Source organism: Elephas maximus, chromosome 19, assembly GCF_024166365.1.
Source record: "Elephas maximus indicus isolate mEleMax1 chromosome 19, mEleMax1 primary haplotype, whole genome shotgun sequence".
NCBI lineage: Eukaryota > Metazoa > Chordata > Mammalia > Proboscidea > Elephantidae > Elephas > Elephas maximus.
The window spans coordinates 30,070,821-30,344,597 of record NC_064837.1 but is presented as its reverse complement, the minus strand read 5'-3'; the positions used below and the strand labels follow the sequence as shown (position 1 = coordinate 30,344,597).

The 273,777-nt window shown below is 41.9% G+C and overlaps 6 protein-coding genes, 1 long non-coding RNA gene, 1 other non-coding gene and 1 pseudogene across 13 annotated transcripts; 4 read left to right on the top strand and 5 right to left on the bottom strand.

Annotated features, from left to right (window-relative positions):
- Nucleotides 1–12,629: 12,629 nt before the first annotated feature.
- LOC126062500 (ribonuclease SLFN12-like) lies at nucleotides 12,630–15,284 on the bottom strand (annotated as a pseudogene).
- An 18,707-nt stretch (nucleotides 15,285–33,991) lies between these two features.
- GAS2L2 (growth arrest specific 2 like 2) lies at nucleotides 33,992–42,837 on the top strand. The gene is made up of 6 exons (XM_049859967.1): nucleotides 33,992–34,746; nucleotides 36,623–36,864; nucleotides 37,753–37,860; nucleotides 38,949–39,045; nucleotides 40,137–40,389; nucleotides 40,933–42,837. Exons 1-6 carry the CDS (start codon nucleotides 34,362–34,364, stop codon nucleotides 42,494–42,496), a joined length of 2,649 nt encoding a protein of 882 aa, XP_049715924.1. The 5' UTR covers nucleotides 33,992–34,361; the 3' UTR covers nucleotides 42,497–42,837.
- A 695-nt stretch (nucleotides 42,838–43,532) lies between these two features.
- RASL10B (RAS like family 10 member B) lies at nucleotides 43,533–54,857 on the bottom strand. Its single transcript, XM_049861105.1, has 4 exons — nucleotides 54,646–54,857; nucleotides 51,251–51,613; nucleotides 46,444–46,568; nucleotides 43,533–46,005 (listed from the first exon to the last, which is right to left on the bottom strand). The coding sequence occupies exons 2-4, from the start codon at nucleotides 51,464–51,466 to the stop codon at nucleotides 45,735–45,737; spliced, it is 612 nt and encodes a 203-aa protein (XP_049717062.1). The 5' UTR covers nucleotides 51,467–51,613; nucleotides 54,646–54,857; the 3' UTR covers nucleotides 43,533–45,734.
- Nucleotides 54,858–61,503: 6,646 nt separating this feature from the next.
- Nucleotides 61,504–200,653, bottom strand: AP2B1 (adaptor related protein complex 2 subunit beta 1). Of its 4 annotated transcripts, none has more exons than XM_049858689.1 (22): nucleotides 200,512–200,653; nucleotides 192,928–192,987; nucleotides 184,941–185,046; nucleotides 176,743–176,878; nucleotides 174,763–175,008; nucleotides 155,541–155,731; nucleotides 153,247–153,468; nucleotides 152,195–152,315; nucleotides 151,972–152,067; nucleotides 147,807–147,922; nucleotides 145,792–145,957; nucleotides 144,960–145,058; nucleotides 138,452–138,711; nucleotides 132,253–132,445; nucleotides 120,245–120,286; nucleotides 119,232–119,378; nucleotides 116,470–116,615; nucleotides 113,295–113,424; nucleotides 79,735–79,819; nucleotides 78,705–78,791; nucleotides 69,447–69,601; nucleotides 61,504–64,197 (listed from the first exon to the last, which is right to left on the bottom strand). In XM_049858689.1, the coding sequence occupies exons 2-22, from the start codon at nucleotides 192,962–192,964 to the stop codon at nucleotides 64,123–64,125; spliced, it is 2,856 nt and encodes a 951-aa protein (XP_049714646.1). In that variant the 5' UTR covers nucleotides 192,965–192,987; nucleotides 200,512–200,653; the 3' UTR covers nucleotides 61,504–64,122. The 4 variants fall into 4 exon arrangements, with proteins under 4 accessions (XP_049714646.1, XP_049714648.1, XP_049714647.1 ...); XM_049858691.1 differs by lacking the exon at nucleotides 200,512–200,653 and adding an exon at nucleotides 200,315–200,495; XM_049858690.1 differs by lacking the exon at nucleotides 200,512–200,653 and adding an exon at nucleotides 200,074–200,296.
- A 3,791-nt stretch (nucleotides 200,654–204,444) lies between these two features.
- Nucleotides 204,445–208,136, top strand: PEX12 (peroxisomal biogenesis factor 12). The gene is made up of 3 exons (XM_049861197.1): nucleotides 204,445–205,200; nucleotides 205,517–206,067; nucleotides 206,895–208,136. Exons 1-3 carry the CDS (start codon nucleotides 205,075–205,077, stop codon nucleotides 207,292–207,294), a joined length of 1,077 nt encoding a protein of 358 aa, XP_049717154.1. The 5' UTR covers nucleotides 204,445–205,074; the 3' UTR covers nucleotides 207,295–208,136.
- A 973-nt stretch (nucleotides 208,137–209,109) lies between these two features.
- LOC126063350 (Z30 small nucleolar RNA) lies at nucleotides 209,110–209,206 on the bottom strand. The gene has a single exon (XR_007514290.1). It is a non-coding gene; the product is annotated as a Z30 small nucleolar RNA (small nucleolar RNA).
- Nucleotides 209,207–217,182: 7,976 nt separating this feature from the next.
- Nucleotides 217,183–224,825, top strand: SLFN14 (schlafen family member 14). Its single transcript, XM_049861332.1, has 4 exons — nucleotides 217,183–218,242; nucleotides 220,077–220,205; nucleotides 221,086–221,800; nucleotides 223,991–224,825. The coding sequence occupies exons 1-4, from the start codon at nucleotides 217,183–217,185 to the stop codon at nucleotides 224,823–224,825; spliced, it is 2,739 nt and encodes a 912-aa protein (XP_049717289.1).
- Nucleotides 224,826–231,328: 6,503 nt separating this feature from the next.
- Nucleotides 231,329–261,232, top strand: SLFN11 (schlafen family member 11). 3 transcript variants are annotated; one of them, XM_049860544.1, is made up of 8 exons: nucleotides 231,329–231,381; nucleotides 235,455–235,558; nucleotides 236,091–236,226; nucleotides 238,836–238,975; nucleotides 250,432–251,509; nucleotides 255,286–255,414; nucleotides 257,132–257,855; nucleotides 258,069–261,232. In XM_049860544.1, exons 5-8 carry the CDS (start codon nucleotides 250,444–250,446, stop codon nucleotides 258,856–258,858), a joined length of 2,709 nt encoding a protein of 902 aa, XP_049716501.1. In that variant the 5' UTR covers nucleotides 231,329–231,381; nucleotides 235,455–235,558; nucleotides 236,091–236,226; nucleotides 238,836–238,975; nucleotides 250,432–250,443; the 3' UTR covers nucleotides 258,859–261,232. The 3 variants fall into 3 exon arrangements, with proteins under 3 accessions (XP_049716501.1, XP_049716500.1, XP_049716499.1); XM_049860543.1 differs by lacking the exons at nucleotides 231,329–231,381; nucleotides 235,455–235,558 and adding an exon at nucleotides 241,927–241,978 and having other exon boundaries at nucleotides 236,073–236,226; XM_049860542.1 differs by lacking the exons at nucleotides 231,329–231,381; nucleotides 235,455–235,558; nucleotides 236,091–236,226 and adding an exon at nucleotides 241,927–241,978 and having other exon boundaries at nucleotides 238,605–238,975.
- Nucleotides 250,822–261,983, bottom strand: LOC126062735 (uncharacterized). The gene is made up of 3 exons (XR_007514134.1): nucleotides 261,819–261,983; nucleotides 251,285–251,470; nucleotides 250,822–250,908 (listed from the first exon to the last, which is right to left on the bottom strand). It is a non-coding gene; the product is annotated as an uncharacterized LOC126062735 (long non-coding RNA).
- Between the last annotated feature and the right edge of the window lie 11,794 nt (nucleotides 261,984–273,777).

Sequence of the window (273,777 nt, the reverse complement as noted above, 5' to 3'; positions counted from 1 at the left end):
TGTTTGCCAGCTCTTTTCCCTCTGACCTGAAACCCAGGGGAAGGTGAAGAGGGTTAATCTTCATCACCCCCTCCCCCAGTCACCTCATCCTCACCTCAAGGCACGGACACTTTGATCAGAAGCTTTACTGAAGGGTTTGAGGTCAAGGGGCAAGTTTCTCAAAGGGGTGAGGGAACCAGGAGGTTATTTTCTCTAGGCGATTTCTCTGCCTGGGGGGCCCAGAAGGACCTGAAATACCCAAGAGATGAATGTGTCCGGGACCGAGTCAAGTGGGTGGTAGGCACTGGGTGCTGCCTGGGACGGGTAGCCCTCAGGAGGCGCTATTAGAGGAATGGAACTCCAGGCCTGTTGGGCTCCTCATTGGGTGGGAATGCCACATCAACAATGGGCCTTCTTGACTGAGGAATGGCGGCTCTGAGAAGGGGCAGTCCTGTGGAATGTGCTGGAGAGGGCTCCGAATCAGGGGTGAAAAGATTGCGGGGTGTCTGGGTTCAGGCAAGGACGGAGGACACAAAGGCTTGGGGGGGCAGGCGCTCAGGAGCCCCCGGGCGCCCCCATCCTTCCTGAAACCCTCGCCTCACCCAGGTCCAGGTGTTCCAGAATGCAGTGAGCCACGTAGGCAGGGTGGCTGTGCAGGCTTCTGCATTTCTTGCAGAAAAGGATCTCGCAGCGAGCACAGCCCCCGCCGCGCGGCCGCTGCCACCGCTTCTCCAATACGCAGGGCTCCTCCGGGAGGCTTCGCTTTCTGCGGGCGGGGACCCGGGTGCTCAGTGCAAAGTCCCGACCCGTTCATCCTGGAGCCCTGGCAGCCTCCATCCTACCCGGCCCCTAGTCCTCTGGCGGGACAGGGCGCCCTGGGGGCTGAGCGGCCAGGGGCGCGCCCTCACCTGTCGGCGGGAGCCCCCAAACCGCCGAGCAGCGCGAACGGGCTGAACCAGGCCCAGAAGCTGCTGTCTGAGCGCCGCAGCAGCGCCACCTGTTGGGTGCTGGACTCCTGGCGCAGCGGGCAGTAGGACACTGAGCCCCGGTCGCGGCCCTCGTCCTCCACCGCCACCGGGCACTCCTCCTCGCCCTCGGCCGCGCTCTCGGCCGGCTGCCTCTCCTCGTCTTCCTCCTCCGACCCCTCCTCCTCTTCTTTCTCCTCCACCTCCCTGTCCTGGGGCTCCTCCAGTTCCTTCTTCCACAAGGGGGTCTTCACGCCTGCGGGTGGAGAGGAGGTCAATGCAGTCCCCCGCCCCTAGTGAAGGGTCCGGGTACCCTGGTGTTGCCTACAACCGGCTCCTCCAAAAAGGCAGGTGCATGAAGGACCATGACTATGAGATGCACCAGGTCAGCAGGACTCCGAGAAAGGGGGTTACAGAGTGCAGGGATTTCCGGTCGAGGGGAGGGCCTGCCTGCCTGCTCCCATTTCCAGGCTCCTACATTTCCTACCTAAGGATTCCAGACTAGTCGCTTCTGTCAAGCTGTTTCCTCATCTGTAAAATAGAGAAAAGTGGTGCCAATCTCAAGGGCTATTGTGAGGCTGAAGGAGATGTCCTGTCTGTGTAAAGCAGGGCTTTGGAAAAGAATCACCTGGGTATCTTGTTAAAATGTCGATTCTGATTCAGTACATTCGGTGTGGAAATGCAAATTCTTAGCAGTGGGTCAAACCGGAATGGACCGGTTGGAAGCCCTAGTGTAAAGCACCCAGGCCAGGGCCTGGTGCACAAGAAGCAATCAACAAAAGATAGCAAATGTGATGCTGAAGACCGCAAATGGAGAGGAAACCGACGGGTCATCACCAAATTTCTTCTGATTGATTTTAGGGTTGGCATCTTATATCCTATAGGCTGTCAACAAACATTAGTTGCACTAATTGTAATTTTAATAGGTGATTGTTTATATATTGTTTTATGACCGGAATTTCCTTCCTCAAAGTGGACCTTGCGTTAAGGAAAACTGAAGGTGAGTGGGTAGGCTGCTGAGATCCAGCACCTCTGTATAATTAGAAAAAGGCGCCCCCTAGCGGTAGGCCAATTGGGAAAAGTGCCCCTTATGCGCAGACCAATTAGGAAACGGCTTGGGGAGAGGGGAGCCGCGAACCAATCAGAAAAATCTGCCTCTTCCTCAGTTCAGACTTACCAACCTGGATAGCAAGCTGGATTTCGGTACCACTGTTAGGGAGCCCTAGTGGCGCAGTGGTTAAGAGCCATGGCTGCAAACTGAAAGGTTGGCAGTTTGAGTCCATCAGCTGCTCTTTGGAAATCCTATGGGGCAGTTCTACTCTATCCTAAAGGGTCGCTGTGAGTTGGAATTGACTCGATGGCACTGGGTTTGGTTTTTTTGGTTTTGGTTCCTCATGGGGTTCCCTTGTGACGTAGTGATTAAGCAATCGGCTGCTAACTGAAGCGTCGGTGGTTTGAACCCATCAGCCGCTCAGTGGCAGAAAGATGTGGCAGTCTACTTCCATAAAAAATTATAGCTTTAGCAACCCTAAGGGACAGTTCTACTCTGTCCTATAGGGTCTCTCTGAGTCCGAATCATCTCGATGGCTTGGTTTTGGTTCCCCCTTACTCGGTGCCTTTGTTTATGGCACAGACACCACAGCCTGGGCAGGCAGGAAGTTCATGTCTGACATGGGAAGCAACCTGGCATCTGTCCCAAGGCATTTACTCAGTCATTCAGCAAACATTTACCCAATAACACCACATGCTCTGCTGTTCCCTGAACTGGGGAAAAAAAGAGGGTGGGGAGGGCAGGGAAAACACAACTTCTGGGCTTTGCCTTGGAAAGGTCTAGAAAATTTTCTATTGATCTCTGGTCCTCCTGCTTACGGGGGTGGGGACAAAGGAGGGAATAAAAAAATTATTGTTCTAACTCATATGTATCAAACACCAACTGCATACAGTCACTGTGCTAAGCTCCTCTCATACACCGTGCCCCTTAATCTTCACAACCTTCTGAGGTAAGTAAGGAAGAAGGTAACAGAGGGCCCATGAATTTGTCCCAAGAGTTTGAAACATATAAAGTTGTTTCAAAGATTCTGCCAGTTCTTGGTGTTGCTAAAAGTGGAGAAACAGGTCCCATTTAACTTTCATTTGGGAAAACACATTAAGGAGACTTCTGGTTGTGAAATGCTAGGCCTGGTGCACAGCATGAAAAAGGAGCTGGGAACATTTTGGGGAGGAGGAGTGGGAAATGTGTAGACAGTAAGGTTGGGACCTCACTGTAAAGGACTTAGGGAGCTGGACTGTGGAGTCTGGACTTTGTCCCTCAGCAGTGAGAAGCCACTTAACATTCTAATGGAGGGACATACTCTGAGGTATATTTTAGGATGTTTCCTCTGACACTGCAGAGGGAGACTCGTTTAGGAGTCATTACAATGGTCCAGTCTAGAGAAGTCTAAGGTCTGAACAGGAGCAGGTGGAGATGAGGGAGCAGGTGTTAAGAATATTCAGGGAGAGGGCTTATAGCTACATGGATGGGTAACTGAGAAAAGGCTGGACTGCTACTCTAAGGTTGCCATGGTGATGGGCTGCTTAGCCCAAGCTGGAGTCAAGAGGCCCTGTCCTTGGACCCTCCCTGCCTCCAGCCCCACTCACTGTACTTATCCATTCTTCACAAAGTTTTGCTGCCTTCATCCTCTGATCAGGAACTGGGATGTGAGGGGGTCTCCAGGACCCAAAGAACTTTGTCTGGTCTCTAGGACCTCTGTTGGATCACAAGGGGCGGGGCCAGAACCTCACCTGCCATAGGGCTCCGTTCAAGAATAGCTGTCTTTTCCAGAAGCACTCAAAACCTAGTTGTCTTTGGGTCCCCTACCTTCCCTCTTGGAAAGGCACTAAAGGCGAGTAGAGGGTGGCTTTGGACTCAGATATACTGGGTTCAAATTCTAGGTCTCCCACTTTACTAGCTACCTGACCATCACATTATCTCTCTGACCTTCAGTCTTTTCATCTGTAAGTCAGAGATAGTATTATAGTACTGGACCTTAGCTGGCACACAGAAAGCACTCAAAACATTGTGTTTATTTGTATCATTTTCTCTCCTTCCCTTTCCATCCTATCCCTATCCACCCTCAGCCCTGCTCTACACTCCTCCTACTTTCAGCTCATTGCCTTATCGCCAAGGAATAGAAGGGAATAGGACCAAGTCAAGTAAAAAGCGGGGCTTGGACAAAAACCAGGTGCAGCTCCTAGATGTTGCATATGTGTGTGTGTGTGCAGGGTGTGGGGAAAAGAATAAAATCATGATGCCTTAGGAAAATCCTTTCCTTTCCTGGTCTTAGAGTGGAGTATGTTGGCAGGGTATGCAGAGGGGCAGAGGACTGAGGTCCAGCTACGGAGCGTCCTCAGTCTGGTGGCTAATTATAGGTAAACACCTTCATAGCAACATCTAGACTGGTGTTTGACCAAACAAATTGGCACTATAGCCTAGCCAAGTTGACACAAAATTAACCATCACACTCTGCTCCTTGTCAACTTTGCTCTCACATACACCTCATTAAATCATACGTAATCTCCAAATAAAGACAATAACAAAGTCATACTTCTGCCTAACATGATACAACTGTCCTGTGCACAACTGAAAGGAGGAAGATACAAAATCCTTGGTTAATGTCCATTCTTCTTGATATCCTGTAACTTAAATACGCTGATGTAAAGTTAATACATCTTAATGATAATTGAGGATAAGAGAAGAAAACAAAGATATTTGAGATATATGAAATATCTGAGACACACACACTCACAAACACATTCATAACAAAATAAGAAAGAAATACTCATAACAATTATAGTCCTCATTTCTGCAGCTGATTACATGGTCATAGGGGGTATTTATAACTACCTCTTCCCCTACCAATTGCTCATTCCCTTTGTCTTCAGCAAGCACCTCAGTTGGTCATGGTTCTTTGCCTAGTGGGGTGATCCAAACCTTCACTCCTGTAGGGTCTGGGCCTTTAGTCATCCTGCCTGAACTGGGTTGTAGTTTCCATTGACTTTCATCACAGGCAGTACTAAGAGATGCCCTAAAGGATCTCCAGTAGTCTAAACGTACTCTTCATTGTGTCAATTTCTCCTTGGTAATCAGGATCAATCACTCCAATCCGTACAGTAACTCTGTTCTTTGCCTGCTGATTCAAAGGCATGAAAAGCCCAAAGGAGCCTGGTGGCAGTCTTAACTTCCAGTTCAACAAAATCATTGTTCTATCTCCTGGTGGAAGCGTTCCTTGCTTTAGAACCAAGACCTCTAGACGAGCATAGCATACAGTTGCAGGGACAGGAGGCAAAAATTTTACTAATGGATCGCTAGAGGAAATAGTGAGTGGTGACACCCCCATTTCCACCCCTTTGATTCCTAGACCCATGAATCCTGACTATGGGAGAAACAGCACAGTTTCAGGCTGGGTTCTCTAGCGGAGTAAAACCATTGATGCACATGTATAGAGAGAGACTTATCTCAAGGAAATGGCTCATGCAGTTGTGGAAGCTGGCAAGTCCCAAACCCTTGGGTCAGGCATCAGCCTGGATGCTTCTCCTGACTCACGTGGTTGCAGGGACTGATGAACCCAAAATCAGCAGGTCAGGTGGAAGGCTGCTGGCTCACATCCCAAGAACCAGAGGTAAGAGGACGACAAGTCAGATGCAGGATCCAGAGCAAAAGCCAGCAAGCTTTGCTAGAACATCCATATATACCGGATGCAGACCACACGCCTAAGGAAACTCCCCTTACAACTGAATGGCTAACCGCATCAGATCACATCATGGAAGTGATTACGTTTTGCTACTTATGGAAGAGCAACCAGTCCAATGTTTGCCAAACCAGTGAGAGTCATAGTCTAATCAAGTTGACACATAACATTAACTATCACAACTACCATACATTGGATGCTGATTTAGAGCATATACAGCCTCCTGGAGAAAGCTTCCCCCACCCTGTAAGGTATTGCCACCTAGCTGATGCCATAATGGAGTCTTCAAAAGGTCAATCCCCTGTTCTATCAAGCCAGCTGCTTCAGGATGATAGGGAACATGGTAAGACCAGTGAATTACATGAGCATGGCCCAATGCCGCACTTCATTTGCTGCAAAGAGAGTTCCTTTGTCAGAAGCAATGCTGTGTGGATACGATGATGGTAGATAAGGCATTCTGTATGTTCACAGGTGGTAAGTTCAAAGATAAGACGTGCTGTCAGTTCACTTTTGGTAGAAGCATTACAAGCAGGGAAGACAAGCCCATATTTAGAGTAAGTATCTATTCCAGTAAGAACAAAATACTGCCCGTTTGACCATGTAAGTGATCGAATATAATAAACCTGTCACCAGGATGCTGGCTGATCACCCTGGGAAATGGAACCATACTGGGGACTCAGTGTTGGTACCAGATTAGGCACTCAGCAGTGGCTGTAGCCAGGCTAGTCTTGGTGAGTGGAAGTCTATGTTGATAAACCCATGTATAACCTTCATTCCTGCCACGGTGGCCACTTTGTCCATGAGCCCACTGGGCAAGGACAGGAGTGGCTAGAGAAAGGCTGACTAGTATCCACAGAATGGATCATCTTATCCACTTGATTTTTAAAATCCTCCTCTGCTGAGGTCACCCTTTGGTAAGCATTCACATGGGACACACATATCTCACTTTTTTGTCCATTCAGAGAGGTCTGACCACATACCTCTTCCCCATACCTCCTTGTCACCAATTTTCCAATTATGTTCCTTCCAAGTCCCTGACCATCCAGTCAAACCACTGGCCACAGCCCATGAAATGGTATACAACTGCACATCTGGCCATTTCTGCTTCCAAGCAAAATGAATAACCAGGTGCACTGCTCGAAGTTCTGCTCACTGGGATGATTTCTCTTCACCGCTGTCCTTCAGGGATGTCCCAGAAAGAGGCTGTATTGCTGCAGCTGTCCACTTTTGGGTGGTGCCTGCATATTGCACAGAACCATCTTAAACCAGGCCCAAGTTTTATCTTCCTTAGTCCAGTGATTGTAGGGAACTCCCCATGAGGCCACAGGTGCAGGCTGGAAGGAGGTAATGTAGGAAGAGTGGTGGCCATAGCACTTGTACCTTCAGTACTTGCTCAAGCCACATCTTGTATACACCACCGTTTCCATTTGATGATAGTGCGCCTTTGCATGCCCAACTTTATGGCTTTGTGGGTCAGACGACACCCAGTTCATGAGGGCCAGCCCACATCGTCTGGTAACTTGATGGCCTGTGGTTAAGTGTTCAATCTCTACTAAGGCCTAACTAGCAAAGCAGTTTGCAGGTCAGCATGGACCTGTTGCAGGCTTCCCCTTTTCTGGGCCCCATTGAAAGCTAGCAGCTTGTTGGGTCAGTTGGTAAATGGGCACACCCAAATGAAGACTATGTTGCCTCCAAAACCCAAAAAATTTTATCCATTTTTATCCCTTGTCAACTTGTTCCATAAGAATGAGAAAGAATTGTCTTGGGTAACGTACTGAAATCAACCCAAAAGTGAACAAACCTCATGGGAAGGCACAAATAAAGAATAAAAAATAAAAACAAAACATATACCAACAGAATGGATGTTTCCCAGAAAATAAAAAATGATGGCTATTTATGGAATTATTAAATGGATCCTTGTTACAGAAAATTAACTTCACCATGAAAAGCAGGTTTACAAAATTTAAAGACATTATTTTTTATTGTAAAAATATACTAAAAAAAAAAAAAAACCCAATATGTTCTCTCTAAAAAAGTACAAATAGAACAATATAGACAGTGAAAATCCTCTGTAATCCTACAACTCTTATTTAACTATTAGTATACTAGGGAAACTCTGGTGGCGTAGTGGTTAAGAGCTTAGCTGCTAACCAAAAGGTCGGCAGTTGGTATCCACCAGGTGCTCCTTGGAACTGTATGGGGCAGTTCTACTCTGTCCTACAGGGCCGCTGTGAGTCAGAATCGACTTGATAACAATGGGTTTGTTTGTTTGTTTGGTTGTTTTTTGGTAGTATACTAGAGTAAATCCTGCCACATATTTTACCCACATATACATAATTTTATTAACAAATAATGATTTCAACCTCTTATTACAACAATTATGTTTTAACCACATTTTCAATTTTTAGACAGGAATAATGGAGTTCCTGCCTTGGACTGTGCTTGCACCAACTCCCTGATTTGTTAGTTTTATCACGGTTTTACTTTGTCAAAAAGCATAAAAGGTACATTCCGTCCTGTAGATAATTCTTCCTTAACTCACTATTTCAATGGATTCCATGCTTACCAGCAGCGCTTTCGTCACGGCTTTTCCCACTCTTGATTTCACTATTTTGATTCATCTATTTGTTGGCTGGATTTCACTGTAAAGTAGTTTTTCAAGGAGGTATTAGAGAACTATGTTCCTTAAGCTCTTTAATTTTAGAATGTCTGCCTGTTGCCTTTATATTCAAAAGACATCTTAGCGTGGTAAAATATCTCTGGGTAAAACTTAATTTTCCTTAGAATTCTGTATGCATTGCTCCACTGTCCTCTGCTATTGAACACAGTAGTGGAGAAGGCCGAGGCTTTGCCAGGGAAGCTGAGTTCTAGTTTCTGTTCCGATGCCCCACTGAATGTACCAGACACAGACTTGGAACACCCAGCCAAGGGTGTGTCCCACTCCTTTGAGCTTCATCTTACTCCCTCAGCTCATCTTAAAGAACTAATATCAAACCCTCTTCTTAATGAGAATAGTTATTTTCTGAAAAGGTTCTGCTTACACCTTGGCTGCTTCCCTCTAAAACTACGCTACAGAGAATGTACAGGACTTCTTTATTCAGAAGTGTTTCCAGGGAAATAAAGTAACCATTCTGTTGAGTTCTTTGAGGACACTAGCTGAGCAATTAGGAAGTCCACAGCCTCCCCAAGAGACCAATGTAAAAGTAGTGCAAGAAGATCCAGAGAATTCCTGGAGTTTTTATTTCAGGTTAATGAATTTTGTCTTCTTTAAAGACACTGTGGAAATTCTGAGTTCATTTAATGATATTTTTCCTAAGTTTTAAAGGTTTTCTGAGTACATCCTGGAAGATTTTTGTTGTGGTGGTTATTGTTAAGAATAAAAGTATTGCAATTTTTTCCAATTTAAAAATGGAAGAAAATTTATCCATAACCTATGCACAGATTGAATAGCAGATTAATTTTACTAATGACCCTTAAGCAACATCTATGAAGATTATTTGGGAAGGAGAAGTGAACACGGACTAAACCTAATTTTCCAACATCATGTCAAGCTTCTTACCTTGCAAAGTTCTTCCAGTGTGTATTTTCCTAGGATTAGAGAACATCATTGACCACATAATGAAAAACATCTTCGAGGCCTGGTCCACCTTCCCTGATTCAGGTATGCCTTGGACAACATTTCACCAACCTTATGACATTCCTCTGAAAGTGGTTCATACTGTTTATCTGAGAACAAGCTGAAAATCTCATGGGCAAACTGTTCACGCCAAGATTTAAGTCTCATCAAGGCTATTAAAAGGGGTTTCTGCAAGTCTTTCATTGTTTGAATGGTTGTAAGATTGTAGGAGTCAGAGTAAAATATTTGCAAACCTGAGTCATCAGTGGGGTTTCCATTGTTTTCAGCACTCAAATAGAAGATTTTTCTCATGACACACACTTTTCCTGTGTAACCACCAATTTTGACCAGCTCCTGCTTTAAAGTTAGGGCAGTGTCTTAGTTATCTAACCAAAAAAACAAACCCATTGCCTTCAGTTCCAACTCATAGACCTTAATGGACTACAATCTTTGATAGACAGGAAGCATAAGAGGTAACGCTTTATTCACCCGTTTTTTTCCTAAGGATATTTTCCGTATCATGACTTGGGTGAATAGAGCCCAAGAAGAAATCAGCAGTTTTACTCAGCTGAGGAAAAAGAGATCAGAGTTCACGGCTGCCAAGGCAACTGGGATTTGAGGAGCAAAATTCCAGAGAGGATGATACTGCCAAGGGGAAGCCAAAATCTGTGTACAAATTCCCTTCAACTCATTGACTAATGCAGGGTGAGATGCCAAGAAACCAAGAAAAAAAAAGCAACTGGGAGGCTAAAATACTGAACGTAAGTTTTATCAGCCTCATGGTGCGAGGGTTAAAAAGACTGGAATTCAAGCCCCAGCAAAGTAAAGTCACCTTGTAAATACCTCAGATTTTAAGTTGAGACTTCAAAACAGCCAAGACCTAGGAGTAAGGGGAAAATTGAAAGAAATTATCCCTAGAAAAGTATAAAAAAAGAATCCAGGTGGTACAGTGGGACTCTATCTGCCTGGCAGATATAACCCTCTTTGGAAGAATACAACAACTTCCAAAGCATCTACAGTCTGTCACTCATAATACAGTAAACAAATAAAGAGACATGATAAAAATTAGGACAAATTACTAACAAACAAAAGAAAAAACAGGTAAGACAAACAGACTGACAAGCGATCCAGATACTGAAGTTATCAAAAGGGACTTAAACTATAACTAATATGTTGCAAAAAGGGGAAAAATCAGTAAAAATGGTAAATTTAAGTACATTAAAATTTAAAACTACAGGTTATCTGAATATGCCTTAAGAAAAAATACAAGCCACAAATTTGGAGAAGATCTGTAATACCTATACCAAAAGAGGATTGGATTCCAGAATTTGTAAGTTTCTCTTACAAATCAATAAGGGGGGGGGGGAGGTTTAATACAAAAAAATGAGCAAAAGACATAACAGGCACTTTATAGAAGATGAAATGCATATGGTCAATAATGAAGAGATGCTCAACCAAATTAGTAATCAGGGAAATGCATACCATAAATAGATACCACTTTGTAGCCATTTCATTCAGAAGAAGGAGGAGGAGGAGAAGTTTGACAATTGGAGAGGGTGTGGCATTTCTAACATATTCTTGATGAGAGTAAAACAACCCATCTACCTTGGAAGATGATTTGGCCTTATCTGATTCCCTGAATATCCACACACCTCCTGACCCTCCTTGGTGTGCACCCAAAGACAGGAATTCTACACTTAGGTGTGTACCCAAGAGACACTCTTGCACGTATGCAACAGAAGACTGAACAAGAATATTCAAGATAGCACTGTTCATATAGCAGAAAACAGGAAGTAACTCAGTTGCCCATCAACAACAATTTTTTTTAAAGGTAAATAAATCGGAGACACTAAGTACTGGTGACATTTCTTCAGCGACTAAATCTAGACATCCTCAAGCTAGGTCTCAACCTAGATTTTTCAGTGACATGATATAGTTTCTTTTTCTATTTAAACTAAAATGCATTGGATTTCTCTCGCTTTCAAGCAAAGGAGTTCCTCTAGTTCCTTTTACACCAAAGAAAGTCTGAGGGAAATCTTAAGCCTTAGAATTTGACAGATTCAATGGCTAAAAACACCAAAATAGTCACATAAACACAAGACAATATGCTTTGATGATAAATTTCAAGACAGAGCTGATTCGAAGAGAAGGAGGCTTGACCATACACCAACAAGCCCAAAGAAGCTAGAATCAAACTACTTGGAAAATAACATCTCTGCTGCTGACTTTTCAAATTCTTATAAACAGGCCAACTGTGGGGAATGGATGAGGACATACATTGCCAAAGGGGCATCTCTTGTGGGAGAGTCTTAGGAAACAACAATTACCCTCTTAATTTGCCACAAGAGAGAACTCAGCTAATACTGAACGTATCAGAATTCTGCTTAGAACTGACCCCGTTTTCCAAATAGAAACATTATTAGATATTGTGACAAAAATTTAGCCCCTGACACTGCTGAAGCACTATATACCTGGAGTGAAAATTAATAGGAAAAATGTATTAATAATAAACACATTACCATATAATTAGTTTATCTGGAAAGCAATTAAAGTTAGAAGATGAGCGGGCTAGTGAAGGACAGCTGTTTTGTGCAGCAGATTCTGAGGAAGAAGTTTGCATTTGCAAAGACTTCAGAAGCTGCTAGTGCTGGTCTAATTTCATTTCAGGTTTTCCTTTTCCAAAATCAGATAAAATAACAGCACTATTCTTTTCTTGAGTTCATTTTAGGGTTATGTTTGGCTCACCAATGGAAGAGAAAGGAGAGGGAGAGGGAAAAGGCTTTCTTCAGGGAAATAAATGGGGAAGGATAAAGAAAGGTGAAGGGGAAAGTGAATAAATAAATGTAGCAAGTATTCCTGAGAGAAGGAAATTCCTCTAAATGGACAGTTACTGAAATTGAGCTCACGAGGAAAAAAAAAAAAAAAAGGGAAAAGGATTGAGAACAGGGCTTGCTTGAAAATTAGTAAAGAGGTGGCAGGGAAGACAGGCAGGGTGGGTTTGACTTGACCATCACCTTAGGTTAGCAGTCAAGCCCAAACTGTCTGTACCTCGTAGGGACCTCTGTACCAGGTAACACTGCTGAAAGAAGACAATGTACTTGTACAGAATACCTACTTTCTAAGCAGGTAGGAGAAAAGAGAGAGGGAACTACTGATCGTGTTCACCAAACCAAAAGAGCCAAACCCAGTGCCGTCGAGTCGATTCTGACTCATAGCAACCCTATAGGACTGAGGAGAACTGCCCCACAGAGTTTCCAAGGAGCACCTGGCAGATTTGAACTGCTGACCCTTTGGTTCACAGCCGTAGCACTTAACCACTACATCACCAGGGTTTCCCCGTATTCACCAGAGATCAGTAAATTAGGCGATGAAATTTGAGGACTATGTATCTTTCCCCCAATCCCGAAGAAACAATCTTCTTCACCAAATGCATACTTATTGCTAATTCCCATTCCTGATTTGGGTCAGTATCCACTGTGAACTGAATCCATTCCTTTGTGGTCAACTGCTCCATATGGTTGTCTTCCACGGGCCAGGAATTGGGCTCCCCAGCAAACACTACACAGCAAAATCCCACTACTTTGAGTGCACAAACATATCCACAAAGACTTCTATTATTATATACTTCAGGGAATTTGCATGAATAATTTACCTTCCTCTCCTCCACACAGAAGTGATGGACAGGCAACTTCCCAATGGACTGCTCTATTTCTTTTTCTAACTTAAGGAGATCAATCATCTCTGTTTTAAAGCCAATTATTTCTTCTTTATCGTCATTTAAACCAATAAATAAATATCCCCCATCAGTATTTGCAAAAGCAGAAACATATCGAGGGAGAATCTCTTGGATGTGTTCTAACAACTTTTCTTTGAGAAGTATTTAATTTTAACATGTGTGGATTCAGTAAAGGTGAGTTTTTCTTTGTATGTAAGTTGCTTACTGTTAAAAAAAATCGGGAGCCAAGGTTCTCCACATTTCTTTCTTCTTGTACATCAATATGAGCCCTTGTTGAAAGCAATTTCGGTCTTAAATACAATCTCTTTCTAGATTCTTTCCTGTCTTTGAGGAACTCCAGCGCAACAATGGCACTCCTAACATTTGCAGATGTTATGTCTCTCTGGTACAAATGTGATCGTTAAGGTTGTGTGTCAGCCTGGCTGGGCCATGCTGTGGTTTGGCAGTTATGATGTAGTTTTGCAGTTGTATAATGACGTGATCATCTCCATGATGAGATCTGATATAACGTGATCACCTCCATGAGGGACTCTGTTGTGACTAGCCAATCAGCTGAAAGAGATTTTCCTTGCGGGTGTGGCTGGCATCCAATATAGGCGGACTTTCTGGCAAGGCTCCTGGGCTTTTGCTCACTCTGGATCCTACAGCTGGCTCCTGTTCATCTGATCTCTGATTCTTGGGACTTGAGCTAGCATCTTACCTGCCATCTTGCCTGCCAATCTTGAGATTCATCAGCCTCTGCAGTCTGGATCTTGGGTTCTCCACCCCTGCAGCTACATGAGTTGGGAGAAGCCTCCATCCTGACCCACGGACTTGGGACTTTCCAGCCTCTACAACCGCATGAGCCATTTTCTTGATATAAATCTCTCTCTCTCTATATGTGTGTGTTTAAAGTCAGGAAAGATGTGCGTCAGGGTTGTATCCTTTCACCATACCTATTTAATCTGTACGCTGAGCAAATAATACGAGAAGCTGGACTATATGAAGAAGACGGGGCATCAGGATTGGAGGAAGGCTCACTAACAACCTGCGTTATGCAGATGACACAACCTCACTTGCTGAAAGTGAAGAGGACTTGAAGCACTTACTAATGAAGATCAAAGACCACAGCCTTCAGTATGGATTACACCTCAACATAAAGAAAACAAAAATCCTCACAACTGGACCAATGAGCAACATCATGATAAACAAAGAAAAGATTGAAGTTGTCAAGGATTTCATTTTACTTGGATCCACAATCAACAGCCATGGAAGCAGGAGTCAAGAAATCAAAAGATGCATTGCATTGGCCAAATCTGCTGCAAAGGACCTCTTCAAAGTGTTGAAGAGCAAAGATATCACCCTGAAAACTAAGGTGTGCCTGACCCAAGCCATGGTATTTTCAATCACATCATATGCATGTGAAAGCTGGACAATGAATAAGGAAGACCGAAGAATAATTGATGCCTTTGAATTGTGGTGTTGGCGAAGAATATTGAATATACCATGGACTGCCAAAAGAACGAACAAATCTGTCTTGGAAGAAGTGCGGCCAGAATGCTCCTTAGAAGCAAGGATGGCGAGACTGTGTCTTACATACTTTGGGCATGTTTTCAGGAGGAATCAGTCCCTGGAGAAGGACATCATGCTTGGCAGAGTACAGGGTCAGCCAAAAAGAGGAAGATCCTCAACGAGGTGGATTGACACAATGGCTGCAACAATGAGCTCAGGCATAACAACGATTGTAAGGATGGCGCAGGACCGGGCAGTGTTTCATTCTGTTGTGTGTAGGGTAGCTATGAGTCGGAACCAACTCGACGGCACCTAACAGCAACAACAAATATATATATAGATGCTTCGCTGGTTTTGCTTCTGTGGAGAACCCAGCCTGAGACAGTGGAAAGCCACAGACCAGAGATCTCTGAGCTCCATGACTTCACAAAATTAAAAAGTAGTGTCCTTGCTGCATGAAGTCTAGGTACTTAAGAACAACAGATGGCAGAATATTCCTAAAAGAATTTTCCAAATTTAATCCTGTTCCATCTTTTTGGTAACCATACTTCTCATTTTCGATTTTCGCCTTGATCATTCCCCCTCCAGAATGCAGCAAAGCACACACAGCTTGCAACACATTTCCGTTCTGCTTTTTTCTCAGTTGACAATTTCGAGTTTTTTTTCTATTCTTCTCCCAACAGCAATTCTTCCCACATCTAGAACCAACTCAGCATAGTTTCCAAATCAATACAGATGTTCATTTTCTCAGGAGCCATTCAATTTCCAAACAGAAATCTTTCTCTGTAAAAACAGACAGAGCCATTAGAATAGGACCCAAGCAGGAGAGGGCAGATTCCATGAAGTGAGGTAATCGAAGCCAAGTCCTTCGCTGTATATTATTCCACTGGACTCCAGGGTAAAGTGTGAAGTAACTTTTTTTTTTTTTTTTAACAGATCTTGAGTTAAAATTACAATAATTTCTACTCCTAATTTTTCCAATTTGTTGCCATAGCTTTATGTGACTCTCTTCTATTTCTTTTAATCCATCTTTATCTGAGCTTCTATTTCCTTTTTAATCACTAATGTTGTATAACTTGCTTCCTCTGTCTTTTTTCCTTAAATAAGCCCACAAGGGGAGTCTGTCTCTCATCTTCTCAGTGAACCAGATTTTGCTTTTATTTATTATGTCTACTTTTACTTCAGTTTTTATAATTTCAGTTTGTACCTTCATTATAACCTTTTATGGAGAATCCTTTGAGGAAATGCTCAGTTGAGTTCTAAGAACATCCAGCACTATGCCATGTTAATAACTTGTCCCTCTTGTAAGGATGAGTTAGACTCACAAATTTTGGCCATTGATCTTTAACGGCCAAGTCACTGTGCCTTTTTCCTATAAGTTGTTCACTTATTTCCCATAAGGTAAACTTCTTATATATAAAGTTCTGCTTTAGTGTATATATCCCAAATCTATTAGCCCTATCCCTTTAAGGTCTATTGGGATCACTGCTTTACTATAGATGGAAACCTAAAAAGATTTTAGGTTTCTCAACTGACCCAAGGCAGCTGAGTAGAGTTCATCACAAGCAGCGGTCACTACAACATGAAAGGTTACAAAAGGGCCATATTCCTGTCCACTGCTAGACCACTGTCACAGATTGAATTGTGTCCCCCCAAAATATCTGTAACTTGGCTAGGCCATGATTCCCAGTATTGTGTGACTGTCCACCATTTTGTTATCTGGTGTGATTTTCCTGTGTGTTGTAAATCCTATATAATGTTGATGAGGTAGGATTAGCAGCGGTTATGTTAATAAGGCAGGACTCAATCTACAAGATCAGGTTTTGTCTTAAACCAATCCCTTTTGAGATATAAAAGAGGGAAGTCGGCAGACAGACATGGGAGCCTCATACCACCAAGAACCAAGAGAATAGCACATCCTTTGGACCCAGGGTCCCTGTGCCAAGAAGCTCCTCTGCTGGGGAAGATTGATGACAAGGACCTTCCCCCAGAGCCAACAGACAGAAAGGCTTCTCCCGAAGCTGGCACCCTGAATTTAGACTTCTAACCTCCTGAACTGTGAGAAAATAAATTTCTGTTTGTTAAAGCCATCCACCTGTGGTATTTCTGTTATAGCAGCACTAGATGACTAAGACAACCACTATCCTGGAAGCTCTGTGCAGAGGCTCAGCTGTAGGCTGTGGATATCACCCCTGCCTCTATATAAATTTCTGATCACAGGTAAGCAATAATAATTTGGACCCAAGACCATTTGTACAATTGGAGTTAGATCAAGAGAATTCACATGCCTGCAGAAGAAACATATATTCCATACAACACTTAGCCAATCTCCAGGACCAGGCAAGGTCTTCAATAAATGCCACCACTCCAGGTGTACCAGAATAGCTACCACGCCCCATGTGACTTGGGGCCTCTGAGCCTTTGTCACCTGATAAACTCCTTTCATTCTTCATATTATCCTTTGCTCCTTGGAGCTCCCACAGAACTTTGTACCCATAAAACTAACCCATACTGGGCACTAATTTTACTGTGGATCTAGGGATATCTTTGGAAACAGAGCCCTAAGTTGTCCAGAGCAGTTGTTTTCAAACCACAGGAAATCAGGTGAGGTCTCCTAGAGGTTAAGGACCACCAGGGGGAAGGGCTTTGCTGCCTGGTTCCTGCCCCAGACCCTGAGCCTCAGAGAATACACCCACCCTGCCTCCACCCCCTGCCCAATGCTTTTGGAGTGCCTTCTTTGAAACTTCATAAATCCCCCCAGTGCCTGGGACCAGTCAAGGCCAACAGTGTTATCCCAGCCGATGCCCAAGCCTGGACAAAACTACATGACTCCAGGTCCCCATTTCTCCTCTTCAGGGTGGTCAACGTTCCATCCAAGAAGTTCTGGGACTCATGCCCATGGAGTTGTCCTGGAACCCCATGGCCAGGTCTTGGTTCCTGGAGGGCAGTCTGGCAAGTAGATCACTCCCACTACCCACAGCAGTATTTCTTTTGCAGCATCAAGGGACACTGGGTTGTCAGAATGGTGCTGACATGCTGCTTTTGATTCAAATTGTTTATGACAGGGAATCCACAAAAAAAATCTGCCTGGGGCCTCACATACCCTAGGAGTGGCCCTGGCTGAGTCATGAGGTATGCATATCTTCACTTTTACCAGAAACCAACAAATCGTTTTCCATAGTGGTTGTACCAATTTACAGTCCCACCAGCACCGTAACGGCCCAGCTGATCAACATCTTTGCCAATAACTGATAATATCAGATTTCTTTTTGTGAAGCTGGTGGAAGTGAAATGGTTTTCTCATTCGTGTTTTAAATTATACTTCCTTGATTGATGAGATTGTCCATCTTTTCATATGTTCTTGGTCATTCAGCTTTCCCATTCTGTGACATGCCTGTCCAAGTCTTACACTTATTTTTCTATTGGATTGCACTGCCTTTTACTTTCTTACTGATTTGTGGCAGTTCATTATATATTCTAGATACTAATCCTTTGTCAGTCATGTGTGATGCAAATACCTTCTTTCAGTTTGTAGCTTCTGTTCTACTCTTCTCACGCTGTCTTTGGATTTTAATGTACTAATGTATCAATCTCTTCCTTATAGATTTGTGTTTTTGTGGATTTAAAAAATCTTTCTCAAACCTAATATTCACCTATATTTATTCTAACATTTTAAATCCATCTGGAATTATTTTGTGCATGCTGAAAGACAGGAGTTCAGTTTCTTTTTTCCATTTGAAAAGCCAATTTCTAAGCTCCATTTATTTAAACTTTATTCCCACTGATCTACAATGTCAGCTCCATAACTCAAATTTTTTAATGTGTGGGTCCATTCCTGGGCCTTCTAATTTGTTCCATTTGATCCTTCCTCTTTTTGCAACTACTGATACATTTTCTATTTTAAGGTGTTTATATTATGAATTATACTAAGTGTTTTCTCTTTATTAAATTAACCTTGCACTCCTGGAATAAATCCAACTTGGTTATGAGCTGTCATAATTTCTTATTACTGAATTTTATTTACTAAAATAAAAGACACATTGCATTGGCTAAATCTGCTGCAAAGGACCTCTTTAAAGTGTTGAAGAGCAAAGATGTCATCTTGAAGACTAAGGTGTGCCTGACCCAAGCCATCGTATTTTCAATCACATCATATGCATGTGAAAGCTGGACAATGCATAAGGAAGACCGAAGAAGAACTGATACCTTTGAATTGTGGTGTTGGCGGAGAGTATCGAATATATCACGGACTGCCAAAAGAACGAACAAATCTGTCTTAGAAGTACAACCAGAGTGCTCCTTAGAAGCAAGGATGGCGAGACTGCATCCTTACATACTTTGGACACGTTGTCAGGAGGCATCAGTCCCTGGAGAAGGACATTCATGCTTGGCAGAGTACAGGGTCAGCGGAAAAGAGGAAGATCCTCAACGAGGTGGGTTGACACAGTGGCTGCAACAATGAGCTCAAGCATGACAATGATTGTAAGGATGGTGCAGGACCAGGCAGTGTTTCGTTCTGTTGTGCATAGAGTCACTATGAATCAGAACCGACTCGACGGCACCTAACAACAACAACATTTCATTTAAGACTTTACATCTATGATTATGAGTGAAATAGCTTTGAAATTTTCCTTTCTCATATTATCCTTGACAGATATTGGTATCGAGGTTATAGTAGCCTCATATAATGAGGTGGGAATGTAGCCTGTTTTCTATTCTTTCAACATTTTACCCAATATGACCAGTTGTCTTCAGTGAGAGATGGATCATGATCTGCCACACTGCCAGAAACTAAAAAGACATAAAGTTTTGAATCTTGCTTTTCCATGTAATACATATATATAATCATGTTTGTAAAAGAATGATTAACTATTTTTTAAAAACTTCATTAACTGCTATATAATTTCATATATAGTATTGATGTACCATTATTTAACTATTCCTCTACATTCCCACCTCATTATATGAGGCTACTATAACCTCGATACCAATATCTGTCAAGGATAATATGAGAAAGTAAAATTTCAAAGGCCTTGAAGTTGCTTTCAATTGTTTGATATAACTAGACCAGGATCTTGAGACAGTACATTGAGGCTTAGATATGCTAATCATATTTCCTAATTTGTACTGAGTGAAAGAGTCCCAGGGGAAAGTACTTCCCCTCTCTCTGTATACAAATAAGCTTCAGACATATATAAAGACCTGTTAGAGATGGGAGATGGGAGGCCAGACAGGCAGGTGGGAAGGAAGCCAACTTGCAAAAAAGGAATGGAACCCTACAAGGGAAAAAAATCCCTATATGTGAAGAAAGAGTCTGGATCAAAAGTGAAAAATGGTTAAGAAAACATGAGGTTATATTTGACCTCAGGTACATAAATAAGCTAAAACTATGTAAGTATAAAAAGTACATACATGCATACACACTAATTTAGGAAATAATATTGGAGTTATTATTCCCTGTCCCATGACCATAAAGAATGTGATCCAGCTGTGTTCACAAGGGCTCACAAGGACACATTACCTGGGCCCTGAGATATAAAGACAATGTTGTTGTTGTTGTTAGGTGCTGTCCGGTTGTTTCTGACTCATAGTGACTCTGTGTACTACAGAATGAAGCACTCCCCAGTCCCGTGCCATGCTCACAATTGTCGTTATGCTTGAGCCCATTGCTGCAGCCACTGTGTCAATCCAACTCGTTCAGGGTCTTCCTTTTTTTTTTTTTTTACTGTGCATTAAGTGAAAGTTTACAAATCAAGACAATCTCTCATACAAAAATTCGTATACACCTTGCTATGTACTCCTAGTTACTCTTGCCCTAATGAGACAGCACACTCCTCTCCAACCTGTATTCCCTGTGTCCATTCAGCCAGCTTCTGTTCCCCCTCTGCCTTCTCATCTCCCCTCCAGACAGGAGCTCCCCACATAATCTCATGTCTCTACTTGAGCCAAGAAGCTCACACCTCACCAGTATCATTTTCTATCTCATAATCCAGTCCCAATCCCTGTCTGAAGAGTTAGCTTTGGGAATGGTTCCAGTCTTGGGCTAACAGAAGGTCTGGGGACCATGACCTCCGGAGTCCTTCCAGTCTCAGTCAGACCGTTAAGTCTGGTCTTTTTATGAGAATCTGAGGTCTGCATCCCACTGCTCTCCTGCTCCATCAGGGATTATCTGCTGTGTTCCTTGTCAGGGCAGTAATCAGTTGTAGCCAGGTACCATCTAGTTCTTCTGGACTCAGGCTGATGTAGACTCTGACTTATGTGGCCCTTTCTGTCTCTTGGGCTTATAATTATTTTGTGTCTTTGGTGTTCTTCATTCTCTTTTGCTCCAGGTAGGTTGAGACCAACTGATGCATCTTAGATGGCTGCTTGCTAGCGTTTAGACAGTCTTCCTCTTTTTCACTGACCCTGTACTTTACTAAGCATGATGTCCTTCTCCAGGGATCAATCCCTCCTGATAACATGTCTAAAGTATGTAAGATGTAGTCTCACCATCCTTGCTTCTAAGGAGCATCCTGGTTGTACTTCTTCCAAGACAGATTTGTTTGTTCTTTTGGCGGTCATGGTATATTCAATATTCTTCGCCAACACCCCACTTCAAAGGTGTCAATTCTTCTTCAGTCTTCCTTATTCATTGTCCAGCTTTCGCATGCATATGATGCAACTGAAAATACCATGGCTTGGGTCAGGCATATCTTAGTCTTCAAGGTGACATCTTTGCTTTTCAACACTTTAAAGAAGTCTTTCATAGCAGATTTGCCCAACACAATGTGTCTTTTGATTTCTTGACTGTTACTTCCACAGGCGTTGGCTGTGGATCCAAGTAAAATGAAATCCTTGACAACTTCAATCTTTTCTCCATTTATCATGATACTGCTTATTGGTCCAGTTGTGAGGATTTTTGTTTTCTTTATGTTGAGGTGCAATCCATACTGAAGGCTGTGGTCTTTGACCTTGGTCAGTAAGTGCTTCAAGTCCTCTTCACTTTCAGCAAGCAAAATTGTGTCATCTGCTTAACACAGATGGTTAATGAGTCTTCCTGATACCAGTTCTTCTTTATACAGTCCAGCTTCTCAGATTATCTGCTCAGCATACAGATTGAATAGGTATGGTGAAAGGATACAACCCTGATACACACCTTTCCTGACTTTAAACTATGCAGTATCCCCTAGTTCTGTTTGAACAACTGCCTCTTGATCTATGTACAGGTTTCTCATAAGCACAATTAAGTGATCTGGAATTCTCCTTCTTCGCAATGTTATCCATAATTTGTTATGATCCACACAGTCAAATGCCTGTGCATAGTCATCAAGCACAGATAAACATCTTTCTGGTATTCTCTGCTTTCAGCCAAGATCCATCTGACATCAGCAATGATATCCCTGGTTCCACGTCCTCTTCTCAATCTGGCCTGAATTTCTGGCAGTTCCCTGTCGATATACTGCTGCAGCCTCTTTTGAATGATCTTCAGCAAAATTTTACTTTTTGTGATATTAATGATACTGTTCGATAATTTGCACATTCAGTTGGATCACCTTTCTTGGGAATAGGTATAGATATGGATCTCTTCCAGTCGGTTGGCCAAGCAGCTGTCTTCCAAACTTCTTCGCATAGACGAGTGAGCACTTTCAGCGCTGCATCCATTTGTTGAAACATCTCACTTGATATACCATCCATTCCTGGAGCCTTGTTTTTCACCAATGCCTTCAGTGCAGCTTGGCTTTCTTCCCTCAGTGCCATCAGTTCCTGATCATATACTACCTCTCGAAATGGCTGAATGTCCACCGATTCTTTCTGATACGATGACTCTGAGCATTGCTTCCATTTTCTTTTGATGCTTCCTGTGTCGTTTAATATTTTCGCCATGGAATTCTTCACTATTGTAACTCGAAGCTTGAATTTTTTCTTCAGTTCTTTCAGCTTGAGAAATGCAGAGTGTGTTCTTTCCTTTCGGTTTTCCATCTTCAGGTCTTTGCACGTGTCAACATAAAACTGTCTTCTCAAGCCACCCTTTGAAATCTTCTGTTCAACTCTTTTATTTCATCATTTCTTCCTTTTGCTGCTCAACGATCAAGAGCAAGTTTCAGAGTCTCTTCTGAAGTCCATTTTGGTCTTTTCTTTCTTTCTTGTCTTTTTAATGACCTCTTGTCTTCTTCATGTATGATGTCCTTGATGTCATTCTACAACTTGTCTGGTCTTCAGTCATCAGTGTTCAATGCATCAAATCTACTCTTGAGATGGTCTCTAAATTCAGGTGGGATATACTCAAGGTCATACTTTGGCTCTTGTCAACTTGTTCTAATTTTCTTCAGTTTCAACTTGAACTTGCATATAAGCAACTGATGGTCTGTTCCGCAGTAGGCCCCTGGCGTTGTTCTGACTGATGATATTGAGCTTTTCCATTATCTTTTTTCCACAGATGTAGTCGATTTGATTTCTGTGTCAAGGTCCATGTGTATAGTTGCCTTTTCTGTTGGTGAAAAAAAGGTATCTGCAATGAAGAAGTCAATGGTCTTGCAAAATTCTATCACACCATCTCTGGCATCATTTCTATCACCAAGCCCATATTTTTCAACTACCGATCCTCCTTCTTTGTTTCCAACTGTCGCATTCCAATCACCAGTAATTATTGATGCATCCTGATTGCATGTTCAATCAATTTCAGACTGCAAAAGCTGGTAAAAATCTTCAATTTCTTCATCTTTGGCCTTAGTGATTGGTGAATAAATCTGAATAATAGTCGTATTAACTGGTCTTCCTCGTAGGCATATGGATATTATCCTATCATGGCCAGCGATGAACATTTCAAGATCTATCTATCATAAAGACAACAGCTAGGACAACCTTGGAAAACATCTTTTAGGGAACCTTTCACAAAAGACTCTGAACTCTTACCTTTTTGTATTAGCATTTAGTGAATAGAAAATTTGCTGGACCAATGAAGACCCTCCTGACTGTCATAACTGAAACTTATACCAATGATTGTTAAGAAAGACAATTTAAAATGTAGAATCACAGTTTCTAGCCAATCTGTGAAAATGTGAAGCTTTCAATGTTTTTGCCCATTTGTAATGTTAACATGGACAAGCAGACATGGCTGTAGCAGCATGCTTGTCTGTTTTCCCATTCTTGCCTATTCTGTAATATTTCCTTGGACTTGGGCAGACATGGCTGTGACAGCATGTTTGTCCCTTTTCCCACTTTTGTGTATTCTGTAATTTCCTTGGATTCAGGCAGACATGGCTCTGGCAGCATACTTATCTGATTTCCCATGTTTGAATATATGTTGAATAAAACTTTCCTTTTGCTTCACTAAACTTTGTGATTTTTTTTTCCGTACAACAACACACATAGAAAGGTTTCTAAAAATGGAATTACTGGGTCCAGTGATGAAATATTTAAGGTTCTCAATATATATTGTCAATTTTTTTTCCCAGAAGAATTGTATCTGAATATCTTTAGCAGTTTTATATCAGGGAGGATTACAGGGCTTCCCTGAGGGAGAGGTTTATGGTTGTATCATAAGGCAGCACCATTCCCTTAGGTTGCCCAAAAGCTCAGAGCTAAGCCAGAAAGAAGTTACTTCCTAAGAGACCTGTCATTCATTCAAATGGGCCCCCTCCCACCAGGCCTAGGTCCCTAAAAGAAAGTATTTAAAATGACCCTGAGAAAATAAAACAAACTCATTGCCATCGAGTAGATTCCAACCCATAGCAATCCTATAGGACAGAGCAGAACTGCCTCATAGGGTTTTCAAGAAGTGGCTGGTGGAATCGAACTGCCAACCTTTTGGTTAGCAGCTGAACGCTTAAGCACTGTACCACCAGGGTTCCATATTGTGCCACCAGGGCTCCCCAAAAAAGATGAATTAGGGGAAGAAGTCTCGCAAGTCTCCTGGTAAGTAAACAACACACTGTCAGGTAGGCAGAGTCATTTAAGTATAAACTTAAGACTTAATAACAGCCTTAATGTGGCAAAGGGAGATGTGGATTCCTGCCAGATTCAACTTTCTCCATAGTACTTTCACAATTAGTGCTCTTCATATTTCTTACATTACACGAGGGCTGCGCCAAATGTGAGTTCACCTTCTCTGCTGACCTGGCAGAAGAGACTCGCCATCTGTACCCCAAAAGGCTGTAGGAGAATTGGTTTCACTTATGCCCAGCCACACAGCCCCAGCCCTGCCATCTTCTGGCATGCAAGCCCTGCCAAGCAGCCTCTCCTCCCTCATTTCCTTCCTCTCCCATTTCTTCTTGCAGCCTTTGAACTACAGTCCTTCCACCTTTCCTCCCCGTCTACCTTCCAGCCCCCTCTACATCAGTCCCTGCCACAAATGATCCCTGCCTGGTTCATCCACTACCCACGGAAGGGGACGAGAATCATTTCTCACCCCAAGACACTTGAGAATGCTGCCACCCCTGGGAAGCCTAGAACTCACAGAAACTGTAGCTGAGCCACTTTAGAGGACCAAGGGCTTGTGGGCTAGCCTGGCATCCTGGCCATCCCAGTCCAGTGCTGCAGCTATCTAAAACCTTCTACAACTCAAGCCAAGTAGCCTTCAAGCAAACATCTGGAACACACCTTTTAAAAGATAAGCTGGAGACTAGAGCATACCAACCCCTAGGATCTAAAACTCATTAACCTCACTCACCTTAGAGTCTAGGTTTACAGGTTAGTTGTTCCCTCCGGAATCATTTATACTTCTGACTGTGACGGAAATTCTATCAGACTTGGAATGTTGGGATTTAGGCTGTGTTGTTAGCTGTCTTTAGTGGGAAAGGGATAATTATCCCATGGCATTCGGAGTTCCTTAGAGTAATGCCAGAACGGCACAGAACTGAGCTGAAAATTGGGATGGGAATGACAGGACTTGCCTCCTGGGGAACAAAATTCATGGAATATTCTTTGCCCTCCTCCCATGGCATTTTGTACTTTAGTTGGGGAGGGCATATAGATATTTTCTCCCTTATTCTGGATTATAAACTTCCAGCAGGGCAATACCGTGCTTGGTTTCTCTCTCTGGATCTACACCGTGGTTCGTCAGTGACCTAACAGCCCAGTCGTGCAACTACAGAATCTGTTCCCCAACTCCCCTCATGTTCCGCACCCTAGGGCCTTGGAGCACCCCCCATAAGCTCTGGAGACCCGCACTTGCCTGACCTGTCCACACTGCACTATGCCCTTCCCGCCTCACTAGCCCCTGCTTGGACACCGCTAACCCCGTGCCTTCTCGAGACTCAAGGCTCTTTAGACTCTTTCCAGCCCTCGCAGTAGGCAGAAGCCCTCGAGCCCCAAGCTCCCCATTCCTCAGCTCCCTCGCCCTCCACAAGTTGGTGGACTTTGCTACCGGGACAAGAGCCAAGGAGCCGTGACTCCCAGACGGAAGAGAAAGGAGCCTGGGAAGCGCAGTCTAGACTCCTGAGAGTTTAGAAGCTGGGGTTCGAAGGCTTGGACAATGGAATTGGAAGAACTAACCGGCCGGCGCTCCTGCCCATCGCAGAATTCCTCGCCGCGCGAGCGCCCCAACCCCGAGCGCCAGCCCCGCTCCGCGAGGCGAGCAGGCGCGCATTTGACGGACAGCGCTCGGGGCCAATAGTGACACCGGCTGCTGCCCGGACTCATTCGCGACGCGCCTGGAATTAAAAAGCAGTTGTGAATATCTCTGAGCGGGGTCGGTAGAGTTCTGGTTTCTTTTTTGCTTACTTGTGTTTTCTAAATTTTATGTGATAAGACAAAAAGAATAAAGATCCTTTAAGGGAAACGAAGAATGGACTTGGGTAGGCCCGGGCTACCGTCCCTGTCTGTGCGCTCTCCACCCGGGAAGGGGACGCGGGCCTTCCCCACGTTCCGGCCGTCCGCGGCCTGCGCTCAGCCCTTCCCGCGTAGGACCATGCAGGCTGTGGGCTCTCGGCGCGGCCGTCCGACCGGAATTTCTAGAACCCGGATTCTGGTCGATCTGCTGCCATCCCTCCACTCCGGGAAGTGTCCGCGGGCGCACGTTAAGCAACCCCAAGCCTTCGGCGGAGTTGGCATTCATTTGGCCCATCGAAACGAAAACGTGCCAGGCTACTGACGAAGTGACCCTGCCACGCCCTTCCAGCTTTACGCACATTCCTGGACACGCGGCTGTCCTGCTTAAAGGCGCAGTTGCCGCAGGGGACCAGGACCTGAAAGGCAAGAAAAACCAAACCCCCTGCCGTTGAGTTGATTCCGACTCATAGCGACCCTAAGAACTGCCCCATAGAGCTTCCAAGAAGCGCCTGGCGGGTTTGAACTGCTGTCCTGTTGGTTAGCAGGCGTAGCACTTAACCTCTACACTACCAGGGTTTCCCACCACACAGTACCAGCGTTTCCCACCACCCTGTCAGGGTTTCCCCAAAACCCCCAGCTATTAAATCTCCGGAGAGGAGTGGGCGCCTCGGCTGGAGGCAGATTCGAACACGCAACCCTAGTGGTATAAGGAGCACCTTGGAGCCATCTGGGACGATTAGTCCAGACCGGGCTCCAGTGCTTTCTTTGGAGGATACAGCTCTTACCACTTTGCTTTTTCAGCACTAGTGGAATTAAGGTAAATACCTGTTTCTCCAGCCCATCACATCTAAGACCTGTCCCCAATGCAGAGAGGCTAAAATGACTTCCATTCGCTTGGGATTTTGCAAGTCTGAACTCTTTCTCGCTAGCCCCCTCGATCGGCACTCCAGACTCAAACAACTGCCTGCTATTACAAGTCCACTCTAGCATCTTCCTGTGCCTCTACCCTAGAAATGAAGAGTACTTACTAACACCGAGTTAACACACACCAGGGAGCAGGGCTTCCATCATCTCGTTTGATCCTCAAGCCAGCTCGAAGAAAACTAAGGTTCAGTGAGGTTAAGGAACTCTTTTTCAGTTGTTGGCTTACAAAATGGTAGTACGGGGCTTTTCCCAGAGCTGACCTCCTTTCCAAGAAGTCAGCAAAAACATTTATAAGTTGTTCTATGGAAAAGTGTGTATGAGGCATGCGATTTTCAGATCAATTCAGAGTTGAAATTGCACCTTACAAAAAAAAAAAAAAGCCTCCAAAAAAGTGAGCATAGAAAAAATTCACACAACTTTCAAATTACATTTTTATTAAATATTGAGTATCTGTGAGATAATATTTATGGAATATGTATAAGGTATAAAGAACAAAAGCATGACGTCTGCGTGCCCTTCACCCAGTTACAGAATGTTAAGACAATATAGAGTTCCCTGAGTGCCAATCCCTGATCCCATCCCTTCCTTCCTTCTTCCCTCAGAGGTAAAACACCATATCAAAATTTTGTGTTTATCCTTCCCTTGCTATTCTTTATAGTTTTATCATTTTTTCAGCATATAACAGATTTGGTTTTGTACATTCCAAACTATAGTACAGTGTATATGCTAATGGAATCATACTTAGAGTGTTTTGAAAAACATGTTGGCAAATTCTTTGACACTTCTCCCATAAAAGAGAAGTCTAATTCCCCTTCCCTTGAACTGCTGCCAACTTTGGTGACTTCTAACCAATTGAATGCAGCATAAGTTACAAGTTACACTGTGTGACTTCCAAGGCTATATTTGAAACGGCAATAAGTGCAGCCTCCACTTGGCCCTCTCTTTTGGAATGTGCGTCTGGGGGCCCTGAGCCAGTGTGCAAGAAGTCTAGCTACCCTGAAACTGCCATGCAGGAGAGACCACGTGGAGAGGAGAGAGAGCCAGGGAGAAAGCTAGAGAGGGAGACAGGTAGAGAGCGAGCCACCCAGAGAGAGAGGAGAGATCTGAGGAACCCCTAGCTGTTTGTCTTCCCACCATCAACCACAAGACTGTGTGAGTGCCATCAGATGATTCCTGCCCCAGCCTTCAAGTCACCCTGCCGAAACTGAAGCAGGGGCTAGGGAGGATAACTACCACCCAGGGGCAATCTCTAAATAGTGCCCCGCCCCCTCCCAATTTCAAGATAGATGTTGAGAGTGGCCAAGCCTCAGCAGAAACGTCTTATCCCCTCTTGTCCAGCTGCCTCAGTCAGGTGCCTTTCATATTTGTGGCACCTCATGAGGCTTCCCGGCTGTGCCCTGTCCCTATCCCAGACCCTCAGGACCCCTGAGTATAATAAATGGTTGTTTTACACCACCGAGCTATGGGATAATTTGTTGTGTATTTATATAACTCAAAATTCATCAAATTGTACACTTTAAACATGTGTTCTTTAATATATGTCAATTATACCTCAATACAGCTGTTTTAGGCATCCGAAGATGGCGTAAACGGTTAAGTGCTTGCTGAAAGGATGACAGAGCCCACCCAGAAGCACTCGGAAGACAAGCCTGGCGATCCGCTTGCGAAAGCAGCCTTGAAAACCCTATGGAGCAGCTCTACTCTGCACACATGGGGTCACCATGAGTTGGAATCCACGACTACTGTTTTTAAAAAGCAACTACACTTTTAAAAAAACAGACCGCAGGTTCGGTCAAATGGTCACCTCTCACAGCACGTGCGGCCTCTGAGCGAAATTTGGTGCATCCCAGGAATTTGGAGGCCAAGAATATCCCTCAACGCATCACCCTTGGTGCGGGACCGGGGACTACTGCGGCACTGGGTTCCTTTCCTCGCCCCCTCCTACGTTCGTCCTCGGGGAGGCGCAAGAACTGCGGTCCTTGGGAGCCCTGACCCCCACCCCCTCGGCGCTCCCTCTGCTCCCGCTCGCCCGGCCGCGCTGCGGGGGTTGGTGTCCACTTGCCCATTTTCCCGGCGCGCGGGGACTGGGCGGGAATCTGACGCCAGGGGGCGCTCGCCTTACGCTCCCTTAAACTGCTCACCGGTAGGCTCCCCCGGACCCGCCATCGGTGAGGAAACTGAATCTTGGAGCATCAGGGAAAGAGGCTGGGAAAAGCTCGTTTGCAAAAAGAAAACACGTGCAGTGTGTACAGCGCAGTCGAGAGTGCATTTAAATTCCCCGCGCGTCTTTGCAGGGCGCGGGGTGAGCTCACCCCAGGAGAGGCTGTCACAGGGCGCGGCGGGAGGGGACCGGGAACGGCACCGCGTCGGGGCCTCCTCCACGCTTCCTCCTTCTCCCCGGCACGGCGCCGTCGTCGTCTTCTCCGGGCGACGGCCGCCCAGGACTTCGACAGCGACCGAGCGGGCGCAGCTCGTGGCCTTCCGGTGGCAGGAGCCCGGCCTCGCCCCGCAGAGCCAGCCGCCGCGCCGGGGCTTGCGCGGTGAGTCCGCGCGGCGGCGCCTCGGGCAGTGCTCGCTGGGGCGGCGCACGCTGCCTCGGGGCCCGCGACCCGGCGCCGGCCGCCCCAACGCTGAGCCCCCGGCGCCCTCCCGCCGCCCCCACCTTCCCGAGGCGCCGGCGGGAGAGCGGGGCCGCCCCAGAGGCCCGAAGGCCCGGAGCACCGAGGGCTGTGGGCGAGGTCGGCGCCTCGTGGCCGCCTGGGACCGGAGGCCGGGAGCGGGTAGCGGCCTACCAGTGGGTCCGGGGCCCGGGAAGGCCATAGACGATATGCCACGTCACAAAACAAGTCTCAATAAATTTTAAAAGATTAAAACTGTACAATGTATCTTCTCTGACCACCATGGCACGAATCTAGAAATTAATAACAGAAGGAAAACTGAAAAATACACAAATATGTGGAAAATCAACCAACACACTATTAAATAACCGGTGGGTCAAGGAAGAAATCAAGAGCGAAATCAGAAAAGACTTGGAAAATATCACAGTCAAATGAAAACGAAGGCACGCCACACCAAAACTTATGGGATGCGGTGAAGGCAGTGCTCAGAGGGAAATTTATAGTGTTAAATGACATTAAGAGAGATGAAAGATCCCCGAAGGGGGAACCCAGCTTCGTGGTGGAGAACTCCTCAAACAAGCATGAATCATAAAATGTATACCTGTCCTTTATAGGTTACAGGTAAAATCTGTAGGAGCAGGAGAGAGACGAGATCTCCATTTTTTCACTCTATTGTTTTTCCTTACAAATGCATTTTAGATGCAACTGAAATTAGAACAACTGAAATTTGAACCAACTCAAATTGGCTTAATAATAAAAAGATGCTGTCACTGCTCCATCTGTCTTCCTATTGATTAAGATGTTCTCTGACCTAGTAAAAGTGTGAACCATTCTCCATTTCATCATTAAAGCCCAGCTCAAATTCTTTTGATTTCATTATATCTTCCAAATGAAATACATTTCCACCCAACCCCTCTTCAGAATTAATTGGATGTCTATCTCAATTCTCTTCCATGTACCGTTTATATCTCAATTCATCTCTTATCTAGAGTAGTAAAAAAACAGATAAATGTTGCGTTCAACTGAAAAAGACAAAAAGGAATTTAATTCACGTAAGCCAGAGGTTGACAAACTAGTCCAAATTTGCAAATCTGAAACACAGCCTGTTTTTGTATGACTCTTGAGCTAAGAATGGTTCTTACACTTCTATATATATAATATATATCATTAAAAGCTTTAATTAAAAAAAACCCACAAAGAAGAATAAGTGACACAGACAGCACATGGCCCTCCAAGCCTAAAATATACTATCTGGCCCAGTACAGAAAATGTTTGCTGACCAGCCCTTGTTAAGCAAAGTCAGCTAAAGGCAGTATGGTTGGAACTATTAACTGTCCCCGTCTCCATCCTTGCCTTCTTTTAGTGAATGCTCCCAGGGTGTTTGGCGGCCAGCTAGAGTCCATGTTTTTCAGCCTCCTTTGCAGCTAGTCGTGGCCCATTGTCTAAATGCTGGCCAGCGATGTGAACAGAAGTGCCATGAGCATCTTTCACATCGTATCCTTTAACAGGAGGTTGGTTGCTCTCACGCTGTTCCCCCTTCCTGCAACCTGGGACAGGACAAAGTACTGGAGAGCATTAATTATGTAGTAATGGCAACAGCCTTAAGGAGCAACAAGATAGAAAGAACCTGGGTCGCTAGACAACCTCATGGGGCAGAGCTCCCTGCCTACTTGGGATCATCTGTCTACTTCTGAGAGAGAGAAATAAACTTCTCTCTTGTGTGGGTTACTGTTTTAGGGGTCTGTTATAGCAGTTTAGTGTGAGCCTAACTGATAGAAGTAGATAAATGGGTGGCCTAATACAGCTGAATCAAAGGTTCCAGCATCCTCAGGGTCCTCTTTCCTTTGTTCTCTTTGCTCTTTGTGTGCCAGCTACATTCTTGTTTATTGCAGAAGGGCTTTCTCCATGTAGTGAGAACATGGATCCAGACTCACATCCCTAAAAGCTTAACCATCTGGGAGGGCAAAGAACCTGCCCTGGTAAGCTCCAATTCAAAGATCCCAGGAAAGGACTCTGATTGGACTAGCTTGACTCACATGCTCCTATAGCAGTGGTCCTCAACCAGGGGCAATCCCATCCCCCCAGGGACATTTGGCAAAATCTAGAGACATTTTTGGCTGCCGCGCTTGGGGTTGGTGCTATTGGCATCTAGTAGGTAGAGGCAGGGATTCTGCAAAACATCCTACAATGACAAAGATAGCCTCCAATAGCCCCCTACAACAAGGAATTATCGGGCCCAAAATGTCAATGATGCTCAGGTTGAGAAATTATGCTTCGGACCAATTCTATTAAGTCATCAAGAGTCATACAGAACGTGACCACTTGTTATCAGCCTGGTCTAAGTCACCATCAACTCTTGCCTGGATGACTGCAATAACCTAACTGTTCCCCTTGATTCCACCTGCCCTTGAAGTCCTTTATACACAGCGGTCAGAGTGGTCCTGTTCAAACCTAACTAGAGCATGACACTCCTCTGTTCAAACTGCTCCAGTGCATTTTTTATTTCACTCAGAGAAAAAGCTAAAGTCTTTAGTCACCCACAAGGCCCTGCATGATCTGGACCCCGTTTCCTCTCTGCCTCACATCCTATCTCTCTTTGCTATTTCCGGAATATCAAGCATCCTCCTGCCTCAGGGGCTTTGCACTGGCTCTTTCCTCTGTCCAAGCACTTCTCCCACAGATATTCATAGGGCTTGCTTCCTCACATCTTTCAGGTTTCTGCTCAAATATCCCCTTATTATGAAGTCTTCCCTAACACCTTGTATAAAATTGCACACACACACCCCCATCTCCTTTATATCCCTTCATTTTTCCCCCTTTGGTTATCACCATCTGATTCACTATACCAAACCAAAATCAAACCCAGTGCCGTCGAGTTGATTCTGACTCATAGTCGGAACTATGACAGGGTAGAACTGCCCCATAGAGTTTCCAAGGAGCGCCTGGTGGATGTGAACTGCCGACCTCTTGGTCAGCAGCTGTAGCACTTAACCACTATGCCACCAGGGTTTCCTGATTTACTACAGATTTGTTTATTATCTGTCACTCATCACCCAGCAAAACATAAGTAACCCCAGGGACTTGGTCTTTTTTGTTCATTGTTGTATCTTCAGGCCTACAATAGTGCCTGGCTCATAGTATGTGCTCAAGAAATGTTTGTCAAATGAATGAATTGCTCTGGCAACGAGGAACTGCTTGACAGCTGGATCTAGAAGAATCACATGGTTAGAATGGGGGGTGGAGCAGATGCACCAAAGGAATTGGGGATTGCAATCATAGACAGGGCTGCTGGGAGAATCATTGAGGGCTGGGGCCCACCCAGTCCTGTGTGTGCTTGTGTGTGTGCATGTGTGTGTGTGCATGTGTATGTGTATCCCAATGGCCTTATATTTTTACATACAAAAAGGAAAACAAAACCCGTTGCCATCGAGTCGATTCCGACTCATAGCGACCCTATGGGACAGAGTAGAACTGCCCCATAGGGTTTCCAAGAAGCAGCTGTTGGATTCGAACTGCCAGCCTTTCGGTTAGCAGCCAAACGCATCCAAACCAAACCAAACCCAGTGCCATTGAGTCGATTCCGACTCATAGAGACCCTATAGGACAGAGTAGAACTGCCCATTAGAGTTTCCAAGGAGCACCTGGCGGATCTGAACTGCCGACCCTTTGGTTAGCAGCTGTAGCACTTGACCACTATGCCACCAGGGTTTCCGCCAAACACGTATTATTCCTTTATTTCTCACAACACCCCCGGTGAAGTAGATATTATTATTCTCATTTTACAGTTGGGGAAACTAAGGCACAGAGAGGCTAGGTAGGACATGAAGTTCACAAAGGGATTTAGGAAATAGGTCCGGGACTCATGTCTTTGGACTGCTTTCCTTTCATCCCCATCCTACCATGTTCACAGCAACTCCTGCCCCTGCTTTTCTCCCCCCTTCCCCAGGAGCTCCCACCTCATCAAGCTGGTGAGAGAAGCCAACCTCAGTTTCTCCTCCCTGCTCCATCTGCTCCAGGGTGAGCTGTCCAGGGAAGTCCTTGCCTGCCCGCCTGCCCGCCTGCCTGCCTGCCTGCCTGCCTGCCTGCAGGGAGGGTTAACAAGGAGTGTTTGTAGCAGCTGCTGTCTCCAAGGAGAGGAGAAGAAAGCAGAGTGAAGAGACAGGCCGCCACACCAGGCTCCGCGGCCGGTGGGGGGTGGGCGGCAGCCCGCTTGACCTGTCCAGCCCTCAGAGGAGAAAGGAGTGTCCTCACCTCTGTCATCCTGGGAGGTGGTGAACTCTACATGGACTGGGCAGCTAGACAGTGAGGTCGCTGCAGGGCCAGCAGGCAGAGAAAGTTCTGGCAGGCACTGAGGAATGTGGGGGGTTGGGGGCTGGGCCTGGCCAGGCCGCTGAAGCTAGAGGCAAATAGCAGAGCCGAAAGTCCTGGGCTCAAAGGCTGTGGAAGGGGACCCCCTGAGTCAGGGAGGACGGGGCCAAGACCCAGCAGGTGGCAAGAGTGAAGACCAGCAGTGGGAGAAAGGAGGTGTCTGCCTCTTCACCTGCTGACGGTGGAGCCATGTTCCAGCCCAGGGGGCTCGGGAGGAGGCCCAGGGTCCAGGGGCCTCCTGTGCGCAGCATCCGGCCCTTTAAGTCCAGCGAGCAGTACCTAGAGGCCATGAAGGAGGACCTGGCTGAGTGGCTGCAAGATCTCTATGGACTGGACATAGATGGGGCCAACTTCCTGCAGGTGCTGGAGACGGGCCTGGTACTGTGCCAGCATGCCAACACTGTCACTGAGGCTGCCTTGGCCTTCCTGGCTGAGGCACCTGCCCAAGCCCAAAGGATTCCTATGCCCCGAGCTGGAGTTTCCTGCAATGAGGCCGCCCAGCCGGGCACCTTCCAGGCACGGGACAATGTCTCCAACTTCATCCAGTGGTGTCGCAAGGAGATGGGCATTCAAGGTAACCACCCTAGACTCCTCCCTTCTTTCCCCTGGGCCCTTATCTTGTGAGGATTTCCTGGATCCTCCTTCAGATTCTCCTTGGGCCAGCTCATCCCTTTTCATGCCTCAGTTTCCCCATCTCATAGTAAATCCTCAATAAATAAATGTGCTGATTAATTAATTCATTTAAAAAAAAACCTGTTGAGCACGTCCTTTGTGCTGGAACCCTGGTGGCACAGTGGTTCAGAGCTACGGGTGCTAATCATAAAGTCAGCAGTTCGAATCCACCGGCCGCTCCTTGGAAACCCTATGGGGCAGTTCTACTCTGTCCTATAGGGTCACTAATGAGTCGGAATCAACTTGACGACAGGCAGTGGGTTTGGTTTTTGTTTTTTCCTTTGTGCTGAGCATCATGCTGGGCCTTAAGGACCCAATGCGCAAGGAGTTCGGGGTCTAGGAAGAAAGAGAGGTGTGTAGATTTGTAAATCACAGCTGATGTGATAAATGCCCGTGTATGTACTGGGGAGCCAGAGGAGGTAACAGCTACTGAGGAGGTGCCAGTGGTGGCTGAGAAACCCTGAACAGAAGCGGGAGATTTGAAGACGAAGAAGAAGTCTGGGGGAAAGGACATTCTAGGTGGGGGGACAGCAAGGGTGAAGGCACAGAAAAGGTTTAGTGTTTGGATGCCCAGGATAAAGCCAGGCAGGGCATTGTGAAGGCACAGGCCTGGGGTGGGGTGGGAAAAGGACAGGGGAAGAGGCAGGGGGTATGTTGGGAGGGGCCCGGTCGTGCTGGGGCTTGTAGGGCTCGGGGGGGGGGACATGTAAGGATCCTTCAACTCCTTGGCCTTATACCCAACCGTGGGATGAGGTGGGATGTTTCAGAGGAGAGAGAAGGGGTAGAGCCTGGGCTGCTAGTTAGTGGTGGGTAGTGAGGGCTAGGTTTGTTGTTTTTAGCCTCTGTTGAGTGGGCCCCTAACACATGGGGACCCAACACACAATAGGACAAAACACTGCCTGGTCCGGTACCATGCCCATGATTGGTTGTGGATTGGACCATTGTGATGCACAGGGTCTTCAATGGCTGCTTTTTGCAAGTAGATGACCAGGCCTTTAGCAACACATAAGCCTCCCACATGGAAGGCAAGAATTCCACCACTGAATCACCAATGTCTCAAGGAGCAGGTTTAGAGAGTTAATAAAAGCTAACATTTTATTGAGGGCCCACCACAGCCCAGGCACTGTTCTGCAGATGTATAACAGCTATCAGCTCATCTAATCATCATCATAACAACCCTATGAAGACTACACCCCCATTTATAGGAGAGGAAACTAGCTCACAGACTGACCCACACAGCTGGCAGGTGGGAAACGCAGGACTCTGACAGTGGCAGTCCGGCTCCAGGGCCCACCTAGGGGTTGAGTTTGAGATGCCTGGTGGATATTGGAGGTGTGTGGTGGGTGGGGAGTATAATAAAGTGCTTCCTGCTCCTAGACCCATCCTGGCAAGCTGGCTGAGGAAGGCAAGATGGAGTTAACCCTTTGCCACGGGCCCACAGCCAGGCTCCAGGTTCCTTTGCTTTGCCTGTGTCGCTCCTCCAACTTCTACCTCTTCTGTGACATGGGCCACCCTGACTACACCCAGTAACTGGGCAATGCTGCTGGGACCCCTCCTGGAGGCTGGCTTGGCCCTAAGATCCTGAGACCAAACCACCCTCATGCCCGCCATCCCCATCCCAGGAGGCTCCCAGGGCGTTCCCGCCCTCTGGCCTCAGTCCCCAGGACTGCAGAGTCACCGAGTGTCCTGTCCGAGCCCACTCTTGGCAGCTAGCATCCCCCACCCATTCCCCCGGAGGCCAGCAGGGGGCTCACGCTGCCTCCTCCCCCGCCCCCCAGAGGTGCTGATGTTCGAGACCGAGGACCTGGTGCTGCGCAAGAACGTGAAGAACGTGGTACTGTGCTTGCTGGAGGTGGGCCGCCGGGCCTGGCGCTTCGGCGTCGCGGCGCCTACCTTGGTGCAGCTGGAGGAGGAGATCGACGCCGAGCTGCGGCGGGAGCTGGCGCTGCCCCCGCCCGACCCGCCGCCGCCCGCGCCGCCCGCGCGCAGGGCCTGCCACTTCCGCAACTTGGACCAGATGGTGAGCGGCTCGGGACACGCCCTCCAAGCCCTGCCCCGCTCCCCATTCCTTCCCACCACCCCCCTCTACCTCCTACAACCGGCTCTGAGTCACCCCCTTCTTGGGCACAGTCCCGGCCCTGTCACGAATTCGCCGTGTGGCTTTGAGTAAGTCACGTTCCACTCTGAGCCTCGGCCCCAATCACAGGCAGTCCTGGCTATGCCTCCTGCTAGGTTTTTATTATAAACCCAGCACTCTGCACGTCGTTCATCTGACCCACACCACAGCCCTGTGCACGGTTTGTAAAAACAGACGCTGGGGTTTTGGTGCAAGTCTTAGTTCCATTGCTTTGTAGCTGTGTGACTTTGGGCAAATCATTTAACCTTTCTGTGCCTCAGTTTCCTCATCTGTAAAGGGAAGAGAGAAACCTTCTCTGGCTGTTGTATTAAATGAGCCAATGCATGTCAGTGCCTGAACAGTGTCTGGCCTATAAACAGGGCTTCATCTTACTGTAATGACTACACTATGACTTCACTCTTACTGTGATTAACCCCGTTTTCACCGCTGAGAAAACTGGAGCTCAGGGAGGTTCCTTAACCTGGCCAACGCATATGACACGGTAGAGACAGAACACCGACCCAAGCATGTCAGATTGCGCATCCACCTTCCTTCTTAACCACTCCACAGCCTCCTTCAGCTGCCCCATGAGGATGCTGGGCAGTAGGTGGTCGCTAAAGGTCTTGTTCTGCCTGGGACAGTAAGAGTCTTCTCTCCCTCTTCTCAGTCCCCATCCAGAAGCCTGGGTGGCGGGGTGGGGAGTAGGTGGCCCCCCATGGTGCTTGACCAGTGTGGGAAGGAACTTGGAGTCTGGGCAGAGGGAAGGCTGAGCCCATACCCTTCTCCCCGCAGGTGCAGAGTCTTGTGAGCCACTGCACATGCCCCGTTCAGTTCTCCATGGTCAAGGTGTCCGAGGGGAAGTACCGTGTGGGGGACTCTAACACCCTCATCTTCATCAGAGTAAGTCCAGGGCTGGGGGTGGAAGGGCACCCGTGGTCAACAGAATAGGGTTTCCTTCCACGGGGCCTTGCCCAAGCCTGGGGACAAGGGCAGGAAGTCACCATTCACCCCTAAGTTATCAGGCCCTGGGGCTCTCTTCTTCCAGGGAGAAATTCCAGGCGGCAAGTCTATCCCCTCCTCCCATCAGGGCAGCCAGAATCACCACCTCTTCACCTTCTATCTGCCTCCACCTTAGCCTAACCGAGGTGATGTCTCCAGGCAGAAGAGGGGTATGGAGAAGGTACTTTCACTTTTCCATTCCCTCTACCCCACCCTGGCTTGATGAGAGCCCCAAGTTTGTGTTCAGTACATGGCCCCAACCACAGGGATCCCATAGCCTGCCCCTCATGTGGGTGCCTGGCTTGGTTCGTCCTACAGTGAGTAGGAGTACAGGTCTGCAATGTGCTTCCCAGTACCCCACCCCAAAACCGTCAGAGGGACATCTGTACCGAGGGGTGCGGCCAGTAGCTTAGGGGCATGGCCAAGCCCTTCCCTTGGGCACAGGCCACACCTGGGGCAGAGGCAGCTCCCTGGGTCCTCACCTAGCCCCCGGAGCAATACTCCTGTGAAGCAGGTGAGGGCAAGGAATTGTGCCCCCACCGAGCCTGGGGAGGTTATGTGACCTGCCCCAGAGGGGAGTGGCCGGGACACTCTTGGGTTCTTTTACACACATCAGAGGCAAAGCCAGAGGTAATCAGGGCTCCTTTCTGATAAAGCATGTGCTGGTGCAAACCCCTTTCTAAGGAAGGGAGAGAAGGCAGTGCTCTGGGATCCAGTTACACAATGCTTGTGAGATCCTTGCCCAGTTGTAGGGCAACTTTCTGTTAGTCAGCCCCTCCTTTACCCTGACAACATGTGTTACCCAATGCCATATATAGAGGAGATGAAGGCTTCAAGACGTGTGCGTTCAAGCTACACCTGTGTACAAGGGTGCAATGGGCAGGTCAAAGGATGGAAATACCTCTTAGTGGGTGTGGAAGCCTGCAAGGTGGCCCAAGAAGTGGGGGAGCCCTCTACCCTATCCTCAACCTCACCCTTGCCTCTTGCAGATCCTCCGGAACCACGTGATGGTGCGTGTGGGTGGTGGCTGGGACACACTTGGCCACTACCTGGACAAACATGACCCCTGCCGGTGCACGTCCCTCTGTGAGTCTCCTGAGATTCCCCTCCCTGTGGTGGGAGAGGGGTAACTCTGGGTTGGGAGGCTGGAAGGAGAGATGGGATGTAGGTCTGATCTCCAAGTTCCAAGGAGAAAGCTAGGAGAGGTTGTTCCCAGACAGAAGAAAAGGCGGAATATGAAGGCAAGACGTGTGTAGGGGATGAAGGCTGGAAGATTCTACAGAAGGCACAGGTGTAGCGCCCTCTCCCCAGTCCTAGGTGGAGGAAAGCTGGGCAGTTATAGTGCAGTACCAATAGTAGGCGCGCGCGCGCACGTTATGGTGCAGTACCAATTGTAGGCACAAGGTGGCACCAAACACACGCATTTGGTCAGGGTGCCTCTCTGAAGCGCTGTAGTCTGGCTCTAGGGTCCACCATGGTGGCACCAAGCGTGGCTTGGAGGGGTCTTTAGCTCTTTTGTAATCTCTATCAGCAATTCTTGCCACCCTAAAGAAGCCTACAATCTAGGCAAAAGTAGTAGATTTGCAATACAAATACAGCTTTAAAACAAGTTCCCCAGTCCAGGCCTCTACCAAATGACATCCCCTGAAACCCTGGTGGTGTAGTGGTTAAGTGATATGGCTGCTGACCAAAAGGCTGGCAGTTGGCAGTTTGAATCCACCAGATGCTCCTTGTAAACTCTATGGGGCAGTTCTATTCTGTCTATGCAGTCGCTGTGTGTGGGAATTCACTCCACGGCAATGGGTTTTTATTTGTTTGTTATAAACCCCTCCTATAGAGCTTTTTTATAGAGCACTGGTGACATAGTGGTTAGGAGCTTCGATGCTAACCAAAAGGTCAGCAGTTCAAATCCACCAGCCGCTCCTTGGAAACCCTATGGGGCAGTTCTTCTCTGTCCTATAGGGTCGCTATGAGTTGGAACCGACTTGACAGCACCTGAAAGCAACAGCAGGCCTCTTCTACAGAACATTCTTGCGCTGCCACTGTAGGTCCCACTGTCTATAACGTGGGATGAAAGTGGGATGAACAGAATGGGGCATTGTGGGAGAGGACAATGGGTCATATCAGCAGGATATTTAACCCTCTCTCCTCTCCTCTCTCTGGGGCTGTGTTGGTAGCACACAAGCCGGGCAGCTTGCTGAAGCCCCCAGCCCCACCGGTGCAGCATGAAGTGAGGGTGCAGGATGGGCCCTTGCAGCCCCAGCCCACGATGACCATCAGCCGCTCCCAGAGCCCACTGCCCCCTGTGGACTGGAAGACATACACCTCTTCAGGCCGAAAGCTGAGGCCCCCTCCCTCCTCCTCCCCCAGCCCCTGCAGTGAACGAGGAGCAGGGATGGGCATCCTCAGAGAGATGGCGGCACCCCTGAGGTACACGGAGGGACAGGGCAGGGCCTCTTTCTCCTTTGGGGTCCACATTCTCACAGGCCACCCCAACCTGCCCCACATAAAAGGGAGCAGAGCTCACAGCACTGCCCCTCACCCCCTACTGCAACAAGACCTCAGGTGTTCAAAACAAAAAAGGCATCTTAGTTACTTCATACCCCATCCCACTTCACAGATGAGGAGGCTGGGGCCCAGAAAAGGAACAGGACCTACCCAAGGTCATTCTGCCATTTTGTGGTAGACACTAAGGGACCCCACCCCTTAGTTGTGAGATCTGCAGCTACCCTGAGCCCAGACCAGGCTTCCTTCTGTTCCTTCTATCAGCTACACAGGGAGCTGACATAATGAAGACTTGGGCAGTCATGGATGAAGAGGGTGCATCTCCTTCATTAGAGGTGAAGTCTAGGAAGGCCCCTTTGCTATTCTGGCCACAGAAAGACCATCCCTTTCCAGAGGCAGGGGACTGGACTAGGTGACCCTGTTGGCCTTATGAGTTTCCCTTTCTGGCCTTATGATTCTCCCTTTCAGGTGCCAGGAGAGGTCACTCACCCCATCTCGGAGGCAGCTGCCAGCTGGGGACAGCCTATCCAGCCCTCGATCCTCATCCACCCATAGGGGCCAAGACTCACAGTGTGTGTCCTCAGGGAAGAGGGAAGACAGACACCCCTCTGAACTCCTCAGGGGAAGGACTCTCACCTCTTGGGTCCATGAGGAGACAGACAGTCGGGGAACTCATGGCAGGGCCCCTACCCCCCAGAGACTACAAGCCCCCGAGGTGACCACTAAAAGGACACCAGCAAGAGGACCATCTCCCCTGCCTCGTTCCTCCAGCCCAGTCAAGAACCTGAGCCTCAGGCAGCCACCTCGGGGTAAGGTTGAGGGTGCTTCCCTCCAGCTCAGGGAGTCAGCAATTGACCATTCTCCATCTCCTGTTAAAGGACCCACCAAGATCCCCACCCGGCTGCCCCTTGCCCGTCCCCCCACTCCAGGAAGAAGTTTTCCAGGTACTGAAAGTGGTGCTCCCATGACAGAGCTGGAGAGAGGCCCCATCCCACTAAGGGCTGTGGCTGGGGACAGACACCCAGCTGTGTCCAGCGATGGGAACTGCGTTGTGGGGACAGGGGAGGGGGACCAGAAGCTGGACCTCCAGGCTGCAGCAGAGGCCAGAGAACCCTGGGGAAAGGCCCCCCAGGAGCAGGAGGGGAGGTACACACCTCTGCCCCTGGGCAGGACCAAGCAGCAAGCCACCTATCATAGCCTTGAAGAGGAGATTCTGGCCAACATGAAGCTGTTGGAGGCAGGGGGTGCCCGTCCCCTGGGCACAAGATCTGGGACCATTCCTCGCAGTGGAGTCTATGTCCCCAGCCTGGGTGGGCGCTGGCCAGAGCCTACGGATCCTTATGACAAAGTCATTCAAGAATTGACTCAGGGCCCCCCACCCCTCATTAAAGTAGACATGGGAGCCTGGGGGGCAGCCCCTACAGGGTCCCGTAAGTCAGCTGTTACCCCAGACCCAGGAAGCCCAAAAGGGAAGCTGGGAGTCAGAGACAATGGGCCAAGGACTAAAGCAACCCTGAGTGCCAACGGCACTGGGATGAGGAAGGTACCATCCCAAGGAGGGCAGGACTGCTCAGCCCTGACTGTATCTGCCAGCCCAGAGGTCCCCATACTTTTGCCCTTGGACCCCAATTCTGACCAAGCCAAGGCATGTCCAAACAAGGGCAAGAGAACACTCCGGAAGCCCCAGAGGGTCCCATCCATCTACAAGCTGAAGCTAAGGCCCAGAATCCGGCCCCGGAGGGACCATAGGCCTGAGAAGCAGCCTTCACGCATCCCCAAGCCGCTAGCTTACCTCCACCTGGGTCCAGCCAGGGCACCCTCCAGGTGCAGGCTGTCAAAGGCAGCACTAGGCATCAAGGGAGAAGAGGCACCCCCAGTGGATGGGGCCTTTGAGGGGGGAAAGGAGGAAGAAGGAATGGAGAAGAAAGAGTCAGCCACCATACTGGAGAGCAGCCTTCCACCTCCTGAGGACCTGAGGCCTCAGCAGCTTGACCAAACCCTGCGCCCACCTGAGGAGGAGTCCTGGGTCTAAGGAGGGGCTTTCTCATCCCTGAGCTGGGGGTATGCAGGCAGAGGGAAACACAAAGGATGCCCACGTAGCCATCGATTTCCCAGCTACAGGAACAGACGGGAAGGTCCCTCACCTCCATACAGCACCTTGGCCAGGAGGGGGTCAGAAGACACATATAGACTCAGTCTGTTCATTTGAACAAAGGAGAAAACCATCACTCTGTGCCAGCTCCAGTTAGGTGAGGGGTGGTGGGGCCGCCCTGTATCTTTTTTCACCTCCTCCCCCAAGACATCTCCCCAAACTCCTGTTTTTTGGTTTCTGGCCATGCTTACCTGTTTCCACAACTCATATAAGTTATTAAAAACATGTGGGTCTCCTTGAGGCACCAACTTCTTGGGTCCCTCACTCTAGGATGCAGTGGTGCAGGAAGGTGTAGCTTCAGATGACACCACACTTGAGGAAAAGGGGATGAGGGGGATGGAGCTGGGGGTGGGGAGAAGCTTCTCTCATCAGTCAGCCAACCTGAGAGACAACTCATCTTTCCTGGAAGTGGCTGGTGCATCAGCTCAGGGACAGGGACAAGGACAGCCCCACTATAGTCCTGCAGACCATTCCTGCCAAGAACTTCAAAGCTTTGCTCTAGGTTTGGGAACCACTCAGCATCAAGAGGGGTGGGTGAGAGCATTCCTTACACATCTACATACGTGAAGTTAGGATCCAGAGACTCAAAGGCTCAGCCATGAGTGGAGAGGACCAGACACAGAAGCAGAAGCTGGGACTGATCCAGTTGTGAAAGCTTTCCAGGAAAAGTAATGGGGAGGAGAAGTTATGCCCCCCCCCCATGGTTTTAATTAATGGGAGGAAGTAAATCCTGAGCCCCAGACGCTTCATCATTGCTCTCCTGGTTGACCTGGGCTTTGGCGCTCAGGGCCACCTCATCCCCCTCCTCTCCTTTCAGAGAGGAGCTGGGCAGGCAGGTCCTGGAGGGACCCCTTCCCCTCCCACCAGCAGCAACAGAGCTGACACTTTGGTACAGAAACAAGGGAAAACACTCCCTGATTTTTATTCTGACTTCTGATAACAGTGCGATGGGTGTCACACACACTTCCAGACCCTGTGGTGGGAAACCCTGGGGAGGGGGGAGAGGGAAGAGGAAGGACAGAGACTCAGAATGGGGGTGGAGGGATCCAAAATCAAAGACGTGGGATGAAGCAGAGGGGGTGTCAGGGGTCGATCAGGCAATACATTCCAGTGGCTCCCACAGGGGCAGCCAGAGGCCTGGGTCCCCCACCCCCCTCAGGTGCCTCAGAGCTGGGGGTGACAGGGCAAGGGAAATGCTGGCTGCCAGCCCTCCCCCGGTGGCCCTGGTGAACCACAGGCGGGGATGGAGAGGACAAAACGGGGCAGGCCCTCTTCCTTACCCTCCCAGCCACTCAGAAGTGTGGGGAAGGGGAGCCATCTCCTCTTCTTCAGAGGGAGGCTCAGAGAGGGCAGGTCACTTGCCCAAAGTCACGCAACACTGCAGGGACTAGGACCCGGGAGCTCTAGAACTGTGCTACTCCTGTGGGTGGGGGTAGTGGGGTTCAGCTGGGGAAGCAGAAGGATCACTTCCCTCCCACGCTGGATCTCAGTGGGGAATTCTCCCCACGCATGACCTCCTCCCCAGACTCCTTTCCATCACCACTCCGGGCTACCCGAATTCCTGGTCCATGTGCCGCAGCCTCAGCCAAGTGGAGGCTGAGTTGTTCATCTGCCCCTCTGACAAGGGACTGCTGTCCTCCCACCAGACCAGGGCTGAGGGCTCAGCCCTGAGGGGAATTTCCCTTGGCCAGGACGAAGGGGACATGGCACCACTTCTCCCTCCCTCCAAGTCCCTCAGCATTCCCTCAGGCCGTTCCTAGTATCTTCATCATTATTATTGTTATTTCTAAATCAGTACAAAACTGACAGTGATCAGCTCCAGTGACGAGAGGTAGAAACCCGGCAACACAGCCGGTGGCGAAAACGGGGCGGAGTGAGTCAGGTTGAGTGGTGTTGGGATAAGGGGATGTCAGATCCCAGACAGGAAGGTGAGACCTGAGGGCCTCCATCCTGGGGTCGGGTTGCGGGTGTATCTCCCCAAAGTACAGGGGTCCCCCTAATTCTTTTCCTGGTTCTGCTTCTCTGTAGATTACCAAAGTCATCTGAGATTTGAGGGAGACAGAGTCTGGGGCAGTCAGACTGGGGTGGGATGGGGAGATAGAATCTTCGCTGGCACAACCTGACCCTCCTGGGCACCCTGCCCACCACCAGCCCCCAGCATCTCCTGATCTGGCAGACCACCCAAAGCAGGAGGGAATAGAGGGCTGGAAGCTGGCATCATGGGAAGAAATCTATCCTTTGGGAGATTCCCTCTCCACACTGTCAAGAAAATAAATTTTAACCCAGGGGTGATCTGGCTTTGGGGGCAGGGAGGGGGTGAGGGGCACCCGGCAGGGACGGACCATCTAGTTAAGGCTGGAAGGTAGGTTGTTGTGTCTCTGGGGGCTGCTGGGCGGGGAAGTCTCCCTGGATGGGCGAGAGCTCAGCCTTCTCCCCCTGACTGACCTGGGACCTCAACCCTCCGACCCCTTGATTGTGGTCCCTGGGCCGCCCGTATCTCTCTGCCCTGTACCGGTGGTGCTGACGGTCACATGGCCTGGCCTCCCAAAGCTGCCAGGATCTGTGACCAGGGAATGGACGAAATGAGAGCCCTGTGAGCGGAGCTGGGGGCGGGGAGAGGGACTGGAGGGTGGACAAGACAGCTAAGGACCGAGACATTTGGGCACAGAGACACGGGAAAAGACGACATGAGGAAAAACAGACACACTCTCTGGAGAAGACGAGTGGGGGCCCGGGCCAGGCAGCACCTCCCCACCCCCACCCCCCATTTCACAGGCTCTACCCTCCTCCCCATCCCAGAGGGCTGTGGCGCCCCTTGGAGCAGGGCCGGGTACAGCACTGACTGAAGCACTGAGGCGGCCATTCCAGGAAGACGAAGGAGGGAGAAGGGACGACTGGGCAGTTAGGGGAGGCTCCCTCTCACCCTATGCCTCTCGCCCGCCCGGAGGTGCGTGGCCGCGGGGCGACTGGGGCCGGGGCCTTCAGAGTTCTCATCGGGCCCCGCCCGGCTGAAGCCCGCAGTCCCGTGGGAGGCCGCCCCCAGCACCGCCTGCCCTCGGCCGGGCCAGCGCGGGGGCAGCCACAGGCGCCCTCGGGGGCGAGCGGGGCGGGCGCGGCGTCACATGATGGCGCAGCGGTTGCGGCGCAGCGCGCCCTGGAAGCGCAGGGCGGCGTGCACGTGCTTGCAGCGGGCGCAGCCGACGCTCTTGAGGAGCTCGCTGAAGAGCAGCAGGATGTGCCAGTTGTACTTGGCCGAGCACTCCACGTAGCCGCACTTCCAGGTCTTGCGCACCAGGTGCGACACGTTCCAGCGCGGGATCACGCGTCCCCGCTGCAGGTCCCGCTTGTTGCCCACGATGATGATGGGCGTCTCCGAGGTGCCGATCACCCTGCGGGGTGGGGCGGGAATCTCAAAACTCTGCCAGTCTCACAACCACCGGACCCAGGAAGGGCGGGCTGCCGGGCCCATACTAAGCGCTGAACCCTTGAGGTACATTATATTCTCTAATTGGCCCAACTGATTCCAAAATGTGAGCACTGTTGCTATCCCCATTTTACGGGTGAGAAAACTGAGGTTTATTGAACTGGCCTGAAGTCATAGCTGAGTGGCCCTTGCTCTTAACAGCTGCACTAGCCTCACCAAGGTCAGAGTACCAAAATGAGTTAACAAAAATGGGGACGGTAAAATGTTGTGAATGTGTGTATGTGTGTAGGAACGAAATGGCACATATATTTCACCCGTGTCCTCCCACTGCCCCTTTTCCTGGGGGCTGGCTAGCACTGAGGCATCCACAGAGGTGCTGATGGACTGTGCCCTGGCCTCTCACCTCGTCTCCAGGATCTGCTGGCGGATGGTCTTGACGTACTCAAAGCTGTCAAAGCAGCAGATGTCGTAGACCAGGATGTAGGCATGGACGCTCCGGAGTCCCCTGCAGCAGGCGTCTGCCCACTCCTGCAACACCCCCACCCCCGCCAGTGCCAGGGTCAGATCAGCCATGAGGGCTTCCCTCGCACCCAGCCACCTCCAGCCACAGACTGGTAGCACTCTCACCTGCTACTGCAACCCAAGCCTTGCACACACCCATCCATCCCCAGGAGGCCAGACCCAGGGCAGAATGGAGGAGCTCAGCACTGCAGCTTCCTCACCCCCAAGCCAGGTCAGGGCACATCACAGTGTCTGGCCTGCAGGGCCACTGCATTGTTGTGTGCACATCTGGAGCTGAGGCCTGATGTCCCATTTTGTCTCCTCATCCATCTACCCTGTCTGTTGTACATTTATTAGATGCTCCTAAGAGCCAGTCCTGAACTAGGTATTGAACCTGTTGAAATCCTCTCTATCTTCCAAGGCTTAGCTCAAGTGCCACCTCCCCTAAGAAGCCTTCTTAAGTTCTCACCCTTCCCTTTATCTTCTGTTTCCTAAGAGCCCTTTGACTATAATTTGATTAGAACTGCATCCACGTTCTGCTGTGAGCTCCTGGGAGGGCCAGGACCTTCCTCATTTTGACATGCTCCGTCCTATCCCATCACTGCCCTAGCCAAAACCCATAATCCAAACCGACTCATAGCGGCCCTCTGGGACAGAGTAGAACTGCCCCATAGAGTTTCCAAGGAGCACCTGGCAGATTTGAACTGCCAACCCTTTGGTTAGCAGCTGTAGCACTTAACCCCTACACCACCAGGGTTTCCCACTGCCCTAGCAGATGCTCCTGAATCAAATCTGGGGGTAGGCCACTGGCTGATGAGCTCTCCATGGTCCTGAACCCCACCTTGCTCAGGCTGGGATCAATGCAACTCCTACTTCTAACCCTTAGAGGGCTACCTGGGGTTCTATTTGACCTGGGGTGCTTCACCCTGCCCTCAGGGTTGGGAAGGAGAGACCTGAGGAGGAAAAGATTGAGACTGGATGCATAATGAGGGCAGAAGTACAGCAGAACCCTAGGGTGTCCAGGGGATGAAATTTCCTGAATGCTTGTGGCAACTTCTCAGGGATGGGCTGCAGCTCGGGATGAATTAAAACAAACAAACACACACACAAACTTGGTGGATTTGGACTCACAGTGATCCTATTGGACAGAGTAGAACTGCCCCTTAGGGTTTCCAAGACTGTAAATCTTTAAGGGCGCAAACTGCCACATCTTTCTCCCGTGCAGTGGCTCGTGGGTTCAAACTGCCGACCTTCCAGTTAGCAGCCAAGCGCTTAACCACTGTACCACCAGGGCTCCTTTCAAGATGAAGAGGCCACTGGAAAGGCTAACTGTGCTGAAGAGAAGTTTCCTCAAGAGATTAATTAGCTAATTAACCTGCCAGCAGATGCAACTGCAAGGGTCCTTTCGGGCAGCCAGTGTGGAAAAGAAAGGGGCCCCTGACATTGGGGCGGGAGAAGCCTTCAAGGGCAAAGGGTTTTCTCCCTTGAGGGCCCAGGCAAAAAGCTACAAGGAGGTGGAGGCATGTCTTCTGTCCAGCTTAGGGGCTTGGGGCTGGGATCAGACACGAAGGAGGTCTACAGCTGTTTCTCCACCTCAAAGAATAAATAAAAGGGAAAAAAAGTTTGGTGGAGAGTTAAGTCTGACTCCAGAAAAGCATTTCCCAACTCAGAGCTTAGAAGTTCTGCAGTGGATTTCCCCAGGGAGATGATATGGCATCTTTTCTTTGTGCTGAGGTTTTCATTTTTGGCACAGGGGGATGATGCTGAGGACCAATCTAGAACCATAGGAAACCATTAACTGGCTTCTCAGGCAAGGAAGACTGCATAGTGGTGGACACAGTGACCTCCCGAAGCCTGGGACCGCCTGTGTATGCGGGTCCTCCCCCACCCCGCACAAGGAGCAGGAAAAGGGAGGGAAGGAGAAAAGCGCAGAGAGGCTCCCACCCTCTGCAAGCTCGCGGCTGGAGAGCAGCTGCCAGCCTATGAGGGTGACAGCCCCACTTCAACCCCCAACGTGCTGCCTACTGGAGGGGGCCTCTAGGCTGCCTCCCACCCACTCCTCTCTGAAGGCTCCTACAAGGGAGAGGAGGAAGGCTTCTGATTGGTTGGGCTGTCCCTTCACCCCTTAATTCAAGGGAGGGGACCAAGGTAGCTCAGTTTTCATTCTGGCTTGCTCTATGCAGAGTTCCAAATTGTAAAAGATCACCTTAGGGCTGTGTGGAGACAGAGAAGGAACAAGGAATGCAGTTCCAGGGATGCAGGGGAAGAGGGGCTGAGGGAGGCTCAGCCACCTAGGTCTCAACCATGCATTTGCCGGTGATACCTTTAGTGGGCTGCATATGCCCCCTAATTCAGCTTTCTTCTCTGATAGGAGAGAGGGGGCTGGAGAAGAAACAAGTCAGGCCCAGACCCAGGAAATGCCACTCTCCTGGGCTGAATCCCATCTGGCACTGGGGAAGAGTGTATTTTTCTTTTATTTTCAGATGATGGCCTTCAGGATTCTTGGTGTTTATATTTGGTCTCTGGGGCTTCCAGAGTATTTCTCTGCTCAGAGTGCCTTACCTGTGTACAGGAGGGAAGGCTTGGACATCTTGGAGAGTCTAAAACTCAGGATTAACCAAGAAAGGCTAACAATCCAATAGAAAAATGGGCAAAGGACATTAACAGTTCTCAGAAGCAGAAACACAAAGGCCCTTAAGCATACAAAAAGATGCTCCAATTCACTCATAATAAGAAATGAAATACAAACTACTCTGAGAATATCCTATCTCATCTACCAGGATGTCAAAAATCCAAAAGCTTGACAACACACTCCCTTGGCTCTCACATACATCTTTTGCAAAAGCAGAAAAAGTGCATCTTCTGTAGAGAAGAATCTGGGGACAACTTCCAAACTCCAGTTCCATCTATCCTTTGATCTGCCATTGCCATTTCCAGGGATCAATCCCCCCAATATACCCATCTATGTATAACATGACTTACGTACAAAATATTCATTGTGGTGTTGTCTGAAATAGCAAAACACTGGAGACAACCCACTTGTCCCACAAGAGGGGTCTCTATGGGACATCTGTCTTCACCATTAAATACAGTGTAGTTGTGAAAAACAAATGGGGACGATCTCCAGACACGGACATGGAAAGAGCTCCAAGTTATAATGTTAAGTCACAAAAGCAAGATGCAGAACAGCAGTACGTATATTTACATATTTTAATGTAAGAAGGGGGGCAATAAGGATACATTTTCTCATTTGCACGGAGAAACACTGGAAGTATAAGTAAGAGACCAGTGACAATGGCTACAGAGAGTAGGGCTGGAATCGGGGTGAAAGAGGCAGAGGTGGGACTGTGATTTCTCTGGGTGTACCTCTGTACACAGTCTGGACTTTTCTATTGTGTCTTACCTGTTCTGAAATTAAAATTAAATTATATTTAAAAATATACAACTAAATGTAAAAAATAGAGCTCAGTGGGGAGGCTTGGAGCAAGGACTGAGTGTCCACTCAGGCTACCACTGAAATCTCCTTTAGAGGAGACCAGAAGACCCTGGTCCCAACCTGCTGTCCTGCCCGGCTCATTGTGGCTGCTCTGGGACTGGATGCACCCGTCAGGCTTTCATCTTCGGTGCCGACCCCCAGCACCTAGGATGGGAGAGACGAGGGTCTCTGGCAGGTTGGGCCAAGGACCTCCTGCTCAGTGTTACTAAGGTGGTACCCAGTGCTGAGCCCCTCCCCTGCCCCCGGTCCCAGCCCATGAGATTGTTGCATTGGCTCAGTTACACCTGGCCAAGCCTTGCTGTCTTCTGGGTTTCTACTCCTCTGACATTCTGCACAGTCTGGTCAGAGGCCTCCTTCAGTGAGTAAACATGTCTTAGGACTCGGCTGCTCCCTGCACCCCAGCCCCACTCTGGAGGTCACGCATATGGCCGTTCATGATGACAGCAGCCAGAGGTAGAGACAGAAAAGGGGACCTGGCCTCGACAGGCACACCTGAGTCCAATCCCTGCAGGAAGGGTGCCCAGCAGGCCAGCCCTGAGGTCGGGTGGCAGAGCATCGCCCATGAGGAAAGGGCCTTGGGCAGAAGACCTGGTTGGGGTCTCCAGGGTCTCTCAGAGCACACGTTTCCCAGATCCTGGCCTTTGCTCCTGCCATCCCAGCACAGACAATGTGGCGTGAGCCTCCGAGACCCCGCTAGGCAGAGCCCAGGATAACAGCAGGCACCTGGGGTTCCCTGCCCTGCTCTCTGCTGCCTTTTACCTGCCTAAATCCTACTCAGGTATCACCTCCTTCAAGAAGTCTTCTGTGACACCCTCACTCCAACATGGCGGGAGGGTTACACGCCCCTTAGGGGCTGGCTGCCTTAGCTCACTGCATCTCCTCCAGCAGTGGCACCTACACACTATATAACTGCCTGTTTGTCTTGTCTCACCAGTCTGTGAGTTCCTTGAGAGCAAATTCCACATCGCTCTTGCTCACCATCCTATACCCTCCCCCCAGTGCCCACCACAGGGCCTGGCACACGTTAAATTGTTTATCAAATACTTGCTGAATAAACCAGCAGATGAATGAATGGACTCCTGGTAGGGCTCTAAGCCGGGGGCCCAGGGTAGAGTGTGGAGCTGCCAAAGCCACCGTGGGCCCTGGCAACAGGACCAGAGCCCAGAGAGGGTTAGTGTCCACCCTCTCCCCATCCCCCTCGGGGCCCTCCTACCTGCAGCGTGTTGACAGGGAAGGCGCTGATGGGTGGGAAGTCGAGGATCTGGAGGTCGTGCACGTGGCCGTTCATGACGACAGCAGGCAGGTAGAGGCGGCGGGCGGTGGTGGGCACACAGACCTCGCTGAACTCGTTGTATAGGAACTGGCGCACAATGGCACTCTTGCCCACACCTCGCGCCCCCAGCACGGCCACCCGGTAGGTGGAGACCATGCCTCCCGCCCCACTCCGCCGCCGCGTCCTTGCCGCTGCCTGGGGCCCCCCCGGGCTGCATATTCCAGGGGCTGGGGGCTCAGCCACCGTCAGGACCAACCATTGCTGCTCCTGCTTGCCCTGGGTCCTCTGTGGCCTCCACCTGGACTGTGGGGACAAGAGGTGGGCTTACTGGGCTGGCTTATCCCTGGACGAGTCCTGCACTTTTCCACCCCTGGGACTTGCTGAGGCTGTTGCTGCACTTGGAATGCCCTCCCTTTCCCAGAATCCCTCTCTCCACCTATCCAAAACCTCTTCATCCTCCCTTCCCCATTTTTTCCTACCATCCTGCCAGTGGGGATGAATATTTCTTGACTTGCATTATGGCCTCACTTTTGACCACGTCTGACTCCTCAACCAAGGCAGGCTGCAGGGCAGAGTGGAAGGACCACTGGACTTGGGTTTGAAGCCCAGTTTCCCCAGACAATTCTATAGTCTGGAACAAGACATCAAACTCTTCCAAGTCTCACTTACCCTCATCCTGAAGGGGTGAGACTAGACAACAGTGTCTCAGTGGAGACCCTTCTCGCATTTTGTAGGGAGACAATCCTTTATTGTGTGGAACTACCCACACATTACAGGACATTTTACATTCTAGGAAATAACTGCCAATTACCGTGATGACCAAAAATAACCCCCCATACTTCCAAATGCCGCAAGTTGAAAACCACTGGACTAGATGACCGCTTTGGCTCCGGAGCGCATTTGTTGAGCACCTACTCTATGTTATCCTTAGTCAACACAATATCCTTAAGGGATAAAAAAAGAGGTACTGTTATTCACCTTCAGAGGAGAGGCTCAGCGGGATTAAGAAATGTACCTAGAGTCACACAGTTGGGGATGGCAGCTACTCCTTTCAACAATGTCACAGTACTTCCAACTTTTAATTTAGTGATTTTAGCTGGTGAATGCCTTACAGGCCAAGGGCTGCATCTGCTTCTCTGGCTTCCCCTGGAGCCTGCACAGGACCTGGCACACAGCAGGTGCCCAGGAAAGGACTGCTGGGGGAGGGAGGTGGACCTTGATATGGGCTCATTAGCTCCTTGCTTGCTCAGTTTCAGTGACTTTAGAGCTTGGGTGTAAATCTCAGCTGTTTCCTAGCTGTGGGTCAGTGGGTGAATCACCAAACCAATCTGAGCCTTACTCGGCACATGTGTCAAATGGGGTCGATAGCCAGGTACCTTCTCCTTCTGTTAGGGAATATGCGTGGTATATGCCTGGGAACGCCTGTCTAGGACTATTTCTATGGGTCCAGGCAGGTGGGTGGCTGGGTTACCACAGGGTCATGCTTTCTAGCATGTGGACACGTTTCCTCTGTGGATGCATGTTCTTTCATATGTACAGTCCACAGCTGAACGTCCCCCAGTCTGTCCTGGCCCAGAGGAACCGATCCACTGGGTATGTGTATGTATAGTATAATAATAAAAAGGGCAGAGTTTGGAGTGAGGCTCACCAGGCTCTGCCACTCACCCAAAGTGTGACCTCGGGTAAGGGACTTCACAGGGTGTTGTGAGGTTGGGCAGGTAAAGCCTGTTGTCTGGCGCAGGGCAGGTGTTCACAATAAACAGTGGCTATAGGGCCTCTATGAGTCAGAACTGACTCGACGGCAACGGGTTTGGTGTTTTTGGTATTGTCATGTCCAGGGAGCCCCGATGGCACAGTGGGAAAACACTCAGCTGCTAACCAAAACATCAGTGGTTCTAACCCACCAGCCGCTCTGTGGGAGCAAGGTGCGGCAATCTGCTTCTGTGAAGATCACAGCCTTGGAAACCCTGTGGGCAGTTCTACTCTGTCCTGTGGTGTCCCCTGAGTCGGAATCGACTCATAGGCAAAAAGGGTATTGTTACGTGCAGGGTTCTTCATTCATCTGAGGTTCCACTATCTCGATGGGTCTCCTAGCAGTCCTGGGAAAAGTCACCACCTCTTGCTGCATGAGCTCATATACAGGTGGTGTGTGGGTGTGATTCTTGTCCCCACTTCACTGAAGGTAAAAACCAGAGAAGTAGGGAAGTGAAGAATATACAGCTAGTTGAGTTGTCAACCAAGACTAGGACCCTGATCTATTCCTGCCCCATGCTGTGTCCTTTCCCCAACAGCTGCTTACACTCATATGGGTTTGCAACTGGGAGAAGTACCAGTCCCTCCTCCCCATGTATCTCTCCAGGTCCCTGGGCCCCTCAGGCATCCCTGGCCACTGTTCACTTGGCAGAGAGCCTCTGCTGGGTTAATTACATAACTAGCACAAGCAGGTGGGGAGGAGGAGTCCTAGGGGAGAAGAGAGGGCAAGGAACCATGGAAGCCTCCTGGCCTCTCTGGGTGTGGCAACTAAAGGCTTCTCAGATATGCCCCACCTGCAGATTCTCCCGGACATCACACTCTCTACCCAGAACTAGCCTTTTCTGGGGAGTCACACGGAAATGAAGCGGGGCACAGCACTGGAGGAAGGAATGGGGTGTAGAGCCCCCTAGGCTGTGCCAGCCTCCTGGCACTCATCAGGCCTAAGCTGGCCCTGTCCTGGCCTCCAGGTGACTGTTGCATCTCTTTCTTCCCTGGCAGGGGTCCTGGAGTCTAAGTGTTTATTTATAATCCACTCCCCTTGGCACTGTGGGGACAGAAGGGGGGGTGTCCGGAGAAGCAGGGCCCAGCCCCCTGAGCGCTCCCTCCCCAAGGCCTGCACGCTGCAGTGAGCCTGCAGACAGCGCCGGGGAAGAGACCGGGGACACACTGGGGCCAAAGCCTGGCTCTCGTCCCCTTCCCCGGGCCTGGACACCTGGGTCCTTGCCCCAGACTGAGGGCCGGGGCTCTGTGGGCCCCGGGGGTCGGGTCACCTGTCCGCTCAATGTTTGTCCCCACCACGTTCGAGTCGGGGTGGGTGGGTGGGGGCGTCGGAAGATGCTGGGCTCCTTATGACCTGATTGGTAGGAGTTTGGGGGGATGCAAGAGCCCAGCCCGCTCTCCGCCTCCAGCACCCGGCAGGCACCCCCCAGCCCCCGCTCCAGCTCTCACGTGGCCGCCCCGCGCCGCTTCCCCGCCAGCCAGCCGGCCCCCTCCTAGCCCGACCGCCCCCTGGCCCGGCCGCCCCCGCCCCCAGCCGGCCCCCACCCCCGGCCCCGGCCGCTCCCCCTCCTCCCGCCGCTTACCCGGCGCCGTCCTAGCTGCCCCCCGCCCTGGCCGGCCGGCCGGCGGGGCCACGCTCCCCCCGGGCTCCGGCGCTGCCCCCCGGCTCCCCGGCCCGGGGGGAGAGAGGTGGGCGCGCCCCCGGCTGCCCAGTCGGCGCGGGCTCAGGGCGGCGCGGGGGCAGGTGCGGCCGCCGAGGGGGCAGGAAGCCTCAGCCCTGCTCTCCCTCCGGAGCGCGCCGCCCGCTGGCGCTGGAGGGCGGAGGAGGAGGGCGGGGGGACGGCGGGGGTGCCGGGCTGGCGTTCCGCTGGGTCCCTGAGCCTGACGCGTTCACGTGGGCAGCCCTAAGCCCCAGCCTCGACCTTCACCTCCCCTCCAGACTCTCCTGGAGGTATGTTTAGGCCTCACCTTGAGGAACGCGAGACAGGGACAGGACAGGCTCTGGAACCTTTGGCTTCACTCGGACACCTGCCCTCACATCCCCAACTCCCGCCACCCCCAGTTCCCTCCCGAGGTCCCTTCTGACCCTTCCTAGTCCGGTCAGTCGGTTACTGGGCGGGCATCCGCGTGCCCTCCTCAGTGTCTGGAGGACTGAGAAAGGGTGGTCGCTCTCACCCTTCCCTGCGGCATGAAAGACGGAGCAAGGCTGGCGCCAAGCTAATTTCCGGCCGAGGCTTGTCCTCCGCTCTCTAAAGTCACTGCTCCCCTCTCCTCTCCAGCCTGGGCGATACCGGCATTTGCCAGGGTCGAGGGCAAAAATCACTTGTTTATTTATTCTAAACCAATCATCAGCAACGTCATTGCATCCTTGGTAGCTAACATTTATTGAGCAGGTACTATGTGCCCAGGCAATGTTCTCTCATTTAACCCTCACCATCAATTCTATGAGGTACAGTCTGTTTCCCTTGGTTTACAGATGAGATAGCTGAGGTCAGGAGAGACTGTGCAAAATGAGGAATGCAGAGATTGAGAGTCACTAGCTGGGCGGCTACTGATGAGCTTGGCGTGGTTGGTGCTCACAGTCCAGTGGGGAGACTAGGAGCAGACAATCATCGCTAATGTGTGCTGTGTGCAAAGTCATGGTTCTACGGGAGGGCAGAGGGAGTGGCGGACTAGTTAGAGGAATCCTAGTTAGACGAATCGGAAGGCTTCAAAAGAGGCAACTTTTAGCTGGACCTTCGAAGTTGTGGGAGAAGTGAGTTTTGTAGGCAAGAGAAGTGGGGAGTGATCAGAGGCTTCCCTGATGAGAGGTGAATTCAGGAACCAGACGGGAGCTCAGGAGGCTGGAAGCACGGTGAGAGGAGAGGTAGCTGAGGAGAGGTCACAAAGGGCCTCTATTGCCATGGTAAGGAGTTTGAATCTAACTCTGTGCTTGATGGGAAGCCACTGAGTTTTTCTACCCCTGGGACCCAGGATCCTTCACTATGAGTTTCTATTACTTGTGCTCCAGCTCCCTCACAGAACCCAGCTTTCCTCCTCCCTTTGGGCTCTGCATTTTCGGCACCTTCCCAGTTGCTCCCCCTGCTCCTCCTCTCTAGACAGACCAGGCACCTTCCCAGTTGCTCCCCCTGCTCCTCCTCTCTAGACAGACCAGCCTAGTGATCACAGGCTTCAGTATCAGACAAACCGGAGTTAAAGTCCTGGCCCTACCTCTCATTGTGTGACTGAAGGCAAGTAACTTCAACTCTTTGAATCTTTGTTGCCTTATTAGTAAAATGGAGATGTGATTGGTTGTCCCACAGTTATATAGTGTCTAAAATGAACTAAGGTGTGTAAAGTCCTTCCCTCAGTGTCTGCCACATAATAAGTCTCTATGTGTGTAGCCTTTATTTTTTCTTGCCTTCTTTTAGAGACATGTGGCCATTCTTGGGAAGGTTGAATAACACCTTGGAAAAGCTTTTCTATTTATTCTAGGTGAGTTCCCAGGGGGTTGGGGTAGGGTGAAGGGTGAAGGGTGAAGGGCAAGGGCAGCAGTTATAAGTACAGGGCTAAGAAGGACATGGCCTCCTCCTGGAGCATAACTTTTAGGGGAGACATAAGATTTTTCTGGCCCTGTGGAATCACAACGGGATCGCCAATAGCCTCTTAACCTGATTAAATCATCTAGGGGACTATCTATTCCCTGATGCATCTGAAAATCTTTAATCCTTACCCCACCCAAGGATCCTAGGCTTAATGTTTATTCCACCAGGCCATGGCCCTTCACGCTGGTTCCATTTCAGCCCAAGGTGGACTGGAAATAAGAAATCATTCAATGCTCACACTCATACCTTGTGGCCAGGCTTCTTAGAAACTTCTCACCTTAGCTATATTAGAGGAACACAAAGCCACAGGTTAATTATGGGGCCTTGCAGTGCAGTGAATTGCTTTAATATGGCCCTTCTAGCCATGATCTTGTAACTCCCACAAAGTTATTGGGTGGGACTATGCAAATAAGGTGCTTGTGACCCAGCCAGGGGATTGGACAGTTTTGCTAACACAAATAAGGTGCATGGAACCCTTGTAGGGGACTGGTCAGTTTTGTCATTCTGCTAGGCTTAATGGGAGCTAATCCCAAAGGTTGGAGGGGGACCTCACTAGCATGTGATCAAGAAAAGCCAGAGCAAAGGGCATCTTTTGGACCAGAGGTCCCGGTGCTGAGAACCTCCTAGACCCAGGAGACAAAGAGAGGTGTAACACTGAAGACTGCATGAGATGGCAATGGCACGGGACCAGCAGGCTAGGTTCCTGACCCACAGAGTGAGATGACTGAGCACCTTTAGGCAGGAGGCTTCCTGGCAGAGTGTGGTTGGTGCCTCTGGGTGCTTATCAGCAGAACCAAAGATCTTTGTAACTCTTACCCAAGCAGGGTTGAGGGCCATGAAGCCTGCCTGCAAGGCACCTTGAGAGGAAGCTGTCCTGATCTAAGAACTGTATCCTGAGTCATTCCTATTACTTCCAAATTGATCCTGATCCTGAATTTTAACCTGCTAACTTCCTTAATAAACCCTATAATTGTGAGTATGGTCTGTGAGTTCAGTGTGGTCATCGCAATGATTTATCGAAACCCGTAGAGAAGTAGAGGAGTGCTGTGGGAGGGATGGCTGGTGTCAGAAATGGTAAAAAGGTCAGAGAGTGGAGGTATATCTGACGACTACCTCAAAAATCCCCACATTTGGACCAATAAGCAACACCATGATAAATGGTGAAAAGATTGAAGTTGTCAAGTACTTCATTTTACTTGGATCCACAATCAATACCCATTGAAGCAGCCGTCAAGGAATCAAACGATGCATTGCATTGGGCAAATCTGCCGCAAGAGACCTCTTTAAAGTGTTAAGGATAACAGATGTCACCTTGAAGACTAAGGTGCACCTGACCCAAGCCATGGTGTTTTCAATCGCCTCATAATGCATGTCAAAGTTGGACAGTGAAGACCGAAGAATCGACGCCTTTGAATTATGGTGTTGAAAAAACTGAATATAGATACCATGGACTGCCAAAAGAACGAATAAATCTCTCTTGGAAGAAATACAGCCAAAACGCTCCTTAGAAGCAAGGATGGCAAGACTTCGTCTCACGTATTTTGGGCATCAGGAGGGATCAGTCCTTGGAGAAGTACCTCATGCTTGGTAAAGTAGAGAGTCAGCAAAAAGAGGAAGACTGTCAACGAGATGGAATGACACAGTGGCTGCAACAATGGGCCCAAGCATAATTGTGAGAATGATGCAGGACCAGGTAGTGTTTCATTCTGTCGTGCACAGGGTTGCTCTGAGTCAGAATCAACTCGATGGCACCTGACGACCACCTCACAGGAATCAGCTCTGGGTTGATGCTGTTGATCTTGATTCTCCTCAAGTTAGATGAGGAGGTCTGACACCAGACCGTTTTTACAGGCCTCATGCTGGCCTTCAGTGGTAGGTCATTTAAAGCATTACTTTTGTATTAAAAACATAGCTTTAGCATAACATAAAATGCAAAATTTACCTGAATTTATGATTCAGTTAAGTCGTTTTGACTTGCTGGAAGTCACTTTAGGCTACAAACTACACCCTGAGGGGCCTGTTCGCTCTCCCCTACCATTAGGATAGCTTTGGTGAAAACACTTGAGAAGCCCTGTCTTTTGGGTCTGACCTTGAGCCTCATGTGGCTTTGGTTCAGGTGAGGGCACCTGATGGCTGAGTTGCAAGCTCAGGTTCTTGGGGAACAGATATATGGGCCCACCTGCAGTATTTGAGACCCAGACATGAAGTGGGACAGAAAGGACAAAGACCAGAACTTGCCCATCTCCAGCCCCCTCACCTCCCACCCCCATCATAGCTGAGGATTCCACTGGGTTTTCCCAGGCTGTTTGGCTAGATACTTGGAATTTATGACCGTAAGCGAATCGAGTGAATGAAACAAAGGAGGGAAAGCTAGAGGCTAGATTTGAACACCATCCCCTAGGCACCTACATAGATGGGTGAGTTGTTGCGGCCCTGCACAAAGTAGGAATGATCCCAGAGATAGCAGTCCTGTCCCAAAACGATGCTCCTGGAAATCAAGTCCTTGAAAGTCACTTCTCCAACTGAGAAGTGGGACTAACCACCCCTAAATTAGTCTTTCCCTTGTTGGCAGCATCAAGAATGGCAGGGCAAAAGCTAAACGAAAAACTGAGATGGCAAGTTGGAGCCAACTCGGAAACTTTTCAACAAACATCTTTGTTGCTAATAAAATGTCCGGGGGCTGGTTGGGATTCTAGGATTAGTGTTCAGGAGATAGAAATGGGTAACAACGGGGGAGGTGTGATCTTTCCCAAGTGCCGTACCAGGTATTAAAATAAACAGGCTCTGGCCTCCTGGAGCTGGGGGTGGCAGGGAAAATACGGGTCCAAGCAAAATCAGAAAAAAGCATCAATAAATGAAGGAGTAGGAAGGCCCAAACCTGGGAGTTCTCAGCTGTTTTCTGGCTTCAGAAATGACATACCTGAGATCTCAGTATTTCCTAGTTGCTGGAGCAGAGAAAACTAGTGTGATCTCAAATCAAAGTCTGGGGCCAGTGTGGCCCTGCTTTTGGAGGCTGAACACATAGGTAACTTGGAGGCTTAGCAAAGTTGGATGCGGTTGTGAGCACGCAGATGTGACCTAATGGTCAAGTGCAGAGGGAGCCCACCAAGGAGAGGGCCTATTACAGAACCTTACAGGGAACGTGGAAGGAGGCAGTGGTGAGGACATAGAGGTGGAGTCTGAAGATGTGGATCTGCCACTTCTCACCTAAAAAATGGGCACCATGTTAAATCCATGCGATGGGCAAGGGAATAAGCAAGTAAAGCATGGAAGCGCTTCACCATTTTTAAAACTGCCACATGAATGCCAGTTATTATTGTAGAAGAGAAAATGGGCAAATACATAGGAGTCTTTCTCTGGCCTGAGATTCTCAACCCCGGCTGGAAACACCTGGGGAGCTTTTTATAATGCAGATGCCTTCAGGACCCACCCCACGCTAGCCGAACAGAACCATCCGTGTTTTTTTTTTTTTAAAAGTTCTCCAGCTGGTATTAACATGCACCTAAGAAGGGTCGAATTTTTTAAGGGTCGAAGAGCCTCTGCTCTAAGCATTTTCTTTGCCCAAAAGGTTACTCCAGCCAGATCTCAGTAAAGCCCCTCTTCATATCTTTGACCCAGACCCCAGTCCACCCCCAGTGCTGTTCCTATGGCAGCTTGGGATAACTGCAGCGCACCAACAAAAATTTCCTAGGAGTTAAAGGCAGTTGGTTCACAGTGTTTGGATATCCCAGGAATAGGAATAAAGGCAGCTGTTTCTGAGCACCTACTGTGTGTCAGGCACTTTACTTACACTCACTTTTATGATGAGAGAGGTTCAAGGACTTGCCCAAAGCATGCAGGTATTGGCCCCCGCAGCCTCTTTCCACTCCAGGCTGTGGGAGATTTCAGTGGCTGACAGCTCAGCAGAATACAAACCAAAAAACCAAACCCATTGCCGTCAATTCTGACTCATAGTGACCTTATAGGACAGAGCAGAACAGCCCCAAAGGGTTTCCAAGGAGTTCCTGCTGGATTTGAACTGCAGACCTTTTGGTTAACAGCGGTAGCTCTTAACCACTACGCCACCAGGGGGCCCTCTATCTTGACACCACCGGGGGCACGTGTGCATGCGGGCTCACACACACACAAGCAGTTGTCTTTGACTTGAACTCCTTGGGAAGCTTACATTACAGGCAGCATTCCTTCTCTTTCCTTGGGAATATACAGGTCCACAGTGCAGTTCTGAGAGGCCTTTATAATAAGTTGAGAGATTAGTGAAATGCCCTGGATAATAGAAAACCCATAAGAAACTACTGTGCTCCTTCTGCCCCTGGGCCTGGCTGGCTGGCTGCCTGCCCACAAGTCAGAAAGAACTGCCGCTGTCTGGCCGGTGCCCCTGGGACAATCCACCTGGGGCTCTGGCAGTGGACCTGCCAGGGAAGACAGATTGGTTTCTCTGAGTACTCCCTGCCTGCGGTGATGGTGTAGTGGTACTAGGTTCAGTTAACATATACAAGGTATAAGATCCTTCCTCATAAAAAAGAAAAAAAAAAAATTTTTTTTTTTCTTTTGGTCAGATGAATTTAAGATTGGCCTTCCTCATGCCAATCTTAAATTCATCTGACCAAATCCTTGGGAGGGCTAGGATGGCCAAAAAAAAAAACCCAGTTTTAACAGAGTGGTTATTAATCCTCCATCCATCCCCTGGTCAGCTGTGATTTGTCCTAGAATGCCTGTTCTGGGAACAAAGTACATACCACAAACTTTATTTTGTGTAAATGAGAGTTTATTCACGAAGACACAAGGTGAGGCTTTCCCCCAACCCCCACCCTCCCCAGGACAGATCCCAGACAATAACAAAAGAATGACAAGCATCCTTAGGGCAACATTTACCCCTCCCCCCTCCCCATTTCTCTCCACATCCCAAACTTCACAGCACAGGCACACGGGAACAGGCTTGGGAGAGGACACTCAGGCAATCTCTGACCAGCAAGACTTCTGGGTGTGTGTTTGCTCTTCCCTTGCCTTCTGTACAGACGCCAGCCAGCAGTTACAAAGACCTACTGAGGCGGAGGCAGAGGAGGCGGGAAAGCAGGGCGACCTCCACCCTGCTTCCTCAATTCAGCCCAGCTTGAAATGGGCCAAAATGGAAGCCACGGTGGAAGCAACAGGTCTGTCTCTTCAGGAGAGAAGTCCTTTTATAATAAGCAGAATCCCTCTGTAATTCTGCTCAGGGGTGCAAAGGCTGGCAGCCTCCCCAAGGGAGCAAAGTGTTCACAGATTGGCTCAGTCAGGCCAGCTGAGAACTGAGGCTGTTATCCCTCATTGGCGGGAAGGCTGAGCAAGGCCTAGTTCTGGGGGTTGAGGGACAGATCTCGTATAAAAGTCTTGTCTCCTGGCCCTGATAAACACTCTTCCTTCAGGAACTAGTGTGCTTTGAGATGAGGACACTGTACCTGTAGTGTGTGCTATCTTCACTGCTTGTGTTCAACTGACTCCATTGAATGATTCCCCAACAAGGGAACTTTATCCAGCTGCATTTCCACACCATACAACACTGACGTGCCCACCTCACACACACAATCCTCTGTTACTTCCTATTCCCCACATGCCTGAGGTATGGTGAGTGCAGGACATATTTTTCCCCACCCCAACAATTTTTCTCTTGGAGAATCTCAAGGCTTAAGAACTGCTTTGGGCATCCCCTCTCCCACGCTTTGCACTGGTATGAATCAGGGTCATTTCAGACACTACAGGGCTGGGGAGGGGGTGAGGGGTGGGGCGGCTAGCTTTCGCTCTTGTTTTCTTCCATTCCTCCTCTTGGACTCACTCATAGGTCTGAGTCCAACTTGAGGCCTCTCGACTTTGAGGTGTCTCTGATTTGAGCAGGACATTGAGCAGAGCAGTCTTGGTCATGGACCCTGAATACTGGGTGCCAGGCAAGGGGCCAGGCAAAGGAACAAGAGCCCACAGATGAAACTGTGTGAGCACTGCTAAATAAGCTGGTGTTGGGGGCACGAAGCATTCTTTGACAAATCATACCCAATGCGTTAAGGAGGGGATTTCACATGCCCCAGTCTTCTGAGAGATGACAAGAACTGCTTGACCCTCTGCGATGATCTCGATTTGCCTTGGTGTCTAACGTGAGTAAAGGGCAGATCAGAACTGGAGGGATGAAGGGAATCTGCGACACCGCAAGCTCACTTCATCTCTGCATTCACCCTGCTGGCCTCAAGAACTGCAGCTGCAGGAGCATACGGGCAGACAAGCTACTCCTTCATTTTGGCATTTGGATTTACCTTCAAGTCACTGAAAAGCTACTGTGCCGCAACCTGATGCCAATGGATGGAGTGCTGAAATCAGTCCGGAGGATGTGAACAGCCACAAAGAAGCAGGCACAGAAAGGCAGGAGAAAGGCAAACAATGAGAGACAGTCCTGCAGGGAAAACAACACTGATGGCGACTTAGGAGACCTGGCCCAGGTCTTCTACTGAAAAGGCTGACAGGCCTCAGGCAACACTACCTTTCTGCCTTGTATTGTCCTTTGCAGAAAAACAAAGTTAGATAAGCTATTACTTAAAGTCTGTTTCAACTCTAATACTCTGTGATTTTAGGTGTGAACAGAACCTAAAAAATACAGGGAAAGGGGTGAGTGGAGGGTATTTTGGCCCCTATCTCCCATCTCTTTTCAAATTCCTCAACCAATGTTATTTGTGGGTTTGTTCGGGAGAAGGAAAGTTCCAATTTTTCTCAGGCCTGGTGCTGACAGGCCCTATTTCCTGTGCCCTGAAACATCATTCAAGGAGGCACAGCCTTCCTAACTGCAGAGCAATCAAACAAGGTGATAATACGGGACAGGGGGAATCACAATGCCTGGCCAAGGAAAAGGAGTGTGGAAGGGGAAGAAAAAAAGTGAAAATCCAAATGACCAGGGACAAGGTTGTAAGACAGCCCCTAACGGGGTGGGGCAAGTAACTGTGTCTCCTCCTCCAGGACTGCGTGGTCAATGACGGTCAGCTGTTTCAGCACTTTTTACTGGTTACACTACTCCCTCAATTTCTATTATGTACAAAAATATAAAACAATAAAGTGCAGTTTATGTTTCAGTGACACTTTTCCTTGCTTTAATATTTTTTTTCCTTGTTCTGTTTTTGAAATGAGCTCTCGATTACAAAATATCAAACCACACTCAAAAGCAGGTATAGAAAACGCCAGCCATTGGCACAGCATGGAGAAGCCGACAAGTAAGGACAGACTGCAGCAGCAGGTGGCAAGAGGTGGGAAGTGATTGAAGCAGCGGTTACAAATGTTCACAGGAAGCTAAACATATCCAACAGGTTGGGCCCTAATGTTAGCACAGGTTAGACTAGTCACTACCTTGGTGGGTGGCCTCAGTGTGTTTGGGTTCAGATTCTACACATCAATACAATTTCTTCTAGTTAAGAGCTCTTGGCTTGCACCAATCACAGGGTGGCTGGAGGACACTGGACCAGTCCATTAGTTTTTCAAAATGCTGTCATAAACCTGATAGATGTACTGAGAGACTTCAGGAGCTCTACACTTCAGTGACAGCTGTTAGGAAGAAAGGGAGAAAGAAGATTAGCATAAAGGTTGGCATTAGCTCAAAAGGCACCCAAGTAGTCAGTTCAAGAAAACCTCTTTCTGACACAATGGGAAAAGAGGTTCTATCACTGAATAGCCACACAAAGAGACCACGCTTTAAGAGTTTTAATTCAATCAATGTCAAGTTGTGTTGTATGCCCACCCATATTCTGTGGGTCTACGAAGGTAGGAAATAATCCATACTACAAACATCAAAGCATTTTGACAGTAAGGGGAATCTCTGTTCTAATGCTCTGCTGAGAGCCATAGCGATTAATGTCAAATGAAAAGAGAAAAATTGTTGATGGTCATTTCAGATGTCTGCCTTAGTTTCTCAGTCCGATAAGGAGACTGGTTATCCCAGGCACAATTTCAGAAGGATATACAATCAAGTAAAATAAAAGTGTAAGTTAGGTAGGTCCAAGGTCCTAGTCCTTTCTATATTACATGGAGGAGATTATACGCTGTTAGGGAGGGAAAACAAGAACAGAAAAAGATATTCACTCAACGTAATTGTACAACAATCTATGCCAATAGCTTCATCTCTTTTTCCCTGCCTTTTTAAACAGACAGGCAAATAACATCACTATTAAAAATATTTTAATGTTCAATATTGAGAATTTTACTTTGTGGGTCAACAGGACAAAATTTAAAATCAGATTTAGACTCTGTAATTATATTATTAGATATGGCAAAACATTATTAACAAAAATGTAACACTAACCAGTTGCTGTCCAGTCAGTTACAATTCATGGCAACCCCATGTGTGTCAGAGTAGAACTGTGCTCCACAGGGTTTTCAATGGCTGATTTTTCAGAAGCAGACTGCCAGGCCTTTCTTCTGAGGTGGACTCAAACCTCCAACCTTTTGGTTAGCACCTGAGCCTGTTATTTGTTTGGACCACCCAAGGACTCCAGAACATAACATTAGAGGTATGCAAATGCATCCTAGAACAAGAAATAACTTAAACTTTTTTTACTTTTTTGTATTTTTGACATCACCGCTCTTGTCTATTAAGGCAGATCAGCAAAAGTTATATCCCCCTGAAATCTTAGATTATTTTACCTCTTTATTCTCTTATTAGACACTCTGGATGATTTAACATAATATAAAAGGTGAGAATAGCTTTGGATAAAATATCGAAATATTGGTTAACCCTGAATTTCTTGAAAAGACTAATAACATCCTAGAAACTGAAAAGTGAAATTTAAAAAAACCACACAAAAAAAGGTAAAATCAAGAGGCTCTTTATTTACATTTAATATATACTCTCTAAGGTATTTGCAAACTGCTATTTGATATTTGATTTGGCAGTTCAAATCCACCGCGCGCTCTTGGAAACTCTATGGGGCAGTTCTACTTTGTCCTGTAGGGTCGCTATGAGTCAAGAGAATTCTGATAAATGTAAAACAAAACAAAACACCTCTAATTTAAGGATATAAATATGCACAGAAAACAGCTCACTTTGGTCAAATTTGCAGCTGTAGCTATAAGCATTTCCCTGACTTTCAAACTCTCTACAGAGGTAGGTTCCTGTCCCTTCTCCTCCACAGCCTCTCCACTGTCATTGTTGTGAAAAATTCAGTTGGGAGAATATGTGTGTTCAGAAAAGAGAGGACAGGAAGTTAAAGAGTTATGACTTTAAGGATGTTAACTCCCAGACTAAAGAGGATTGGTTCCTCTCCCCCAAAAGCAGTCCTATATTTTTTCATATCTTTGTAACAATAAGTTCTACAAGCTGCAGATTCATTTTTATTCATGACTAGTAAGGAAATGTTACTTTCTTCAGTAAAAGCCCAAACTATCAGGGCTGGCACTGGTGGGGAGTCACAGAGTGACCAGACCTTGACCCTGAGAATGTCATCTGCTTTTCTGGGGAGTGAGGTGAGAGGGGCAAGAATCTCTCTCTTCCCTTCTACCCCCGCCTTCTCTCTCCCAAATGTCCATCACTGTCCTGGCCTTTAACAAAGGGTCAATATTAGACCCAAACCATCCCTTGCTTTCTAACTAGTGCAGCTAAGGCAAGCTAGAATTAATAATAATAATAAAAAATTTGGGGGGGCCAAATCTCAAGGGAAACATATACACAAAGAATCTAAATAATCTGACTTATAAAGTATAGTTAGGACGCTAGGTCTCATTTGTATGGCTCCTGGGGAAAAGAGGCCTTACCTGGGTCTTAACTTTCTAACATCTAGCCTGCCTATGTGACACAGCTTTAACATCAACCACTAAGGAATGCCACCCATCTAGATCCACCAGGGGAGGAAGAGTCACCTCTCCTGTCTAATTAAAGCCAAAGGCTTACCCACCCAAGTCTGGAACACATGTTTCTTTACTTGGAATAAGCTCTCTCTCTCCAGGTGAGACTTACCTAACCATAGAGACATGACCTCATCCTTATAAGATATAGGGAATTATGCAGATGTTACTACTGGGGGAATTGGGGTTAAAGGTAAATGGGATCTTACTGTTTTATTTCTTACAATTGCAAGTGAATCTATAATTATCTCAAAATAAAAAGCACCATGGCCTAGCTGACACATAAAATCAACCACTGCAATAGGGGTGAAACTGTTCTTCAGTGGGCAAATGGATAAACTGTGGTCCACTGATACAGTGCAATACTACTTGGCGATAAAAAGGAACAAACTATTGATACACCCAACAACTTGGATAGATGTCAAGAGTGCTGTGCTGAGTGAAAAACAAGAACAAAAAAATCTCAAAAGGTTACATGTTGTATAATCTCAATTTATACAGCACCCTCAGGATGACAAAATCATAGTGATGGAAAACAGATCAGTGGTTGTCAGGTGTTAAGGCTGGGTGAGAGTCTAACCATAAAGGTTAGCACAAGGGAGTTTTTGCGGTGATGGAACAGTCCTGTGTCCTGACTGTAGTAGTGATTATCCAAATACACAAATGTAATAAAATTTTATAGTACTGTGCATACCCCACCTCCGCCATAAGCAAAAAAAAAGCACATGTAAAAACTGGTAAAATATGAAAATGTTCTGTAGTTAACAGTGTTATATCAATATCAATTTCAAGGTTTTGAAAATGTACTACGGTTATATAAGATGTTATCTATGGGGAAAGCTGGGTAAAAGATACATAGAACTCTGTACTATTTTAAAAACTTCATACGAGTCTTAAAATTATTTCTCAGGTAATTTAAATCTTAAAACAAAAAGTTAAAACATAACTCATCTACCAACAAATTACATAATCTCGAACATGTCAGTAGTCATTTTAACCATGGTTTCCTTTTCTGCAAATTGGGGGTAATAATGGTTCTTTGACCTAGGTGAGATGGAAGATTGTATACAATAAAATAATGGGTAAGCAAAACAAAGCAAAAATGTGATATACATATGCATATACCTACATACATACATGCTTCTTTATTCTCCATCCAAGCTCTAACATTTTTAGACAAACCTGACACTCACTTTTTAAAGATGGGGTCTGTTGGAATCACTTGTCCACCTTTTCACTAATTTCAGAAAAGGGATTCTTTTTAAAATTCTTATTAATGACTAATTTTGGTCTCTAAGAATTAAGTGTTAACAATCACAGAGGTAAGTGGGGGTCACGCAGCAGGTTAGACTGGGTGTAGGACTGGGATACTGACAGTTCTGTCAAAGCGAACTCTCTACCTCCTAGCACAATCCTGAGCATTAATTTAACCCTAAATCACAACCAGAACAATGCATGCTGAGGGTGAAGAGGAACCAAGTGGTGTTTAATTTCAAGGTTGCTGTACTCTGAGCAAGCTTCTAGGGAAGTAAGTGGAGTTATTTAACAGATCTTGATTTTACAATGAAAACCTGCCCTCCAGGAACAGCACAGCAGGGTTTTCCTTTCTTGCGGAACTCAAGGGAAGTGGTGGGACAGGCTACTCTCCAAAAAAGATGAGAGCCTGTGGTGGAGGAGGTGGGTGGGAGGAATGTATACTTCATCAGGGGTAGCCTGAAGTTTCCCAGCTCACAAATGCTTGGGGAAACATCTAGCTTGACAGGACTTAGCAGTACGTGTGTACACACACACACACACACACACACACCCCACCCACCCACCAGGAATTTTCAGTTCTATTTGGTACTGTTCCCTTGATGTATGCTAGTGAAAACAGGCTTGGTTGTCAAAATTAAGGAATGGGGTCACATAATTTTCTCAGCAAATGGCTGAGAGATGCTCCCTTATGGCTAAAAGGCTCCTTTAATCTACTTACTGTTCAGCTTCGTCAAGGTTAATCAATACTGAACCTCACTCCCCTGTCACTTTCCTGTCCCCGCCTTCAAAATGGCCTACAAAAACCTCAGAGGGATAAGATACTTCCCTGCATCACAAGGGTTTTTCCCTTCCTTTTCAAAATGAAGATGACAAGTAGCATTCTATTGGGAGGTAATACTTTACAATAGCAAGCAAATGCCCAGTGCTTGGATAGCTTTAACAAAGGAATTGCTCCTGCTCTATAAAGTATCACCAGAATTTTTATTTTAGTGTGCTACTCAAGGGGCCCTGGTGGTACAGTGGTTAAGAGCTCAGCTGCTAACCAAAAGGTTGGCAGTTTGAATCCACCAGCTGCTCCCTGGAAACCCTGTGGGGCAGTTCTACTCTGACCTATAGGGTTGATATGAGATGCAATCAACTCAACGGCAACGGGTGCTACTGAAGAAGTTTTCCAAACTAAAGTCCCCTTACAGGCTGCCAAAGGTATGTTTTATTTTGCCTTAACCTTTCATAATAAGCATTTAAGGTCATTCGGTGCTGCTGAAAAAGGCTCATGTGTCTATGACTGTGATATCCGTGGGTCGTGGACTCCAAATACAGGAAAGGCTTTCTTAAAATTGGCTATGCAAAGAATCCTTTTAGCAGCTTGTTACAGTACCACATGCACAGTTATGCTAACTAAGAATGAACTGATACTGAGGAAGAAGTTGCCAAGTTTTGTGAACAAGTCTGTATGTACCAGGAGGAGGGATGGGTTTGAAGCGCTCCTTGCTGCCAGAGGCACCATGCCTGCTGGATGGGGCAGACACTACAGAGAGAAGGTGTTCCACTGAGGCAGCTGGGGACCACTTTAGAGTGACTGTTTTGGATACCTTGGGTCTGATGCTCCTCTTCTAGGTCTTTCAAGGGTGCTAAAAAAATTAAGAGGGCTCTTACTTCCCTCCTCTAACCCACTTCACCCATCCTGGGAAAGGCCTTACCGTATAATTGGGGTTTCCTGGCTGGATACGTAGCTCTGCCAAAATCCAAATGCCATTAGTGAGCTTCAGGGATTGGTACAGCATGTCCTGCCCTTCCACATTCCTCTTGGCAATAGTATAAACATTGTTGTTTTGCAATTTGCTGGAAACAGTGTCTAGAAACACAGATTCAAAATCCAACACGTAGAGTTAAGTCTCTAACAAACGCACGCACGTGTGCTCAAGTTCCCTGACAAGTACAGCCACGTGCACACTCACATATTTCAAAAAGCCCTTCTCCCACACAAAAGCAAAGGACCTGCTTCTCAGATTCCAGGACAGAAAACAGAATAAGGAGCAACCAAGCATTAGTGCAAGAGTTATCTGTGAAGATTACAAAATGGGTGGGTTTAAGGAGTTGGTTAACTCTAAATCAAGTGCCAGATAGGTAAAAATGTTCAAAGAGGACAAAGAGAGAAATAGGTGTGTCACAGTAACTACCATGTTGGTGTTCATTTCTGAAATGCTGGTCCAGATCAATGGGGATTCACAGACTGGCCATCGAATCCACGACACTGTTTACCCAAGTCACTACCACTTTACTGCGAGCCACTCTGGCTTCAATTGCCAGGGTTAGACAAGGGGACAGAGTTGCAGAAATCTTGCAGGCCAAATCTATTAACCTGGATGTCTAATATGAAGATTCAAAAAAAAAACAAAAACAGGCAAATGATTTCTTATGCCTTTAGGGAATACTATGCCTCCAAATTAATAATAAAACAAACTGTCTTGACAAAAGACTTTGAGAGAGAGCGAAGTTGTGCAAAAGACTGCTACAGGCCCTGAAACCCCAGCTATTGCTGAGGTCAGAGTGGAGACTTTGGCAGTCACCAACTTGGGGTAAGAACAGGTTGGTGTTTTGGCTCTTCCTCATGGCCACAGCACCAAAGATCCGTGACATGCCAGAATTCAAGGACATTTCTTTCTCCTTGTTCTCTTACAGAAACCCTGGTGGCGTCGTGGCTAAGCGCTACAGCTGCTAACCAAAGGGTCGGCAGTTCAAATCCGCCAGGTGCTCCTTGGAAACTCTATGGGGCAGTTCTACTCTGTCCTATGGTGTCGCTATGAGTCGGAATCAACTCGACAATACTGGGTTTGGTTTTGGTTTTTGTTCTCTTACTGCTACTATGAGAGATGCTGCAGTATCAGAGAAAATTCAAGAATACAGAGAATAAAGGTTGCTTCTTTGTGGCTAGTTCATTACGCTCATTTCTGATAAGAATTCAAATTACTCACGCCTATTTTAGGAATGAAATTCTCCCCACACAAAAACCTGCTGTATTCTACCATACTCTCTAGGAAAAACTGCCATGACAGATGATTTTTCTAATCTCCTAGATGGTAAAGCTCTCTGAGCACAGGGATCTTGGAGTTTTTCGTCATTGTGCTTAACACACTATCTGGGACACAAGCATTTCTCATCAATATCTGTTGCATGAGTCTTGGACTCAGGAGTTGTAGATGCTAATAGGAACATAGCTGCTGTAGAAATTAAAATCCATCTACTGAGGTGTGGGCTGATTTTGGGGGCAGTTCTTACCTTGATGCCTTTCTCCCACATGCAAACCAGTGACAGCTCTGGGGAGAAGCCAGTAAAGCCTCATTCATTAAACATTTCCATCTCATTTAGTTGTCACCTAGCTTTTCCTCTTTTACGTCCAGAATTTTCACTAACACTAAGCTGAGGAGTTATAACTTAGGAACTGGCTCCCTATGAGGAGCCGTAAGTGTATCTCAGGGTAGTTAAAGGCAATACTGCTGGAGGAGGGAGCCTCAATATGCTTCTAAAATCACCTTTGGGGCAGGGACTTGGGGCGGGGGGTCAAACAGTTCTGGCTGTCACCTTGGATCTCACAATGAAGGGCTCTTGCAGCTTAGGCTGGGTTGCTAGGCAACATCACCAGTTGAAGCTTTGGCTAATGCCTTTTAACAGGGCTGCCTTTAATACATAGGGTCTTGCTTCAAGTTGTTAAAAGCCATTCCTAACTTTTTAGGCTCTTACCCCTTTCCCAGGGAAAACACTCACAGTAGGAGGCTTTGTTGAAGAGCCACCTTGTTGTAGAGGTACAAACATGTTCTAGACTATATACATAGCCAGGCCCAGATTCCTACAGGCTTCTCATGATTTCACCACCTATGTAAGAGATGAAAGGCTAGCAAACAGAAACACACGCACACACTCACTTCTTCCAGAATTAAAAACCATGGCAAACAGCCAGGTAGGATAAGCAAGTTGAACGGATGTAACTTGAATATATTTGGAAGCACTGGCCAGGAACCCAAGCTCTTCTCCTACTGAATGGCTGTATGGTGATTTCTACCAGACGGCTGGATGCAGGGGGCGTTCTATATCATTAAGTATGTGTGAATCAATTCTTATAAATTTTAGATATTAGGTCTGAGTTGAAGATTTATATAATATATAGGTTGCAGGATAGTCAGACTTTGCTAAATGTACTTACTAAAGACTAGAAATGGGAGCCTGACTTAAGGAGGCAGCCAGACTGGGATAGACTTATTGACAATATATCTTTTTTTTTTCTTTTTACATACCTGAACCCCTGGGAAAGAGGATGGAATTTTAGTTGTGAAACTGTGAGAGTGAGAATATATTGTTAATTGTTCCAGTGTGTGCTGATGGCATCGTGTGAAGCATAAGACACTGAGACCTGCTCCACAGTACAGGAGTAAAAATATATGGTTATCTTAGTTAATCTAGTGTTTCTGTAACAGAAATACAAGTGGGTGGCTTTAACAAACAGAAATTTATTTTCTCACAGTTTAGGAGGCTAGAAGTCCAAATTCAGGGTGCCACCTCTAGGGGAAGGTTTTCTCTCTCTGTCGGTCTGGAGGAAGGTCCTTGTCTCTTTGAGCTTTCACTCCTGGGCGACCTTCATGTTGCTTGGCATCTCTCTTATACAGACCTCTTGATCCTTGTAGAGATGATCAGTGCTAGGCAGCAGAGTCTCACACACTAGTGCCTTTCTCATTTAGCATTTCCAGTATTTACACAAAGTGTCACCAACCCTATCATATACACCTTTCTATTAAAACTTGATATATCATTAAGACTTAGGAGGAGGATTGCTTTTTCTTTATTCTCTAGAAAGAGATGGAAGAGCAAAAGCAAAGACTCAATGCTAGGTTAGTAAGTCCTGTAAGGCTGTGATTTCCTGTAGCCCTGAGTGTTAGTTCCATCTGTCAAACGTCTACTCTGGCACAGAAAAGCTATTTAAAGTGTTGGTGCTATTGTGATTAGGGCAGATCAGCTGGAAAGCCTGGTATTTTTAGCTCTCAGCTAGACCCAGGGTGTTGAATCAGAAGGCACTAAAACTGAAAACACTCGTGTTAATAGAGCTCTCATGATTGGAAGGAAATGTAAAGGTCAGGGCACTCCAGACCTTGGGGTGGAGTCAAAGGAAGACCTATAAGGGATTCATTGCAGGAAGAGGTCTTGCAAGATGCCCCAGAGGGTTTCCAAGGAGTGGCTGGCTAGCAGCTGAGCTCTTAACCACTGCACCACCAGGGCTCCAGCAGTGACATAGTGTGGAAAACTGATGGCTTTGGGCTCCTGGAGAAAACAAAGTGGCGTGAGGCCATGGCAGAACTGATCAAAACTGAATTTGCTCTGAGAAACTGTTCTAGGCTACATCACTAGGAGGAAGGACAGACTACTCTCTGGCAAGATCACCCACATACATCAAGGTGCAATAAGGGCCCTAAACTCCAATCTAGAAGCAGGGGGATCTTCCTACTATTTTGGCAGGCCAGAATAAAGTCCTCAGTCACCAAAACTTCCGTTTTCTTTTTTGAAAAAGCCTGTCTGTTTCATACTGGACCACTGAAACCAAGCCTGTTTTCCAATTAATCTGACCTTTCTCTGTTCTCTCTACACCAGCATTTCCCAGATTATGTTCAAGGTACATTGGTGTTCCATGGATGTCAGTAAGCATTATGTAATTTTAAGTATCATGGTCAGATAAATTCAGCCAACACTGGATTCAAGAGACTTCTTCAATGTAGGACTTCTCAGAGCTTTTAGTGAGCTCATGTGCAAAGGCAACTTCTGACAGAGGCATAGCATATGCTATAATTCTCTAATTTAATTAACCACAGGCACTCCCCACCACCTTTTTTTGAAGAACGAGTATTCTCAGGAACATACTATAGAGTTGTTGCCATCAGACCAAGTACCATGACAGTGACTATAACCAGGGGCCTGGTCTTTTCCAAGCTGAGTGCAGAGGCTGCTTCTCTAACAGAATTCACTCCGGCTCTTGCCGTTAGCCACTGCGGATTCTGCATATGATGGTTTCCTGAAGATTGGCTTATACCATGGAAAGCTGCCCAACCTCCTTTACTCATCAAATAAAGTTCATGGTAACTGTCCAATGAGCCTCAAAGAGAGGGACAGATAACACTGCCATCTACCTAGAGTATGGCACACTGACACAACACAAAGCCTAATTTGAGCACAACTTTTTGTGAAGTACAGGAAACTCTGGTTTTGTTTAACAAATACATAATCAGTCACGGTGAGGAAACCTAGATTAAAAATGTTGGAGAGATAAACACTATTCCTGAAGAGAAGCAACTAACTGGTTATGGAAATTGTAGAAGCCTCTTTCCTCAAACACCTTTCCAAGGACGCAGGAGAAGTCAGATGATCATTATCAGAGGACAACATCTATCTGAAATTTCTATACTAAAAGACGCCAGTCTGTGCGTCTTTTATTTCCTAACAGTCCAAGCAAGGCTTCAGTCTTCTGAAAGTTTCAGGAAGGGCCTACATGTTCATCACATTTAAAAGATGTTTCATAGGACGAGGCTGATTAATATCCTGCTGGATTTCCGAAGTCGTATCAGGAAGATTTATAGAAAAGATATGTATGAACACAGAAGATGAATACATCACGAAAACCCAATAAACTAAAACTAAAAACAAAAAGGTGACATCATATCAAAAAAATAACACGCCATGACCAAGTAGGATTCGTACCAGGATGGTACGAATGTAATCCACCCCATAAATGAAAGGAAAGAAAAGAATCACATGATCATCTCAATTGAAGCAGAAAAGACATTCGACAAAGCCCAACAACCATTCCTGATAAAAACTCTCAACAAAATAGGTATAAAACCCATTGCCATTGAGTTGATTCTGACTCATAGTGACCCTAAAGGACAGAGTAGAGCTGCCCCATGTGGTTTCCAAGGAGTGCCTGGTGGATTTGAACTGCCGACCTTTTTGGTTAACAGCCATGGCTTTTAACCATTATGCCATCATGGTTTCCAAAAATAGGTATAGAAGGGAAATTTCTCAATAAAGGGCATCTACGCAAAACCAACGGCCAACATCATTCTTAACGGAGAGAGGCTAAAAACATTTCCCTTGGGAACAGGAACAAGACAAGGATGCCCTTTATCACCACTCCTATTTAATATTGTGCTGGAAGTCCTAGCGAGTGCAATAAGGCAAGAAAAAGAAATAAAGGGCATCCAAACTGGTAATGAAGAAGTTAAACTGTCCCTATTTGCGGATGATATACTATACACGGAAAACCCAAAAGACTGCATGAGAAAACTACTGGAACTGATGGAAAGGTTCAGTAGAGTAGCAGGATACAAGATAAACATACAAAAATCAGTTGGATTCCTATACACCAATAAAGAGAACAGTGAAAAGGAAATCACGAAAACAATACCATTTATAATAGCCCCTAAAAAAGATAAAATACTTAGGAATAAATCTAACCAGGGATGTAGAGGACCTATACAAAGAAAACTATAAAACGATACTGCAAGAAACTAAAAGAGATCTACATAAATGGAAGAACGTACCATGCTCATGGACAGGTAGACTCAACATTGTGAAAATGACAATTCTACCCAAAGCAATTTACAAACATAATGCAATCCCCATGCAAATACCAACAACACTCTTGAAAAGAGATGGAAAAACTTATCATTAACTTCATATGGAAAGGGAAGAAGCCTCGGATAAGTAAAAAACTACTGAAGAAGAAGAATAAAGTACGAGAGCTCACGCTACCTGACCTCAGAATCTACTATACAGCAATGGTAGTCCAAACAGCCTGGTACTAGTACAGCAACAGACACATTGACCAGTGGAACAGAACTGAGAACCCAGATGTAAATCCATCCACCCACGGTCACCTGATCTTCAACAAGGGCCCAAAGTCCATCAAATAGGGAAAAGACAGTCTTTTTAACAAACGGTGCTGGCAAAACTGGATGTCCATCTGCAAGATGTGAAACAGGACCCTTACCTCACACCATATACAAAAACTAATTCAAAATGGATCAAAGACCTAAATATAAAGCCAAAAACTATTTTTTCTTCATAGAAGAAAAAATTTCCAAAGTCGTATCAGGAAGATTTATAGAAAAGATATGTACGAACACAGAAGATAAATATATCACGAAGACCCAATAAACTAAAATTTTTTGATATGATGTCACCTTTTTGTTTTTAAGTTTAGTTTTAATTTTTCTTCATAGAAGAAAAAATAGATCAATGCTAGAGGCCCTAATACATGGCATTAACAGGATACAAACCACAACCAACAACAAACTCCAGAAGATAAGCTAGATAACTGGGATCTTCTAAAAATTAAAGCTACAGAATGGGAAAAAATTTTTGGCTATTACAAATCAGACAAAGATATAATCTCTAAAATCTACAAGAAAATCTAACACCTCTACAACAAAAAAACAAATAATCCAATTAAAATATGGGCAAAGGAAATGAACAGACACTTCACCAAAGAAGACACTCAAGCAGCCAACAGATACCTGAGGAAAGAGTCGAGATGACTAGTCCTTAGAGAAATGCAAATCAAAACAACAACGAGATACCATCTCGCCCCTGCATTACTAGAATGAATAAAAAAAACAGGAAATAACTGTTGGAGAGGCTGCAGGGAGATCAGAACTCTTAGGCACTGCTGGAGGGAATGCGAAATGATACAACCATTTTGGAAAACGATATGGCACTTCCTTGGAAAGCTAGAAATAGAAATACCATATGATCCGGCAATCCCACTCCTAGGAATATAAAAACCCAGTGCATCCTAGAGAAATTAAGAGTTGTCACAATAATAGACATATGCACACCCATGTTCACTGTAGCACTGTTCACAATAGCAAAAAGATAGAAACAACCTAGATGACCATAAACAGATGAATGGATAAACTGTGGTATGTACACACAATGGAGTATACGATAAAGAACAAGCATGAATCTGTGAAGCATCTTATAACGTGGATGAATCTGAAAGGAATTATGCTGAGTAAAAGAAGTCGATCACAAAAGGACAAATATTATATGAGGCCACTACTGTAAAAACTCATTAAAAGGTTTACACACAAAAACAATCTTTGATGGTTACAAGGGAGGGAGAGGTGGGGATGGAAAAACATTAAAAAGACGACAGATAAGTGGTAACTTTGGTGAAGGGTAAGACAGTACACAATACTGGGGAAGCCAGCACAACCTGTACAAGGCAAGGTCATGGACGTTCCATAGACACATCCAAACTCCCTGAGGGATCACATTGCTGGACTGAGGGCTGCGGGGATCACGGTCTCGGGGAACATCTAGCTCAATTGGTATAACACAGTTTACAAAGAAAATGTTCTACATTCTACTTTGGTGAGTAGTGACTGGGGTCTTAAAAGCCTGTAAGCGGCCATCAAAGATACTCCACTGTCTCACCCCTTTGGGAGCAAAGAATAATGAAGAAAATTAAAGATACAAGGGAAAGATTAGTCCAAAAGACTAACAGAGCACAACTGCCATGCCTTCCACCAGACTGAGTCCAGCACAACTAGATGGTGCCCGGCTACCACCACTGACTGCTCTGACAGGGATCACAATAGAGGGTTCCGGACAGAGTTGGAGAAAAATGTAGAACAAAATTCTAACTCAAAAAGAAAGACCAGACTTGTTGGCCTGACAGAGACTGGAGAAACCCTGAGAGTATGGTTCCGGGACACCCTTTCAGCTCAGTAATGAAGTCACTTCTGAGGTTCACCCTTCAGCCAAAGGCTGGACAGGCCCATAAAACAAAATGAACCTACAGGGGCACCACTAGCCCAGGGGCAAGGACTAGAAGGCAGGAGGGAACAGGAAAGCTGGTAATAGAGAACCCACGGTTGAGAAGGGAGAGTGTTGACATGTCGTGGGGTTAACCAATGTCATAAAACAATATGTGTATTAACTGTTTAATGAGAAACTAATTTGTTTTGTAAACCTTCATCTAAAGTACAGTTAAAAAAAATTTAAAAAGCTAAAATGAGAGGACGATGGTTTTCTTTCTCATCTGCCATCTCACCTCCCCTCTCCAATATTATGCTTTAGCTGCAACGGGAGACTGGCAGCATGTTGCAAACCCCTTAGAAAAGCCACCAACATACAGAGAGGAAAGAATGGGCAAATGAGGAAAGAGGAAGGAATGACCAAGCACCAAGGCCCATTTTCATTCAAACTCATAGAGCCTTGTACTAACCTTGAAAAGGAGAATATTAACTTCAAATAGGGAACTGGAACAAAGGCAGGACTCTGAACAGCTTAGGGGCTCCTTGCTCATGAGAAACGCTTCAGTGAAAAAGAGCCCTAAGGACTGATAGCTGTTGTTGTTTCTCCTCTCGGGTTACCTCTTTTATGTCCTATTAGAGTAATAAAATTAACTACAAAAGGGTCTGGGGCTTTTTACTGGTGATTAAAGAGAGTACGTCAGATAAAAGCTGACGTAAGGTTGGAAACAAAAAGGTTACCAACCAGGCTTTAATCAACTGCCATGCATTCTGGTTTAATTATAAACACAGGATTCTATACATAGCATTCCAATATTGAAAGTTGATACGAAAGAAGAAGCGGTGCTTCCGATCCTTAGTAGCGTGCGTATCCTCAGGAGCCGCTTCAAGTGCTTGATGCTTAGGGTGTTTAAGTAATAGGACTAACTCACAAAAGAACTAAGTAGATGAATCCATTCTAGTCTGTCTCTTAAATCTCTTAGCTTATAAGTGATCCAGCACTTACATCAAAACCTCCTGAAGGTTTTTAAAGACAAGTTTGCAAAGTAATGTACTAGAAACAAGGGAGATGTGGAAAAAGGCAGGCAAAGGAAAGATAAAATTTTCAAATATCTAATTTGATTTGCTAAGATGAAAACGGAATTTAGAGTTATTACTCACCAGCATTTAAATGACATTCCTTAATCTGAAATTGAAGTTCATTTTCATTGGGAATATCCTTCCATGTTGCAAGGAAGACCTGGCGCTCTGTATGAGGAAGCAGAAGGGAAGGAAGGATGTGCGCCACCTGTCAGTATTCTGATTTCTGATGCCTTGTGCCATGTCTCCTTTGAGGCGCTGGTTCCCTGCAATATAGCTAGCAGCAGCCTGGGATTGGAGCCAACACTTAACTATGCAGAGGCACTACACTTCAGGTCAATTAATCCCCCATCGCTGGTGCTGGGATAGTGGCAAGAGTTTAAGAAGTCAGACCATCTAAAGTTTTAGTTTTGGCTCCACTGTTTTCCTATTTGGGTAACTTTGTGTAATTTCTTAATATAGAGTCACATCTCTCCTGTCTACCCGAAAAGAGCCATTGTGAGAATCATATCGATTAAGTACCAATATAGTTTAATACATACCAATGTAAGTTTTTTTTTTTTTAATATAAGCTAGTTTTATTAGATGGTGGCTTTATAAGTAAGGAAAACAGCAATAACCACATGAGGAGTACTCATAGAAAAAAACTGTAAATTACTGAATTCTTATCTTGAAGCAGTAAGAACTTAACTCAGGGCTAATGGTTAAATTTATATGCATTATCTCATTAACTTATTTTAAAAACGATTGCTACTATGCAACCTTGGAAATGGAAACTCAGTGAAGTTAAACACCTTGCCCAAAGTCACAAAGCTAATACACGGCAGACCTAAGATTCAAATCTACAACTACCTGTCACCAGACCTCTTGCTCTATATTCTGGGGTGGATGGATTATTTAGGTAATAGGCCTTCTGATTTAGAGACCAACAGCAGAGAAAAAATAAATGTGATTCAGGGGAATAAAGAAATAGCAATTGTTAAGAGCTTTAGCATATCCTTACCCCATTTTGTTAATCTTAAAATAACTTGTACCTCTGGGGCTTGCTCTGCCTGACATTCAGAGGAAGGGCAAAAGTATATTTGGCAGAAGGACAGGAGGACATACTTACCCATTTTGCCATCTTCTACAAAAAGCACATTGAGTGGGATGAGGCAGCTGAAATAGAAGACATCAATATTGTTTTTCACAGCCACCTGCCAGGAAAGTAACAAGGGAAAATTAGGACATCATAGGAAGCCAGGTAGGAGGAAAAGCACAGTGATGTGTCTAGAAATACACCATTCTACTTCCTTCATCTTTAGACAGTGCAGGACTCCCAAAATCAAGGCAGAGCAGCCCATACACTATTGATGCAAAACACATCTTTACTTACTTCACTGTCACAGCACCGTGACAACCTGCAACTCCACCTCTCCAGGAGGGCCGTCTTTGAGGCCTAACTTCTGTATCTAGAATAATCTATTCAGTTATTTTCATTTCTGTGATTATTAATAGTAGCTGCTACCGTTTAAGTACTAACGTAACTAAATCTAATCCTTATTATAACTATCCCAACAAAGTAGTTTTCATTCCCCTCTCATTTTACAGATGAGGAAACTGAGGTCAAGAAAGACTAAGCGACATCCAGGGTCACACAGCTAGTACAAAGAAGAGCCAAGATTCAAGCTCAGATTTGTATGACCCTAAACCTTGCAATCATATAGTCTACTGTGCTGGGAATGACAACTTGAACAGGAATGGTGTTGCACTCATTGTCAAAAGGAACGTTTCAAGATCTATCCTGAAGTACAACACTGTCAGTGATAGGATATTATCCATACATCTACAAGACGACCAGTTAATACGACTATTATTCAAGTTTACACACCAACCACTAGGGCCAAAGATGAAGAAATAGAAGATTTTTATCAGCTGCTGCAGTCTGAAATTGATCAAACATGCTAATCAAGATGCATTGAAAAATACTGGCCATTGGAATGCAAAAGTTGGAAACAAAGAAGGATCAGTAATTGGAAAGTACGGCCTTGGTGACAGAAACAATGCCGGAGATCGAATGACAGAATTTCCCAAGACCAACGACTTCTTCATTGCAAAGACCTTCTTTCACCAACATGAACGGCGACTATACACATGGACCTCACCTGATGGAACAAACAGAAATCAAATTGACTATATCTGTGGAAAGAGACGATGGAAAAGCTCAATATCATCAGTCAGAACAAGGCCAGGGGCCGACTGTGTAGAACAGACCATCAATTGCTCATATGGAAGTTCAAGCTGAAACTGAAGAAAATCAGAGCAAGTCCACGAGAGCCAAAATATGACCTTGAGTATATCCCACCTGAATTTAGAGACCATCTCAAGAACAGATTTGACGCGTTGAACACTAGTGACCGAAGACCAGAAGAGCTGTGGAATGACATCAAGGACATCATCCATGAAGAAAGCAAGAGGTCACTAAAAAGACAGGAAAGAAAGAAAAGACCAAGATGGATGTCAGAGGAGACTCTGAAACTTGCTCTCGAACGTTGAGCAGCTAAAGCAAAAGGAAGAACTGATGAAGTAAAGGAACTGAACAGAAGATTTCAAAGGGCATCTCGAGAAGACAAAGTATTATAATATCATGTGCAAAGAGCTGGAGATGGAAAACCAAAAGGGAAGAACACACTCGGTGTTTCTCAAGCTGAAAGAACTGAAGAAAAAATTCAGGACCCGAGTTGCAATAGTGAAGGATTCTACAGGGAAAATATTAAACAATGCAGGAAGCATCAAAAGAAGATGGAAGGAATACAGAGAGTCATTATACCAAAAAGAATTAGTCGATGTTCAACCATTTCAAGAGGTGGCATATGATCAGGAACCAGTGGTACTGAAAGAAGAAGTCCAAGCTGCTCTGAAGGCATTGGCGAAAAACAAGGCTCCAGGAATTTATGGAGTATCAATTGAGATGTTTCAACAAACAGATGCAGTGCTGGAGGTGCTCACTTGTCTATGCCAAGAAATACGGAAGATAGCTTCCTGGACAACTGACTGGAAGAGATCCATATTTATGCCTATTCCCAAGAAAGGTGATCCAACCAAATATGGAAATTATAGAATAATATCATTAATATCACATGCAGGCAAAATTCTTCTGAAGATCATTCACGAACAGCTGCAGCAGTATATCAACAGGGAACTGCCAGAAATTCAGGCCAGTTTCAGAAGAGGACGTGGAACCAGGGATATCATTGCTGATGTCAGTTGAATCCTGGCTGAAAGCAGAGAATACCAGAAGGATGTTTACCTGTGTTTTATTGACTATTTAAAGGCATTCGACTGTGTGGATCATAACAAACTATGGATAACACTGCAAAGAATGGGAATTCCAGAACATTTAATTGCGGTCATGAGGAACCTTTACATAGATCAAGAGGCAGCTGTTTGGACAGAACATGGGGATACTGATTGGTTTAAAGTCAGGAAAGGTGTGTATCAGGGTTGTATTCTTTCACCATACCTATTCAATCTGTATGCTGAGCAAATAATCCAAGAAGATGGACTACATGAAGAAGAACGGGGCATCAAGATTGGAGGAAGACTCATTAACAACCTGCGTTATGCAGATGACACAACCTTCCTCGCTGAAAGTGAAGAGGACTTGAAGCACTTACTAATGAAGCTCAAAGACCACAGCCTTCAGTATGGATTGCACCTCAACATAAAGAAAACAAAAATCCTCACAACTGGACCAATGAGCAACATCATGATAAATGGAGAAAAGACTGAAGTTGTCAAGGATTTCATTTTACTTGGATCTACAATCAACAACCATGGAAGCCGCAGTCAAGAAGTCAAAAGACGCATTGCACTGGGTAAATCTGCTGCAAAGGACCTCTTTAAAGTGTTGAAGAGCAAAGATGTCACCTTGAAGACTATGGTTGCACCTGACCCAAGCCATGGTATTTTCAATTGCATCATATGCATGTGAAATGAATAAGGAAGACTGAAGAAGAACTGATGCCTTTAAATTGTGGTGTCGGTGAAGAATATTGAATATACCATGGACTGCCAAAAGAACGAACAAATCTGTCTTAGAAGAAGTACAGCCAGAATGCTCCTTAGAGGCAAGGATGGCGAGACTGCATCTTATATCCTTTGGACATGTTGTCAGGAGGGATCAGTCCCTGGAGAAGGACATCATGCTTGGCAGAGTACAGGGTCAGCGGAAAAGAGGAAGACCCTCAACGAGGTGGACTAACACAGTGGCTGCAACAATGAGCTCAAGCATAACATCGATTGTAAGGATTGCTCAGGACCAGGCAGTGTTTCATTCTGTCGCGCATAGGGTCACTAGGAGTCGAAGCTGACTCGACAGCACCTAACAACAACTACAACAACAAAAACCTTGCAATAGTTAAGAGCTCAGCTGCTAGCCAAGAGGTCGGCAGTTCGAATCCAGTAGCTCTGTGGAAACCCCTATGGGACAGTTCTACTGATGGCAGCAGGTTGGTTTAGGTTTTTTAAACCTTGTTTTTTTTCTATTCACAATAACTAGAGCTACACTGCCTCCTATCTTTTTTTAGATACTGGTTTTAAAGTTAGTTGCGTTATAAAATCTCATTTCCTAAGTCCTATTAAGGAAACGCTGGTGGTGTAGTGGTTAAGTGCTATGGGTGCTCACCAAAAAGGTTGGCAGTTCGAATCCACCAGGCGCTCCTTGCAAACTCTATGGGGCAGTTTACCCTGTCCTATAGGGTAGCTATGAGTCGCAACTGACTTGACGGCAATGGGTTTGTGATGGGCAACTCATTCTCATCTCAAAAAGGAGCCCCAGTGGCGCAATGGTTAAAGTGCTCAGCTGCTAACTGAAAGGTTGGCAGTTCGAACCCACCAGTTGCTCCGAGGGAGAGAAGACCTGGCAAGTAGGGTTGCAACAAGTCAGAATCAACTGGAAGGTACATAACAATATGATGGGGAAAAGCTGGTTGGGTCAAACAATGGTAAACACGATGGTTATAAGAAGGAAAAGCCTTTAGGCAAGTGAAGAAATGAGTTTTCTTCTCACAATACAAGCTTCTGATTTAGGTAGGCTGTGATTCTATGATGGTCTGCTCATTCAGAGGATGCGGTTTATATATTTTTTAAAAGCCACCGTAAGTACTTTACTCAGGGGCGACACGGATTGGTGTATATTCATGAACAGGCAGGTTCCGCTGCAGCAGATCGTAACAACCGTACACTGTAAGAAGAAAGAGGAGGAGGGGAATTGCCCTAAACCACCATTTCCCACTGGTTTCTGTCACTAGCGGCTTTCTTATCTATGCTCTTGGCACTGTAGGAAAATATTTCTCTGGGCAAGTCCTATGACCAGTAACCATGCCTATTTCTCTGACTTTTGCTTTAAAAAAATAAAGAACAAAAGAAGTGCTTGTTTAGTTCCACTATTCTCCTCTCTATCCTCCCCCTTTTTTGCAAATGTCCACACTTCAAGAGCACACCGTCTCTTCGTCAAGATTTTGGCTATGAGATCCAAATATCCTCATTCCGAAGGACATCCATCTTCCTGACTTTCAAGAGTATCGTTTTTCTTCTTCCATAACTGTGTTTGGCTCGGTCTACCTGACACAACCTTATCTCCAAGAAGAATCCATCCAATTACTTTCCTTGTAACGTGTGCTTTTAACCTGTCAGTTACCAAGGCTAGGTGTTTCTGACCCGTATTACATAGCCTGATGCCCAAAATGCTGAGATAGCAGGATTCTCAAAAAGTTTGAGTTTGGTGAATTTAAGCAGAGTAACCTCGGGAAGGAGGTTAGTTTATAAAGACATTCTTTAAGATGTATTAGAGAACCAATTTAGAACATTTATAGTAGTCGTGGGCTTCTGGGAAAGAGATTTTCTAATTCATCTAGTACTCAGCAATGAGAGAAGGAAACTCTTATTTTAAACAAGAAGATCATTTGGTGCCAGCCTTTCTTTGTAAAGGGCATTTAGAAGTAAAAAGTGGGGTGACAGGGCTGAGCTAGTGGTGGGTCATCGAAAGGTCATATATGAAATGCACATCAACCGAGTGATTATCATTGATCATATATCTTTGAATATAAAGCACTCGTATGTCACAATGCACCGTTCATTAAACGTTTATTAATGTTGACTATGTTCCAAGCATTGAAATATCGGGAAAGATACAGAAAACATAACCCTTGTTCTCTAAGGGACAGTATTAGTGGTCTTAAACAAAGGCTTATATCAGAATCACCTGGAGAGGTTCTTTGAAACAGATGCCAGGGCCCCACCCTGTATAAAGAATAGAAAAAAACAGAAACAAACAAAAAACCCCAAACCTGCCACTGAATTGATTCCGATTCATGGTAGCCCTACAGGACAGAGTAAAACTGCCCCACAGGGTTCCCAATGCTGTGATCTTTACGGAAGCAGGCCGCCACATTTTTCTTCCACGGAGCATCTGGTTGGTTTAAACTGCCAACCTTCTGGTTAGCAGCCGAGTGCTTAATCACTGTGCCACCAGGGCTTCTGTGTATAAATAACCACCACCTCTAAATCTGGGACCTGGCATGGGTATTATTTTGGAAGACTTTCCTAGGAAGATCAGCCAGATAAGCAATTAATTATATAAAAATGTTACACCTAAGAAGTCTGAATGGGCTTGCAAACATCTTGTTCTTCTAAAGGAATCATTTCAGTTAAGAGCTCTTTAACAACGGAAAAGACATGAAAAGGTCCTCTAGATGAGTGGTGCTAAATCAGTCTGCCTTGTAGACCCTTTTGACAAATAGACGAAAACCAAGGATCCTCTTCCTGTAAAATGTACATTCAACATTTCAACATACACTTTCAGGGGTTCCAGGACAACCTGAAGACTATCCCTGGAACTCTGCTCTAGAATAATTCTCTGCGAGTTGGAGCACCTAAATCAAAGGCGGCAGACAGTGGTTCAGAGCATGGACTCGGGAGCCAGAATTGTGTGACTCTGGGAAGTCACTCAGATGTTTTTCCTCAGCTGTAAAACAGACAACACACAACACCAGTACTGAATTCACGGGGTTGTTATGAACAGAATGAGTTAATATTAGCAAAGCACTTAGAACAGTGCCTGGCCCACAGTGAGTACCATCGCAAGTGTTTGTCAAACAAAGAAAAATCCTCTCTCCTTTTACCTTTCTACTCACAATAGTATGCTTCCAAGATTTTTCATAATTAAGGATGACCACATTAGACTTATCTGGAATCTTATACGTGCTCAAATGTAGTGCTTCTACTACGCTAAAAGGAGATCAGAAGAGATAAAAAGGCTTATTGGCAAACTGTTGTCTTAATGACTCTTGTTACTGTGCCCTTGGTAAAATATCTCTTTATAGGATCAACTGCACAGGTCACCCTTTGGGGAAAATTTTCATCCCTTTTACATGAGCTTTTAAAAATCTCTATTTTGCAGCTTTCAAACTTTGACTATTGGCTAGAGCTGCATTCATTTCAAGGATTAATGGCTCTTTTTGATATGGCCCCTGCTATTTCTCCAACCTATTTCCTTGACTTCAACCATATCAAAGTTACTTCTTGTTCCCCAACACTGAGCTCTATAACTCTACCTTTTTACATGTTGTTCTTTCTGCTTAATATATTATTCTCCTCAAGCATTGTCTGGAACATAGCTATACCTACTTAACCTCAAGATTTAGCTCAAGCTTCAGATTTCTCAGGGAAGCCTTAACTTCTCTCTATAGCATCCAGTGCATACTTCCATTACAGCACTGACCACATAAAACAATTGTTTGTAAGTTGACATCAAACTTACCAACAATATAATGAGCTCCCTGAGTGCTGGGGCTTTCTCTCATCTTCACTAGCATACTGCTTAGCTCAACAAACATTCGTTGCATGAAAATGAAGGGGAAGGTGATGTTGAACAAATGACATGAAACACTGGTTTCTCAAGCTTTTTTCTACCTCTTTTGGAGCCCCGGTGGCGCAATGGTTAAGAGTTCTGGCTGCTAACCAAAAGGTGGGCAGTTCAAATCTACCAGCTGCTCCTGGGAAACCCTATGGGGCAGTTCTACTCTGTCCTATAGGGTTGCTATGAATCAGAATCGACTTGACGGCAATGGGTTTGGTTCTGAGTTTTATATCACTCATATGAATAACATAGCTCAATCAGTAACATCTCTCATTAGGCACACTGATTCTTAATGAGGCAGGAATGGGGGATGGGCTAGTATGTGGGTTTTTCTGGTTTCAAATTACTGAGCTAAATAACATCTACAGTATAAGTTAAGGAAGAATAACAGAAGTAGTAGATCCCAACCCATAGAATACTAGATCTCCAAGGATATACCAATCACCGCTTAAGTGCTGAGGAAAAAAAAAAACCAAGGGAAAAACAAAGTATGAAGCCAATTCAATTCCAATCCTGATGTTGCTACTCTTAAATAGAACTGAATCAGCCTTAAAACATATGGTATTGAGTTCTCTAGAAAAGAGGAAAGGAAGAGGGACAGCCACTGTTTTCTTATTTTAAATTCACTGTACCATCAGGTACCGACCAGGAAGACATAATCCAGACAAGCTGAAGACCACTTTCCAATAGCTTTAACATCAATGCCTAGCTTACCTATGGGATATCAATTATCACATGTATATCCAACTGCCTACTTAGTATCTCCACTTGGATAATTAACAGATATCCCAAAATGAACGCATCCAGAACCAAACTTTTGAATTCCCTGCCTCATTCCCAACCAGAACCTCCCACTGTCTTCTCTCAGTAAATAGAATACTGCAAGCCTAAAGCTGGTCTCTCTGTTTCTGCTCTTCTCTTCCCCCACTACCTTGCCCCCAACTCCCCAGTCTATTCTCAGTACAGGGGTCAAGAGTGATCCTGAAGTGTACTCATAAATACTTCTCTGCCCAAACCTCCAATGACTTCCCATCTCACTCAGAATAAAAACCTCCCTGATCTTGTGTGTCACTACTCTCCCCCTTGCTTGCTCCATTCCAGCCACAGGAGCCTGCTGTTGTTCATACCAGGTATGTATGTTCCTAACCTCACGGCTTTTGTACTTGCTGCTTCTTCTGTCTAAAATGCTCTCCTCCAGAAATCTGCATGGTTCATTCCCTGCCTCCTTTAGGTCTTTGCTTTAATCAAATATTATCTTCTCAGTAGGTCTTCCGTGACCAACCTATCTATAAAGTTACGCCATCCGCCCACTCTCAATTCTAGTACTCCCTATCCCAATCCCTGTTTAACTTTTCTCCATTGCCTTCACTACCATCTGACATACTATTTATTTTACTTATTTCTTGACTTATTGCCTGTCCCCATGCCACACACCCCAAGTTTCAGGGGGGAAGGATTTTTTGTCTCTTGTTCCCCACTGTATGTATCTTCAGTTTCTAGAACAGTGATGGGCAAAGACTGCCAGTAAGTGGTCAATAAGAATGTTGTTGTTACGTGCCACTGAGTCGATTCCAACTTATAGTAACCCTATAGAACAGAGCAGAACTGCCCCATAGGGTTTCCAAGGCTGTAATCTTTAGGGAAGTAGACAGCCACATCTCTCTGCCATGGAGGGGCTGGGGGTTCGAACCACCAAACTTCCAGTTAGCAGCCAAGCTCTTAACCACTGCACCACCAGGGCTCCTTTCAGTAAGAATCAATGCAAATGTACTACTCAAAGTTCCTGACCCCATTTGGGTTTAGGTAAGGCTGGAACTTAGTCTAAAGGCTCCAAAGGGACAATATTTATCCAGTTTTTTTGAGGGTACTTCCCCTAATAGAAGAGGAAAGTAGGGGGATGCAGGTAGGGGGAAGGGCCAGGACTAGGGGTACAATCTGAAATGGTCCACCATAAGAATACAATTTCTTTGAGTTCCATGCTCTTCCAAAGTACATTTATATATGTTGTAATATGAAAATGTGTTTCTCCATTTACTTTTGAATAAAACTGATGCTCCAGGAAAATGTGCCATGTATACTCTGTAGTTTTAAGTATCTCCTAGCACAATGTTTCATAAAACTGTAGGTCATGTCCAACTGGTAGTTCTTAAAATTTAGTGGCTGAAACTGGCATTATAAAATAGAAAATATCACAGTGCATCTCACGAAGGGTAAATGTTTCCTGAGCCTGCTTCAGTTTTATGTATTACGTGTATGTGTATACAGTGTGCATGTAAAATATATTGCCTAATGTGAGTTGCGGGGGCGGGGGGCCACAATTCTCACACACCAAATTAAAAGCAAGCAGTGAGGAAATGGGTTCAGTGAGCTAAGCAGTGAGGAAGTGGGTTCAGTGAGCTAAGGAACAGAATGCGCACCTCATGTCTTCTCTGAAGATATACAAAGCAGATCACAGGTGGTACCAAAGGAGCAAATTACCTAATTCTCTGTTCAAGTCTGTCATGTGCAACATGTGGCCATAACAATATTAACTCACCTCTCAGGGACATCAAGAGGAAGAGCAAATAGAAATGATTACAAGGCACTTTGAAAATACAGAAGCAGGCTATAAATGCTTAATAATAATAATAATGATTTTTAAAAGTTACTTTCAGTGGCTGCTGGGGAAAGAGCAGCTTGTCAGCTTCAGACTGTAACCAGCAATTAGCTTCTTTCCACAGTATAAGAAGCCTGCTGCAGTAGCTGCAGCCTCTTTATGGTGCCACAGCTGGAGATGAGTAGGCTAAATTAATATTCTAACCTTGTTCCTGTGTACTCAAAAGTACTATAAAAAGGTATGAGATGAACTCAGTCTGAACTCTAGCAAGTCAGGCCCAATAGAACCGCTCACCACAGGTAACCAAAGGAGGCACTGCCATGAGAAATACCAAGTCAAGTGGTACACAGCTCACCTTTGAGATTCTATCATCTACTCTTCCATGACGTCACTTGTGACCTTTCCAAGTTTCTGAAGAATATTTTTTCTTTTATTCTTCCTCTCCATTTAGCTTTTGGAAAGATTATTTGCAGGCTGGTCCAAGCTAGGACCAGGCAGTGACGCCAACCATCTCTAGTTCTCTGAGGAATGATTCATATGTGTTTTAAGCACCATACAATGTAGTCAACAGATCCTAGGGGAATGGCTCTGAGTGACAGGTTTTTAATGGTATGGACTCCGATTATGTGAGATTTGTCATTTGTGACTCAAGCAGAACTGGCCCTTTCTGCTAGCTGCTGGAGTTTAATCTACCTATAGTTTTGCATTCCTAATCAATGCCAAAAATGTCTACTATCTTTGAAATCTAAATATAGTCTTCCATCTCAAATCATATTAACTGGTAAATTATCTGGGAATTCTCAGAGATATCCTGGCAAAACAGAAGGATCTATCTACAGTATTTGACAATGTCTGAGCACAGTTAAAAACATAGCAGGAATCATGAAACTCATCACAGAAAATGTCAATTTACTTTCCTTTTTATGCTAATTCAATTCTAACCTGAACAGCATCTTTAGTTCACCTTCAAGGTTAAGATTCAAACAAGAACCCTCCTTCCTATAATCTTTCCTAGCCCACCCAAAAGATCAGGTGAATTTCATGACAGCTGAGCAGCCCTCCAACAATTCCAATCTGCTGCAGATTCTAGACAAAAGCCGTACTTTCTTATTCTTAGGAGACGTTAGAACATTTTTTACTGTTAAGAGTGTGTGGATAGCAGAATCCTTTGCAGGGAAAATTTGACAGGTTCCTCTCCTCCCGATAAAAGCAGCCGTTCCATGTCACTAAGCTAATTTCCCCTTGGGCAACAACATCCACTTCAGCGTTTGAAGTTTCCATGTTTAAAGAGCTCTCAGAGTGGAAAGGAAAGCTTTGAGCACACTCCCCAGATGGTCTCTTAAACTGTAAATCCTCTAATAGCACATACAATTACTGAGGTTTAAAATGGCAATGAGATCTTAAGAATCAACCTCTTTTTAGTGGTCCTTGCTTTGAGAGGAGGTGAACAGAAACCAAAGATACTGAAACTGAAATACATGAACTCCTCCTGCAGTCCCCATTCTGCCACGAGATCTGCCTAATCTCAATCTCGAAGAACTCTGAAATAGTTTTTGCCATGGATCAGAATGCAGGCAGATTAAATCACCAGAATAACAAAGATTAAGACTGTAGTGATGTGGGCACGTATTGGTTTAAAGGAGTCTTGGATTGAACTGGTCAGTGGCTCAAACCCAGTAACCACTCCACGAGAGGAAGATGTGGCAGTCTGCTTCCATAAAGATTTACAGTCTTGGAAACCCTACGGGGCAGTGCTATTCTGTCCTACAGGGTCACTATGAGTCAGACTCAATGGCAATGGGTTTTGTTTATTTTGGTTTGGATTAAGCTATCAAAATCCTCTGATTTAGGCAGGAGTTATGTCAGAGCTCCAGGGCTGTCCACTGGGAGAAGGCCAAGGCACAGCAGGGCCAGAATTACTGGGATCAAATTCTACAACTCTTTTGTAACTTAAGTTAGACTCTCAAGTACTACCTTAAAAATGCATTTCTCTCTCCTTCAAATCCGTTTAGGAAAAGGGTGGCTAGGTCACAATTTTAATGAAAGACTGCCTCTACAGAGGGCGGGAAAAGCCTACCCCCAGTCATCACTAAAGCTGTCCTCAACTGCTAAGAGTCAGGCTGAACTCACACCCTCCAAGTCCCAATACAACCTCCAGTGCTGTGGACAACCTGCTTTGTGACAGCTCATCCTTGTGTGAATTTCAGTTTAGAGGTTTCAACTTTTTTAGGCCTTACCTTTGAATTCATAAACACATCCATTTCTCATCAAAGTAAACTCTTCTGATAGCAAGCAGACGAAAACCTATCTGAAACTGGAAAGTGCTAGACAATTACTTTTTTTTTCCTTCTAAAGGTAAAAACATTCTGAGTATCATTCTTAAAAATTATTTTCTTACAGCAAAGAATTGAACAAGGAGACACAACAAACATCCACTGGCAGAAGACAACGTTTTTTGCCCTTCCTTTCAAAGTTTGCCTCCTTATAACTTTGTGTCCATCAAGATTTTGAAAAAGACAGGCTTCTTTCAGGTCTGACGGTAAAAGTGGCTTGCTCAGTTCCATTTCCTGTCAGACATTCAAATTATTTTAGTTTCCCCTGAGACTCCAGGGCACACTGACAGTATATCCTTGAGCTTCCTCACTGATTCTGAGCTTGAGATCCCAATTTTACTCTGTGAATATTAACCAAAATAGTCTGAGGCTCTTAGGATAACAATTTAATAAATAGTTGTGTGGCGGCAATTTTTTATTTTAAAGAGGCACACAGACAGATCAGCAACAGAAAAAGTTCCCAAAATGTTAGAATAGTAACCGTGTTTTATTTTTCTACTCATGTCTAATCTTGGAAATACAATCCATTAGAAGTAATGGCGTCTAAATGTTTTTTCTCCCACTTAAGAGAAAATGAATTTGTGATTATGGTCCTCATCTCAAACTTGGGACTAAACCCACTGAGGTAAAACGGTATTAAATCAGAGTCAAGGGTAGACTGCAAGGCCACTGAGAAACAAGAGGCAACGATAGTGTTTAGAGATACTAAGATGAGGAGATGGGCTTGCTAAGTTTGGTTCAAGAACTAGATGTATTTGATGTTTGTAAAAACTTCCTTAAATAGAAGCAAAAAGATTCATTCAACAAGAAATATTTATTAAGCACCTTCTGTGTACCAGGCCTTGTTCCAGGCCCTGGGAGATGTATTAGTGGAAAAAAATTAGACAAAAACTACTGCTCTTTTGGAATTTACATTCTAGTGGGAGGGGGAGCAGGTGGGATAATGAATATATAAATAGTATTTAAAATATTTTAAGTGCTGTGGGGAAAAAATAAAGGTTAAGGGGAATCATGTACCGGGAGTAGAGTGAGGAGGCCTCACTGAAATGTACCATTTTAGCAACAACCTGAAGCAGATGAGTAAGTAAACCATGCAGATATGAAGATTGGGAGAAAGAACATTCCAAACATGGAAAATAGCCAATCCAAAGCTCCTGGGGTGGGAGTGTACCTACCTGAAGATTACTGAGGAAGCCAGTGTGGTTACAGTGAAGTAAGGGAAGGAGTGGTAGATGCAGCCAGTAAGATAAGGTGGGGAGGGGAAAGGCATAACTCGATCACATAGGGCCTTGTAGACCACTGTTAGAACTTTGGGTTTTATGCTTAGAAGAATATTAATTGATGTTCTTTCAGACTTACAGATGACGTAAGCCTGAGTGTAACAAGGCAGATGTATAGCAAGAATTAGACAACTTTCACAACTCTGAAAGGACTTTACCTATGTAGAAAGAGTCACTGGCAGTTGTGTACCCCACAGGGAACCCAGGGTCAAGGGAAAACAATGCTCTGTTGCATCTGTTCCTGCTCCAGGTAGTTTTCCTTACTTTAAAAAAATTTTATATCTTAGGCAAAATAAATCAGGAACTTGTAACAAATGTACTCGTGATCTCTTCCTGCCAATACGGAACTCACTGCCATACTGACCAATCAATCCAGTTACTGATTCAGAAAACTTACCTTCCTTTAGCAGCCTACAACAGAATTACTCTATACAGCTTCAGTTGTCAGAAATAGTCAGCAATACTCTCATAGTCCTTTCAGTCTGCTTGACAGATACATTCCCAAAACCCTAAGGCCGTACCTTAAACAGATTCTGCTAGACTTATATAGGCTCTAAACCCAAAGGCACCAATCTACGTGTACCTTGCTGGGACTGGCTGGTGTGCCCTTGGCTGCAGTCATCTCATCTTAGAACAGTATGTTGTTGGAAGGGGTGGGGACGCATGTGTTGTCTGCTCTATAGGGCTTATTGTTAGAGCTTTAAAAACACATTTAATACACATTGTACCAAATCACGTGGAAACCCTGGTGGTGTAGTGGTTAAGTGCTATGGCTGCTAACCAAAAGGTTGGCAGTTCGAATCCGCCAGGCGTTCCTTGGAAACTCTATGGGGCAGTTCTACTCTGCCCTACAGGGTCGCTATGAGTCGGGGTTGACTCAATGGCACTAGGTTTGTTTTTTTTTGGTTTGGTACCAAATCACAAATTGGTGAAGGCAGGACTAGAAATCTATCAGTTAAAGTGCTTTGATATTCTATACCCTGGTCTGATATGACATGGGACAAAAGACCCAGTAGAAACTTAATAGAACAGACCTCAGTAATGGGGTAAAACAATCTACAATCTAAACTAGGTCACAGATAATAAGCATACGGTCTCAGAGCAGTTAGTTTCAAGTTGGAAATCAAACGGTGTGTTTACGTACTGCCAGGTATATTCTCTGACCTTATGTGAACAAAAAGAGGGCATGTGGCTATCAAGATGACTGGGCAGATGGGCAGGCCACTGTGCACAGATGCTGTCTCTGGGTAGCTTCACTGGGAAGCGAGTCCTGAGAAGCAGGTCACACGCAGAAGGGACAGAAATTATTGTCAAGAGCATAGCATGAGCAGTTTGAGAAGTTTTGTGTTTTTATATTCAGAGTACCTGCTTCAAAACTCCTACAATGGCTCCTGGAAATGAAGACTGCTACAAAGCTAAGGACAACTATTTATTCACGATTTTCCCAAAACGGTTAGATAATATTTTCCTTTATCTCCATACTGTAGCTGGTTCTAACTACATTCACAAGTGTCAGGACTTCTGTTTCGTCTTCCCCATATAATTAGAACAAGAGAACTGACATTTATTTCCAGAACACACAAACACATGTCCTTCCACAAACTTAGGCCTCCCCGAAGGGAAATAAAGGGGAAAACAACATTCAGACAGTATATTTTCATTATAGGCCCACCTGACCGGTTTTCAGACCCTGCATACCTCTATTCAGAGGGAAACTTGTCCTATAAAACCCCAAGATGTAGACCTAGGATCTACAGATTGAATCCGAAGGAAGACATGTTTTAGTTCCACATTAGTAACTTCCCAGCGGAGTTTCTGGAGACAGAGTGGGCCACTTCAGGGTAGTAAATCAGTGGTGGTACTCAGGTAGAATCTGAAACTGCAATCATTGCTAATATAGGGTAATCTAAGCCAGAAATAGGCAGGGTTTGAAACAGACAATATTAAAGGTCATTCCTTCCAACTATGAGATTTTAATTCTTCACGTGTGCATACTCACACGGGTCAAAGTTTTTCTAAAGTTTTATTTTCAAGTTGTATGGACCTTGTGGAAACACCGGTGGCCTAATGGTTAAGTGCTACGGCTGCTAACGAAAGGGTCAGCAGTTCGAATCTGCCAGGCGCTCCTTGGAAACTCTACAGGGCAGTTCTACTCTGTCCCATAGGGTCACTATGAGTTGGAATCGACTCGACGGCACTGGGGTGGGTATGGACCTTAGTACCATGAAGCCTGTGCATAACTCCTACATTAAAAATTGTGAATAAAGCAAACTCTTTTCTCATTAAACATGATGCTATAGGAAAATATATCAGAGTAAACATGAATAAAGACAGAAGATGACTCTCAAATAAATTTCAATCCAGCTCACTGGAAAATCCCAAAGAGTTCCCTTTAATTCCAACCCAAAATGTACTGTAAGGCTTTGCATAAAGATTACCAGCCATAAGGAAAACACAGGGAACGGCAACAGGAACCTACTTCATGTATTCATAATTCAAAGTTCCTTAGTGTATAAAGATCACATGATTAAATCTATTTCCAGTAACTTATCAAACAAAACACAAAACTGATTCTATTTTCTATCATCGACTCCTAGATATTTCATGTAAGTGGGATCATAGTATATACACAACTATTTAATATATAACTAAGACTCTCCTACCTACATATTGCTAATAGAATATTTTAGGTGCCATCCTCCCTATTAAGATATATACAGGCGTTATTTCTAGTTCTGAATCTATTTGTCTGACCTGGGAATCTCTGTATAGTTCCCATAAGATCCACCATTTTAAGAACTCAATGTCTATTTAAGCAGCATTGTGGTCCCATAAAGGCAATCAGAGTGCACAGCCCTCAACTGTGGATCTTGGAAGACCAGGAAGGCTTTAATAGTGAACATGTTTGGCTCACACAGCAGTCAAGAAAAGTCAGCAAATGTCAAGCTGGTTTGCTTCATTTGATGAAAGATGCTGAAAAGGTCTTCCATTTGGAAGCATTTACCAGTTTTTCTGGTACAATAGCTACAGCTGTGGGCTTTCTGAGTGTGAATGGACATATGTAAGACATGAAGTATCAGGGACAGGCACCATCTGTAACTGATTCCCTCACAGTCTGGGACTGCAATGTAGGAGTAGCAAGGGACAGAATTTTCCAACCAGGGCCACATACTAGCAAATACAGCTTTTGGCTGACAAAGATCTTAAAGACATGAATAAATACTATTGCAAGATTGTGTCCTTTGCAGCTAGTGTCTTCAGCACTTTCTGCCCTAATCACTCAAAGGTTAAATGAACTGATGAATACTGTTGCCTTGTTTTAGATGCAACATTCAAATAAAAAAACTAAGACATTATGTCTATTTTTTCCCCTAATTAATATTCAGCCTCTTATTAAACTTTTATGTGGGTTTGAAAGGTGACAGAGAGATAAAAAAAACTATAGCTAGGAAAGGGTCAATTATCAGTCCATAGGTTCCCTCTAAGGCTCCTAATTATAAAGTAGTATAGAAGGAAGAAAGAAGCCCTGGTGGCACAGTGGCTAAGCGCTCTGCTGCTGACTGAAAGGTTGGCAGTTCAAACCCACCAGTTGCTCCAAGAGAGAAAGATGTGGCAGTCTGCTTCCATAAAGATTACAACCTTGGAAACCCTATGGGTAGTTCTACTCTGTCCTATAGGGATGACACGTGTCCTATAAGGATGGTAATGGGTTTGGTTCTTTGGGTTACAGAAGAAAGGAAAGAAGAATTAAGAAGGTGCTATCAGACTTTCAGGTAAAGACAATAAATTAAAAATCACATTTAAGTTTCCTTTTTTCCTGGAAGAAATTGTCATAATTAAAGGAGAAAATTTTTAATCACAGAAGTTTATAAAGACAGGGAGGAAAACAGCTGGACAAACAGCACCACCACAGAATCCCTTAAGTCTTAGGTTCGGTAGCACTTCTGGAATTGTCTGTGGAGGGGAGGCAGTGGGGTGTTGCTAAAAGAAAGAGGATTGCTTAAAAGCCATAAGATGCCACTAGACGCCTAGATCCCCACCTCTGTTCCATGCTGCTGGGCAGCTGTCTCAGCCCCCCAGTCCTAGCATAAAACTAAGATTGACCATTTTAGAGAGGATAAAATAGATGGCACCTAGAAGGGGATGCTGGGCATTGCTGAGGGGCGGTGGATTAAGTGAATGCTGAGACTCTCCAGTCTTTTTTCTTAACTTAGCTCCCAGAAAACTGACAGCAATCCTTTATATTTGAGATTTAGGAGACTAGAAGATAATGCTCAGAGGAATCAAGCCAGCCCAAGGGGAAAGACATGAAGGTGTTGACATGCAGGATTCTAACTGCCCTCAGTGATAGGCAACTGGAATTCCTGTCCTGGTCCTCATGGTTTAGAGGACCATACTCAGGTCCTCCTCTCTAGCCTTCTCCTAAACCCATGGACAGGGGAATCCAAAGGAAACTACCCATCCAGAACACATAAAATTATCTGGCCAAATAGCCCCAAGCCTGCTTCCAGGGTCTGCTTGAGACACTTCTGCCGGTCAGTTCTCTTGGGGGTCAGTAAGTGCACCCCTAGGTAGGCCTCAAGGATGGCCAAGGGTCGGGAGTGAGATAGAGGAGGAGAGCAGGCTGTGAAAAAGGGTTCTCCAGTTATATTCCTGATTGAACAGATGGGGAATTTCAGCAAAGAACCAAACGGAAATTTTAGAACTAAAAAATATAATATTTAAAATAAAAAATGTACTTGGAAGGGTTTAAGAGGAAGATCGTAGGCTATGGAAGAGAGTTCAGTGCACTTGAAGACAGGTCAAAAGAATTATCCAATCTGAAGAACTGAGAGAAAAAAGATTGAAAAAATTTAAAATGGGAGGGGGAGGGAGAGAGGGAGATTAAAAAACCCAGCTTCAGTGACTTGTAGGGCAATATCAAGTCATCTAACAAATGTGTAATTGAGTTCCAGAAGAGATGTAAATTGTACAGAAAAAAACCTGAATAATGGTAAAACTTACCCAAATTTGGAGGAAACTATCAACTTACAGATCCAAGAAAGCTCAGTGAACCCCAAGCCAGATAAATACAAGGACAACACCTAGGCACATAATAGTCAAACTGCTACACTGTCCAATCTATTAAACACCAGCCACGTGTGCATTTGAAATGTAGCAAACTGAGAAACTAAATTTTTTATTTTATTTAGTTAGTTTAAATAACCACATGTGGCTAGTGGCTACCACACTGAACAGTATAGCTAAAGAGACTTAAGAGATACGAACCTATCACAAAGTATGGATTATATTTGGACCCTTACTCAAACAAACTGTAAGAATAAAAGCAAGCAAACAATTCAATTAAGATAATGCAACAATTTGAAATTTGAACACTGGATATTTGATGTTAGGGAATTCTTGTTAATTTTTTAAGGTATGAGAAAAGTATTGCGGTTGTGTTTTTAAAAGGAGACCATACGCTTTAGAGACATGCACTGAGATACGAATGAAGTAATATAATGTCTAGAATTTGCTTCAAAATAATGTGGACTAGGGTTATGGATAGGTGTAGAGATGAAACAAAATTAACCATGGATTGGTAATTATTGAAGCTGGATACTGGGTACCTAGGGATTCATGACACTATCCTGTTTACTTTTGTAAAGTTAAAAATTTTCCACGAAACTTTTTTATAGAACAAAAAAGGGAAATAGAAAAAAAGAAAATGACTGGTCTAGGAGGGTCAGCATCCAAACAGCAACAGTTCCAGTAAGACAAAACTAACTGAAAACTAATAAGGAGATCATCAACCAAAAAAAAGCTAAAGAAAAATTTCCAGAATTGAAAAATACAAGTTTCCAGTTTGAAAGAGCCCAATGAGTACCCAGTGCACTGGATAAAAACAGACTCACACTGAGGGCACATCACTGTGAAATTTCAGGACACTGTGGATAAATAAAGGATTGTACAAGCTTTTACTGAGAAAGCAGAGGTTGCAGAAAACAATCAAGAATCAAATGACTTCAGACTGGGAGGTAAATGATTTCTAAATCATAATTTTATACACAAACCATCAGACAAGTATGAAGGTAGAATAAAGGAAGACATTTTAAGCCTCAAAGGCTTTATTTTCTGCACACCTATCCTCAGGAAGCTACTGAAGGATATGTTTCATTAAAATGAGGGAGTAAGCCAAGAAAAGGAAGGTCTAGTAGGAGATCCAACATTGAAGACAGATGAAGGGAATGAATTCCCAGGTTGATGATGGAGATTCATGGATGATGGCTACATTCAGGTGTTCAAGGAAATCAGTCCAGATCACAGTAGGTCAAAAGACTCCAGAAAGGACTTCAAGAAAAGGAAACCGACAGAATATTTTAAAAGGTTCTGATCTCAATGGAATTTGCAATTGCATTATAGTTAAAAACACAAGAAATTAAGCAAACAAAAAGAGACAGTTATTAACAATTATTTACAAAAAGTCTTAGGGAAAAAATAATCATAGCTTACAATATGGCTCAACATTGAAGAGCATACATAGTCACAACAACATAAACACTCAACACTGATTTAAGTAAATTCCAATATAATTCTATCACAAAAACTGAACGATGAGAAGTGTACACGCAGATGACGGCAGTGAGTGGGGAAGATGGAGAGGAATGCCTAAAATTGAAAAATTCAAAAGTAATGCAAGCATGTTTTTTAGATAGAAAGGTAGATTTAAAAAAAAGAATGAAGTAAAAGAAGTGAAAGAGATTGCCTCTGTGGAAGGATAAATTGGGGGCCATGTTGGGGAAGAGATGGCTTGGGACTGGGTTTTTCTTAACTAGTTACAGAGCTAGGTGACTCTTTAAACTGTGCTTTTATAACTCTGATAAAAATTAACACTTAAAATTTAAAAAGAATGTTGCTATCATGTTCTTCTGAGTTTACAGCCCAATGAAAAAGGAAGCCAAGGAGCTGTGAGAACTCTACAGCAATTATGCAAAGCCTGTGAGATTTACCCTGGGGATGAATACACACATGTCATAATTACATTGTCTCCTTGCAGTACACTGAATTGAAGAAGTGGTCACTTGCCAGGTGTCAAGTTTAAAGAAGTATATTGGGAAAAATGTTTCCAAGCAACTAACAGAGATGAAATGAAAAACAAGCACATTGGAGTCAGAGAAAGTTCATTCAGAGAAAACTCATTTAGACATTTGTTAAGGTTTTTGTTTTATTTAAATAGAAGGAATAAATTTTCTTCTTTAGGAATATAATTAGATGATATAAATAAACTCAAGAGAGGTTTCCAACCAGGGCAAACTAACTTTACTTTGTGTAATATTAATAAGTTGAATTCACAAAGGCTTTCACAACCAACATCAGTACAGCAGAACAATTCTTCTAAGTTCAAACCTATCTCTGAGGGGTAATCTATTTGACGTTTTAAGAGAGAACAGTGTCTTTTTAAAAAAATTTTTTTATTAACTTTTATTGAGCTTCAAGTGAACGTTTACAAATCAAGTCAGACTGTCACATATAAGTTTATATACATCTTACTCTGTACACCCACTTGCTCTCCCCTTAATGAGTCAGCCCTTCCAGTCTCTCCTTTCGTGACATTTTTGCCAGCTTCCAACTCTCTCTATCCTCCCATCCCCCCTCCAGACAGGAGATGCCAACACAGTCTCAAGTGTCCGCCTGATATAATTAGCTCGCTCTTCATCAGCATCTCTCTCCTACCCACTGTCCAGTCCCTTTCATGTCTGATGAGCTGTCCTTGGGGATGGTTCCTGTCCTGGGCCAACAGACGGTTTGGGGACCATGACCGCCGGGATTCATCTAGTCTCAGTCAGACCATTAAGTATGGTCTTTTTATGAGAATTTGGGGTCTGCATCCCACTGATCTCCTGCTCCCTCAGGGGTTTTCTGTTGTGCTCCCTGTCAGGGCAGTCATCGATTGTGGCCGGGCACCAACTAGTTTTTCTGGTCTCAGGATGACGTAGGTCTCTGAACAGTGTCTTTTTAACCTTAAAACTGTTTCAAGCTGATCAGAAGATAATAAGTAGTTTCATGAAAAGCGTTTGAGAGGTGGAACATCGATGCTCTTTGCTGTGTCTCTTCTGACTGTCCCTCACAGTATATCTTTTCCTCATTTCTGTCATCGTTTTAGCAGATTTATTTGTTCGACATATTGGTATCAAATTAGCCAATATAGCTAAAACTCATACTACATTAAAAATGTATTTCCTCAAGCCCCAAACATTTTTCTTTCCTGATCTTATGATCTAGACACTAGAAAAGTACTGATTTTTTCTACATGAATTCTTGAACATAAACATGCACTGTAATGTTTAAATGCCACATCAATCTTTACTTGGTTTTATCTGGATCTACATAGTCTAGGTTGCTGCAGTAAAGTTTTGATTTTTCTTATTTACATGGGGACAAAGGCAGAATGGATGTAACCCACTTACCCTGAGCTAGCCATTAGTTTCAACTTCCTTTGGCATGTATTAAATAGAGCTACTCATACTGGGCTTTTTTTAACTCAGAGGGGGAAGTTTCTCTTTTCAAGTTTTCTCTCGTTGCTTATCTACTCCACTGGGAAATGCCAATTAATGAGAAAATAGCCACAATTATGACATTCCTGAAAGAGGATCTGTGGAGAAAACCTGGAAAATCAGTAGTTGACTATAAATGGTTTTATGGCTACTTTTTATAATGCCCAGGTTTGTAAAAACTAAACTTTGCTAGTCCTATTTATCATATCAATACTTTTGGGGTGGGGGAAGGATGGACTTGTATTAAGATTCAGCTTCTCTTGTAAGGGTTCCTATTCTGGATGCTCATTTTGTTGAATGCTCAGGATAGCAAACTGACATTCATTTGTTTACTGCTTCTTTTGGTTTTAAGGGAACATCTACCCTGGATTCTGTGACCCAAATTCCCTTTCCTATTTTTGAAGTAAAGCATTCTTGCACACATGCTGACTGTTCTCACATACTAGGCTTGGGGCTCTGTGGGCCAATGAGAGATTAGATTTCAGTGAAAAGGGAGAAGACACAGATTTAGTTAGTTACTTCAGGATCTTGTGCTGGAATTCCAGAAAAGCCTTTAACGCATTACTCTCATCATAGTAACAGCCAATTCCATCTGCATAGTAATCCTTGTTTTGTTCTTCTAATCTGAGCCAATTTATATTATGACTCACTCATCTTCACTCTAAACCCTTACTCTCTTTGCTGAAAAAGCAGCAGTCACGTACTGCGGCAATAAGGTGGTTAGTGAACTGGCAAATAGGCCTGGTGTGTTGGTATTTAAACCACTGCAGAACATTTAGTTTTAATTCTAAGTTTAACTGTTGCTGTCTCACTATCAGTACCAGTACCTCGCACTAATACTTCGCGAGGACTGAGCAATGGGATCCCACCTATCTTGACTGGAAGGTTGACATTTTCTTGAATCATTCAAAACATATCTTATAGTCTCATTTAGACTGTTTTATCATCTCAAGTTCTTTGAGACGTGGAACATCAATCCTCTTTGCTGTGTCTCTTCTGACTGTGCTTCACAGTCTATCTTTTCCTCATTTACTTTTCTTGCTGTTGTAACCTTGTGAGCTCACTTTCAGTAGAGATTTTCTTTTCATCTGAAGTCCTGATGGGCCTAAATTATTTAGAATTGTTGCTGAAGGGTTACTTTGCATTTGCTTCTGCCATGTACCCTAGGATTCAACGGTTTTAGACTAATTTAACATTAAATTATTGATTTGGAGGTTACTCTACCTACATCCAAAACCAAACCCACTGCTGTCAAGTTGATTCTGACTCATAGCAACCCCATAGGGTTTCTAAGGCTATAAATCTTCACGGAAACAGGCTGTCACATCTTTCTCCCTTGGAGCCACCGGTGGTTTTGAACCACTGACCTTTCGGTTAACAGTCAAGAGCTTTAACGACTGCACCACCAGGGCTCCTACTGTATTTACACAGCAAGTACAAATTTGGACAATATACCATATATGGACTAAACACAATGGGGCTTGGATTTTTCAAGAGGCCGTTCAGAATCCAGGTCAGAGAGAAACCTTGTCATTTGCCTAGAACGGTGAAAGTTTCCCTAGGGCCCCTTTCATCAAGGGGGCTGCCTTTCCAGGGTCTCACTTTATGCAAGGATCAGTTATAGTGCCTCATCTCAGGCTGCCTAAGGTTGTCTCTCTTGTCCTCGTGAACATTAAAATCCTTTAAAGACCATCTTAAGAATACGTTTGACGTGCTGAACACTACTGACCAAAGACCAGGAGAGTTGTGGGATGACATCAAGAACATCACACATGGAGATGGGGACCAAGATGGCAGAATAGCCAGACATTTCCTGCAATCTCTCTTACAACAAAGACCAGAAAAAACGAGTGAGATGATTATATTTATGACAAGCTAGGAGCCCTGAACACCAAAGGCAAAGTTAGAAAACAGACTGAGCGGCTGGGGAGGGAGAGATGATTCAGAAGCAGAGAGGAGTTAGCGGACCTGAATTGCCAGGAACCCTCAGGCACCATACCAGGGAATGGCTGTGGCGGGCTGGTGGTAGTGTTTGGCTGCAGTTTCCTCAGGGAGAAGCAGCCCGCCGCGCAGCCTACTCATACCTCTAGAACCAGAGAAGAACGGTGCTCTCGGCAAGAGCTAAGTACTTGCATATATTTTACTGCACTCCCAACCCCGAAGCCGGCTCCAGCTGCAGCTGAGTGCCCTGAGCCATCCTCATGGCCTTGGAGTAGGAATAAATTCACAATTGGGGGAAAAGATAATTTGCCAGCTCCACTAACCGGGGGAGCTCAGGACAGAGGCGGCTCAGGTCCAGGCATAAGTGGTCTGTGAACTTTGAATACCTTTCCCCCCTGCATGGTCCTGTGTGGGCCTATTTTAAGAAAACAGGCCCTTGTTGACAAGCTGCAACCATTTCAGCTACGCACTGAAGAGGTGGGTGTTTGATATTTGACACCGCTTTGCCTATTGAACAGGGTCCTCAACTACCCTCACAGGGGCCTAAGGACTGATGGCTCCACTCAGGTCACCCAGCCACCCGCAACAGGGGTCCAGGGATAACTGGTACCTCCCAGACCCTACAACCAAAAGCACGGGGTGCCCATGGTCCGTCTGCAGAACCCACCCACCTGTATGCTCTAGGAAACAGGGACGTGCTTCCCTCACAGACACTTGGGGGATGGTTCTCAGCCCCCTGCCTTGTTTACAGCGTGACACCCTCCTGCAACCAGACACCAGTACCTACACCTATTACCCGTGCCCCTCTAAAACTGTAGGACAGACCCTGTAACCACGCACTTGATGATCAGCTATCTGGAAAACTGAGCTGAATTCATACAACAAAAGTGAATGGGCTCCTAGACTGATATACCTGATAACAGCTCTAGCCATCTGGTGACAGAACATCAGAGCACCAAAGGTGAAAATAATCAAGCTAGCTCACTGAAGCAATCCATGTGGGCGTATCAGAACAAAACAAAGTGAAATGCTAGGGTACAGTAAGCAAACATAAAATAAAGTAATAACTTATAGATGGCTCAGAAACAACAGTCAATATCAAGCCACATAAAGAAACAGACTAAGATCATCTCAACAAGCTCTCAAAACAAAGAATCAACAGATCTTCTGGATGAAGGTGCCTTCCTGGAATTACCGGATGCAGAATTCAGAAGATTAATATACAGAACTCTTCAAGACATCAGGAACGAGATTAGGAAGGAGATTAGGCAATACGCAGAACAAGCCAAGGAACACACAGATAAAGTAACTGATGAAATTAAAAAGGCTGTTCAAGAACATAATGAAAAACTTAATAAGCTGCAAGAATCCACAGAGAGACAGCAGTTAGAAATTCAGAAGATTAACAATAAAATTACACAATTAGACAACTCAATAGAAAGTCAGGAGCAGAACTGAGCAAATGGAAGGCAGAATTGGTGAGCCTAAAGATAAAGCAGTTGGCACCAACATATTTGATGAAAAATCAGATAAAATAATTAAAAAAAAATGAAGAAACGTTAAGAATCACGTGGGACGCTATCAAAAGAAATAACCTATGAGTGACTAAAGTACCAGCACAGGGAGGAATAATAGATAATACAGTGAGCATTGTTGAAGATTTGTTGGCAGAAAACTTCCCTGATAGCATGAAAGATGAGAAGGTATCCATCCAAGATGCTCATCAAACTCCACATAAGACAAAATTTAAAAGAAAGTCACCATGACATATTATAATCAAACTTACCAAAACCAAAGATAAAGAGAGAATTTTAAGAGCAGCTAGGGATGAATGAAAAGTCACCTACAAAGGAGAGTCAATAAGAATAAGCTCAGGCTACTCGGCAGAAACCATGCAGGAAAGAAGGCGATGGGATGACTTATATAAAGCATTGAAGGAAAAAAACTGTCAGCCAAGAATCAGATACCCAGCAAAACTGTCTCTCAAATATGAAGGTGAAATTAGGACATTCCCACATAGAAGTTTAGGGAATTCGTAAAAACCAAATCAAAACTACAGGACATACTAAAGGGAGTTCTTTGGTTAGAAGATTAATAATATCAGGTATTGGCCCAAGACTAGAACACTGAACAGAGTAATCAGATGTCAACCCAGAGAGGGAAATCACAAAAATAAATAAAGATAAAAAAACACTCACAACAGGGAAACAGCAATGTTATCAGGTAAAAGAAGACAACACTAAAACTATAAAGAGGGACTAGGAAATGTAGTCATAGATTTTTCATATGGAGAGGCAGACAAGGCAATCTAAAGAAATAAAAGTTAGGTTTAAACTTAGAAAAATAGGGGTAAACATTAAGGTAACTGCAAAGGAGACTAACTATCCAATTCATCATAATAAAATACAAGAAAAAAATAGAGACTCAGCAGAAACAAAATTAACAATGATTAAGAAGAAAAGAATATTTAAAGATAAACTACTCAGCACAAAAAATTAAGTGGGAAAAAGAAACTGTCAACAACACACAAAAAAGACATCAAAATGACAGCACTAAACTCATACCTATCTGTAATTACACTGAATGTAAATGGACTAAATGCACCAATAGACAGAAAGTGGCAGAATGGATTAAAAAACACGATCCATTTATATGTTGCCTTTAAGAGACACACCTTAGACTCAGAGACACAAACAAACTAAAACTCAAAGGATGGAAAAAAATATATCAAGCAAACAACAATCAAAAAAGAGGAAGAGTGGCAGCATTAATTTCCAACCAAATGGACTTTAAAGTTAAATTCACCACAAAGGATAAGGAAGGACACTATCTAATGATTAAAGGGGCAATATACCAGGAGGATATAACCACATTAAATATTTATGTACCCAATGACAGGGCTGCAAGATATATAAAACAAACTCTAACAGCATTGAAAAGCGAGCAGACAGCTCCACAATTAGAGTAGGAGACTTCAACACACTGCTTTCCGTGAAGGACAGAACATTCAAAAAGAAGCTCAATAAAGACATGGAAGATCTAAATACCACAATCAACCAACTTGACCTCACAGACATATATACAGACCACTCCACCCAACAGCAGCCAAGTATACTTTGTTTTCTAGTGCACATGGAACATTCTCTAGAATAAACCACATATTAGGTTATAAAGCAAGCCTTAGCAGAATCCAAAACATTGAAATATTACAAAGAATCTTCTCTGACCATAAGACCATAAAAGCAGAAATCAATAACAGAAAAACCAGGGAAAAGAAATCAAACACTTACCCTGCTCAAAAAATACTGGATTATAGAAGCCATTAAGGACGGAATAAAGAAATTCATAGAATCCAATGAGAACGAAACACTTCCTATCAGAACCTTTGGGACACAGTAAAAGCAGTGCTCAGAGGTCAATTTGTATCAATAAATGCACGCATCCAAAAAGAAGCAAGGGCTGAAATCAAAAAAATTATCCCTACAACTTGAACAAATAGACTGCAACAAAAGAAACCCTCAAGCACCAGAAGAAAGCAAATAATAAAAATTACAGCAGAATTAAATGAAACAGAAAACAGAAAAACAACTGAAAGAGTCAACAAGACCAAAAGCTGGTTATTTGAAAAAATTATCAAAATTGATAAACCACTGGCCAAACTGACAAACACAGGACAGGAGGCAAGTAATCCGAAGAAGAAATGAGATGGGCAATATTACAACAGACTCAACTGAAATTAAAAGAATCATATCAGATTACTACAAAAAATTGTACTCTAACAAATTTGAAAACCTAGAAGAAATGGATGAATTCCTCCAAACACACTACCTACTTAAACTAACACAAACAGAGGGGGAACAACTAAATAGACCCATAACAAAAGAAGAGATTGAAAAGGTAATCTAAAAACGCCCAACAAAAAAAAACCTTGGCCATGAGGGCTGCCCTGCAGAGTTCTACACCAAACTTTCAGAGAAGAGTTAACACCACTACTACTAAAGGTATTTCAGAGCACAGAAAAGGATGGAATACTCCTGAACTCATTCTATGAAGTCAGCATATCCCTGATACCAAAACCAGGTAAAGACACCACAAAAAAAGAAAATTACAGACCTATTCCCCTCATGAACTTAGATGCAAAAACCCTCAGCAAAATTCTAGCCAATAGAATGCAACAACATATCAAAAAAATAATTCACCATGACCAAGTGGGATTCATACCAGGTATGCAGGGATCATTTAACGTTAGAAAAATAATTAATGTGATCCATCATGTAAATAAAAGACAAGAATCACATGATTTTATGAATTGATGTAGAAAAGGCATTTGACAAAGGTCAACACCCATTCATGATAAAAACTCTCAGCAAAGTAGGAATAGAAGAAAAATTCCTCAACATACAAGAGGGCGTTTATACAACTCAACAGCCAACATCATCCTAAATGGAGAGAGTCTGAAAGCATTCCCCTTGAAACCAGGAACCAGACAAGGATGCCCTTTTACCACCACTCTTATTCAACACTGTGCTGGAGGTCCTAGCCGGAGCAATTAGGATAGATAAAGAAATAATGGGCATCCAGATTGGTAAGGAAGAAGTATCTCTATTTGCAGATGACATGCTCTTATACACAGAAAACCCTAAAGAATTCTCAAGAAAGCTAGTGAATCTAATAAGAGTTCAGCAGACTATCAGGTTATAAGATAAACATACAAAAATCAGTTGGATTCCTCTACACCAACAAAAAGAACATCGGAAAGGAAATCACCAAATCAATACTATTTACAGTAGCCCCTAGGAAGATAAAATACTTAAGAACAAATCTTACCAGAGAAGTAAAAGGCCTATACAAAGAAAAGCACAAGACACTACTGCAAGAAACCAAAAGAGACCTACATAAATGGAAAAACATACCTTGCTCATGGATAGGAAGACTTAACATTATAAAAATGTCTATTCTACCAAAAGTGATATACAGATACGATGCTATGCTGATTCAAATTCCAATGACTTTTTTTGACGAGATGGACAAACAAATCACCAACTTCCTATGGAAAAGAAAGAGGTCCCGGATAAGTAAAGCATTATTGACAGAGAAAAACAAAGTGGAAAGCCTCACTATACCTAATTTTAGAACCTATTATACCGCCACAGTAGTCAAAACAGCCTGGTACTGGTACAACAGATACACGTACCAATGGAACCGAACTGAGAATCCAGACATAAATACATCCACATATGAGCAGGTGATATTTTACAAAGGCCAAAAGTCAGTTAAATGGGGAAAAGACAGTCTCTTTAACAAATGGTGTTGGCATAATTGGATATCCGTCTGCAAAAAAATGAAATGAGACCCATACCTCACACCATGCACAAAAGCTAACTCAGAATGGATTGAAGACCTAAATATAAAATCTAAAATGATAAAGATCATTGAAGAAAAATAGGGACAACGCTAGAAGCCCTAATACATGGCATAAACAGTATACAAAACATTACTAACAATGCAGAAGAGAAACTAGGTAACTGGGAGCTCCTAAAAATCAAACACCTATGCTCATCCAAAGACTTCACCAAAAGAGTAAAAAGATTACCTACAGACTGGGAAAACGTTTTTAGCTATGACATTTCTGATCAGCGTCTGATCTCTAAAATCTGTATGATACTGCAAAAACTCAACTACAAAAAGGCAAATAACCCAATTAAAAAATGGGCAAAGGATATAAACAGGCACTTTACTAAAGAAGACATTCACGTAGCTAACAGATGGATAAGGAAATGCTCACGATCATTAGAAATGCAAATCAAAACTACAATGACATTCCATCTCACTCCAACAAGGCTGGCATTAATCCAAAAAACACAAAATAATAAATGTTGGAGAGGTTGTGGAGAGACTGGAATACTTACACACTGCTGGTGGGAATCTAAAATGGTACAACCACTTTGGAAACTGATCGGTACTTCCTTGAAAAACTAGAAATAGAATTACCATACAATCCAGCAATCCCATTCCTTGGAATATATCCTAGAGAATTAACAGCCTTTACACAAACAGATATACACACACCCATGTTCACTGCAGCACTGTTTACAACAGCAAAAGATGGAAGCAACCAAGGTGCCCATCAATGGATGAATGGATAAATTACGGTATATTCACACAATGGAATACTACACATCAATAAAGAACAATGATGAATCCATGAAACATTTCATAACATGGAGGAATCTGGAAGGCATTATGCTGCGTAAAATTAGTCAGCTGCAAAAGGAGAAATATTGTATGAGACCACCATTATAAGAACTCCAAAAACAGTTTAAACAGAGAAGAAAATATTCTTTGATGGTTATGAGAGTGGGGAAGGAGGGAGGAAGAGAGGGAAGGAGAGGGGTTTTCACTAATTAGACAGTAGATAAGAACTATTTTAGGTGAAGGGAAAGACAACACACAATACAGGAGAGGTCAGTACAACTGGACTAAACCAAAAGCCAAGAAGTTTCCTGAATAAACTAAACTCATTGAAGGTCAGTGTAGTAGAGGTGGGGCTTTGGGGACCATGGTTTCAGGGGACATCTAAGTCAAGTGGCATAATAAAATCTATTAAGAAAACATTCTGCATCGCACTTTGGTGAGCGGCATCTGGGGTCTTAAAGCTAGCAAGCGGCCATCTAAGATGCATCAACTGGTCTCAATCCACCTGGAGCAAAGGAGAATGAAGAACACCAAAGACACTAGGTAATTATGAGTCCAAGAGACAGAAAGAGCCACATAAACCAGAGATTACATTAGCCTGAGACCAGAAGAACTAGATGGTGCCTGGCTAGAACCAATGACTGCCCTGACAGAGAACCCCCGAGGGAGCAGGAGAGCAGTGGGATGCAGACCCCAAATTCTCGTAGAAAGACTAGACTTAATAGTCTGATTGAGACTAGAGGGACCCTGGAGGTCTTGGTCCCCAGACCTTCTTTTAGCCCAAGACAGGAACAATTCCCAAAGCCAACTCTTCAGACAGGGATTGGACTCGACTATGGGATAGAAAATGATACTGGTGAAGAGTGAGCTTCTTGGATCAAGTAGACACATGAGACTATGTGGGCAGCTCCTGTCTGGAGGAGAGAAGAGAGGGCAGAGGGGGCCAGAGGCTGGCCGAATGGACACGAAGAGAGAGAGTGGAGGGAAGGAGTGTGCTGTCTCACTAGGGGGAGAGCAACTAGGAGCATATAGCAAGGTGTATATAAATTTTTGTATGAGAGACTGCCTGGATTTGTAAACTTTCACTTAAACCATAATAAAAATTAAAACAACAAAAAAAAGACCATCATACATGAAGAAAGCAAAAGGTCATTAAAAAGACAGGAAAGAAAGAAAAGATGAAAATGGATACCAGAAGAGACTCTGGAACTTGCTCTTGAACATAGAGTAGCTAAAGTGAATGGAAGAAATGATGAAATAGAAGAGATGAAAAGAAGATTTTAAAGGGCCATTCGAGAAGACAAAGTATAGTATTATAACAAAATGTGCGAAGACCTGGAGTTAGAAAAACAAAAGGGAAGAACACTCTCAGCATTTCTTAAGCTGATAAGAACTGAGGAAAAAATTCAAGACTTGAGTTGCAATACTGAAGATTCCATGGGCAAAATACTAAAAGACACAGGAAACATCAAAAGATGGAAGGAATACAAAAAGAATTGGTCAGCGTCCAACCATTTCAGTAGGTAGCATATGATCAAAAACCGACGGTAGTGAAGGAAGAAGTCCAAGCTGTACTGAAGGCATCGGGGAAAAACAAGACTCCAGGAATAGATGGAATACCAATTGAGATGTTTCAACAAATGGATGCAGTGCTGGAACTGCTCACCCGTCTATGCCAAGAAATCTGAAAGACAGCTACCTGGCCAAACGGTTAGAAAGAGATCCATATTGGTGCCCATTCAAAAGAAAGGTGATTCAACAGAATGCAGAAATTACTGAACAACATCATTAATATCACATGCAAATAAAACTCTGAAGATAATTCAAAAGCAGTTGAGCAGTACATCAATTAAGAACCGCCCGAAATTCAAGCCAGATTCAGAAGAGGGTGTAGAAGGAGGGATATCATTGCTGATGTCAGATGGATATTGGCTGAAAGCAGAGAATACCCAAAAGATGTTTAACCACCGTTTACCTATGTTTTATTGACTATGAAAGGCATTTGACTGTGTGGATCAGAACAAATTATGGATAGCATTGTGAAGAATGGGAATTCCAGAACACTTAAGTGTGCTCATGAGGAACCTGTAAATAAACCAAGAGGCAGTCGTTCAAATAGAACAAGGGGATACTATGTGGTTTAAAATCAGGAAAGATGTGTGTCAGGGTTGTGCCCTTTCACCATGCTTAATCTGTATGCTCAGCAAATAATCCGAGAAGCTGGACTACATGAAGAAGGATTTGGCATCAAGATTGGAGGAAGACTCATTAATAATCTGCAATATATACTGCAGATGACAAAACCTTGCTTGCTGAAAGTGAAGAAGACTTAAAACACTTACTAATAAAGATGAAAGATTACAGTCTTCAGTATGGCTACGCATCAGCATAAAGAAAACAAAAATCATCACAACTGGACCAATAAGCAACATCATGATAGAGAAAATATTGAAGCTGTCAAGGATTTCATTTTGCTTAGATCCACAATCAACACCCGTGGAAGCAGCAATCAAGAAATCAAACAACATATTGCACTGGGCAAATCTGCTGCAGAAGACCTCTTTAAAGTGTTGAAAAGCAAAGATATCACCTTGAGGACTACGGTGCGCCTGACCCAAGCCATGGTTATTTTCAATCGTCTCATATACATGCAAAAGCTGGACAACGAATAAGTAAGACTGAAGAAGAACTGATGACTTTGAATTATGGTGTTGGAAAAAATTTTAAGAATACCATAGACTACCAGAAGAATGAACAAATCTGTCTTAGAAGAAGTACAGCCAAAATGTTCCTCAGAAGCGAGGATGGTGAGACTTTGTCTCATGAACTTTGGACATGTTATTAGGAGGGACCAGTCCCTGGAGAAGGACATCATGCTTGGTAAAGTAGAGGGGTCAGTGAAAAGGAGGAAGACCCTCAATGAGATGGCCTGATGCAGTGGCTGCAACAATGGGCTCAAGCGTAACAACGACTGTGAGGATGGCGCAGGACCAGGCAGTGTTTCATTCTGTTGTAGACAGGGTTGGTATGAGTTGGAACCAGCTTGGCAGCACCTAACAACAATAACAAGGGCTTATGTTGGTATTATTAGTTGCAGTATATTAGTATCCCTTAGTGCTGCAACAGCTTTAGATTCTGAGCTTACTACTCTGCTTTCATGTTGCCTGAACTCTAGAAAATTTATATTTCAAAGAGAAATTCAAGAGCAATAAAAAAAGAAAGAAACTCTAAGCTAGTATCTAAGCATTCTAAAAAGTCAACATTTTTAAGATTAAGAGGTTCTTGTAGACCAAATAAAGTATTTTGAACTCTTCTAAGATACCGCCACAGTCATCATAGATACATAATAATGTCGTTGTTGCTGTTAGGTGCTGCTGAGTTGGTTCCAACTCACAGGGACTCTGTAAGACAGAGTAGAACTGCCCCATAGGATTTCCAAGGAGCGGCTGGTGGATTTGAACTACTGACCTTTTGGTTAGCAACTGAGCTCATAACCACTATGCCATCAGGGAGCATGAATCAAGAAAATCTAACTACCTGTGGTCATGTGTTCAATGATAACCACCATATGAATCTCAACTAAAATCTATTCTTATGTAACTGACATTCAAATTTCTTTATAAAAGCCTTAAAAAGTTTATAAATAGGATCTTAATAAAAAAGTTTCTAAATGTTTGTTGAATAAAAGAATGAATAATTTTGTGTCAATTCATGAATGTATGACTTTTTCTTCTTAAAAGTGAACAAAATATAGCATCTCTACAGAGAGGTGTTTCAAGCCTTATCATGACAAAATCGAACAGCAGGAAACAGAGCGTTTGTTTTATACATAAGTGAAACAAAAATTGGCAAGATACCAACTTTCACTACCCAAGTGGAGTAGAATTCTAACCTGCAGGTTATTCAAAGGTTCCATCTTCATGACTGGGCCTAAGGTGTTGAGAGGCAGGGAGACATCAATGCTCTGGTTTGGCATCAGAGGTGTATGAATGGCCAAAGGAGTACTGGGGATGACACCAAAGCTAGAAGAAAAAATAAAGATATCACCGAAGTTAGTCAGTGGACAGGATTAAGCCACATCTTTGGGTTTCAATATTTTTTACTCCATTTGAAGGAAATACAATTTTTAATACAATTAAATTGAAGGAATAACAAGAACAAAGGTGTTTGATTCCAATTTGCTATAACATTGGTGATGTTTTAACTTCTGTCTCCATTAAATAGATCTAAGAAGAAAATACTCATCAAGCAGAATGGCTTTGTTAGTGCCATGATTCTAATTCTGCTAAGTTTCCTCTCTTTATAATGTCACTACATGGACAAGTTTGATTTTTTTTTTTTTTAAATAAATCTATCCTTAAATAATCTTTAGGAGAAAAAAATTTAAGAATTTTCACCCTATGAAGTTACCCTGTAAAGAAAAGTATATTATTTTATTACCTTGATAACCTGCCTGATTAGTCCAGAGGATTATTTACTGGTAATTCTCATTTTTTTTTCTTTTGTGTTCATTTACATAGGACACAATTAATCATTGGGAAAGAGCCAGCCTAAGTAAACCAGAATTAACTGGCTTTACAAACAACTAGGATAAGATATAGACCCAAATTTGGCAACTTTCTAAGCCGAAGACCTAGAGTACCCACCCGTCTGACTTTCTACAGAAAGCTTCACTAATACTAGAAGAGTGGCATCGAGGTTAGAAAATCTTGAATCTGAAGTTACAGATCTCTATATACGAGGAGAGACCGTCTGAAAAATTTAAAAATAAAACTTCATATAATGGAGCAGAAATGGAAAACTGGACCTTATTGGGGCCCTGTTCAGAAAAACAAACTGTATAAAAACATTAGACAACTATGAAAATCTGAATGCTAATTACAGATTTGATGATATTAAAGAATTACTGTTAACTTTGTGGTATGATAATAATACTGTGATTATGAGTCAAAGTCACTCTCTTTTAAAGACATATATCATAATATTTATAGATTAAAAAACTTAGAAAAATCATAATATTTATAGATTATCATATCATAATAATTTATAGGTTAAAAAACTTAGAAAAACAGAAGACAGGCAAAGAAGAGTCAATAAATGTATAACTGGGATCCCCAAAGAAGAAAATCAAAAACAACCGAACAGAACAAAAGCTTACATCTAAGTCCTGAAACTTTCCTGAAATAAAAGACTTGTATCTACATATTGAAAGGGCACACCTTACTCAAAGAAAAACTGATGAGGATTGGTCAACCTTAAGAATATCTTAGTAAAACTACTGAACTTTGAAACTTCGGGCAGCCAAACAAAATGATCACATCACCTAAATGAGGGAAAAATCAGGCTGGTAAATGACTTTTCCATAGCAACATTCAATGACCAAAGTCATTGGAGGAAGACATTCTAAAAGTTCGAATCAAGAATTTTCAAGTATAAAGGCTACAGTTTTGACCACGTAAGAATACAAGGAATATTGCTGATATGAGCCCTTTTTGAGGCATCTATTCTATGAGAAGATATCTAAGAAATGACAGTGGAAACTTGAAAGGACTGGCAGTAAGCACAGATCCACGACAAAATAAAAGATGGGGATAAAGGTAAAAGAATGTAGAAATGACATAATTTATAAAAAGGGGCAAGTAGATGGAACGTAGAATAAGCTCTCTAATCTGTCATTGCTGGGGGTTGAAGCTGACAAATCAAGTAGTAGAAGTTAAGTGTATTTAAAGTACTCATTTAAGAAAGTACTACTGATGTTGGGTAATAAGGGAGGGGGAAAAGGGAGAAAAAGATAATAAGTTATATTAAGAAACTACTAGACTACCTATAGAAAACAGGGACTAAGGGCATTTTTATAAAGGAAGAAGTATAAATAACAAAATAAAAATAAAATCCTTTCTAAGTTCCAGAACTACTTAGTTAAGAAAAAAAGAAAATAAAAGCAAAGACAAATAGAGATGAATGTAGGCTGTGCAGATTTCCTTGATTACAGTAGATTCCCCCAACAGCTTTGGCCTTTAACATGGCCAGCTTTTCAAAAGTGGCTGGAAATATAACTGGTCTTGGCAGAAGAAAATACAGTATTTCTAAACAATTTATTTCTAACTGCTAAGTTCTCAAATCCAGGGTACAAAAGTATTTCCAAATGATTAGAAATAAATTAGACAGTCGATGATAAAAACTGTCATTGACAGATTCTATAAAACCTGCTTTAAGAGTCCAGCAACTACTCTGGATTGCATTTACAAACAAATGGATCTGTCATTAAATTCTAGCAGCCAGATTCCTAAACCACAAAATTTAATAGAAACCACTGGTGTTTCAGAACTACACGATATCAACATTGTACTTCTTCGTGCTTTCTTCCTTAAGGCTGAGAATTTATTGCTAAGAGCACTCAGTCTGTATGCGATTAATCAGTTAACATGCATACTGATGGTCTTTCACATTTCTGACACCAACCAAATTAAGTTCATTTACCTCACCAAAATGTGAGCTTCAAGAAGACAAAGACTTTTGGTTCACTACCACAGCCCAATACTTAGAAATGTCTGAGACATAGATGCCAAACAAAATTATTCACTGAATGAATGAATAGATTTCAATTAAAAAAAATTTAAAAACTATTTCATTAAAGGAGCCCTGGTGGCGCAGTGGTTAAAGAGCTCAGCTGCTAATCAAAAGTTCAGCAATTTGAATCTACCAGTCACTCCTTGGAAACCCTATGGGGCAGTTTTACTCTGTCCTATAGGGTCACTATGGGTCAGAATCAACTTGACGGCAACAGCCTTTTTTTTTGTTTCACTAAAAACATTCCAGTTCTAGAATTCTTTAAGAAACAGTAAATATTTAAGTTCTTGTTTCTTTATTCATTTTGGATGTGCTTCCTTACAAACTTTCCTAGGGCTCCTAGATTTGAAGCTGACAACCTGCAAGAGCCAGGGCTCACTCTACGTCCAGCATCTGCCAACATGAGCGTTTTTACCCATTGTTTGATGGAACATTCTCTTGTTGGACACAAGGTACACTGTTGTCTGAGGATCAAGCTAGGGACTAAGATTTCTTACCTATTCTTGTTAAACTGGATGGCAAAGTCTGTCATGTGCTGCAGAGCTTTATTGGTGAAGTTCATTTCCATATAGATGTGTCCTTGGCGGTGAGTGAATGTTCCTGAAATCTCTAAGCCTTTAGCCTTTACTGCAGGCAGCCAGACCTGAAACACAGTATAAAGCTCAATGAACCAAGGGGATTTTTGTCTCATTGACATTTGTTTTTTAATTAAGAAAGATGAAATTAATCTGTTTATCTCCTTAGGAAATCATGGTGATTTTTATAACATAAGTCCAGGTCAAATGCAAAAGTCTCTTGATAAACTCGTATTTTTAAAATTTGGAGCTCATTTCCAAATATCTAAGAACACCCCCTGCCCCCTCCCCCCCCAAAAAATCATAGGTAACCCCGGTTTCTTCTGGTCAATTTGGTCATTTTACTACTTTTGAGTACTGCTACCAAATACACACACAGAAGGAAAAGAGAATTCCAATGAGTATTACGTGTTTTTCTGTTAGTAGTTTTGGTAAAAGGTTTAAATGGGAAAAATTCAATCCACTACTGAAAATAATCTATTAATGTAATCTCTGAAGGCTTTTTCATAATTACCAAAACAATAGCTAGTAATCTCCTTAAGGGACCATGGCTCATGTATATTTTAGCTCTTGCTGTGGTTTCTGGTAAATAGTAAGCACTCAGATGTTGCTTATATAATCAGAAAGCCTACTCTCTCTTTTTAACTCATTCATTACACAGCCCTGGCCCTAGAACCTATGTTACTCCTGGCCTGTACAATAAAAAAAATCAGAAAATTCATGAGATATTCTGACCACTATGACAGAATACTGAAACTCTGTGAGTGGTAAATTAACTATGTTCAGCATTACAAAAAAATGAAGCAATCCTAAGATACCATTTTTCATCTATCAGAGGATCAAAAAATTAAAAAAGTCAATAATACCCAATGTCGGACAGTATATACTATTGGTGGGAATGTAATTTGCTGCTATCTTTCTGGAGGGCAAGTTGGTAATTTCTATTTTAAAATGTTAAAATGATCAAGCAAATTCCAAGTTTACCCTATAGATACACTTACAAAAGTACACCAGAATATATACATATAACAAGGATGTTCACTGCAACACATAATAGTAAAAAAAAAAAAGTGGGAGGAGGGCAAGGGGAATAACCTCAATGTCCATCAATAGGGCAAAGACACTGAGTAAGTTATGATACATCAATACAGTAGATGCAGCCATTCAAAAGAATGTGGTGAAAAAAAAAGAAAAAGGTGCCAGACAGTAGATCCCACTGGCACAGTATTTTTAATTTTTAAAAATGCTTTGATTTGTGGTAAAATATATGTAACATAAAATTTGCCATTTTAACCATTTTTAAGTGTACAATTCAGTGACATTAATTACATTCACCATGCTCTGCAACTGTCGTCACTTCTAGCTCCAAAACTTTTCCTCACCCCAAACAGAAACTCAGTACCCATTAAGCAGTAACTCTCCATTCCCTTCCCGCCCCAGACTCTGGTAACCACTGATCTGCTTCTGTCTCCATGCATGTGCCTATTCTAGCTATTTCATGTAAGTGAGGACATAGTATCTGTAAAGGATACAAACATACAGGCATATTTCCTTTTTTTCTAAAAATATATAAGAAAGTTATCAGTGGCTGTCTATGGGGAAGTAAGGACAAAGGGAGATTTAATTTTTCATTTTTGTACTATTTAAAGTTGTCATTTATGTACTTTTATGTTAGTAAACAAATGCATTTGATAACATTTTAACTAAAAGTTAAAAGCCTGTGGGGCTTTTGATACTCAACGCACAAGGTCAAAAACAAGCTCCATTTATCCAAGACTCACTTGGCAGCCTTCTCCTTGCTGATATACACTAGAAGAACTTTAGGGATAACACACAACATAGTAAACTTCACAACAGACCTACTGAATTGTGCCAGCGAACCATGACTTAGTTTTGAATCATATTTTTAGTTACTCTACGCAATATGCTGTGTATACACAGTTATGATTCCTAGAATGGACAACTGGTCTACATCTCTGTAGCAAGGGTCCCCCACAAGGAATCAGATGAACAGGCAGAGAATTTAGGAAGTAACACAGCACGCTGGTCCTCAGGAAGGCAAGACTGCGCAAAGTTTAGCATAGGGGAAATGTGGATGGCACTATTCCCAAGCTCCTTAAGTGAGCTTCATTTATAGAAGAGTTTCCCCTTTTAAATTTCAATCTGAGTGACACTGAAATAAGGTTGTGGCTAGAAGAGCTCCAATGACACAAATCTAAATCAGAATTCCAAAAAGGTACAATAAAATTCATGAAAACTAGAGCAATGGCACTCTAGAACTCATGTGTAACACGGATGGGAAAAGGGAAATGGAAGGAATGAGAAGTAAAAATTTTACCTCTTATACCATATTTTCTTCCCTGCTGGTGCTGTGTACCAGTCTTTCACTACATTGACTTAACAGTGTTGACGAATAAGACAATATTTCTAAGCATGGGAATGAAACTCAAATACTTATTATTTCCAGTTTTAAGTCTAATTAATAAAAATGGTTAATGAGGACGCTAACAGTGCTTCCTATTGCTAAGTTTGAGGCCACCTTTCCTCTTCCTCTTAAATCCTCTAGAACAAATGCCCAAACCTTGGATTTATTATTACCAGTGGAAGTAACACTAATGTAGAAATCCTAAGTAAGCTGGGTCCTGTCTGTTAAAAGAGTGTCGACAGGCTATCTCTTTACTTACAGCCTTAGGAGCCACATATCCACCAGGTGCCATGCCTATGCCTGTGGAGAGTTCAAAAAGGTCATTCAGACCACTGCTGACCACAGCAGGAGTAGGTGAAGGAGCAAATGTTGCAGGTACCGATGATGGGATGAAGGACTGCCCAACCTGCAGAAAACAAAAAGGGGTGGGGCGGGGCAGGGAGATCAGGAAGAACAGATTAACAGTTCTTTAAATGTTGCTATGTATTCTAGTAGTATAGATAAATCAATAAGAAAACACTATAATTACAACATTCTTAGCAGTTGAACTGGTATACTGTTTTGTTTTTTTAATCATCACAGTTCTTTTTTTCATCACTAATAAAAGGGCTTTACTCTTCACAGATAAACACTCTTTAGAAGCCTTATCAAGAGAGAGTACTCAGTAGGATACAGGAACACAGTGATCCAAGACTTTGTTTCCAATTTTAGCTTCCATGATTCTGTGCAAAAGGCCTGCAGGCACGCTAACAAAGAGAAAGTTTGTTCCTATAGGAAGAGGGAGAAGCATCCAACTTAGACAGCAATTCCATTTCCACTTGGGTCCAGCCATATCTTACTTCCCTAATTCAGGAATAAATATCTAGTAGGATGCTCTCCTGGAGGAGATGGATATCCACATCCCCCAAACTAACTCACTTATGAGGACAGCCTCACTCTGAGTCCATCTGACTCAAGTTCTTTCTAGATGACACCAGGAAATACAATCATTCTCCAGTCAAGATGGGAGGTTCCATTTCCTTTAGCTCTTTAATGCCAGGAAGACAAAGAACTCTGTAGACACCAGAACACCAATCCCTAAAGATGTCCCTAAACCAAATGCAGAAAAGATCCCAAGTAACCCTATGCTACTTCCTATTCTTCACCTACTGCTAGAGAGGTTTTGGTGTGCAGTGCTAGACAGCAGTAGTGGCTGGTCTGAGAATGTGTGCATAGGAAAGGCATCCAACGGGGGGCAGTGCTTCCCATGGTGAAAAAAAGGATGGCACTTACTGCCGGACTTCCTCCAATGCCCCCGCCAAGGTCACTGCCAAGCTGAAAGAGAGAAAGGAGAGAGAGGAGAGAGAGGAAGAGTTCATTTAGCTAAGTAGTGGATGCCCATATAGAGTCTGTAAATTGTTCTACTAGTTGCCGGAAAATACATGCTATTCAACTTAACTCCCAAAGCCTAAAGAAATTCTAGATTGCAAGACAATACATCCTAAAGGGACTGAGTGGTGGCAGTGAGGGTGTATGGGAGTTTTGGGAAAAGCATTTGGAAAGAAGATGGAGCTGGGACATCTTAGGGATGTTTCAGATCCAATCTTTCCACTGGACTACATAGGCACAAACCCAAACAGGATTTAAAGCATTTGCATATTCCAAGAAGCTCTATCTCCAAGCAATAATATATTGAATAAATTTTACTTTTTCTTTAAAAGAAAATTTAAGGGAGAAAGAAAAACTAAAATGTGCTTTGGTCTACTTAAACCTGCTGCCTCACTGAGATGGTGGGAACCAAACCAGTATTGACCTGCAACTTCAAGCTTCAAAAATTATAGGTGGTACAAAAATTATTTCTAGAGTTTAGAGCTTTCCTCAGAAAGAAAATAGCTGGGACAGAAAGATATCTTACCTGGGGAAGAAGTGGAGAGGCATGCAACGCTTCAAATGTGTCTCACATTCACTACCACTAAGGTGAAATACTGTGATCTATTTGGAGTAGGTAATTTAAAAGGATGCTAAAGTTTTAGAGAATTAGACTAGATGAATTAGCTGGCAGACAGGAAAATATTTCCACATGATTTTGTTTTTCCTCAGGGCTCTGACACAATTCATGCTGAAGTTAGTCTTCCATGACAAAAGCATTAAGGAAAGAAGCTGAAAACAGCTGGCATTCAAGAAACATAAAACATACACATTATATACATCTAACTGTCCTGTTTAAAAAACAATACAGACCCTCTCCCCCTTTTCTTGGGCCACAGGTCTACATTTGCTTCCTTGCAAGTTCTCACACGTTATGCATTTAAAACTCCTCTTTGAATCACCAGATGCCTAGTCTGCTGAACAAAACAGTTTCCTTTATTGCCTGTCATTTAGTGGTAGATTTGAAAAAGAGAATTTATTTGCCATCTCAATGAATAGATAAGCAGTATGTAAAACGGGGCTGCCAAATATTCAACAACAACAAAAAAACTATATTGAAAAATAGTGAGACTTACAACAAAAATCTATTTCCACCATGACAGAAAATAACATGAGTGAAGGCTTCCTAACTGGCATTAATGAACATGTTCTGCACTGAACTAACTGCAGAGCACTTCAAATCACAAAGTGCCAACATTTCCAGAATCTGGGTCCTGAAGACTATATAATGATTGGACATAGGATGGAAATCACATGCTTAAACAAATAAAAAAAGGTCATTACAACCAAGAATCTGAATAACTAGACAAGTACAAAACCAAACAGAAAAAATATCACACATCTGCTTTCTTCCCAGTTCTAGAATAGCACATGTCTGCAGCAAGACATCTGAAGAGCATGAAATTCCTTTTATTCAAACGTTTATATAGTATTTACTGGATACAAGGTGCTACGGAGAATGTAAAGATGGCAGGCAATCAGGGGAATACATACACAAATACGACCCAGGTTTTACAAACTGGCTGGAGAAACAAAACATGAATGCAAAACCATTCAGAATATATCAAAGCAAAAAACGGAAGTTCTGAAGGGAACAGCCTCCTTCTGGCTGAAGGATAATGAAGAAAAGTTTCAGGCAATGTTCGAGCCAAAAGAGTAGGATATAAAAAGCAAAATTGGGGAGAATAGGGATTTCTCAAACAGCACAAACAAAGGCCGTATGGTGCATGATCAGGAAGAACGAGTAGTCCAACTAGGCTGGAGCACAAGGTAGATGTGTGTTTAAAAAAAAAACTGCAGCGAGTAAGTTTGCAGAGGCAGGCTGATTATGGGACATTTTTAATTTTTCCTGCATAAAAATCCTGAGGTTTCTGAGACTAAGATTCAAACTTTCTAAGAGCACTGATAACTACTTCCATCACGTTAACTACTTCAATCCATTAACTTTGGTTTTCAACCACAGATACACAATTGAATGAATCACCTAAGGGAAGCTTTAAAAAATACTGATGCCCAACTTTCATCCCCAGAGACTATTTTAATTGTTCTGGGGTATAGCCTGGGTACCAGGATTTTAAAAAGCTTTCCCAGGTGATGCTAATGTACAGTCAATGTTGAAAGCCATGTCCTAGAGTAGAGAATTAGCTATTATTTGGAGTCACACAAGATTCATCTTTGTTTGGAAATGACTTTGGAACTTACTCTCGAATACAAAGGAAGCCCAAAATTGAGCACAAAGAAAATCCCTTTGTAAGGAAGGGAAGAAAAGCTTAAACACAGAAAAACATGGAAGGAACTCTGCAACATGTTTCATTTGTCTGGATGTTTTATGATCTGGTTTTACAACTTTCTTGATGGGCCCACCTCTCCTCCTCTCGACCACTCTCTTCCTCCTGGCAAGGTTTATAATCCAAACTTGAAAGAGATGGAATTCTTTATGAACCTGGTTGGTACTAAATGGCAAGAAAGAAAAAACACACTGGAAGGGAAACAGCAGTTTTATCAAATATGTTAAATTCAACAAAAAGCACTGAGAAAAGGTGCTCAATGGTGGTGTCTAGGAAATAAAGTCCATTTATAACCCTTATAGTCTTAGATTTCATTCTTTTTATCTTTGAGTATTAATGTGAATATTATCTTAGCTGGAAAAGATCTGAATGTACTCTTCCTCCCACGTTGCTTATCAATTTTTTTCAAAAACCATGGAAGAAACTGAAAAGCAACCCTGATACTCCTTCGTTTATTTTCAGTGCATCAGATACAACTCAGCTAGAATCAAGAACTCTGATCTTATAAAGACAAGACCCAAAGAGTAACAGAGACATGAGAGACATGTCGCCACAAAGATAAAGGTTCACCTAATGGTGCTATGCTTAGAGAGTAAGGGAAAGGACAATTTCAAGATACATTTTCTAACTAGTAAGGCTAGTTTATTCAGATTTTTATTTCACATCCTTTCCTCTTGACTAAGAAAGATTTGGGGGAAGAGAAACAGATGTTCCTCTCTGAAAACATGGCAAGGTGATAGCACAGTGATACGTGAGAGTGACTAAGAAAGATGTCAGCAACGATGCGAGCCAATTACCCAGTGAGTGGCCTCTCCTATTTACAGTGACAAGTGGGGTAAAGCAGGTATTAATCTAGAAAAAAGCTAGAGCGCTGAACAAATACACAGGAAAGTTGTTATATGTCAGCCTGAACTAGCCATTAACCATTTCAGTTCAGCTGCTGGCATTATTTGGAGTCAGACAAGATTCATCTGTTTGGAAATATTTATCAGGTAGGACATGAAGTCATTCAAACTAGGACTCGAGAAAAATTTCAGAGCGTTATCTGTTATCCAGTGAGCCGGTGAGACCCAGGAGTACAAAGGTGGGTGGGTATACAGGGCATGGCTTTAATCCCAATCTTAGGTGTCTAAGTACTGGGTTTTTTGTTTGTTTTGGAGCTGTTCACTTCCCATTGCTCCCAGGGTTGACTTACTGAGGCTGCCATTTTCTCCATGAAGGAAACAATGTCGACTATAGGCCAATCAAGTCAGGATATAGGAAGAGGAAGCAAAGAAGTCCCAATTTCAGGCAAGATTTCAAATGGTGAAAACTGAGGATTTTCCTGAAGGTCTGTAGCTGATACAGCTGAAGGAACTGTCCCCTTCTCATACTTTAGTTCGAATTCTCTTCTAGTGTATAGTACCCCCAGTCCCCAATATAAATCATAACAGTTGTAGTCATTAAATGACACCGAGAATAATATTAATATGTGGCTGCTGCCAAAGAGTGGTCACTTTACCATTCCTGAAGTAGTGCTGACTGGGACTCAGTTCACACGGAACTACACAATAACGTGTCACCGTACTGTTGAGTGAGTAATTGAATGGAAAGCAGTGTTTCTTGGTGATTTGTATCTTACAGGCTAAAAGGATTTCAGCATGGTTACAGGAGCTCTGAAACAGAGCCAGGTTGAGCCAAGAGTCTGACAAGTGGACCTGCATACGGTCTTAATCCAGCTACAGGTACCAAAGGAAATGCCCTCATCCAATGGCAATACGCTATAAAGTCAGAAATATAAAGAGAGAACTCAAGACTCAAGTTCTATCAAGTCTGCCTGACTCCAAGAAAAGACTTTTATAAAGGAATAATATCAACTGAGATGAGCACTGAGTAGACAAAAAAATTTCCACAAATTAAACCAATGACTAATTTGGGTTAGGCTCCTTTGAGGCACATACACCTAGCCAATCCAGAGTACATTCAACTGCATCTAAAGTTGAGGAGTTGTCTGGGTATGCGAAGACATTCTATTAATTACAAGCTTAGATCGTAAGCTCAGACATTTTCTTTACTCCAGTCTACAGTTTTATTTGATGGTTTCCAGAACTGACTAAACTGAAGAGAGTTTAAGGAATGTTCCAGTTCATACAGCTTGCCAATAGCTCTGATATTCAGGAGTCAAAACAGAATTACGTACCAACCCAAAAAACCAAACCCACTGCCATCCAGTCGATTCTGACCCATAGCGACCCTATAGGATAGAGGAGAACTGCCCCATACGGTTTCCAAGGAGTATCTGGTGGATTCAAACTGGCGCCCTTTTGGTTAGCAGACATAGCTCTTAACTGCTATGCTACCAGAGTTTCCAGAATTATGTAAATAGAATACAATAATTCCATCACAAACAATAAAATTTACACTAAAATTCTACTGGTGTCAAAAACATTAATCTGTATCTTTCCTATTAGGGTTTGGATTTTAGAAGGCATACATTATCTTTAAGCAAAAAGTATGTACGGTTTTTCAACTATTGGGCTGAAAAGTGTCATAAAATATAACTAACCAAATAGGTAAAAAGAGTTTGCAGTCATGCAAAACTATTAAAGAAACTGATGGCTGAGAAGGGGCTTGATATGGAATAGCATAAATGAGCTGAGGCCACACGAAATCATCCCAGGGACGACTCCTTAACTTGAGGGGAAAAGAAGCTTCTATCAGCACGAAAGCAGGCGGATGTAACAGACTACTTTCTGATACGAGATAGAGAACAGAACGTTCTAGCCCTCAGAACGGCCACTAGGTCTCTTAGGTCAGACAGAGCTCAACGCTATATATAGTAAAAATCTGGAGAAGCCCTGAATCTTGCCTTATTTTCATTCATAGCCTTTACTACCCGAGTATACAGTTGTTTATCATCTGCTCCCCTTGTTAGAATGTAAGCTTGCAAGGTCTGTTTTGTTCACAACTATTATTTCTAGTACACAGAATAGAGCCTGACATAAAGTGTAAGCACTCAAATATTTATTGAATGAATGAATGCTCTAGTAACCATATAAATAGGGCTACTGCCAGTATTGTTTCTTGGGGATACTAATTTTGAACTGAGTCACTTTATTGAAGAGCATCACAAAAGAGGCAGAAGGCTGACTAAATTACTTAGCAGCAGGCCTACATCAATTATACTACACCGCATCTACATCAACAATGCCAACACATATGAATAGAACCAACTGGGGGAAAAAATAATCTCATCAGGACAGAGTCCTTTCTAGAAAAGAAATGTATTGTCTGAGTGGTTACGATAGCAAGTTTTCAGCAGAAGAATGCCCTGCGCATCATTTAATTGCCCTGAAAGTACTGCATTATCATGGCTTATCACCAGACAGACTGGAAGATGCGATTTTGAGGCTCTTCTTAAAAGTGGATAAGATGAAGTCTTGCTCCTTTTACTGCAAGAGATGCGTATAAACTTACCTAGCTCCTCCTTTCACGAATGATTAAACAGTCCTTCTCAAACTTTCATGTGCACCTTAGAGATACACTAGTGCAAACTCATAAACCCAGGACCCCTGGGAGGTAGAGCATGGAAACGCCCAGGGCAAACATGCCTTTGTTCTATCTTAAAAATGAATGCAGTTTTTCACCGTAAGCTATAACACATCAGTGTTTATTATGTGATTATTTACTTACCATCAAGTAAAACTGACACTGCAAGACGATGAGCCATGTTTATCCTGCAGCTTCAAATGTGCCCTGTACTGTGCTGTGCACTCCAGAAATTATGTGTCCCAGTTTGAGAAAGACCAGAATTAGGTGAAAGTGCACTGTATTCTGAACAAGCTGGAGGAATCACAGATAGTGGAAAGAGTACACACTTTGAATTCTCTCAGAAGTCTTGGATTCAGATACCAACTCTGTGATGGACTATGCAACCTGCAGTTTTCTGTCAAACAGAGTTCAACACCAGTCACTCTGCAGGGCTGTTCTGAGGATTAGAGATTATAAAAGTTCTAACACAGGGGCTGGCGCATAAATAGGCACTCGATAATTGGCCATTTCCCCAAAACTGCCTGAGGTCAGCTATCACTGCGCCTCTACGTTGATAAAAAAGATTCAGTGGTTATAGGAGATGACCGCACTGAAGAATTTACTGAGGAAAACTGGGCAACAGCTTACCATGTTCTCTCCACAACACCAGCTACTCTAAACGCTTCGCTCTTAAATCACTGCAAAGCTCCTCAATGGAAGAAAAAGGAAGATGCAAAACTAATATGTACGAAGGGTTTCCTGTGGCTTAAAAAAATTATCACTACAATAGTTCATGACTTAAAAGTATCTGAAAGGCATAAGCCCATAACAAACAGGCAGGAGGTTTTGAAAACATACACCAGAGTCAGGAAAGGGCAATTTCTCTTCTATTCCACTCCGCTCCAGCTGGGCACACAGAGCACATCTTTCTAGCATGAAACCCTTCTTTGCACAGAGGAAAGGCACGCTAGATAATGCTTCCTTTCCATTTTTGATGCACAATGGCAGCATTTATCTAAATACAATAATGCACAGCGCCCTGGATGAATAAAAGGCTACACTTTAGCCATGGCCTCTGCTGACAGCCAGAAAGTAAAGGCAACAAATATTCTAGATTCGACTGCTACTTCTGCGACCCTTACAGGTGTCAGTCATCAGCACGTGGCGTATCTCTACAACACGTATATATTAAGAGTTACGCACATGGCATCAGGCCCCTTCTCACGCTCAACAACCTCAAGGACACGCACTGGGAGAAAAGCTACACTACCCAGAATAAGCAGTTTATTAGATTAAGCATCAGAGGCATCAAAAACACATATATGGCTACTAAAACAAAGAAACAAACCCAGATAATGACTTTTGCAAATCCAAACCTAAATAGGATACTATCACATTCTATAGGTGGAACAGATGAACTTTGTAAGTTACGGTACTTGAGTTTACTCCATAGCAAGGCAACAGTCACATTTATACTAACAAAAGGAGGAAACTGTTTGGAGAATACGAGCAAAAGCGAATACGCTGGAGGGCAAGCGAAAAATAAGGATGGGAGTGTTCCAGTAAAGAGACTAAAAGGAATATGCAGGAAGTCCATTTTATGAAGTCCTATGATGAAGAGGCATTCCATTTTAAAAATCTGAAGATCTGCCTAATTTCAAAGATTCTTGCTTCCCCCCCCCTGCCAAAAAAAGGCATATTAAGTATCACCTGGGAGGGATGGTGTATGTGTGTGAATGTGTGTGAGTGTATGTTTGTTTTATATCCCAGCAGTATTCCCATCTCACCCTCACTTAGTTTAAGAATCACTATTACTAATGGAAGAAGGTTAGGGCCTTCAGGTGTGTTGTGACTAATAATAATGACATTAATAAAGAGTAAGTAAATTGATAACTAGTTCCTTGAATATGACAGTTCCAGAAAAAGCCATAATTCACTGAACTTCAAAATTTCAAAAATGGGATAATGAAAGAAGATGAAGGACAGCAAGATATCTAATGGGAGGATCACCAGGATATGTAAAGGGGAGACCACAACCATCTTCTAATTAACAGTAAGTTCTAAGACAGGAACAGGAAATGGGTAAACAATCTGAAATACAAAATGCCTTCAATTTGTGCAGTCTCCAATTAGGGGAAGTGAACAAGGGTAAAAAAGAGACCCTGAGACGGAGGAAATAAATCTAAATTGGTCCAACTGACCTTTTGGCCAATTTCTAATAGGTCAGATCACCTAATAGAAAATCACAATGAAGAAGTACCCTGGGAAAAAAACAAAAGTAAAGTAAGAGAGGTCTGTTTTTCGAAGTGCCGCCGAAGAAGCTTGCCAGAAGAATGTTAGGCTAGAATTAGAGCCTGTAAGTTCTTCTGTGGAAGTCACCGTCCTGGCTTAGAGATCGATTCTTACCTTTTCTACTTAGTTCCGTTTGGAATTTCATTTGACTCAGTGTTCTTAAACCTGGCTACAAAATTAAAATAACCTGGATAACGTTTAAAAAATACCAGAGTCTAGGTCCTGCCTCCCAGAGATTCTGTTTAACTGCTCTAAGGCTGGGCCCAAGCACTGAAAGTATTCTTCTTATATGGTACCAATGTGGTACTAGAAGGCCTGGTGGTGCAGCAGTTAAGGGGTTAACCAAATGGTTAGCAGTTTTAACCCACCAGCTCTCCTTGGGAGAAAGATGTGGCAACCTGCTTCCATAAAGATTTACAGCCTCGGAAACCCTATGGAGCAGTTCTACTCTGTCCTATACAGTCGCTGAGTCGAAACTGACTAGTGACAGCAACGGGTTTGGTTTGGTTTTGGGTTTAATATGGTACTAATCATGCAGCCAAACCCTGGCTGCACAGAAGTTTAGAGCTTGGCTGTTAACCAAAAGGTCAGTGGTCTGAATCCATCAACTGCTCTTTGGAGACCCCATAGGGCAGTTCTACTCTGCACTATAGGATCTGACTATGAGTTGGAATTGACTGGACAGCAATGGTTTTGGTTTTGAATTATGCAGCCGGGGTTGAGAACATAAAACCTCAAAGTACTAAGCGGTTAGTGGCTGCTTCATAGCAGCACACCACTGACCTCTATAGGTGAGGCTGTTAGAAACCAATATTTAAAAGCAGCAGCAACAGTCTAGGGGCCTTTCTGAAATGATTACTGAGCTCACCTGAGTTTTGCCTCCCAGATGACCATAGAATTCTAGTCCTGGCCATGTTTTAAAGGGGAGTCTGGGTCAAATTCTACTACTCCTAGCAACACTATTCTTTCTGGAAGGTAAATGAAAGACCTTTAACAAAAAATAATCTCAAGAGTTTTTTGCCATCCCTCAATTTGGGGGAGAGAGGAGTCCTCTTTCCAGGAGAGAGTTTACTACTAAAGTCAAGAGAAAAAGGCATCTGGGTTTATCAGAAGCTAACAGTGCAAACACCAAGCTGAAGAACATTTCCATGGACTAGGAGCTTGTTAAGAGTTTGTCAGAAATGCAGACTCCCGGGCCCCACCGTTGACCAACTGAATCAAAAATCTCTTGTACAGGGTCTTCAGGAGATTCATTAAAAAAACCCGAACCAAATCCACTGCCATCGAGTCAATTCTGACTCATAGCGACCTTATAGGACAGAGTAGAACTGTCCCATAGAGTTTCCAAGGAGCACCTAGCAGATTCGAACTGCCGACCTTTTGGTTAGCAGCCATAGCTCTTAACCAACTATGCCACCAGGGTTTCCAGGAGATTCATATGTGCGTTTATTTGAGAAGCACTGCTCCAAGGCAAGGGTTCATTGAAGAAATGCCACTGTCTACACAGATTAAGTGACAGCTTTGAAAATTTCCTCTTTAAATAATTTGCACAAGAACAGCAAAAGCATTTTAAAAGTGGCAAAGTGCTGCCATAGAAACTCACCTTCTACACAGTCAGATGTAGGCCTACTAAGCAGAATCCTGGTTCCCTCAGTGAATACATATTTAACCACATACAAATTCAAAGTAAAAACAGGGATTTTACTCCTCATTTTGATTTCTGGGATATACTTATATCCCAGAATAGGTTGAAGAAAAATTGCATGTGAACAGTTCTGGGGCTATAAGACCAAGGATACTAATTTAAATCCCAAAGTCAGGAAAAGCTAAAATTTGAGTTACATAGCAATACTACTCGGTCTACATAACAAAGGCTATATAATATTATATATATACTGGGTTTTATATAATATTTAGAAACTCAATTGGAAAAACAGCTCATTTCTTATCCTTAAAAAGAAAAAGAAGCCCATGTGCTACTTGGCTACTACAATCCAAGCAAGAGTATCTGAGGAATACTTTCAGGAATTGTAACAGATGACTGACCAGCTATATAAAATATAAGGACAAAACTCAATAGATTTTGGGGGTTAAAAAGAGCTAATAAAAAAAAAAGTCAAATGGAAATAACTATTTCTTTTCTTCCATGCTACAGTGGGTTAAGAAACAAGAGTGTAGAATCCTAGGCCTAGCAACACTGATACACAGGGCCTCTTCCTCCCCTCCATGTCTCCAGTTTAATTTCCTTGGCATTTTTAGGTTTAATAAGACCACTTGTAGTAAGTCACCAGGCAAAGTAGTAAGTGGGGTTGTTAAGCCACAGACTTCAGGAAAATGTAAATATTCAAGTTGTAGTTGCTGTATCAACAGACTAGGAAGAGCTATTTTTTTTATACATACGTTTATAAGGGATCCTTGGGAATCTCCATGAATACTTAAATATTCATCTGTCAGTCTCCTGAGTCTATAAATAGGCTATATAAAAATGCAGAATGATCATATAGAAAGCTATTCTGCTTATCACAATCAGACAACTCCATTCATTAAAGATATAAACATTAAAAGCAAATGCTTATATTCCCAAGAAAGACAAGAGTGTTCATTTGTGTCAAAATAAGCTGGAGTCCAGAGCTCAGTCAGTGTATAGACTCTGGAAGCAGTGACTTTCAGTTAGTAAATGCACAACCCACAGACATGTACCTACAATCCTATTTCTTTACTCTCTCTGCCAGGTAAGAAATAAATGCACCTGTACTAGCAGGCATGAACCCCAGACATAATACTGCTCATAAAGTCGAACAGAAATGCCAGCGTACGCAGCAGAGTGAGGTTATTTTGTTTATGTGATCTCTGAGAATATATATTTCCGTATTTATGGCATCTGCCTTCTAATTTCTGATGTTGGGAAATAAATCAATTTGTCAGGCATCTTTATAGTCATCAGGCTGACAAACATCTTATTTGTGTCTAGCTAAAACTGTCTAATTTCACTACAATGAGCACCTAGTTCGCAGGGACCCACATGGTGATGAGACCTGTTATTTTTCTGACCTTTTGCTCCACAAATGAAAGGTCATCTTAATATCGCTTGTTTATCTTGTATAACAACAAAAGATAATCTTGGTTCCCATTGGTGCATATATTCACAAATACTACGGAATACTTTGGAGCCTTTTCGTATTAGAATCCTGGAAGCTAATTAAATTGGAAGTAAGACTGGGGAGTGAGGAAGAAGTGGACAAAGGAAAAAAAAGAACCAATTAAGCAGTCTTCCAAACTGCAATAAAGGTACAATTTATACATAAAGGGTTCAAATGGCTGCCTCAAAACCTTTTGGAATCAGACAAGGCATAAGCCAATAAAATATATAAAGGGCAAAGGCTTGAAAGCCTCAATGTAGGATGATCTCTATGAGGCCACTTTAATGCCATTTAGGTCAAAAGGGGAATTTCCAGGTTTTTTTTTTTTTATCCAGAGTTAAGAAGCAGGGGCAATAACCAGCTCTGGAAAGGATACTAAACATTAAGATTGCTGAACAACAGGTTGGTTAAACACAAAAACCTCTATTTAAAGGCAGGGCAACAAAAGAATCCTGTATGCTTGCAGATAAATCCCATACCAAAGATGAATAGTATTACAATTAACTCTCTAAAGACAAGTTAACACTGTCCTTTATCAAAGGACACTATTGCTCAACAAAAGTTCCAGTTCTAAAAAGCTGAATAAAGTTCTCTAGCATATAAAAAACAAAAAATAACCACAACGGGGAAGGAAGATGCTTACCAGACTATCTAGTCCTCCTCCCAAGAGATCCACTGCTCCCATCTGCATGGATGATACCTGTGGCACATTGACCGGGGGACCAAGGTCAAGGTTCAAAAGGTCCCCTAGAAGGTCACCTTGAGAGGGTATAACCTGAGGCTGTTCCAGGTTGGTTGCGGTGGTGGTGCCAACAGGGCTGTCACCCGCATCAGTGCTGCAGTCACACACACATGAAGAGGACAAAGAGAAAAATCAGTATCACCTAGGACATAGTAAGATATATAACTATAAAACACAGGAGGAAAAAAGCCGCTTATTTTATAACCATTTGTTGATTTACATGAAGAGATGACAGCAACTCTTGGCTTTATCAAAATACAGTTGATAAAATGAAAATAAATATATACCATGTAACCTAGTCAGTTAGTTTTAATTCAACACCTACTCTATGGCAGAGCAAGGTAAGGTGAAGTCTGAGGAAACACAGAAGAAACAGGAAATTAGGTTCCTGCCTCACAAAGCTTACATTCTAACAAAAAGTCACCATTTACGTAGGATCGTAGTCTCATGGGACAACTCAGTCAACCGGCGTAATACAGAACACAAAGTTCATGTTCTGTATCCTAGTGAAGTGAATAGGGTCTGGGGTCTTAAAAGCTTGTGAGCAGCCATCTAAGACGTGAATACTGGTCTCTACTCATCCAAAGAAAAAGACTAAAAAGGAAGCCAAAATCTCAGGGAAGAAACAAGTCTACAGGGCTGACAGCCTACACAAGCCACAATCTCAACTACCCTGAGAGCAGACAAACTAGATGGTGCCTCGCTGCCACCTGTGACTGATCTGACTGGAGTCACAATAGATAATTCTGATTAGAATGGGAGAAAAATGCTGAACGAAACTCAAATCCCTAAAAAAGGCCAGGCTAACTGGACTACCTGAGACCGGAGGATTCCAAGACTATCAGCCTGAGACAATCTTTAAACTCTGATTTTAAAACTATCTCCTGAGATCACCTTTTAGCAGAAAAGCAGAGCGACACACAAAATAAAGGATATGACCCAACAGATCAGTGCTCTACTAAAAAAACATCTGTAGGGGTCCAAAAGGTCAACATGTAATCCAAATCAAAGATGAGAAGATAAGGCACCAGGGAAACTAGAGTACTAGAAATGGAACAACCAGATACAATTAAAGAAAATGTTAACATGATGTGAAAAATGTAACTAATGTCCTTGATAAATCTGTGTGGAAACTGTCAAAAAGAAACCTAACTTGCTGTGTAAACTTTCATCAATAACAAAATATTATTAAAAAAAAAAGGTCGACATTCACAAAGAACTGAAAAGCACACTCACTGTATAACACAGCATAAAAGGGTATTATGGGAGTGTCTGCATATTGACAAAATATAGCAAAGAAGCAAAATGAACCAGGTGGGGTTAATTCTAAAAGCTTGAGAAGAATGGTGTTGTAACTAGATTTTGAGGAGGAACAGTAAAATTATTAGAACTACCAGAGTGAGACCCTCCAAAGAGGAAGGGATGGTTTGTGCAAAGGCACAGAGATTAAAGTCAATGATTTGACTTTAAAAATATATACATACATATATATATACACACACGTACATATACAGAGAAACAGAGACTGGAATTGGTAAGATTTGGAAGAGAAGATGGAGAAAATAGAACTTAGAATATTAGTCTGGGTAGTTAATTTTTGGTATGATAAGGCAATTCAGAATTACGCTTACTTTCTGAACAAAGAAATTAAAATTAACATTATTTTAGCAGCTATGTGTATAATAGACTGAACTTGGGAGAAGAGACACAAAGATCAGCTAAGAGTAATCTAAACTGCTAATGCTCTCACCTATATAGAAGGTAACAAAAGCCCAACAGCTGTGAAAATAAAAAGTGGTGAGTTCCAAGAGATATTAAAGACTAGGCGGGAGGAAATGATGATCTTCTCAAGAAACAGTGCTGAGTCAACTGGACGGCTCTATGGAAAAAAATGAACCTTGCCTCTACACCTCACAACATAAAAATTTAAAGATGAATTAGACTTTAAATGAAGGGTAAAACATAGGTGAAACCCTAGGGAAGCATCTTTATGACTTTTGAGTAGATAAAGTTTCTACAAAAAGTACTAACAATAAAAGAAAAAAAAACTGATAAACTATGCTTCATTAAAATTAAGAAAGTCTCTTCTTCAAAAGATAACATTAAAGGCTGAGACCTGACAGGGAATATAACACAGAGTTCCTGATGGAGCAGGAGCAAAGTGGGGTGCAGAACTCAAATTCTAGTAAAAAGACCAGACTTAATGGTCTGACTGAGACTGGAGGAACCCCAGAAGACATGGCCCCAGGACTCTCTGTTAACTCAGAACTAAAACCATTTCTGAAGCCAACTCTTCAGACAAAGATTAGACTGGACCATAAGACATAAAACGATACTCATGAAGTGTGTTCTTCTTAGTTTAAGTAGATACACGAGACTAAATGGGCAGCTCCTGTCCAGAGGCCAGAGGAGAAGGCACAAACAGAAAGGAGCTGGTTGAAGGGACACGGGAAATCTGGGGTGGAAAAGAGGAGTGTGCTGTCACATTATAGAGAGAGCAATTAGGGTCACATAACAATCTGTGTATAAATTTTTATATGAGAAACTAACTTGAGCTGTAAACTTTCACCTAAAGCACACACACACACAAAAAGTTTACAAATAGGATGACATAGTATGTAACCTTTGGGATCAGCATTTTTCACTTGGTATGATTCTCTGGAGATTGATCAGGTTGTCGGACATAACAATAATTTGTTCCTTTTCATTGCTAGGCAGTATTCCATGGTGTGGATATACCCTAGTTTGTTCAACCAGTCACTTCTTGAAGGACATCTGGGTTGTTTACAGTTTTAGGATATTACAAATGAAGTTTCTATAATCGTTCTTTAAAAACAAACAAAAAACCCAGAGGCTGGGAAAACGTACTTTCCAAAGACCGAGAGAAGAAATTCATAACATATATATATGTATATATCTGACAAAGGACTTGTATCCATGTTATGTAAAGAACTCCTATATTATTCAGAAAAAGACAACTCAATAAAAATAAACACTTGAACAGGCACGTCATAAAAGAAGATATGCTAAGAGTCTGTAAACATGAAAAGAAGAGTTTCTTATTTATCAGGCAAATACAAATTAAAAACCATTCCAACTAGAATGGCTAGGATTAAAATGACTGACTACACCAAGGTTGCCGAGGGTGTGGATCATCTGGAGCTCTTACACACTGCTGGACAAAGTGTGCACAGGTACAATCATTTTAGAAAACTGGCAGTTATCTCCTGTAGCTAAACACACACGTCACGTCCTCTATGACCCAAGCAATCCACTCCTCGGGATAGATCCAAGAGAAATGAGTATGGAAGTCTACCAGAAGACATCTACAAGAATATTCATAGCAGCTTGATTCATAATAGCCCCAAAATGGAAACAACTGAGAGGTAGAAGATATAAAGAAATTGCTACATATTCATGCAACAGAAAACTATACACCAATAGAAAAGTACTGGTAGAATAAAGCAGATTAATCTCGTGGACGTGTTGAGTCAAAGAAGCCAGATGCAAAAGAATACACACTATATGGTTCTATTTATGATGCTAAAGATCAGGCAAAACTAATCTATAATGAAGAAGTCAGAACAGTGGATACTTCTAGAGAGTGGTTCTTGATAGCAAAAGGGCATGAGGAACCCTCTAGAGTGCTGGAAATATTCTACATTTGATCAGGGTGATAGTTATATGAATACATACATATGTGAACACTCATCAAGCTAGACACTAAAGATTAATGCTAGATTATAAAATGTATATCAGTTAAAAAAAAAAATTTTTCCCACAAAGAAAATCTAAGGCTTAGATGGCTTCACTAAATTCTTCCACAAATTTAGGGAAAAAGTAACATCTTACACAAACTCTAAAAGAGAATACAGAACGGCAATTGAGAAAATTTGAAGGTTTTCATACTGCTTATCGAATGATACCAAGGAATTATTTCCGATTTTGTTAGACTTAATATATCGTGATTATTTTTTTCAAAAGTCCTTATCTGTTACAGATACCAAGGTAAAGTACTTATGGGTGGAATGATATGATGACTAGGATTTGATTTAAAATACACGAGACCCTTATGATAAATAAAACAAGACTGACAAAATATTGATAATTATTGAAGTTGACTGTGGACACGTGAATTTATTACACTATTCTATCTTCCACGGTTTTTAAGATTTACATAATAAAAAGTAACAAATACATCACAAAAATTCAATTAATAAACAAGAGCTTTCCTAAAAATAAAACAAAAGAATCTAGGTAGGTTTCTACCATACTTGAACATAGAGCAAAGTATAGAAAAATTTAGTAGCAGAAGACAAACGAGGCTCCTAATAATCAGAGGGAAAATCTGGAGGGACGAGAGGAAAAATAACATGCACAGCTCTCAATTCTGTTAAGTTTCAAGTAAGTCCAAAAGACAGCTAAAACTGGCGCTCAGAGCTAGAGAAGCAGGCTTGGGAAGAAATTCATACATACATCTCAGGAAAAATCACCAGAGCAATGGGGGCGGGGAGGGAGGTAGTGGTAAGGGCAGGGGATCTAGAACCAGAAGACTGACATCAAGTGCTGGCTTCAATTACTAGTTGCATACTGGTGACAACTTCTCTGAGACAAAGTTTCCTATCAATAAAATAGTTGCAGTATCATCAAAATACATAGTGAGGATCAAATGAGAACATGGTGTAAACTGCAAAGCCCTGTAATATATTGGTGGTAACTGTGGTTAGCAGATAAGTTCCCTAAGGGAATACAGAGAGAAGCACAGTAATAGAAGGTTCAGACTGAGCCTTGTGGTACAACCATGATTAATGATCACAAAAGAGAATGAACATGGAACTGCAAAGATTAAAGAGAGAAAAACAATCTAAGAAAATTGACTTAGAAGGAAAAAAGCATCAAAGAAGCCAAGATGAGAAGTATCTATACGCGGAGCTAAACATAAAGAAAGAAGTCAAAAGGGGAAGTAATTTCATATACACCTGGCAAGAAATATATGAAATCTCCATAAACGGTATTCTTCGCCCATGAAATTCTATCATCTTCTGACATATGCCATTTAGAAAATGTGACAGAACACATGGATTTAATAGTACCTCTAAAGAGAAGGCAGAATAGGTAACACTGCACATATTTTCTTTCACTATAATGGAAAGCAAAGAGAAATATGAAAAGGTAAAGTGAGTTAGATAGAAAGAAGTAAATGATCCTGCAGTTTTTAAAAGTTAGTAGCCTGGTAAATCATTACCATGCATTCTTTCTAAGTGGAATATATAAAAAATATGAAAGTTTTTCCCATTATGAACTCATTGGAAATAACTCCATAAACTGTCACGGTTTAAGCAGTATTTTTAAAACGTGAGATTTTCCTAAATTAGACAACTATTTACCACCTCATCTCCACGGAGCAGTTGATAAAGATGTGCATAGTAAGCTATATACAACTGAATTCAAAACACCTAGTGAGATTTTTCTGGAAACTTTGGTGGCATAGTAGTTAAGAGCTATGGCTGGTAACCAAATGAGATCAATTTCTACTTATATTAAGGTTCATTACGATTAATGAGGGAAGGTAATTCTGAAAAGATTCTGAGATACTCATTATAAAAGTTTATTAGAATACTGCTCCTCCCTAATTGAAAGTTTAAGAGAGCTACAAAGCAAGAGCTCCCTTTTACCTGAGAGTCTGTTTATAACAGAATTTCCTTTTTGATATGATCATTTTAATTTGGTAAAAAAGGTATAGGTAACTGAAGAACTATGTCCACATGGAATCTAGGCTGCTTTGACAGAACAGCACTGCATTATTTCATTATCGGCTTTACAGTATGAGAAGTATCTGCTAATGTTACCCATATGCTTCAACCAAAGGATAAAGGTAACTAAACCTACGTATACAGGCTTTTTTTCTAAGTTTTCAACTCTAGGAATATTTCTAACCTCATCTTACCGGAAACTTAACCAACTTTCAGACTTTATCAACTTAGAATGTGGTCTCTACCACAATTTTCTAAAGTCATCATTTTACCTACTCTCATACTTATGCAGTAACTTATGCAGAGGGGTCTTTCACTTTTCATTCAAACCTAGTTCACCTGCTTACCTCCCATGATGAATTGGCAAGTGTTTGCGGTGGATTCCGTGACTTCCTTCTACAAAAGCATTGGGAGGCTTATGGTACACAGAGGCCAAAGAACCAATGTGGCAGATTAGTTCGTCCAGCAGAGTTGGCTCAATAAGGTCTGTTTCCTCAGAGATCAGTGGCTTCTCAGACAAGACTACTTCTTTGGCTGTGACAGGGTCCGTTGAGAGAAGGCGCCAGTAAATATAGCCTCGGTCTCGAAGGTCAGGGTTATCAGAATCCTAATGAAAAGGCAAAAGCAAGAAAGTTTAGATGGAATTTTCTCCATACAGAAACCCAAACTGCTGGGTTTCTTGTCAAGGCAATGCTGTAGTAATTTATGCAGAGTTGGCCATTAAGAAGATAGCTGCTCAATGTAATTTTTAATACAGTCATAATCATGTAATTTCTAAAGTTTCAAGGAGTTTAAATATAAATTCAGATAAGTTAGTCCTATGACTCAAAGTCATACATAAGTTGGAAAAGGGAAAATAATAGATTTAGTCTGGTCAAAGTGAACTTGACCTTGGGACATAAAAATGACAAATATTAGCTGAATTATTCAGAACATATATCTTACATATATGTCACCCTACCTTCTTTCTTCATTCAAATATTTATTACTTCCTATGGGAGACACTGCCTAGGCCCTGGAAATAAAGAGGTAACAATACACACTGCCTGACTTTAAGGAGTTCCCAGAATATTGGTACAATGTAATATGAGAGACTGTTGTTTTTAGGTGCCGTCACGTCGACTTTCACTTAGAGCAGCCCACGTAACAGAGCAGAACCGTCCCACAGGGTGTTCTTGGCTGCAGTGTTTAAGAAAGGAGATCGCCAAGTCTTTCTTCTGCTGAGCCACTGCGTGGGTTCAAACCGTCACCTTTTCAGTTAGCAGCTGAGAGGCACTATTACCTAAGTAATCAGAAACTATTAAAGACAGAACTTAAGTGTTTCTAAAAGGGGTGACATTTGAGCTTGGTAGTCTTGTTTTTTGTTGTAGTGGTTTTTAAATAATTTTAATCATGCTCATGGTTAAAAATAGTTACAACTGCCACACCACAATTGAGAAGCGTATGATGTAAAAATCAATCTCCTCCTATCTTCCAAACCCTCCCCAATCAATCCTCCATCCCCAAAGTAGCCATGGTTAACAACGTGGCATCCAGACAGCTTCCACATACACGTATAGTTATTCCGTATGACAGCAGTTTCATATTCTATATAGCGTTCTGCAAGCTGCTTTTCACACTGGCACATCCAGCTACAGTTTGTTTCTGTATTTTCACCGCTGCATCATCATTTACTAGTGCTCTGTGGGGACATTTACATTGTTGCCTCTTTCTTTGTGCTCTCCTACCTTTTATTTATTATAATTATTACAAACTGAAAATAAACACCATGGCATTTAGCTCCTTGAGTACATCTATATGGCAGCACTTCTTCTACCTGAGTTGTTCCAGGGCATCATGTTATGAAAGACAACAATAATTCCTGCTACAATTTCATATTTAAAAAGTACACACACACACACACAAATATTTTCTTTGGATGGGCCAATTTGAGGGCTTCCAAGTGAGTTTCTAAATGAGCAGATAAATTGGTTCATGATTCAGCCATTTAAGGCATTTATCATTCAGCTCAATACCAGCAGACACCCCGAAGGCTTTTGACAACAGGATTTAAAATTTTTTTTTCCCCCTTTAGTGTTATATTGTTTAATTTGCACTCAAAATGGATTACTGGTTACAGACAAAAAACATAAAGAACACTGCAATACAACAAGTTAATAGAGTATAAAAATGGTAATTTTTACTTCCAGATAATCTATCACATTCACAGATTACATTATTCTAATGGAAATGCACATACACCTTTTCCCCACTCATTATCTCTTTATCCAGCATCTCACGTTTACGTCAACAGTAAAAAATCTACTACCCGCATATTCTGCACATTAACGACGTACATAACAAATGCCGAGGTGCAAGGTGACAATAACACTGGCTATGATGGTTAAGGTTACTTGTCACCTTGGCTGATTCTCAGAGGTTTGGCAGTTATGGAATGATGCGGTCAGCCTCCATTTTCACATGACGCCAATTACGCATAACATCCTTCTCTTTGGAACCTAACCATGTCAAGACGTGAGGAGAGGGGACACACACACGTACACACACACACGTCATCATCATCACCACCAAAAATGTCTCTACTATTTGAAATGCCAGAGTTTAAAAAAAAAAAAAAAGTGATAATAATAACCAATTTTGTTTTGTTTTTTTAGGGGGAGTAATTTGCTCCTGAGTAAGTGTTTATAAATAGTCTGAAACCTTCTCACTCAGCTCTTCACTTGGAAACAAAGCTTGAGCATTATGAAAAGAAAAAAACAAGCTGATCTTTCAAAAGAGCAAAATACAGGTTTTTTAAAAAACAAGGTCAGGAAAGTAATTCTCCCCCTTTTTTTACATACAGGTTCAAAGTTAAATTTTAATCTATACATTTAGTCCCTAAAGCACATGTCATTTAAAATTTGCAGACAAATTATCCTATTTATTACAAAATTAAAATGAACACTGCACATCACTTATTAGCTGGAAAAATCAGTTTGTCTTTATAGATAAGCAATATTGTTAAAGACATTCAAATGATATTTATAATATAATACATTGTTTAATAATATACCAATCAAAAACTATTTTATATCGCAAATTATCTCTTTCGTACATTATGCAAATATCTAATCAAATGACTCCTCAAAAATTCCTATGGGTGTTCACAAAATTATAAGTTTCTGTGAAAGAAGTTTATAAGCCCTCCTGTCCCTCAAATTCAAAACTGCAATAGGGTAAATTGCTGGAGACAGAGTTACTGCATCAAAGGGTACACACGCTTTGAATTTTAATAGAAGACTGACTAAAAAATACAGTCCTATGAAAAACAAGTACAAAATTTTCAAGACTGAAGTCAAGAGTAGGCAAGGATCTCCTGTTGCTCCAGCTCTGTTGTTCTAAAGTCTGGTGCGTTAGGCCTTCTGTGAGCTGCCCTTTACTGTCTCCTTACTCAGGTGGAAGCACAATAAATCAGGCCCAGTAAATATGTGTGACAAACAAGAAAACAGAAGAGCTCAGCTGCTAATCAAAAGGTTGGCAGTTTAAATCCACCAACTGCTCTTCGGAAACCCTATGGGGCAAATCTACTCTGTCCCATTGGGTCGCTATGAGTTGTAATCGACTCAACAGCAATGTGTTTTTTTTTTAATTGTGTGCCTGGTGACCTGAAAATTTGGTTTTCGATCTATTATACTGCTAGCCCTCAGGCCTTCCTCAGGATCTCAAGATAATAGTATACCTGTAAAAATTTGAGAGCTTCCAAAACAATCCTCACTAGGTAAGCTCTAAAACAGTAGTTCTTAAACAACGTGTATCACCATTTTAACACACCAGGAAAGCTATTAAAAGTGCAGTTTGGAGGAAAAAAAAAAGTGCAGTTTGCAGGGCCTTACCCACAGAGGTTCTGACTCATTATGTCAGAAGTGGGACCCAGGAATTCGTATTTTTAACAAGCATCCCAGGAGATTTTGACGATGGTGGTCCCTAGTCAATAGGTAGAGATGTTAAGATGAAGACCTCTCTCCCATGCAGCAGGAATAACCACTAAGGCCTGGATACTTCTGTTCAGAAACAGAATCCCACCACCTAATTCAAATTAACATTACCCAGTGGATCACACTACTGTCAAACTGGTACTCAGCAACCATAAGTATCAGATTCTTATTCCACAAACTTGAGAAAATATCTCAGAGAATACCTGCGAAAGTGAAAAAGATTTACATACATGTGTTTACTCTTCTGTGGTAACTCCTCAGGCCTCATTAATTAATCGGACAGAAAAGGCAGGCCTACAGAAATTGCCTATTTAGTCATTTACAGCCAAACATGAAATCATCATCCACAAACATTTCAAAACTAGAAACCTTACTCATGTGCTAGCTTAGGCGCAATAGTACTGCAGGCAGGGAATGTACTCTCGAAGTCACTGTCAACCTTTGGACTAGGATAGTGGACAAGGACAAGGACCCTGGTGCCAGGCTACCTGGGTTTGAGTCCTAGCTCCCTCTTATAATCACTTCTCTGTGTCTCAATTTTCTCATCTATAAAACAGGAATAGTAACAGCACCATCCCTCATCAGGTTGTTGTAAGGATTAACTGAGTTAATATGTAAACTGCTTACCAGAATGCATGATACACAGTAAGCACTATACAAATGATAGTTCTTATTAAGATTCTGTACTAGTCCCTGTACAGAAAGTCTAGAAACAGAAATGTCTGTTGGTTTATTTATACTCCACCCTCTTCTAGAGAAGGATTTAATAAAGCTTACAAGAAAATGCATATAAAGCTAGAGAGCATAAATTAAAACTAGAAGCAGAAAAATGCATGCTACAATGGATACACATTTACTATGGGAGGTCCCTAAGTTTGATTCTAAGATTTTGAGCAACCATTATGAAAAGAAGCCCAGTCAGGTAAACCAGTCAGGGGGCAGTCAATTATACACCAATATACAGGAAGATCCAAAACTTGTCAGGAATTTAACAGGGCCACATAATGAAGAAAACATGTAACGGAATAAACAATGACTAACAACAAGTTGACAACAGATCCAAGTAGGATAGTTTCTCATGACAACCCTTAATACAAGTTGACGGTATCAGTGTAATTCTGTAAAAACAATTCTATTAAACGTCAAATACAATGCAGTCTGGGTACCCAGCTCTCTAGTAATCTGGTTTGATTCTGGGGTGAATTTCAGGCTATCTGTAAGAATGGAGAGACCTGTATCCTTTAAGCAATTCTCCCTGAACACTTCATCTCAGTCAAAGTTGGATAAATACTGGGTGATAATGAGATTGAGTTTGAACTCTGACAAGAATCCAAAATACAGCTATTATATGCTACCTGTTAAATACAAATACATAGGCCTTAACAGACAATGGAGCTAGAGACAGGGTTGAGAACTTAGGAAAACAGAGGACCCTGCCAAGGACACTTGCCTGAATATAGAATTTCTATCCCATATCTATCTGGAGGTGAGAAGAGGGAGCAAAGCCAAAATTTCCTTTAGAAAACTGTTTTGAATCCATTGTAACAGAGATACAAATGAGTTATCAAAGGTCTAGACACAGAAAGTCTAGAATGCGCAATTCAATAGTGATAACATTGAATAATCATTACCTTGATGGCTATGGAAATTGCTTTGCTTCAGGCAAAGGGAGATGCCCGAAATTTAAAAAAACACTTTAAAGAGCTCTTATAAATACATTAGAAAGATGAAAATTAATAGCGGGAAAGATGAGAGCTCAGAACTAAGTACTGTGAAAGGGTTTTAAATTTGGTAATATACCATTATAAAAAGATAAAAAAGAAAGGAAAATGGTAGAATATATGACTCAGATTCCATGTGTAGACAAACTTAAAACCTATTCTCGACTTCAATGAAGACCATCGCTAAGTTATGATGGGTTGATAATCGTTCTACTACAGTTCACTGGAAGAAGAATTTTGGTTTCTGTTGCTCTAAAATGGTGACCTGATCTCTCAGGCTGGCTGCCACATTCCTGACATCAGAATCCATCTGAACATCTTTCTTCTGACACCCTAAAAAAAAACACCCTAAGGAGGGTCAAAAATACCAAATTAATTCAAGGAAGCAACCTAAGGACTTTAAAATTATTTCCTGAAGACTGCTGAAATAGCAAATATTTTGTTACCTATATATTTACCACAATTTTGAAAAATTGTGAAAAAAAAATTTCTTTTAAGAAAAAGGCAACCATTCTAGAAGGTAGAACATTACATGAGATCTTTACTCCAACATTTCCCATCTGTAATGGTACCTATATCTGAAAGCTGAAACTAAGTAACCCTGAAAGGTACTGTCAGATCAGTGCCATTTTCATATTAGTATGTCCAAAAAAAAAAAAAAAAATTTTTTTTTTTTTTTCATTAAGTAGTTCCTGGGTGGTGCAAATGGTTAAGTGCTCAACTACTATGCAAAAGGTTGGTGGTTTAAACCCACCCAGAGGCATCTGAAAGACAGGCCTGGTGATCTGCTTTCAAAAGGTCACAGCGTTGAAAAATCAGTGCAGCAGTTCTGCTCTGCACACACAGTGTCACCATGAGGGTCAGAACTGACTTGATGGCACCTAACAATAACAGCCTGCCCTTCACTAAAGGGTCTAAGTTCAATTTTCATGAATGATCATGAAAATTGGAGTCAGTTAGCTCATTTAAAAACCCATACAACCAGTTAGAATTCAATGGAATACATATAAAAAGCATCGTTTTTATATCTTAACAAGATTTAAAGGCTATACCTCTTCCAATTGAAACCTCCCTAGATGAACCTTCCCGGGAAGAGTTTCATAATTTCCTACAATTTAAAACAAGACAACTCAACCCCTCACTTTGTCCAGATTTCTTACCTGGGTTGCCAAACTCAAGACCTGCTGGACCAGCTCCTGTGTTTCTGATGGTTTCTTTAGAAACAGCTTCACTATGGCAGTAAGCAGAGTGAGCTGCACCTAAACAGACATAATCTGAGTTACTGTGGGGCCCTTCTGATTTTGACTATGAGACAAAGGCTAAGCTCAGTTGTTACCAACAATAGCAGTCAAACGTATTCATCGTCTAAAAACTCACTAGCCACCTGTCCTCAAATTGCATTTTTGGCACCAAAGTACATGCTAACTGATAGACATTAAACTGGTTCCTCACCAAGTCTTTTATTATTTACTTCCACCAAAAGATCCAACTTTGGAGGAACTATGGACTCATCTATCATACTGGGGCAAGAGCTAAGACAGTAGAATTATTTTAGATCAGTCAATGAGGGTTGGGCTGCTGGACAAACAAGGAGATAAGCAGCGTCACCAAGGACCTTGCAGAAATGCAAATGCTTAGGCCCCATGGCAGACCTAGTGAATCAGAAACTTTGGGGGTGGGGCCCAGCAACCTGTGCTTTAACAAGCTCCCCAGGTGTTCCTGATATTCACTACAGTTTGAGGACCACTGGCCTAAGTTACGTAGGATTGTTCTGCCAGGAATCGGTAGAACTGAAAAATGTCATCCCTGTGGAAGAAAAATGAACATATCATATATACATAACACACACACACAGTTTCTATATATACATAAATACATACACACATACTATATATAAATACGCTCATACACATTCAAGAAACTGCCTAACCTTGACTTTCCCTGAAATCTTCCTAAAGAGATCTAGGACACAGGATATAGAAGAGAACTTACCTGGGTGCTTTCATCGTGAAAACCCTCTAGGAAGCTCTCTAGTAACTCATCTGCATTGTCAATTCTTTCAGCATATTCTCCCACGATCCAAATCATAGCTGCTCGAGCATCTGGCTCATCGAGCGAGTCTAAGTTCTCACACAGAGTAGCAATGATACTTTCATACCTGATACAACAAAATTGACCATGGTTACTGAAAGCAAAACTAAGAACTGTATTCAATAGTGAAACTAAAAAGCAAAACCACAGACAAGGCACCCTAAAACAAACCACCAAATTTCTAAGGCGTTTAGTCAAGAGAATGTACAGGCTTTTAAGTCAGAAAATTATAAATGTTTAATATTCTTCATTTATGTTTTAAGTATTAGACCTTATACCTTTATAAAAACTCATAAGATACTCTTTTCACATAGGAAAAAAAAATCTGTGGTGTAAGATAATACCACTACCTTGTATTTATAACAATCTTTCTCATAACTAGGTCAGAGAAATTCCATTTTGTTTTCAGGAAAACAGACAAAAACAGTATCCAGACTACAAACAATAACTCTGTCCGTTAATTCACCTCTGTTTTTTTAATAGAGATCTTTATATTCTTTCCTTCCAAGGTCCCTCATAATAATGATTTATTTCTCCTAAGAAACAAGTAATTCAAATTCTGATTTTTATATATTCTCTCATTTTTATCATGCTGAATCCGTATCTATGGCTAATATAGTTTAAAGCTATATTAAATGAATGACATTATGTAATAATTTACATGTGGACAACTCAACAGTACACTTGTTTGCCTTACTTCCACTGATAAATCCAGGCCCTTAATAGCTCTTTCTTAAAATTCAACTGTCACAGTCCTTATTAACGTAAACCAGAAATGGATGTATTTCTCTACAAATAATATTGAGATACATATCTTTATCCTTAATCAAGATGTTTAGAAGCCCAACACTCCCCTTTTCTAAGAGAATGGTAAAGGTATACAGTTCTCTTTCTAAAAACAGTTTTTCTAAAATTTTTTAATATACATATAATGCTTAATAAACCACTACCCTGCTGAACTATTTACTAGTTTCTGAGCACACTTAACACTTTAAAGACTAATCAAAAGCTTCAGCAGAAGGTATCTCTATGATTACAAAGCAAAACGAGATTCTGGGATACTTACAAGATCTGTTCTTATTTCACTCTTTCAGATTCTTTAACAGTTTGCTTTCAAAAACAAACCTGAAAAGGTATTTTTGCTTCATAAACTAAGAGGCCTCAATTTGAAAAATTGTGGGGAGAAAATGTCGATTTTGCATGTCTGTATAGAACAGCTACAACGCGTCAGAAAAGGCCTGAGACTGAATTGTTACGTGTCCTGTAACTTTCCACAAAGTACTAGGTAACACGCAAATGACCAACGCAGCTGTCACGTTCCTGGCTTTAATGGTAGGGTAATCGTATAATTTATCATCCAAACTGAGATATTTCTGACAGTAAAAAGGGGCATGGTCATTAAATATGCCGGGGTAACAGCAGGAACTGAGATTATGCCAGAGGCAACCTAGAATATACAGTTATCCAATTTAATGGTAACTTTACCAAAGAATCTGATTATGCTAACTTCAATATATCCCAATGGGCAGTATACAGTCAGATATAGGTTTAATTCTTCTAAAAGTGATAACTGAAAGTAATAGAGTGAAAAACCAGGTTTTAATTCCTGTGCTAACTACCTCACGTGTTTCTGATTTTTAATAAAATATCCTATTACGACCAGTTACATTAAAAAGAATAATCCTTCTCAGCCAATTACAAAATGTCTTGCTTAAAACAGGAAACCCTGGTGGTGTAGTGGTTAAGAGCTACGGCTGCTAATCCAAAGGTTGGCAGTTTGAATCTACCAGGCGCTCCTTGGAAGCTCTATGGGGCAGTTCTACTCTGTCCTATAGGGTTGCTATGAGCCGGAATCAACTTGATGACAATAGGTTTGGTTACTTAAAACATAGAAACACAGAAATATTTGGACATACTTATTGGGATACTTTCGGAAGATGTCCCGGATGACAACAATTGCCTCTTGGACCACATAATTTACTTTTGTCTGGATGAGATCAAGCAATGTGCTTACACAGCGCTCTGCAGATTGCTGCGAAGAGGAACATAAAAAACAAGAAATCAGACAATCTGTCCAACAGTACCTTAAAAGAAAAACAACAACCAAAAAACTCTGAAACATACAGGTGCATCAACTATACTAAAAGGTTATGCAGTTAATTTGACCAAGATATACTAGATGCTAGGCTATCTGATGTAGATATATAGAAGTTTTACATATACTCCAAATTTTACTTATTACAAAATATACTGACAGATAAATCAGTTCAAATGAAAAGAACCACCCTGGATAGCTGGCAGAGTAGAACTGAGAAGAGAGTTATAGAATAAGCCAAGGTAGGAGGCTCTTAGCTGGCGTTCATGTGTTAGTGGAAACAGCAGAGGTGTCTTTAAACTTTCTGAAATGAGATGCCAAATTTTTTACGTGCATGTATAGTAGGATCTGATTTTTGTAAAACATACACCTATGTAGGACTACATGAACAAGGATTTAAAATCATGTAACCAAATCACGTATACCATGCATCTCTGGGAGAATGGATGGAGAGAGAGTGTTCTATTTCTGTTTATCTTAATTTGTAGTCTCACAATGAACAAATACGGCTTTTCTAGTAGGCATAATAAAAGTTTTTTTTTTTTTTTCTTTTTAAATTACGGGATGAGACAAAAATGGTAAAAACTAAGGAACAGAAGAAGTGAGGAATTCCTGATCTTAATGCCTTAACTTCTCTCAAGCAAATAAAATTACTTCATTTTATTTGGAAATTAAAAACGGCCAGGGGTTTATCTCCTCCTTAAAGAAAAAGGCAAAAATTACTGGGGGTGGAGGGGTAGAACTATGGGGTTGACTTTTCGATGGTATTTACTCAACAGCTTATTGCTTAATCTTTACGCTAGCCAACTTAATATAACAAAATTATAAAATTTTTTACCTCAGTACGTTTATGGCAACTAGAAACACCTGTGTTTACAGTCATGCTAAAACATCAACTCCAATAAACTCTTAAAGACACCTAAACTTCCACTAATAAGCCCCGTTCTCTTAGCTTAGCATTAAATTAAAATTCATTTTTTCATTTGTCACATCTTTGAAACCAACCACACATTATAAGGGTAGGCTGCCCTGAAAGAAAGCAGCAGCTCAATTTAGAAGCTATACAGAAAGTCTATTACAATTCCCTTGCTTCTCCTCATCCCATGGGTAGGTTAGTTATGAACAGGCAATTATTGCCCACCCCTTGCCCAAAAAGCTGTGCCTGGTCTAGACAACTCTTTCAAAGTGATAAACTTGCATGGCTGAAACAACTCTAGGAAAACTTTTAAGGCAAATCCAGGCAACCTGGGATAAGACAGCACTACATAAAAAGCAGGATTCTTAAAGGCTGAAATTAGGTTTCCAGGGAAAAGCACAAATGCTACCAAAATCTGTCCCAAAATTGTCTTCGTTGGTAAGTAGGTAGTTATACCTTGATAAAAATGTATGTGAAGTATGGTGATAAAAAAAGATATATATCAAGAACAAATAAACAGACTTCCATTTTTCAAATGCAGCAACAGAAGCATATTAAGTATCTGAAGCCACTGAGCTAGCAGAACCAGAGTTGAAACCAGGGTTAATTAACTTCTTGCTTATAACTACTAGTCCACTAAATGATTTATCAATGATAACTACATGGAAGAAGCTCTAACTGGAATAAAAACAAGGGAGGTCAACTGGGACCTTGGCTTTCACAGAAGCTTCTGACATAGCATCTGCCTCCTTCTCTTCCTGTGAAGTACTGGTCATACTGTACAAATTATTTCAGTATCCTTGAGAAGACATATGGCCCAACCCTCTGACTCTAAGAATTACATATAATCAAGTAGCAAGAACAAATATGGGGCTGTGAACCCACAATAACATAGTGAACAGAGGCCATCATTAATTTCAACAAATTTTGAATGAGGGAAAACAAATGGAGGGCTGGTGACTGATGAAGCACGACAAAATAAGTTGCAGTGCATAATACCTGCTGGAAGGCTGCAGCCAAGCTAGAAACCAATCTGCCCTCTAAGGCCACAGAGGGGCTCTTCAAGAGGCCTTTCAAGTAAAGGTCAACTCACTATCTTAAAGCTGAAACCTGCTAATTAACAGCCTAATTAGCTGTCCTAATCAGCTTTCCTATTGTTTCATTCTTAAATATAAATGGGCTGCACTTTACTGTATTACATGGTATACACCCCAATTTAAAAATCATATATACGTATGTATATATACATAGATATGCAGTGCAGTGGGTTTCTCTTACATATGGCCTTACTGGCCTTGGGTTTATAATTCTGCCAAAACGATTAGCTGAGCCACAATCTAGCAAGGGATTGGTTGATTACTATGCAAATAAGGGCCTGAAAATCCACCCAGTAAGATTGAGCCCCTTGGGGTCCAGCTCAGAGATTGGTGGTTTTATCACCCTGCTAGGCTTATATAAGGGCCAATCCCACAGAGGTTAACAGGGACTTCGCTATCAACAAGAAGAGCCTAGAGCCGAACGCATCCTTTGATCCCAGGGTCCCTGTGCTGAGAACGTCCCAGATCCAGAACAGAGACAAATGTAACATGGAAGGCGGCATGAGATGGCGCAAGATGATGGCAAACACAGCAAAGTCTAGCAGCAGAGAAACAGCGGTAGGAGTATGAGTCGCAGGACCAGGAGACTGGTACAAGACGGTGCGGTGGGCTTGCCAGCTCAGAGAGAGAGAGAGGCGGCTGTGGTGGGCTTGCTGGCCCAGAGAGAAAGAGAGAGAGAGCTAAGTGTCTTCAGGCAGGAGGCTTGCTGGTGGAGTTAAAAGCTGTAACACTTGCCCGAGCCAAAAGGGACCGGCCTGCAGATGCGGCCAAGAGACGGGTCCAGCGTATGTGCGTGGCCAAGAGATGAGCCTCTTACTTCCAAGTTAATTCTGATCCCAAGTTGTAGCCTGTTACTTCCCTAATAAACCACATAACTAAGTATGACCTGTGAGTTTTGTGTGGCCACTGTGACTAATTATCGAGCCAAGCAGAGAAGTAGAGAGTACTGTGGGGAGTGGTAGCTAGTGTCAGAAACGGTGAAAAAGTTGGGGTGGAGGTACGTCTGACCTGTACCTCACAGGAACCAGCTTTGTGCTGATCCTGGTTTTCATCTCTCCTCCTGAATGCAGGCAGTTCCTCACACTAGATTACAGACACGTAGGTATTTATGCGACCATCATCATACCATGTCCTAGATAATTAAATTCAAAGTGCAGAAACAAATCAAAAAACTGTAATTCATGTCTTTTGGGATACAAGAAAATATTGCAAGAATTAAAAAAAGAAGAGCAATACTATGAAAAAAGGTTCCAAAACATTAAAGAATAATAAAGAGAGGCTTTCTGGGATGATGGCTGTGCAGAAGCCAAAAAGCAATTCAAGCAAAACGACAGACGAGTTTAAGAGAGAAGGGTCTAGGACAAAAGGGAGCTTACAGATTTTGATACTATGCTTGAAAAGCTGGAAGAAGATAGGAGTCCAACAAAGATATACAGTGTAAGAAAAAAAAGGCCAATTACAGAAACTCCAGAGAAAACAAAAGGTTCTATAAAAAAGAAAATACAATCATTGCACATTGTATGGCACCACATATTTATGTGGCCATAGTATGCAAAATAAAAAGAAGAAATATTATCTCAATTTACAAAGAAATCAATATAGGACCAAAAATTCATAACTATACTGGAATACAGGAGAGAGGAAAAGTAGGAATAGGAGGATTATGAACTATACTTATCTCATAGCACAAACCTAATAAACAACGTCTACTATTTTAGTAAATCCATAACCAACTGGATAAGCATACTATTTAGAAGTATGGAAGTAAGCAAAAAAATAACTAAAACAAGCAATAGTTAAAGAGTTAAAAATTATTCCCTCTGGTAACAGGGTCTAGGTAGGGAAGTTCTTTAATATTTTAACTATGTGCTTTATTATTCCGATAAACTAAAAAAAAAAAAGTATTTAAAATAAAGGAATGAGGAGAACAGTCAGAAAGCTGTAATGTGATCACAACTACCATGGACACTTGCCTCCACCTTGATGGCACACCGTCCAATGGCTCGCACAGCTTTGCGAACAAAGTCAACATCCACCTCTGTGGCATATTCCTTCAGTTCTGCCAGAACCTGTTAAAAATCCAGGAAGTGGACAATGACTAAGGATTCTCAAACAGCAATTTCATGTCCTAATTTCTTCTAAAGGTCAGAACTTAGAATCTAAGTCACTATAAACTTGAGTCTGCTGAAGTCTGACCTGTGCAATGTTGGCTTGGGATGCCAAACGAATCATGATGTCCAACTTCTCCAGTTTAACATAGATGGGATCGTTGTACTTCACAAAGAAGACTTTGATTTCCTGCTTCAAGATTTCAGGCCTGTGGCACACAAACACAAGATAAGGAAGGTGAAGGCATGTATCGATACATTCTTCCGAGTTTGTATTAATATCTAATCTGTGCCGCTCTGCCAGTCCCTCTTCCCCAGAAAAAGAGTCACAAACTTTCTCTACACCCCTCTATTCTTTTGAGTTCCATCTGACTATTTTTATCCTTTTTAAGGGTCAGGGTACATGTTGCCAAGAAGAACTGCTGGAATAACAACAATCCCACTCTAAACTGCAGTATACCAGGCAACTCTGGTGGCGTAGTGGTAAAGAGTCTGGCTGCTAACCAACAGGTTGGCAGTTCGAGTCCACCAGGCACCCCTTGGAACTCTATGGGGCAGTTCTACTCTGTCCTATAGTGTCGCTATGAGTCGGAATTGACTCGACAGAAATGGGTCTGGTTTGGGTTTATGGGTTTATGTAGTATTACCAAGGAGCCCTGGTGGAGCAATGTTAAGTGCTCAGCTGCTAGCCAAAAGGTCAGCGGTTCAAATCTCACCAGATGTTCCACGGAAGAAAGATGTACCAGTTTGCTTCTGTAAAGATCACTGCCTTGAAAACCCTATGAGGCGGTCCTACTTTGTCCTATATGGTCACTATGGGTTGGAATCGACGGTTGATGGCACACAACAACATGTAGTATACCAAGGAACTCTGGTGGTGTAGTGGTTAAGTGCTTAGATGCTAGTATACCAGAAAGAGACCCTTCAGAAAATAAATGGAATTCTAGGGCAACACCAGGCATTTATTACAGGAACACTCCAATATCACTTGTTAGCCTCCTGATCTGGGCAAGTTGTCCTGCCACACATCATTTTCATTTACATACACTAAAATTCTAACATTGGTCTACTTAGGATTGATATTATTAAGCTGAATTCAAAATTACAAATACTTTAATCACCAATTCATTATTTCCCAACCTTTTCTGGACAATTAGGTTGATGTTCCTCAAGGCGACGTACTGCACCTCTGGCTCCCCAGACAGCAAAGTGACAAGTGGAGGGGCTAACTTCTTCAGCAGCATATTGTAGTAGTCAGAGTCCTTAGGTAACAACTCTAGAAATTTCATTAGGACTTTTACTGCTGAGAGCACCACTGCTGAGTTGGCATGGGATAGCCGGGGAGTTACCCGCTCACAGATGCTGAGGGCAGAAAAGAAAAATTATTATCCTGAATTACAATTTCTTTACTCAATCCATTCTATAAGCTAATGTGTCAGAGTCCCATGGCCCAAATATTGAGAAATTAGAGAGTCAATTAGAAAAGTCGAAGCTCCATGCTTAGGTAAAACTGGAATCCAACACAGCAGAAGCCTCGTTCCCAGCAAACTACAGGCAGAGCAGGGGCATCAGGAAACCAATAATAAGGGATGTTTACAATGGAAGGACACTAGCAATACCCGAAAACACTTGAAGCTCACACCATTTACCTCCTGTTTTATAGTCCTCTCTGTCTCCCCACATTATGAAAGGGCTCCCTGCCTCACAGCCTATTTCTCCTCAACCTACGGGAAGTCAAATTAAGCAATCTGAGGGTTATTTCATAGTGAGAAGGAGCAACCAACTTGTGGCTAGAGGTTTCACTGTGAGATGCAGAAGGAGGTGGGCTGGCAGAGAAAACTACCCAGTCCCTTGCCTCAGGATTATAATGGAAACTTCATAAGTTCTTCTTCTTCTTTTTTTTTTTTAATATTCAAATACCATTGTAATGCTCTCTCAACCTTTTCCCCTTCCCCTAGCCCGTGCCACCTTCATTTAAATGCCTCGAGAAATCTTGTATATTTAATTATCTGTTGAGGATTTTTCAGAGATTAACCTAATTTTAATAGCTCTTAAACATCACGAGTGGCTAGCTGACTACATTCAATTATGGATACAAGTAGGTTGTGTTTCTCTTTCTTTCTCCTGTATCTGCATGGTTGACTCCCTGATCTCCTTCAAATCTCTACACAAATGCCACTGCCTCAGTGAGGCCTTCCCTGGCCACATTTTTAAAACTACCACCTCTCATACCCAAATGCTCAGCATTCCTTAGAGCCTTTCCCTACCATATCTTTCTCCTTAGTACTTATCACCATCTGACATGTTATATACTACATAATTAATTTTGCTTACTGCCTCTCACCTCACTCCCATCCCTTAGAGTAAGTGCTCCATGTCCACTGCTGTATCCTCAGGGCCTAGAACAGTGCCTGATGCATAGCAGGGGCCCAATAAATTATTGCTGAATGAATGAATAAGTGTGATATGTCGATAACCAACAGAAAATAAAACTCTACCTTAGGTAGAGTTCTCTCCTGAAGATATTTGTACTTTCAATGATGGAAAGAAACTATCAGGGTGAACTAAGTCCAGAGGGAACAATTTCCCAGACAAGTGAAGAGCACTTACATTATAGTAGCTTGGAAATCAGCTTCAGCCAGGCAAGGAAGGTTCTTATCTACCGTAATTAAAATATGTCAACTTTAATGAAGAGCCAACAATTCTTCAGAAGTACTTTGCCTAGTACAGTGCCTATATATATAACATGCTCAATAAAAATTGGTGATAATTTCAACTCTGTAAACTAAAATGTGTGTATGTGCATATCAAATTTAGTAGCCAATTTCTGATAGTCAAAGGAAATTTATAACACTAAGTGATAGAGGACTGAGCTGCTACTGTCAGAACAATCCAGGTATGCCTTCCAAAATCTGCTCCAAATTCAGACAGATGTGATTTCCATATCTAATGGAAAGCATCATGTATTCTGTCGACTGTCATTCCTAGTAACCAAAGCACTTTCTCTAGTAGAGAATTACAGGTATAGTTAAACTTAATAACTAGTTATCCAGCCACTTACTATGCATCTAATAGAATAAAAAGTTTGTCCTTACAGAGAAAGACACTCAATAACCTTTGTTTGCCAAATGGCCAGGAACTGCTGTGTGGGAGATGTGAGACAATGGTGATGGGATTTTGGCAGGTGGTGACTGTATTGTTCAAACAAGAAACGAAAAACACGCAGCATTTAGAAAGAGCTACTTTGGTATAGTTTACTCAACCATCAAAAATGTCCCTAAATCCAGTGAGAATATACCTTGGAGAAAACAACAATACCTACCCCACAAGCCACTGATCTTCCTCAACAAAAGAGACCTTTATTCTAACAGCAGACACTAGAACTTATTGAGTGAAGCAAGACTCCTTGATTCTATCCAGGAAAACAGACTCACCTCTGAGCCTCCCGGTCGTCTTTAGGGTTGTAGTTAGATAGGCAGTCGAGGATGAAAATCTGGCCCCACTCAGTGCACTCATTCAGGGCTGTTAGCAGCTTATTAATGTTCTGTGGGTTCAGATCAAGCAGATTGCTGTTTGGGTGAGACTCGCTGATTTCCGACAATGCTGCTACAGCATTAGCCACCACCTGGGAAAGAAGAGATATGACCTTGATTCACCAAGAACAGTTAACTTAGACAAATACTTCATCAATCGTCTCTGGATCACTTTATAGATCTCAACTCATAACCATTCCTGAACATTTTACCTGTCATATAGAAATAGAGAAACTGCTTTGAAAACATATATTAAGCTGCTAGTGATGGCATTCTAGAGCTTCCTACTAGTCAGGCAACCTGGCATTAAAACAATTCATATGTTAGCGGAGTCTCACACATGATCTACCATTAAAGCATATGTTAGCCATTTTAGTAATACTCAAAACTATGAATAAAATCAAGGCATATGAACAGCTATAGAAACAGCAAAGTCTAAATATGAAATACATACATTCGGCAACAGAAAGAAAAATCTAGGCCAAATAATTTTATACGTGCCTGGGTGTGTGTATGGTGGGGGAAGTTACGCCATTAAGCACGTGTTAGATTGTAAGAAAATGTGGGCTTGAGATCCTAGTTCACTAGTACGCGATGTTGGGACAACACATATTGTCTGAATACCGGGGATAATTTAATCCACCTCACTTTAGTTTAATCTGAGGATAAACTCAGATGACATTATGTATAAGTGGTTTCCACAAAGCCCTATGTAAACTTAAGGTGATAATATTCCTGTAATTCATCAAGTTGCATATTTTTTCACATTAACACCTCTGAAATTCGGATGCATTTTATAGTCAATGACATGTCAGCTTAATAGGCAGAATTCTTCTTTCCTGGTCATACATAATAATGCATCTCATAATCAGTAGCATCTTAGATTCAACGGAATATGGCATATCCCCAATGTATCCTTCCTTTACATGCTATGATAAATGAAAAATTGCTACCTGAGACAACAAAGTAGAGGCCTATATCCTGACTAACAGAACTAGGAATCTGTATTAGTTACAAGAAGAAAATTCAACTCTTTATATAAAAATTACAGATTATTTATAGTTAAAAAACCTACAACCAATGCATATGTAAATAATTATAAAAGACTGCAAAAAAAAAAAAAAAAGGAAGAAACGAAAGAAAACACAAAAATCTTTACTATGGCCCTATTTAAGTGAGTTTAAAACCACATTTTACAATGAAGCTCCCAGCTGCTACTAAAGATTAGGTGAGGCTGAATATTCTTTACGCATAAAATGTGATGGGAAATAGCAGCTTCAGCAATTATGTTGCTGAAAAGATTGAACTGTACTGTTGTATTGAAAGATTATACAAAATGTCAATACATTATTAGTTTCTACTTAAGTCCCTTGCTAAAAGCATGAGAAATCATGAGTTGAATGATTATTCTTTTGTAACCAAGAGAAGACACATAATGGCCACAATTCTGCTATTATTTTAATATCTATGCTGCCTGGGTAGTGTGCAAATTATCCCAGCATATGATTTTACATAGAAGATAAATGTCTAGGAAATCTGTATCCATTTTTATGTACAGAATAATGATGCCACAAATAGAATCATCTCCAGCCATAATGTGGTAATCAGAACAAAGATTCTAATATGAAAAATCAGACTCACTTGATAAATATGATTACGGGTATAATATTTTATTGTTATTAAGACAAATCAGGAATAATTACCTAGTTCACTTACTGGATGGTAGCATGTACAAGGTCCTTCTCTGATGTAATTTTTGTTTGCTAACTTTACCACATGGGGCCCTGGTGGCGTAGTGATTAAGAGCTATGGCATGCCACGGCTGCTAACCAAAAAACGTCAGCAGTCCAAATACACCAGCTGCTCCTTAGAACCCTATGGAACAGTTCTACTCTGTCCTGTAGGGTCACTATGAGTCAAAACTGACTCAAAAGTGACAGGTAACTCCACCATCAAGCAATGATGAGATAATTATCTCCCCCATCATCTCAGTGCTTTACAAGCAATGAAAAACTATCTTATTTCCTGTGTACAATACATTACATAGACCTGATTATAATACATAAAGGATTAAAATGTCATATTGGAAGACCAAAAGTCTGCTTTGATCTAGCGCTGCTACCACACGACCAGTTTTGTCAAAAACAAACCTCCTACCACAACTCACCACTTCTGCTAGCCAAACCCTCTTCATGTTAGAAAAAAACTTATAAAGGCTGTTAATAGCAAACGTAGAAGAAAAGGTGAGATTTGAAGAAATTAAAAAGAGCAATGGGGAGAAAAGGAAGAGAACAAGATGCTGAATAAAACGATCGATCATAATCCCTCTGTTATTATCATAAGCAATTGGAAATTAAACTAAGTGTGTAATGCAGTTAATGAGGTATCTGTTCTGGTGTTTTAAATGGCAATTTCCACTTACTATCACATATAAACAAGAAACAGAAAATTAAGTCTAATTAAAAGATTCAGAGATCAAATTAGAAAATTATATTTAGCAAAGCCTGCATTCTGAGAAACGCGATCACTGAAGACACTGACCAGAGGAGATGCTATTCTGCTCTCCAGTACCAAACTCAATTCTTCTAAAACTCTTCAAAGTTCCTTCCATCCTACCATTCCATTTTCATCTCCTAATCTTCACATTCAGACTGTTCTGTTTTCAGGAACTTACTAAGGCAGGCCCATAAGGGAGTTTTTCTAGTCAGTAAGCCATGTTTCTCTCACTCTTTAATGGAAATTCCAAATACGCCAGTCACAATGATTCTAAAGTAGGCAAAGAAGAAGATGACTTCAGACAGGAACCGGGAGGCTAAGCCAGACAGGGAAGGGAGGAATACTTACTTGTCAGTGTTTATACTTTGTATCTTTGGAATTCTATACTACGTACATATGTTGTCAATTAAAAAAAATAAACTTTAAATAGATTGAACCTTAAGATTCACTCATCTAGAGAACCTTCTCCAAACAATATTTCAACATCACAAAAGAGCAAATCCAACCCTTGCAGTAACTGCCTTGATTTATTCATGGGTTCAAACAATGGTATGCCTCTTTCACTTGAACCATGACTTTGAACTTAAATTGTTAAGATTACTATGTATAATTTTTTTCCCTAAGAAAACTGGTATTTCTCAGGAAATAACACCACAAAGAAAACAATGGCCTCCAAAACAATTACCTCAGAAATATTAGCGTTCCCAAGAAAGGGATTTATAAAAGAGGGTACTGCTTTTAAAATGGATTTATAAATAGGGTTTCTTTAAAGAGTAAGCTTCCTCAGTATATTAGTTGACTTATAAAAAGTTGGCATCTATGCTACACAGGAATACATCCATAGCATTAAAAAAAAAAAAAAAGACATCCATCTTGCCTCCCAATTACGGAAAGCTCCACTCTTTGGGAAACTGCAACAAACATTCCCCTGGTAGACCTAATACAACATGTATTTACCTCATATTTATCAAACACAAACATGCATAAACGCACACATACGCAAAAGCATATATAGGCACACACATAACACTCAATACTTATTATTTATAGAGTACTCTTTCTCTACCTTAACTACAGACTTCTCTTCAATTTGATAGTTCCTTAGGGGTCCTTGGAAACCCTGGTGGCATAGTGGTTAAGTGCTATGGCTGCTAACCACAGGGTCGGCAGTTCGAATACACCAGGCGTTCCTTGGAAACCCTATGGGGTCGCTATGAGTCAGAATCGACTCAATGGCACTGGGTTTGGTTTGGTTTTGGTTAGGGGTCCTTAGAGTCTGTTATTTATTTATTTATTTTTAATTGAGGTGAGATTCACATAACATAAAATTAACCACTGGAAGGTAAACAACTGAGGGGCATTTAGTACATTTAGTGTTGTGTAACTACCACCTCCCCTATAGTTCCACATTTTCATCACCCCAAAAGGAAGCCCTATACCCATTAAGCAGTTACGCCCCATTCCTCCCTAACCCCAGCCCCTGGCAACCACCAATCTACATGCTGTTCTATGGATTTACCAATTCTGCATATTTCATATAAATGGAATCATACAATATGGGACCTTTTGTGTCTGACATTTCACTCAGTATAATGTTTCAAGGTTCGGGCACATTGTAGCATGCATCAGTATTTCATTTCTTTTTATGGATGAAAAATATTCCATTGTATGTATATACCATAATTTGTTTATCCATTCATCCAATGATGGGCACTTGGGCTGTTGCCATCTTTCGCCTATTGCAAAAGGTGTTGCTACGAACATGGGTGTACATATATTTGAGTACCTCTTTTCAGGTCTTTTGGGGAATAAACCTAGCGGTGGAACTGCTGGGTCATACAGTTAATTCTATGTTTAGCTTTTTGAGGAATATAAATTGTTTTCCAAAGCAGCTGAACAATTTTTACATTCCCCCACCAATTTCTCCATATCCTTGCCAACATTTGTTATTTTCTGTTTTGTTTTAATTACAGCCATCCTAAAACTAAAACCAAACCCGTTGCCATGGAGTCAATTCTAATTCATGGCAACTCCATGTGTTACAGAGCAGAACTGAGCTTCATAGGTTTTTTTTTTTTTACTGTAATCTTTACAGAAGCAGATCATCACGCTTTTCTCCCACTGTGGGTGGGTTCGAACCACCAACCTTTGAGCTAATAGTTATGCACAAACCATGTGCGCCACCAAGGGACCTTGCAGGGGGTGTGAAGTGGTACCTCAATGTGACTTGTTGCATTTTCCTAATGACTAATAATATTGAACATCGTTTCACACACTGGCCACCTGTATATCTTCTTTGGAGAAACACCTATTCAAGTCTTTTGCCCATTTTTTTGTTGGGTTATTAGTTGATTTTTTTTTTTTTTAAGTAAGGAATTTGTGTTTTGACCTACTTTATACTATACCTGGAGCCCTGGTAGCACAGTGGTTAAATGTTTGGCTGCTAACCAAAAGGTTGGCAGTTTGAATCCACCAGCTGCTCCCTGGAAACCCTATGAGGTGGTTCTAACTCTGTCCTATTGGGTCCCTATGAGTCGGAATCGACTCAACGGCAACGGGTTTTTTTTTTTTTTTCTTTTAGTTTATACCTAAGATTCTGGGTAACGCAAGTGGCTTGTGATTGACTGCTAACCTAAAGGTTGGTGGTTCCAACCTACCCAGCAGCTCCACAGAAGAAAGGCCAGGAGAAATGCTTCCATAAAGATCATAGCCAAGAAAACCTTATGGAGAAGTTCTACTCTGTCACACATGGGGTCATCACGAGTCAGAATCAACTTGATGGCAACAGGTTTTGTTTTGTTTTATACTGTACCTAACAGAGTTTCAGAGATAAAAGAAAATAATGGTTAAAATTTATTGCATACTTACTATGTGCCATTAATTCTCGTAACAACTCTGAGGTGTTGTTATTGTTGTTGTTTGCCATCAAGTTGATTCCGACTTAGTGACCCCATAGGATAAGGGAGAACTGCCCCATAGGGTTTCTTAGGCTTCTTTATGGGAATAGATCATCAGGTCTTTTCTTCCATGGAGCTGCTGGAAGGTTTGAACTGCCAGCCTTTTAGTTAGGACCCAAGCACTTTAACCACTGCGCCACCAAGGTTCCTCAACTCTTGAGGTAAATTCCCCCCCCACCCCCAAAAAAACCAAACTCGTTGTTATCGAGCAGATTCCAACTCACAGCAACCCTACAGGACAGAGCAGAACTGCCCCACAGAGTTTCCAAGGAGCAGCTGGTGGATTCGAACTGCCAACCTTTCAGTTAGCAGCCGTATCTCTTAACCACTGCGTCACCAGGGCTCTACTCTGAGGTAGTTACTATTAAAATCCACCTATTACAGATCAGGAAAAAGGGCTTAGAGAAGTTCAGTGACTTGTTTAGGGTCACACAGTAAGAAAGGGATAGTGCTGAAATCTGAATTCAAACCCGTGTCTGATTCCAGCATCTGCGTACTCTGTCCCCAGCATTCACACAAGGTGCAAGGGCTGTGTGAATTTCAACTGGGGAAAGGGGGAGAAAAATCAGGGCTGGGGGAGGATAATGTAACCAGAGTATTACTTCCAGATAAAGGTGACACGTAAATTCATACAAGGAAGAAAAATGTATTCTTCTGCTTTCATATATTTCAGAGATAATATCCTGATAGCACTTAAAGAGGCAAGATTTACTATCCAGTTATAAAACCTGATTCATTTTATATACCTCTATTTTATATGCAACAATTCTGAGGACATAAATTTGATCTCATTTTTTAAAAAAAGCAATGAGTTGGAGCAATGGATATGGTTAGAAAAAAAAAAAAAACGTGAAAAAAGGACTCTAAAAGGAAATGTGGATATCCATTGAGAGTGGAATATCATAGACAGAAGCTCCTTTATAAGAAGTCTTTCCCACATTTCCCCGTCCCTTTGATTTTCATCCTGCACTATAATTTTATGCATTTTCATAGTAGCCATAGGACCCAAGAAAGATATCACTTTCAGTATAGTGAGCAACTTCTTCCCATTAACTAAATTACTGTTTAGAGGAGTTTTCATTTCCAACAATGACCTTCAAGGTCACTCTGAACAGATTTATGCTTCAGTTTTTCTTTTCAATTTGCTATCCTTTTGGCTGGTGCCCCTGAAGATGTGACTAAAATAAAAGCAGCAGAATAAATTAACAAAACTATTACCATGAAATACACATGTGGTTTATTTTTATCCTCTTAAAAATCACCCACAGTTTGGGATTTTGTTCTCACCTTAATGGAGAGACAACATGTTAAAAGCACAGGGAACATATATATTCATCCCGTGGCTGTATCAGTAGTCATTACCATCTCCTCAAAGAGACAATGACTATGTTTTTTTTTTTTCCTTAAAGTAAAACTTAGAGCTCATGTCTCAATCCAAAACACTGTCCAGAATGCCAACTGATAATATGCCTACTGTATTACATTCTACAAGGTCGCTATGAGTCAGAGCCAACCCGACAGTACCTAACAACATTACATTCTATAATGTTCAGGGTTTTTTCCCCCAATTTTTCCTTTCTGGAATGAGAGCCAAAACTTACCATTGAGCCAACACACCTCATTGTGGCAAGAAAGTTTAAATACATGGTAACAAGTTTACAAATAAAACTCGATAAAAGTCATTATTTAAACTGGTGTAAGATATGATCTGATAAGATACAAATACTCTCAAAGTCCAAACACTACAAATATCAACAAATAGGCAAAAGGCACTCCTAAGAAATCACTTGGCCCACAGACTCTAAAAGTACACTAAAATATGCTGTAACGTGAACAAAACATTTAAAATTACACCACTTACTATCTTCCTTTTCAGAGTAAAAGTGCTCTCTTGCCAAATTAAAGCCTTGACATCATCTTAAAGGGGGCACTAAGAATTTAACGAGCCTTGATCCTTTGGTGCACCACTGAATTGCTATGTACAACAGATCTGCTTCCAGGAAGTTGCTGATGAGAAGTGCTGTAAAGGTATATCCTTGAACAACCTTTTAAAATTAATTCTACAATGATTTGGTAAGTAATATTGTAAAAATATTTAGCTCCGTTTGTAGGTGAGGTGGAAACCCTGGTGGTGTAGTGGTTAAGTGCTACGGTTGCTAACCAAAGGGTCGGGAGTTCAAATCTGCCAGGCGCTCCTTGGAAACTCTATGGGGCAGTTCTACTTTGTCCTATAGGGTCGCTATAAGTCAGAATCGACTTGACAGCACTGGGTTTGGTTTGGTTTTGGTGGATGAGGTGCCCTCAAAGGTAACCTAAGAAACAATGTCTGGCTTTAAATAACCTATACAAAAAATAACCTATATAAAACAGTTTCAAAAAATTAAAAAAGATTTTTTGCCATTGAAAGATTAACCCTTCGAAATTACTGATATGAAGCATCACAAGCACTATAGAATATAAATGCTTGTTAAGATTAAGGGCTTTGCCAGCCCTCTACCCTTTAATGCTCACAACAATCCTATAATATAAGCACTATTTGTAATCCCCACTGTGCTGATAAGAATACTGACGCTCAGGGAGGCCGCACAGCTTAGAAATGGCAGAACCAGGATACAAACCCCATTCTGTTTGGTTACAGAGCAGGAACTTTAACACAATTGCTACAGTGACCAGAAGAAAAATTCCATTTCACAGCTAAAAAGCACGTTTCTGTTTTTCAGGTACTTTTAATACAGAGTAGGTCAATGCTTTATAAATGAAGTGACTAAATGCAATTTAGTATCCTAGACTGAACTGTGGAATAGTAAAACATTCCACATTAGTAGTAAAACTGGTGAATTTAAATGAAATCTGTAGTTATTAATAACAACCAATGCTAATTTCTTAGTTTTGACAAGTGAATCATGGTTACTTAAGATGGTAATTTCTTAGTTTTGACAAGTGAATCATGGTTACTTAAGATGGGAACGTAAGTGAAGGGCACATGGGAACTCTCTGTACTATACACTTTCAACTTTTCAATAGATCTATTTTCCCCAAATGACTTTATTTTTAAAAAGCCTAACTTGGTAATGTGATGATGAAATAAAACCAACGATAATGATTTAAAAAAAGGGAGAATACATGGAAAAATATTTCCACAAAGTACATTAACAAAGGAAAACAAAAAGTGTTTGCTTTCTTTAAGTAAAGAGAAGGGCTCAGATGAATGGTGGGAAACACAAAGGTAGGCAGTCTGCCTTACATCAAAGCAGCCTCCAATGAGTCCACTTACTCAACATTTCAATCCTTCAGAAATTACCCGCTGCCCCTGGTCACCCTTTCAGCTCAGTAATGAGGTCACTCCTGAGGTTCACCCTTCAGCCAAAGACTGGACAGGCCCATAAAACAAAAGGAGACTAAATGGGCACACCAGCCCAAGGGCAAGGACTAGAAGACAGGAGGAATAAAGCTGGTAATAGGGAACCCAAAGTTGAGAAGGGAGAGTGCTAACATGTCGTGCGGTTGTTAACCAATGTCATAAAACAATACGTGTACTAACTGTTTAATGAGAAGCTAGTTTGTTCTGTAAACCTTCATCTAAAGTTCAAAAAAAAAAGTTAAAAAATAAAAAGGGGACATGGATTAAAAAAAAAGTGGGGCAACTGGAAAAAAAATTACCAGCTGCTCCTCTTTTAGTATCAAGCGTAACATCATTCACGTGTAGAACTCAGACACAGGCTGGACATATTAACTCCTGCATTTCTTTTATCAAGTGCCTACCACCCTCACATGTCTAAAATTCTACCAGCTCCGTAACTCCGTATTATGAACATTCGACATGAGGAGTATTATATGTTCCTAATTTCACTCACGTTTAATATTTTAACTTTGTAACTGTCACTTATTCATACATACTTCTGGATTACTGAAATCATATAATTAAAGTACCAAATTAAGTTATGTCAGTTAAGTTTTGCTATGCTTCTCGAACTACCCTCACTAGACAATTTAACATAGCGCACATGGACACCAAATATATTCTGACAAAAAGCCTCCCAGAACCTAGAAAGCGGCCCAGATAGATGAGTTTTTCAACATTCATCATCTTAGACTGACAACCATACTTTCTAATGCTTAAATAAGAATTACAATAATTGGGAGATGCATAATGTTACTTCTGTTCCTCAGTAATAGCTGCAGCTTGTGAAGCATCTACTTAGGAACCCCTGGGTGGTGCAGTGAACATACTCAACTGCTAACTTAAAGGATGGAGGTTCAAACCCACCCAGAGGAGCCTCAGAAGAAAGTCCTGGTAATCCACTACTGAAAAATCAGCCCGTGAGAACTCTGTGGCGCACAGTTCCACTCTGACACACATGGGGTCGCCACGGGTCACAACTGGTTACATGCCACACGTTATGTTTTTAGATAATATATTATTCTGTAAAATAGATAGGAAACTGCATATTTGCTCAAGACCATATTTTTAGTAAGTAGCCAAGCCAGGACTCAGACAGCAGCCACTCTGGCTCTAAAGCCTGTATGGTATTTCTATAATCCATAAACCTTGGCACTACTGTGAATTTGGGCTGGATAACTTTATTTGGGGGAACTCTTTGTTGCACGATTACAGCATTCCTGTTCTCTGCCCATTAGATGCCATTTGTACCCCTCCTCTCAGTTGTGACAACCAAAAGTGTTTCCAGACATTACTAAAGGTCACCTGGGGAGCAACACTGATCCTGGTTGAGAACGACTGTCAACATCCCATGCAGCCTCTATGTGCTGGCTAGCATGCAGTCAAAACACACACTTCCTTCTGAGAAGACAAGTTATTTTTCGTAATAGAGTTTTCTAGAAAAAGTTCAAATTCAAAGCAGCTGGAAGTTTAACTAGAGCCTTTGCTGAAGGGTAACCTGGGCCTGCGTTGTGGCTATTCTGAAAGCATACTGCTTTGGCAGAAGAAACTTCAGAAAATGAAAAAAATGTTTTTAAACTACTTTTTCAGAGGGGGTAGAGCAATGGAGGAGGGGTACTCCCACGGTCAGCTCTGAAAGTGACGTAAGACAGAACTCAGAAGGCCTAAAAGACAGAGCTCAAAGTGGCTATGTGGCAAACCAAGGGGACTCAGGAGCACTGAGCTCAAAAACAAAAAAGCAAAGTGTATGTGGTGGAGTTGTCATGCTAGTCAAGTGGCATATACACTGCTGGTGGGGATGCAAAACGGTACAACCACTTTGGAAATCAATTTGGCGCTTCCTTAAAAAGCTAGAAATAGAACTACCATACGACCTAGCAATCCCACTCCTTGGAATATATCCTAGAGAAATAAGAGCCTTTACATGAACAGATATAGGAACAACTATGTTCACTGCAGCACTGTTTACAACAGCAAAAAGATGGAATCAACTATGATGCCCATCAACCAATGAATGGATAAATAAATTATGGCATATTCACACAATGGAACGATAAAGAACTATGAAACAATGATGAATCCATGGAACATCTCATAACATGGAGGAATGTGGAAGGCATTATGCTGAGTGAAATTAGTCAGCTGCAAAAGGACAAATATTGTATGAGACCACTATTATAAGAACTCAAGAAATAGTTTAAACAGAGAAGAAAATATTCTTTGATGGTTACAGGGTGGGGAGGGAGGGAGAGGGGTATTCACTAATTAGATAGCAGGCAAGAAGTATTTTAGGTGAGGGGAAAGACAACACACAATACAGGAGAGGTCATCACAACTGGACTAAACCAAAAGCAAAGAAGTATCATGCATACGACCAAACACTTCGAAGGCCAGAATAGCAGGGGCGTGGGTCTGGGGACCATAGTTTCAGGGGACATCTGGGTCAACTGGCATAACAAAATGTACTAAGAAAACATTCTGCATTCCACTTTGGTGAGTGGCATCTGGGGTCTTAAATGCTAGCAAGCAGCCATCTAAGATGCATCAATTGGTCTCAACCCACTTGGAGCAAAGGAGAAGAACACCAAAGCACAAGGTAATTATGAGCCCAAGAGACAGAAAGGGCCACATAAACCAGAGATTACATCAGCCTGAGGCCAGAAGAACTAGATGGTGCCTGGCTACAACCGATGACTGCCCTGACAGGGAACACAACAGAGAATCCCTGATGGAGCAGGAGAGCAGTAGGATGCAGACCTCAAATTCTTGTAGAAAGACCAGACTTAATGATCTGACTGAGACTAGAAGAACCGACCCCGGAGGTCATGGTCCCTGGACCTTCTGTTAGCCCAAAACCGGAACCATTCCCAAAGCCAACTCTTCAGACAAGGATTGGGCTAGACTATAAGATAGAAAATGATACTGGTGAGAAGTGAGTTTCTTGGCTCAAGTAGACACTTGAGACCATGTGGGCAGCTCCTGTCTGGAGGCGAGATGAGAAGGCAGAGGGGGACAGGAGCTGGGTGAAGGGACACAGGGAATACAGACTGGAGAGAAGGAGTGTGCTGTCTCATAAGGGGGAGAGCAACTAGGAATACACAGCAAGGTGTATATAAGTTTTTGTATGAAAGACTGACTTGATTTGTAAACTTTCACTTAAAGCACACACACACACACACACACAAAAAAAAAGTCAAATGGCAGATTGTACCACAAACATGTTAACTGGAGTTGGAATATCCCAAGATGCTTCTAAGAGAAAAACAAAAACCACAGTTAGCAAGAAAACCCTAATGTACGGCTGAAAAGCTAGAGAATACTTACTATTGCCCAAAAGTCCATTTTTCTTACAAATGCAAACTTAGTGTAATTAAATTTTTTAAATTCTAGCATCTGAGAAGAAAACATGGGGGCTATTTTGCCATAATTCCAAAGTGTTTCCTTATTCTGAATACAGGATTACTTTAAAAATAATGGACTAATAAAATTCACATCTGAAAATAAGTTCAGTTCTAATTCCTTCAGAACAGGTTTTATTATATGAATTTGTTCAGATATCAAAAGAATCAGAACCTTTTAAATCAATATCATAGCAATAATATTTACCTGTGCCTAACGTCTACTTCATAACTACAGTAGCAGCCATCACCTTGTGACCTCCCATAAGCCATGTGCTTTAACAGGCACTTTTCACGTGATAGGTCAATTAATACGCACAACAACTCATTAATCCTCGTTTTACAGACTCAGGGCGGTGAAGAAACTTGAACAAGAGCATAAAACTAGGAATTAATAGTGAGAATTTTTTACTTCAAAGTCCATCTTTTCTCTCTTAAATACTATTTCACTGAAGGTCAGCTTTAATCAAAGTATAAATGATAAAATAACCACAGGAAAGAGTTGTGTGCTATCCTCCCAAAATGACAGGAAATGAAAATATAATAAAGTTTTATTACCTGCAGCAAGGCACACTGCCCAGGAACCAGACAGGAGGTCAACTTAACCCCAAGAGTATTTAGATCTTGATCAACATTTTATTCTCATATTAGAAGATTTCAAAGTCACTTCTGCAGTCGTCTGGTGCTTTTACATCTAGAATGCCCTTCTGAAATGAGCTATAAGAAAACTAAGGCAGAACCCCTTGGAAGCTTTAATTTCTTTAGCAAGAGATTCTAACATTCACTGGTGCAGTGCTGCCACCATGTGGAGCAGCATCTGAAAAAGTGGAATAAAATTAAGAGCAGTAAAATTATCAGAGTGAGAGGATCGAAAAGATTTCCATTAATAAAATAGTTTTCAGATAACTGAAGGTCTCAGGTTCAAAATTTTAACCATTTTGAGAAAATGAAACAGTTCTTAGTGTGTCTGCATACAGTGCATTTATACACACATTCTACTGTATATATATATAATATACACAACAGTGTAAGATCCATGAAGGGACTCAGAACTAGGTCAGAAATTTGGCTACATCACTACTGGCTGTATGTTCATTCTTTAGCCTCTCTGAGTGTGCATTTCTTGATCTGTAAAACAAAATAACCTCTACTTCACTGGGCAGATATAAGAATGAATTAAAGTATTTTAAGCAAAAGTATCCACCATAGGGCCTGGCCCAGAAGGCTATTAAATTTAAATTTCCCTTTTCCTAGTGACACGAGGCCATCATAAGTCTCAGGAACTTCTGAGATGTCTTAGCTATCAAACCTTACATTCTATCACTAGGCCTTGGAAGTTAACATTGATGCACTCATTCGTTCCTTATCAGCAGCATTTCACTCTACAAGACACCATGCTCTCCTGGTTTTCCTCCTATCTAACTGGCCACTCCTTCCCTATCTCCTTTGCTGTCCTTCTGCATCTCCCAACCGCCTAAATTGGGAGGCGCCCAGAGCTCTTCTCTACGTACTCTCATTCCCTGGGTAATCTTGTTTAGTTTCATGGCTTTAATTACCGTCCATATGCTATTGACCCCCACATTTTTATCTCATCTTGGATCTCTCTCCTAAACAGGCTCATACATCCAGGGGCGGCCTAATCGACATCTCCACTTGGCTATCTAATAAGCACCTCAAATTTAACACATCCAAAAGTCAACTCCTGTTCTCTTTCTCATTTCAGTAAATGGCAACTCCATCTTCCTACTGCTCAGGCCAAAAAACATAGGAGTCATCCCTGGTACCTCTCTTTCCATCACTCCCATATCTGCCAGCAAATCCAGTTGAGTCTGCTTTTAAAATATATCCATAGCCATTACAGAGATGCAAATCAAAACCGCAATGAAATACCATTTTACTACTACTAGGATGACTAAGATAAAAAAACAAACAAACAGAAAATGACTAATATTGGTGAGGATGTGGGAAATTGGAACCCTTACCCATTGCTAGTGGGAATGCAAAATACTACAGCCATTGTGGTGGTTCCTCAAAAAACTAAAAATAGAACTACTATATGAGCCAGCAATTCCACTCCTAGGTATATACCCAAAAGACTTCAAAGCAGAGATCCAAACAGAGACCTGTACACTGATGTTCATCGCAGCACTATTCACAATAGTCAAAAGGCGGAAACAACCTAAATGTTCATCAACAGATGAACGGATAAACAAAATGTGGTACATATGCAAAACGGAATACTATTCAGCCAGTAGGAGAAATGAAGTCTTGATACATGCTACAATATGGATGAAGCTGGAAAACATTATGCTGAATGGAATAAGCCAATAACAAAAGGACAAATATTATATGATCTCACTTATTATAAAAGACAAAAAAAGGCAAATGTATAGAGAACAAAGTTTATTTGTGGTTATCAAGGGTTGGGATGGAGGGGGGGAAAAGGTGGCTAATGGTGATGGAAATATCACACTGATTAAGGGCAGAGTTGCACAGCCAATTATTTTAATTGTTGTCAATAAGTTGTACACCTGTAAAAAGTTGCATTGGCAAAAGTTGTGTGGATAGATATATTTACGACAACTTACAAAAGAAAAAAAAAAGTAGCTGCTGAGGCTGCTTGTGTAGAACAAAAAACCTCATGGGATTCGGTTTCTTGGTTTAGAGGTTAAGGGTCGTGGTTTCATGGGACATTCCAGTTAACTAGCCTAATAACATGTTTAGTGCCTCTGTTCTACCTCCTAGTTCTCACCACATGCCTGGAGTCTTAAAAGCCTGCAAGCAGCCATCCAAGGCACAACAACCGGTCTCTATTTGCCTGGAACAACAGAGGAAGGAGGAGAGCCAGAAACAGGAAGAGGACATGGAATGTGTGGCTAATTGCCTCCATGAACAACTCCTCCTTTGCTGAGACCAGAAGAACTGGATGATGCCTGGCTACCATTACCGGACATTTTGATCAAAGATTCCATAGAAGAAAATGCAAAACAGAATTTCAAGTTCTCATGGACTTCAGACTTCCTGGAGCCATGAAGGTTGGATGAGCCCCTGAAACTATTGCCCTGAGATAAATCTTTCAACCTTAAACCAGAAATATGCCCTGAAGTCTTCTTAAAACCAAACAACAGTTTAGCTTAACTAGTAAAAAAGGTCTGCCTTGAGCATTATGCTGTTTTAAGAACTATTTATACGGGATCAAACTGACAACAGCAACTTGAAAGATTACATAGGAAAGTTAGGGGGCAGTGAATTTATGTTAATGGAGGAGGAACAAGTCAGAAAAGGTGGGTGAGAATGGTTACACAACTTGAAGTATATAATCAGTGTCACTAAATGGTAGAAATTGTTGAATTGGCATATGTTTTGTTGTGTATATTCTCAACAACCAAATTAATATAGTTAATATATTTAAAAAATACATCCAGAATCCAGCAACCTCTCACCACATCTACCATTTCCACCCTGGTCCAAGTCACCAATCATTTCTTGCCTGGATTATTACAATCACTTCCAAACTGATCTCCTTGATTCTGCTCTTGCCTCCTCTGTAATCTATTCTTAACAAAGCAACTAAAGGGGCCTATTTAAAACAAAAGTCAAATGATGTCATTTTGCTCAAACTCTCTAATTTAGGTTTTCTCAATTTTTTAAATTATGGCCCCCCTACGGAAAATTTTTAGACATGAAATGTTAATACTATAGTTATATTGTATATTTTTATGTACTCTATGGATGTATATCTGTATGTTATACATAAAAAGAGTAAATGCTTACTCCCTTTAGTCAATGCAAATAACTAAATATTCAAATAACTATTTTATTAAAATAACTAATTTTTTTTTATTATGCTTTAAGTGAAAGTTTACAAATTAAGTCAGTCTCTCATACAAAAAGTTATACACACCTTGCTATGTATGTACTCCTAGCTGCTCTCCCCTAATGAAACAGCACATTCCTCCTCTCCACCCTGTATTCCCCACGCCCCTTCAACCAGCTCCTGTCCCCCTCTTCTTATTTTCCTTCCAGACAGGAGGTGCCCACATAGTCTCGTATGTCTATTTGAGCCAAGAAGCTCACTCCTCACCAGTATCATTATCTATGTTATATTCCAGTCTAATCCTTGTCTGAAGAGTTGGCTTCAGGAATGGTTCCAGTCTTGGGATAACGAAGAGTCCAGGGACCATGACCTCCAGCGTCCCTCTAGTCTCAGTCAGACCATTAAGTCTGGTCTTTTTTATGAGAATTTGAGGTCAGCATCCCACTGTTCTCCTGCTCCATCAGGGATTCTCTGTTGTGTTCCCTGTCAGGGCAGTGATCAGTGGTAGCTGGGTATCATCCGGTTCTTCCGGTCTCAGGCTGATATAGTCTCTGGTTTATGTGGCCCTTTCTGTCTCTTGAGCAAATAAAATTTTTAAATTTAAAAACTATACAACAAGGCCAGTACAAGGGTAAGGCCATCAAGGTGCTCCAGGAGCAATATTTAAGGAGGTAACCGATTCTGAGAATTGTGTAAGTGCAGGGTTGGCATCTGAGAGTACCTTCTTAAATTCTGCACCCTAGGCTCCTTGCTAGCATAAGATGGACAGTATCGGGAAAAACTTCTACTGCTACTGAGAAGTCTGTCAAGAATGTAAAAAATATTTTCTGGTTAGATGGCAGTAGGTCCAACAATTTGGTATCTAATGCTGTTGCTTGCTTTAGAAAAATCTAAAATCTTTTATGAAAGAGGCAATAAAACAGGATGCACTCTTGAGACAGCTTCTCAAAAATCTACCAAGTAAATCTTAAATTTTCCCCAAAAGACTTCCCAAAGATCCTTGTGAAAATCTCCCCAAATAACCTCCTGATTTACTGCAGTAAATGCAGGTTAAGACTTATTAAGAGCAATCTATAGTTCAATGTTATATTAAGTTCAAATACAGACCTATTCAAGTGTTGCCTATTTAAATTACTTATAATTGGGGAGTAGGGGAAGAAAACATAAAATAAGACTGGCATGTATTGATAACTGTTGAATCTGGTGGTGGTAGATGGGTTCATTTTATTTCTTCATTATTCTAATTTTGAATGTGTTTTAAAATTCTCATTAATATGTTTAGTTGCATATATTTTTACCACAATAAAAAAAGTTTTAAAAATTCCTATAATGTATAAATAAATATACACTACTTGAGTACTATGGACTGGATAAGAACCAGTCTATTTCACAATGAAAACTTTGAATAAATCAAATGAATTAAGCTTGTTTCAGAGTCTCTCTTTCCTCTCCACTGGGACGTTTCTGGATAAAGATTTCTAAGTGCTACTAAGGCGCACACACAAAAAAGAAGGCCTTTCCAGCTAAGACCTCAGTTAGTTCCTATCCCTGATCATCTCATTTTACAGATTCTCCTTTGAAGTATTTACATTAGATTGACATTGACATTAGGGTAGAGATACCATTTCTCCCTGAACTGGAGCTGCCACATTCTTAGCCTCACTGAATATTTACTAAGTTTCCACAGGACACATAACATCCTGCTCATCTAGCCAGTACCTGGAACTCAAACACTTTCCAACTCCTCACTTGTTCTCAGGTAGAAAATTTCAAAGAACGTGGCTCAAAGTAACAAAGGGAATCAAAAGCAACGCCGAAAGCACAACTCGGTACCAGCTAAGGTGTCGATAAGATGGACGATACTGCCTTATAAACTCACTTCCTCATGAATTAAAAAAAATGTGCGACACGGTAATGCTTGGGAGAAAAAGGGCAGGACTGAACGTCCCAATACTGGGGGCGATACTCTGTCAGGAGTCATGGTACAAGGATGTGCACATGCACACACACACACACCTCTGTCCCTAGGAGATGGTTAAAAGACTCCTTATGGTAGTCAGTACTAAAAGTACTTCTAAAAAATGTGCCTTACTTCACCCTTTGATCTTAAATACTAAACTTGAAGGATAGTAATAATAATAAACAAGAGCCAAGGGTACCTAAAGAGTAAGATACACCAATAAGAGAAGTCAAAGCAGAGATCTGAGCAGGTAATTTGAAAGTGACAGTGTCTATTTCAAGGCAAATTACAACTGTCCAACTGAAAAAGTTCAACAAAAAATTATTCAGGTTAGCCACTGCTTAAATCTTAGTGTTAGTCATCTCCAAGTAAACACTGAATTAGGCAAAAAGTGAATACTATAAACTAAAGAAAGTGACTATGTCCCTCCATCTTCTTGGTAATGATCCTTAGTGACCAATGACTCAATTCAAATGAGCTTCAGTTACTAGCAGAATCTTTGTACCAGTTGGGACTTATTCCCCTCATTACACGCAAAATTTAAAATGTCCAATAAGAGAGATAAAAAATCCCAAACTCTAGGGTATTGTGTTCTGGCTGCCAGACATTTAGACTATAACCAACGTGTCTAAAAGGAATCTTGTCTTAGAATTCTCTTGTAGAAAAATGCATTATAATAATTAGGCAATAAAGATCACTTTGATTCAGTTTCCATTCCACACCACCAGAAAATACCACAAACATCTATCTGAAGATATAATTGTAAAAAGAAAAAACAACAACAACAAACAAATCTGATACAAAGTTAAGGTTTAAGACCTCCTGAAAAAAATGATGAAAGTATTGGTTTGGTTCTGAGCAAATACAGGGTAGGTACGATACAAAGGTTTGCTTTGAGACTCTTGTATTTTGGTGCTTGGTCTTCACATCAGAAACACCTAGGGTATGAGATTACAATCTGTGGAACACACAGAAATCATGAGTCCTACAGGAACTTATCGGTTAATGTCCCAAAGACTAGGTTTGTTTTAAACATGCCTTTAAAAAGGACCCATTTTGAAATAGTGCTCTTTATAAAAAGCAGAAGCTTCTTACCATTGGATTTGAATCTGCTATGAGATCTCTCAGAGAATCCAGGAATCCCTGATCTTCCACCATTTGGGCATTGATATCATGGAGCTTTGCCACGCAGACTGCAGCAGTTTTCCTAACATAGGGGTCTTCATCCTTCAAGCACTTGCGGAGGGGCTCACAGAGATATTCTGTAATCTTGTCCACCCGGATGCAGCCCATGGTTCTGACTGCCAAGGCTCGAATCAATGGATTGGGATCTTCACAGTCCTACAGAAAACAGTCATCAACAACTGTAGGTGTACAGTCTACATAATCCACAAAAGAATATTTCATCAATTTAGAAGCTATACCATACCTTCAGGTTACATTTTACATTAAAACCCAAATCTCCCATTCTATTTTTTTCCTAAGTATAAATCTGCCCTGAAAATACCATTAGGCTTGTATTTAGATGCAGGAAAAATGAGGCACTAGAAAGACTGTCTCAGTCCACAGTCAGTCCCCAAGTAACAGTAGAGAGAAAAAAGAGCCAGATTTCTGGGGCCTCCAGCTAAGAGAGCAAAGGAGAGCACAGAAGCTGGTTTGGGCCAGACATAAACGCCTGGAGTTAAGCAGCAGAGAGGGCCCTCTGAGATTCCCATTAATGTGCATTCTCCTTTACCACCAAGTGCTTCCTGCACAGACCACAACAAACACTCCTTTAAATAGCAGTACATTAAAAAAATGTTTTAAACATTATAAATCTATGTGTAACTCTAAGTTCCAAACACTAGAAACTAAGTTCTTTCCAATGATATACTCCATCTGTGAACCATGAGCCAGGAAGATGAAACTTTATGTTCTGTCTGGTTCTGTAATACAGCTAAACACAGGAAAAGAAGAAAAATTCCCTGAGAAAGAAGAAAGCATATTGGTTATTTTCCAAAACAGTGTAATAGAAGTAATTTTAGAAATGCTGCCTGATTTTTTTTTTTTTTTAAATGAAGACTAAGCTCCAAGCAAGGAAAAAAACCAAGAAGTGAAAAAAATATCAGTGGGAACAATCCCAGTATGCTCACTAAATCTAATAATAGAAAAAATCTACCTGGATATTCAAGAACATTAAGGAATGATCAAGTTTTTAAGATGTGACAATGGTATCATGGATATATTTTAAAAAGAGATCTTATTCTGACAAATTTACAGATGAAATGATACGATGTTTGGAATTTGTTTAAAGATTATCCAGTGGGAGGGGGGTCAGGAAAGTATATATAGGAGTGTAATTAATCAAGAAGCAGTCACATGTCCTTAATTACTGAAACTGCAAGATGGATAATATTTAGGAATTTATTACACTTCTATTTGGATATAATATAAAAAATTAATCAAATGCTTTAAAAATCTATTAAATAAAACAAAACAAAAGTAGTAGCTCCTGCAGTTTTTTTCACTTCTGACCCTTAAGCATAATTTCTACAAAGATAAAATATATGGAGAAAAAGATTTCTTATGAGAAGACAGGATCAGCCTCAGAAGTTTCCATGAGGAATGGACTTATGAACAGTACAAAGAAATACTGCTCTACTTGCTCCAATATCATCCTTAAAAGGAAATTACAAGATACTTTTAAAAGGAGAGAAAAACTGTAAAAAGTGGGTAATTATACAATAGTTCTAATGGTACAGTCCTAGTTATTGATACCACAATGACATACCCAACCTTGCCAGCCTTGCAAGGTAACAGTGAGGCTTCACCTGCCTTTCTCCTACCCATCTGACAAGAAAGCACCAAGCTCAGCTAATAGAAGGCTCACCATATGGTTTGAATTCCCCTGTATGACACACTGGCCTACAGAATGCTTAAAACACGAACGTGCTTAGTCATTTCCAGTACTTCCCTAGAGGCCCTCCTTTGGAACAGAGGTTGCTTATTTGCTATGCAGCTACTAACCACACCAAGAGACACTTCTGAAAGGCTATCTGAGATAGAAGAGGCTGCTGTTGAGCTCTTTGAAGTTACCTTCACAAAGCTGTTGACAGCCATGATGGCCATGTCTGGCTGACTCTTGGCATAGTTCATCAAGTAGAGATACACGAGTTTCTTTAGTTCCAGGTTGTCAGTCTGCATACAGTTCACTACATCTGGAAAGAGCGAGCTGAGAGAAGCAGAAAAAAGAGAAAAGGAAAGTGAACAGGTGTTCGTGCCAAGTTGTTCTGACAGAACATGAAGAAATGGCCTTATTTTGCAGTGGTTTTGATGTTAAGGACAAATATCCCCACAATGGTAATTACTATGAAATAAATTACTAAAGAAATCATAGTACTGGTCCCAAAAAGGTCCCCAAAAATAGATTAAAAAAAAAAAAAACAACCTTTCATTATAAAAAATCAAACAAAAGAAGAGAGAAAAGTATAACAAACCCTATGTATCCATCATCCGGCTGCATAAGATATGTACCCAATCATATTTCAGCTACATCCCAAACACTGTTTCCCCACCCGCATCCCACCCAGCTGCTCCGGATTAATTTTTAAGCAAATCTTTGCAATTATGTCATTTCATCTATGTTAGTGTATAACCTTAGGAATCATTTTTAAAAATCACGATATCATTATCAGACAATAAAGTTAATAATTCTTCATTATCAATCCACTGCAGTTCTAAGGGCTATAGTTACAATACTTATTAGTGCTCATATTCTTCCATCCTTGACCAGTGGGAACTTATTCAGTTGGGTCCTGAGTTCTTGTGACTTGGCCTTTTATCTTCAATAGCTTCTGTGCTTTCTGGTTTGGCACAACATTCCATCCAAGCTCACCTTGTACATTTCTTATCCCATATCTGGAATCAGTCATTTCTCCAAGAAGCCTTGATTCCCTTTTAGCAGAATTTATTAATTTTTTTTAAAGTTACACATTGAGAAAAATGAGAATTTGAGTGAAATGAAATATAAAAGGAGTTTATATCTCTCCCAAGTTCTAGTCTTTTCATCATTTACCATTCTTCTAAAAGGCCATAAAGAAGAAATTTATGGTTCCATTCACAAAGTAGCACCACTAGCTGAGTGTGGGAAAGGTGGAGCTTATTGGATTTTAAAAAAAGACTGCATTTTTAAAATATAGCTTAACTATAATTTTTATGAGAATTTAGCAATTAACCTTACGTCTAAGGCTTTACTACTCATAGTGACCTGTAGGGTCGCTACGAGTCGGAGTTGACTTGACGGCACTGGGTTTGGTTTTTTTTTGGAAGGCTTTACTGATGTACATTATAAATTTTAAATGCTTCTAAAGATCTTACTACTAGTACAGAAGAGAGAAGAAACTATGGTAATGTATTTCTACAAAAAAGGGACTGAAATAACTGGCCACATGAGGTAGCTCTTGTTCACATAAAATCAGTGTACAGAAATGGAAATTATTTACAAAAGGGAAGAGGGCCCACAAGGTCAAAGGATGGACCACATCTCCGATGAGCTAACGACTTGTCCTGGAAGGCAAACTACCTGTTTAGCTTGCACTGTATTGTACCGAGTGTAGTTTTATGCACATGTAGCTAGTTAATAAACACCAATGGAAGCTCTTTTCCACCATGCTCCAAAAAGGAATTTTCTTTCTATTTGTCAAACAAATAGCTCATGTACAAAATAACTGTAAAACCAGTAAATAAATGCAAAACATTTAACCAACGGTATTTTTAAGATGCTAAATTATTTTAACAACCTGCACAAGAACAAGATTAAGAATGGTGGTCAAAGTTCTAGAGGTAGAAACTGTTAAATGCCAATCTACAAAGCTAGACACCTGTGCTGTCGAATATGGTCACTGCTAGTTACATGTGGCTACTGAGCACTTGCAATGTGGCTAGTCCAAACTGAGATATGATGTAAGTGTAAAACACACACTGAATATTTAAGACTTAGTATAAGAAAATTATGTAAAATATCTCAATAATTTTTTTATACTGATTACATGTTGAAATGATAATATTTTAGATAATATTGGGTTAAATAAAATATATTATTAAAATTACTTTCACCTGATTCTTTTTTACTTTTTTAATGTGGCTATTAGAAAATTTTAAATTATATGTGTGGTTCAAATTGTATTTCTAATGGACAGCACTAAATTGGATTACCTGCAGGGAAGAGTGAACGATGATAACATAGAAATAGCTAATTCTATCTTGTTTCTTTAAGCTATCTTTCTAGGCACAGCTGAAACTGTCTCCTCCAACAAGGGTTCTTCAACTCTTCCTACTTACACGATTCTTTTTCAGAACTCTTATTGCCCTTAGTACCTAATTATATAACTGCTTTATTATTCCCTAATTTTTCAAGTTTTGGGTTTCTTCAATTAGACAGTAAATGCCATAAAGGCTAAAAAGCATTTACTACCCTTTTGTTTGAATCATGATGTGGTATAGGGCTCAAAAACAAATAAACTGATAATTAACAGATTAACCAGTGGTATTTACCAAGCAAACAATAGGAGTTTGGCTTTTCTGTGGGAATCAAAAATAAACTTGACATTAAACAGCCCCAGGAAAGAGGTACGCCGACTTTTACCAGTTCATCTGTACTGGTTCTCTCAATCTAGATTTGTTTCTTGGCAAAAATAAATAGCCCTTCAGTAACCAGATAGATCATGAGTAGGCAAACTGCAGTCCGTGAGCCAAATCTGGTAAGCTGCCTTTTTTTTTTTTTTTTAAATGAGTTGTATGCTAAAAGTGATTTTTCAGAGACGAGCATTTACAATTTACTTGATACAGAAAAAACTAACTTTGAACCCCAATTAAGCAAAATGTTATCTCCCACCACCAAAAAATTCCATTCTTCTCATTGGTAAACCTGTAGTGCAAAAAAACTTACTTATAGACCAATGCCCTTTAGGAATAGAAGTGCAAAAATCCTCAACAAAATACCAGCAAATGGAATCCAACAGCATATTAAAAGGCTTATACACCACTACCAAATGGAATTTAACCCAAAAATGCAAAGGTGGCTTAACATAAGGAAATCAGTGTAATATACCATGTTAATACAACAAAGGAAAGGAGCCACAGGATCATTCCAATTGATACAGAAAAGGTACTCTGACAAAATTCAACACCCTTTCACGATAAAAACACTGAGAAAACTAGGACTAGAAGAGAAATTCCTCAACATGGTGAATATAATTAATGTCACTGAATTATACACTTAAAAATTATTAAAAAGGCAAAGTTTTTGTTGTATATATTTTATCACAATAAAAACATTTTTAATCTAAAAACTGTAGTTAATTACTGGTAGTTTTTTAATTTCACCAACAAAAGTTAAGTATCCACATGATATTCTTAACTTTGCCTTTGAGCCCCCTAAGCCTAAAATAATTTACTACCTGGCCCTTTACAGAAAAAGTTACTGTTCCCTGAGATAGATGGTCATAGAATAGCAATTTAGAATCATACATACTTATGTGCTAACAAACAAAACGACAATAACAAAAACCCACTTCAGAACAATGGCACCTGGAACACAAGTTACTCAGCTCCAGCCACCATTTCCATCTGGACTCCTGCTTTGGTTAGCCAAGCAGCTCTCAACTTTTTGGTCTCAGGACCCCTTCTGTTTATACAGGTTATGTGTATTGTTATTTTACAAAATCAGGAGTTAAAACTGAGGAATTTCAAAAATATTTATCCATCTAAAATAATAAAAAACTCATTTCTTGTTAAAGGTGTTGTTAGGTACCACTGAGTTGATTCCGACTCACAGTGACATGGGTGACAGAGATGAACCGCCCAAAAGGATCTTCTAGGCTGAAAAAATATTTACTGAAGCAGGTCACCAGGTCTTTCTACGGAGGAGCTACTGGGTGGGTTCGAACTGCTAAACTTTCAGTTAGCAGCTAAGTCCTTACCATTGCGCTACCTGGGCTCCTTCATGGTAACATAAATAACATTTAAAAACAAAACTATATTTTCAAAGAAAAAAGCTGGTGAGAGGACAGTATTGTTTTATATTTTTACAAATCTCTTTAATGTGTAGCTTAGATGAAGACAGGTGGATTCTCATATCTGCTCCTACAGTCAATCTGTTGTGGACTCTTGTTTTGGTTGAAGCCTAAGAAAATTCAGCTTCACACATGTACGTAAACTAGAAAAGGGAGGAGTGTTTCAAAAGCTTTCACAGGTAGCTGTGTATATTCTTTTTTTCAACTCAATGAATTATTTTAATTTTAAATTCATTGTGTTTTAGGTGAAAGTTTACAATGCAAATTTGTTTCTCATTCAAAAATTCATACACAAATTGTTTTGTGACATGGGCTGCAAACCCCTCAATGTGTCAACACTCTCCTCCCTCCCTTCCATTTCCACCCTGGGTTCTCCATGTCCATTAGTGCAGTTTTCCTGTCCCTTCCTGCCTTCTCATCTTTGCTTTTGGGCAGGTGTTGGCCATTTGTTCTCATATACTTGACTGATCTAAGAAGCACATCCCTCACACGTGTTACTGTTTGTTTTACAGACCTGTCTAATCTTTGGCTGAAAGGCAGACTTTGGGAGTGGCTTCAGTTCCAAGTCAGCAAGGTGTCTGGGGTCCACAGCCTTGGGGGTTCTGCCTGTCTGTCAGACCAGTAAGTCTGGTCTTTTTCTGTGAATTTGAATTTTGTTCTACATTTTTCTCTTGCTCTGTCTGGGACCCTCTATTGTGATTCCTGTCAGTGGTTGTAGCCAGGAACCATACAGCTCTTCTGGTGGAGGCTGTGATTCATGTGGTCCGTTAGTTCTTTGTACTAACATTTTCCTTGTGTCTTTGGTTTTCTTCATTCTCCTTTGCTCAGAATGGAATGGGTCCAATAGATGTATCTTAGATGGCCATTCGCAAGCTTTTAAGATCCTACACGCTACCCACCAAAGTAGGATGTAGAACATTTTCTTTATGAACTATGTTATGCCAATTGACCTAGATGGCCCCCAAAACCATGGTCCCCAGCTCTCAGCCCCAGAAACTTGGTCCCTCAAGGTGTTTGGCTGTGTCTACGAAGTTTCTATGACTTTGCCTTGGTTGAGTTGTGCTGACTTCCCCCTATACTGTGTGTTGTCTTTCCCTTCACCAAACACTTGTCTAATATCTAGTTAGTGATTTCCCTTCCTAAGCCCTCCCCTCCCTCGTAACCATTAAAGAATGTTTTTTTCTCTGTGTAAACCTTTTTATAATAGTGGTCTCATACAAAATTTGTCCTTTTGTGATACTGACTTATTTCACTCAGCATAATGCCCTCCAGATTCATCCATGTTGTGAGATGCTCCGTGGATTCATCATGGCTCTTTATCATTGCTTAATATTCCATTGTGTATATGTACCACAATTTGTTTATCCATTCATCTGTTGGTGGGCACTTAGGTTATTTCCATCTGTTTGCTATTATGAATAATGCTGCAATAAACATGGGTATGCATATGTCTATTCACGTGACGGCAATTATTACTCTAGGCTATATTCCTAGGAATGAGATTGCTGGATCATATGGTATTTCTATTTTTAGCTTATTAAGGAGACGCCATTATCATTTTCCATAGTGACTGCACCATTTTACCTTCCCACCAGCAGTGCATAAGAGTTCCAATCTTCCCGCAGCCTCTTCAACATTTGTTATTTTGTTTTTTGATTAATGTCAGTAAGGTTGGGGTGAGACGGTATCTCACTGTAGTTTTGATTTGCATTTCTCTAATGGCTAATGATCGCGAGCATTCCTCGTGTCTGTTAGCTGCCTGAATGCCTTCTCTGGTGAGATGTCTGTTCAAACCCTTTGCCCATTTTTTCAACTGAATTGTCTTTTTGTTACTGAAGTATTCTATACGTTTTAGAGATTAGAGCCTTGCCGGATATGTCGTGGCCAAACATTTTTCTCCACATCCGCAGGTTCTGTTTTCACTCTTGATGAAGTCTTTTGATGAGCCTAAGTGTTTAATGTTTAGGAGCCCCCAGTTACCTAGTTTATCTTCTGGTGTTTGTGCATAGTTATGGTTTGTATTCCCTTTATGCCATGTATTAGGGTTCTTAGCATTGCCCCTACATTTCTTCCAGGATTTTTAATGTTTTAGATTTTATATTTAGGTCTTTGATCCATTTTGAGTTAGTTTTTTGTGTATGGTGTGAGGTATGGGTCCTGTTTCATTTTTTTTTACAGATGGACATCCAGTTTTACCAGCACCATTTGTTAACAAGACTGCCTTTTCCCCATTTAATGGGTTTTGGTCCTTTGTCAAAGATCAGCTGACCAAAGGTGGATGAATTTACATCTGGGTTCTCGATTCTGTTCCATTGGTCTGTGTGTCATCTCACTGTACCAGTACCACGCTGTTCTGACTACCATAGCTGTGTAGTAGTTTCTGAAAACAGGTAGTGAGAGGTCTCCTACTTTGTTCTTTTTCTTCAACAATGCTTTGCTTATCCAGGGCCTCTTACCTTTCCGTATAAAGTTGGTGATTAGTTTTTCTATTTCATTAAAGAATTCTGTTGGTATCTGGATTGAGACTGCATTATATCTGTAGAGTGCTTTGGGTAAAACTGACATATTCACAATGTTGAGTCTTCCTATCTATAAGCCTAGTATGTTTTTCCACTTATGTAGGTCTCTTTCAGCTTCTTGCAATAGAGTTTTATAGTCTTCTTTGCGCATCTTTTATGTCCCTGATTAGATTTATTCCTACGTATTTTATCTTTTCTAGGGGCTATTATAAATGGTATTGTTTTCCTGGTTTCCTTTTCAAAGTTCTCTTTGTTGGTGTATAGGAATCCAAGTGATTTTTGTATGCTGATCTTAAATCCTGCTACTCTGCTGAATCTTTCTATTAGTTTCAGTAGTTTTCTTGTGGATGGATATTCTTTTTCGCTACTACACTAAAACTAGGCAAATTGTAGTTTCTTAAAAGTAACAATGTAGAATCTGAAACCATATCAATAAATGTTTTGTACTTTGTGGCATTAAAGTGTTAGCTAATCATGCATTTTGAATGGATCTTTTATCTGTGCACAATTTTGTGACATATTCATTGGGCTTTTGGAAAATATTCGGTTCGCTGAGTTACGCAGATCTTCCCAATGTAAACAAATTTCACTATACAATACCAAGCAATCATATTCACTGATTTCACCATAGGGCTAATCAGAAAAATCTTTAAGCATTAGAAAACTGTCAAGCTTACAATAGTGGATACAAGTTTCCCAAAATTTTAATTTTCACTTTAAAGCTAGAAATTTATCTACTAGTCAATTATCCTCCTGAAGTGACAAGTTCGCTTTATTTTTGATAAAAGATCTCAAATACCAAAGTATCATTAAACTTTGCCTGTCAATCATTCTTTGACATAAAAATGGTGTTCACAATCCAAACCATAACTTAAGTGTTCTGGAGTCAGCCATCACACTTTTGCTATCCAACAGACATTGTATGTGTAACTCCCATTTCATCACCCAAGATATTAAAGAGACATGTATCAAAGGTCAAGAATTAGTAAAATTACTTTTTAATGCTTTATGAAGGACAGCTCTTTTCCCTGAGTATGTGGCGGTGAAGAGTACAATGACTGGTCCTGATCTGGCACCACTGCCTTGATTTGTGCTAAGGCACCATTAGTTTTACCCCCTACCGTTTCTACACCGCCAGTGCAAATCTCAACACAGTGAAAAAGGCAAATGATGTCTATTATTATAAAATTAGTTTTACCTCATGGACCCTATGAAAGGGCCTGGAGATATCAGGGGCTTACAGACATATTTTTAAATGATCTTGCTAAATTACAGAAACAAAACAAAACAAAAAGACCAAACAGATTTTGTTAACATTCATTTTCATCTTGAGTTCAGCATGTGAATGTAGAGTTGTAAAGTTGAGGGCACTGGCTCAAGCCTCTTAAGGAATATGTGATCTTCTGCATCTCAGTATATTTTTATCATCTTCTAAAACTACCTCAGCCAACATATTGTAACTGTGCTAGCTCTCAGGAGGTTTTATGCTAAATCTGTATGAAACAAAATCAAACTCATTTCACTCTTCAAAAAAAAAAAACCTCAAATCAGAGAGTTAACATAAAAGCAACCATGCTTCCTGATGATGTTTTCGGTAGGATGGGACAAATCCACTTTTATAGATTCTATAATTATAATTGCTTTAAAGGACATAAAATGGGGTGAGGCTGTATGTGACCTCCGGCGGCATGATCACCCTTACCTAACATCCTTTCCCACAGTCATAGCAGCAATCACTTTCTTCACAGCCTCCTTCCTCTTTTCTTTCTTTTCATTGTTGAGCTCAGCTTTTAATTCAAAGATTTCTCCTACAAAACAGAAAACAACTGTGTGAGGCTCCGGGACCAAAGAAGTAGTGAGAAATGCAGCACCATGTTATAACTAAGACCACGATAGGTGGCCAGAGGCAGGGAGGCAAATCAAGTAAGATTATAAAAAATTACAGTACCGATAAAATTCAAAGCCTTAGAATATCACCTGAGCCACTGATAAAGATATCACCAATAAACTTTAAACACCTTTTTAAGTTATGGCCATAGAGGAAGGTGTAATCCAGACCTTTAGGAACCTTAGGAGTGAGAAAAAGCAAATCTCGTACCTAACTACAATGGGGAGAGAACCATATTTCAGAATTGATACTCATCAGAATTTCAAGATCCTGAGAAGAAAATAAATATAAACAGGAAAAAGACTTACAAATCAATGTTTTCAAACCAGAAGAGACTCCAGATATCTCATTCACACACACACTCCACTTTTGCAGAAAAAGAACTGAGGTTCAAAAGCCACAGAATAAGTCAGTGACAGAGCTAGGCTTAGAATTGTCAGCTGACTCTCAAATCTAGAGGTTCTCAACTTAGGCCACACACCAATATTAACTGGCCAGTATTTAAAAATAACAGTGCTCAGGCTCCACTCTAGACCAAATCAATCAGAATATCTAGGAGCAGACCTCTTAAGTTCATATTTTTAAAAGCTCCAAGTGATTCTAATGCTCAGCTAAGTTTAAGAATCGCTGCTCTAACCAATACTTTAAGAAGTTAATGGGCTTTAAGGTCCCACATTATTCAACCGATATTTACAAGAAAAATATTTCTGAAGCTTCAAGAATGGTACAAACCAAAGTCATTTCTAAAGGTACAATCTTGAATGGTTGCTCCAGCCCTGCGCTGTGAAATGCCAGGGACTGTCACCACTATTTGAAGGCCCAGTTCCAGGCTCACCTACCTTCAGGAGGCTGGAGCTGAAGTAAAAAAGTGAAGGTAACTCAACAAAATGAAAAGGTAACCTAGAGACTGGGAGAAAAATTTTGAGATCATATACCAGATAGGGCCTAATATCCAGAATACACATAAAATTCCTAAAACTCAACAACAAAAAGACAAACTACCCAATCAAAAAATGGGCAAAGGGCCTGGACAGTTCACCAAACAGGATATTCAAATGGTCAATAAGCACATGAAAAGATGCTCAACATCATTAACCATTAAAAAAACAGGGAGATGCAAATCAAAACCACAATATCACCTCATCCCCATCAGAATAGCAATGATCAAAAAACTGGAAACCAACAAGTGTTGGCGAGGCTGTGGAGACACTAGGACCTTTATTCACTGCTGGTAGGAATGTAAAACGGTGCAGCCACTATGGAAAACTTTTTTTGGCAGTTCCTCAAAAAATTGAACATATAATTACCATATAATAATCCCAACTCCAGGTATATACCCAGATAAAGTGAAGGCAAGAATTCAAACAGAAACCTGTACACTAACATTCACTGGAACACTTTTCACAATAGTCAAAAGGTGGAAACAACTGAAATGTCCATCAATAGAGGGACAGATAAGCAAAATGTGATCATATACACGACGGAACATTAGGCAGCCATAAAGAGAAATGACGTTCTGATCCATGCCACAGTATGGGTGAACCTTGAAAACATCATGCTGAGTGAAATAAGTCAGCTGCAAAAGGACAAATACTGTATGATCTCACTTATATGAAATAAACTGTTGTTAGTTGCTATCAAGTCGATTTCCACTCACGATGACCCCATATATGCTAAGCAGAACTGCTTCATAAGGTTTTCAAGGCTGTGACCTTTCAGAAGCAGATCGCCAGGCCTGTTTTCCGAGGTGCCTCTGGGTGAGTTTGAACTGCCAACCTCTCAGCTAGTAGTAGAGTGTGTAACTGTTTGTACCACCCAGGGATCCAGGAAAAAAGCAAATATATAGAAGCCAAAGGCTATTAATGGTTACCAGGGGCTGCAGAGAGGGGGAAAAAGCTTTTGTTTGGGGGGCACTGAGTTTACATTAATGGTGGTAGAATGTTTCGGATGAGGATAATGATAATGGTGGCACAACATGAAAAATGTAATCAACACCACTGAATTATAACTGTGTAAGCTGTGCTAGTGGATGTTTTGGTGTGTATATTTTCACCAAATTTAAAAAAAGAGAGAAAAAAAAACTCTTGGCTGATTTAAAAAGAAAAAAAATACCACTAAACCCATGGAAAAAGAGGTTAACTACTCCCACCTCAACTTTCCACTTATACCATCAAACTCTTCTACAACATTGCCTCATTTTCCTCTTTTGATGTTCATTTTCACCACATTTTATTTACCAGTATAGAAGTAGTAGGGGCAGCACACTATGTGATCTACCTGGAACTCCTAAATGGGAAGGATGAAAGGGACAAGAAACACTGAAGGGCTTGTTTCATCAACAAGCCACTTGTTTCATCAACATCCACTGTCAACAAGGTGAATAAATTAATATTACAAAATCATTGTTTTATTTGACAGCTGCAAAAATAGCACAACCGGAACAACTAGGCCCCTTAAAGTTTCACTCCCATCTATACTAAGTCCTATGCTGCCAAAGTCCAGCCCTTAGAGTTCCCATCATTTATTTCTCGCAACAGTAAAGGACAAACAGCAGGGTTTCAGAAAGTCTGAATCACGAATGAAGGCAGGAATAGAAGAGTCAAAACTGGATATAACTGAAATTATTCCAATAGCATAAGCTTAAAGAATATGTTCCAGCAGCAGTTCCAGTGGGCGCTGCAGGAAAGAAAAGGGAACACAGTCTATCATTTCTTAAAATGTGGTATTTACCCAGCAACGATTCAATCCCTAATTCTCAAATTTTTCCAAATCCCTGTTAAAAAAAAAAAAAAGATTACCAGGACCTCTTATAAGAAAAGGTTTAAAGAGATAGGTGAATTTTAATTACATCCCTTTATATCATCTTAGACAATCTCTTGCTCATTTCAGCACATAAAATGTTAACAGAAAAAAAGAATATACACTTATCAGAATAGTAAAAAAATCAGAAAGAGCTGAAAATGAATGACAACACCAAACTGAGGACACTGTATAAATTAACTGGCCTATACTTTTTAAAAATGCCATTATCATGAAAGACATCAAGGAACTGTTCCAGATTAAAGGAAACTAAATTTAGAAACCAGACAACAAATGTAATGCATGATCCTGAACTGGATAATGGTCTGAGGGATAAAATTTATATAAAGGCCATTACTGAGATTTTGAATAAGATCTATAGAGTAGGTGGTAATGATGTATCATATTAAATTTCCTGATTTTGATAACTGCATTATGGTTATGTAAGAATTTCCTTATTCTTAGAATATACTAATACATTTAGGGCTAAACAGGCATGATATCTGCAGCTTACTGTTAAGTGGTGAAGGGAAAAAATACATATATTAAAGAGTTTGATAAAACAAACGTGGCAAAATGTTAACGACAGAAGAATCTTGCAATTTTTTTTTAAGACTGGAATTATTTCAAAATAAGAGTTTAAAAAACATAAGTAGGAGGGCAAGAGGAGGAGCAGAAGAATATTTTCCAGGAGGCTCAAGCCCATCTGTTCTGTTGTACCATTTCTGATACGTATCTTTTTGTTCCAACAGAGAACACATGAATGAGCTGCTTAATTAACAATTAGTCAGTAACTTTCAGCCTTGGCTACACACTGCAATCGCCTGAAGATCTTTAAAACAATACCAATCTCACCCCCAGAGATCCTGATTTAATTGGTCTGGGGTATGGCCTGGGTATGGGGATTTTTTTTTTTTTTTTTTTAAATCCTTTGGTTATTCTTATGTGTAGCCAGGATTGAGAGCCACTAGCTAGCTGGTAGCAATGCTTGGTAATTAGGAGGAGGAGAGAAAAAGGAAAAAAAGATAAAAATTTAATACAACTGTAGAACATACATATGAGACACTTTGCCTCATTTACCCACCACTGCCGTGAAGTCAATTCTGACTCACAGGGACTCTATAGGACTGAGCTGAACTGCCCCCACAGGGTTTCCAAGGAACAGCTGGTGGATTTGAACTACTGAACTTTTTTTGGTTAGTAGCCATAGCTCTTAACCACTACACCACCAGGGTTTCCTTTGCCTCACTTAATGCCTGTAAAAATGGCATGGGGCAGTGTCTGATCCTAACTTCACAAGGGGGAAGGAGAATCAAGATCAACAGCGCAAGGCTGATTCCTATGAGGTCAGACATGCCTCCTCACTCTGCCATCTTTACCAATTCTGATACCAACTGTCCCTCCCATGGCACTTTCTACTTCTCTGCTGGGTTCAATAATTCATTGTAATGGCCACACAGAACTCACAGAAAATACACATGATTATGAGGTTTATGAGGGAAGTAACAGGTTATAATTAAGGTTCGGGAATGCTCAGGATATAGTTCTTCCAGCAGGACAGCCTCTTCCCAGCTGTGCTCACAGGCTACCTCTCCCTGGCCCTCTGCCTCTGCCCAAAGGCACACAGCTTTCTCGTTCTGTGGGCCAGGAAGCCCAGTCCGCGGCTTGTCCTGCCACTGCTTCTCACCATCTTCAGGGTTACAGCTCACTCTCTGTCTCCTGGGTCCAGGAGCAGGGATCTCAGGTCCAAAGGATATGCTCTCCACTCCTGGCTGTTCTTTCTTGGTGGTGGTAGGATCCTCCCTCCCTTCTGACTCTGGGTGGCTCACCTCAAGCCCAATGGGATGGCAAAGCTGACCAATCCCTTTGGTGGGCCACAATTACCTTATTTGCATAATCCCACACAATCACTTGGGTGGGAGTTACAAGACCACGGCTACAAGTGCCATATTAAGTAACTCATTATACCGCAGCACCCCTCCTTGGCTCCACCCAATGCTTTTTCTCCCTATCTTTTTTTTTGCTTATACCCCACAAAAGCCATTGGCCCCTTGTCATTCATTCAGCTCTTTCTGGTTTTCTAACCATTCTGAAAAGTGCATATTCTTCTTTCTTCTGTGAATATTTTATGTGCTCCGATTACCAAGAGATTATCTATAATCGTATAAATAAGGTTGATCTGTATGGAGAGATATGGAAATATGAAGCTTCCATACACTGTTTTGCATGATCTCTTTTCTGTTAATGATAAAATTTTTTAAAATCATATGTATTAATATAGGCATGTATATATATGCATAGGAAAAGGCTAGGAGGATTCCTTGGGAATAGAAAAAAGAAAGCAGAGAACTTTCATGTTTACTTTCTGCATGTCTGTATTGCTTTCACAGTATTTGTTATGAAATTTTTATTTTCAAGTAAAAAAAGTAAGAGAAAATAAATGTGCTTCTTCCTATTTTGACCTCCTCAGATCCGTCAATCTTCAATGGATCAATGTTGATTTCAAATACCAAAGAGCCATCCCCCTCTTTCTCTAAAACAGAACCTTCGAGTCCATATGATGTGCATCGGGGAGGTGGGGCCAAGATGACAGAATAGACAGACACTTCCGGCGAGCCCTCTTGCAGCGATGATCCAAAAAAACAAGTGAAACAAGTATATCTACGACAAGCTAGGAGCCCTGAACATCAAAAGCAAGGTTAGCAAACGAACTGAGGAGCAGGGGGAGGAAGAGACCATTCAGAAGCAGAGAGGAGTTACCGGACCTGAAATCACTGGGAGCCCTCAGGCACCGTTCCCAGGAGGAGCGGCTGCGGTGGGCTGGTAGTAGCGTTCAGCCACAATTTCCTCAGGGAGAAAAAGCCAGTCACACAGCCTACTCATACCTCTGGAACCAGAGAAGAACGGCACTCTCGGCAAAAGCTAAGTACTTGCGTATATTTCACTGCGACCCCCGCCCCCAAGCCAGCTTCAGCAGCTGTTGATTTCTCTGAGCCTGAGACAGGCCCTGCTGAGCACCTACAGCCATCCTCCAGCCCCTGGAGAATGAATAAATTCACAGTTGGAGGAACAGATAATTTGCTAGCTCCACTAACCAGGGGAGCTCAGGACAGAAGCGGTTCCTGTCCAGGCATAAACGATCCGTGGACTTTGAGTACCTTTCCCCTCTGCATGGACCTGTGTGGGCCTGTTTCAGGAGAATAGGCCCTTGTTGGCAGACTACAGCTGTTTCAGCTCTGCAGTGGAGAGGTGGGTGTTTGATGTTTGACAACACGTTGCCTATTAAACAGGGTCCTCACTTACCCACATCAGGGGCTTAAGGACTGGTAGCTCCACTCAGGTCACCCAGCCACCGGCGACAGGGGTCCAAGGATAACTGGTACCTCCCAATCCTTACAATCAAAAACACTGGGTGCCCATGGTCCATCTGCAGAACCCACCCACCTGTACGGTCTAGGGAAGAGGGGCACACTTTCCTCAGAGACACTTGGGGGACAATTCTCAGCTCCCTGCCTTGTTCAGAGCGTGACCTCCATGCTGCAACCAGATACTGGTACCTACACCAATCACCCCTTCCCCTCTAAGACTGTAGGACAGAGCCTGTACCACACACTTGATGATCAGCTACCTGGACAACTGAGCTGAATTCATACAACAAAAGCGAAGGGAGTCCTAGACTGATATACCTGATAACAGCTCTAGCCATCTGGGGACAGGACCTCAGTGCTCCAAAGGCGAAAATAATCAAGCTAGCTCACTCAAGCAACCCATTTGGGCATGTCAAAAAAAACAAAGCAAGAAGCTATGATACAGTAGGCAAACATAAAATAAACTAATACAATAACTTATAGATGGCTCGGAGACAATAGTCAATATCAAGTCACATAAAGAAACAGACCATGATCAACTCAACAAGCTCTCAAAACAAAGAATCAAGGGATCTTCTAGATGAAAGTGCCTTCCTGGAATTACCGGAGGCAGAATACAAAAGATTAATATACAGAACCCTTCAAGACATCAGGAAGGACGTGAGGCAATATGCAGAACAAGCCAAGGAACACACAGATAAAGCAATTGAAGAAATTAAAAAGGTTATTCAGGAACATAATGAAAAATGTAATAAGCTGGAAAAATCCATAGACAGACAGCAATCAGAAATTCAGAAGATTAACAATTACAGAATTAGACAACTCAATAGAAAGTCAGAGCAGAATTGAGCAAGTGGAAGGCTGAATTTCTGAACTCGAAGATAAAGCACTTGGTACCAATATATTTGAAGGAAAATCAGATGAAAGAATTTTAAAAAATGAAGAAACATTAAGAATCATGTGGGACTGTATTAAGAGAAATAACCTACCAGACTGGAGTTCCAGAATAGGGAGGGATAACAGAAAATACAGAGAGAACCGTTGAAGATTTGTGGGCAGAAAACTTCCCTGATATTGTGAAAGATGAGAAGATATCGAAGATGCTCAACGAACTCCACATTAAGTAGATTTTTTAAAAGGAAGTTACCAAGATATAGCATAATCAAACTTGCCAAAACCAAAGATTAAGAGAATTCTAAGAGTATCTAGGAATAAACGAAAAGTCACCTACAAAGGAGAGTCAGTAAGAACAAGCTCGGACGACTCGGCAGAAACCATGCAGGCAAGAAGGCAATGGGATGATTTACATAAAAAAGCTGAAGGAAAAAAACTGCCAGCCAAGAATCATATATCCAGCAAAACTGTCTCTCAAATATGAAGGTGAAATTAGGACATTTCCAGATAAAATGTGCATCACAGCCCTATCTTTAAAAACCTATATTTTAACAATTTACTCAAATACACTTACATGTAGAAGTGGTAGATCCCTAATGAGATTGCCCCTGACATGCATGTTTGAGGACATCAGGAAGATTCTATTTGGGACCGTCTTTCACTACAGGTTCTCACACTTACCTTTTTATTTTTTAATATTTTATTTTTGGTGAAAGTATACACAGCAAAACCATACTTACCTTTTTTATTGGTTGTGAAGTACTTGGAGTCAGTCATGGTTCTGGATCTTTAATGTGCACCTACAATGAAAGAATATTTCTTTATCCAACTTATAAATGCCCAGCAAAGCATCCAATTAATTAAAAAAAAAAAAGTTGTATAATATACTTTGCAGTTCAAGGGATGCAAAGAAAATTAAGAATGTAACTCCTGCCTCGAGGAACTAATAAAAACCCGCTGCTGTCACGCCAATCCTGACTCGAGGAACCAATACAGCAAAAAATACCAAAGTCCAAATGGAATGAGATGATAATCTGAACCTATCATGGCTTTGTGATTTTATCCAAAATTATCTCCTCAAAGCCTTGAAGAGCTAAAGTTAGACCTTTTTGTAAATATATTTTCAATTAGTCACTCAAAAGCTTTAAAATTAAGAAAAGTTTATTTGTTCTGAAAGCTCTCCCCACTACTTTCCATTCAGGAAAATCTGGTTTACATCTGTTTCAAGATGGAGTCACTCCAAAGCATGTATTCTGAAGGAGGGTAAGTTAGAAAGAGAAAACAATTCTGCCAATCTGTTCATCATTACATGCAATTTTCAATAAAAGGAATCTCTTTCAGAAAAACAAAAAACATCTAATTTGAATGCCAACATTCTTTCACAAACACTACAGAAAAGTATGCCTTAAATTATGGTTTTCGCATTTCCAACAATCTACACTTAGCCCAACAGTGTTCCCAAAGAATAAAAATATCAGTTCATAGTTAAAAAGGCAAAACAATAAGATATTCATCCTAAAGTTCAGAACATCAGAACTAACACTAAAACTTAAAAGAATATGGATTCCAGTCTCAACCTTAACTCTTCTGTCCCATTTCCCAGGAGAATTAATCCAGGTGATACGCGGTTCTACTAGAGAGATTAAAAAAAAAGGTATGAACTGACCATATCTCTTCCAGATTTTTGAGAAAGTATTTTCTCATTTGTGAAACTCTAAGAGTCTGTCCAATGCAATTGACTTCTTAAGTATATTAAGTATTCCTTTTAATAATGAGTGTTTTTCTTCCTCACCACCATAATTAACAATACTACCACTTTCAGGACAGACATCCTGGCGCCTGCTCACTACTCCACTCAGTTCAACATGAATAATAATACACGTGGATAAACAAATGATAACACATTTGACAGAAACAACCGTAAATACGGATTTGGGAGAAAAGACCTAAGCATCAAAATAAATCAATGTAGTTAAGGAAAAGGAAGACAAGCCAGATAAACACGGGGGGTGGGGGGGTGCGGGGGGGGGGGGACAAAAGCCTGGGTTAAATCTGATCTGTAAAATGTGCTAATTGACAATCCAATGGAAATTAGGCTTACCTGCTATCATCTTTCCAATCATGTGCTTATTATTATCTACACTCCCAATCCTTATACAAACAGCCTGTAAAAGGTTCCTTACGACGTGCCAGAATTTCAGTGAATTATGTTGTTAAAAAGAAGTTGGCCAGAACTCACAAATATCATTACAGAATACAGAAATTTCTACTTTAATATGTTGTAATTAAAAACTAACCTGAAACAGAGGCTTACCTTATTGCAATATTTTCATTGTCTTTCTAGCAAAAATTTAAATAATTTTGTAATCACTTAATCCATTCACAATATAAAAAGTTAAGTAGCCAAATGAAGAAAGAAGTACTTCACATAAAAAACCTGGAATAAATCTGAAGTTGATAACAGCAGTGCAATGAGTTACTTAATACGGCCCTTTTAGCCATAGTCTTTGTTGTTGTCGTTACATGCTGTCGCTCGCTTCTGATGCAGTTGCTAACTTCTGACTTTTAGCAACCCTATGCATGACAGAACAAAACACTGCCAGGTCCTGTACCATCCTCACAACTGTTGTTCCTGAGCTTATTGTTGCGGCCACTATGTCAATCCATCTCATTGAGGGTCCTCCTCTTTTTTGCTGACCTTGTACTTTACCAAGCATGATGTCCTCACCATTCTTACTTCTAAGGAGTATTCTGGCTGTACTTCTAGGACAGATTTGCTTGTTCTTCTGACAGTCCATGGCATAGTTAATATTCTCCAGCAACATCATAATTGAAAAAATTATTCTTCAGTCTTCCTTACTCACTGTCCAGCTTTCACATTCATATGAGGCGACAGAAAATACCATGGCTTAGGTCAGGCGTACCTTAGTCCTTAAAAGTGACATCTTTGCTTTTTAACACTTTAAAGAGGTCTTTTGCAGCAGTCTTTGTAACTCCCACCAAATGACTGGGTCAGACTATGCAAATGAGGTGCTTGTGGCCCTCCAAGGGGATTGAATAGCTTGCTAATAATGTAAATAAGGTGCATGGCACCTTTGTGAGGATGGAACCATGCAAATAAGGTGTATGGATCAGTCAGTTTTGCCATCCTGCTAGGCTTAAAATGACCCATCCCACAGATGGGAAGAGATGATCTCACCATCACCAAGAAAGAAGAGCCGGGAGTGGAAAGCGTCCTTTGAACCCAGGATCCGTACACTGAGAAGCTCCTGAAACCAGGAGACTGTAATACCGAAAACAGCAAGAAGCAGCAGCAGCAGAGAAATGGCTGCAGCAGTGGCAAGAGTTCCACAGAAGATGGCAAGGTGGGCTTCCCGGTCCATGGAGTGAGAAAGCTGAGCGCCTTCAAGCAGGAGGCTTGCTCACGGAGTAGGGTGCCTCTGGGAACTTAGTGGAGCTAGGTTTGTTGACCAACTGAGCTAAAGCTGGGCACCTTTGGGTCAAGGCTTACTGGTGGGCCAAGGCTTACTGGCAGAGTGGGATGCCTCTGCATATTTATCGGCAGAGCTAAAAGAGCTTTGTAACACTTGCCCAAAGAGGGCAGAGGCCAGGCCAAAGGGTCGAGGGCCAGAGAGAGACTTGCCTGTGGACACAGCTAAGAAGAGGTTGTCCTGATCAAAGAATTGGATCCTGAGCATTCCTAAACCTGAATTGTAACCTGTTACTTCCTTAACAGGAAGCCCTGGTGGTACAGCGGCTAAAGCACTTGGCTAACCAAAAGGTCAGTGGTCTCCAGCCACTCCATGAAAGGAAGATGTGGTACTTTGCTTCCACGAAGATTCACAGCCTTGGAAACCCTGTGGGGCAGCTCTACTCTGTCCTACCATAGGGTCACTATGAGTCGAAATCGAATTGACGACGGTGGATTTGTTTTTTTGGCTTTACTTCCCTAATAAACCCCATAAGTATTCGAGTATCGTCTGCGAGTTCTGTGTGGCTGTGGCAATGAGTTACTGAACCCGCAGGGAAGTAGAGAGTGCCTAGGGAAGGGACAGGTGGTGTCAGAATAGATAAAAAGGTTGGAGGGAGGAGGTCTGCCTCAGAGGAATCAGCCTTGGGCTGCTGATACTGATAGAGATTCTCTCCTCCCCCTGTTCAGTTAGAGATCAGACTCCGCCCCCATGCCATTCTTACATACATACGTGCAAACAGAAAAACCAGCATACAGAAATGATTGCTAATGCCTCAAAGAGGCCCACGGCTAAAGTCCATCATGGTCTACCCAGGATGTTACTATGCTACTCTAAATCCTGTAAGAGCATCAAAACTCAGAAGATTTAAAAACAAAATCTGCTTGGAAATTTTCACCCAGTTTTGAAAGTGGGCACAAAAAGTGTTCTGTTGTTTAAAGCTCTCATATACATACATACATACATTAAATTCTCAACAGGAATTTTCACCACAATCTGTTAAACTTTTAACTAACCTAGTCTCAGTCCAGTCTTTATGAGCAGCCCACACATATCACAATCTCTCTTAAGAAATTTCATTGTCAAGGAATATACTTATTTCCTGTTCACTGTGATTAAGTGTTCTTAACTAGAGAACAACGTACCCACACACAAAACTTCAAGAGAGAGGGTCAAATATTCCCCATTGTTGTTGTTGTTAAATGCCATTTAATTTCAACTCATAGTGACCCCAGGTGACAGAGCAGAACTGCCCCATGAGGTTTTCTTGCTACAATCTTTTGGGAAGCAGATTGCCAAGTCTTTTTCCTGTGGAACCCTTGGGTGGGGTTAGAACCGTTAACTTGCTGGTTAGCAGGCAAACACACTTAACCACTGCGCTGCTAGGGCTCCTTAGTATCCCTGCATACTTATACATAGATCATAAGAATTCCTGCTCTAAAGAGAGAGGAGCATACCACTCTTAGCGCACACTGTTTTAAACTATTGTAATGAAATATCCCTTTATTCACATTTGCAGAAAATCATTGTACCATGTCAGTTCCTGCCTTAAGCCAAAAGGAATTCCAAGAAAAACGAAGACGGTCCAAACAAAAACAAATGAGATGGTGGTTGCACAACACTGTGAATGCCACTGAACTATTGACCTTAAACTAGTTAATTTCATGTTATGCAAATTTCACCTCAATAAAAAAATATATAATTTAAAAAAAAAAGGTGGTGGTTGGGGGGACATTTAACCACACCCCAGAGATGGTCACAGCCAGATTCTCCAAAATACAGGCTGGTGAAAACTGATGTCTGCATTAAGCCACAAAAAAAGTAACCAAGATGGAGCCCATTAAAAAAAAAAAAAAATCAAGGATGTATTGAAGAGCAAAAAAATCAAGCTCCTAGTGGCGTCTGGGGTCTTAAACTCTAGCAAGCAGCCGTCTAAGTTGCATCAGTTGGTCTAAACCCACCTGGAACAAAGGAGAATGAAGAACACCAAAGACACAATGGAGTTATGAGCCCAAAAAGAGAGAAAGGGCCACATAAACCAGAGGCTACATCAGCCTGAGACCAGAAGAACTAGATGGTGCCAGGCTATAACCAATGACTGCTCTGACAGAGAACCCCTGAGGGAGCAGGAGAGCAGTGGGATGCAGACCCCAAATTCTTGTAAAAAGACCAGACTTAATGGTCTGACTGAGACTAGAAGGACCCGGTGGTCATGGTCCCCAGACCTTCTGTGAGCCCAAGACAGGAACCGTTCCCAAAGCCAACTCTTCAGACAGGGATTGGGCTGGACAATAGGATAGAAAATGATACTGGTGAAGAGTGAGTTTCTTGGATCAAGTAGACACAAAGGACTATGTTGGCATCTCCTGTCTGGAGGGGAGATGGAAAGGTGGAGGGGGTCAGAAGCTAGCCGAATGGACATGAAAAGAGTGGAGGGAATGAGTGTGCTGTCTCATCAGGGGGAGAGCAATTAGGAATATAGAGCAAGGTGTGTATAAATTTTTGTATGAGAGGCTAACCTGATTTGTAAACTTTCACTTAAAGCACTATAAAAATTAAAAAAAAAAAAATCAAGCTCCTCCTGGGGTTCTTTCAGGAGAGCCCCAGGAATAAGCAAAGCCACCCTGGAGCTCCAACTCACACTACTTTCCTAACTGACCAATCTGACACTTGACTATTCCCAGGGCTCCCGGTATGGCCTAGGGGTACTGTTAAACAACAAAGCTGCCACAGTCAGGGCACACATTCAATCTTACCTGTCCTAGCCCAGAGTGTGATGTCACCACATTTCAGAGAGGGCCTCCCTGCACAGGACTATATATTTAGATTTAACATAACCCAGTTTCTACCAAATATAGGTTGTGAAAAAAACCTCCCCACCTATTTCCCTCCAGTCCTCTAAAAGAAAAAATGAGCAACAAAATAAGATTAATAGCCTCAGTAGAATAAGGCCAGAAAAAAATTAATAGGATCTTAATTTCAAATGGCTCTCTGGGAAATGGTAGTTAAATTAGTGCTGAGGAGGCCACTAAGCTTTTCACAGAAGTTGGGCTTTACAGTTTAGTGCTCCATAGGGAAAAACTGGCTAAAGAGTTAACCAAATTACAAAGCAGAAAGGTCATTCCTGCAACCTTTTATTACAAAGGTGAGAGGTGCTAAGTTCATTTCTAATCAAATACTAATAATGCAAAGATGGTAGCATCTTCAGGTATCATATAAAAAAGATAGCTCCTAAAAATCACAACAGACATTGAAAAGCCAAAATTGTTTGTGATTCCTATTCAAATGTGACAGAACACGAATTAGTTAATATTATACAGTAAGAAATGAGCCCAAAAGTTTTATATCCATCCACTTCTTAACTGAAATACCAATACACTCTGGAAAACTTAAGTCTGGAGTGAAAGAAGAAAGGAGACTAGGTCCTACCCAATTCATTCCGTGTTCAGGCCTGGTTCAAATCTGTGCCTAAAATGTGATATTGCAAAAATATACACCTATTTAAGAAAATAAAAAAAAAGATGGAAGAACTGGGCTTACATGAATCTCTTAATTCACAGTCAGAATGTTAGCTTTATATTAATTTTACCACCTAACTTTCAGTGAGGCTGTTTGCAGAACACACTATCCTTTCTGCTTCCTTGGGAGTTTCAACTGTTAAGACACCTACAAACAGTACTCACCTTACCACCACATTTAGTCATCACTGGAATGTGTTACACGTTTTCTTACACAGCTGCATCTCCTTCACCTACTGCTTTCTATTATTACTTTGTAAGTGTACCCCGAGGCTAAGCAATTGCAGAACACAAGATAATAATTTAAATTTAGACCACCTTCTTTCTCAGTCATTCTGCCTTTTTTGAACTTGCTACGTCTTTTTTTTTTTTAAATCATAACATTTATGGTAACAGTATTCTGCATTTAAAAAATTTTTTTTAAAGTCAAAATTTAATGAAGCATCCGCACGGAACCAGGTGAGTTCAACAAAAGCCTGCTCCAAGATATAAGATTACCCTGTAAACAAATAACCAAAAAACCCACTGCTGTAAACAAATAGCATGCATAAATTCTTTGGATTCAAAGAATGTGGAAATAACAGGAAGTTCTAGTTTCTTCACTACTACCTTAACCTACCAACATTCCTAAACCAGATCATTCCTGCTAAGCCCAGAAAGGAAAAAGAAAAAAAACCCAAAACCATGCTGCTGTAAGATTAACCCCCACTTGCTTCCTCCTCTCTCACAGCTGGTCAAACTGCTGGAGGTTTCTTTTTCTTCCTCCCAAGCGTAAGGAATTCCTCTTCTTTCCCCAGGTGGTTAAGACTCTAGGGATAGGTTCCTCCATTGCAAGGCGGGGAGAAGTGTCTTACTCTCAAAAAAATCCTGGAGGGGAGGCGAAAAAGTCGGGCCTTACCGACAAGCAAAGCTTTGGGGGAATCCTCCTCCTTGGGGCTCAGTGGACACGTCTCAGCCTCTCCGGGAAGGACGCCAGGCGGGGAAGAAGGAAGGTTCTCCCCTCGGCCTCCCGTCTCCAACGGCCACACCCCTGGCCTTCGGCCCTCCTAACTCCCGGACTAGCCATCAAGGCAGCTACAGAACGTACGTCGCCACGGCACCCCGCATCTGCCAGCGGCCACGCCCGCCAATTCCCTCACCTCACCAAGCCAGCGCGGAGGAGTCTCTTTCGCCAACCCTCTTCCTCACAACGGTCACACACGACGGCTCCCTCGCCCTCAACAATCAAACAATCAAGTTTCTAGGATTTCGACCCTTCCGTCTCCGACCCGGGCAGGGGTTTTCCTCCCTCCCTTTAATGAGGGACACGCCCCAAAGTCGGCCAGCTCGAACTCACCGGAGGCAAGGGCGGGGGAGGCGGCAGCAGCCAGAGAGCGCGGCCTCGGTGGTGGTGTAATGGTTTCTTGCCCGTCACGATTCCTTCTGCAGGTCTAAGCCACTGCGCAAAACCCACTTTGCCAGGGACAAAGATGGGGGACAGGAAACGTGACGTAAGAGGACCTAGTCGCGAGACGTCATCGGCGTGCGCCGGAGAATCAGAAAGGCTGTGACCTCTGTCGTCTTGGCGACAGAATGATTTGCTTGGTCTAGAAGAGGTCTTGAGACCTGGGACCCGGAGGCTGTTTAGTGGCTATCTGAAGGGATATATTGAACAAACTGACATTCTCTGGATTTATTTCCTCGCACAGGAGTTCTCTGAAAAGTTTACATATAGAGCAGGTGAAATATCATGTTCCTTTCTGAAAACAAAACAAAATCAGCAAATTCACGTGTTGGGTCCAGCCAAGGATTATACACAGGCAGTGGGACGAGAGGAGAGCGATGCAAGAAGAGATTGAGTCGCCATTAGACATGAGTTCGAATTCCAGCCCTGAGGATGACTGGGAAAGTTACTTAACTTCACCGCAGTCTTAATTTTCTTTTCTCTGGGTTGTAAACCTTAAATGAGATAAAGTAGGTAAAGCGCCTATCATGTAATACATGTGCTTTTCACAAAAGTAAGTTCCCTTTCACCTTTTCAGAAACAAAGGCCTAGATTCCAGGATCCAGAACTAGAGAACAAGGTTAATCAGAGTAAGTAATAGGGATGGGTGTGGGAGTGGATCCTTTTTCCCTCACATTTTTACCTATTAAATTTGTGAGAGTGGAAAAGTATATGTTGTTGTTAGGTGCCCTGGAGTTGATTTCGACTCATAACAACCCCTTGTACAACGGGAGGAAACACTGTCCGGTCCTGTGCCATCCTCACAATCATTGCTGTTTGAGCCCATTGTTGCAGCCACTGTGTCAATCCATCCCCTTGTGGGTCTTCCTCTTTTTTGCTGACTCTCTACCTTACCAAGCATGATGTCCTTCTCCAGGGGTTGGTTCCTCCAGATAACATGTCCAAAGTATGTACGACGAAGTTTTGCTATCCTGTCTTCTAAGGAGCACTCAGACTGTAGTTCTTCCAAGACAGACTTGTTTGTTCTTCTGGCAGTCCATGGTATATTAAATACTCTTCATCAACACCAAATTCAAAGGCATCAATTCTTCTGTCTTCTATACTCACTGTCTAGCTTCCACATGCATATGAGGCAATTGAAAATACCCTGGTGTGGGTCAGGCACACCGTAGTCCTCACAGTGACATCTTTGCTTTTTAACACCTTAAAGATGTCTTTTGCAGCAGATTTGCCCAATACACTATGTCTTTGATTTCTTGACTGCTGCTTTCATGGGCGTGGATTGTGGATCTCAGTAAAATGAAATCCTTGACAGGTGAAGTATTTTCTCCATTTATCATGCTGTTGCTAGTTGGTTCAGTCGTGAGGATTTTACAGTCCAGAAAATCCTATGAGCAATTCTACTCTGTCACAGGGTCGCTATAAGTCAAAATCAACTCTGTGGTACCTAACAATGACAACAATCTTTATGGGAGCAGATCCTCAGGTCTTTCTCCAGCTGAGCAGCTGAGTGGGTTCAAACCACCTACCTATTGGTTGGCAGCCAAACACTTAACTGTTACGCTACCTGAAAAGTGTGTAAGCATCTTAAAATTTCATTCTTAAGTAATCAGAAGTATCTAAAAGGTTTGTAAAACATAGTCGTATATTATTATTGCCCTTATTATTGAAATAGGTGAAAATTGGAAACCTAATTTTAACACAAGAGGGAACATAAACATTTATGATAAATCAAATAGCTGCATAATGTTGTAGAATATTTTATGTCACAAGAAAATTCACGATCATGTCAAGAGAAAAAAAAACAAGATACCAAATAATATATACAGTGTGATTGCATATGTATTTTTTAAAAAGGCTAAAAATATTCAGCAGAATGTTGAGTGGTTATTGCTGGATGGTTAGAATTTTAATTTTCTTCCTAATTTTAGAAGCATTCTACGCTGAACATGTATTTATTTCTATGATTGGAAAATACTTTTTAAAATCATATTTTTGAAGACTATATAATGGAGTCCCCTGAGTAGCTCAAATGGTTAAGTGTTTTACTACTAACTAGATATTGGTGGTTTGAATCCACCCAGAGGCACCTCAGAAGGACTGGCGATCTGCTCCAAAAAGGTCACAGCCTTGAAAACCCAATGGATTCAAGCTCTGCTCTGCAACACATGGGGTCACCATGAGGCAAAATTGACTCAGTGGTAACTGGTTTGGTTGTATTTAATGACAAGGGAAAATACTTTGAGATGATGTTAAGGAAAACATATGGCTGAATGTAACCAAAACCTGGAAGACAGTTAAGGTACCAGCCTGGATGAAAGTTCTGAGCAACTAATAGTCTTTTGTTATCAGGAGGGATCAGTCCCTAGGGAAGGACATCATGCTTGGTAAAGTAGAGGGTCAGTGAAAATGAGGAGGACCCTCAAGGAGATGGAATGACATAGTGGCTACAACAGTGGACGCAAACATAGCAACAACTGTGAGGATGGCACAGGACCAGGCAGTGTTTCTCTGTGTTGTACATAGGGTGCTGAGTCAGAATTAACTCACTGGCACGGAACAACCACCACCATGTCATATGTATACATATATGTGTGTGTATATATATATAGGAGAAACCCTGGTGGCATAGTGGTTAAGTGCTACGGCTCCTAACCAAAGGGTCGGCAGTTCGAATCCGCCAGGCGCTCCTTGGAAACTCTATGGGGCAGTTCCACTCCGTCCTATAGGGTCGCTATGAGTCGGAATCGACGGCACTGCGTTGGAGATTATATATACGTATATATGAGCCCTGGTGGCGAAGTGCTTAAGCACTCAGCTTCTAACCAAAAGGCAGTTGGAACCCATCAGCTGCTCTGCGTAGAAAGACGCAGCAGTCTGCTTCCATAAAGATTTACAGCCTTGGAAATCCTATGTGACAGTTCTATCCTGTCCTATAGGGTTACTATGAGTCCCAATCGATTGACCCGCAATGGGTTAATCTTTTTAATTGGCAGCAATAGAGCTAAAGGCTTCTATTTTCTGCTACTCAAAACCAAACCCACTGCGGTTAACTTGATTCCAACTTATAGCGACCATATAGGGAAAAGTAGTTCTATTTTGTCCTATATGGTCTCTATAAGGAAACCCTGGTGGCGTAGTGGTTAAGTGCTACAGCTGCTAACCAAAGGGTTGGCAGTTCGAATCCACCAGGCGCTCCTTGGAAACTCTATGGGGCAATTCTTCTATGGGGTAGTTCTACTCTGACCTATAGTGTCGCCGAGTCGGAAGACTCAACGGCACTGGGTTTGGTTTTTGGTTGCTCTCTATAAGGGTTTCCAAGGTTGTAAATCTTTAAGGAAACACTTTTTCCCGCGTAGGGACTGATGGATTCGAACCGCCGACCCAGCGCTTTCCCCGCTGCGCCACCAGGCCTCCTTATCTCTTGCTGGGTCACTTCGAATCCTTTCCAGAAAGCGGTCAAATAAAATTAACGATCACCAATTCCTGCCTTGGGCACACGAGAAAACCCTCCCATCTCCCGATTTCTTTGTCCCTCGGCCTCTAGCACCATCGATCCTGGGAACACAGGACTCAGTACCCAGCCCAAATTATGTCCGGGGGCGTCAGGGCTCGGAGCACCGCAAACACCTCCTCAAAAAAACTTCAAAAAGAGATGATCAGATCTGTGGCTTTCACCTGTATAGACTCAGAAAAAGTAAAACAAACAGAGAATTCGTCGCCAAAACTATCCCATAGGAGACATTTTTAATTTTAGCGGGGGCGGAAGCGGAAGGGTCATAGAGTTCTCTACTTCCGGCTTCGGCGCCGCGTTCCGGACTAGAGCCCCTCTCCTCCTGCCACTTCCCTGAGGCCGCGGAGCCTTCTATTTCCGGTTACCGCTTCTGTCATAAAGCCGAGACCTCCCCGCGAACGTGGCGTTGTGGGTCCTTCGCGCCTCGCCTGTGGTCAGGTAGCAAGGACGGGCGCGGGCGGGGATACTTTACAGCCCAAACTGGACACAGTCTTCGCGTACCGGACCCGTGTTGGCACCCCGATCCCTCAGAGAAGGCTGGCTTTTGAGCCCTCACGATGAAGGGTACCCGACGCGCAGGCTCCGGGACGGCCGCTCGAGAGGACAGCGTTTATCCGCCCATACCTCTCTCCCAGTTAGGCTCTACACTGTGAGGTGCAGCATTTGATAGGTCACCCCCTCCCCAAAGACTGCTTCCACCCATGTCCGCGTTAACTTCGTTCTCAACCTCCTTAATTTGAAAGATCCCTCTCCACGCTTCCAGAAGAGGTCTTTTTCCCCCAGTTAAATATCATCCCCTTAGCCTGTAAAATTGAGTACGGAGTTTCGGATATCTGGCAGAAAAATTATCTTTAAGACGGAGCACCCATTTGATCCAAAAAAGAGGTTCATGCTCACTACAGAGCCTGGGAAAAAGTGAAGCCCAGTAAACACAGGAAACGATGGCTGAGCATGGGGCTCACATCACAACTGCTTCTGTGGTGGATGACCAGCCATCCATCTTTGAGGTGGTAGCACAGGACAGTTTAATGACAGCAGTGAGACCCGCCCTTCAGCATGTGGTCAAGGTAAGGTATTAATTCTCAGAAAGGTTTTAGGGACGACCGAGTAAAAACCAAACTAATAATTTGTTTAGCTGGTAGCCTAGGGTTTGAAATAACCAATTAGCATGTAATTTCTGTCCCATGATGCGTTATTGAGTCTCTGTTCTTGCAGTCCTGTACTGAATCTCTAACATTTCAGGGAGGTGGTAAGGTAGACCCCAAAAGAAGTGACTTGTTTAAGCCCGAACTATGTAGAATTTAAAGAACAAAGGGAATGTAAATACAAGGTATGGTAACTGTGAAATAGAACCAATTTTGTTTATTGTTTTTTTCACTTTAGGTTCTTGCAGAATCAAATCCTGCCCACTATGGCTTCTTTTGGAGGTGGTTTGATGAAATCTTTACTCTGCTAGATCTTCTCCTTCAGCAGCATTACTTGTCTAAAACTAGTGCCTCGTTTTCTGAAAACTTTTATGGCTTAAAGCGGGTTGTAATGGGGGACACACACAAGTTTCAGAGATTGGCCAGCGCAGGTCTCCCAAAGAAGCAGCTTTGGAAATCTATTATGTTCCTGGTTCTTCTTCCCTATCTGAAAGTGAAGCTGGAGAAGCTGGTTTCTAGCCTGAGAGAAGAGGATGAATATTCTATTCATCCCCCTTCTTCCCACCGGAAACGATTTTACCGAGCCTTCCTGGCAGCCTACCCATTTGTCAACATGGCCTGGGAAGGCTGGTTTCTTGTACAGCAACTTCGATACATCCTAGGAAAGGCTCAGCATCACTCACCACTGCTGAGGCTGGCTGGAGTTCGGTTAGGTCGACTGACAGTTCAGGATATACAAGCACTGGAGCACAAACCATTTGAAGCCAGCATGAAGCAACCACCAGCCAGGTGAGGCCTTCACATTTCAAAAATATTCTGATTTCTAAATTTTAAAATCATATCCCAACTTCATGAAATTCACCTCCCTCAGTCCACTTTGAGGTATTTCATAGAATCATACAAAAAATCTTTGTGTTCATAAAACAAGGATTGCAGAACTCCATCATGGTAACCATCCACATTATTCTAGCTTCTTTTTATTGTACACTTGCTACGTGCCAAGCCCTGTGTTGTCTGCTTTACGTACATTATCTCAGCCCTCATTACAACCCAATGAAGTAAATGTATTAGCCCCATTTAGCTGCTGAGGAAAGCCCTAACAGGTAGGTACCTTGCCAAAGCCACCTGTACAATGTGGCAGAGATGAGGTTCAAGCCAGATCAGTAAAATTCTTAAGACAGTGCTCTTAACTATGATGCTGTGCTACTACTAGTTAGTGCTTACGAGAACATATATATATGTTCTCCTACAAGTTCATATATATATATTCAATATTGCCAAGCTTTTAAGAGTTATTTCTCTGATGTACTATCTTCCACAAAAAATGGTCTATGCAATCAATGTCTACTAATTTCTCAAAAAGCAGAACTGTAGTCCTTTGTTATAAAAAAACAAATATTACTAAAAACAAATTGTCATACTCCTAAAATACTCTGAGTCGGAAAGAGGGAATCATTTAAAATAGATCCTTAAGGAGGTAATGCCAACCTAGTAACTATTCAATCTCCAAAGCAGTGATTCTGAGGGATAACATAAGAACTGCATTTATATTAATCATTCTGTGATTATAGCTAAATAGTTCCTCCCTTTACCGCCTTTTTCTATTCTCCCAACAGTGTTAGTGAGACGATAAAGTCAACTCTGAAGAAAGCTGTGGGAGGTGTTGCCTTATCCCTCTCTACTGGCCTTTCTGTAGGTGTATTCTTTCTGCAGTTCCTTGAATGGTGGTACTCATCTGAAAATCAAGAAACCATCAAATCATTGACTGCCCTGCCTACTCCACCACCACCTGTACACCTGGACTACAACTCTGATTCTCCCCTACTACCCAAAATGAAGACTGTGTGCCCGCTGTGTCGTAAAACCCGGGTGAACGACACCGTTCTTGCCACTTCTGGCTATGTGTTTTGTTATCGCTGTGTGTTTAGTTATGTGAGGAGTCACCAAGCTTGTCCCATTACAGGGTATCCCACAGAAGTGCAACATCTGATTAAATTGTACTCCCCTGAGAACTGAAAGTAATTAGCATCTTATCTCGCAACTACTGCACTAAGGTCATAGGGCTGAGTTTCAGCATAATACATAGTATGTGATTACTTCTCAGCCTCAGTTCAGAATTGCATGAATTTTAAACAACTATATATTCCTGGAAACCCTGGTGGCGTAGTGGTTAAGTGCTACGGCTGCTAACCAAATGGTCGGCAGTTTGAATCCGCCAGGCACTCCTTGGAAACTCTATGGGGCAGTTCTACTCCGTCCTACAGGGTCGCTATGGGTCAGAATCGACTCGATGGCACTGCATTTGGTTTTTTTTGGTATACAGATTTCTTTAAAAGAATATATCCATTTGATCCTAAACTTTTGGCCTGCTCTCTAGATCCCTACTTATAGCTGACCCATATGTTTAGAGTATAAAAGTCAGGATTGGCAGGGGAAGTGAGGGCCAGTGTAGAGGAAGTGGATAGAAGAGGATAATTAGTACTGAAGGTTTTCCCATCTCTCCTGAGAGCTTCTATACCTCTATTCTTTAAAGAGAGAGATACTGAGCCATACATATCTTTATGAGCCATACGTATCTTTTCTGGGAAATGGGTTAAAGGAAATAGGGACTGAGTGTTTATATTTAGAGTAGACTGAAGATTTTAGGGTGAAAGAAAAGCTAACAGGAATGAAGAGGTAAAGGTAAAATACTGATCTAAAGTCTTCCTGCTTGCTGTTTTATTAGGTTGCTAAGCTGGCATGAATTATTCTGCCTATTACTAAGGTTTCTATGAAACACTTCTTAATTTTAAGAATAAATGTTGCTGGCAAAGAGCTGTCCCATGTTATGATTATGTGGGAACTTAATGATAGCTTGAGGTGCTTAAAATAAAATTTTCATTTATATCACTTTAGACTTTTTGAGATATGTTTGTATTAACATTTTGCTTTTTTTGCTAATCCAACAACTGGAACAAAAACCTCTACTCAAACAGCAAGAACTCAGTCTTGTGTGAAATACCTTGAATCAGAAATACTTCAGAAACAGTTAAATGCCCTGTGTAGGAAAACTCATGCCACTGGATTGGCAGGTTGGTGAAACTATATGAGTAAATAACAATCATTCCTAAAAGAGGAAAGATGAAATTAATTTGTAAGTACCTCTGCTGAGGTAGGTGTTTTCAAATACTTTTAACTAATTTTAGCAATTCAAAGCACATTCTCTGATAGCACAAAGGTGATAAGTTTTGAAATGAAATATCATGGGTTTTAAAATATTAAAACTTTTATATATTATGATAAGAGTAAGTATAACAGACATATTTGCAAAAAATTCTTGCTAACCCTTTAAAAAAAAAAAAACAGCTGTTGCCATCAATTCAATTTCAACTCATGGCGCCATGTGTTACATATGTTACAGAGTAGATCTGTGCTCCATAGGGTCTTCTTGGCTGTAATCTTTATGGAAGCAGACTGCCAGGCATTCCTCTCAAAGAGCTGCTGGATGGCTTCAAACCACCAACCTTTAGGTTAGCAGCCGATCATAAACCACTTGCGCCCCCTAGGGACCTTCCAAACTGAACAGGTTTTACAAAAACAAATAGCACAGTTAATTCAACAAAACATTTTTAATACACTACAAAGTAAATGAGGGAATTAAACCAGATTCAGGATTGAAGTGATGTAGTCCTCCATGAAGATTTCAAAGCCAGATTTCTCACTTCAGCCTAAGAAGGAAAATGTGAAAGTATCAGTAATTCAAAAGAATATCAAAGAAACACTCTTATACATGATAAAACCAGTATCCAAATAGGCTAGAGCACATCAGTGTGGAGAAACCACAACCAGAATCAGCTCAGAGAGAAGATTGAGGGATCATACCCTGGTCAAAGCCAAGACTAAAGCAATGGCCATACCAGGTCAGCCTACACTTCACTCATCATTGCCTCACTGTATTCCACCTCCTCGTAACATCTAAGAGCAGCCCAGTACCCTCATTTCACACCCAAGAAAATTGAGGATTACCTATGACAAAGTTTTTTAAGATAAGTTTTAACCATGGGTTTTCAATAAATATTTCATCTTCTACACATCTTCTGCTATACAAAAATGCAAACTTGCACTTTTCTTTAAGCACAGAGGAGAGTGAATTAGCAGTTACTGTTCAAAAACATTTTTTAAATGAGCCCAAACACCATGCGTAACAAAATCTCAGGGACGTTTGTAAAGGGATTTATAGTCTAAAGCTAAAGCTTTAGAAAAGATTTTCTACTAAATTCCTTTAAAAAGTAAATTCCAGTTCGTTTAATATATAATTCAATTTACAATTCTACTAATAAGTATTAAAAAGTATAGTCATAAAATTTTTATACAGGAAACTTAAGAGTCCAAGACCCAGAGGGGTTGTGGTTTGCCAAAGGTCCATAGCAAATTAACAGCAGAGCCGGGAAAAAAACTGAGGTCTGATCTCCAGTTTTATATTTTTCTACTACCAGCTATATATAAGGTTTAATTTCATTTTTCTTCTGGCTCTGACCCTTAGATTTACTAATGAGGCGGCGCATGGGCAAGACAAAGAAATCAAGGCAAAGTCTGGATAATTCACAACCTGTGTCATCAATTTCTAACTCAGAAAGTTGACTACATTTCATTTATTCTAAATGGCACCTTCTGGTGGTTGAGTATCACTAACATGGAACAGTACCAGGCTCTCCAGACCTTTAGCATGGTATTGTCAGTGTCTAAATAACTATTCTGGGTACACCATATACTTTCTTCACTGACATTATATAGTTAAAAACTGACAGTTGTTGGTCTGTGTCCTCCATGCAGCAAATGAGCTCCATAAAGAAAGGGAAACTAACATACAAAGCACCTATGATACAGGGGCTATGTTTGACCCTTTATCTCATCATCCTCTACCGGTTAAGCAGGTACAAGTTAGAAATGAGCAAAGAACATTGGAGAGCTTAATTTAAATAACTTTGCCTAAGATCATGAAAAGTGATCTCAGCCAATATCAACGAGTACCTGACTTTAAAGCCCATGTTCCTTCTACCAGACCATATTGCTGTCTCACTGGGTCTCAGTGCCTCCAGGTTCTCTTCCATCCAACATACTCTGAATATTACATACATATTAACCTTAAACTACTGAGGTGTGATTATGTCATCACTCAGAAGCATTCAATGGCCCCCCATGGCCCAGGAATTAAAATCCAAACTACTCTGCCTAGCATTCAAGATGTTTCAAAACTGACCCAAATTTATCCCTAACATTATAACCCTAACATGTACCTTATAGCCCAAGCAAACCAGACTATGCTCTATCTGACTTTTGTGTGCTTCATCTAGAAAGTTCTTCCCCTCTGCAGAAACCTTTCCTGTACTTCAATCCTACATCTCCCTTTGTGACCCTCTAAAATACCACCTTTGGCATGAAGTCCTTTCTCCATCATTCCAACGGGAAACATCTGTCCTTCCTCTAAATTATGGAAATACTTTGGTTGTACTTAAGCTGTGGTACCTATTTCACCTTGTGGAACACTTTAAGACGGAGACATCTAACATAAAATTCAAGGTCCTTGAAAATCTATCCCCTGCCTACCTTTCAGCTTCATCTTCAGTCGCTCAGCAAACCCACCATGTGCTCAAGCCACACACAGCAGTTACTTTCCAGTTCTCTGCCTTAGCACGTTTTCCTCCTCCTGGAATGGAATGCCTTCCTCAACCCTTGCAATCTGGAGAACGGCTAAATTTAAAAACTTTACTCAGATGTCACCTCTGGGAAGAGGTCCCTTAGTCACTCTCTCCTCTGACTCCCATAGCACTTTTTCGATCACAACACATCATAAGCCAACTATTCACCCATTCACGTGTCCGCTTGCCCCTCCCACCAGCCCCATCACATTGAGTTCCCAAGGAACTGGCCTAAGAATGCACCCTGGTATATCGATTGAGGAGGCTCAATAAACGAGCGTTTAATTCAATCAGTGAGCGATCCTCACAGCACACAAAACCCTAAACTCTGAGATTACAAAAGCATCAGCCGATTTAATCTCCAACGTTGACAGCACACCTCAACTATCTCCAAGCTCTCATTCCCCCAGCCTCCACCTCACCACGCTCAACTTAGCGCCCTACGCAAGACAGCCGATGCTTACACGCACTAGGCCCTCAATAATAACAAGGTCTAAACTCCATCAACTTCAGGAAACACAAAGAGAAGCCGTCCTTGGGGGAAACGCAAATGAGGCCGGAGCTAGGACTCGAACCGAAGGCCCTCACAGAAGTGCGCCGCCCGCCGTCCGAACTCCTAAAGCTCCTACGTCTTAGAACCCCTCAGCAGCTTGCCCCCGCCGGAGGAAACTAATTGTGGCCGAGCTCTCCAGGTTTCCCCCCGGGGCGATACCTGGTTGCCGCGTTCCCACTCACCTCCGCCTCCATGCCGCGCCTGCGTCCCATAGCCCAGTGCGGCCCTCACCGGACAACCAATCCCCGGCGGCTAACGGGTCACGTGGGCAGCAGCCCTCGAGGCGGGGCTGGTGAGAGGAGCAGCCAATCGGAGGCCGAGGAGGACGTTATAGGCGGAGAGGGAGGGATCGCTGATGCTGCTTTCCTGTCTTTTCTTGGGGCCCGGAGCTCGTTTGTGAGAGCTGTTTCAGTTGCTTTCCTTCTCTGGGCTTTTTTTTTTTTTTTTTTTTCGTACATCTCTGCCCTCGGACTTCGAAGCGACTGTTACCCGGGGTGGTTTTGCGGGTGCTTTGTTTGCACAACTGTGGAAGGGCATCTGAGGCGGGGTCGCAGTATTAGGATGTACCCTAGGTTAGCAGGATGAATTATTGATTCAGACAGTGATCCCACAGTATTTATTGCTTTTATGCCGCGTTCCCGACTGAGGACTAGGGTTTGGGGTAGAGACACGGATGAGCATGGCCCGCTCTGTCCTAGGGAAAGAACCCTGAGTGACTCAAAAGGTTTGCCCTGTCTACTAATCTAAAAGGTTGGCAGTTCGAACCCACCCAGCAAAGCATTAGGAGAAATGCCTGGTGATTGCTTGCACAAAGATTGTTGTGTGCCATGAGTGGATTTCGACTCTTAGTGACCCTATAGGACAGGGTAGAATTGCCTCTATAGGGTTTCCTAAGCTGTAGCCTTTATGGGGGCAGACCTACAGAGCGGCTGCTGTGTTTGAACCACCAATCTTTTGATCAGCAGCCACCCAGGGCTTAACCGTTGTGCTGTCAAGGCTTCCATCCTCAAAGATCACAGCCAAGAAAAACCTATGGAGTAGTTTTTCTGAAACTCACGAGATCGATTTGAGTCGGAATCAACTCCACTGCAATGGGTTTGGTTTGATTTTTTGGTCCTAGTGCAATTTGCTGGCTGATCTAAAGCTTGGACACTTTCTAACCCTATTCAGAAGGAATTATTTTCTGCCTTGAATTTTTTGTTAAAACCATGTGTTTTACATAATGGAAGGCATTTTGATATCAGTGAAAGATTTTTTGAGGCAGTATAGATTTTGATACAAATAGTGGGACACATATGTCCCAAGTGAACTCTGGTGCTGGGATTTGTGGTATGAAGCCCGTTTTCTTCAGATTCACGCAGTTATAGAGATCCCCACCAGATGGCAGAAGGCGCTAAATGTGGGAAAGCAACTTCTCAGGAAATCCGAGGGACTGAAAATAGAGATGGGCGAGGGTTTATCCCATTACTCGTGAAAGGGCTAAATAAGCAAATAGTAGACACTGGTGTCACACGAAAAGTGCAGACGAGTGTCAAAAAAGGACGAAGGAGAGCAGGAAAGAGATCCTGGTAGAGGTGGCATTTGCTCTGGGTTTTTGAAGGATGGATGGAGTTTGAGAATGAGGCGATCCTATGAAAGAATCAAGAGTGAGATGGAGGCACCTGGGAGTCAAGGGATCAGTCTTACCCACTGAGACAGTTTGTATGTAGTGCACGTAAAGGTCGTGCAATAACTAGCTCTGCTTTTAAAATGAAATGTTTAGTGAATGAACATATCTTAAATTGCTACTGCTGGTTCTTAGCCAATTTTCAACAGCATAGCCAGATCACTTTCTAAGCTACTGTCTAAGCTACTGATTTCAAGTTGTTTTTCATCAGAGACATTTGCTGTAGAACCAAGATGTAGGGTCCTCCAGGGCTTGATACCCAGGGGACTTAACTAAAGAGCTTTGAAGAAGAGAAGCCCCCTCTGTTCATCTTCTACATTTTCCTCCCTTCCCCTGATTTAATTTGCAATAAAGAAGAACAAGAAGGAAACAACAGTCCAGTTTCTAGTACTCCTGCCCAAAGAACCGTTCTTCCTGTTGCTGGGTGGGAAAGGTGGGGAGGTACTTAGGTAGATTTCTGATTCTGAAGGCACTCAAGCAATCCAGAACCCCAAGCTTGAAAGGCAGTGGGAAGAGTAGGAGCCTTTGAATTTGACCTGGCTTTGAATCCCAGTTCTCTCACTCGTTGGCCATGTAATCGCAGTTTTCATGTAATATGTAAAGCTTCCAGTATGGTTCCTTGCACCTAGTCAGCAGATGTGCAGTAAATGGTGGTCATTTCTAGCCTTCTAAAAGTAAATAATATCAAAGGGATTTCAGTGTGAAAGTAAGGCCAAGAAACAGGATAGATGATAGAACTAAAAGTGAGACTGAAATCAGGAGTAAAATGAATTAAGCAGGGTAAAAACTGAAGCTTAGAGCAGGCCTTTGAAGTTTATGTTGCTGTGCTGATTATATATCATAGTATCCGTTCTACCTCCTGTCCTGGAAACTCAATTCAGCCAAACAAAGAACAATGCCAGCAAAGCAGAATTTTATAGGAACAGTAGCCTCAGCTGACAAAAAATCTTGGGATGTCCAGAAACCTAATTAAGAATGTCATCTCATCGTAAACAATTTGAAGCAGAAACACAGCGTTCCTCGCAGGTCTGATTTACAGGGAGAGAAGTGTATTAGTTTCCTGTGGCCGTTGTGGCAAATTACCACAAACCCGGTGGCTTAAAACAACAGAAATTTATTCCCTCACAGTTCTGGAGGCCAGAAGTTGAACACGAGTTTCACTGGGCCAAAATCAAAACATTAACAGAGCTGCACTCCTGCAGTTGTTCTAGGGGAGGGTCTCTTTCTCCCAGCTTCCGGCAACTGCTGGATTTAGGACTCGTCCAAATAATCAAGGATAATATGCTCATCACAAATCTTTAACTTAATCACATCTACAAAGACCCTTTTTCTTTACAAAATAACATCTACAGGTTCCAGGGATTAGGACCTGACATCTTTGAGTGGCCATTATTCAACCTATTACAAGAAGTTGAACCCAGTTTAGCCAGCATCCCCAAAAGAGATAACTGACTGTCATCTGTTTATTTTTCCACCTAAATGTTTTTCATTATAGAAACAATTCATGTTATTGTAGAGCATTTAGAAAGTACAGAAAATTTAAAAAAAAAGAGGAAAAGAAATTAAATGAAAACTCATCTGTAATCTTCCCACCAAGGTATCACCAGCACCTCATCTGTGAGCATTTTTCTAGCTTGGATCTTATGTTTAACAAGGAAGAAGAGCTGGGAAAAGAGAATAAAAGTAAATAGGATATAACAAGCAATTTGAAATGTAATAAAATAAGTTAATTTTTCTCACAAAGTACGTGCACAGGATAAAACCAAAAAAAAAAAAAAAACTGCTGTTGAGTCAATTCTGACTCATAGAGACCCTATAGGGCAGCGTAGAACTGCCCCATAGGGTTTTCAAGGAGCAGTTGGTAGATTCGAACTGCCAACCTTTTGGTTAGCAGCTGAGCTCTTAACTACTGTGCCACCAGGGCTCCCTAATATAAAATGATGTAGAGCTTTTACAAATGAAATTAAGCAGGACAAGAGATGCATGTATGGGTATGTGGAAATGACTTTCAATCCATTTGAGATGGTAAGTTTAGCTTTGGCTTCTGACTTGACAACCCTAGAATTTTCCCGTTACTACCTCATTTACTCCCTGAGCTCAGGCCCTGGCCTGCTAATGTGTCCACTCATAGGCTCTTTGAGTCCTTATCAGCCTTCCTCAGTGGGTCAATGTCACGGAGATTTGAAGAGTCTGGCAGAGTTTCTGCTCCTCCCAGGCTGATATCAAAGGGCAACAGGGACTGTGACAGAAGGCAAACATTCAGACCAAAGCCAGATGTGGAGCTGAAACAGCAAGAGGAAAAGCTCGAGCATCAGGTAAAATTTAAAAAAAAAAAAAAATTTAAATCTCACTTGTCTTACGTGCATTTTATGTCTAAGGGCATGAAAGGCCTAGTAAAATATCAGCTAAGGAGAAATTTGTAAAAGAGAATAAGTGAGAAATTCTGGAAAGTTTAAAAAGAACATTCATGTGGGGCTAGAATCTCAGAAAACTTTGTATTTATTGTCGTTGTTACCAGCATCCAGGTAACACCAAGAAGACTTGGGAGTCAGGAGACTAAAGGGTGTGCTAGCGCAAAAGCAATTTCTTCTGTGGGTCCCAGCAGGTCGAAGCTATAGTGAGACAAGTTACAGCTCAAAATAAGGAACTCTTTTCTAACAGAGCTGTTGGAAAATAGAAGGCACTGCTTTTGAAAGATAGCGAGTTACTTGTTACTGGAGGTGTTCAGGCAGTTGCTGGATGGCAATTTATTGGGAGTTAGGAATATTACAGAGGGATTTATAAATCAGACAGATGGTTGGCTTGGCAGATCTTTAAAGTCCCTTTCAACTCTCTGTGATTCTATGATATGAAATGAATGTTACCAAAAATTTCTTCAAGAGGCCATAAACTACTATATTTACATGGACCTATAGGAGATTTTATAGGAGATGCTCACATACTAAAAAACCATTTCTCAGGTTGATTCTGGTTTGCCTGGAGGAAGTGAGAAGGCAACCAAAGCAACCTACTGTCAGAGGAGGGTACATGTCCTACTAGATGTCTGCTTGTTCCCTCTTGGTGGGTATAAACAACACCCACATGGCCCCTGAGAAGAAATGGGTTCTCTTCCCCTAGAGGTGGAATTTTGGTTTAGTAAACATTTTGTTTTGCAGTTAATAGGCGGTCAAGGGGGTCTTTTCTGAAATATTTGCTTCAGAACCCTAATTTCAATTCAGATTGCTATTCCCTGGTCTGTGAAACAAAAAGAAGAAGAGAAAAGGAGGGCTGAGCACAGTTTAATGACCACATTCCAAAGTCTCATGTTCTTTTCCAAGTCTTAAGAGTTCTCTCAGTACAGTCCAGAGCTTATTAGGAGGGAAGGAAAATACTGCTGCGCCTGCACATCGCACTATAAATGAAGAATGTGCTTCTAAAACTTAGAAGAGTGTTTGAAGTGCTAAACAGGCTAAAGCCTTCTAAACGTATGCAATAGCACATAAAGAATGCCAAATTTTGATTTGTTTTTATAGCAAAATCTTCTATGTCACACATACTCCAAAGCTGCACTCCCTTAATTCTCTGCTTTCTCCCTTTCTTTTCCCCTTGAGTTATAAAAAGCAGCATCTTCTGACTTCTACTTCTGCATATTCACTGTGGTCCCTGTGCTAACCCACGCCCTTTATATCTGGGCTCAATGTTGGTACTTTCTAATTCTAAATGGGAAAAGACTGATATTTTCAGCAATATGATTTTCCCATCATGAGAATATATTAAGCAATCACCTCTATCTATGCATGTTCGTGGTAGGAAGGTGAAGGATATTGGCAAAGTTGTTAGAAAACAGTAATGTCTAAGATAATTTTTCAAGGCTAAAATGTATCTCCAGTAATTTATAACTCTGAAGAAAGTATTATACTGCAATCTCTGGAATACTTGTCAATGTGGAAACAACATTTCTGTCCTAATTTTTTTTTTTAATAGGAACCCCTTTCTACTGTTATTTGGAGCACAAAGAGACTGCTGAAATGGAGAGTCTTATGACTGATATTGGCACGCCCTACCCTGAGAGAGTTGTAGAGGTGGGCAGGGTGACTTTTGGAGAAGAGAACAGGAAGACGATGACCAACACCTATTTGAAAAGAACAGAGAACTCTAAAATCATCCGAGCTATCTGTGCACTGTTAAATTCTGGAGGGGGCATCATCAAAGCGGAGATTGATGATAAGGCATACAGTTACCGATGCCACGGGCTAGGGCAAGATCTGGAAACTTCTTTTCAAAAGCTTCTTCCTTCAGGGTCACACAAGTATCTTGACTACATGCAGCAGCAACACAATCTCCTGATTTTTGTGAAGTCGTGGAACCCAGGGGTTTTCAGCCTCCCCCTAAGGATTTGCAGCCTGCGTTCCAATTTGTATCAGAGAGATGTGACTTCTCTTATCAACCTGAGTGCCAGAAGTGCCCTGGAGCTTCTCAGAGAGAAGCAGTCTAGAGCCCAAAGAGGAAGACTGAGGGTGAAGGAGTTGCATTCTCAGAAAGCTCTTGACAGATACATTCAGGAAGAGGAAGATATGAAAGCATCTGCTTCAGAACTTTTAAAAAAGGACAAACTCGTGTTTAAAGAGAAACTCGACTTTACTGAGTCAACCCATGTTGAGTTAAAAAGGTTCACCACCAAAAAGATTGTGCCTCGTGTGAAAGAAATGCTGCCTCGTTATGTTTCTGCATTTGCCAACACTCAAGGGGGGTACCTAATTATTGGGGTGGATAATAAGAGCAAAGAAGTATTTGGATGTACGAAAGAGAAAGTAAACCCTGATTTATTGAAAGAAGAAATAGAAAACTGCATAGAAAAATTGCCCACATTCCACTTCTGCTGTGAGAAGCCAAAGGTGAATTTCACTACCAAAATCTTGAACGTGTACCAAAAAGATGTCCTGTATGGTTATGTCTGTGTCGTTCAAGTGGAACCCTTCTGTTGTGTAGTGTTTGCAGAAGCCCCAGATTCCTGGATCGTGAGGAACAATTCTGTCACGAGGCTGATGGCTGAGCACTGGGTGGCCCTGATGCTGGATATTCAGTCAGGTAAAGTGGGTGCAAGGTCTCTGACCAGTGGGCAGGAAGGAACTTGCCCCTTCTCTGCCTTTGGTGGGTATTTGGCAGATATTTTAGTTAAAAAATAGGAAGCTGCTTTTGCATACAAATATTCTCCCATTCCAAAAAAATAAATAAACCCAGTGCCGTCGAGTCGATTCCAACTCATAGTTGACCCTATAGGACAGAGTAGAACTGCCCCACAGAGTTTCCAAGGAGCACCTGGCGGATTCAAACTGCTGACCCTTTGGTTAGCAACCGTAGCACTTAACCACTATGCCACCAGGGTTTCCGTTCTCTCATTACAGGGTTCTTTTTCTAATGTCTTTATGTTCCAGTGACTCAGAATCTGAGCTCTTTGAGGTCAAGAAACGCTTGGATTTCAGTCCATTTTGGGAAGGTTATAGTATCCCATCAGCCATAAATTAGTGAAAATTCCTTTTTCCAGCAAAGGCTTGTTTAAAAAAATTTTGCAGGTTGGTATTCCTGGTCAAAAAATTTCATGAATAGTTGCACCCTAAAGAAAATATTTCAGAGAAATTTTGTTTAAGAATGACTCTTCACTAATTCTTTCAGAGGAAACATTGTTGTCAAATTTGAATTTTTTCAGTAACATTTTATTAAGTGTTTTAGGTGCTAATTCCATTAACCACTGGGTTTAGGGCACCACGAGGTGGGGGAAAATAATGCAAAAAGGAGATGCTGAGGCTGGAGATGGCAGTTGGGCATGGGGACACCTAGTGTTTTCACTTCCCTTGCTGTTTTGCTTGAAATCAGCCCTGGTGATTCCAAATCAATCCATAAAGGGTTTATAGGCGGAACTAAGCTTATAAACTTAGTGCCTTCATAGTCATTGTTCCAAATTTGATAAACAGAAGCTTGGATCAACACTTGAGTGATCAGAGAATTTTATTGGCTCATTCTTCCTCTTGTCCTAAATTTGTTTGAATTTGCTTCTTTTTCTGTGTCTCTCTCATTCTCTCTCTCTCTCACACACACACACATTGGAGATCCTGCCACTTTCTAGCCCATCTAAACTGTTGAACGAGGACTTAACTACGTTATTGTTGTCGGTTGCCAACGAGTTGATTTTAACTCATGGCAACCCCATGTGTGTAGAGTGGAACTGTGCTCCATAGGGCTTCCAAGGCTATAACCTTTGGAAGAAGCCGTGGTGGCACAGTGGTTAAAGCAATTGCCTGCTAACCAAAGTCGGGGGTTCAAAACCACCAGCGGCACCAAGGGAGAAAGATGTGACAGTTTGCTTCTGTAGAGATGTACAGCCTTTGTAACCCTGTGGGGTTATTATGAGTTAGAATTGACTTGAGGGCCGTGGATTTGGGTTTGGGTTGACCTTTTGGAAGTAGATCATCAGGCCTGTGGATGTGTTCAAATCACCAATCTTTCAGCTAGTAGTCAAGTGCTTAACCATTTGTGCTAGACAGGGACTCCTTAAACAACTATATATCTGTATATCTACCTACTGTTGCTAACCTTTGCTGACCCTGCTAGATGGCTTTTCCTCTTAGAGATGAATTGGAATCAGAATATTAGAGTTGGAAGGAGACTTAGGGATCATCAACTCACTGTTGCACGTGAGAGAAGTGGAATGAGTTGCCCAAGAGAAGTCACACAGTGAGTTAGAAGATGTAAACTTTTGAGGAGTTCTCAGACTTTCTTTCCTGACGTAAGTGAACCGTTTGAGGCATAGTAAGTGTGAGGGGAGCTCAGGCAAGATGCATACCCCATGTTTCCCGTAGAAGAGCAAGGAAGGAGTTCTTTATTTATTTTTTTGTCTGAAACAACTTTCCATGTATTTGTTTAGCTCCTTCCAGTCTGGCCATAGATCACAGCTCTCATCCAATTTCACCAACTTCATCTGCAGTAAGAACCCCAGTATATCCCAGAAAAGTCCTGGAATTTAAGGGGACACTGCAACGGCATTTCTTTCCAGGTATTACCTCTTGATTTCAGCTGAGGGGAATATTTGTTTTCTAAAATTAAGTGGGAAGGAATTGGTAGCAATTAGACCAAGTCTTTCTCCTCAGTTAAGGTCAAATGTAGGACTTAGTAGACATAATGGTCCTGAAATAATGTTTTCAACCCCATACTTTCTACTCCTCACTACTGTGTGCTTTTGGGCTTCCAGTTAGTTGTATAGTATTTAGCTTTTGTTCTCCAAATTTGAAAATGCTGGAAATTCCTTAGGTCTTAAAAAATAGAAATTCCAGTTCAAAAGGAGCCGTGGAGTCATCTGAACTTCTAAAGCAGGGTTCCCCAACCTCGGCCCTATTGACGTTGGGGCCAGATAATTTTTGCTGTAGCAGGATGCTCTGTATACTGTAGGATATTTCACAACATCCCTGGCTCTACCCACTAGATGCTGTTAGCATCCCTCTAGTTGTGACAACCAGATATGTCTCTAGACACTGCCAAATGTCCCCTGGGGGATAAAACTGCTGCTGGTGGTTATTAATCACTGTTCTAAAGGAAAAATCTTAGTTCCTCAAAAGTATCAGCTTCACAAAAAGACCCTCTACAGGAAGGAGTACCTTCCCATTGGAAGCAGGCCACCTGGGGTTGAGGAGAGGATTCCAGGAGGCAGTTGCGTGAGGACTGTTCCCTGACAGCCTTCCTGTGTGCTAGAGCTACCAGAAACAAAAACTTCTAATCTCAGGCCTGGGCTCTAAAGAGGGGGTGGCCTCTCTATGTGGGTAAGGAAACCCATAGTTTCATGGCTAGAACCATTTCTTCCCTGTGATATTGCACCAGAAATACTTACAACACACTTCTGTGCATTTTTCCTCATTTATTTTTATTCTTCTAATTTTCAGTGACACAGGAGGAGTTGCAATTTAAACCAGAGTCCCTCTGCAAGAAGTTATTCTCAGACCATAAAGGACTGGAGGACTTAATGAAGGCACAGATATATCCTTGTTCTCAGGGAATTGTAATATTTTCTAGAAGCTGGGCAGGTGATGTTGGCTTAAGGGAAGAGCGGAATGTCCTGTGTGATGCTCTCTTAATAGCAGTTAACAGCCCCCTGGTCCTCTATACAATCTTATTAGACACCAGGTGGATTGGAGGACTTGAATATGCCCAAAACACGGCTTATCAGTTAAAGCAGAAACTGGAAACTGTTGGTGGTTACACGGGGAAAGTGTGTGTCATCCCGAGGCTGATGCACCTGCCCACCACACTGTATTTGCCTGATGAAACCCCTGTGCACTACCCGCAGTCTTACAGGCTTGCGAATAAGGATGAAATGGAAGACTTGTTGCAGGCCCTTGTGGTGGTCTCATTGTGCTCTAGATCTCTTCTGAGTGACCAGCTGGGCTGCGAATTTTTCAACTTGCTTATAGAGGAGCAGTGCGAGCTGCTTTCAGAGAGCCTTCAGGAGACACGGGAACTCTTCATCCACTGCTTTCCAGGAACCAGGAAAACAGCCCTCGCCATAAAGATCATGGAGAAAATTAAGAACTTGTTCCACTGCAAACCAAAAGAGATCCTCTATGTTTGTGAAAATGACTCCTTAAAGGATTTTGTGATGTAAGAGTTTCACCAAGGAAACGTAATCAATGTATTTAGTCAATCTTTTCAACAGCGTCGCAAAAGCGATTTGTGTTTTAGTTTAAGATTTTGCAGTGTCTTAGCTGAATAAGTGCAAGAGCCTAAACTATATGCATATTTACAAATGATCAGGCAGTTGAAATAGAGGCAGGTTTTTTTTTTTTTTTTAATAATCTACCATGTTCAGGCTTAAACATCTCTATAAATATGTATATATGTATATTTACATATATATATACACACCCACACACCCCAAGTGTGCATATATGCATAACTTTAAATTTCTAGAACTGGAAATGTTTTTTTTCTTTTCACTATCTATGACCTTATAATTAAAAAAAGTAGAAATGAAGCTATCTTGCTTAAATATACCTTTTTCTTGATACTTAATGCTTTAAAGTCATAGGGTATTTCAGTTAATTAGACATTATATTTACCAGGAAATTGTATGAAATACCATTTGATTTTGTTTATCAAATATTTTCATTTGTTTGATTTGTTCTGAATCAGTACTTTTAGAAAATGTGTAAATTTGCTTCTGATTTAAGCCTTTAGCTTTCAACTTAGCAGAAAAAAAATTAGTTGTGATACAACTCAGCAAATGAAGGTAAATTCATTTTGATTTTGTTTGGTTTACTTATTTATTGAACAAATCATTTTTGAGCACCTTTTATATGCTAGGCACTCTGCTAGACTTAATCTCAGGCCTGGGCCCTTAAGAGGAGGGTGACCTCTTTATGTGGGCAAGGAAACCTATAGTTTCATGGCTAGGGGAAAAGTACATTGAAGGCCTTGCCATCAAGTCCAATAAGGGAGATAAAGAAAAAATAATCAATGAGAGCGTGGTATAATTAATATAATAATGAAAATATATTCATCTTAACTCAGGCTAGAGGCTGGCTGGCTCACATACCCCAGTGGAGACCCTTGGGCCCATTCTTAAGAAGTCAGTAGGAGAAGTGAGTAAAATAGGGCAGGTTTTCTAGGAAAAGGGCACATCAAATGCAAAAGCACAGAGAACAGGAGAAAAACAGAGTGGTAGGTCTGACTGGAGCAGAGACAGAGTATGGATATGTGGCAGGTGATGATGTTGGAGAGGAGGCAGATGCCAGATTACGAAGGATATTGTAAGCTGTGTCAAGAACTGTGTTCTTTATTATGCTTTATAGTTAAGATTAAGACTATTCCAGTCAAAAGGATAATTCAGTTCAACAAATACCTACTGAACCTGTAATGTGAGGAAGATACAGAGAAGACTTAGAATTAGTACTTTTATTTAGGAAGCTCACATGGTCCATACTGGAGGAGAACATGAGTAATTACAATTCAAGGCCCGGGAAATTATAGTTCCCAGGAACTGCTTATGTAAAAGGAGTCCTGGTGGTGCGGTGGTTAAGTACTCGGCTGTTAAAATTAGAGTATCTGTAGGATTGAGAGATTTTAGTTGGATCCAAATTAGACGAGACAACAAACAACCAAGTTAAAAAAATGCACACACACACGCTAAAAAAGAAAGGAAAACTGAGCTAAGTAAATGCGGTAGCTCCAGAGAGGCAGAGACTGTTAGATTTGCTACCCCTTCTTGACATGTCGTGGAACTCAGCAACCTCTTGATGTTTTCCTCACCAAAATCTAAAGAGGCTTTCTATGAGAGTGCATTTCTGCTTTTGTACTACGAGTTAAGTGGGGAAATAGGATTTGGCTAAGAGGAATTTATGTTAGTTTTTTGTACTTAAAAATTATGATATGCTTCTAGGTGACTATTTTGCAGCACTAAAAAGGACAGAGAGCAAAGAAATGGTAGTAAGGAGTATAAATTACTTCGGAGACTTCCTTTAAATATAAGGAGCTAGTCTTCAAGGATGGTCAAGCAGCAGAAAGGAGTTCTTAATTGAAAAGATAAAATCTCCTGGCTAAGTTCATTTAAAAAGATTTGCGCGCAGATTTAACTAGATAACCACAAAGAGTAGGGTTTAAAATTTACAGATTTCATCTGTTGGGTAATTTGTAAATAGAGCAGTTTTGCAGTATTCAGCACCTTACTGAATCACTTAATGAATCAGCCTCCAAATGAGAACTAGCTTCTGATTCCAATTCAGACAATAATGACTGCATGGTGTTGCCTTTGATTATATACCTGAAACCCTATTCTCTCTTTCATCCTTATAGCCAACAAACCACCTGCCAAGCGGTGACACGGAAAACCTTCATGCAAGGAGAGTTCCTAAAGATTAAACACATAGTGATGGATGAAACTGAGAATTTCTGTGGTAAATACGGTGATTGGTACATGAAGGCTAAGAACATCACCCATCCAAAGGTGAGGGGAGCTGGAAGTGGAAACCTTCACCATGGAATTCTCTGGATTTTTCTGGACCCTTTCCAAGTCTATAATGTGGATGTCAGTGGCCTTCCCCCTCCATCAGCTCAGTTTCCTCGAAAAACAATCACCAAGGGGATCCATTGTGCTCTGGAGATAGCACAGTTCATGAAAGAAGAAATGAAGAGGGTCAAAGAAAATATTCCCTTCAACATGTCTATAGATTCATTGGCATTGTTTAGGGAAGATGCCTACGAGGAAATAATGTGTGCCCAGACTCTTCCAGGGACGTGTGAGACAGAAACTAATGTGACAAAAGAACAAATAGCAAGCCATGTGGCAGAAAGATGTCATAACCTGTTCCAACGTGGCTATCTGCCCAAAGATATAGCAATTTTGTGCAAGAGATGGGAGGATAGAGGATGCTATGAACCTGTACTACTAAAAGCAATGGAATTAATTGAGACCCATGGAGCAACAGAAGTTGTGTTTAGCCAGGCTGCTGGTGTTGGGGGAAGTCACATTGTTCTAGACAGTATTCAGCACTTTTCAGGCCTGGAGAGGAATATTGTATTTGGGATTAGTCCAGAGTGTGCCCTGTCAGAGAAATTTCACAAACTCTGCTTTGCCTCCAGAGCTATTAAACACCTCTACCTGTTTTATGAAAAGAGGGCAGCCTCCTGAAAATCATTAAAAATGACACAAGAAGCCAGAAAGAGCTGAGTCCTTTCTCTGAGGCAGCTGACAGTACTCTTTTTCATATATTACAAGTGAGGAAATGGAAGCATAGTCAGTATGGCCTGGAGCCACAGAAATGTCTCTCGGGACTGAACTTTCTACTCTATCTGCAGTGCCACTATTCTTTTTCTAGTTCACTTCACCTCTTCCCTGTACAATTACAACAGACTTATAATTGGCTCTCTACCACCAGTTTCCTTAAATCCAAGCCAGCCTTCATCCTGTCACCAGACAGTTTCCACTAAAATGGAGAAGCTGCTTTTACAAGTCCCCCTGCTCATGTATCTTCAGTGAGTCCCTGCTACTTTCAAGCCAAACCAATCTTCAAGGCTTTCCATGATCTGTCCCAACTTACTCCTAGCTGCATCCTTTATTATGCTTCCATTTCCAAATGTCTCTAATGTACTCTGGATTTACTGTCCGATTTTTGATGTGAGGGCAGGGTGCCCTACAGGCTACTCACTTAGACTGGGTGTCTCAAGGGAAGCACCTTGGTTGGCAACTCATACTGGCTATGGATCACCAGCTGTACAGGCCCAGAACTTGATTTCTTCTTTATATAAAGTCTGGATCAGTCTCTCAAGGTGCACTGGTGGCACTGTGGTTAAGGTGATCGACTGCTAACCGAAAGGTCAGGGGTTCGAAACTACCAGTGGCTCAGCGGGAGAAAGATGCGGCAGTCTGCTTCCGTAGAGATTTATAGCCTTAGAAACACTATGGGGTCATTGGGGTCACTATAGTTTGGAATCGACTCAGTCTCTTGGGGATGGCTTTATGCTAACCAAGCTTACTAAAGACCAATGCATAAATGAAAATGTCACTTTATTTACAGTGAAGATTGTAGTAACAAATGGGTCAGATGCTTTTGCCAATCAGCACATCCAACAGTAACATAGGAAGCCAAATTATATGAACATAGCTTTGCAGCAGAGTGCTGGTAATCAGATTCAAATGTATGAAGTATTTAGCTATGTTAAACTACTGCAATCATCTCTAAAATATGGACATTCCCACCACAAGAATTACATCAGGTTTACGAGCTAAGGTAAATTTAGAATGCTAAGGCTAATCAGATTATTCCATATTCCCTGCCTTGTGAAAATTCTTTCTCCTAGTTTCCAAAGCTTCCAGGTTGACCACCAAACTTCCCTTCACTCCACCCCAACATATACATATATACATATACATTGCTGTCTACATATGTTAGTACATTCACCTAGGCGAGAAACTGCTTATACTCTGCTGATGGCCTGGAAGATGTTCTGTCTGTGAAGAACCTTTGCACATCTCTGATCTCTTTCATTATAATCTGATGATCATTTTATAATCCAACTCTCAAGAGTTTATAGGGAGCCTGGGTGGATGCCATCATCCCTGGATCCTTGCCTTTGCCTGTGCCTGTTTCACTTTCTCAGTCTTTAAACCCATTTCTGTTCCCACCACCTGTTGAAATCCTTATTCACCAACCAAGTCCCTGTTTAGATCCCCACCTCCTCAATTAAACTTTCATCAAGCCCCTAAGTTAAACCTGGCCTCTCCTTTTTAAGCTATTCTATGGCTTCTTCTTCTTTCCATATTAACAATAGCATCAAACCCTTATGAACTGTGCCAGAGAAAGAATGGTTGCCATAGCAGAATCTATGTAACACCCTTTTTTCCTGTCCTCTTTCTAGTATATGTGAAATATGTAGAAATAAAATCAAAATTCCCTGTCTCTAGTCAGCTCCCAAAATGGCTGAGCCAGTCCTATGTTCTTTAGTACAATCTTGCTTTTCTGTTTATAAAAATTTTAAATTTGCTTTGGAAATACGTCTCTTTCCAGATTGTTTTTAACTTCTAGAAAAGGTTAGGATAGCTTGATTGATTCCAAGGAGGCCCAAATTCAGGAGAAAGCATGGAAATATTCTTTTGGCCATAATTTCAGATGGGGGAGCAGGTGAGGCTTGGACACACCTTCTTAGCTGCCTTTCTGAACTGCTCAGGCCCACCCAGAGGGGCCAGTCTGAACCCAGTGGCTGGCTTTCCTGGACATGGAACAAGACAACCCCTCCCTTGGTCCCTGCTGTGCTGATTACTTGGTGTTTCCTTTGAGGCATTAGGGTACTTTTGGGTGGGAACAAATAATTAAGTAAGTAATTTTTGGTGAATCAAAAGATAGCAATGCATTAACATTATTTGGATATAGGGAGGTGTGTGCATTCTATAAAAAAATTTAAAGAGTCAAAACGGAGGAGGTTGGGAGTATGGAGAAGAGTGAACAAGGAACTGCTATATTTTAATGATAAGCCTTAGTGCTATTTGATTTTTTAAACTATATGCATGTATTATATAATTTTTGGTAGACTAATTTATTTTAAAAAGAATTGTTTTAAATATTGAATTTGAGAGTCTTTGTCTGTTCTTAGCCTAGTCGAACAGCTCAGTCAGAGTTCAAGTAGAAGGCCTACCCCAGTGGTTCTCAACCCTGGCTGGACATTATAATCACCTGAGGAGCTTCAAAAAATATCAGTGATCAGGCCTGACACCAGACCAATTAAATTAGCATCTCTGGGTATGGGGCTTGGACCGGTATTCATTAAAAGCTGTCCAGATTGTTCTGATATGCTACTAGGATTTGGAACCATTGAACCCTTCTCCTGGTCTATGCTCTCTGTCCCTAAAACAGATGTGAACAAACTTCTCTCCCAATTAAGCTGTGAGCTCCTTGAGGGTAAATATGATTTACACATCTTTATTGTCCCCAAATCAACTAGCACAATGCCTTGTACATGGCAGGTGCTCAGTAAGTATTTGTGGAATGGACTTGCTCCTTTCAGAAAATGGGAACCTACTAGGGAAAATGCTTCTATTCAATGAACTGAATATCTAATTTTGTAGACCTCAAAGAAGTCTGTGCGGAGAACAGTCCTCGATAATGCAATAATAAGGAATAAGATAATACAGGCAATTGAACTGTTTGTAGAGGGGCAGGCAAAGTAAAAGATCCATGATGACAGAAGTCTGTTAGATTTGAGTTTGAGATTGGTAACTGGCAGGTAAAAAGAATAACTTTCTAACTGGGTTGTACTTAGAATTCTAATTTTTTTCTACAGAGCCTTAATATGATGGAAAAAACAGCCAGTTTAATGAAATAACCAATTTAAAAGAGTTGCCTGCTGTAAGAAGCTCCTAAAACCTACTTTTAAAAAGAAGAATAATATGATACTGTTGTGTAAATTTGAAAAATGAAGCAAGGCAAAATAAAAAGTTCCTATCATATTGTTCCGACTCATAGCAACCCTACAGGACAGAGTAGAACTGCCCCATAGAGTTTCCAAGGAGCGCCTGGTGGGTTCAAACTTCCAAATTTTTGATTAGCAGCCGTAGCTCTTAACCACTACGTCACCAGGGTTTCCAGATTGAGTTGCAATCGACTCGATGGCAGTGGGTTTGTTTTTTTTTTTTTGGATCATATTGTTATAAGTTTTTTTCAATTTTGCTTATTTATTTCCATTCCTTGTTGATCTGCAAATGCATTTTTACATAGTTATGATCAAGTTCTATATCAATTTTATATCCTGTGGATGATTATTTCCCCCCATAACCATTTCATGAGGCATTGTTGTAGGCTGTTTTACTGTTCCTAATACTTCATCCCTCCCTATACTGTACTCTTTATAGTTCCTAATGCTAGAACTGAAATATATTTTCCAGCTGTCTTGATGTTGCCTTGATGTGGACTTGGCCATGTGACTTGATTTGGACATGAAATGTTAGTAGTTGTGATGTATGCAGAGGCTTTACGTATGTTTTTAGCATTGAGCTTGCTCTCTTGGGTTTCTGCCTTTGCCATGAGAAGAACATGCCCTGAGTAGCCCATCAGTTACTGACGAATGAAAGACATGTGAAACAGACTTGAACTCAACTCACGGCCTGAAACCAAGTTCAACCGAGCTCAACTGGATCAGCCGAAACCCAAATGATCTGCAAATACATGAGCGAGAAATAAATGCATATTATTGTATGGCTGAGATTTCAAGGCTGTTTGTTTCACAGCTGTAGCTAACGCAGATATTTTCCTGTCTCATACCACAGCCTTCAAAATTACAGTTTTACTGGTTGCACATATCCTAGCCAGGTCATATGAAATTTCAGGAATCATTCCCCTATGATTTGGGTCACTAGGAAATTTTACATTATTAAAATTGAGCCAGGCATATACTCAGGCATATAACCTTTTCTGTCTTTGGTATATTTATAAATTCCCAGAGATGGGGCTACTGGGTGAAAAGGATGGCCTGGATAAAAGATTCATCTTATGCATACTTTTTCTGTTGTGTTCTGATGGGACGTGCATAGAAAAATCCCAATCACTTTACCTGATAACATACAGATTTGTTGCCTTAAATAAGAGAACAATATGCTGATACCAGGTCCTGATGACAAAAAAAAAAAAAAAAAAAAAAAGAGGCATTGGTATTTTAGAAACAGGTGATTCAGGGTATGTTGTCTTCCCGTGGGAACATGCTCCCAGGGAAAGTAAAACCAACGCTCATCAACTTAACCCAGAAGCTCAGAGGAAGAATTTAACTTAGAGAATTACTGATAGGAACATGAATTATGTAACCTTAATATTATACAGAAAACAACTTTAGCTACTTGAAAGTTGTGTTGAAGTTTCCTACTATTATTGTGCAGCTGTCTATCTCACTTTTCAACGCTGATAGAGTTTGTTTTATGTATCTTGCAGCCCTGTCATTGGTGCATAAATATTTAATATGGTTATATCTTCTTGGTGTATTGTCCCTTTAATCATTATATAGCATCCTTTCTTATCCTTTATGATGTATTTAACTTTAAAGTCTATTTTGTCAGAAATTAATATTGCCACTCCTGCTCTTTTTTGATTGTTGTTTGCTTGATATATTTTTTTCCATCCTTTGAGTTTTAGTTCGTTTTTGTCTCTAAGTCTAAGGTGTGTCTCTTGTAGGCAGCATATAGACAGATCGTGTTTTTAACCCATTCTGCCACTCTCGGTCTCTTTATTGATGCATTTAGTCCATTTTTTAGTCCATTTACATTCAGCATAATTATGGGTATATATGAATTTAGTGCTATCATTTTGATGTCTTTTTTTGTGTGTTGTTGACAGTTGCTTTTTCCCACTTCATTTTATGTGCTGAGTAGGTTATCTTTACATATTGTCCTTTCCTCATATTCGTTGTTGTTGATTTTCTTTCTGCTGAGTCTCTATTTTTTTCTTGTATTTTATTTTAATGAGTAGGATAGTTTGTCTCCTTTGTCGTTACCTCTTTACCCTTATTTTTCCAAGTTTAAACCTAACTTTTATTTCTTTGTATCGCCTTGTCTTCCTTTCCATATGCAAGATCTATGACTACGTTTCTTAGTTCCTCTTTATCGTTTTAATGTTGTCTTCTTTTACGTAATAACATTGCCGTTTCCCTTTCTTGAGCTTTTTTATCTTGATTTATTTTTGTGATTTCCCTCTCTGGGTTGACTTCTGGTTGCTCTGCCCAGTGTTCTAGTCTTGGGTTGATACCTGATATTATCGATTTTCTAGCCAAAGAACTCCCTTTAGTATTTCTTGTAGTTTTGGTTTGATTTTTATGAATTTCCTAAACTTCAGTTTATCTGGAAATGTCCTAATTTCACCTTCATATTTGAGAGACAGTTTTGCTGGATATAAGGTTCATGGCTGGCAGTTTTTTTTCCTTCAATTTATTATTTAAGTCATCCCATTGCCTTCTTGCCCGCATGGTTTCTGCTGAGTAGTCCAAGCTTGTTCTTATTGACTCTCCTTTGTAGGTGACTTTTCGTTTATCCCTAGATGCTCTTATAATTCTTTATCTTTGGTTTTGGCAAGTTTGATTATAATATGTCTTGGTGACTTCTTTTAAAATCTACCTTATGTGGAGTTCGATGAACATCTTGGATAGATATCTTCTCAGCTTTCATGATATCAGGGAAGTTTTCTGCCAATAAATCTTCAACAATTCTCTCTGTATTTTCTGTTATCCCTCCCTGTTCTGGAACTCCAATCACTGGTAGGTTAATTCTCTTCATGGAGTCCCACATGATTCTTAAGCTTTCTTCATTTTTTAAAATTCTTTTATCTGATTTTTCTTCAAATATATTAGTTCCAAGTGCTTTATCTTCAAGTTCAGAAATTCTGCCTTCCACTTGCTCAATTCTGCTCCTCTGACTTTCTACTGAGTTGTCTAATTCTGTAATTTTATTGTTAATCTTCTGAATTTCTGATTGCTGTCTGTATATGGATTTTTCCAGCTTATTACATTTTTCATTACGTTCCTGAATTATCTTTTTAATTTCTTCAACTGCTTTATCTGTGTGTTCCTTGGCTTGTTCTGCATATTGCCTCATTTCCTTCCTGATGTCTTGAAGGGTTCTGTATATTAATCTTTTGTATTCTGTTTCTGGTAACTCCAGGAAGGAACTTTCATCTAGAAGATCCCTTGATTCTTTGTTTTGAGTGCTTGCTGAGGTAATCATGGTCTGTTTCTTTATGTGACTTGATACTGACTATTGTCTCTGAGCCATCTATAAGTTATTGTATTAGTTTGTTTTATGTTTGCTTACTGTGTCATAACTTCTTGCTTTGTTTTTTTTGACATGCCCAAATGGGTTGCTTGAGTGAGCTAGCTTGATTATTTTCGCCTTTGGAGCACTGACGTCCTGTCCCCAGATGGCTAGAGCTGTTATCAGGTATATCAGTCTAGAAGTCCCTTCGCTTTTGTTGTATGAATTCAGCTCAGTTGTCCAGGTAGCTGATCATCAAGTGTGTGGTACAGGCTCTGTCCTACAGTCTTAGAAGGGCAGAAGTGATTGGTGTAGGTACTAGTATCTGGTTGCAGCAGGGGGTCACACTCTGAACAAGGCAGGGGGCTGAGAATCATTCCCCAAGTGTCTCTGAGGACAGTGTGTACCTGTTCCTTAGAGTGTACAGGTGGGTGGGTTCTGCAGATGGACCATGGGCACCCAGTGTTTTTGATTGTAAGGACTGGGAGGTACCAGTTATCCCTGGGTATAACTGGTGGGTGGCTGGGTGGTCTGAGTGGAGCTACCAGTCCTTAGGCTCCTGATGTGGGTAGGTGAGGAAACCGTTTAATAGGCAAAGCAACATCAAACTTCAAACACCCACCTCTCCACTGCACAGCTGAAACGGTTGGAGTCTGCCAACAAGGGCCTATTCTCCTGAAATAGGTCCACACAGGTCCATGCAGAGGGGAAAGGTACTCAAAATCCATGGACCGTTTATGCCTGGACAGGAGCTGCTTCTGTCCTGAGCTCCCCAGGTTAGTGGAGCTGGAAAATTATCCTTTCCTCCAATTGCAAATTTATTCCTTCTCCAAGGCCAGGAGGATGGCTCTAGGTGCTCAACAGGGCCTATCTCAGGCCCAGGGAAATCAGTTGCTGAAGCTGGCTTTGGGGAGGGGGAACTTTAGTCACTAGAGACTGATGTCGTGTACTATCTCAGAGAAAGACAAGATGACCTGACCACAAAGAAGGCTTTCTTGGGAAGAGATAGACTGATGTGGAGAAATACATTGAAGAAAAGAGCAGACAGTGTAGAGGTAGATTAGATCTCGTATGATGCCTGAGCTGCCCCAGTTTCCCAGGGTTTTGGGGAGACTGGCCATAATATCATTTTCAAGAAGCTTCAGTTTGAAATAAGCACAAAATTTATAATAACCATTTGTTACTATTTAGTGAGATCTTATTATAACCAGCTACTATTTGCTAAGTGCTTTATGTACATACATACATTCTCATAACAACTCAATGAGGTATATACATATTACTCCCATTTTATAGATGATAAAACTGAGGCACAGAGAATTTAACTTTCTCAGAGTCACAGTTTTAGTGAGTGGCACAGCCTGATAAATATAACATTCATATAGAATTCTTGATTTGGTAGTCTCAACTCTGGAAATCTTTAAGTACTCCAAAAATACTTTCCAGAGGCAAAAGTAACTCAAGTTAGCTATCAGAACCCTCTGTGAAATGCTCATCTCTGGAAAGCATTAACCTCCACTGTAAGTGAAAACTGCTGACTTGCCTATACTGTTTCCTATAGTTAACATCTGTCAGTCCTCCCAGAGCCTTCTCATAGTTTTGGAAAAAACTGAATTTCTTGATTTGAGAAGTTTAGGATCAGACTCTAGTCATATTCCTGACCCAGTCAAGGTCAAGTTCTCTTGACACAAACTGCCAAATACCCTCTAAGGAGGCTGCATCCTGGCTTCTCCCACTGCAACCTTGGAGATGCTGCCTGGTGATTTAGAAAGTCCCCAGTTTCCTTCCTTTAATACCCCTTAGAAATATATATATAATCTCAGAGCAGATCCCACAGGTTATCAAATGAAACAGGCATGTAGGAAGTTCCAGGCATGGTGTTTTCCCTCTGAGTCTGTCTCACTCACAAGGGGAAAGAGAAGCCTTAAGCTGCCTCCTTCAATATCTTCATCTGACAGAAGGCATGCATGATTTTGAAATAAATGGGATCTATTTTAAATTTTGTTCCTTCTTTTATTCTTGGCCTAAGATGGAGGTGAAGAATGAGGAAGCAGGACATAGCCACTATGTACTTTCTCTTACTATTATTACCTCAGGTCATTTACATTTAAAGTCCGCATTCACTCCCTGTTTCATCAGGGAAGGCTATTCTTCTTAGCCCAACTATACAACTTGTAAGAGGCATAGGTGAAGGGTGGGGACAGTGAGAGATGCCAGGCACATATGACAAACAATCTCTACCAGTCAATGGCTAATGGCTAATGCATTAAAAACCCTCTGCAGTCCCACTGTTGCCTCCTCTGGTACATATGATACAGCTAGCATATATTAAGTGCTTACTTTGTGTCAGACACTGTGAAAAATATTTTAACTATGCTGTATCTTTTATCCTGCCAGCAACTCTTTAAATTATATACAACAGCCCCACGTAAGGTTGAATAAGGTGGTACTAAGAGTCCTAGAGTCAGACTGACCCTGGCTTTCAATTCCAACTCTACTCTTAATTGGCTAGATGATTCCAGGCAAGTTACTTTGTCCTTGTAAGACTCAGTTTTCTCATCTGTAAAATAAGAAGTCGTAACTACATCATAAAATTAAGATGAAGACTGAAGTAAAGCATGGCATGTAGTAAAGTCTCAATAAATTTGAGTCGTTATTATCTCTGATTTACAGTTGAGGAAGCTGTGGCTCAAAATCATAGAACTAATGAGTTCTGAACTCAGGATCTCAACCCATGTCTGTCTGACCCCAGAAGTTCATTATAACCTCTATGCTATTCTGCATCCCTGTAAGCCAAATTTAAAGGCACGAGTCTCCTTACCAACAGTAATTTATTTGATCTGATGTTGAGATTAGGATTGGTTATACTTAGAATATTTTTGTTATTAACCAATATGGCTGTTCTTAATATGATTTACATAACAGGAAATGTTTAGATATGAAACTTTAAAAATATACCTTTCATTACGAGGTCTGTATAATGACATTACAAAAAAAATCTAAAAATAGAGAATGACAGAGCTCATCCATATTCTCACAAGTGTATAACGCATTTTCATTTTTGCTCATTCATTTCCAGTGTTTGTCCATCAGCAGATGCGTTTCAGTGGAGTTGTAATCATATTGTAATTCTGCTATGTTTCCTTGGGTGGGTTGTTTTAGTGGCCCTTTCCCACTTTGCACGCTGTCATACAGTATGTGAGACATTTTCCATGTCACAGCCAAGGGAGGAGTGATTCCCGTGTAGCAGAGTCTCTGTGTTCCATTGGTTTTTTGGTCCAGCCCATCTATAAAGAACTCACACCTATAGAGAGGAAGAGTGTAAAGAGCAAGTAAAAAGTGCAAAAGCTCTTTTACTAAATTCCATAAAATATGGGGAGTGCAGAAAACGTTTGGGAGGGCTCAGCGATAGAGTAATACAATTAAGAAGGAAGCATTCTTCTGTTACTGCAAATCGCAGATTCGAGCCGCCTGCTGCAAGGCCAATACTGAGACAGGAGGAGGTAAGCAGCAACAGGGCTTTATTGAACACCACGTTCAAGAGACAGAGGGGGCTAAATTTCCCCCAGATTCTGTCTGCCCCAAGAGAGTTTTATAGGTAGAGGGTCAGGGTTTAGAGATTTCCAGGAATGTTGATTCTTCTTTGAGGGGGACATAATGACCAAGTGACCTATTGTTGACGTCTTGCAGGCCTCTTTACACCATCCTGGTTTCAGTCACAAGATAGGTCTGGGTTTTGCTCAATTATCTCGGGTCCTGATGGTATCGCTCATTGTTTTTGTCACCTTGGAGAGAAATATGGTTTAGTCAACAATAGAAAATCTTGATTACCTTGTTTTTCTACAATGGAATTTGTTTTTCTACAAAGGAACAGCTGTGAGGCAGATTCCAGAGCAAGTAATCAACATTCGCAAAGACAAAAGATTTTAATCACAGCTTATACAGCTAAACTAGAAAAACATGCTCTCTTATTTTAATGCCAAAACACTACAGAAAATATATTTTCTCTACTTCACTTCTTCCCTCATTTCCCCACAGATCACTGTAAGTAGCCTGTGTTGATGGCTGAGCCCAGCTCCTGAGGCATAGCAGTTGCCAGGTGCACAACTCAGGAGGTCTCTGAAACAAACATCTGTCCAAAGGTACCTAAACAGTGTTTCCTAAATTTTCCCATAAAGATTACAACCTGGGAAACCCTAGGGGCAGTTCTATTCTGTCACATAGGGTCACTATGAGTCGGAATTGATCAGACGGCACGTGACAACATGAAATGCTTAGCATAGCATTTGGCTCAAAATTAAGTCCTCAGTGAATGATGGGTATTGAGGCAGCTCACCTGAACCCTGCTGGGCTTCCTCACTGGACACTTTTTGCATATGGTTTTTTAAAATGCTGTGTCTCCTGGGTAATTTGTAACTTGTAATCTTGACTGCAATCAGAAAATTACCTACTCTATTTGCCATATTTCAGCAAAGTCCTAAAGTGATAATGCTTGCTATATTATTTTTTGTTATTGGAATCAGGTTCATAACGATAAACAGGGAACATCCTTGAGGCCGGAAGGTGGGAGCATTCTAGTTTCACTTCCTGGCCTAAAATAGGCGCGAACTTTCTAGTTTCATTTTCGGAGAAACCAAACCTGGTATTCCACCTGCGGTTGTTTTTCTGCCGCAGGCTCAGATTTCAGAACCATTCCGTCCCTCTGAAGTTTACCTGGGTCCACAGTCAAGCTGAGGACCGCTCAACTGGTCAGGACTCCAGGAGTTTTCTGTTCAACACTCCAACCCCAAGGAATCTTTTAATTCCCAAGGTACGTGCAGACTGCCAGAGAGACGCAGGCTATGCCTGATGAATAGAAAGGTTGGTCTCAAAAAGAGACCATAAAATTCTAAGATAAAAATCCACCCTAGGCTATAGGCTTTTGCAGTTGTATCTAATGCAATCAAGAGAAGCTAAGGCTGACAATTAGGTCCACACTTTTCTTTCTTAAATTAACTTATTTATTGTGCTTTAACTGAAAGTTTACAAGTCAGTCTCTCATACAAAAAGTTGTACACATCTTGCTATTTACTCCTAGCTGCTCTCCTCCTAATGAGACTACACACTCCTCCTCTCCACCCTGTATTCCCCGTTTCCATTCAGCCAGCTTCTGCCCCCTTCTTCCTTCTCATCTCGCCTCCAGACAGGAGTTGCCACATAGTCTCACGTGTCACTCCTCACCAGTTTCATTACCATTATCCATCTTATAGTCCAGTCCAATCCCTGTCCGGAGAGTTGGCTTCAGGAATGGTTCCAATCCTTGGCTAACAAAGGGTCCGGGGACCATGACATCCAAGGCCCACGCTTTTCTCAAATGAGTGAAGTAAACAGGGAGGAGAACCAGCCCTTTGATGGCACTCACCTCTAGCTGAGAACAGGTATACAGGATTCCAGACCAGACCAATGCCTGAGGCAGAGGGTGGTGTAGACGGTTACGGTGCTTAAGGGTGAAATGATCAGAGTCCTAAGGAGCAAACTTTCAGACAGGACAGGGAGGAGATAGAGCCTTGACAAGAAGGCTTTATCAGTTAACCAGTTGGTTGAAGTTCACGTTTTTCTTGTGTTATAGTTTCTTATAATGTATACGCTGTTTAAGGAGCCCTGCTGGCACAGTGGTTAAAGCACTAAGCTATTAACCAAAAAGGTCAGCAGTTCAGTGAAAGATAAACAGTCTGCCTCTGTAAAGATTTACAGCTTTGGAAACCCTATGGGGCACCTCTACTCTGTCCTGTAGGGTCACTATGAGTCAGAATTGACTCAACAGCAGTGGGTTTGGGCTTTTCTTGGTTATATACTGTTTTGTTTTTTAGAAGAAAATAAAAATATTTTACTGGGAGGCTATGACCTAGTTGGATTTTCGAGGTTAGTTTTGTGAGTGGGACAGAAAATACACTTGACGCCTTCGAGTTGTGGTGTTGGCGAAGAATATTGAACATACCATGGACTGCCAGAAGAATGAACAAATCTGTCTTGGAAGAAGTACAACCAGAATGCTCCTTAGAAGCAAGGATGGTGAGACATACTTTGGACATATTGTCAGAAGGGATCAGCCCCTGGAGAAGGACATCATGCTTGGCAAAGTACAGGGTCAGCAGAAAAGAGGAAGATCCTCAACGAGGTGGATTGACACAGTGGCTGCGACAATGAGCTCAAGCATAACAATGACTCTGAGGATGGCTCAGGACCAGGCAGTGTTTCGTTCTGTTGTGCATAGGGTCACTATGAGTCGGAACCGGCTGGACGGCACCTAACAACAACAACAAAACATTAATTACAACAATTAACTTGTGAGAGCATTGGAAAGTGAACTTACTCAACCTTAAAGAGTTGCTTTCTGAAATCCTTTTGGAGACAGGGCACAAATGAATACTAAACAAAGGCAATACGTACATATATTCTGGATCTTTTCTCTAAAGAGCATTTTGGCATGCTCATTTCAATAACAGAAATCTTAATACGTGGAAACCCCAGGTTCTTGCTGGACCTGACTCATATTAGCCAATAAACGAGAGACCAAGGTGGGAGAACAGGAAAGGCAACTTTATTTCCTTGTACAAGGAAAAAAGTCAGTCAGAGCTGCTGCTGCCAAGACTACTCCCCAAAGGGCAGGCAGACAAATTACTTTCAAGGAGTTTAAAAGTAGGGAGTTCATACAAGTTAAGTCAGCGACATTCTTAATCATACTACCCAGGCGCAATGGGGTTTACATATAACCTCCAAGCAAAAGCAGGATTCAAAATGCAAAGCTTGGGGTGGGGGCGGTGGTGGAAGCCCAGCAAAGGAAACTGGATGCAACACTGTGGGGGCTGTCATAATTTTTTTTAAATTACTTCAGCCATAAATGTAAGGTGATTTTTTTTTTAAAGACCCAAATTAAACGAATGATTTCAGTATGTGTATGAACAACAAACCACTGTTACAGTATCGTGGTAGGGGAAAATTAAGTCAGAGAAGGTATTCTGATACTTGAGCAGGTCTGAACTTCCCTGGCTTGAGTCGTCCTCTGTGAAATGCACGAAAGCATGGTGACTGGGGCGGGGGCGGGGGCGGGGGCGGGGGCGGGGGCGGGGGGGGCGGGGGGCCGGGGCGGGCAGACAGATCCGGTCTGAGGTCTCCTGGTCCGGTGGCCTGTTTCTCAGAGCCCTGGGACTCAGAACTCTACTTCCGTGTCACATGTTTCCCCTTCGGCCCACACGCAGAGGCTCTGTTCCCCTTGCTGAGACCCTCCTTACACCACCACTCACTCACGACCCTGCTTCTCCGCCTCCAAAACCAACACACCGGGGTCTGTCTCACACCTACACAGACACTCAGACGCACACTCACACACACTCCCGCTCTGTCCCCTCACCCCTGACCACCGCTGGCGCCCTCCTGCAGGAGCCCCCCTGGCAGTGCACGGCTGCAGCGTCGCTGGCGTCAGACGAGGGAGGCTGCTCGACACTAGGCGGCGGACACACCTGCCCTGGTAGGCGGCCTTCGGCGAGCGGCACGGAGCAGGCGAGCGGCGCCGGGCGCAGGTTGGACCGCGTGTGGCCGCGGAAGGATGCGCGGGTGCGAGAGGTGTGGCTGTGAGATGAGTGTAAGGTGTGCTTTTGTGTGTGCGAAATGTCTGTGGGTTCTATGTGTGTGTGAATGAGGTGTGTGTATGTGTTTGAGGTGTGCATGTGTGTATGTGAAGTGTGTGAGGCGTGTGTGTGAGGCGTACATATGTGTATGTTAGGTGTGTACGTGAAGTGTGTCTGTGAGGTGCAAAGTGTATGAGTGTGAGGTCAGAGATATGTGTATTGTGTGATGTGCGTAGGTAAAGTGTGTTTGTGAGACGTGTATGTACGTGTGAGGTGTCTGTGGTTCGCATGTGTGTTTCAAAACTGTTGTTGCCTTAGGGTTTTCTCAAATTGAGAAACTATTCTTAAATAATGCTTCTCTAAAATGCTTTGTAAATATTATCAAACAACTTTATATTTATTGGGAAAATTTTGATTTTTCTATTAATTGTGCCTGTGACGTTTTATATTAATTATTGGTTTTCCTTGTATTGTACAATTTTGTATACTGGGATAAACCCAACTTCGGTAAGTATGTGTGTATGTGTGTGTGTTTAATAATAACAATAATGATAAACTTAAATAAGTACAAAGATAACATAACAAACAGTGTACCCATTACCCCAAGTTGACAACTTAGCATTTCACTTCAAACCTCTTTTAAAATCAAGAAATAAAATATTGCAGATAAATCTGTGGCTTCCTTTGCTTCCCATCTCCAACTCCATTTTTTTCTCCCTTTCTTAGAGGCAACCAGTATCCTGAATTTAGTATAATTCTTTCCAAATTTTTTTAACACACACAGACAGCTTTTATGTACACATATTCAGGAATAATATGTAGCATTGTTGTGTGTGCATGTTTAGCTTATATAAGTGGTATAATTCTAAATGAACATGTCTGCACCTTTTTTTTTTTCTGTACGTTTTGTTTCTGATAACTATGTCCTTAAGTATGTGTGTGTTAGTTTATTGTTTTAGAGCAATTCATAGTATTCCTTTTTATAAATACCACCTCATCTTATTACTCCATTCCATTGAGGGATAGTTAGGCCATTCCCAAAACTTACTGCTACAAACAGGGCTAAAATGACCATTTTTGTACTTGTCTCTTTCTGTGGGGAACCCTGGTGGCATAGTGGTTAAGAGCTATGGCTGCTAACCAAAGGGTCAGCAGTTCGAATCCACCAGGCGCTCCTTGGAAACTCTATGGGGCAGTTCTACTCTGTCCTATAGGGTCGCTATGAGTCGGAATCGACTCCACGGCACTGGGTTTTGGTTTGGGTCCTCCTTGTGTGCATTTGACATGTTTTTTTTTCCTAAGGTATAAGCCAGAATGTGGAATTGCCGAGCCCAAGGTTATGTACATGTTCAGTTTTAATAGAAACCACCAAATTTCTCTCCACAATGTTGCATCATTTTATGCTGCTACCAAGAATGTACAAGAGTCACAATTTTTCTATATCTTGGTCAACACTTGATAATTTTTGCCAATCTGAATGGCATAAAATGCTATTTTGTTATTGTCTTCCTTTACATTTCTCTAACTACTATGAGGTTAGGCATCTTCTCATGTGTTTGCTAGCCATTTGTGTTCCCTCTTCTGTGAATACCTGTTGATTTCTTTTTCCCGTTTTCCGATCGAGCTGTTCATTTTCATCTTATTGATTTGTAGGAGTTTTTTTTTTATGTTTTGATACTAATCTTTTACGTGTTGAAGATATATCCTTTCAGCCTTTGCTTGACTCTTTAAAAACTTTTTATTTTGAAATTATTTTAGATTCACAACAAGTTTCAAAGATAGTACTGAGCGATCTCGGGTACCTTTCACCCAGTTTTCTGCAGTGGTTACATCTTACATAATTATAGTACAATATCAAAACCAGGACATTGACGTTGGTACAATGCGTGTGTATAGTTTTGCTATTTTACCACGTGTAGATTTGTGAACCCACCACCACATTCAAGATACAAAACTATGCCATCACTACAAAGACCTCCGTCATGCTACCTCTTTATAGTCAGACCCTCCCATGTTCCCTGCCCCACAATCCCTAGCCCCTGGCAACCACTAATCTGTTATTCCATGTCTATAATCTTGTCATTTCAAGAATCTCATATAAATGGGATCATACACACAATATATGACCTTTTGAGATTGGCTCTTTTCACTCAGCACAATGCCCTTAAGATCCAATCAGTTATTGCAAATATAGTTTGTTCTTTTGTATTTCTGAGTGGGATTCCATGGTATGAATGTACCACAGTTTATTTAACTTCATCTATTGAGGAGCATTTTGATTGTTTCAGGCTTGGCACTATTACAAACAAAGTTGTTATAAACAATCATGTGCAGTTTCTTTTATGTGGATATAGATTTTCATTTCTCTGTGATAAATGCCCAGTAGTGCAATTGCTGGGTTGTATGGTGTGATCATTAAGGCTGTCTGTCAACTTGACTAAGCCATGATTCTCAGTGGTTTGGCAGTTATGATGTCGTTTGGCAGTCGTATAATGATGTGATCACCTCTGTGATGAGATTTGATATAATGTGATCACCTCTATAATGGGATCTGCTGTGAATGGCCGATCAGTTGAAAAGGAGTTTCCTTGGGGGTGTGACCTGCATCCAATATAGGTGAACTTTCTGGCAAGGATTGTGGGCTTTTGCTTACGCTGGATCCTGCAGCTGGCTCCTGTTTGTCTGACCTCTGGTTCTTGGGACTTGAGCTAGCAGCTTACCTGCTGTCTTGTCTGCTGATCTTGGGATTCATCAGCGTCCACGGTCTGGATCTTGGGTTTTCTAGCCTCTGCACCTACATGAGTCAGGAGAAGCCTCCAGCCTGACCCAAGGACTTGGGACGTCCCAGCCTCTACAACCTCGTGAGCCATTTCCTTAATATAAATCTCTCTCTCTCTCTCTAGTTATATGCTTTACTGGTTTTGCTTCTCCAGAGAACCCAGCCTAAGACACAAGGTAAATGTATATTTAGTTTTTTAAGAAACCACTATTTTCCGGAGTGGCTGTACCATTTTACATTTCCATGAGCAATGTACGAAAGATCTCATTACTGTGCATTTTCGTCAGCATTTGGTGGTGTCACCATTTTTTTATTTTAGCCATTCACCAAAGTATTAATTTTCATATCCCTAATGGTTAGTGATGTTGAACATCTTTTATGTGCTTATTTGCCATCTGTACATTCTGCTTGATTCTTTGATAAAATGAATTTTCGTGTTTCTTGCTCATTTTCTAATTGCATTTTTTGTTGACTTTTAAGTTTTGAGAGTTCATTATATATTTTATATATGAGTTATTTGTCAGATATTTTGAAAATACTTTGGGATTTTCAAGGCTTGCCATCATGTCACCCGTGTTATGGATTGAATTGTGTGCTCACAAAATATATATTGAAGTCTTGGCCCCTGTACCTGTAGATGTGATCGTGTTTGGAAATTGCGTTTTTCTTTTGTTATGTTAACAAGGTCATACCAGTGTAAGGTGAGTCCTAAACCTAATTGCTTCTGAGTTATAAAAAATACTAGAAAAGACACAGAGATACACATAGGGGGAAGACAGATACCATGTGAAGATCGCCTACAATCAAAGGAATGCCAGCAGCTACCAGAAACTAGGAGAAAGACCCATAGAAGGAACTGACATGGGCAAGACCCTGATTTGGAATTCTAGTCCCCGGACTGTGAGAAAATAAATTTCTGTTCTTTAAAGCCACCCACTTGTGGTATTTCTGTTATGGCAGCACTAGGTAACTAAGACAACTTGTAAAAAGAACAGTTTTATTTCTTCCTTTATACTGATCTTTTAACATTTTATGGTTATCCTTTGCTAGACGTTTTAAAATTTTGATGTAGGCAACCCCTGTTTCCTTTATGATTTGTAATTTTTCTGGCTTTAAGAACACTTTCTGTTTCTCGGATCTAAAAATGTTTTTAATGTGTTGAGGTATTCTGTCTGGTAACATTTTACATGTGTCTTTTGCCTGTAGGTTCTTAACAGAAATCGACCCATATTTTTCCTGGGTTTTGTTGTCAAATGTGCTTTATAAAATGAATGCTGTTGCCAGTAGCTGGGAGATTATGCCAAAATAGTTAAACTTATCTGTAGTGCGATGGAGCACTTTTGTGTGGCCTTTCTCTGCATGGTCTTATAATTCCCACCCAAGTGACTGGGTGAGACCATACAAGTACGGTAATTGTGGCCCACCAAGGGGACTGGATAGCTTGCTAATGATGTAAATAAAGTTCATGGCACCTGTGTTGGGTGTGGTACCACACAAATAAGGTCGGTGGAACCCTAATGAAGGGATTGGTCAGTTTTGCCATCCCACTAGGCTTAAAAAAAGCCATCTCAGAGGTGGGAGGAGAGGATCTCACCACCACCAAGGAAGAACAGCCAGGAGCAGCATGTGTGCTTTGAACCTGGGATCCCTGCCCTTAGAAGCCCCGGGAACCAGGAGACCAAGAGAGAGAGCTGTAACACTTAAGGTGGCAAGGGGCAGCAGCAGAATCAGGAGATTGGCAGGAGACCAGCAGGAGGCAGTGTGGTGGGCTTCCCTGACCTCAGAGCAAGAAAGCTGTGTGCCTTCAGGCGGGAGGGTTGCTGGCAGAGTAGGGTGCCTCCAGGCACTCGGTGGAGCTAGATTTGCCGACCCAAGGAGCTAGAGCTGAGTGCCTTTGGGATGAGGCTTACTGGTAGAGTGGGGTGCCTCTGGGTACTTATGAACAGAGCTAAAAAGAGCTTTGTAACACTTGCTCAAATAGGGCAGAGGCCAAGGGGCCAAAGAGAGGCATGCCCGTGGCACATCTGAGAAGAGGCTGTCCTGATGGAAGAACTGTATCCTGAGTGTTCCTGAACCTAAACCGTAATCTGTTACTTAACTAATAAGCCCCATAACCATGAGTATGGTCTGTGAGTTCTGTGTGGTCATTGCGACGAACTATTGAATTCAACAGAGAAGTAGAGTGTCACAGGAGGGAAAGTTGGTGTCAGAATTGGTAAACATAGTGGAGAGAGGAGGCATGTCTGACCCCTGCCTCATAGGAATCAGCTTTGGGCTGTTGATCTTGATTCTCCTTCCCCCTTGTGAAGTTAAAGGATGTCAAATACCCCTGCCCCCATGCAATTTTTGTATTTTTTATATTACTGTTGTCATGAAAAGTTTTCCTGCCCTCTGGCAACCCCCTCCCCCTCCCCCAACTCCTGGGAACTTGGCCTAATAATTCAGTAGACCAGTTTGTACGATGATTAAGGGTCTGGGTGTTAATTAGGAGCACGAGACGTTAAAGTCAGAATACCCTTGAGTTCGAGCGTCATCCATACGAACCTGGGCATGTCCCCCAACCTCAGTTTCCTCATTGGTAAAATGAAGATAGTATTTGTTGTGAGGGGTCAATGAAATAATATACATATAAAGTGTTTGGTTGCTATACCAGCCCATAACAAAAGGCAGAAACAATCCTTTTGAGAGGAAGAGGAACAATTCAAACAATAGATGTGACTTCCTATAAATCATTGGGTCCTTCAGTTCTAAATACGTCTCAACTTTCTGTACTTCATCTCCGTTGTTACCACCTTAAACCACATCACCTTCTTCTCATCTGAATTACTGAAATAGCACCCAGAGAGGTCTTTCCATAATCCTGTTTGTTGTTGTTAGGTGCTGTCGAGTTGGTTCCGACTCAGAGCGACTCTATGTACAACAGAATGAAACTGCGCTATCCTCACAATTGTTGTTATGCTTGAGCGCATTTTTGCAGCCACTGTGTCAATCCATCTTGTTGAATGTCATCGTCTTTTTTTTGCTGACCCTGTATTTTACCAAGCACGATGTCCTTCTCCAGGGACTGATCCCTCCAGATAACGTGTCCAAAGTATGTGAACTACTCTAGCCCCCTCCAACCCATTCTCCACACTGTAGCCAAAGGCAACTTCGAAAAAATGTGCATCTGATGTTGTGTCTTCCTGCATAAAATCCTTCAATGGCTTCCTCTTAGAATAAAGTCCCAGATCCTTAAAGTGGTCCACCAGGCACTGCACAGTCTGACACCTTATCTCTTCTCCAGGTTCATCTCCTGCTTCTCTGTCCCTTTATCTCTGTACGTCAGACAGTCAGCCGTTTAAACTTGACATACTGCTTCCTACTTCTCCCTGGAAAGTTCTTTCTACCCTTCTTTACCTCTTTTGTATTCTTCAGATCTCAACTTAAAATGTTACTTTTTCTAGAAAGGCTTCCCTGAGCTCATCCTCCACTCCAATTGCCAAGTAAGGACAGTGGCTCATTTGTGTGTATTCAGAGCTTTTGTCTATAGTAGACATTTGTTTAATATCTGTCTCCTTCTCTAAATACTGAGCTCCTTGTGAGCAGAAACATGTTTGTTTTGTTTACCATGTTATTCTCTGGATTTAGCACAGTGCTTGTCAAATGATAGACGTCCAATAAATATTTGTTGAGTAATGCAGTGTTATTTATGATCATTAAGAACTGGGAATAATCTAAATATTTAACAATTGAGAAATGCCTAATTCATTCATATATCTGCTTGATTAAATGTAATGTAGCTTTTGAAACATAATTAAACATAACAACCTCAAAGGTTTATAAAGCGTTCAGTGAAAAAAGCAGAATACAAAATTGTTTTCATTTGTTGCTTACAATTTGTAAAAAACTGTAATATGTAATATTATTAAGACCATAAGAGATAAGGGGAAAATGGGTGCAAGGATTATTGATTGTTATCATATTGTAAAATGTAAAATATATAAAACAAGGATAAGACTGAATTTTTTAACATGCCTTTTTTTTTTATGTGTCAAACAATGTATATTTAACAATGTAGTAATTATATGATATTGAAGTTTTTTTCAAAGTTCTCTAATAAACCCACTGGGGCCAGGTGCTTTATAAGATTTCTTTGGTAACTTTCCTGATTATTTACGCTTGTATTGATTTATTTGAGTTCTCAATTTTTTATTAAACTACTTTTGTTTTTCTACCTATTTTAAAAAAACATTCATTTATGTTTTCAAATTTCTTAATATATATTTTGATGGAACAGAATCTCTCTTACTCATTATTTTAACAGAAGAAATCTACCAGTTTCTAATTTATTGATTTTCCTCTAGCTCTTAAAGGGAAAAGAAAAGATTAAGAGCTCTTGAGGCTTCTCTGCCAGACAAAATAACCCAGACTTTTTATGTGTAGAAGGGAGTTGCCAATATGAAAATATTTACCCAAGAAAACTAATTAGCATGCAATACTTGGAAGTAAATGTCCATAGGAATAAACGTGAAAACTTAGACGTTCACATGTCTGAAATGACACTTGGTGTAAATAATCTGACAGGGATACTTTAATGGTCATAAAATATAGAACAAGATAGTTATAAATTCTCTTGCAAGGAACATATCAGATAAATGGATATTACTGTGAATGTCCTGGCCTTCTGAATGATTTTACTGCTTCAATTCTGTTTCCTTTTCACACCTGCATCAACAACCCTTTTATTCGTCCCAAGCTTTTTTTTTTAAATAGTAAAGAGGCTAGTGGCTTGTCTAAACAACAAAAAAGACCAGGCAAAAACAAAACCCCTAATCTTGTTATTTGATCAAATAATTGCTTTTTCATAATTCCAATGGAATAATAATTTAGTTCTTTAAAAAAAATCTTTTTATTTTTTCCTTATTACCAATGAAGGCATTTAGACCTATGGATTTTTCTTCACATACTGTTTAAGCCATGTCATGGTAATTTGATGCAACCTAAACCATAAATCCCCAGAAGGCAGATTCTCTGTACTTCTTTGTGTCTTTCACAGCACTTAATGTACCCACAATGAGTTCTCATTGAATGTTTCCTGTACTGATGAATCAAAGAATGAAATACTTTGATGGCATGCTTCAGCCAAAGTGAAAGAAAAAAATGGCTGTGCAGGCTGCGGCACAATTCTGAGAATCTTAAAAGCGTCTCCTCCCCACTGTGGTAATGTTGGGTTTTACTAATTTCCCCAACCTTTCCCAAATACAAGTTCTTTAACCTCATAAAGACTTAGGATCTATTAATCATTCTTTTCCCCATTTATCAGATCTACTCCCTCCACTGGCCATCTTCCATTCCCACCCTAGCCGTGGACCAAAAGTTCAACCACTTTCTTACAAATGTTCTAAATTCCTAGGCCCGACTCTCCTTTTAGATCTTTTGGAGATGAAGGTTTCCTTTTTTATGTTATGAATTATTTCAAACTTAGAGAAAAATATAGAGAACAATATAACAAACACAATATACCCCACTACCCAAATTTAATAGTTCCTGTCGAGTCGACTCTGACTCATGGCAACCTTAAGTACAATAGAACAAAATGTTGCCCTGTCTGCATCATCCGCACAATTGCCAGCATGTTCGAATTCATCGTTGTGGCTACTGTACCAATCCATCTACGAGAGTTCCCCTCACCCTCGTTAGCCTCTGCCTCACAAAACATCGTTCTTCTCTAGTGATTGATCCCTCCTGATAATACACACAAATAAAGCAAGCTGGGCAATGTTCTGTCGTGAGGTTTTCATTGGCTAATTTTCGGAAGTAGATCCTCAGGCTTAAATTTAATATATGAGGTCAGTTTAAAATTTTCTTATTATGGAAACTTTTCAAATATGCACAAAGATGGAGTAGGTGAGATAATGAATCCCCGTTTATCCATTACTCATCTTCAATCATTATTGATATTTTGCCAGTAAGTAGTACCACTAACCATAAAATTGCCCAAGCCAAAAACCCAGTTACTAAACTTCAATCCTTTGTATTTCTGTTCAATCACAGAGTCATGTTGATTTTATTTCTTAAATATCTTCCAAATCTATTCAATTTTCTTCATCCTCACTGTTACTACTGTGGCCCAGGACACCATCACATCTCAGCTGAATTACTGAAAAACCCTCCATACAGGTCTGATTCTCTCTTATTGGTTCTCTACCCTGAATTAATAATGTGCCTCCTCTTTTTTTTCTAATGAAACTTCAGATTTTATTTAAATTTTACCAGTTTTTCATTATGTCCATTTTTGTTCCATAATACAATCCAGGTTACCACATTGCATTTATTTGTCATGCCCCCTTAGTCTCCCCTGGCCTGTGACAGTCTCCCAGATTTTTCTTGTTTTTCACAACCTTGACAGTTTTGAGGAGTACTGATCAGGTATTTCGTAGAACGTAGATGCATTTTCTTATAATTAGACTTGGGTTTTAAAAATAATATCACACAGGTGAAGTGCCCTTCTCAACACATTATATCAGGGGGTACCTGGCATCCACATGACATCACTGCCGATGTTAACCTTGATCACTTGGTTGAGGAGTGCTTGTCAGATTTGTCCATTGTAAAGTTATTATTTTTACATTTCCATTCTCTTCTTTGGGACTGGGAATGGTGAGGATTAAGCTGTACCTCCTGTAGGCAAGGGTATCTACATATATTGTTTGAGAGTCTTCTGGAAAGAATATTTAACTTTTCTCCATTTATTTATTTTTTTTAATAATTTTTATTGTGCCTTAGGTGAAAGTTTACAAATCAAGTCAGTCTCTCACTTAGAAACTTACATAAACCTTACTGCATACTCCTGCTTACTCTCCCCCTAATGACTCAGCCCGCTCCCTCCTTCCAGTCTCTCCTTTCATGACCATTTTGCCAGTTTCTAACCCCCTCTACTCTCCCATCTTCCCTCCAGACAGGAGATGCCAACATAGTCTCAAGTGTCCACCTGGTGCAAGTAGCTCACTCCTCATCAGCATCTCTCTCCAACCCATTGTCCAGTCCAGTCCATGTCTGATGAGTTGGCTTCGGGAATGGTTCCTGTCCTGGGCCAACAGAAGGTTTGGGGACCATGGCTGCTGGGATTCTTCTAGTCTTAGACCATTAAGTCTGGTCTTCTGGTCTTTTTATGAGAATTCGGGGTCTGCATCCCACTGTTTTCCTGCTCCCTCAGGGGTTCTGTGTTGTGCTCCCTGTCAGGGCAGTCATCAGTTGTGGCCAGGCACCATCTAGTTCTTCTGGTCTCAGGATGATGTGGTCTCTAGTTCATGTAGCCCTTTCTGTCTCTTGGGCTCATAATTACCTTGTGACCTTGGTGTTCTTCGTTCTCCCTTGATCCAGGTGGGTTGAGGCGCATTGATGCATCTTAGATGGCTGCTTGTTAGCGTTTAAGACCCCAGACGCCACACTTCAAAATGGGATGCAGAATGTTTTCTTAATAGAATTTATTTTGCCAGTTGACTTAGATGTCCCCTGAAGCCATGGTCCCCAAACCCCCGCCCATGCTCCGCTGACCTTTGAAGCATTCAGTTTATTCAGGAAACTTCTTTGCTTTTGGTCCAGTCCAGTTGTGCAGACCTCCCCTGTATTTGGTGTTGTCCTTCCCTTCACCTAAAGTAGTTCTTATCTACTATCTAATCAGTAAATAACCCTCTCCCACCCTCCCTCCCTCCCCACTTTCGTAACCACAAAAGAATGTGTTCTCAGTTTAAACTATTTCTCAAAATCTTATAATAGTGGTCTTATACGATATTTGTCCTTTTGCATCTGACTAATTTCACTTAGCATAATGCCTTCCAGTTTCCTCCATGTTGTGCCTCCTTTTTAAAAAAATTATCATACGATGTTAACTTTTGTGGTGCATAGTTCTATGAGTTTTAGTACATGAACAGATTTGTATAATTACCACCACAATCTGGATACAGAATTGTCCCATCACCCCAAAAAACTCCTTTGTAGTCACATCCTCCCCATAACCCTTGGTAACCAAAGGTCTGCTCTTCATCAGTAATGTGGCCTTTTAAAATGCTTATCTGTTTGTGTTACTTCCTTCCTTCAAACTCTTCTTTGACTTTACACTGTTACAAGAATACAGTTCAAGATGTGGCCCTCATCTAATTCTCTAATCTCTTTTATCACTTCCTTCTCTCCTTGCCTCATATCTCCTGTCACTGAACATCTCTCCACCACTCCAAAGTACTGTTTCCTTTGCTGATTCTGGCGTCATCTATTATTCTCTCTGATTGTAATGCTTTACCCCCTCCTCCTAACCTCAGTTTCCTTTACTTGGCTAATTCAGATCTTAGCTTAAATGTCCTATCTTCCAGGAAGGCTTCTCTACTCATATTAAGTTGATTGTTGCTGTTAGGTGTTTCCCCTTTCAGAGTATTTGTCACTCATTACTGAATTACTTCATTCGGCCATGTTTCCTTCCAGTCCATAAGCTCTGAGAGGCAGGAGCTATGCCCATCCTTGCCTACCACCAAATCTACAACTCCCAGCACCTAGTAGGAACTACGAAAATATTTTGAATAAATTAATGAACACATAATTTATGTGTACTATGCAATCTACTCCTTCATCAACATACGATAACATGTTTTAATAGTTTCATTGCAGAATGAACATGAAGAAACGTAATTCGTCTTTGGTGGTAGAGTTATCTTACCCAGATTTGGTCATCAATGTTGGAAAAGTGACTTTGGGTGAAGAAAACAGAAAGAAGCTACAGAAAGCTCAGAAAGAACAAGAGAAAATAAAAGTTATGCAGGCTGTGTGTGCTTTATTAAATTCAGGAGGAGGAGTGGTTCGAATGGAAATGGCAAACAAGGAGGAGCATCCCGTGGAGATGGGACTGGATTTGGAAGAGTCTTTGAGAGAGCTCATTGGGCTTTCAGATTTGCAGGCCTTCTTTGAGACCAAACAACAAGGGAGATGTTTCTCCATTTTTGTTAAATCTTGGAGCAGCGACCTTTTCCCAGGAGACAGTTCCATCAAGTCCCGCATCTGCAGCCTGCGCTCTTCACTATACTTAAGATCTGGTACCTCGGTGCTTCTAACGGATTCAAGAGAAGCACTTGATTTCCTGAAAACCAAGAAAAGGAATGCAAAAAGCAGCTCAGGGGAAGAACCTTCTAGTAAACATATCAGGGTTATACCTCAAGGCCTGTGTAAGTCAGATCCTGTTTTCCCAGTTTTCCAAAGAGATAGGTTTGAATATGGTGAAGTCCTGCCTTTTCCTGAGTCCCAATTCGTAGAGTTTAAACTGTTCTCTACCAAACACGTGCTAACATATGTAGAAAACATAATTCCAAACTACATCTCTGCATTTGCGAACACTAGAGGAGGCTATCTTTTTATTGGAGTGCATGATAAGAGTAAGAAAGTCCTGGGATGTGTCAAAGAAAATGTTGACCCTGACTCTTTGAGAAACAGAATAGAAAGAGCAATATACAAATTACCTTATGTCCATTTTTGCCAATCCTCATGCGGGATAAATTTCACGCTCAAAATCTTGGATGTGTTTGCCAAGGGAGAGCTGTATAGCTATGCTTGTGTCATCAGAGTGGAGCCATTCTGTTGTGCAGTGTTCTCAGAAGCTCCTGGTTCATGGATGGTGGAGGGCAAGCACGTCTGCAGCCTGACAACTGAGGAATGGGTAGACAGGATGACAGACACAGACCCAGGTAAGAGGGAGAAAGCTGTTCCCTCTCTGTCCTTTCTATCTCTTTGACATCTCCATACTAAATATGCCTTTTTTTGTCTCACTACTTTGAACTTCTCACACTCACTAAACTGTGTTTTTTGAATCTCCAGATACCCTACTTTTCATACATGAGAAAATTTTGTTAGGAGATTAGAAGCCCAAATCAGGTGTTTTGTAAGTGACGATTTTTTACATTAAAAGCTGAAAGAAAATTATCTGGGAACGGTTTCCTTACAGCGGTATGCTAGAGTCAGCTTTTACTGGCTCCAGAGCCAATTATTAAATTTTCAGGAATTTTGTAAGCCAGGTGTTACACACAGAAATTGTTAAAAATTAAGCCATATTAATTTACAATTAAATAATTGTGTTAAAAACAAAGGTAATAAATACAAACTCACAGCTTCTTAATTATTTATTACATTATACTATTATCTATGCTTATGAGGTTATTTATATCTATCGTATCTGTATGGTGGGAATACTACAGAATGGTGTGCTACTACACATCTCTTCCCAACTCTATGTTTAGTGATATCACATTGGTACCTTGAACTTGTCCATAGAGGGACTATTTACACCACAGAAATTGCAAATGCTACAAATGAGGGATCTCCCTACAACTAGACCTGGTTGTGAAACATTTACCAATATAGTACTGCTTCCTTAAGTTGGTTCTTTGAATTCCGTAAAGTCCTTTGGATTGAATCATAATACCGCTTCTGCTTAAATTAAGCTATCTTCTGACTCTAGATCCTTGGGGACTTTTCAACTCAGTGTGACATGAAAGCAGCTCAGGGTGATGAGTACTATACATACACACACACATATATATGTCCCTGGGTGACACAAACAGTTAAGTGCTTGACTACTAGCAGAAAGGTTGGCAGTCCGAACCCAGCCAGAGGTGTCTTACAAGACAGGCCTAGTGATCTGCTCCTGAAAGGTCACAGCCTTGAAATCCCTATGGAGCTGTTCTTTTCTGCACACATGGGGCCGCCATGAGTTGGAATTGACTCCACAGCACCTGACAACAGCAAATATATATTTGTTTGTCCTTAGCATCCTGTAACAGTCTTCCTGAGCCTCTGAGTCTCTCTCTGTGCTCTTGATCTTTTGCCTTTACCTCCACTCATCAGCATGTACTCATTATGCTCTGAGCTAAAAGCCATCATCTGATCTACTCCTCAGTTTCTAACAATTTAAAATATTTCTTACCTCGCATTACTACTGCTCCCCAGGCAGGCTTCTACATTTACCACATTGTGCTGTAATTTGGTGGACTTGTGGGCTGTCTCAGTCTCTCCAATATGACTGAGAATACCCTAAGTGTAGAGAGACACAGAGAGAAGCAAACACAAAGTTTGGGGAATAGTCTTCTAAGTGTAACAGATAAGTAGGTGAAAACCAAAAAAAAAAACTAAACCCAGTGCCGTCAGGTTGATTCCGACTCATAGTGACCCTATAAGACAGAGTAGAACTGCCCCACAGAGTTTCCAAGGAGTGCCTGGCGGATTTGAACTGCCGACCCTTTGGTTAGCAGCTGTAGCACTTAACTACTACGCCACCAGGGTTTCCATGAGTAGGTGAAAAGGGGAGGTATATAAAGCCAAGCCTAAACTTCCATCCATGTGAGAAGGTTTTACAGTGCTGTCTCTAATGCCCGTTGGTTTTATGTGGTACATCACTATCACTTCAGGAATAAGCACACCCGTAAAAAAAAAAAAAAAAACTGTTGCTGTGGAGTGGATTTTGACTCAGCAACCCTATAGGACAGAGTAGAACTGCCCTATAGGGTTTTCAAGGAACGGCTAATGGATTTGAACTGCCAGCCTTTTGGTTAGCAGCCGAACACTTAACCACGGTGTCTGCATGTCATCGAGATCTTTCAGTGATGAGCTGCTTCTTCCCGATATTTTAAAATAAAGTTTTCTTGTTCCCCACAATGCATAAACACTTCTGATAGGTAGAAGGAGGCATTCATAAATGCAGCTACCGTAGTCTTGGGAAGTTTGTCTGCCTGAAAACAACTGAGCTCATATTAACTATATAGAAATCCATTTAAAGAAATTATATCTATCATCCAGTTTTTCAATAAACTACAAAAATGACTTATAACATGGTATGACCTGGAAAATAGTAGGTATTTAACAAATGACAATGAGTAAATAGTTATTGAATTTCACCCAGGCATTTCTTTTAGGGGCTAAATTAATTCCTACCGTGTGAATACCCCTGTGCTCTCTGTAACAGGGGATATAAGGAAAGGAAAAGTTTATGCTCCCGAGGACCTTACAATTCATTTGCTCATTTTTCATTCATTAATCTGAGAACTATTTATGTGCCAGGTATATCTATGCAGATCTAAGGTAGACACGGTTACCAACCTCATGAAGTTTACAGTCTACCAAAGGAGATAGGCATTTAACAAATCTCTAAACTAATAATTACTTAGGATCATTGTAATGACTATTAAGAAAAATTACATGGAACTATGAGAACATATAACAGAGTTGAGAATTGGTGAAAGGGAAAATGGTGAAGTTCATGTGGTTGTTAGGTGCCATTGAGCCAGTTCCAATTCATAGGGGAACCTCATGAACAACAGAATGAAACACTGCCTAGTCTTGCACCATCCTCACAATCATTGCTAGGCTTGAGCCCATTGTTGCAGTCACTGTATCAGTCCATCTCATTGAGGGTCTTTTTCACTTACCCTCTACTTTACGAAGCATGATGGCCTTCTCCAGGGACTGGCCCCTCCTGATGACATGTCCAAAGTACCTGAGCAGAAGTCTTGCCATCCTCGTTTCTCATGAACATTCTGGCTGTACTTCTTCCAGGACAGATTTGTTCGTTTCTCTGGCAGCCCATGGTTTATTCAGTATTCTTTGCCAACACTATAATTTTAAGGCATCAATTCTTCTTCAGTCTTCTTTATTCATTGTCCAGCTTTCCCATTCATATGAAGCGATTGAAAATACCATGCCTTGGGTCAGGGGCACCTTAGTCCTCAAAGTGACATCTTTGCTTTTTAACACCTTAAAGAGGCCTTTTGCAGCAGATTTGCCTGATGCAGGGTGTCATATGATTTCTTGACTGTTGTTTCCATGGGCATTGATTGTGGATCCAAGTGGATCCTTGACAACTTCAGCATTTTCTCTGTTTATCATGATGTTGCTTATTGGTCCAGTTAAGGGATGGGAAACAACACACATGCACAGACATGTATACAAAAAGAAAGAATGCAGTAGGTGCCATAAGAGAACTACAACCAAGTGCTATCCAGACTTAGGGAGTGAAGAATGATACTGAGTGGAGAAACACATTCGAGATTCCAAATAATGAATCCTCAGTGGTGGATTTTGGGGAGCCTTGATATAAAGCACTAGTCTAAAATAAATGCACAAGGAGCCCTGGTTGCTAACCAAAAGATTGGAGGCTCTAACCCACCAGCTGATCTGCGGGAGAAAGATGTGACAGTCTGCTTATGTAATGATTACAGCCTTGGAAATCCTTTGGGGCAGTTCTACTCTGTTCTATAGGGTTATGAAGAGTTAAAATTTACTTGACGGCAATGGTGTGTGTGTTTTAAATAAAGGCATTAGTCTAGAAGGGATGAATGGGAGTATTATCTCACCATTGTCTCTCAAATGACCACAGAGAAGGTCATATACCCCAGCCAATGGTAAGGCCTCTTTCAGTGGTGAAGAAAAAACTACCATGCCAGATTAACATGAGTTTTCTTTCTTTATTAAGATCTTTCGTGGTTGTGCAATGATTTTGAATCTCAGCTGAGTCTAGATAATGGGCCTCCTCTTAGCAGACCAGTGTACTCCAAGAAAGGCCTGGAACATAAGAAGAATCTCCAGCAAGTCTTATTTTCAGGTAGTAACTATGGCTTTTCTACTTGGCACCAGACAGTTTCTACATTAGGATGAATGGAGATAAACTGATACGTTTTTTAAATTTCTTAAACGTATGCTCTGCAAATATCTGTTTATAAACTGATAATGTTGTCAGCTTATTGGTGATAAGTAGTTTAAAAATAAGCCTTTACTGACCCTACTGGCTAAGGCACTGCCGCCTATAGAATCCAAGAACACTATTGCCCTTAAAGACCATTTCTAGTTTCCAAATCTGACTTATTTTCATTATTCCTGGTTATTTTTAAAAGTGAACATAGCTGGGTCTCCACCCCAAACTTAATAAATTAGAATATCTGGAGATAAGTACCTAGTAATGTGCATTTTTATCAAGATCCTCACACGGTTCTGATGCTCATCCAAATTGGAAACCTTCAATCTAGTCAAACTAGAAACATATGCTGCACCAGGCAGCAAAAATCTACTCACTCCTGCCGTATTTTCCAGAGGAGGGGAAAAGAATAAAAGTTTGCACCCAGATATAAAAAACAATTGTGAGCATTTTTTCAGTGTTTCAGGTTTAGGAGAAACAATTGCATAGCAGCAAAAATTATCCAGGACTAAGGACAGCAACTGTTCTCTACTATAACCCCTAGCCCCCAACATTTTAGGCTTTGCCTAGAGGTCCATTGCTGTCTTCTTCCTAGATTCCTAGAGAGGGAAAGCCATTTGTTCAAGGCTGTAGTAACTCAGTGGCTTATCTGGTGTAAATGCCTATAAAGGACCATTAAGTTAATAGATAGTGAGCGCCCCAATTAAGATTTCATTTCTTCCTTCCCTAACAGAGGTCCTTGCATTTGTTTGCATATCAAGTTTTTATTTAAAACCTTCCCACAATAAACAGTGTAAGATGCAAGAGTAAACATAAGCACTACTAATTATTTTCTAACTTAGTAAGCTCCATTTTAGCAAAACTTATTACCATGGAATAGATTATAATTTAAAAAACAAAAATTAAAAAAAATGGGTTGTATGCTCATAAAGCAACCATACATTATTCTTGAGTAAAAAATCAGTTTTTCAGTAATCCTACCAAACATTGAAAGAATAGGTAATGCCACTCTATCTAAATTGTCCTAGATCCACAGAAAAAGAAGGAAAGTTCCCGAGTTAAGTAGGAGTAACAATGATTGCAAAACTGGACAAAAATACCACATTGGTCTCTAAGTGATTGACGCAAGAGTTCTACTTAGGGCCTAAGCCAAGAGTCTCCTAGTAGAGAGTTCCCTGCTAATTAAAGGCTTTACATAACTTGATCTTCTCCACAAATGTGGTGTTAATGAGCACCTTCTTCCTGGATGGGCTCCTCTTATCTGCATCAACGGAGACTGTTCAGGGACTTTCTGAGATTCAGATACTTTGAGAGTAAGAAGGGGAACGGAACTAACGTTTCTCAACCAGTGACCGCGATGAGTCAGGCACTTTATGTCATTTCTTTAACTCTTCACCATAGAAAATGTGAGATTGTTAATCTTGTTTTCCATATGAGGAAACAGAGTCTCAAGGAGGTTAAGGAATTTCTCAAGGTCATAAACATAATAAGCACATGGATTTAGATTATGGATTTTCTTTATAATTGCAATGTACTAATATTTACAAAAGAATATCTACAAAGCGTCTGTAAGCTATTCATAATAATAAATATTTTTTCCAAAATTCATAATTCTTTCCACGTCTAGTGCCATCAGAACATTTGCGATATACTCCAGCGCCCCTCTGGGAGGAGCTGTCCTCTCAACACGAAGGACTGGAGGAATTGATGAAGAAGGAAATTAGTCCCTTCTCCCGAGGAATTTTCATCCTTTCTAGAAGCTGGGCTGTAGACCTGGACTTGCAAGAGAAGCGGGGAGTCATCTGTGATGCTCTGCTGATAGCACAGGACAGCCCCCCCATTCTTTACACCATTCTCGGGGAGCAGGACGCAGAGGGGCATGACTATTCCACCCGCACTGCCTTTACTTTAAAGCAGAAGCTGGTGAACATGGGTGGCTATACTGGAAAAGTGTGTGTCGTGACCAAGGTCCTCTACCTGAACCCTGAGAGCACTCCAGAGTCCTTGGAGGGTCCAGGCTCTCCAATAGATTACCCCGAGTCCTATAATCTTGCAGATACCCAGCAAATGGAAGTGTTGCTGCAGTCACTTGTGATCGTCTTGCTTGGCTTCAGATCTTTTTTGAGTGATCAGCTCGGCTGTGAGGTTTTTAATCTGCTCACAGCTCAGCAGTATGAGATATTTTCAAAAAACCTCCGCAAGAACAGAGAACTGTTTATCCATGGCTTACCTGGATCAGGGAAGACCATCATGGCCATGAAGACCATGGAGAAGATCAGTAATGTATTTTACTGTGCTGCAGATAAAATTCTCTACATTAGTGAAAATCAGCCTCTGAGAAATTTTTTGAGGTAAGCAGTTAGATCTTATTGTCGTCACCAAATGAGGTTTAGTTTGAATTCATGCCATCCCCCTACCCCCTAAAAAGAGTAATTTTTTTGCTTGATGTTTAGATGGTAAGGTTAATTTGTGAGAAATAATGTGTGCAGAGTAATATAATAGACTGATTTGCTTCCTTTGTTTTGAATGAAGAAAACCTGATTATGTTGTTTTCATTTTTACAGTAAAAAAGAGATCTGCAATGCAGTGACCCGGAAAACTTTCATGAATCGTAACTTTGAAAACATTCAACACATTATCATTGACGAAGCTCAGAATTTTCGCACTGAAGATGGGGACTGGTATGAGAAGGCAAAAGAAATCACACAAAGGAAAAAAGATCACCCAGGAATTCTCTGGATCTTCCTGGACTACTTCCAAACCAGCCACTTGGATTGCAGTGGACTCCCTCCTCTCTCAGCCCAGTATCCAAGAGAAGAGCTCACCAGAGTGATACGCAATGCAGATCCAATAGCCAACTTCCTGCATACTACAATGCAGCATATCATAAGGAATCCTCCATTTAACATCCCCCCGGAGTCCCTGGAGATGCTTCGTGAAGCTGAGTGGGCTCAGGGTGTTCGGGGAACCCTAAAAATTAAGAAGGACTTGAGTCTGAAACAAATAGTGACCTTCGTGGCAGACACCTGCAAGTGTTTCTTTGAAAGGGGCTATTCTCTCAACGATATTGCTGTGCTTGTCAGCACTGCGAGAGAAGTGGATACTTACAAGCATGAGCTCTTGAAAGCAATGAGGAAGAAAAGGGTAGTGCGGTTCAGTGATGCATGTGACATGTCGAATGATCACATTGTATTGGACAGTATCCGGCGATTCTCAGGCCTGGAGAGGAACATCGTGTTTGGGATCCATCCAAGAGCAGCTGAGCCGGACATCTCAAACAATATTCTGCTCTGTCTGTCTTCCAGGGCAAAACAACATCTATATATTCTGTGGCGTGGTGACTATTCAGAATAATCTCAAACCAAAACAAGATGAAGCAATCACTGTATAAATATCTGTGGGTGAAAGTCTGGTATTGGCAGAAACTCTCCTTTGGAATTTGAAACTCCCCCTGTCTGGCTTTCTCCTTTCAGGGACTCCCCCCTACCTCTTTCCAAGGCTTTGTTTGCCCCAAATTCAGTCCCCTGATTCTTTCAGCCAGAAAGATGCTGGCTTTCTACAGGAGCTTTAGAAGCCCTGCACAATACAGACTATGACCTACAGTCAGACTGAAAGCCATAAAAACAAGAACTTATCTTGTGGTCTTTACATTCTCCAAGTCTAAACTCTCCTCAATCACTTCATGTAGAGTATGGTTTTTTAATTTTATTCAGACCTTGTAGTTTTTATGTGTAGAAGGGTGGTGTTATGGATTGAACTATATCCCCCCAAAATATGTGTTGTAAACTCTAACCTCTATACCTGAGGTTGGAGCCCTGGTGGCGCAGTGGAATCCACCAGTTGCTCCTTGGAAACCCTATGGGGCAGTTCTACTCTGTCCTGTAGGGTCGCTGTGAGTCGGAATCGACTCAATGGCAACGAGTTTGGCTTGGTTTTTTTGGTTAATTTCCTTGAAGCCCTGGTGGCATAGTGGTTAAGAGGTATGGCTGCTAACTAAAAGGCGAGCAGTTCGAGTCCCCCAGCCTCTCCTTGGAAGTCCTATGGGACAGTTCTACTCTGTCCTGTAGGGTCGCAATGAGTTAGAATCGACTCGACGGCAATGGGTTTACTTCCCTTACAAGGTGCTCCATGCTATTCTTGTATATTGCCTGCCCAAGCCCTAGAATCAGCCACATTTCTCCAAGGAACTCTGGCTTCTTTTATTGGAGAATGGTATTAGAAACCAAGATCTGGGCACTGAGTGTGCTGTTTTTTTTTTTTTTGTTGTTGTTGTTTTTTGTTTTTGATGTTGGCTGTTGTTGTCCGGTGGCTTTTGCAAGAGGTATACGGCTGTGCTATCCAGCATGGTAGCTATTAGCCACATGTGCCTAAAATGAGTATTTGCAATGTGGTTAGTCTGAATTGAGATGAGTTGTAGGTGTACAATACGCATGAATTTTTTTTATTGTGCTTTAAGTGAAAGTTAACAAATTGTCAGTCTCTCATACAAAAATTTATATACACCTTGCTATATACTCATAGTTACTTTCTCCCTAATGAGACACCACGCTCCTTCTTTCCACCCTCTGTTTTCACTTCCATTCGACCAGCTTCTGCCCCTGTCTGCCTTTTCATCTCGCCTCCAGACAGGAGCTGCCCACGTAGTCTCATGTGTCTACTTGATCCAAGAAGCTCACTCCTCACCAGTATCATTTTCTATCCTATAGTCCAGTCCAACCCCTGTCTGAAGAGTTGGCTTTGGGAATGGTTCTTGTCTTGGGCTAACAGAAGGTCTGGGAACCATGACCCCCAGAGTCCTTCTAGTCTCAGATCAGACCATTAAGTCTGGTCTTTTTACGAGAATTTGAGGTCTGCATCCTACTGTTCTCCTGCTCCATCAGGGGTTCTCTGTTGTGTTCCCTGTCAGGGCAGTCATCAGTTGTAGCTGGGTACCATCCAGTTCTTCTGGTCTCAGGCTGTTGTAATCTCTGGTTTATGTGGCCCTTTCTGTCTCTTGGGCACATAATTACCTTGTGTCTTTGGTGTTCTTCATTCTCCTTTGTTTCAGGTGGGTTGAGACCAATTGATGCATCTTAGATGGCTGCTTGTTAGCACTTAAGACCCCAGATGCCACTCACCAAAGTGGGATGCAGAATGTTTTCTTAATACATTTTGTTATGCCAATTGACCCAGATGTCCTCTGAAACCATGGTCCCCAGACCCCTGCCCCTGCTACTTTGGCCTTTGAAGTGTTTGGTTATATTCAGGATACTTCTTTGCTTTTAGTTTAGTTCAGTTGTGATGACCTCTTCTGTATTGTGTGTTGTCTTTCCCTTCACCTAAAATAGTTCTTGTCTACTAATTAGTGAATACCCCTCTCCTTCCCTCCCTCCCACTCTCATAACCATCAAAGAATATTTTCTTCTCTGTTTAAACTATTTCTTGAGTTCTTATAATAATGGTCTCATACAATATTTGTCCTATTGGAGCTGACTAATTTCACTCAGCATAATGCCTTCTAGATTCCTCCATGTTGTGAAATGTTTCATGGATTCATCATTGTTCTTTATGGATGTGTAGTATTCCTTTGTGTGAATATACCATAATTTATCCATTCATCCATTGATGGGCACCTTGGTTGCTTCCATATTTTTATGCACCAAATTGTAAAAATTAATATAAAAAAAGAAAACATCACATTAGTACTTTTTATTTTGATTACATGTTGAAATGACAATGTTTTGGAACTACTGGGCTAAAGAAAATACATTAATAAAGGTAATTTTGCCTGTTTGTCTTCACCCTTTTTACTGTGGTTACTAGAAATTTTAAAATTATGTATGTAGCTCCCGTTTTCTTTCTACTGGACAGCACTAGTGTACGCATCATTAGAATAGTAGGAGCCTCTCATTGTTGGACTAAGGCGGTTCTTCTCAGTAGGGAGTGGAGTGGGAGGAGGAAGGAGGAAATGTTGCCCGTCAGGGGACATAATATCTGGACATATTTCTGGTTGTCTAAACTTGGGGGGAATGTGCTAATGGAATCCAGTGGGTAGAGGCCAGGGATGCTGCCAAACATCCTACAATGTACAGGATAGCTTCTCACAACACAAGAATTATATGATCCATATGTCAATAGTGCTAAGGGTGACAAACCCTGGACTAGAAGAATAGTATATAGTTCTAAAAAAAAAAAGTTATAACCTCCCATAAATAAGTATTTCCAGGTTTGAAGAGTATACCAGGTTAGATTTTTAATCTTATCAAGATGAGGGAGCGTCTTGCTTTATGATTGAGGCCTGATGGACTACCTGAGGCACCGCAGCGCGGACTCACCTGCACGCTCCCCGGGGCGGCTGCTGGCCCTGCGGGGCCGCGGGGCGAGTCCGGGCTCATCTGCGACAGGAAGGCCACGAGCTGCGCCAGCCCGGTCTCTGTCGAAATCGTCGGCGGCCGCTAGCGACTGTCGCTGGGAAGAAGACGATGAGGCTGCGCAGCGGAGGACGAGGAGGAAGCGGGAAGGAGGCCCCCCTCTCCTGGGGTGACCTCACCCCGCGCCCTGCAAAGGCGCGCGAGGAATTTAAATACGCTCTCGACTGCGCCGTACACACTGCACGTGTTCTGTTTTGTTTTTGCAAACAAGCTTTTCCCAGCCCCTTTCCCTAAAGCCCCGAGCTTCAGATTCTCAGCCGGGGCAGGTCCGGGGAAGCCCACCCCCGACCAGTTACAAGGAAGCAAGAGGCGAGCGCCCCCCTGGCGTCAGATTCCGTCCCAGTCTCCACGCGCCCGGAAAACCGGCAAGCGGACACCAACCCCGCAGCCAGGAGGGCAGGAGTGGAGCGCGGAAAGGGTCGGGGTGGAGGTAGGCGCGGGCCGCGGCTCTGGAGGCCCTGGGAGGCGGAACCGAAGAAGACCGGGGGAAAGGAGTCACGTGTCGCAAGAGCCTATGGATCGGTGACTATTCCATGCCTCACATTCGGGCCCCTTCCTGAACTGAAGGAGTTGCTGAAATTAACCTATTACCGTTCCATCACTGTTTAGTGTATATGTAGGGAGGGATGGATAACTTGAATTGTTAGTTCATAAATCTCAAGAAGTCGCATTCAGACATGATATCAAGACTATTGCAAGATCCTGGACTTTGTTTCAGATGGAATAACCCATTGGGATGTGCGTTTGACTTGTTTCTCTTAGAGAGGGGTGAGTATATCATGAGTATGAAAAGCGAGTATTTCTGAGAAAATATTCAGGCAGATTGTATTCTCTTCCAAAATATTTTCCGCCCTTTTCTGGGAGAGGATTACACTTCCCACCCATTGGTAAAATGCTTGGCCACGTGAATTGTTTTGGCCAATTAAATGTGAATAGAAGTGACGTGTGCTACTTCTAAGAAAAAGCTTTCAGAGTCCTCACATAGTTTCTTCATGCTCTCGTTTTCTTCTGCCACAAGATTGGCAATGTCTCAGATAGGGGATATTCTGTCAGCCTGGGTTCCCAAGGGAAGATGAGATGGAGCAGAGCCAAAGTGAACTCTCAACAGACATATAGTAGAAACAAGAAATAAAACATTTGTTATAAGTTACTGAGATTTGGGATGGTTTGTTACTGCAACATAATCTAGTCTATACTGATGCAAATGTGAACCATATTGAGTAAGGCACTGTCTTAGTCATCTAGTGCTCATATAACAGAAATACCACAAGAGGATGGCCTTAACAAAGACAAGTCTATTCTCTCACAGTCCAGTAGGCTAAAAGTCCTAATTCAGGATGCTGGCTCCAGGGGAAGGCTTTCTCTCTCTGTCGATTCTGCAGAAAGGTCCTTGTGATGCTTCAGTCTTCTCTTGGTCTGGGAGCATCTCAGCGCAGGAACCTCAGGTCCAAAGGACGCGCTCTGCTTTCTTGGTGGTGGGGGTTCCCCTGTCTCCCTGCTCACTTTCCTCGTATCTCAAAAGAGATTTTTTTTTCTTAATTTTATTAACTTTTATTGAGCTTCAAGTGAACATTTACAAATCAAGTCAGACCATCACATATAAGTTTATATACACCTTACTCCGTACTCCCACTTGCTCTCCCCCTAATGAGTCAGCCCTTCCAGTCTCTCCTTTCGTGACAATTTTGCCAGCTTCCAACTCTCTCTATCCTCCCATCCCCCCTCCAGACAGGAGATGCCAACACAGTCTCAAGTGTCCACCTGATATAATTAGCTCACTCTTCATCAGCATCTCTCTCCTACCCACTGTCCAGTCCCTTTCATGTCTGACGAGTTGTCTTCGGGAATGGTTCCTGTCCTGGGCCAACAGAAGGTTTGGGGACCATGATCTCCAGGATTCCTCTAGTCTTAGTCAGACCATTAAGTATGGTCTTTTTGTGAGAAGTTGGGGTCTGCATCCCACTGATCTCCTGCTTCCTTAGGGGTTCTCTGTTGTGCTCCCTGTCAGGGCAGTCGTCAGTTGTGGCCGGGCACCAACTAGTTCTTCTGGTCTCAGGATGATGTGGGTCTCTGGTTCATGTGGCCCTTTCTGTCTCTGGGGTCTTAGTTATCATGTGACCTTGGTGTTCTTCATTCAAAAGAGATTATTTTAAGACACTATCTAATCTGGCAGACTTCATCAATGTAACTGTCACTAATCCATCTTATTCTGTCATAGTGATAGGATTTACAGTTCAGGGAAATCACATCAGAAGATAAAATGGTAGACAATCATACAAAGGGATCATGACCTAGCCAAGCTGGCAGGTATTTTGGGAGGACACAGTTTAATTCATGATAGGCACTGAACCTCCAGTTTCCCTAGAGCTGGAGCAAGGATCCGATGAGATGTTAAAGCACTGCTATCCAGTGTGTGTTCATTCAGTGTTAGCGAATACTCTTTCTTCATTTCTAGGGTAGAGGCACCGTAAGAATCTAGAGTGGACTTCCAACAGTAGGCAGTTGTTTGAGTCCGGTGTGTGGCTCAGAAGGGAGCAGTTCAGACTTACAAACTCCCCAGTAAGTGGAAGTCATTTTGGCCTCTGTGCATTTGACAAACATTTGCCGTCTGGGGACAGGTCTTAGATGTGATGAGCTGGAGAAACATGCATTTACCATAATCCCACGAAGGCTGAAAAAAGCAATGTGGTAGGAGCTGTATCCCGCCAGAGGAGCCATGGGAGCCAGATCAGCCCCAAATTGCCCCAAGGTGCACCTTACACCACTAGAGGAAAAAAAAAAACTAGAGGAGCATGTTTAAATCTGTCCCCCGCGGAGAAGCCCTATTCTCTCCCCTTCCCCTCTCCTGCGCATCAATAGCTGCTCTCGCCTTTTAGGTCCTGTCCGGGAGCGGGGCGGGGGCGGGGGGCTGCACTGCGCTTTTAAGCAGGGACAGCAGTGCGGGTCTGGGAATGCGAGTAAACCTGGAAGGGTGTGGCAGCGTTACCCGGCAAAAGAGCCTGACACTTCTCAGGTTCCATGCATCAAACGAACGCCAGTTCCGCCGAAGACTGGGTTGCTTAACACACGTGCGACACTTACTGGAGGGAAGGGATGGCCAGGTGACTGGCCAAATAGAAGACAGGTTCTGGAAACATCGATTTGAGAGCCCCTCCGGGGACCCTACATCCCCCAGAGTTCTTCGTGGGAAGGTTCAAAGTGCAGGACGCGGAGGGCAGGAACGTGGAGATGGACTGCGTCCTTTTCCAGTGGAGAGCCCACAGACGGACAGTAGCTCGGGTCTAGCCAAGTTCATTCTTCATTTTTTTATTTTTAAAAACTTTATTATTTTTGTTTTGGCGCACAGGGTTTAGAAAATACAGATAAGCAAAAATAAAACGAGAAGCCTCCGGAGATCACGCAGAGATATTCACGAGAGATTTTACTTCCAGACGCCTCGCGGGCGAAGCTGGAGCAGCCTGGCAGCTGCTTGGCTCCGTGGGCCTTTGGTCACCCACGCTCAGCTCGCGACAAGGGCGGGCGATCAAATTTGGGGGCCGCGGGGGCCGCCAAGGAACTACACCGCCGGAGCAGCGGGAGGGTCAGTTCTTCCAGCTCCGTTGTCCGAGTCCTGGAGCCTCAGCTTCTTATCCTCCAGGCGTCTAGCCTGCGCCTCCCTGACAAGACGCCATGCAATCAGCACAGCCCCACTGCTCCTGGGAAGTTCCCCAACTCGTTTCTCTTCCTCCTGGGCGTCTCTGTTACCGCAAACTGGGGATTCGAGCCGCCTGCCGAAAAGCCAATACTGAGACAGGAGGAGGTACGGAGCAAGAGGGCTTTATTGAACACCGGTATCCAAGAGGGGGGTTAAATTTCTTCGAAATTCTAATTCTAAAGACAAAGCGGGAGGGTTTTATAGGGTAAAGGTCAGGGTTACCTAATGTTTTTGAGCATGTAGCCCACAGATGGTCTTATGCAACACAAAACAACTACAAAAGACTCTATTAAACTAAAGATATGCATGTCAGACATCTGGACTCTAATCAGTATGTTTGTAAAAAAAAAAAAAAAAATTTGTAACAGCCTGGAAAAACGCGGGTAACAATCTCTCCGCTAGTGGAACTGTTCTGCTTAGTCCACTCTGGCTGAGATAGGGAGCAAGAAAGAAAGTTGTAGATTAAAAATGTCAGGCAGCCTTTCTGCCATTTTGCAGGCTGAAGGCCATTTCTCAAGAGAACAAAAAAGAGAAGAGAGACCAAGGCCCCAGAAGCTGAGAGAGCTCTGCACGTTAGAAGAGTCCCGTGCAGCTGGTGCAATAAAAAAATGTTTAGAGACTACTTAGAGCATCATTATGGCATTAGTCATGTCAAGCTCTCAGTCACCCATTGTGAATAGGAGAAAACATGTTGTAAGGTAGTAGGGTGTTTGTTATGAAGAATGGAACAGGCTGCCCAGCCATATCTTGAACAGAGCCTGTGCCCTTTTCCAAAGACTAGAGACTAATCACAGTTTATACAACTATACTAAAACAAACGAGGAAATATATTGCCTCTGCTTTAAAATTAAAACACTAAAGAAAATACATTTTCTTTACTTCATCTCAGCTCCTTTACTCTTGCCTCACTAGCAAGTTTCACCAAAATTGAGAGGTGTGGAGGACTTGGGGGCCGGGGACTTGGAGTTTGAGGCTGGATATCCCCCTCCTGGGTGGGCTGGAGAAGGCCAGAGAAAGCCAGGATTTCTGTGGTGTCCCAGCAGGGGCTAGTGAGGCCGGGAGGGCAGAGTGCTGTATGGACAGGTCAGGCGAGTGCAGGCCTCCAGAGCTCAACTGAGGTGCTCCAGGGCCCTGGGGTCCTGAACCTGAGGGGAACTGGGGAACAGATTCCACAGCTGAACACGTGGCTGATCAGTCACTGACGAACTGAGTTCTGTACCCAGAAAGAGAAAACAAGAATGGGATTGCCCTGCCAAAGTTTACAATCTAGACGGGGAGAAATGAGAATAATGTCCTCCCCAACTGAAATGTGGAGTGCCAAAGCAATAGTAATGGAGAGAATATGGGCTTAGCAGGGATCAAGGGGACAAACCAGAAAGCCCAGAAATGGACCCACACATATGACAGTTGGGTTTATTTTGAAACCAGCATTGCATATCTGTGGGAATAGATGGATGTTTAAATAAACGGGGCTTAAAACCCAAAAACCCAGTGCCGTCGAGTCGATTCCGGCTTAAAAGATTGGTTTTTCAAACAGGAAAAAAAAAAACAAAAAACCTACCTTCTATCTCACAGAAAGCACAATATAATAATCCCAGGTGGATTAAGGATGTTAGAATAAATATAGGTTAATATTAAGTCTGAGAAGGATTTCTTAAACCCACAAAACACCAACACAAAGCTGTAAAGAAAAGATTGATATATTTCATTACAGTAAAATTAAGAGCTGTCATCAGAGACAGAGGTGGTATCCACAGCCTCCCGCTGAGCCTTGGCAGGGGCATTCCAGGGTACTGGTCTAGCCGTGGTGAGGAGTATTCTGCCCTCTTTGTAACCTTCCCTAGTGTAGCTACTGCTGCCTGTGTTGGACTGTACTCTGAACTGCCCCTGGGCCAGCTGAGAAATCTAAAGTCTTAGGTTTCCATCTATAGCAAAGCAATGATTCCACTAGACCCTAAAGGGACAGATTGGGAATATATACACTAAAGCAGAGCTTTTGTATATAAGAATTTTTCCTCATGGAAAATAGGTGGGTATCTTATAAGAAAAGGGCACAAGTGTCTTGGGCCATCTTGCTTAAGATCAGTGGCCAACATTTGTGAGTCTAACCCATCTTTATAAGAAGGACAAATTAATATGCCATAGTGCTGGGTGTTCTTAGATCCCAACTGCGCATTTCCCCTGAAGGATTCTCCATAAAAGGAGATAATTAATGAAGGTGAAAGCTAAAATTATTAAAAAAGAAATAGAAGTAGAGATTACAAATAAAACGAAAATCTGGTTCCCTGAGAAGACAAAAAACATAGACTTGCCTCGCGGGCTTATTTAAGGAAAGGATGGAGGGGAAAAGCAAGTTATAAACATTAAGGATTTGAAAGGAGATATGAAAACTCAGATAAAGATGAGATGAAAAGAAATGGAAGAGGATCACGTAAAACTATGGTAACAAATTTGGAAATTTAGCAGGAGTAGAGATTATTACAGTCTCACCTCAAGATTTGTCCAGAAAACTCACTTCACCTGTCTTCTTACCATGGCGTTCGCTGGAATGAATACATACAGCGAAGGACTTGGCTGGGCCTGCCTCACTTAAAATATTGTTTCTGTTTTGTTCTCCCTTGTATCTCCTTGAGAGACTCAAATTACAAATATTTTAGACCTTTTGACTGTCACCCACATTCCTCTTATAGTCTGCTCTGTTTCCCATTATTTTCTTTCTGTGTTTCGGTTGGGTTTTTTCTACTGTCCTGTCTTAACCCTGTTTTCTGCTGTATTCTGTCTGCTGTTAAGCATATAAAATTAGTTCTTAATATTAGATGTAGTATTTTTTAAGTTATAGAATGTCAATGTGATTTCTATCAATTATTTCAATTTTCTGGGCCTGTAAAAAACCTAGGACAGCTTTATCTTTTCATCTATTTGATTAATTTTTTCCTTTTTTGAGTCTATTAATTGTCCCTACTTAAAAACTCTAGTATCTGAATAAACTATAAACATGTTTCTCTTATTTGTTTTTTTCTCTTGCTTTTTAGTAATTTGTCCTGATTTTTATCTTGTCTCTTAATTTTTTATTTTATTATGGGTGACAAATTATAGGCTTTGGAACATATTACGTTCCTCCAAAGAGGGTTACACTTTCCTCTGGAAGGCAGATAAAGTACTAGTGAATCTCCTTGATTCTTCTAAGGTTTTGTTTTATGCTTTTCTGAGGATAACTTCTTTTAATTTTCCCCTTACTTATAAGTAAGGATTCTTCTAGAGACTCAGTAACTGGTGTGTTTACCAAGACCCCTCCATTTTGCTGGGACTTGAGTTCCAATCTTCATCCTCCAGCACCGTGAGGCTGATTGAACTTCTGTTCAGCTCTTTAGCCTCCCAGATGCTGTTTTCTTCCGGGTTTCTCAGTATCTCACCCTGCATCAGTCAATGAGTTGAGGGAAATTCATACGCAGATTTTGAGTTCTCTCTAGTATCATTGTCTCTGGGATTTTGCTCTTCAAATTTCAGCTGCTTTGGTATCCTTGAACTCTGACTTTTTTTTTTTAATCTCCTTAAAGCTACTGATTTCTTCTCAGGTTCTATTCACCCATGCCATGGTATGGAGAATTTCCTTAGGGAAAAGGCAGGAGTGAATGTGGAGCTACCTCTTGTGCTTCCTTCCTGTCAAAGATTGCTCTATCCCTTTAAGTCCTGCTTGCATTGGCTGCTCTGTAATTCCTTAAATAATTGTTTGATGTATTTCATACAGCTTTTATGGTTGTTTTTGGTGGGAGGGTTGGTCTGATACAGGCCACTTTGTCAAGGATGGAATTGGAAGTTCCCCAGTGTTTTTACTTTTTTTTAAATCATTGTTTCCATGTTTAGTACCATCAGGAAAGATGACATATACTCCAGAAACTTTCTACAAGGAACTGTTCTTACAACAAAGGACTTGAAAGATTAATATGTAAAGAAATGGACTCTGCTAGCCAAGGTACGTTGATCTTTTCTAGGAGCTGGTTTTTGGATCTGGGCTTGCAAGAGAACCAGAATGTCATCTGTGATGCTCTTCTAGTTGCCCAACACAGTCCACCTGTCCCATACACCTTTCTCAGGAACTGGATGTAGAGTTAAAAGGCTATTCTGCACAAACTGCCCTAACTTTAAAGCAGAGGCTGGTAAAAATTGGTGGTTACAGTGGGAAAGTGTGTGTCGTGTCGTGAGTAAGATCTTCCACCTGAGTCCTGAGAACAATGCAAAGCTCCGTAATGATTCAGGCCTGCTTTACCCTAAACCCTACAATCTTACAACTAAAACAACGGGAGACTTGCTGATAGTCTTCTTGAGACTCAGATCTTTGAGTAAACAATTTATCTCTGAGATTTTCAGCTTCTCAGATAATAAGTATAAATTGCTTTCGAAGCACATTTTATCCAGGGATCACCTGAATCTTACGAGTCAGAAGAGGGTGTATAGTTCTTCATTAGAGAGGATGTTCTCTAATTCTGTGAAATTACGCATGTGAAGAACGTTGCAAATCAAGCAAAATTAGGTTTGGTCTATGTTCACTTCCTCCTAAATAAACTTCACAGGTGTTGCTTAAAGGTTATTAGTAAAATAAGTTTGTTAATTACTCTTTGTACAATTTGCTATTTACTCTATGGATGAAGTTTCTTCCATTTCTAAATTGGGAAAAATCACAATACTTTTATTTTTAACAACAATAACAAAACTATTTCAGGCTGTACCCGGAAAGCCTTTATAACTTTGAAAAGATTATCATTGTTGATGCTCGTGATTCCCACAATGGGAATGAGGAAGAAGGCAAAATTTATTTTCCCAAGACAAAAACTCAAGGCATTCTCTTGATTTCTTTATCCCTTTTACACTGGTTATTCGGGGAGGGTGGGGGAGGGAAGGGAAACCTGTGGATTTCCTAATTGCTCAGATTGTGCCCTCAAAGAACTCATCAAAATGTTTGTTTTATATCCCTAGAAGCATTTCTGAATTAAGAGGTGAGTTGACAAAATCCTGAACATTGTATCAAACATAGTTTTGGAGGGAAGCAGCCAAGGTGCAGAGCAGAAACCCTTTCAAACAATGATTGTTTTCATTAAAAAGAGGAAGGAACCCCAGAGTTTGATATTTTCCAGTCCTCTAAGATGAGTTGGGGGACTAAGATGAAGTTCAACAGAGTGGGACACACCCTTGGCTGTGTGTTCTGAATCTATGTATAGTATATTTGGTGGAATATTGGAACAGAAACTACAACCTAGGTTCCCTAGCAAGGCCCCTGCCTTCTCCACTGCTGTGATCGATGCTAGAGGACAGTGGAGCAATGCCTACAGAATTCTGAGGAAAACTTTTACCCAGACATGTTTTTCCAAGCCCAGATGTCATTTGAATATAAATGCAACAGGCAGATATTGTAAAAGAACTTAGGGAACATAGTTCTCTAATACCCTTCTTGAAAGACTACTAAAAAAAACAGTGATCCGATAATGAATAAAAAGTTATCCGATAATGAATAGGTGGATTAAAATAGAGAATTCAAGAGTGGGAGAAGCTGTGGTGAGATTGCTGGTGGTGGAGTCCATTGAAATACTGAATTAAGGAAGAATTATGACTTCAGGATGGAATGTACATTTTATGTACCTTGAAGAAGTAAAACTGTGGTAAAACTAAAAAAACAGGGAGGTGGGCGCGAGGCTCGACTTCCGTTAATACTGTCTAAATTTAAAATGTGTGGTTAAAACATAATTATTGTAACAGGAGGTTGAAATGATCATTTAATTTTTTAAAATATATGTATGTTTAAAATGTATGTATGTATATGTGTTTAAAATGTAATTGATCCTTATTATTTATATGCAGGTATGTTTAAAATATAGTTGATCCTTATTATTTGCAGATCCTGTATTTGCGAATTCACTTACTCGCTAAAGTTTATTTGAAACCCCAATATGGGTCATTCATGGCCGTTTGGGGATATACACAGAATGGTGAAAAGTTTAAATCACCCAATGGGCACATTCCCAAATGAACCCAAACAAGGCAATACTTTGCCTTCTTGTTTCAGTCTTATACTGGGAACATTTTTGCAATCTATTTAGTGGCTAGTTTTTCACATATTTCCACTTTTTATGGGTGACTTTGCTGTTTAAAGTGCAGTCTCGAAGGACTGTCTAGTGTTCCTAAGCACAAGAAGGCTGTGATGTGCCTTATAGAGAAAATACGTGTGTTAGTTAAGCTTCATTAAGCAGAAACACACAGAAAACAAAATTATGTATTGATCATTTGATGAAAATGTAACCAGAGGCTTGCAAGAACCTAATCTTCTATTTCCTCCAGGAGGAATGATTCAGTATTCACGATATAAAACATAAAACAAAGTTTTATGTATTGACTGTTTTATGAAAATATTGTGACTAGGGGCTTGCAGGGACCTAACCCTGTATTTCCTCTAGGAGCAATAGTTTGGCATTCATTAATTCAGTGTTCACAGCAACGTTATAGAACATAAAACCAGTTGCTGTGAAGTCGATTTCGACTCACGCTGACCCTATGAGCATCAGAGTAGAACTGTGCTCCCGAATATTTTCAATGGCTGATTTTTCAGAGGCACCTCTGGGTGGATTCAAACCTCCAAACTTTTGGTTAACAGCTGAGGTCATTAACTATTTGTACCACCCAAGGACTCCTTATAGACCATGTTGTTGTTGTTAGGTGCTGTTGAGTTAATTTGGACTCACAGAAACCCCATGTGACACAGTAGAACTTCCCCGTAGGGTTTCTTAGGTTGTAACCTTTACAGGGGCAGATTTCCGGGTCTTTTCTCCTGTGGAGCCACTGGTGGGTTCGAACTGCTGACCTTTCAGTTAACAGCCAAGCACTTAAGCATGTGTCGCCAGGGCCGTAAATAACAAGAATTTACTGTATGTAGCAAGCTCTGCTCCAGTATATTAGTAGTAGTTATGTATAAGTTGTAAGATTATCAAGAATTTTCACTATCTACATTTTTGTATTTGTACTTTCCATATAGAGCATATTGGGTTTTTCGAAAGATATATTGTTTTTATAATCAAAAATGATGTTTTTAAATATAGTAAGTTTGCTTTTCATGATAAATTAATTTTATGTAACAAAGATTCATTCAATAGTTTCATAGATAGCTATCATTTTGCATTTTAAGAAAAATTCATTCAGTTGACATATATTTTATCGTATTTTGTACCTTACCATGAAATTTGCTAACTTTGGGGTTGATTTCCATATGTAATCCAAGACAATTATTTCTCATTCTCACAGAACAACAATGGATAAAACTGAATAAACTATATTTTGAAAAATGTACCAAGTTCTAATTAATTTATTGTTTTGGGGGTGTGGAGGAAGAGATGGTTTCAATGACTTTGTTCTTGATGACCAGACCAAAGTTTTTATATATATTATTTCATCCAGTCCTCTCAGTAACTAATTAGAGCTAAAGTGGGACTAGTTAGATGCTCAGCTGCTACCAGAGATACCACCTGAAGCAGAGCAGAAAGGGAAGAAATATCTTGGCTTCTCCCCTCCTCCACCCTCTAGTCTCTTGTGTCTCAGTAGATACTGAATGCTTCATCATGGGCCACCAAGTTACCATGCAACCTGAGCTGCCCATCAAGAACTGGGTGTTGTCTGACCCACCAAGCCATAAATTTGGACATGCACAGCAGCACTCCATCACCAAGTGGAAATGGTATTTATGATATTAGCCTGAAGTAAGACCTGAGGGCAGAAGTAAGTTACATGAGGAAGTGATCCAAATGCCCACGGCCCCCATTCCTGCTACATTATCTTATCTCCACACCATATGTAGACCCTCTTGGGAAGTTCCCTATAATCAGTTAACTGAGGGAGAGAAAATTTGGGCCTGGTTTGTAGATGGTTCTGAGCAATATGCAGGTGCTATCTGAAAGTTGGTGGCTGTAGCACTATAGCCCCCTTCTGGGACATTCCTGAAGGACAGTGATGAAAGAAACTCCTTCCAGTGAGCAGAACTTCAAGCAGTACACTTGGTTTTTTGCTGATTAGAAGGAGAAATGGCCAGGGATGTAAACGTATATCAATTTATGGACTGTGGCCAATGGCTTCACTGGATGGTCAGGGACTTGGAAGGAGCATAACTGGAAAATTGGTGACAAGAAAGTT

Bases quoted from the DNA above. Each gene is read 5' to 3' on its own strand.
- GAS2L2 (XM_049859967.1), top strand. From the start codon at position 34,362: ATGTTCCAGCCCAGGGGGCTCGGGAGGAGGCCCAGGGTCCAGGGGCCT. The intron at 36,865-37,752 runs GTGAGCGGCTCG...TTCTCCCCGCAG, and splicing joins TCCGCAACTTGGACCAGATG to GTGCAGAGTCTTGTGAGCCA. The intron at 40,390-40,932 runs GTACACGGAGGG...TCTCCCTTTCAG, and splicing joins GAGATGGCGGCACCCCTGAG to GTGCCAGGAGAGGTCACTCA.
- RASL10B (XM_049861105.1), bottom strand. From the start codon at position 51,466: ATGGTCTCCACCTACCGGGTGGCCGTGCTGGGGGCGCGAGGTGTGGGC. The intron at 46,569-51,250 runs GTAGGAGGGCCC...GGGGTGTTGCAG, and splicing joins TCCCTGTCAACACGCTGCAG to GAGTGGGCAGACGCCTGCTG. The intron at 46,006-46,443 runs GTGAGAGGCCAG...CCCACCCCGCAG, and splicing joins CAGCAGATCCTGGAGACGAG to GGTGATCGGCACCTCGGAGA.
- AP2B1 (XM_049858689.1), bottom strand. From the start codon at position 192,964: ATGACTGACTCCAAGTACTTCACAACCAATAAAAAAG. The intron at 145,958-147,806 runs GTATGTCCAAAT...TTGTTGTATCAG, and splicing joins TTCCGAAAGTATCCCAATAA to GTATGAAAGTATCATTGCTA. The intron at 132,446-138,451 runs GTAAGCAGGTGA...GTGTGACTGCAG, and splicing joins TTGCCAATTCATCATGGGAG to CACTGATGCGGGTGACAGCC.
- PEX12 (XM_049861197.1), top strand. From the start codon at position 205,075: ATGGCTGAGCATGGGGCTCACATCACAACTGCTTCTGTGGTGGATGAC. The intron at 205,201-205,516 runs GTAAGGTATTAA...TTTTCACTTTAG, and splicing joins CCCTTCAGCATGTGGTCAAG to GTTCTTGCAGAATCAAATCC. The intron at 206,068-206,894 runs GTGAGGCCTTCA...TTCTCCCAACAG, and splicing joins ATGAAGCAACCACCAGCCAG to TGTTAGTGAGACGATAAAGT.
- SLFN14 (XM_049861332.1), top strand. From the start codon at position 217,183: ATGGAGAGTCTTATGACTGATATTGGCACGCCCTACCCTGAGAGAGTT. The intron at 220,206-221,085 runs GTATTACCTCTT...TCTAATTTTCAG, and splicing joins GCAACGGCATTTCTTTCCAG to TGACACAGGAGGAGTTGCAA. The intron at 221,801-223,990 runs GTAAGAGTTTCA...TCATCCTTATAG, and splicing joins TCCTTAAAGGATTTTGTGAT to CCAACAAACCACCTGCCAAG.
- SLFN11 (XM_049860542.1), top strand. From the start codon at position 238,629: ATGTTTCCCCTTCGGCCCACACGCAGAGGCTCTGTTCCCCTTGCTGAG. The intron at 238,976-241,926 runs GTTGGACCGCGT...CTCTCTCTCTAG, and splicing joins GCGAGCGGCGCCGGGCGCAG to TTATATGCTTTACTGGTTTT. The intron at 241,979-250,431 runs GTAAATGTATAT...ATGTTTTAATAG, and splicing joins AACCCAGCCTAAGACACAAG to TTTCATTGCAGAATGAACAT.